The sequence below is a fragment of the Entelurus aequoreus genome, linkage group LG13 (genome assembly GCF_033978785.1).
Source record: "Entelurus aequoreus isolate RoL-2023_Sb linkage group LG13, RoL_Eaeq_v1.1, whole genome shotgun sequence".
NCBI lineage: Eukaryota > Metazoa > Chordata > Actinopteri > Syngnathiformes > Syngnathidae > Entelurus > Entelurus aequoreus.
In genome coordinates this window covers 26,729,591-27,017,948 of record NC_084743.1, presented here as the reverse complement: position 1 = coordinate 27,017,948, position 288,358 = coordinate 26,729,591, and the positions used below count along the sequence as shown (strand labels likewise).

General features: G+C 38.8%; 5 protein-coding genes across 11 annotated transcripts in view; 3 read left to right on the top strand and 2 right to left on the bottom strand.

The window, feature by feature from the left end:
- Window positions 1-9,244, bottom strand: part of LOC133663802 (transmembrane protein 163a-like) — a 106,966-nt gene extending 97,722 nt beyond the window's left edge. The window contains exons 1-2 of one of the 4 annotated variants that reach the window (XM_062068504.1): window positions 9,021-9,244; window positions 5,923-6,147 (exon numbers count right to left, since the gene is read on the bottom strand). In XM_062068504.1, coding sequence (XP_061924488.1) covers window positions 5,923-6,112 — 190 coding nt within the window. In that variant the 5' untranslated portion in view covers window positions 6,113-6,147; window positions 9,021-9,244. The remainder of the gene's footprint in view (window positions 1-5,922; window positions 6,148-9,020) is intronic. The other 3 variants (XM_062068503.1, XM_062068506.1, XM_062068505.1) reach the window with 3 other exon arrangements.
- A 10,048-nt stretch (window positions 9,245-19,292) lies between these two features.
- On the top strand, window positions 19,293-51,534 carry acmsd (aminocarboxymuconate semialdehyde decarboxylase). The gene is made up of 10 exons (XM_062068502.1): window positions 19,293-19,444; window positions 30,790-30,834; window positions 35,407-35,503; window positions 35,578-35,627; window positions 40,310-40,546; window positions 40,639-40,732; window positions 45,791-45,886; window positions 45,960-46,132; window positions 47,219-47,317; window positions 51,087-51,534. Exons 1-10 carry the CDS (start codon window positions 19,379-19,381, stop codon window positions 51,147-51,149), a joined length of 1,020 nt encoding a protein of 339 aa, XP_061924486.1. The 5' UTR covers window positions 19,293-19,378; the 3' UTR covers window positions 51,150-51,534.
- Window positions 51,535-57,202: 5,668 nt separating this feature from the next.
- LOC133663272 (cyclin-T2-like) lies at window positions 57,203-81,097 on the top strand. Of its 2 annotated transcripts, XM_062067625.1 has the most exons (10): window positions 57,203-57,393; window positions 57,886-57,967; window positions 61,751-61,879; window positions 62,170-62,230; window positions 63,710-63,772; window positions 65,601-65,646; window positions 68,578-68,741; window positions 68,821-68,891; window positions 75,424-76,618; window positions 79,144-81,097. In XM_062067625.1, the coding sequence occupies exons 1-10, from the start codon at window positions 57,236-57,238 to the stop codon at window positions 79,215-79,217; spliced, it is 2,043 nt and encodes a 680-aa protein (XP_061923609.1). In that variant the 5' UTR covers window positions 57,203-57,235; the 3' UTR covers window positions 79,218-81,097. The 2 variants fall into 2 exon arrangements, 1 of the variants encoding a protein (XP_061923609.1); XR_009828277.1 differs by lacking the exons at window positions 68,821-68,891; window positions 75,424-76,618; window positions 79,144-81,097 and having other exon boundaries at window positions 65,601-66,028; window positions 68,578-68,725.
- Window positions 80,955-148,987, bottom strand: map3k19 (mitogen-activated protein kinase kinase kinase 19). The gene is made up of 19 exons (XM_062067181.1): window positions 148,925-148,987; window positions 120,917-121,181; window positions 120,399-120,489; window positions 110,540-110,738; window positions 108,886-109,080; window positions 108,434-108,591; window positions 106,032-106,147; window positions 101,109-101,275; window positions 98,877-98,931; window positions 93,169-93,268; window positions 90,569-90,691; window positions 88,857-89,011; window positions 88,698-88,732; window positions 86,685-88,613; window positions 86,508-86,606; window positions 83,927-84,165; window positions 83,603-83,855; window positions 81,462-81,670; window positions 80,955-81,347 (listed from the first exon to the last, which is right to left on the bottom strand). Exons 1-19 carry the CDS (start codon window positions 148,985-148,987, stop codon window positions 81,221-81,223), a joined length of 4,578 nt encoding a protein of 1,525 aa, XP_061923165.1. The 3' UTR covers window positions 80,955-81,220.
- On the top strand, window positions 120,958-280,534 carry LOC133663273 (receptor activity-modifying protein 1-like). Of its 3 annotated transcripts, none has more exons than XM_062067626.1 (3): window positions 120,958-121,197; window positions 221,870-222,005; window positions 278,140-280,534. In XM_062067626.1, exons 1-3 carry the CDS (start codon window positions 121,140-121,142, stop codon window positions 278,393-278,395), a joined length of 450 nt encoding a protein of 149 aa, XP_061923610.1. In that variant the 5' UTR covers window positions 120,958-121,139; the 3' UTR covers window positions 278,396-280,534. The 3 variants fall into 3 exon arrangements, with proteins under 3 accessions (XP_061923610.1, XP_061923611.1, XP_061923612.1); XM_062067628.1 differs by lacking the exons at window positions 120,958-121,197; window positions 221,870-222,005 and adding exons at window positions 249,849-249,962; window positions 252,104-252,152; XM_062067627.1 differs by lacking the exons at window positions 120,958-121,197; window positions 221,870-222,005 and adding an exon at window positions 249,839-249,962.
- The last annotated feature ends 7,824 nt before the right edge of the window (window positions 280,535-288,358 follow it).

The window sequence follows — 288,358 nt, the reverse complement described above, 5'->3', positions numbered from 1 at the left end:
TGCTCGCAGGCAAATTTCACTTCAGAATAAACCCGAACGGTACTTTAGATAAATCTGTTCAGAACAAATAAATTACGTGCATTCAAGTAAATATTTTGTTCCTGGATGACATTCTAATGATAAAATGTCATTTGTGTCCAAATATTGGGGTCTTTTTTTAAGATAATTTAAATTATCCAAACGTGTAATAACCTGAGATTAATCATGATTAATCCAAATTCAAAGGTCTGATTAATCAGATGTTTTTTTATCATTTGACAGCACACTCGTTATTACATTACATCATTACAAAACCATTTCCCCCCCAACACCTTCCTTTCTTTCACACAGTAAGCATATGGAGATTAATTTGTGTCTTTATTATGAAAGCTTTTTTTTTTTACTGAATTTAAGTAACTGGATTTTTTGGATTTAAATTATTTTTTACATCAAAAACATGGGTGATCAAACATGTGTGCTCAAAACTCAGTTTGTTAAAATACAGTGTTTTAAAACTAATCGTGTAAAAAAAAAATCATTGTATAAAAATGTTGTGTAAAAAATATCAGGATATAAAAATTTAGTCCAGAAAAGTTCAGGGCAGAAATATTCCTTGCTTCAAAACTCAAGACTCACTTAAGGTTAATTTAGAGTGAAGCTATCGATCCTTTTTCGATGTGTTTTAGTATGGATGTTAATTGTGTATCTTTGTTACAAAACCTTTTTTTGGACATCGAGTTTATGTAACTGATTTTTTGCGTTTTAATTTTGTGAACTGAATTTTTTTCTATTGTGAGCAAAATTTGTGTGTATAAAAATTTGGTTTGATAAAATACAATGTTTTAAACTTCAATGTGGGAAATTTAAGTGTAAAAAAATGTATTGCAAAAAACTTCACTGCGGAAATATTTGTTGGTTCAAAACTCTAGAAATTTGCAGTCACGTGACTGCAAACTTGACACCTCATTGGCTGATTCTGAGACAATACTAATTGCTTTAGTCTTAATTGACCAGAAGTGAACAAATATTTCTGCACTGAATTATTTTACAAGTAATCATTATAAACAGATTCTTTACACTGATTTTTTTACAAACCGAATTTTAAAATCCTGAATTTTATCAAACTGGATTTCGAAACACATATTTTGCTCTTTAATTTGTATTCAATGAAATTGCCATCATAATTTGATGTTAAAAAAATTGTGTTCACAAAAATTCAAACAAAAAAAATAACTTTCAAAATTTAGTATCCAAAACATTTTTGGAATAAAGACACAAATTAACCATCATACTTTAGAGCAGTAGTCCCCCAACTACCGGACTCGGCCCGCCAACGTCCAAAACCCGTCCCTCTGGAAGTCCCAAGTAAAAAAAAAAAAAAAAAAAGTATTATTTTTTTAATATATATTTTTAATTTGTCCTTTCTCATCCATTTTCTGCCGCTTGTTACTCTGTGTCACCTAGTCGCTCAGGCAAGTCGTATTGTCTAAAAATGCATTTTCAAATCGATAATGTGACATCACGCTTGGAATATATAAATAAATAAATATATATATATATATATATATATATATATATATATATATATATATATATATATATATATATATATATATATATATATATATATATATATATATATATAAATATTTCTGCAATTAATTTTTCTGCGCTTATTTTTTTACATTGTTTTTTTACACATCATTTTCATTCACTGAAAAGGAATAATCAGGATAATTTGATGTAAAAATATTCAGTTCACAAAATTCAAATGCAAAAAATTCAGTTACATAAAAGAAGATTTCGTAATAAAGACACACAATCGCCATGGGAGTGAACTTAATTTAAACATGTAAAAGTTATGATGTGAATCAATGAACTATCAGTACAAATTATGGAGACGGAGTAATATTAAATATAAAATGTGAAATGTGCAACTAACCACCAAATCATATTCAGTCTGCAGTCTTCAACGTCTAATGTTGTCTAAATCAGTGGTCCCCAACCACCGGTCCGGGGACCGGCACCGGTCCATGGCACATTTGCTACCAGGCCGCACAGAGACATTAAATCATTTATAACAGACTGCATTTTCTCCTACTTAACTTTGGCCAGTCCCACCAGACACACCAATAACCTTGTTCAGAGATGTATTATAAAACTTCTAACAGGAAGTCGCCATTTGCTATATTTGTTACATCTTTGTCACATGGGACAACGCACATTAATAAACATATAAAATGTAAAGGTGCCAAATCGTAGCCAAAAGCTAGGTTCCATCTAGCTAGGTTGATGACCTTAAATCAGGGTAGATCAGGAACAAAGTGACCATATGAGTTAATGTGCATAAGGCAGATGGAGAAGTACTAAATTGTTGCATTTAATAATTGTGCTGAAGGAAAAAAATATGCATCTCCTTTGGCCTAGTAAGTCAAAGTGCTGCTATTATTGCACACCGGATGTATTTACTAAAGATGTCCGATAATATCGGACTGCCGACATTATCAGCCGATAAATGCTTTAAAATGTAATGTCGGAAATTATCGGTATTTGTTTCAAAAAGTAAAATGTATGACTTTTTAAAACGCCGCTGTACGGAGTGGTACACAGACGTAGGGAGTAGTACAGAGCAGTTGCGTCTCCTAGTCATACTTGCCAACCCTCACGATTTTCCCGGGAGACTCCCGAATTTCAGTGCCCCTCCCGAAAATCTCCCGGGGCAACCATTCTCCCGAATTTCTCCCGATTTCCACCCAGACAACAATATAGGGGCGTGCCTTAAAAGGCACTGCCTTTGCGTGCTGGCCCAATCACGTAATATCTACGGCTTTTCACACACACACACACAAGTGAATGCAACGCATAGTTGGTCAACAGCCATACAGATCACATACAGGAAGGCCATATAAACAACTTTAACACTGTTACAAAGATGCGCCACACTGTGAACCCACACCAAACAAGAATGACAAACACATTTCGGGAGAACATCTGCACCGTAACACAACATAAACACAACAGAACAAATACCCAGAACCCCTTGCAGCACTAACTCTTCCGGACCGCCCCCCTCCCAACCCAGCCCACCTCAACCCCCTCATGCTCTCTCAGGGAGAGCGTGTCCCAAATTCCAAGCTTCTGTTTTGAGGCATGTTAAAAAAAATAATGCACTTTGTGATTTCAATAATAAATATGGCAGTGCCATGTTGGCATTTTTTTCCATAACTTGAGTTGGTTTATTTTGGAAAACCTTGTTACATTGTTTAATGCATCCAGCGGGGCATCACAACAAAATTAGGCATAATAATGTGTTAATTCCACGACTGTATATATCGGTATCGGTTGATATCGGAATCGGTAATTAAGAGTTGGACAATATCGGAATATCGGATATCGGCAAAAAAGCCATGATCGGACATCTCTAGTATTTACGCATGGAAAATTGGACCGAAAAAGCTAACAGTGTATCTACATATGAAATATTGCACAAAATATGAATACCACATTTTTCGGAGTATAAGTCGCTTCGCAGTATAAGTCGCACCGGCCGAAAATGCATAATGGAGGAAAAAAACATAAGTTGCACTGGAGTATAAGTCGCATTTTTTGGGGAAATGTATTTGATAAAACCCAACACCAAGAATAGACATTTGAAAGGCTGAATAAGTGTACGTTATATGACACATAAACAACCAACTGAGAATGTGCCTGGTATGTTAACGTAACATATTATGGTAAGAGTCATTCAAATAACTAACATATAGAACATGCTATACGTTTACCAAACAATCTGTCACTCCTAATTGCTAAATCCGATGAAATCTTATACGTCTATTCTCTTACGTCAGGGGTGTCCAAACTTTTTCCACTGAGGGCCGCACACGGAAAAATTAAAGCATGTGGGGGCCATTTTGATATTTTTCATTTTCAAACCATAACAATATATGGATTTTTTATTTATTTTACCTTTAGGGGTCCCGGGGACCATAAAGGGTGTCAGTCATTAAAATGTTAAAAATAAGTCAGATTATTTATTTTTTTAAATTATTTAACGCTTACAGTAAATCTCTATATCAACTTCAAGTTGATATAAAGTAATACAAATTAAAAAAAATGTTTTATGGCTTTTCTGTCAAAAACAACTTAGTTTTTTTATAGTAAAACTGAAATATGCAGTATTTAGTAATTAGAGCCCTAAAAGATCAATAATGCAGGACAACATTGATTTTAATTCTTTCATTTTTTTGAGTAATCACAGTGAAAAGATCAATAAAAAATCACTAAATATATTTGGGATCCAAAAGGTGCCCCACTCATAAAGTGATACATTTTTATTAGGTTTTTCTATTACTTTCAACACTTAAGTTACGAGATCAACTTCAGATATATCTGTCGATTTTATGCTGGAACAATTATTTTGTCTGTTTCATGCGCTTTTGTCAAAGAAAACTTTGATGTTTTTATATTGCTACTACACAATATATGCAATATTTACCACATAAAACATTTAAAGTGAAACATTTGAAATAATTGGAGCCCTGAAAATAATTCATTATAACATGGATTTTTTGTCATTATTTTTTTTTTTGAGCAATGGCAAAAAAAGAAAAATAAAGAAAGACAAAAGAAAAAAAAACAGCCTACATGGCAGCTTTTGTGTCAACATTGCAACTTTTTCTCGTTAGATGTCACCTCAATCCACTTTTTTTTAATGTTCTTTTTTATTTTTACAATAGTATTTCCAGAATGTGTGGCGGGCCGGTAAACAATTAGCTGCGGGCCGCAAATGGCCCCCGGGCCGCACTTTGGACACCCCTGTCTTACGTGAATGAGCTAAATAATATTATTTGATATTTTACGGTAATGTGTTAATAATTTCACACATAAGTCGCTCCTGAGTATAAGTCGCACCCCCGGCCAAACTATGAAAAAAAACTGCGACTTATAGCCCGAAAAATCCGGTACATAACTTTTAAAATGGAAATAGTAACCCACAGAAATTTATTAGAACTAATGTCAAGTATTTCTAGCGTTCTTATATATATACACTACCGTTCAAAAGTTTGGGGTCACATTGAAATGTCCTTATTTTCAATGAAGATGACTTTAAACTAGTCTTAACTTGAAAGAAATACACTCTATACATTGCTAATGTGGTAAATGACTATTCTAGCTGCAAATGTCTGGTTTTTGGTGCAATATCTACATAAGTGTACAGAGGCCCATTTCCAGAAACTATCACTCCAGTGTTCTAATGGTACAATGTGTTTGCTCATTGGCTTAGAAGGCTAATTGATGATTAGAAAACCCTTGTGCAATCATGTTCACACATCTGAAAACAGTTTAGCTCGTTACAGAAGCTACAAAACTGACCTTCCTTTGAGCAGATTGAGTTTCTGGAGCATCACATTTGTGGGGTCAATTAAACGCTCAAAATGGCCAGAAAAAGAGAACTTTCATCTGAAACTCGACAGTCTATTCTTGTTCTTAGAAATGAAGGCTATTCCACAAAATTGTTTGGGTGACCCCAAACTTTTGAACGGTAGTGTACATGCTCTTGTCCTTGAATGTGATGTGTCACCAATAACCCATCAGATACTAAAGCCAAAACAAAGCCTACTACTAGCAAAAATGAGCAAAAAAACAAAAGTCAAAAGAGCTTTTTTGCCAGGGGCTCCCACTAATTGAATGTTATGGTGAGTTTTTTCATTTATTCATTTTTCCATCACTTATTTGCTATGTCTACGTGAAAACAATGAAAACATTAAACCGGTCCCTGGTGCAAAAAAAAGGTTGGGGACCCCTGGTCTAAATGTAAGTCACATTTCGAACAAAATACAGCTTTCTAGAATATTCCGATAAGAGCAAAACAAACTAATTTCTCCAGGCTCTCCCTTAACACACACAGACTTTAATTTAAAAAAAAAAAATAGAATCAGTCACCTTCTCCATCCACGGTGTCGGTGATCTTCATCTCCTGGCCGGAGGTGAGCGCCTCGGGCTGGATGGGGCTCTTCGCATGCTGATGGTGGTTGTTGGCGACGCCGTCCGGGGCGCACTGGCCGTTCCGAGACAGGTCCACGATGGTCAAGTCCGGGACCGGGAAGGACTGTCGGGTCGTCGCGTCTGTCATTGCCGCTCCTTGTTCTCCTGGAGTTTGAGATTGAGCTGCAGACGATGAGGAGGAGGAGGAGGACGAAGAAAGAACCGCCGAGTGCATCCAAAGCGCCTGAGAATATTTGTATGCCTTCCGAGGGGGCGGAGCTACGTCGCCTGTTTCGATAACAGCACTTATGCTGCTCATTAGTGCATAGTAATACAAACGGAGGGTCATTACATAGTCCAGTATTTTTCAACTAGTGCCGTGATATACAGTCTGGTGTGCCGTGGGAGTTTATGTAATTTCACCTAATTGGGTAAAAAAAAAAAATGTATATTTTAATTCTAATTTAATTTCTTCTTCTGTAATTTGTATTTAATTTTAATAAAATTTTCTACCGCTTGTCCCTTTTTTTTGTCCCTATTTGGGGTCGCTGGAGCCTATCAGCTGCATTCGGGCGTAAGGCGGGCTACACCCTGGACAAGTCGTCCACCTCATCACAGGGCCAACACAGATAGACAGACAACATTCACACTCACATTCACACACTAGGGCCAATTTAGTGTTGCCAATCAACCTATCCCCAGGTGCATGTCTTTGGAGGTGGGAGGAAGCCGGAGTACCCGGAGGGAACCCACGCAGTCACGGGGGAGAACATGCAAACTCCACACAGAAAGATCCCGAGCCCGGGATTGAACTCAGGACTTCTCAGGACCTTCGTATTGTGAGGCACATGCACTAACCCCTGTACCACCGTGTGCAAACCAGTAATTATAATTTGCAAATGTGCCGTTGTTGAGGGTCGGTGCTGTCCAGAGATGGGCAGAGTAACCGTGTAAAACTCTTCCATATCAGTAAGTGGCAGCAGGTAGCTAATTGCTTAGTGGATGTCGGGAACAGGGTTTGTCGTGATCACAATATGCAGCATGAGGCAGCGTGCAGGTAAAAAATAACAAAAGGTGCCACTAAGAAAAGGCATTGAAGCTTAGGGAAGGCTATGCAGAACGAAACTAAAACTGAACTTGCTGCAAAGTAAACAAAAACAGAATGCTGGACGACAGCAAAAACTTACTGTGGAGCAAAGACGGCGTCCAAAATGTACATCCCAACATGACATGACAATCAATAACGTCCCCACAAAGAAGGATAAAAACATCTGAAATATTCTTGATTGCTAAAACAAAGTAGATGCGGGGAATAGCGCTCAAAGGAAGACATGAAACTGCTACAGAAAAAGCAACCAAAATATGAGCGCAAGACAAGAACTAAGACACTACACACAGGAAAACACCAGAAAACTAAAAATAAGTCACAGCGTGATGTGACAGGTCGTGACAGTACACCTACTTTGAGACAAGAGCTATATTGATGCATGGTTGGTTATGGTTTAAAGTCATATCCAACAATTGCGACAACGACTTTTTACCGTCAACTGAGTTTCATTTTTTAATGACTTCTGCTGGTGGTGTGCCTCCGGATTTTTTCAACGCAAAAATTGTGCCTTGGCTCAAAATAGGTTGAAAAACACTGCATTAGTGCATAGTAATACAAATGGAGGGTCATTACATAGTCCAGTGTTTTTCAACTAGTGCCGTGAGATACAGTCTGGTGTGTCGTGGGAGATTATGTAATTTCACCTCATTGGGTAAAAAAAAATGTTTGCAAACCAGTAATTATAATTTCCAAATAATGTGCCGTTGTTGAGTGTCGGTGCTGTCCAGAGATCGGCAGAGTAACCGTGTAAAACTCTTCCATATCAGTAAGTGGCAGCAGGTAGCTAATTGCTTTGTGGATGTCGGGAACATGGTTTGTCGTGATCACAATATGCAGACGACAGCATGAGGCAGCGTGCAGGCAAAAAGGTATCTAATGCTTAAACCAAAAATAACAAAAGGCAGTGCCGCTAAGAAAAGGCATTGAAGCTTAGGAATGGCTATGCAAAACGAAACTAAAACTGAACTGGCTGCAAAGTAAACAAAAACAGAATGCTGGACGACAGCAAAGACTTACAGCGTGTGGAGCAGAGACGGCGTCCACAAAGTACAGCCGTACATGACATGACAAACAACAATGTCCAAACAAAGAAGGATAAAAACAACTTAAATGGTCTTGATTGCTAAAACAAAGCAGGTGCGGGGAATAGCACTCAAAGACATGAAACTGCTACAGGAAAATACCAACAAAACAGGAAAAGCCACCAAAATACGAACGCAAGACCAGAACTAAAACACTACACACAGGAAAACACCAAAAACCTCAAAATAAGTCACAGTAATGTGACAGGTCATGACAGTACACCTACTTTGAGACAAGAGCTATAGTGATGCATGGTTGGATATGGTTTGAATTCATATACAATTGCCAGAACGACTTTTTACTGTCAATATTGGCTGCTGAGTTTATATTTTTTTAACATTTTCTGCTCGCGGTGTGTTTTGGGATTTTCTTCAATGAATAAAATGTGCCTTGGCTCAAAAAAAGGTTGAAAAACACTGACAGTCAAATGTGTAGTACAGACCTCGGCAAATTAATGTGGCCCGTTAAGCTTTTCAATCTGGCCCACCGGACATTCTCAAATATTTTTTTTAGATCTTTAAAATCAAAACCGTCGCTGCCATTATGATGTACAGAGATGTTTTCAAATGACCGTAAGACTTGAACTTTACAAAGTATTTCAATAGTTGGAATCTGCGCTTTTTGCATGATATACTAGTTACTATGGTAATCTAAGTCATTGTTTTACAACCTTTTTTGAGTGAAGGCACATTTTTTGTGTTGAAAAAATCCGGAGGCACACCACCTGCAGAAATCATTAAAAAACGAAAGTCGGTTAACAGTAAAGAGCCGTTGTGTTTGTATGCCTGAAGGTGAGCTTTAATGACGTCAGTGAGTGTTGAGTGAAATAAATTCATTACTTTCATGCAAAAACAGCTTTTCTTACCTGTTCATACCTGTTTTCGTGTATTTGGGATCCCTATTAGCCCGAACTATTTAAATCAAGCAATGGTTGCCGAGATATTTATAAAACAACGTTTGTCACGAACACGCATTGCTGCGGTGGTTGTGACCCCAAAATGCAGAGACAGGAGAACAAACGGCAGGTAAAGAGTCTTTAACTATCACACAAGATGTGTAGCAAAGCAAACAAGAAACAACATAAACAGTTGTCAGCGTTACAAACCCGACTGAAGGGCGAGGCTGGCATATATAACGCTCTAATTAGCAATCAGAAGCAGGTGGATCTCCTGATCGCTAATCAGAGGCAGGTGAGGGAAACAGTGCTCAGGCCAAAGTGGTGGAGCCAAACAGGAAAAGTAACTACAATAAAACCACTGAGAAGGAAGTAAATACAGAAACTAAGGAAGTATGGGAATGAGTCGACAGGTCGGGACAATCTTGTCTTTTTCAAAACTTTCTCCTAACAAGTCGTTAAGAATTTGAGACTGTCGTGACGTATTTTGCCTTAGACTTCAGCGGATATCTACAAATATGGCAGAGGTTTACACACGACGCTGAGATCATTATTCATGCGTTCGTTACGTCTCGTCTCGATTACTGTAACGTATTATTTTCGGGTCTCCCTATGTCTAGCATTAAAAGATTACAGTTGGTACAAAATGCGGCTGCTAGACTTTTGACAAGAACAAGAAAGTTTGATCATATTACGCCTATACTGGCTCACCTGCACTGGCTTCCTGTGCACTTAAGATGCGACTTTAAGGTTTTACTACTTACGTATAAAATACTACACGGTCTAGCTCCATCCTATCTTGCTGACTGTATTGTACCATATGTCCCGGCAAGAAATCTGCGTTCAAAGAACTCCGGCTTATTAGTGATTCCCAGAGCCCAAAAAAAGTCTGCGGGCTACAGAGCGTTTTCTGTTCGGGCTCCAGTACTATGGAATGCCCTCCCGGTAAAAGTTAGAGATGCTACCTCAGTAGAAGCATTTAAGTCCCATCTTAAAACTAATTTGTATACTCTAGCCTTTAAATAGACCCCCCTTTTTTTAGACCAGTTGATCTGCCGTTTTCTTTTCTCCTTTGCCCCCTCGCCGGGTTATTCCGGTTCCGGTGACCATGGATGAGATGCTGGCTGTCCAAAGTCGGGACCCGGGGTGGACCGCTCGCCTGTGCATCGGTTGGGGACGTCTCTGCGCTACTGACCTGTCTCCGCTCGAGATGGTCTCTTGCTGGCCCCACTATGGACTGGACTCTCACTGTTATGTGGATCCACTAGGGACTGTACTTAGAGGGGGGGTTACCCACATATGCGGTCCCCTCCAAGGTTTCTCATAGTCATTCACATCGACGTCCCTTGTGTGGGCTCTGTGCCGAGGATGTCGTTGTGGCTTGTGCAGCCTTTGAGACTTTTGTGATTTAGGGCTATATAAATAAACATTGATTGATTGATTGATTGATTGATGCATACACATGCATGCTAAAATCCTCCGCTGTTTCCACTTCTAATACAAAGTAGCGTATTGTTTTAACCTATACCTGTCAAGCGTTCAAAACTACATGGCCAAAGGAGGCTTGGTCTGGATTAAGACTTTGGCTCGTAATTAAGTCCGCCCACAAAACGGCACATATGATTGATTGATTGATTGAAACTTTTATTGGTAGATTGCACAGTACAGTACATATTCCGTACAATTGACCACTAAATGGTAACACCCGAATAAGTTTTTCAACTTGTTTAAGTCGGGGTCCACTTTAGTCAATTCATGGTACAAATATATACTATCAGCATAATACAGTCATCACACAAGTTAATCATCAGAGTATATACATTGAATTATTTACATTATTTACACGCCGGGGGGGGGGGGGGGGTTGGGGGTGTCATGTAGAGGGGGTTGGGTCGGGGGGTTAGGTTTGGTTGATATCAGCACTTCAGTCATCAACAATTATATAATCTGAGAAATGGACATTGAAACAGTGTAGGTCTGACTTCGAAAGATATGTACAGCGAGCAGTGAACATAGTGAGCTCAGAAAGCATAAGAACAATTACATTTGATTATTTACACATTCCGAAGAGACAGTCAGAAAGCGGCTGGAAGATGATTTGCAAAACAAAACATCACCATTACATGTTATGTAGACCCACTGGAGATCCACACAGGAATGGGGCCATAGGATTTTTTTCCCCTACTAAACTACTAATGTTTCTTCATTTCTTATCTAAAAGTTTGTTTGTTTTGTTTTAAAAGGCATGTTACATTTTAAAATGGTGGCGTAATTCAATGTGTGGGGCTGCTTTAAGATACGAGTATTCCGAGTTACCAGCCGGGTCGTGGAATTAAATGCGCTCGTAGGTTGAGGTACCACTATACCGGGGTTCAGCAACCCGCGGCTCTAGATACGGATCTTTAGCGCCGTCTTAGTGGCTCCCTGGACCTCTTTCAGAGATGTGTGAAAATTGAAAAAGATGAAGAAAAAAAAAAAGTTTTGTTTTAAAATATAGTCTGTAGAAGGACAAACATTATACAAACCTTTTTAATTGATAGAAATCCCACAGTTTCTATTAAACATGCTTCACTGATGAGAGTATTTGGCAAGCAGCGTTTTGTCCTACTAATTTCAGCGATCCTTGAACTCATCGTGGTTTGTTTACATGTACAACTTTCTCCGATGCTGCCACAGAAAGACGTGTTTTATGCCACTCCTTCTTTGTCTCATTTTGTCCACCAAACGTTTTATGCTGTGCGTCAATGCACAAAGGTGAGCTTTGTTGATTTTATTGATTTGCTGGAGTGCTTATCAGGCATATTTGGTCAATCCATGACTGCAAGCTAACCAATGCTAAGATGCTATTTAGGCTAGCTGTATGTACACATTGCATCATTATGCCTCGTTTGTAGGTATATTTGAGATAGTTGAATTTTCTTTACTTATGTCCTCTGTGTTTTAATTTATATTTGCATGTCTCATGACACATTATCTGTATGTAATATTGGCTGCATTTCTGATAGTTCTTTGTGTGCCATGTTGTTCCAGACCACAGCAAACGTTACCCAGCATGCAAAGATTGTAATGCATCCATTAGAAGAAGACAGCCTGCCGTTTCCTTAAACTTGGACACACACATCTATACCTTTTGCCATTCTGAGCCAGTAATTTCCAGAAGTTATCTCATCCTGTGAGAAGCCTCCATTCTACTAATGATTTCCAATGTTGCAAAAATGTGTAGAATAAAATTTAAAATACAACATTTCTGTCAACGAAGATTTGTGTCAGCCTTTGATAGTAGGCTAATATAGCTAATATAGACACTTACATCATGTGTTGCCTTCATTAGAACACTTAAATAAGGCTTTTAATTTTTTTGCTGCTCCAGACAGATTTTTTTTTGTATTTTTGGTCCAATATGGCTCTTTCAACATTTTGGGTTGCCGACCCCTGCACTATACCTATTGTGCTGCAAGATTACAGTTACAGTTGCCACATATCCTCTAATAAAACTGCACCCAGGTCAGTGCAGTGGTGATGTTGCAACGTCCTCAAGACCCGAAGCTACCACAATTTGTCTGTCGGCCGCAGGACCATAGACTTGGTCTTTAGTAGAGGTGTACAAAGAAGGTCAAAATCTGGGCTCTTTCGGCATCAGTGGAACATGCAAGCGCCGAGAAAATGTGTCAACAAAACACTGACATGATGAAATATTGACTGAAGAAATAGGATACTGGTCTGATTTAAGCCATGTCCACACAAACACATCTGTTATCGTCCTGAACCCTCATTGGATAAAGGCTGACTTTAATTTTTTGTAGTATATTTGGCCATAAATGTTGTTGTTTTTTCCATGAAACATGATTTTTCCTACCAGGGTTTTTTTCATGTTAAATTTAAATTGTCAATGTCAAATTCTTTCAGGGGTGTACAATACACTGGCGATTATTCAACATTGCACAAAAGCTGAACAGGACATAAAAGTCCTTCATTTTTCAAAAGGCATAAAAACATTGCAGATTTTTTTAAATTTTTTTTTGCTATCTTTGCTTAAATCGCTCAACTTCAGCCCTGAACAAAAAAAAACATACAATGTACTATTTTTTTTTTTTTGGCAAGCAGCGTTTTGTCCTACTAATTTCAGCGATCGTTAAACTCATTGTAGTTTGTTTACATGTACAACTTTCTCTGATGCTGCCACAAAAAGACGTGTTTTATGCCACTCCTTCTTTGTCTCGTTTTGTCTGTGATTTTAATTAATAATGATTAATCACAGGTGATTACTCGGTTGCATAATTGTAATTAGCATCAGAAAAGGCCACAATATTTATATACAAATGCAATTTTGTTCTCTGAATGTCATACAAGAAATGTCATTTATTTGCACAAAACAGTTTTATTTTTTATATATTTTATATAAGTTCTTTCAGGCTGCATTTTGGAGTGGAATTTGCCAGAGTGCACACCATTTTTGTACTGGCGTATGCATTGATATGATCACTGACCGTATAGCTTGTATGTGTGTACACGATTAATGCGATAATTTTTTTTGATTAATCACATGAGGTAACTCGTTAATTTTGCCAGACCTAATTTTAACCCTTTGAAGGCCTTTTGAGCAAATGATGTCACAGTTGTCAATAAGTACACATTTGCATAATAGTTACTTAACTCATTTGAACCTGGCAAATTTAATTTATGTAACCAAATAATCACTTGTAATTAATCATGACTCATCCCCAAAAAATTTTTGGAGAATTCTTTTTTTGTGAATTTTTTTTATTTTCATCAAAAAAATAATAAAAATAATAATCCAAAAATGTTTTTATGCTCCTCAAAAACTAAATGACTGTTATGTCCTGTTTGTCGTTGAAGATAATTAAAATCGAATGTCTTCTGAGTAGAGGTGACCGATAATGGCTTTTTTGCCGATATCCGATATTCCGATATTGTCCAACTCTTAATTACCGATTCCGATATCAACCGATACCGATATATACAGTCGTGGAATTAACACATTATTATGCCTAATTTTGTTGTGATGCATTAAACAAAGTAACTTTACCATGAATTGATTAACGTGGACCCCGACTTAAACAAGTTGAAAAACTTATTCGGGTGTTACTATTTAGTGGTCAATTGTACGGAATATGTACTGTACTGTGCAATCTACTAATACAAGTTTCAATCAATCAATCAAAAACAAGTTTTTCCAAAATAAGAGAACAACTTCAACTCCAGTTATGGAAAAAAATGCCAACATGGCACTACCATATTTATTATTGAAGTCACAAAGTGCATTATTTTTTTTAACATGCCTCAAAACAGCAGCTTGGAATGTGGGACATGCTCTCCCTGAGATAATCCTGATACCCATTACAACTATGGGAAATACTATACTTTGAGTTTCACAAAGTGCATTATTTTTATATTTTTTAAAACATGCCTCAAAACAACAGCTACAAAAACAATGAAGGCACACAGCTTCAGTCCAGAGTATACGTCCGTGTTTTACTGGATATGTAACGCTCAGTACAGCTGCGTTTTAAAAAATCATTAATTTTGCTTCTTGAAACCGATACCGATAATTTCCGATATTACATTTTAAAGCATTTATCGGCCGATAATATCGGCAGGTCGATATTATCGGACATCTCTACTCCTGAGGATTAAACTGTACCTACGGTGATTGTAATCTACAATTAACAAACATCTTTGTGATCTATATAAAATGTATTGTATATATTTTAGTGTAAAATGTTCATTCATTTTGCTTCAAACTCACATTTGTAACTTTCTGTTTGAGTCTGCAACGATTAATTTGTGGAGCTGTTAGACTCTGCCACAGTACACAGACGTCCACGTTTAGAGATAATTAATGATCTGAGTGCTGACTCTCAAAAAGTTCTTGGTGTTACTGGACAATTTGATACGAATCACTTAAGTCTTTCAAATAGACTGAAACACCTGGCGAACCTTTCTGGTACTGTCCACAAGTGGTTCACTTCAAATCGCTCAGACATAAAACATTCTTGGTAAGTAAGTACAGTATGTGTACACGCTTCTCAAATACCCATACAATTACAAGTAGTGTCCCTCAACGGTCTTTTTTTAGGTCCTGTTCTGTTTAATATTTACATACTTCCACTTGGCAGTGTACTTCGGAGAATTTAAATTCATTTCCATTGAATGTACACCAATTATTCTAAACAAAACGGAGAAATATAACCTTGGAAAAAAATCTAACTTGAAACATTTATATGCCCTTACAACACTTAAGACGTTTAGCCGAGCAGTATGTGGAATGAAATTATTGAATGGATTAAGCAAAGTAAAACAAAGTACTATATGAACCAGTTCAAACTCAGTGTTTAACAAGTACAAAGAAGAAGAATCCCGATAAACACTCTGAGCTTTATTCAAACTGAGATATTCTTCTTCACCTCATCATGTGAATCACAACTTGCGTAACTATTTATTTATGAGAACTGTTAAATGTATTATCATTGATTTAAATTGTGTTACAAATAGAGAACAGGGAGTAAACAAATGTTTTAGTAATTACTGTGAAGTGGAAGTGGATTAAATAGGCTCGACGTCTTCCTACACCTCTTCAGACATGTTGTAATGAGAAAATGGAAATATGTATGTTCGAAATGAACTGAAACAACAAAAAATAACAAAGGTTATGCTGACGAGACACAGCTGTACATATCCAAGTCTCCTGTTGACAAAACACCAAATTATACTCTCTTTACATACATTTTTTTTATTAAAGCATATATGGCAGATAACTTTTCATAGCTTAACCAGGACAAAACCACAGTTTTAGTCATTGGCCCTGAGGCCTGTGAGGCTCCTGTGACAGTGTTTCTTCACCTGGCTCCTCTGTACTCAGCCAAGCCTTCATGTGTGTTTTTTCATGCTTGTGTATGTATGGCAGTGCTTCTCAAATATTTTCTTTCCCCCAGGAAAAATTTATATTTTGTGCCCCCTTCCTTTCTCCACCGTGACTATAAATAGTGTACTGTATTTTTCGGACTATAAGGCGCACTTAAAATACTTTCCTTTTCTCAAAACTCGACAATGCGCTTTATAACCCGGTGCGCCTAATGTACGGAATAATTCTGGTTGTGCTTACCGACCTAGAAGCTATTTGATTTGGTACATGGTGAAATGATAAGTGTGACCAGTAGATGGCAGTCACACATAAGAAATACGTGTAGACTGCAATATGATGACAGTCACACATAAGAGATATGTGTAGACTGCAATATGACTCAAGTAAACAACACCAAAATGTTATATCTTCCATTGAAAATATAGAACATTGCACACGGTGCTCAAAAATCAATCAAAATGTTTTAGTACTACTTTGGTAAGCTATGAAGCCGCACCGCCTGATGTATTGTACTGTGCTTCAACATACGACTATTATTATGGTGTGTGTATAAGGTAAAACATATTATCTGGCATTGTGTTTCGCAATATCATGCAAAAGCTACTTTTCTTAGCACTCACTGTCGCCGTTCCCTCACCTCCCTCGCCCACTCACTCACTGACGTCACTCACCTCACATGCTGTCATATCTTGAAGGGCCACACCCACACACACACATACGCTACTCTCATAACAACTAACAAGACATCATGGTGAAGCCAGAAGTCGAGTTTCTTAACATGGAGACATTCTCAATACTTTTATTGTGTCGAGCACAAAGAAAATACAATTTTAGTTAAATGTAAGTTGTGTCTTGGATCAAAGATCCTATCTACTTCAAGTTAAAGTTAAAGTGCCATTATGTTGCAGCTATTTAAAATAGTTTTGTCAATTTGTTCTGGCCTGAAATAAATTGGCCCTTTGAAACACATCTTTGTCTTTGTGTGTTGTATGTAGACCACATTGCTTTCTGAGTTCAGTGATGCAAATGCATGTCAGGTTGATCAACAGATTGTATTATTCTCCAGTGCAATAACAGTACTGAAATGAAGGCTAAAAGGGCATTAATGGGAGCCTTAAAAAAAAAAAGAGAAAAAAAAAAGGAACTAAATAGTTACTTTTCACAGTAACTCATTACTTTTTGGTGTAAGTAAATGAGTTAGTAACTGAGTTACTTTTGAAATAAAGTAACTAGTAACTGTAACTAGTTACTGGTTTTCAGTAACTAACCCAACACTGGTTATGGGACGTTCATCCTCCGCTGTTGCCATTTCTAATATAAAGTAGTGTAAAGTTCTTACTTATATCTGTCAGTATACTCCCCATACTCTTTTGTGCGAAGGGGCAGGAAATATAAGATTTTCTTCATCCTGTTCCTTTTCGACATGGCTGTGTATTGAATGCAGTAAGGTATGTGAGATTGTTGAAATGTTGTTGAAATGTACACATCCAAGTACGAAATAAATAAATAATTGAATTGAATTGAATTGAATTGAAAGCGCTAAAACATACCGGTGTAGTGAGTTTACATTATTCACCCAAGGAACTTTAGTTATTAGAGAGTTCCGGTCGGACGGTTTTTCACGGAACACATTTCCGGCGTTGTTGTTGCACTAGTGAGCCACGGATGAGTAGATGCTGCTCCGTTAATGATTTAAACCTACTCAGTGGCCTAGTGGTTAGAGTGTCCGCCCTGAGATCGGTAGGTCGTGAGTTCAAACGCCGGCCGAGTCACACCAAAGACTATAAAAATGGGACCCGTTACCTCCCTGCTTGGCACTCAGCATCAAGGGTTGGAATTGGGGGTTAAATCACCAAAAATGATTCCTGGGCGCGGCCACCGCTGCTGCTCACTACTCCCCTCACCTCCCAGGGGGTGGTCAAGGGTGATGGGTCAAATGCAGAGAATAATTTCGCCACACCTAGTGTGTGTGTGACAATCATTGGTACTTTAAGTCAAGTCTGAATGTCATTAAAACAGTTAGCTCCATCTTTTGACACTTCTTCCACACCCGTCCTTGCACGCTACACCGCTACAACAAAGATGACTGAGAAAAGACGCTGCCGAAGGTGAGCCACGTAAATAATACCGCCCACAAAACGGCGCATCCTGAAGGGACTGTCAGAAAGCGGCTTGAAGATGATCTGTAAAACATATTCTATGCAACATTTTGACCAAAGAACCACCATTACATGTTATGTAGACCACAAGGAAGTGTTTTACATTCAGAAAAAATATATATAAATGACCCCTTTTATGCGCCTTTTGTATAAAAATAGACCTGACTAGACCCGCTCATTGGCAGTACGCCTTATAAGCTCGTGTGCACTATGGTCCGGAAAATACGGTAATTTGTCTATAAAATCGTTATAACCATACCACTGCATAACATTGTAAGCTTATTAACATTAAAAGAAACTACACACCGGACTTTCCTCCTCTCTTGCCGTCATACGCTTCATCATATTCTGGCAAAAAAAGCATGTTCCCCAAGGTCACACTCTCCCCCCCCCCCCCCCCCCTGGCATCGCTCCAAGCCCTCCCAAGGGGGCTCGCCCCACTATTTGGTGATATGAATGGGGGCAGGTGGGTCATCGGGTCATTGTTTTTAAGTCTGCAAAGCACTTTGCATTGCAATTGTTTCAAATGGGAAAAGTGTGGTTTTAATATACACTACCGTTCAAAAGTTTGGGGTCACATTGAAATGTCCTTATTTTTGAAGGAAAAGCACTGTACTTTTCAATGAAGATAACTTTAAACTAGTCTTAACTTTAAAGAAATACACTCTATACATTGCTATTGTGGTAAATGACTATTCTAGCTGCAAATGTCTGGTTTTTGGTGCAATATCTACATAGGTGTATAGAGGCCCATTTCCAGCAACTATCACTCCAGTGTTCTAATGGTACAATGTGTTTGCTCATTGGCTCAGAAGGCTAATTGATGATTAGAAAACCCTTGTGCAATCATGTTAACACATCTGAAAACAGTTTAGCTCGTTACAGAAGCTACAAAACTTACCTTCCTTTGAGCAGATTGAGTTTCTGGAGCATCACATTTGTGGGGTCAATTAAACGCTCAAAATGGCCAGAAAAAGAGAACTTTCATCTGAAACTCGACAGTCTATTCTTGTTCTTAGAAATGAAGGCTATTCCACAAAACTGTTTGGGTGACCCCAAACTTTTGAACGGTAGTGTAGTTTGATTTGATTTAATCTAGTTATGGAGTAACGAATAACCACAAAGGAATAGAGTAGTTCATTGGGATTACCGCACGGTTCTGAGCATAGTTAATAAATGACAGGGTGTGTGGCAGCAGCAGTTCTTCACCTGACGGTCATTGCTTTCAAGTCGAGAGACTTTGCCGGATTTCCTCAATAGACGGACCTCCACACGTCTCTGGATCAATGAAAAGGATGAAGGTTGATATACATAATCATATTTTACCAAAGGAATGGCCCAATTTGAAGGAGGTAGGCAAACACATCGTGGAAGGAAAACTGTATGCGGCAGTAAGGTGAAAGTCACATCGTCCATGGTTTAGACTCTGGCATGTGGTGCAGTTATAAAAGTATCTTTCAGTTCAGTTCAGTTTCAGTTTGATTCGAACACGCATTCGACACAATGTAATGCATCACGTATTTCCAGTTGTTTCATTACAGCACGTCCGAAAACGAGTAGGAAGAAGCTGAACTTATTTAATCCTACCCCTTTTCACACCATAGCAATTTTATCCCATTTCCTTGTTCTCTGTTACAGAATAGTGAATAAATAAATAATATACTATAGTAAGTAAACAAATATTAAATACATAAATAATCTTTATCTAAAAAAAAAAATGAATAAGTGAATAAATAAAAAAGGGGTTCAAGATGTTCATCATAATTATTGTTCTGTGTACTTTGTGAACATTTGTAGTTTGAACAGTCTCTTAAACTGAATAATACTGGTGCTTTGTTTGATTTCTTTGGTTAATCCATTCCATAATTGAATTTCACATACTGACATGCTAAAGGTTTTAAGTGTTGTACGTGCATGCAAATGTTTTAAATTAGATGTTCCTCCAAGATTACATTTCTCTTCTTTTGCTGAGAAGAATTGTTGTACATTCTTGGGTAGCAGGTTGTAGTTTGCTTTATACATCATTGTAGCTGTTTACAAATGCACCAAATTGTTGAATTGTAATATTTGCGATTCAATAAATAAAGGGTTTGTATGTGCTCCATATACAACATTATGTATGTTTCTAATTGATATTTTTTGTAACACAGTTAGTGAATGAAACACACATTTTTAGTTGTTTCCCCATATTTCTACACAATAAGTCAGATATGGTAACACTAGTGAGCAGTAGAGAATATGAAGGGATTTTTGGTCCAAAACATGTTTTGCTTTATTCATTATTGACGTGTTTCTTGCTGCTTTATGTTGTATATTCTTTACATCAGGTTTCCAGTTCATTTTATCATCTATTATTACACCCAAAAAAATGTGTTTTCTTTTACCCTTTCAATATCTACTCCGTCTATTTGTAATTATGTTTGACTTTTCCTTCTACTATTACAAAATAGCATTATTTTAGTTTTACTGAGATTCAAAGATAGTCTGTTTTTGTCAAACCATCTTTTTAATTTGTTCATTTCTTCTGTTATTATTTGCATTATCTTCTGTGTGTTCTCTCCAGAACAAAAACGCAGTTGTATCATCTGCAAATAACTTTAAGTCTTTTGTAACTTTACAAATGTCGTTTATATTGAGATTGAACACTTTTGGTCCAAGTATATATACCTGACGTACGCCACAAAATATAGGGGGAGGTTTTGTGTTGGTCCTCGTCTTAAGGACATCAAAATGTATCCAGACCATCCCCAGTGGAGTCTTAAAGGCCCACTGAAATGAATTTTTCTTATTTAAACGGGGATAGCAGATCCATTCTATGTGTCATACTTGATCATTTCGCGATATTGCCATATTTTTGCTGAAAGGATTTAGTAGAGAACATCGACGATAAAGTTCGCAACTTTTGGTCGCTGATAAAAAAAAGCCTTGCCTGTACTGGAAGTAGCGTGACGTCGCAGGTTGAAGGGCTCCTCACATTTCCCCATTGTTTACACCAGCAGCGAGAGCGATTCGGACCGAGAAAGCGACGATTACCCCATTATTTTGAGCGAGGATGAAAGATTTGTGGATGAGGAACGTGAGAGTGAAGGACTAGAGTGCAGTGCAGGACGTATCTTTTTTTGCTCTGACCGTAACTTAGGTGCAAGGGCTCATTGGATTCCACACTTTCTCCTTTTTCTATTGTGGATCACGGATTTGTATTTTAAACCACCTCGGATACTATATCATCTTGAAAATGAGAGTCGAGAACGCGAAATGGACATTCACAGTGACTTTTATCTCCACGACAATTCATCGGCGAAGCACTTTAGCTACGGAGCTAACGTGATAGCATCATGCTTAAATGCAGATAGAAACAAAAGAAATAAGCCCCTGACTGGAAGGATAGACAGAAGATCAACAATACTACCAAACTCTGGACCTGTAACCACACGGTTAATGCTGTACCGCCTGGCGAAGCCTAGCAATGCTGTTGCTAACGACGCCATTGAAGCTAACTTAGCTACAGGACCTCGACAGAGATATGCTAAAAATATTAGCTATCCAACTACGCCAGCCCTCATCTGCTCATCAACACCCGTTCTCACCTGCGTTCCAGCGATCGACGGCGCGACAAAGGACTTCACCCGATCATCGATGCGGTCGGCGGCTAGCGTCGGATAGCACGTCTGCTATCCAACTCAAAGTCCTCCTGTTTGTGTTGCTGCAGCCAGCCGCTAATACACCGATCCCACCTACAGCTTTCTTCTTTGCAGTCTTCATTGTTCATTAAACAAATTGCAAAAGATTCACCAACATAGATGTCCAGAATACTGTGGAATTTTGCGATGAAAACAGAGCTGTTTGTATTGGGATACAATGTGTCCCAATACTTCCGCTTCAACCATTGACGTCACGCGCAAACGTCATCATACCTAGACGTTTTCAACTGGAAGTTTCCCGGGAAACTTAAAATTGCACTTTACTAAGTTTATCCGGCCGTATTGGCATGTGTTGCGATGTTAAGATTTCATCATTGATATATAAACTATCAGACTGCGTGGTCGGTAGTAGTGGGTTTCAGTAGGCCTTTAACAAGACAGCTCACTCCATACATCAGTGTTGTCTTTAAATGGTTGAACTTTAACCAATATGGAGGACAGGCTCTACTTGGCTTTGGCTAATGATTGCTCAAGTTTATTGCTGGAAAGAAAGGAATGGTATTTATTTTTTCCTCTTTTATCCTTTATTTCATTATGTTTATGCACAGCAATTGCCATTATTTTAATCAAGTGTACTTTAACCATCCATTTTCTATACCATTTGTTGTCATTTGGTGAGCTGGAGCCTATCCCTTCACATAAACAGACAATTAGTCACCCCTGCTTTTTGTGTGCTTGTCGCTGCCTAAAATGCCTGATTTGGCTGCAGCTTTTTTAAAAAGTTGCCCAACAATTTCACTGTTTTGGGACATATTTTCTTCAATAAGATTGCATCAACTTGTAATTTGTTGTCACTGTTTAAAGTTTTCTTTGTAATAATGGCACACTTTTGTATGCGGTACATTAGTGGCTGCCCCAGGCTAATTCGGGGCCCCTGGCAGAATGTATTTTAAGGGCCCCCGACATCCATTTGAAAAAAAATGCCACACTTTTTTATTGATGTGAAACGATTTTTACTAGGGGTGTACCGACTTTTTCCAATATTGGAGCCTTGAGTGTTGGCCGATACCGATATTTACCTGATAGGATATCAGCAGGACTCATAGTACATCCTTTTATTATTTTGTAGTGTGGAATGTTAGAAAAGGTTTTGCTCAAGAGAAATTACTTCGAGAACAATCAATCAATCAACCATTTTTTTTCTATAGCTCCTAATCACAAACCACAACGACATCCCGGGATCTGAGCCCACAATGGTAGTTCTGAAAACACTTTTTATGCTTTTGAAGTGTTCATTTGTGTTTTGGCGACATATAGTGGTCTTAATAATCCAGGAAGTTGAAGGGATGCGTACACGTTTGTAATTGGATACTTTCTTACTCGTTTGCTTCGGATACTTTGTATCTGTGAGTAATATGCAACTACAGTCGTTAATTGATGAATTATAAATTAAATATTCTTCAAATATTTATGTATTACCGTATTTTCCGGACTATAAGATGCACTTAAAATCCTTTTTTTTTCTCAAAACTCGACAGTGCGCCTTACAACCCGGTGTGCCTAATGTATGGAATAATTCTGGTTTTGCTTACCAACTTCGAAGCGATTTTATTTGGTACATGGTGTAATGATAAGTGTGACCAGTAGATGGCAGTCAAACATAAAATATACGTGTAGACTGCAATATGGTGGCAATATGACTCTAGTAAACAACACCGACATTTTATATGTTCCATTGAAAATATTGAACATTACACACGGCGCTCAAAAATCTATCAAAATGTTTTAGTACGACTTTGGTGTCATGTCTTTTGATCATGTTTTGTTTGGCTATGTTCTGTTTGGTTTTTGGACTCTTTTTAGTTCCTGTTTGTGCGCTCTTGTTTGTTTTGTTTCCATGATAACTTATTAGTTTCACCTGTTTCACGTTTTGGACTCACGCACCTGTGTTAATCATGTCACTACTATTTAAGCCTGTCCTCTTTAGTTGGTCATCCTGGCGACATTACCCCTGTTACTCTGATGATCTTTCCATGCTCTGTACATGCGCTTTTCTTGCCACAGTAAGTCTTGCTTATGTCATGCGATACCACAGTTCATGCTGCTCGTTTTCATAGTTAAAGCTTTTTGTTTAGTCATGTCCATAGTTTCACGCTAAGTGTTTACGTTTTGTTCCCTGCGTCTAGTTTGTATCTCCGCCTTGTGCGCGCCTTTTGTTTATTCTTTTGATAGAAATTAAACATGTCTTTACCTGCAAGCCTTGTCCGGTCCAGTCGTTTTGCACCCAGGGAAAGCAAACCACGCAGTAATTTGCGTCGTCATAGTCTATGTCTTGACATTTGGTAAGCTATGATGTGCTTCAACATACAAGTATTAGTATGGTGTGTGTATAAGGTAAGACACATTAGCTGGCGTTTTGTTTCGCAATATTATGCAAAAGCAACTTTTCTTACCTTCTGGTACCTGCTGATCTGTATTTGGGATCTGCATAAATCCTGAAAAATTGCGCGCATCCGCCTTTGTAGTCCGTGCCGACCCCGTAGTCCATAAGCTTCTACTTTTTCTCTATCTTCTTGTTATGGGACATTCATCCTCGGCTGTTGCCATTTCTAATATAAAGTAGCGTAAAGTTCTTACTTATATCTGTCGGTAAACTCGTCATGAAAGCACTAAAACATACTGGTGTAGTGAGTTTACGTTATTCACCTAAGGAACTTTAGTTATTAGAGTTCCGGTTGGACGGTTTTTCACGGCACACATTTCCGGCGTTGTTGTTGTTTCCGGATGAGGAGATGCTGCTCCGTTATTGATTTAAGTAAAGTCTGAATGTCATTAAAACAGTTAGCTCCATCTATTGACACTTCTTCCACCCCCGTCCTTGCACAAAGATGACGGGGAGAAGACGGTGTCGAAGGTGAGCCACGTAAATAAGACCGCCCACAAAACGGCGCATCCAGAAGCGACTGTCAGAAAGCGGCTTGAAGATGATCTGTAAAACAAAATATATGCAACATTTTGACCAAAGAACCACCATTACATGTTATGTAGACCACAAGGAGGTGTTTTCATTTTAGAAAAAATTAATAATAATATGACTCCTTTAATGCGCCCTATAATCCGGTGCGCCTTATATATGAAAACAGATCGAAAATAGACCATTCATCGGCAGTGCGGTATATATTTGATTACGTTAAAACCTTTTAGATATTTTAATTAACATTAGGAAAGCCCTCTAGATATGAAATAACACCCTTTAAACCAGTGGTTCTTAACCTTGTTGGAGGTACCGAACCCCACCAGTTTCATATGCGCATTCACCGAACCCTTCTTTAGTGAAAAATAAAGTGTTTTTTTTTTCAAATACAAGACAAAGTTGTATGTTTTTGGTAACACTTTAGTATGGGGAACATATTCTAAGTAACAAAGACTTAATTTAGAGTTATTTGGACGCTAGGGGAACATATTCTAAGTAATAAAGACTTAATTTAGAGTTATTTGGTTAGGGTTAGGGTAAGGGTCAGGGTTAGAGGGTTAGGGTTATAATAAGGACATGCCGAATAAGGCATTAATAAGTACTTAATAATGACTAGTTAAGAGCCAATATGTTACTAATTTGCATGTTAATAAGCAACTAATTAATGGTGAATATGTTCCCCATACTAAAGTGTTACCATGTTTTTTTACTGGTGCATAAAATGAACCGTGCATGAACATCATCTTGTTCAAAGAACAAAACCTACACAGTGCATAAACTCACAACAAATTACACACCTGCAAACCAGTCAGCTGTTGCCGTATTCGTAATACGCCGATAGGGAGAAGTTTGTATTTACACGATGAGTTGGGTGTGTCTTGACCTCCGCCGAACCCCTGAGCCCGACTCACCGAACCCCTAGGTTTCGATCGAACCAAGGTTAAGAACCACTGCTTTAAACCTTCAAACTCTTCTTATCCAATAGAGCAATGCTCTCTGAGGTTGAGCCAATCAGTAGCCACAATACTGAACAGCGCACACTGATTGGGTTAGTCTCCTGTAGTGGCCAATACTACTGTAGTATTGATATTTTTTGTTTATTCAGCCATTTTTCTGCTTAAAAATGCTTATACTATGGCAAACATTTGGTAGAATATGCAAAAAAACAAACAAAAACAGAAACCCCCCACATTATTTGAAGTGCGATGTGGCAGGGAACGACTTGATGTGTTACAATTAGAGCTAAATTGGGGCCCTAAGCACAATTTTATTTGAAGGCCCCCTGCTACCATTATAAAAACATTTTTCACACTTATTTTATACTCTTTTGGTCAAACTTAATTACAATTTGATGCAAGTTTTGTACAAACCCCGTTTCCATATGATTTGGGAAATTGTGTTAGATGTAAATATAAACGGAATACAATGATTTGCAAATCCTTTTCAACCCATATTCAGTTGAATGCACTACAAAGACAACATATTTGATGTTCAAACTCATAAACTTAATTTTTTTTTTGCAAATAATAATTAACTTAGAATTTCATGGCTGCAACACGTGCCAAAGTAGTTGGGAAAAGGCATGTTCACCACTGTGTTACATGGCCTTTCCTTTTAACAATACTCAGTACACGTTTGGGAACTGAGGAGACTACAGGCAGGCCAGTCTAGTACCCGCACTCTTTTACTATGAAGCCACGTTGATGTAACACGTGGCCTGGCATTGTCTTGCTGAAATAAGCAGGGGCGTCTATGATAATGTTGCTTGGATGGCAACATATGTTGCTCCAAAACCTGTATGTACCTTTCAGCATTAATGGCGCCTTCACAGATGTGTAAGTTACCCATGCCTTGGGCACTAATACACCCCCATACCATCACAGATGCTGGCTTTCCAACTTTGCGCCTATAACAATCCGGATGGTTCTTTTCCTCTTCGGTCCGGAGGACACGACGTCCACAGTTTCCAAAAACAATTTGAAATGTGGACTCGTCAGACCACAGAACACTTTTCCACTTTGTATCAGTCCATCTTAGATGAGCTCGGGCCCAGCGAAGCCGACGGCGTTTCTGGGTGTTGTTGATAAACAGTTTTCGCCTTGCATAGGAGAGTTTTAACTTGCACTTACAGATGTAGCGACCAACTGTAGTTACTGACAGTGGGTTTCAGAAGTGTTCCTGAGCCCATGTGGTGATATCCTTTACACACTGATGTCGCTTGTTGATGCAGTACAGCCTGAGGGATCGAAGGTCACGGGCTTAGCTGCTTGCGTGCAGTGATTTCTCCAGATTCTCTGAACCCTTTGATGATATTACGGACCGTAGATGGTGAAATCCCTAAATTCCTTGCAATAGGTGGTTGAGAATTGTTTTTCTTAAACTGTTCAACAATTTGCTCACGCATTTGTTGACAAAGTGGTGACCCTCGCCCCATCCTTGTTTGTGAATGACTGAGCATTTCATGGAATCTACTGTTCCCAATTAGCCTGTTCACCTGTGGGATGTTCCAAATAAGTGTTTGATGAGCATTCCTCAACTTTATCAGTATTTATTGCCACCTTTCCCAACTTCTTTGTCACGTGTTGCTGGCATCAAATTCGAAAGTTATAATTATTTGCAAAAAAAAAAAAGTTTATCAGTTTGAACATCAAATATGTTGTCTTTGTAGCATATTCAACTGAATATGGGTTGAAAATGATTTGCAAATCATTGTATTCCGTTTATATTTACATCTAACACAATTTCCCAACTCATATGGAAACGGGGTTTGTACCAAAACAAATTCACGGGAGCGAAAATGTTCAATAATTTATGTTTTTAGTGCAAAATAGCACATTTAACATAATAAAAACATAAAGTTGCACGTGTAACTATTGCACTGTATGTAGAATTCCCAGCCCAGCACTAACACTTTGCACCACAGGAGGAATGTGTTATTATAGTTTTATCAATGACAAAGCTGCAGGAATGGGATAGGATAATGTTTGCTGTAAATGTTTATCGCGCATGTAAAACGGGCCCCCCATGGATCATGATAGCACGTGTTTCGCCCACAGGGAGGGGTGGCACTGAGTACATCAAATAGTGTATTTAAGAGCCTTCATATTTTTTTAATGAACACACAGTGCAGGCCAAAAGTTTGGACACATCTTCTCATTCAATGCGTGTTCTTTATTTTCATGACTATTTACATTGTAGATTGTCACTGAAGGCATCAAAACTATGAATGAACACATGTGGAGTTATGTACTTAACAAAAAGGAGGTGACATAACTGAAAACATGTTTTATATTCTAGTTTCTTCAAACTAGCCACCCTTTGCTCTGATTACGGCTTTGCACACTCTTGGCATTCTCTCGATGAGCTTCAAGAGGTAGTCACCTGAAATGGTTTTCACTTCACAGGTGTCATAGTTTTGATGCCTTCAGTGACAATCGACAAGGTAAATAGTTGTGAAAATAAAGAAAACACATTGAAATGAGAAGGTGTGTCCAAACTTTTGGCCTGTATTGTATATGTTGGGAGTTGTATCACCATTTTACTACCACACTGCAAAAACTGAAATCTAAGTAAGATTAAATATCTCAAATAAGGGTGATATTTGCTTATTTTCTGTCTGATAAGATAATTCTTCTCAACAAGCAGATTTTATGTTAGAGTGTTTTACTTGTTTTAAGGGTTTTGGTCCTAAATTATCTCAGTAAGATATTACAGCTTGTTGTTGAGATTTTATGACCTATATTGAGTAAAACATGCTTGAAACTAGAATATCAACTGTTGCAAAGCTGTGTCATCAACACTCACAAATATAAAATTACTTTTTTAAAGTAATAATTTCTTATTTCAAGCATGTAAAAAAAAATCATGACTGTGACACAATTGTGTCTCATATTAAAACAGATGACAGCCAAATGGACTTTGCTGTTTTATTTTCAATGAAACAAGAGAAAATACATACTCATATAGTAGTACAGTTGTTATTAGTGAGAATATACTTATTTAAAACTACTTTTTTAAAGTAATAATTTCTTACTTCAAGCATAAAAAAACAAATCATGATGCCGAGTGCATTACATTATGTCAAGATAATGGCACTAGCATGTTCTTAATTTAAGAATATTTTTCAACATATTGAGCAAAAAGGTCTAAAAAAAATGTATACCAAGAAAAGTGCACTTATTATTAGTGAGAATGTACTTATTTTAAGGTATTTTGGGGTTCATTGAGGTTAGCTAATGTTACTTGTTTTGGAAAGTCTTGACAAGCCGAATTTTCTTGTTCTATTGGTCGATAATTTTGCTTACGGTAGTTCAAATAAAATACCCCTAATTTGTGTATTTTCTTTTCTTGTTTATGAACACTGACTTTTTGCAGTGCAGGGGGCATTCTATTTTTTTTTTTAAGTCAGCTGGTAAAGCAAACATCATGTTTTCAGCCTCAGATAGAAGCAGAGACAAAAACAGTACAGGTGTTGTCTGCCTTATCATTTCTGTGTCCTTTACAAAACCACACATAATCTGTCTACATAATCTGTCTTTTGTTTTCAATTTAATTTATTGCTTACTTCTATTATTCTCATTATTGTATGTTTTTATTTATTTGTTAATATATTATCAATATTTTATTTTTAAAATACATTTTAAAATGTTTTATATAATTTTTTAGATTTTAGTTATTTTGATTGATTGATTGATTGAAACTTTTATTAGTAGATTGCACATTTCTTATTTTTTCCTCATTCCTCAGTGCCATGCCATGTTTTGGTATTGTCTAAAGCAGTGTTTTTCAACCTTTTTTGAGCCAAGGCACATTTTTTTGAGTTGAAAAAATCCGGAGGCACACCACCAGCAGAAATCATTAAAAAACGAAACTCAGTTGACAGTAAACAGTCGTCGCAATTGTTGAATATGACTTTAATCCATAACCAAGCATGCATCATTATAGCTCTTGTCTCAAAGTAGGTGTACTGTCACGACCTGTCACATTACGCCGTGACTTATTTTGACTTTTTTGCTGTTTTCCTGTGTGTAGTGTTTTAGTTCTTGTCTTGCGCTCCTATTTTGGTGGCTTTTTCTCTTTTGTTGGTCTTTTCCTGTAGCAGTTTCATGTCTTCATTTGAGCGATATTTCCCGCATCTACTTTGTTTTTATCCTTCTTCGTAGGGACATTGTCGATTGTCATGTCATGTTCGGATGTACATTGTGGACGCCAACTTTGCTCCACAGTAAGTCTTTGCTGTCGTCCAGCATTCTGTTTTTGTTTACTTTGTAACCAGTTCAGTTTTAGTTTTGTTCTGCATAGCCTTCCCTAAACTTCAATGCCTTTTCTTAGGGGCACATTCCTTTTGTTTATTTTTGGTTCAAGCATTAAATACCTTTTTACCTGCATGCTGCCTCCTGCTGTATCCGACATCTACAAAGCAATTAGCTACCTGCTGCCATCTACTGATATGGAAGAGTATTACACGGTTACTCTGCCCAGCTCTAGACAGCACCGACACTCAACAACACATCATTTGGAGATTATAATTACTGGTTTGCAAAAAATATTTTTTACCCAAAATAGGTTAAATTAGATAATCTACCACGGCACACCAGAGTGTATCTCACGGCACAGTGGTTGAAAAACACTGGTCTAAAGCACAGCATGCCTGTGTACATGTGTTTTATTTTATTTTCATTCATCCACTGGTGTAAAGCACATTGTGTTGCAACTTGCCTGTGCATAAGAAGGGCTATATAGGGGTGGCGTGGCGAAGTTGGTAGAGTGGCCGTGCCAGCAATCGGAGGGTTGCTGGTTACTGGGGTTCAATCCCCACCTTCTACCATCCTAGTCACGTCCGTTGTGTCCTTGGGCAAGACACTTCACCCTTGCTCCTGATGGCTGCTGGTTAGCGCCTTGCATGGCAGCTCCCGCCTTCTGTGTGTGAATGGGTGAATGTGGAAATACTGTCAAAGCGCTTTGAGTACCTTGAAGGTAGAAAAGCGCTATACAAGTATAACCCATTTGTCTTTTATTTATTATATAGATCAAGTTTGATTGATACAGGCCTCACGCATATGTATCATTTTGTGTGTTTCAGAGGTATGGATACGATGGCTTTGTCCAGCTTCAACATCACTGCAAGGTGAGTGAAGTCCATTGTCTTTGTGTGTTCAAAAAATGAATACTTACCTTAACAAATGCTCAGGATTCATCTTAAATCCAGCTGTATAATCACTCGCCATACAGCAATAGATGATATCTGTCTATTACCTGACACCTTCTATGTTACCTCTCTTTGTTTATAATGTATATTTTCTGCTGGATCTACTCTCTTTTTTATGCTCTTTATTTTTTTGTTGCAGCTGTTACATATACGGTACTATAATACCGTACATGGTAATTGGGATTTGTTATATGTTGTATAAAAATATAATATAACATAATGATAAAATATATCAGCATATATTATATACTGTATATATAATATGTAAATATTGCATTAATGTTATATTTTATATTGCTATTATTGTACATTTTTAGTCTACTTTATACCCTTTGTTTTCGCCCTCTTTTTGTGCCCTTGTGTGCATTATCCTTACCATCCTACGTAACTGAGGTGGATCAATAAAGTTTGTATAAGTCTAAGTCTAAACAGCATTCAGTTTTTCAGCTTTGCCCTAAAATCCTACAACACAACAGTGCGAAAAGATACACGTCTGAATTTAGCCAACATAAGACACCCAGTTCTCAAGGTCAATCAATCAATCAATATTTATTTATACAGCCCTAAATCACGAGTGTCTCAAAGGGCTGCATAAGCCACAACGACATCCTCGGTTCAGATCCCACATAAGGGCAAGGAAAAAACTCACAACCCAGTGGGATGTCAATGAGAATGATGTGGGTGACACATCCCCCCCCCACCCCCCGGATGCAGTGGACGTCGAGAGGGTCTGACATAATGTTGTGAAAGTCCAGTCCATAGTGGATCTAACATAATAGTGAGAGTCCAGTCCATAGTGGGGCCAGCAGGAGACCATCCCGAGCGGAGACATGTCAGCAGTGCAGAGATGTCCCCAACCGATGCACAGGCGAGCGGTCCACCCCGGGTCCCGACTTTGGACAGCCAGCACTTCATCCGTGGCCACCGGACCTCTGCCAGAGCAGAAAATAAAATAAACGGCAGATCAACTGGTCTAAAAGGGGGTCTATTTAAAGGCTAGAGCAGTGGTTCTTAACCTTGTTGGAGGTACCGAACCCCACCAGTTTCATATGCGCATTCACCGAACCCTTCTTTAGTGAAAAATTTAAAAAAAAAATTCAAATTCAAGACAAAGTTGTATGTTTTTGGTAACACTTTAGTATAGGGAACATATTCTAAGTAACAAAGACTTAATTTAGAGTTTTTTGGACACTAGGGGAACATACTCTAAGTAACAAAGACTTAAATTAGAGTTATTTGGTTAGGGTTAGGGTTAGAGGGTTAGGGCCAGGGTTAGAGGGTTAGGGTTATAATAAGGCCATGCCGAATAAGGCATGAATAAGTACTTAATAATGACTAGTTAAGAGCCAATATGTTATTAATTTGCAGGTTAATAAACAACTAATTAATGGTGAATATGTTCCCCATAATAAAGTGTTACCATGGTGCATAAAATTAGCCGTGCATGAACATTACCTTGTTCAAAGAACAAATAAAACACAGTGCATAAACTCACCACAAATTACACACCTGCAAATCAGTCTGACTTCTGCTGTTGCCGTATCCGTAATACGCCGATAGGGAGAAGTTTTTATTTACACGATGAGTCGGGTGTGTTTTGACCTCCACCGAACCCCTGAGCCCGACTCACCGAACCCCTAGGGTTCGATCGAACATAGGTTAAGAAACACTGGGCTAGAGTATACAAATGAGTTTTAAGATGGGACTTAAATGCTTCTACTGAGGTAGCATCTCTAACTGTTACCGGGAGGAAGTTCCAGAGTACTGGAGCCCGAATGAAAAACGCTCTTTAGCCCGCAGACTTTTTTTGGGCTATGGGAATCACTAATAAGCCGGAGTTCTTTGAATGCAGATTTCTTGCCGGGACATATGGTACAATACAATTAGCAAGATAGGATGGAACTAGACCGTGTACTATTTCATACGTAAGTAGTAAAACCTTAAAGTCACATCTTAAGTGCACAGGAAGCCAGTGGTCATCAGCTTAAGCAACACATTGGCAGTTGATTCAGATGTCTTTAATCTTTTTCACAATCTAATGTAACGTTTCCCTTACAAAGACAAGTTTGTATCAACAGTCAAAAGATGTCAGCTGCTACCATGTGGTTAAAATGTATTGTCAGGCAAATGTCCACTCCACATAGAATCTTTGGATTTATAAACCAACACCCTGGATTAAATGAGGACATTGATTTCCCTGTGTTTTTATAGACTGTTACTTATTTTAAATTGTTTTGTGGTCGACGCTGCCATCTAATGGTGATATACCCATATATATGTTTTGTATCAGTTTTTTTATTTTTTATTTATTTTTTATTTATTTTTTTGTTGTTGTCTTGTCCAGCTTCTCAGGCAAATCATATAGTTGATGTAGATGCCCATATCGGCTGTTCAGATTTACTTCACAAAAGAGAAGTGTAGGATACTTCTCTTGTTGCCTTATTTGTATTTGACTTTATTACATGTATTTATATTATCATTTGATGCAGCCGGGCCGGAGCAGGAGAGGATAGAAAGAGAAAAAAAGGAAGACAGAGGGGGGAATTGTGGGGACCAGAGGGGGATTAGACAGAGACACAAAAACAACAACAGCAAACGCAACAACAACAACAACAACAACAACAATAGAGCAACATCAGCAAATACGATATGTGCAAACATGTTGGTAAAAGTGATAGCAAAGACTTTGAGACATTACAAGCGGCATGTTGCACGTGTTTTCTAAGCTAGTTTCAACCAATATAAGTCAAAAATGTGTTTTTTAGTGCATGCAAACATACTTCGTGTATGAGGGGCAGTTACGATAGGTTTAGGTGGGGTGGGGGCCCTTCAGAGTCCATCCATCCATTTTCTACCGCTTGTCCCTTTTGAGGTTGCGGGGGGTGCTGGAGCCTATCTCAGCTGCATTCCGGCGGAAGGCGGGGTACACCCTGGACAAGTCGCCACCTCATCGCAGGGCCAACACAGATAGACAGACAACGTTCACACACACATTCACACACTAGGGCCATTTTTAAAAACATTTTTTTTAGTGTTGCTAATCAACCTATCCCCAGGTGCATGTTTTTGGAGGTGGGAGGAAGCCGTAGTACCCGGAGGGAACCCACGCAGTCGCGGGGAGAACATGCAAACTCCACACAGAAAGATCCAGAGCCCTAGATTGAACTCAGGACTACTCAGGACCTTCGTATTGTGAGACACATGCACTAACCCCTGGTCCACCGTGCTGCCAATAATGTTAATAAATTAGTAATATGAGGTGGCGACTTGTCCAGGGTGTACCCTGCCACACCGCCCGAATGCAGCTGAGATAGGCTCCAACGACCCCCCGCGACCCCAAAAGGGACAAGCGGTAGGAAATGGATGGATGGATATTAAAGACCAAAATGGGGCCACAAACAAAATCTTGTTTAGGGCCACACAAAGCCTGGGGGTAGAGATGGACAACGCTACAAATTTTGGTTGGGTTCTTTTAGCCCCTCCTGTGTCCAAGATTGTATTTCCTTAGTTTGTTAATATGACAATATATTTGAATAACACACCAAAATACACACACATATTTTGTGAAAATAAACATAAAACATAACTGAAAACTATGCATACCAGCATCCATCGATACAGATACCACACTGGTATCGATACTATTCAATCAATCAATCCATCAATGTTTATTTATATAGCCCTAAATCACAAGTGTCTCAAAGGGCTGCACAAGCCACAACGACATCCTCGGTACAGAGCCCACATAAGGGCAAGGAAAAACTCACCCCAGTGGGACGTCGATGTGAATGACTATGAGAAACCTTGGAGAGGACCGCATATGTGGGTAACTCCCCCCCCCCCTAGGGCAGTGGTCCGATTTGGTACCGGGCCGCACAAGAACTAAAAAAAATATATATACATATTTATTTTTTATTTTTTTATTAAATCAACATAAAAAACACAATATATACATTATATATCAATATAGATCAATACAGTCTGCAGAGACACCGTCTGTAAGCACACATGATTGTATTTCTTTATGAAAAAAAAAAAACGAAAACAATTCTCCCCCCCCCCCCCCCCCCCCCCCACCCGGTCCGCGGGACAAATTTTCAAGCGTTGACCGGTCCGCAGCTACAAAAAGGTTGGGGACCACTGCTCTAGGGGAGACCGAAAGCAATGGATGTCGAGTGGGTCTGACATAATATTGTGAAAGTCCAGTCCATAGTGGATCCAACATATCAGCGAAAGTCCAGCCCATAGTTTTGATTCAGAATTCAGATTGATATCTGGATTTATCTGCACATGTTTAATTAATGGAGGCCAAAACCCAAGCGACAAAGAAGTCACTCTGCATGTTACAGCAGATGGCAGCTAGATACAGGCTTAAGTAACTTTAATTCTTTGGACCAGTACTACCAAGTTTGTTGGGGATAGAGAAAGATGGCTGTGACCAATGTGGCTCATCAACTCCTGAACTGAAAAAAAAAAACCCATTCATTTCAGGGTGAAGCAAACATGATGAAGGATGGTAAGCTGTTTCGAGTGATACAAGAGAACTGCTGGGATGCAGACACAAGAATACGAGACATGGACCAATATGGTAAATGCTCTGACATATCACACAACAATAACAATTGCCTCATGAATGCATTGAGTAGTGTTTGTGATGTTCAGGTGTCACAGTTCAAGCCCTTTCCACTGTTCCTGTGATGTTCAGCTACTGGGTAAGAAGAACCGATCCGGTTTATATTGCACAAAAAGCCGTTCAATTTGTCACCACCTACCATATTTTCCGGACTATAAGGCGCACTTAAAATCCTTTTTTCTCTCCTCAAAACTCGACAGAGCGCCTTATAACTCGGCGCGCCTAATATACGAAATAATTCTGGTTTTGCTTACCAACCTCGAAGCAATTTTATTTGGTACACGGTGTAATGATAAGTGTGATCAGTAGATGGCAGTCAAACATAAGAGATACGTGTAGACAGCAACATGATGGCAATATGACTCAAGTAAACAACACCAACATTTTATATGTTCCATTGAACATATAGAACATTACACACGGCGCTCAAGAATATATCAAAATGTTTTAGTACGACTTTGGTAAGCTATGAAGCCGCACCGCTTGATGGATTGTCGGCACATTAAACATACGAGTATTATTATGGTGTGTGCATAAGGTAAGACATATTATCTGGCGTTTTGTTTCGCAATATTATGCAAAAGCAACTTTTCCTACCTTCTGGTACCTGCTGATCTGTATTTGGGTTCTGCATAAATCTATTGTAGTTTGTGCCGACACCATTTTCTCTATCTTGTTGTTATGTAAAATTCATCCTCCGTTGTTGCCATTTCTAATATAAAGTAGTGTAAAGTTCTTACTTATATCTGTCAGCAAGCTCACCATGTAAACGCTAAAACATACCGGCGTAGTGAGTTTACATTATTCAACCAAGGAACTTTAGTTATTAGAGAGTTCCGGTCGGACGGTTTTTCACGGGACACATTTCCGGTGTTGTTGTTGTTGCCGGATGAAGAGATGCTGCTCCGTTATTGATTTAAGTAAGGTCTGAATGTAATTAAAATAGTTAGCTCCATCTATTGTCACTTCTTCCACTCCAGTCCTTGCACAAAGATCCGGAAGCGACTGTCAGAAAGATGATGATCTGTAAAACATAATCTATGCAACATTTTGACCAAAGAACCACCATTACATGTTATGTAGACCACAAGGAAGTGTTTTACATTTAGAAAAAAAAAACATAATAATATGACTTCTAATGCACCCTATAATCCGGTGTGCCTTATGTATGAAAAAAGATCGAAAATAGACCATTCATCTGCAGTGCGCCTTATAATCCGGTGCGCCCTATGGTGCGGAAAATATGGGTACTTGTCAAACTACCCCTACTAGCATAGGCCGACTACAGTAGGGCCGGCGGCATGTTTAATGTGTTAGCCAACTGCAAAAGCATGTAAGTTCTCTACAAATAAAGATAAATAATTCAAGCACTATGCAAAGTTAGGCAAACACACGTCTACAGCTCTAATATACCTAGTGGCGTACACCAGGGATCAATACTGGGACCCAAACTGAAAGTGTTACAAAGTACAAGGAAGAATAATCCTGCTAAACATTTTGAACCTTATTGAAAATTAAATACATCTTATGCATCTTTTTAAATGAATCACAACTTATTAGAAACGTTATTGATTATGTATTTGTTTGTGTTAAAAATTGAGCACAGGAAATAATTAAACAAGTACGAAATTGCTATGAAATGGAAAAAGGGGTGGTATTAAATAAACTATGCTTCTTCCTACTCCTTTCAGACACGTGTAATGAAAGAAGTATCATATTCTAACTGCAAGCATGTTCGATAAAAAAATTCTAACTATGACCATAAACACACTTAATACAGAAAAAGTATTCCGTTTCTGTCATGTCTGTGTTGATCATGCTTTTGTTTGGCCATGTGCTGTTTGTTTTTTAGACTCTTTTTAGTTCCTGGTTGTGCACTCTTGTTTGTTTTGTCACCATAGCGACCATTAGTTTCACCTGTTTCACGTTTTGCACTCGCGCACCTGTTGTCAATCATGTCTGTATTATTTAAGCCCTTAGTTGCCAGGAAGTCAGCCTGGCGACATTAACTCTGATACCTCCATGATTACGCGTCCATGCCATAGTTCTATGATCTTTCCATGCTTGACCAAGTAAGTTTTGTTTCATGTCCTTAGTCTGTGTATGTGTTAATTTTGTTCATAGCCAAGTTTTGTCAGTGTTTAAATAAATATGTACCGTATTTTCCGCACTTTAAGGCGCACCTAAAAACCTCCAATTTTGTCAAAAACTGACAGTGCGCCTTATAATCCGGTGAGCCTTATATATGGCCCAATATTGAGCCACAACAGGTCTGCAACTACGGGAAGCATAACGTAACCCCAGCCTCTACTGTAGCGTCTATTCTATGCGCTTCATAATGCGGTGCGCCTTATATATGAACAAAGTTTTAAAATAGGCCATTCATTGAAGGTGCGCCTTATAATGCGGTGCGCCTTATATATGAACAAAGTTTTAAAATAGGCCATTCATTGAAGGTGTGCCTTATAATCCGGTGCGCCTTATAGTGCGGAAAATACGGTACTCACCTCCAAGCCATGTCCGATCCAGCTTTACTTGCATCTCGGGAAAACAAACAACCCATAGTCCACGTATTGACAGTTTCAAAGTTAATTGTGTAGTTGAACTTGTAGTCCTTTACCATGGATTGATTAACGTGGACCCCGACTTAAACAAGTTGAAAAACGTATTCGTGTGTTACCATTTAGTGGTCAATTGTACGGAATATGTACTGTACTGTGCAATCTACTAGTAAAAGTCTCAATCAATCAATCAACGATGCTGGTTTAAGTGTATATTTACAAGGAATGTGAATCATACAACTCACGATTCACTTCAATTCCAATTCTTGGGGCGGCAATTCAATTCAGAATCGATTCATGCACGATTATTGATTCAAACCGATTTTCGCATTGTATTATTTGGTATAAAAATTAAATACAGAGTAAGCCAGTAAGCGTAAAGATGGCCGAAAAAACATCTTTAAGAAAAAAACGTATTCTTAAAAAAAGTGTTTATTTTTAATTACATTTTTGAAAATGATGAATCGAATTAGAAAATAAGAACAAATAGAAATCGTGATACCAATGTGAACAATTTTTTTTACAACATTCCTAATATTTGCTAGACTTCAGAGGGTCTCAAACTTTTTTTTTTTTTTACCAATAACCACCTCTAAAAACACTTGGCTCTCCAAGTACCACCATAATGACCAACATTAAAATGCAGTAGCGTAATAGGCCCAAGTATTAATTTTTTTAAAATGCAGAGGTTTTATTTAACATATAAAGTACAGGCCAAAAGTTTGGAAACACCTTCCCCGCATTCAATGTTTTGTTTATTTTACTGTTTACATTGCAGATTGTCACTGAAGGCATCAAAACTATGAACGAACACATGTGGAGTTATGTACTTAACAAAAAAAGTTGAAATAACTGAAAACATGTTTTATTTTCCTGCGATGAGGTGGCGACTTGTCCAGGGTGTACCCCGCCCTCTGTCCGAATGCAGCTGAGATAGGCTCCAGCACCCCCCGTGACCCTGAAAGGGACAGGCGGTAGAAAATGGATGGATGGATGTTTTATTGAAAAAAGTTAAAGTACCAATGATAGTCACACACACACTAGGTGTGGCGAAATTTGTCCTCTGCATTTGACCCATCCCCTTGTTCACCCCCTGGGAGGTGAGGGGAGCAGTGAGCAGCAGCAGTGGCCACCCCCAATTCCAACCCTTGATGCTGAGTACCAAGCAGGGAGGCAATGGGTCCCATTTTTATATATTCTAGTTTCTTCAAAATAGCCACCATTTGCTCTGATTAGTGCTTTGCACACTCTTGGCATTCTCTCGATGAGCTTCAAGCACACCTGTGAAGTGAAAACCATTTCAGGTGACTACCTCTTGAAGCTCATCGAGAGAATGCCAAGAGTGTGCAAAAAAAGTAATCAGAGCAAGGGGTGGCAATTTTGAAGAAAATAGAATATAAAACATGTTTTCAGTTATTCCTCCTTTTTTTGTTAAGTACATAACTCCACATGTGTTCATTCATAGTTTTGATGCCTTCAGTGACAATCTACAATGTAAATAGTCATGAAAATAAAGAAAATGCATTGAATGAGAAGGTGTGTCCAAACGTTTGGCCTGTACTGTATATTTAATATGTTTGGCCACACAGTTTGAAGAGTAACACCGTGTTTGAATGCAAGAAAATAAAACGCTGTACTTAAATTAATCAAAACTTTGGCGCACCACGAGATGGAGCCCGCGTACCACTAGTGGCTCTACCTTATATATTCTATGTGAGTCATTATTCACAGAATAGGATAAGTGTGGCTACCAAAACTTGTAAAAAAAACAATTCAAGTAATAACATTTAACAACATTACTGTGTCTGCTAAAAGTTAACATTTTATTTCAATTGAGTACCTTGCTGTTGTTCATATAAGATTAAGTTAAAGTACCGATGATTGTCACACACACACTAGGTGTGGTGAAATTTGCCCTCTGCATTTGACCCATCCCCTTGTTCACCCCCTGGGAGGTGAGGGGAGCAGTGAGCAGCAGTGGCGCCCGGGAATTGTTTTTGGTGATTTAACCCCCAATTCCAACCCTTGATGTTGAGTGCCAAGCAGGAAGGTAATCGGTCCCATTTTTATAGTCTTTGGTATGACTGGGCCAGGGATTGAACTCACGACCCACCAATCTCAGGGCAGACACTCTAACCACAAACCCACTGAGCAGGTTATGTTAATATACTGTATGTTAATCCAGTTGGGTTTTTTTTAGGCCAAACCTCATGACACACTGGATCTTTGTGTCCTTTTAAACGATGATCTGGCCCAGACGGTGCGCAGCCATCCCAAAAGGTTTGTGGGCCTCGGAACCCTGCCCATGCAGGCCCCCGACCTGGCCATTCTGGAGATGACGCGTTGCGTCAAGGAATTAGGCTTCCCCGGGGTGCAGATTGGCTCACACATAAACGACTGGGACCTCAATGCTGCCGACCTTCGTCCCTTCTTTGCTGTAAGAAATGTAGACGCTCCCGGTGAACCCATGGGTGATTTCTAAATGCCATGCAAGAAGTGCTCACCTTGCAGTGTGTGTGTCCTGTGCAGGCAGCTGAAGAGCTGAATTGCTCCATTTTTGTCCACCCCTGGGACATGCAGACAGATGGGAGGATGGCTAAGTATTGGCTGCCCTGGCTGGTGGGTGAGGGAAATGGAGAATAGGAACACCGTTTATTGAATTTTACCCCAAGTATACTGTATCAAAATGTCTGCATGTATGCACAAGTATGCGTTGTGTTTGTGGCTATGAGAGATAGAGATGTCCGATAATATCGGACTGCCGATATTATCGGCCGATAAATGCTTTACAATGTAATATCGGAAATTATCGGTATCAGTTTCAAAAAGTAAAATTTATGACTTTTTAAAATGCCGCTGTGTACACGGACGTAGGGAGAAGTACAGAGTGCCAATAAACCTTAAAGGCAGTTCTTTTGCGTGCCGGCCCAATCACATAATATCTACGGCTTTTCACACACACAAGTCAATGCAATGCATACTTGGTCAACAGCCATACAGGTCACACTGAGGGTGGCCGTATAAACAACTTTAACACTGTTACAAATATGCGCCACACTGTGAACCTACAGCAAACAAGAATGACAAACACATTTCGGGAGAACATCCACACCGTAACACAACATAAACACAACAAAACAAATACCCCTTGTAGCACTAACTCTTCCTGGACGCTACAATATACACCCCCCGCTACCCACCCCCCACCCCCACCTCAACAACCCCCCCCCCCCCAACCCCGCCCACCTCAACCTCTTCATGCTCCTTCCAAGCTGCTGTTTTGATGCATGTTAAAAAAAATAATGCACTTTGTGACTTCAATAATAAATATGGCAGTGCCATGTTGGCATTTTTTTTTCCATAACTTGAGTTGATTTATTTTGGAAAACTTTGTTACATTGTTTAATGCATCCAGCGGGGCATCACAACAAAATTAGGCATAATAATGTGTTAATTCCACGACTGTATATATCGGTATCGGTTGATATCGGAATCGGTAATTAAGAGTTGGACAATATCGGATATCGGCAAAAAAGCCTTATCGGACATCTCTAATGAGAGAGAATGTGAGACCACACTGCCAAAAAAAAAAGAACAGTAAATCAAATATAATGATGGATTAAATATTCTAAATGAAAATCTTTATTGATTAGACCAGTGTTTTTCAACCTTTTCTGAGCCGAGGCACATTTTTTTCATTGAAAAAATCTCGAGGCACACCACCAGCAGAAAACATAAAAAAATGAAACAGCCGATATTGACGGTAAAAAGTCGTTCTCGCAATTGTTGGATATGAATTCAAACCATAACCAAGCATGCATCACTATAGCTCTTTTCTCAACGTAGGTGTACTGTCACGACCTGTCACATCACGCCGTGACTTATTTGGAGTTTTTTGGTGTTTTCCTGTGTGTAGTGTTTAAATTCTTGTCTTGCGCTCCTAGTTTGTTGTTGATTGTCATGTCATGTACGGATGTACTTTGTGGACGCCGTCTGCTGCTCCACACGCTGTAAGTCTTTGCTGTCGTCCAGCATTCTGTTTTTGTTTACTTTGCAGCCAGTTCAGTTTTAGCTTCGTTTTGAGTAGCCATCCCTAAGCTTCAGTGTCTTTTCTTAGCGGCACATTCCGTTGATTTATTTTTGGTTTAAGCATTAGACGCCTTTTTACCTGCACACTGCCTCCCGCTGTCGTCTGCATATTGTGATCACGACAAACCATCTACAAAGCAATTAGCTACCTGCTGCCACCTGCTGATATGGAAGAGTATAACACGGTTACTCTGCCGAGCTCTAGACAGTACAGACACTCAACAACGGCACATTATTTGTGGATTATAATTACTGGTTTGCAAAAAATATTTTTAACGCAATTAGGTGAAATTACATAATCTCCCACGGCACACCAGACAATATCTCATGGCACAGTGGTTGAAAAACACTGGATTAGACTACATAGTATAAACCAGTTAGTACGTGTCCATGCACTAAATTAGTTTGATTTCTCAAATAGTTTGGTTCTAAATAAGCCAATACCCCATGAAAACACCTTCATCTCAGGCCCTGTCTACATTAAGCCGGATAACTCCTTAAACTAATAATTATTTAGCCTAAGCACCGTAGATCCGAGAGGAAAGAAAAGTGTTGGATATTTCCTACTGCAGTGAAGTCAATTCAAAACTGCTATGTAGCATTTAGTAATAATTGAAAAAGTAAACAAAACACAATAATAGGGCAAAATGTATGAAAAATCAAATGTTCTTTAGACATTATATCTTTAGGGAAAATGTTTGGCTACAATATAAACTTGTATAATAAGGTCGTTTTACAAATATGTCAGTAAATCTCTCACGATGAAGCCGTTCAAAGGGGTGCTAAAATAGCAATTATCTTTATGGGTTTTGAATGATGCGAGGCGTAAATATTAAATGTCATTATAAATGTGCCTGTTACTATATTACATTTATACTTACATAATGTATATACAACCTTAATGGAGGTGTTTAGATAGTTTTTTAAGGGATTTATAGGCAGAATAGAGCGACTCCTATAGGCTGCATTGCAAGTAGACTTTTGATCGCATTTATTTACTATTTATAATGCATTGAAAAAATAAATTACATTTGTTGTTATATCTGTCATAATGATTGTGAATAATGGGCAACATTCCAGAAAAAATTGCAGTTCCCCTTTAAAAGATACTCCGCTTATTTTTTTGGAATGGTGCCTATCATCCACAAACGTATTTCCCTTTTTTGGTGCGTTCTAAATAGTGAAAAACAGCTTGTCAGAGGATATTTCCTACTGCAGTGATGCCTATTCAAAACTGCTGTGTAGCATTCAGCAATCATTGAAAAAGTAAACAAAACACAATAATATGGCAAAATGTATGACAAATCAAATGTTTTTTAGACCTTATATCTTTAGGGAAAATGTTTGGCTACTATATAAACTTGAATAATAAGGTCGTTTTACAAATATGTCAGTAAATCTCTCATGATGAAGCTGTTCAAAGGGATGCTAAATCAGCAATTATCTTAATGGGATTTTGAATGATGCGATGCTGCTAAACCGAATTAAAACTATTACAAAGGAAACGCCGACTCACTGCTGAGTACAAGTTAAGTAGGGAGAAAGCATAATTGTATCCATGATGGCATTCAGTTCATCAGTGTAGAACACTGGTGTCAGACTCAAGGCCTGGGGGGCACATAATTTTACGTGGCCCGCGAAAGCTTGGACATAATATGCCTCAATAAAATGATACATCTTTTTATACTTAATGCATTCGTTCTTTCAATTTTGACAGGAAAAAAATACAGATATTTTACACTTTAATATTATTTGATCATGCCAAATAGTATATTATTAAAACCTGTAATAAAACTTATTTTTGTTTAGATAAAAACAATTAGTTATATATCTGCTAGTCACCTTTACTTTTGATTTCAAAAGCAAGTTATCCCATCAATTTACGCATAACAAATCTAATAATTACATGCATCTGCAATTGTTTGATTATACATTTATAACCCGCATGCACGGCCCTCCGAAGGCAGCCATTGTGGCCCTCACTGAAAACGAATTTGACACCCCTGGTGTGAATAATGGAAATTGAACATTTTGTCATGTTTTCAATACAATAACAATCAGGCATTTAGATTATGTTAAATTATAATTGTAAAATCAAGATTATTATTTTTTTTAATAGTACAGTTATTACATACAAAAAAAATGACCAGCCCAATAGACCAGCATCATATATCATATGGCATCATATAGAGATGTCCGATAATGGCTTTTTTGCCGATATCTGATATTCCGATATTGTCCAGCTCTTAATTACCGATTCCGATATCAACCGATACCGATATACACTACTGTTCAAAAGTTTGGGGTCACATTGAAATGTCCTTATTTTTGAAGGAAAAGCACTGTACTTTTCAATGAAGATAACTTTAAACTAGTCTTAACTTGAAAGAAATACACTCTATACATTGCTAATGTGGTAAATGACTATTCTAGCTGCAAATGTCTGGTTTTTGGTGCAATATCTACATTGGTGTATAGAGGCCCATTTCCAGCAACTATCACTCCAGTGTTCTAATGGTACAATGTGTTTGCTCATTGGCTCAGAAGGCTAATTGAGGATTAGAAAACCCTTGTGCAATAATGTTCACACATCTGAAAACAGTTTAGCTCGTTACAGAAGCTACAAAACTGACCTTCCTTTGAGCAGATTGAGTTTCTGGAGCATCACATTTGTGGGGCCAATTAAACACTCAAAATGGCCAGAAAAAGAGAACTTTCATCTGAAACTCGACAGTCTATTCTTGTTCTTAGAAATGAAGGCTATTCCACAAAGTTGTTTGGGTGACCCCAAACTTTTGAACGGTAGTGTATACAGTCGTGGAATTAACACATTATTATGCCTAATTTTGTTGTGATGCCCTGCGGGATGCATTAAACAATGTAACAAGGTTTTCCAAAATAAATCAACTCAAGTTATGGAAAAAAATGCCAACATGACACTGCCATATTTATTATTGAAGTCCCAAAGTGCATTATTTTTTTAACATGCCTCAAAACAGCAGCTTGGAATTTGGGACATGCTCTCCCTGAGAGAGCATGAGGAGGTTGAGGTGGGGGCTAGCGCGGGGGGTGTATATTGTAGCGTCCCGGAAGAGTTAGTGCTGCAAGGGGTTCTGGGTATTTGTTCTGTTGTGTTTATGTTGTGTTACGGTGCGGATGTTCTCCCGAAATGTGTTTGTCATTCTTGTTTGGTGTGGGTTCACAGTGTGGCGCATATTTGTAACAGTGTTAAAGTTGTTTATACGGTCACCCTCAGTGTGACCTGTATGGCTGTTGACCAAGTATGCCTTGCATTCTCTTGTGTGTGTGAAAAGCCGTAGATATCATGTGACTGGGCCGGCACGCAAAGACAGTGCCTTTAAGGTTTAATGGCGCTCTGTACTTCTCCCTACGTCCGTGTACACAGCGGCGTTTTAAAAAGTCATAAATTTTACTTTTTGAAACCGATACCGATAATTTTGAAACTGATACCGATAATTTCCGATATTACATTTTAAAGCATTTATCGGCCAATAATATCGGCAGTCCGATATTATCGGACATCTCTAGCATCATATCATTTACATGATTGTCTTTCTCATATCATCAAAAGGTATGCCGACAGAGACAACAATGGCTATTTGCTCGATGCTTTTCGGAGGAGTCCTCGACAAATTCCCCAAACTAAAGGTTTGCTTTGCTCATGGAGGTAAATAATACACTCTGCAACACTTTTGATCTTTGACAATATATACTCATTTTGTTCCTCATATTTTACACAGGTGGCTCTTTCCCATTCACAGTTGGTAGAATTGAACATGGCCACAACGTTCGCCCCGACTTGTGCGCTGTGGACAACACAACCAATCCCCGGAAATACCTGGGTTCCTTCTACACGGACTCCCTGGTTCACGACCCTACGGCCCTGAAGCTGCTTATTGATGTCATTGGAAAGGTCAGCTGGAATGTTTTATGGGTGGTCCAAAAGCCATCCACAGAGTTGGACAAACATGCAGGCCCAATAATGTTGTAGAAATAAAGTCAAATGTCACAAATGTAAATAGAAGCCGCTTGGGCTAACCAACCTTTGATGTTTTGTAGTCATGTCATAACAATGCTACGTTCTGTAAGTGCAAGTTAAAACTCTACTCTGCAAAGTGAAAGCCATTTATCAACAACACCCAGAAATGCCACCGGCTTCGCTGGGCCCGAGCTCATCTAAGATGGACTGATGCAAAGTGTAAAAGTGTTCTGTGGTCTGACAAGTCCACATTTCAAATTGATTTTGGAAACTGTGGACGTCGTGTCCTTCGGACCAAAGAGGAAAAGAACCATCCGGATTGTTATAGGCGCAATGTTCAAAAGCCAGCATCGATGATGGTATGGGGGTGTATTAGTGCCCAAGGCATGGGTAACTTACACATCTGTGAAGGCACCATTAATGCTGAAAGGTACATACAGGTTTTGGAGCAAGATATGTTGCGATCCAAGCAACGTCATCATGGACGCCCCTGCTTATTTCAGCAAGACAATGCCAAGCCACGTGTTACATCAACGTGGCTTCATAGTAAAAGAGTGCGGGTACTAGACTGACCTGCCTGTAGTCTAGACCTGTCTCCCATTGAAAATGTGTGGCGCATTATGAAGCCTAAAATACCACAACGGAGACACCGGACTGTTGAACAACTTAAGCTGTACATCAAGCAAGAATGGGAAAGAAGTCTACCTAAAAAGCTTCAAAAATTTGTCTCCTCAGTTCCCAAACCTTTTCTGAGTGTTGTTAAAAGGAAAGGTGATGTAACACAGTGGTAAAAATGCCCTTGTGCAAACTTTTTTGCAATGTGTTGCTGCCATTAAATTCTAAGTTAATGATTATTTGCAAAAAAAATTAAGTTTCTCAGTTCCAACATTAAATATCTTGTCTTTGCAGTCAATTGAATATAAGTTGAAAAGGATTTGCCAATCATTGTATTTTATTTTTATTTACGAATTACACAACGTGCCAACTTCACTGGTTTTGGGTTTTGTATGATTTTTGCAGGATAAAGTGATGCTTGGAACCGATTACCCATTCCCGCTGGGTGAGCTCCAACCTGGATCCTTGATAGAGTCAATGGATGAGTTTGATCAAACACTAAAGGTAGAAAATATTTTTTTTCTCGAATTTATAATGTGTACGGTATATCCTCACTGGTAACCACCAGAGGTGTGGACTCGAGTCACATGACTTGGACTCGAGTCAGACTCGAGTCATGAATTTGATGACTTTGGACTCGACTTGACAAAATGTAAAGAGACTTGCAACTCGACTTAGACTTTAACATCAATGACTTGTGACTTCACTTGGACTTGAGCCTTTTGACTTGACATGACTTGCTACTTTCCCCCAAACCCAAAGATTAAAAAGTTATTTGGGAGCGCGCCGCTCCGTGATTTTCCTTTTCTTCGTCTGTCTATCAGCGTGTTGTTCCTGTCAGCGTGTGTGCTCTCAGTACAACAGCCAATCAAATTAGATCTACGCTGTTTTCATCACACAGCTCTCATCCAATCAAATTGCAGGACAACCAATGAAGAAGAATTGTCAAACAATGCGGCAGTGAGAAACAATGATGCCAAAGTTAATTTCGTTCGGGTATTAAAACTACGACTCGGTCAACAAAAAACGAATAGCCCTATGCAAATCATGCAGTTCGAATATTATAGACGGAGACGTAACAACTTCCAACTTCGTTCGACATTTGAAGATGCACAAAGAAGGGTAAGGTTTGAATGTAAGCTAACGTTTATTGGCTAAGTAACGTGACTTTTATTTGCTGTGTAGTTAAATCAGTGAGGCTGTAAACTCACTGCTAACGTTATAACCATAGACATCTTATAAGGGTACGCAGCATGGAGCGCTACTGCCTACAGGCGCAGACGAGACGCGGGGCCGCCATCTTGGAGTGGTGATCCGCTCCACTCAGTGCAATTCATTTGGCAGGAGCAATGAACTGTCAGCGCATTTAATTCATCTTACCTCACTGAATACCACTGATTTTCACGCGCTTTGTTGTCATACGTGTAGCTATGATAAAGGATACATGTTTTGGCGTGTTTTATTATTCATAGTTTGCTTAACAGTAATATAATATTCTTATACGCTATAAGTGACCAGACGTCCGAGATCAAAACTGGGAATATAATCCCCAGAGAAAGGGGAAAAAAACGGTCAGCTATTTTTAAATTGAAGAAACAATATGATTAGGTTATATATACATGTGTATATCCTACATAAACAATGTATGAATACATTAGATATCTATATATCTTATAGACTGTATCTCTGTTGCTGCAGCAGCAGAGAGTGTATTCTGTCTTGACACTTTGTATTGATATTTTGTATTACATTCTTCCCTTAAATGATCATGTTTACAGTGATTGTTATATATGTATTTTTTATGTATGTCGCTTTGGATAAAAGCGTCTGCCAAATACTTAAACATATATAAACACCTGAAAGTCTTTATATCAGCTAAAACCACCAATCTGTTTCACTGGATTCAGAATAAAACCAAATGCTGTCTTACCCAACAATGTTAGTATTTGAATATTGTTACTTGAAGACTTATTCCTGGTTACAATTATACTGTTAAGAAAGTATTGTCTTATATTTTGCCTAAAATGAGAATGCATCATAATCAGTGGCGGCTGGTGAATTTTGTTTTAGGTGGGGCTGAAAGTTTGTAAACCAAACCCCTGTAGGGGCGTCATCATCCCACAGAAGATTTATTTGTGATTTTCACATACAAATATTGAAGATCTTTGCTCCTTCTCAACTCTGTGGTAATGTTATTTTCATAAAATACAACCAATAGTACATTAATGTTAAATCTTACTTGTGAAAAGTAATCCCCCGATTCCTATTTTCAACAGTCCGCTCATTTGAGCAGGAAAACGCTGAACACCAGCCCGGCATCTTTGTTTTCCACCTGTCAACTGTCAGTTTAGGCTGCTCGCCGGCTCCTCATCACCACTTCAAGATGCAAATTGCTCGCGTCACAGCAACCAATGCTGCGTCTACTTATAAGATGTCTGTGGTTATAACGTCATTGCAAACACGGCAATCTGTTGCGTCCACTGCAGTTCGCTACCTTATTCATACTTTTTGTGATTTTTTTTAAGCAGGGTTGCATGAGGTACCTACAAATAACTGAGGTACCTACAAATAACGTTACGTTAGTCAATGTATCACACACAATAACGTAACGTTAGACGGCGGTCAGCAGCACCGCATATTTTAGCCACCTACAAAAAGACAAACATAGTCAAATAAAGGTCAGTTCAAATGTATACTATATTAAGAATATGTGTACATATTGCATAGGGCCCTGACATCTAAAAAGTACAACTCTGTTCATTGTTATGTTCATGTATTTGTTATGTTTTTCATGTGTACGCACACATAAACACACATACAGTATGAGATGAGATCAATGAGATAAGGTAAGAACAGAATAGAAACTGCTGTGGAACTAGTTACAATGCAATATGCCATGGACATACAATGTTAACACTTTTGTACAAATAAGTACAGTTGCACTTGTTTTTGCAAATGTGTTTATTCTGTAAAGGAATGAGTTAAATGTTTAAATTTGTTTACACTATTAAAATGACTGGTTAATAGTGCTATTATGAATTGCAATGTCAGTACTATTTTTTTTCCTGCTATTTCAAATGCACTTGTTTTAATAAATAAATACAACGTTTTAAAAGCATACACAATCTGTGTAAAAATATTAGTCTGTGGTTAAAAGGACTTGAAAGGACTCGAAACTCAAAATGCATGACTTGTGACTTGACTTGAGACTTTCCAGTCTTGACTTTGGACTTGACTCGGGACTTGCCTGTCTTGACTCGGGACTTGACTCGAGACTTGAGGGCAAAGACTTGAGACTTACTTGTGACTTGCAAAGCAATGACTTGGTCCCACCTCTGGTAACCACATTAGGTACACCCACACAATTTAAGTTTAATATAATTGCATTTTCTACTGATTATACGAGTACTCGGTTCGTGTACGTTGCGTTCATTCTATTTCCAATTCTTAAATGCAAATCAAAAAACAAATTTCGGGCCATTTTTTCTATTTTCATTTCTGAAACAAAATTTGGACAACTATTTAATGACACTTTATTAAAACGACAATAGGACTCCTGCTGAACAAAGATGTTACCGTTATGCAAAAAACATGCTAAACGCAAAGGAAAAGCTAAAATACTGCTTCCGGTTAAATTTGTCATCACACAGATAAGCACGCATTTTTGCATTTTGGATTGACATGAATTGGATTTTTGCGTTGTCACCATGGTCAAACAAGCTAATTCGCTGTCTGTGATCATGGCACCGCTATAAATAATTGTGTGCATGTTAGCGCGTATAATAACAATATCACTAATAACTGGTTAATATTAAGTCACAAAATGTAAATAGAATATTGTTGATTTTGGATGGTTATTTAGAGGGCTTTATAGGTGGAATAGAGGACTTCCTATTGACTCCATTGTAAGTGGACTTTTATTTACGTTTATTTACGAGTTAGAATGCATTAAAGAAATGCATCCGTCTTCTTGTCTTACATAATGATTGTGAGCAATAATCAAAATTCCAAAAAAGTGCAGTTCCCTTTTAAACATATACCTGTAAATGATGATTAAAGTGGTGAAGCTGTAGTTTAATTTGCATTCTTATCAAGTGTCCATCCAGAGTGTTCCCAATTGGTCCTTGAATGGATTTGTATTTGCAGCAATCGTCCTATAATTTATAACTGGTCATTTTTAATTTGATGAACTGACAAACTACAAACATTGTTTTAATATTCATGTTATTATTTTTAAACAATCATTTTAACTTATGCCTTTTTTGTGTTACAGGATAGGCTGCTGGCAGAAAACGCACTGGAATTTTTGGGCCTTAAAAAAGAGCAATTTCATTGAGAAGGGTGATTGACTCCTGCCAGTGGTTAAACATAAATACTCAAATTTATATTTGAATGATTCTGTATTTGAAGTTAAATGTTTTTTGAAGTTTCACAACTTGTCAATTGTTTTTTTTTTTTTTTGTTTTTTTACATAACAATGGGACCTAAAATTGAGCCTTGGGGAACCCCATATATAACCTTATATTTCATGGGTACTTGAGTTGCCCAGTAGTTTAAATTGTTACTCTGTGTAGTCAGAGCACTTGAACTGCAGCCAACAACTTTAAATACAAGCCTTCCCTAACCAATCATCTCCTCCATGGCAGCAAATAAACTACATTTCTTACTATTTTATTAAATTTATTAAATCATGAAGTAGACCAGGGGTCCCCAAACTACAGCAAGCGTCCTACATCTGGCCCACGGGATGTCCCAAATTAAATTAAAAAATTAAAAAGTATTTATTTTTTATTTTTTTATTATTAGTTTAAAAAATGAAATATATATATATATATATATATATATATATATATATATATATATATATATATATATATATATATATATATATATATATATATATATATATATATATATAAATATTTGCGCGGGGAATATATATGTATATATATATATATATATATATTTTTTTTTTTTTAATTTTTTAACCCAATGCAGTCCCTGTGTCAAAAAGTTTGGGGACCCCTGAAGTACACCAATGGTGGTAAATACATTTTGGCTTGATAAATGCCAGACCTGTCAAAACAAGAGATTACTTAAATTGAAGCGGCCAAAACATCCCAAAAAGGACTCATCATGGTGTCATGCGAAGAAATTTAGAAAAAGAGGAGAAACAGTAAATTACATCTACAGTATCACTCTGGAAAAGTTAAAAAGCCATTTCCAAGGCCCTGTCCACACGGGAACATTTTAAGGTTGAACAGGAGAGTATTATATCCACACAGGAAAGATGTTATGGGTTGCCTGAAACAATATTTTTTGAGAATGGGCACCAAAGTGGGAAAGTCTGATAACGCCACCTTGCCATTATCGTGTGGACAAGCAAACTGCTACTTTTTGATAACAATGACATCGCCGTGTCGTCATGTGACCAGAAAAAAGGGGAGACCACACACAAATGTCAGTACTAAAGAGCCCTATGTTATTATGCACCCAAACTGAAATGCTATTATTTACTTAAACCTGGTGGTTCGCTTTCTCCAAGATGAATATAAACATTCACCATATGCAAAACATAATGAGTTAATTAATTCCTTTCGAAAGCCTCCAATGTGTCTGAATAGACACAATTTTGCAAAGAAGAGTGGGCTAATATCCCTCCACAGTGATGTGAAACAGTCATTGCCAGGTATCACAAACGCATGATTGCAGTTGTTGCTGTTTGATAGACACAACCATGTTTTTTGGGCTAAATTAATTTTTGCACAAGGCAGGGGTGTCAAACGTACGGCCCGAGGGCCGGATCAGGCCCGCGAACAGGTTTTATCAGAGTTTTCTAAGTATAAAAATAAACCAGAATTTTTTAAATGAAAGAAACAGCTGTTCTAAATGTGTCCACTGGATGTCTTAATAGCAATTCTTTGTATCTTCGTAGATGATGCTACATATGTCCAATATAAACCACATGATGCTAGTACATCAGTTGAGGAAAATGATCAAACGACATAAATAACATACTGTAATTTGATTTTGATATCATTTTTTTTTATCTTGATTGAAAATGAACACCAATTAGTTGACTGATGAACATTATCACATAATTTATTCAGACAATATAAATAATGACAAAGAAATTAATAACCGCAACATGTAAGTGTAAAAAAAACAACATTTTTATTATTATTATATTTATTTTATTTTATTTTTAAACAAAGAAAACTATCTTAAGTTGTCTTTATTTTTAAGTTATCGTGCCGTGATATTGTCAGTCCGGACCACTTGGTAGTAGATTTTTCTCCATGTGGCCTCCGATCTAAAATTAGTTTGACACCCCTGGCATAAGGCCATGTAGACTTGGATTAGAGATATGACAGTAGCGAACGAGTCAAAACGTTTGAACGGCTCTTGTAAGTGAACGATAAGAACCACAGCTGCAAGTCGTTTTAACAACGAAATTTCCAGGCATGTGCGCGCCACCATGAAAATTAGTTAGAGTCAAAGGAATCGTTGTAGCATTTGGATTCACTTTTCTTAGTAATTGCTCTGCGGGGCATTTGTAAAGTAGTTCAGGTGTACACACACCCGGTAGGGTAGTACAATTTTATATTCACATTTGTATCTTGTACCTTTTGTGCTCGTAGCGTGAAAGATAAACAACTTGACGTGAAGTTGACACACAAAAACGTGTGCGTCGTTTATTTATCAAAGCACAAGCAAGAATGAACGCTTTCATCACAAACACTCAAATATCGCGGGAACAACAAACCCCCACATTTGTGAGAATCTACTGACGGCCACTTAAAGGGGCCGCGCCGAATTACTCGCTCTTAACTGCACACAAAGAACAACATTTTCATGTACACAATAGAACAGTACGGTGAATGATGATGACAAAGTCAAATAACAGGTGTGGTGAATTATGTCCATAAATCAACCGCTACACACGTCCCCCCAGAATTCGCCATCACAAAGGAAAACAAACTGTCAATGGACAGGGGCACGGACGGGCCGACCAGACTGGGTGCGCCGGACTGGTACAAACGCCGGGGAGTCAGTAGGGGGGACCGGAAGGGTACCTGTACTGTCTAAGGTCCCGGGGGCCTGCGTAGAAGGATGCATAACATTATCATGGGGCCTAGGTAGAGCGGGCGGACGACCCCGGCGCGGGGGTACGGCCGTGGTAACCGGCTGACTAAGATCCAAGTGGGCCGCTTTCAGCCGGTCCACCGTGATCTTTTCAGACCGACCCCCGATGTCCAACAGAAAATGCTTATCTCCGCTCTCTAGGACGCGAAATGGCCCATCGTAAGGAGGCTGCAGGTGGGCGTCGTGGCGGACAAAAACAAACGCTACTCCCCTCAAGGAAGCGGGAACATGAGACGGTGTAAGGCCGTGTTGAGAAGTGGGGATGGGGGCAAAACTTTTGGCAGCATCGAGGAGAGCAGCTCGCTGCTTACTGGCGGACCAAGGTGCCGTCGTGCTAGGAATAAAGTCACCTGGCACCCGCAGGGGCTGGCCATACACCAACTCTGCCGAGGAAGATTGCAAGTCTTCCTTGGGGGCAGTCCGAAGCCCCAGCATCACCCAAGGGAGCTTGTCTACCTAAGCGCTGTCCTTCAGGGACGCCCTAAGCGCTGCCTTCATGGACCTGTGAAATCGCTCACACATACCATTGGCCTGCGGGTGATACGCCGTCGTGTGGTGGAGTTTCACTCCCAAGCTCTCGGCCACAGCGGCCCAGAGCTCAGAAGTGAACTGAGAGCCCCGGTCGGATGATATGTCCGATGGGGTACCGAAACGGGCAACCCACGTACCAATGAACGGAGGTGGCGGACGTCAGAGGTACTGCCTCCGGCCAGCGGGTGGTCCTGTCGACTATCGTGAGGAGGTATGTGCAGCCGCGTGAGGATGGGAGAGGCCCGACCAGGTCCTCATTGACATGGTCAAAACGGCGCTCCGGAACCGTAAACGGTGCCAGTGGGGCCCGCGTGTGGCACTGCACTTTTGAGCGCTGGCATGCCACACATGTGGAAGCCCAGTCCCTAACGTCTTTCTTCAGGCCACGCCAGACAAATTTTGCAGCAACCAGCCGCTGGGAAGGTTTCCTCCCAGGGTGGGAAAGGCCGTGGATGGAGTCGAACACGCGCCGCCTCCAAATGGCGGGCACAAGGGGCCGTGGCCGACCGGTAGCGACGTCACAAAGGAGCGTAACCCTTGTGTCCTCAAATGGGACCTCAGACAACCGTAACCCTGTGGCTGCAGCCTTCAGAGCTTGGATGTCCGGGTCGTCGACCTGGTCAACTGCCATTTGTGCAAAATCGAGCCCCACATGGGCAGCGCTCGCGACGGCTCGGGAAAGGCAATCAGCAACGACATTGCTCTTACCAGCAAGGTGCTGGATGTCCGTCGTGAACTCTGAGACGTAGTGTGTGCAAGGAGTTGGCTTTTCCGTTTGAATGTCAGATCAACTATAGTAGCCGATATGAATGTACTGGTTAAACTGATCTCCTAAAGCTTTAGTAAAACTTCAAAATATTCCTATTCCGTCTTGATGGTCCTTCTTACTCAGCATATATGTCATCGAAAGAACTTGGGATTGACCAGTAATTTAGATTCCCTGGGAGGAAGAGCTGGTCGACGCAACAGTAGCTTGCTACTGGAGATGGGATTTTTGAGGGATTTTCGCTTAAAAAAACAAAATAAAAATGAACTAAATCTTTTCTGTTCTGTGCATCATATTCTAAGTCAGTGATTCTCAAACTGTGGTACGCATACCACGAGTGGTACTTCATCTACTGATACGCCAAAGAACTCTGTAAATAAGTACTGTTTATGGAGTATGATTGTTGATATTTTTTGGGGATTGTGTGTAATGTAACAGTGGACAAAAATATTAAATATCCTTTTTAAATAAAATCTCAGCCTTGTTTTTAATGAATACTTACCCGACTGTGCTACTGTATATCAGTGTTGGTCAGTATGGAGGTACTTGGAGTGTTTTCTGAGGTGGTACTTGGTGTACATTATATTGTCATCTTGCTCTTTAAGCCAACGTACCACCATGGCTTAAAAAAAACAACCATTATACCACCTTCTATACGACCTGACACTACCATGTTGGCAAAATACAAGCAGACAATATATTAAAACTAATTTGATTATATATGTGATAATCTAACTAGCAAACCATTCGGTCAAACATTAATTTAATTCACTGTCATTTCCAAGAGCTGTAACAAACGCAACAATTTAAAGCATCACACATCCACCCATCCATCCGTTTTCTACTGCTTGTCCCTCTTGGGGTCGTGCGGGGTGCTGGAGCCTATCTCAGCATGTTTGTGGTTGATTAAGATACAGTTACTATGATGCTGTGTTCCAAATTTGGATTATTTACGAAACATTTTGTTACATATATATATTTTGCATTCTTTTTTAGTTACTTTATTGAGTTTACAACCCCTTGGCGCTGTTTTGTACTGTTTTTGTACTATTTCTGTACTTGTTTTGATTATTATTATTATTACCATGAATTGATTTACGTGGACCCCAACTTAAATAAGTTGAAAAACGTATTCGGGTGTTACCATTTAGTGGTCAATTGTACGGAATAAGTACTGTACTGTGCAATCTACTAATAAAAGTTTCAATCAATCAAAAAAATTATTATTTCTTGAATGTTGCATAAATGTTGAATAAAGGTTTATAAAATCTAAAAAAATTATAATAATAACCCCCCGCGACCCTAAAAGGGACCAGCGGTAGAAAATGGATGGATGGATGGATAATTATAAAAATAGAAAAAAGCTACAGTTTGTAATTATACATTTGGCCAGCAGATGGTGTCTTGTGCGGAAGCATGACTGGTTTCCATCCATCCCATCCATTTTCTACCGCTTGTCCCTTTTGGTGTCGCGGGGGGTCCCTGGAGCCTATCCCAGCTGCATTCGGGTGGAAGGCGGGGTACACCCTGGACAAGTCGCCCCCTCATCGCAAGGCCAACACAGATAGATGTAAATCAATTCGTGTTTAATTTTTTACACGCGTATGTGATATAAGTTGCTACATGCACCAATCAAATATTATGATATACGTCTTATTATTTATTGATTGTATGTAAATGTTGCATATTATAAATAAAGTTTTATAAAACTAAAAAAAAATAATAATAAAAATTTAAAAAAGCTACAGTTTGTAATTATGCATTTGGCCAGCAGATGGTGTCTTGCGCGGAAGCATGACTGGTTTCATGTAAATCAATTCGCGTTTAGTTTTTTACACACATATGTGATACAAGTTGCTACATGCACCAATCTAATATTATGATATATGTTTTTAACTTAAAAACCAAATGGTAGGCTATTGCTATTTCCTGCGCTTTGGTGACGCCATATCCGGTTTCTCCATGACCGTCGTAGAGCAATGGCGACGAACCGGGGAGATCCTACGAGATGGTTTTTCACCCGGGAGCAGCTGGAAAACACACCGTCTCGCCGACATGGAGTGGAGCCGGACAGGGAGCTTTCATACCGGCAACAAGCGGCAAATCTGGTCCAAGACATGGGTCAGAGGCTAAATGTGTATCCTTATGAAACCGAGCGAGGCGACGGGAGGTAACGAAAGTCGGACATAATAATCCTGGCGAAAAACTAACACATCTATTTTTAAACGCCATTACTTTACGTTTGAGTGTCGTACTTTAATGATGTATTAAAGAAAAATTTAAATTCGCAGTTAAACCAACACGAATATTTCTGCTAAACCAGGCGTAAATGTAGCATGCTAACTAGCCAGGCTGTGGGTTCGTGTCCATTAGGCCTGTGAATCATGTGTGTTAATATTACATCCACCTGTTGGACGTTGGATGTCCAAGTTACCTAATTTAGATGAATAAAGTCAATTACAAACGTCTTATTTGCCATTTCATCGTCCCTCTTTACTGATTTGACGCTAGTCATTTTAGCAGCGTCAAATATCTAGCAACGTGCTGCCCCTTTTCTTCATAGGACTGAAAACTTTGACATATTTTGACCCACTCAACAATGCTATCATTTCCTTGACCCACATTCCAGCTCTCAACTAACCATAAATACAGCAATCGTTTACATGCATAGATTTTATATGCACCACTCTTTCACCAAATTTCACAGGAATGTAAGTATTCTATCCTCTGAAGGGGAACTGCACGTTTTGGGGGGAATTTTGCCAATCATTTACAATCCCTATGCAAGACAGTATCATACTTTTCTTTTTATGCATTCTAACCTTGAGATATCCGATAATGGATTTTTTGTCGATATTCCGATATTGTCCAACTCTTAATTACAGATTCCGATATCAACCGATACCGATATATCAGTGGTTCTTAACCTGGGATCGATCAAACCCTAGGGGTTCGGTGAGTAGGGCTCAGGGGTTCGGCGGAGGTCAAGACACACCCGGCTCATCATGTAAATACAAACTTCTCCCTATCGGCGTATAACGGATATGGCAACAGCAGAAGTCAGACTGATTTACAGGTGTGTAATTTGTTGTGAGTTTGTGCACTGTGTTGGTTTTGTTTTTTGAACCAGGTGATGTTCGTGCATGGTTCATTTTGTGCACCAGTAAAAAAACATGGTAACACTTTAGTATGGGGAAACATATTCACTATTAATTAGTTGCTTATTAACATGCAAATTAGTAACATATTGGCTCTTAACTAGTCATTATTAAGTACTTATTAATGCCTTATTTGGCATGGCCTTATTATAACTCTAACCCTGGCCCTAACCCAAACAAATAACTCTAAAGCAAGTCTTTGTTACTTGGAATATGTTCCCCTAGTGTCCAAAAAACTCTAAATTAAGTCGTTGTTACTTAGAATACGTTCCCCACACTAAAGTGTTACCAAAAACATATAACTTTGTCTTGAATTTGAAAAAAAAAACATTTTATTTTTCACTAAAGAAGGGTTCGGTGAATGCGCATATGAAACCGGTGGGGTTCGGTACCTCCAACAAGGTTAAGAACCACTGCGATATATACAGTTGTGGAATTAACACATTATTATGCCTAATTTTGTTGTGATGCCCCGCTGAATGCATTAAACAAAGTAACAAGGTTTTCCAAAATAAGAGAACAACTCAACTCAAGTTATAGAAAAAAGTGCCAACATGGCACTGCCATATTTGTTATTGAAGTCACAAAGTGTATTATTTTTTTTAGCATGCCTCAAAACAGCAGCTTGGAATTTGGGACATGCTCTCCCTGAGATAATCCTGAGACCCACTATAACTATGGGAAATACTATACTTTGACTTTCACAAAGTGCGTTATTTTTAAATTTTTTTTAAACATGCCTCAAAACAACAGCTACAAAAACAATGAAGGCACACAGCTTCAGTCCAGAGTATACTACAGTAATAACGGAAACAATAACATAGTCCTCCTTTAGTGCAAGGCTGCCTGGCATACTGTATAACAGGGAATTATAAACTGGGCTCAATCTGCCCTGCTCTAACGTATTTGTATGAGTAACACAAATGTGTTGCAAGCGAGTGGTGAGTGCTTGAAGTGGCCTACCAGTCAGCCAGAGCTTCTGAAATGCTGCGTTGAGACAGGGCACCTCCGTTCACTGCAAGCTGCTTTCGGTGTTTGCCTTTCATCCATCTTCCGCTTGTATTCATCGTGTATCTCCTTATGATTCTTGAAGAGGTGGGAGATTAAATTGCTTGTATTAAAGGAAGACGTCTTGGTTCCTCCTCGCATAACAAACTTTTTGCAGTCATTGCAAATTGCCAGTTTTTTATCCGTCAGACACACTTTAAAATAATCACAAACCATAGACATGGTGTCGTTAGTCAGTCACTGAGCGAGCTCGCTTGTTAGCCACGGCTACAGCACCGGCAACAACACACTCTTGTTGTTGTTATGCTCCGCTCGCGGCGGTTTGATGAGGTCATCAAGAGTCGCCAGTAAACCTCTCATGCTGCCGTCGTCAACTCCTGTGTTGTGTGTGGGAGAGGGGAGGGGCTGCTGACTGGAAGACGCAACTGCTCAGTACTGCTCCCTACGTCCGTGTTTTACCGGATATGTACCGCTACGTACAGCGCCGTTTTAAAAAGTCATTAACTTTACTTTTTGAAACCGATACAGATAATTTCCAATATTACATTTTAAAGCATTTATCAGCCGATAATATCGGCCGGCTGATATTATCGGACATCTCTAATTCTAACTCGTCAATAGATTCTGGCTATTTATTATTTATCTATTCCGCCTGTAAGGCGCTCTAAAACATCCGAAAATCTCCACCAATTTATACACGTAAGTATACATGTAACATAGTAACAGGCACATTCATAATAAATTAATATTTACGTATTTTGCACATTTTTAGCATACGGGTGGCACATTATTTTCACAAACGCATCAAAACACTTACTGGGATGCGGATTGATGGAACGTTCATATATTTCCGTTGAGATAAAATAGTCATTAGGTCGAAGGGTTGGGAAAAAAGGGTGGGTGCCTACTAGGGATGTCCCGATCCAGGTTTTTACACTTCCGATCCGATACAGATGTTTTTGCACTTCCGATCCGATACTGGCCGATACTGGCCTTATCCGAGCATGTATTAAAGTTTAAAGTTATTTAGCCTACTTAGTTGTCAGATTCATGTTGAAAAGGGTTTTAGTACTCTTGATAACAACTAGCCAGCTGAATTAGGTGAGTTTGAATAATACACAATGGAGATGTTAACGTGCAGAGTTTCAAACACTCTTCATTTTCTAGCAGGGGACTTTTCAAATGATGCTACATATTAGTAGTAATGCTACTTTTTATAGCAACGCTTTTGCCCCACACTTGACAAATTACGGTTGTCTGTTCGACATATTTCCACTTGAAGCCAAACCACCGCCAGACGATGGACCCCTGCTGTTTTTCTTGGGAATTACCGGTAATTAATTCTTCCTTCATTATTACCGCTCACACGGCTACGCTAGCATCACAGCTAACGTTAGCCATGCTGCTACCTCTCTGTTGGGAGAGGGCGCATACGTATGTGACGTATGACGTGACAGTATGTGACGAATGTAAGAAGGTGCGCTTGCTGTCTGTGAGAAGCAGACATAAGAAAGAGTGGGAAGAGCCTGTCGTGTAATGCCAGCAGCTAAAAGCAACTGCGTGAGGACGTATACTCGACTGTGTTGAAGGTGTGCTGGAAAATGCGGAACGGAAATTAGGGAGCAGCAGAAAAGTGGAATGTATTATTTAAATCGGTGCGTTGGAAAACACGGACTGGAATTTTTTTAAACTGGATCTGGATCGGCATTTTCCCATGCCTTGCCGATACGCATTTTTTGGCAAATATCGGCATCCGATCCAAATATCGGATCGGGACATCCCTAGTGCCTACGAGCATCTTTTCGTGTCTTTCTCTGCATTTCCGGGTCTTAGTTGGATGTCAAAGTTGACCAACTTCTCGGTTTATGGCAACAATCTTCTACTATCCAGGTGAGAGGCATGATTTATAAATTGAATTAACTTTCACCAACCCACAGGCGATCCAGCAGCTCACCGGCAGATGATGTCAGTATAGCAGCATAAACATAGTTGCCTGTCTGTAATCAATGTGCCACTAAAAGTAGGTCCTTAACGTTAGCACTTTATAATATATTCAGGTGAATATTGGAGTATTGTTTGTGCTTTTTGGATGTTTTTTCGTAGGTTTCATGGTCTCAATTGACACAATGAAGTCATTGCTCCCGTTATCTCTATTGTTAGCTGACTTATAACTTTTTCCGAGGTAGAATGCATAAAACAAGATGTTCTCTCATAAGGATTGGGACTGATAGGCAACATTTCCCAAAAAAGTGCAGTTTTCCTTCAATACATAAACAGATTTACTTTGATACCACATATTTCCGCAATTTTCTATATTTTGTATTGCAGGCAATATCTCCTACCACGCTGTTTTTGGCTGCCAAAGTGGAAGAGCAGCCACGGAAACTGGAATATGTGATCAAAGTTGCACATGCCTGCCTCAACCCTCAAGAATCTCCTCTTGACACTAAGAGTAATGTAAGTTGGGGATCTTTATGTGAAGCACTGTGTTTTTTTGCCCTGCATCTCGTCTTTCCAGTTCATTTGTTGGCCATGGTTTCTCAATGTATAACCTGTGCCATTCCCTTTACGATGGGATCATTTTCCCTACTCTGGCCTGCTGTTGGTGTGGTCCAAACAGCTACAAATTATTCCACTTCTAGTATAATGGCCTCTCTGCTTTCAGTTTTGGTCATTTAAACTCAGTTGTTAGGTGAGCTAATAGACTCATTACAATTGTTATGTAATGACTGTCTATCAAACTTCAGGCATACCTCCAGCAAGCTCAAGAGCTGGTGATACTTGAATCCATAGTGCTGCAGACCCTTGGTAAGTAGTGGTGTCTAGAGTGGATGATGCTATGAAAGAGCACTATGACATAACCATTTTTGGCTTATCATACTTAAGGGTTTTTTTTCATATTGATGACTGAGTTTAATAGTCACTGCCTGTGATTTGTTTACAATGGACTTTTTTACCGTAAGAATTGTTAACAAGGTGACATGTTATTCTCTCTCTTTTTGCAATTAAGAATGTCTTGAATTGACATTACATTAATTTACATTGTACCATCATTTTTTAAATCTTTGTCACACTTTTGCTTGATTTAGGCCTGGGCAGATAACCCTTTTTGCTGGACTTACAAATTATTGCTGCTAAGCGGTATTGTTGTCAACATTATTTTGAGACCAAATTAATACCGATGAAATGATAATACATATTGATAATGCAGTTATACCTTTTCAAATGCAATGAATTGTATTTCTCGTATATAGCAACATTGTAATTGAAATGTAAAATGTAAATGTTCAAGTTAAATAAAACAAAACAAATAAAAATATACTCTGTCATGCTTATTATTATTGTGCTCAAAAAGCACAAAAATCTTTTAACTAAGTTAGGTTTCTTTAAATAACTAAAATAAATAGACACAGAATATACTTTCTTGGCAGAGGAAACATCAAATATTGTTCTGGCTTCATAAGAGCCATATTAATATTTCATTTTAATTTTTTAATGTTTTAGAATGTTTTTTAATAAATTCAACCGAGGTAATCACTTCGCTTCACTTTCTGTTTATGTGACGTAACGCGAGTTCACTTCCTGTTGAAAACACCGCGTTTCAACTCTAAACGGATTGATCACTTTGTGCAAAGACAGCACAGCCCTTATGTTCAATGTGCATACTGTTTCTTAGTAGTTTAGACAGTAATATGTTTATACAAATTCAGATTGAGGTATGACGTCTTTTAATGGGGAAATACGTTAATGTCTCTTGTTTTCATGTTAGCATATAAGCTAGCTATCAAGCGAACGGTCCATAATTGTATCTAAGTGTGGTTATCAATAACGTTTTTTCGATCATTTTTATTTATTCCGGTATTACTAACCGTCAAGTTTTACAGCGGTTAATATTGTTTTATTGTTACAGTTTATGTGCCTGTAGTACAAATGCCCGGAGCTGCTGAAACCGATGCAAAGAATGACCGCTCTTGCAGCCCGTAAGCACGCATGCACACTGCTATTGTCGAGGCTGGCAATGTTATCAAGCTCATTTTCAGTTTCCGTTTGATTAATTCATTTATCCAATATATGCCCAGGTCTAGCTGTTTTGTGACATTTGTTTTAGTCATTCACAGAGAATACCATAACAACTGACATGATTTCTCCATATCTCCGTTTACATTACTCAGTTAGACACTCTTGCAAGTGTTATGTTCTGGGAAAAAAGTAAAGCACCAGAAAATAAATGACATGTCACCTCCCAACTGTCTCTGTTGAACTCACCTGTCATGTATTTTGTTCCAGGCTTTGAAATTACTATTGATCACCCACACACTGATGTGGTGAAATGTTCCCAGCTAGTGCGAGGTAGAGGCTTCTTTCTTTTTTCTTTGTGCCCTCTATTCTACCCTGCACCTAATAAATAGCTGGAGAGGGCAGTGAAACCCTGATGCCTTGATGTTTGTATTGCCCTATTACGGTTCACTTTTAATTACCCTTTGACTTTGTTTTGTGATTGTTGGGCAACACCTGCAAAGTACTTTCTTGACCAAAACCAAGAATAGATTGTAAACATTTGGTGAGAGCAAAATCATTGATTTTTCCCGATTTGTGTCCCCTCATTTTTAAAGTACCGGTAACCAATAAATACAAATGACAGAGATAATTCAAAACAAGTTTCACTTTTACTTATCAAAAACTAGTCATTTGAAATTACACTGCAAACACTGCATCTGAGCAAAATTCTAAATTCTTGAATGTCTTTCCAGATATAGACCAGATATAAATTGCATTAGTATTTCATTATTTTCAAAGAACATAATTAAGAGCTTGCTCTGGGAGGCAATACTTATGTGTTGAATAAAATACTTATGTAAACAAAAATGTAGAATTGCAAATAAACTCCAATAAATAAATCATGATTCCATTAATTAATAAATAGTAATGATAAGGAATCAAATCAATAGTGTGCTATCTTAAAACGTCTGTCTTGAATAAAAGACAATATAGTACAATGTATGCAAATAAATTAGTAAAACATTGTAAGATGTACAGTTTTAGTGTATAAACGCTGGCTTTTCCATTGTATGTGCACCACATCTTGGCGATGTGCAGAGGGGCTGGTTTGGTGATCGCTATGTGCATTGTGCTCTTTTTAATCATGCATGGTACCTTGTGTATTTGATTCCACCACATTAAGCTGCTTTTCCGCTCGAGCGTGTTCATTATTACGGTCTTGTTTGCCTCTTAAAGAGTTGCATTTCTGCCACTCGACTGAATGCTTCAGATGCTGGAATAAATTCGTTGAGCTGCTTAATTTTTTAAACAAAATTTGCGGCGTGCAGTCTCTTGTTCAACGCCTGTTGCCGCAAAGCTAAACCACTGACAGCACTTTTCATTTCCTGGGAACAAACTTCTTGAAATATGCCTAAGCAAGAGGAGATTTTTTTTTTATTATCCTCTAACAAAAAATAATTTATTGCTAAATATCGATTTATTGCCCAGGCGCAAAGAAACAGGCGGTCACTAACCCAAGCACCTATGTCACTCATGGTGCTAACAGCAATACCAACAGAAAGGTAACACACAATGGAACACGCTGTGCAACTTATCTACTGTACCATACAGACATTACTTACCCGGTATGCACTAACATACACAAAATGTTACACCACTATCTACACATGGAAAGGAATGCTGGGTAACCCATGAAACTGTTTCACAACTCAATGTAATCATACTGCATTTATGGCGACTCGTGAAAAATCTAGCAAGATTTTATATATTTATTTTCTTATCGGGCCTTTTGAGACTGACATGAAAGCATACATTGCACTTCTCAACGAGCAGCGGGTCTTGCTGTGGGCCTCTTCCACACATCTAAAAGTTTCCAAAAGCAAGTAACTACAAAAAAACGGACACAATTATTTTATTTGGAATTTTAAATATTTAAACTTTTGAATTATTTGCTTACTTTGTAATGTGCCATGGCAAGTTATTCAAATATAATTGGAGAACCACTGATAGGTAAATGGAGAACCACTGAATAGGAATATAAACAAACAGAATGCAAATAGCTTACAAATTAAAAGTTTTCTGTTGTGGGTAGTCAGATTATTTTGAGTGTTTGTATTCTGTTGGTACTGTATACAAATTATAACTTTTTTCCTATCTTTTGTCTTCCTGTCTCCCACAGCAAGCAAGGATCTGGCACAGACATCCTATTTCATGGCTACCAACAGGTTGTTATCCTGCCCCTCCTTTGTTGCACTTTGACTGCACACCATTGCTTCCTGTAATGCAGGGTACCCTTTCAGTGTCCAACGGGCCCTACATGCACTGGTGGTTGTTGGGACGCTTGCCTACTCCCCTCACTTCCCCTCAAGGGAGCGGGACGAGGTTGGCTTGTAGCGTTACCGGCCCCAGTCGCAGTGCGGTGTATTGTACAAGGGACCATGTGTTGGCACCGATGGGTTGAATGCAAAATGCGAAGTGTAGTGGTGCGCTTGAAACCCACATATTTTTCGGTTGCGAAAAAGTGCAGAATTCTAAAAGACACTTTGGTAGCCTGAATAGCCGCTAAAGATTTCACAGATGTAAACATTTCTCATAGAGGCCCTTCCGGTAAGTACAGCAAAGAATTTTTCTTACTTATCTTTCATATTATTTTTCTATGCATATATTGTCGTATGATTGTCTGTAGATGCACAAGGTTTTTCTGATTGTTATGCAAATACTATCATAAAAGCTGTATTGCATTAAATGTCTTAGCTTTCATAAAGTCAATACCCATTAAGGACCTGCATGCTAAGAATGCTTGTATATTCTGTAGGCAAGTTTTGAGCATCTCTTGGCATGTACTATATGAAATTATTTTACATAATTCAGGGTTTCCCCCAGAAGGCCAGTATACCTGTGGCGGTCAGGGAGTGGCTAGGGGTGTGGTGGGGGCGTACTATGACATATAATTTGCATCAGCTGTGATGATTGATGCATTAATTTTCTTTAAAATACATGTGACTTATTATTTTAATAAAAACTTATATACACAATTTAAAACAAATCTGTGCAACAATTTAATATGAACATATATTTTTTATTTGTATTATATTGTTCTGCTCTATTTTTCAATTGCTGCTGCTTATTAATAAGTACAAAGTCCTTTCGAGACTTTTAAACATTTCTATATACCTTTCAAATCTTTTTTGGTGACTTTTTCTTTATAAAAAACGACTAGCAACAAATGTAGCATCTTTTTCCTGCTGTTATTGGAGACTACTCATGTTTAGATACTCTACTTCTGTCCCCCAATGTCTGCGACAAACAATGAGCGCTGCAGCAAGCCTGACGTCACACTTGCTTTGTGCTGCTGCTCCAGGTTTTCTCTCCTTCATATTTGCACATTGCACATTTTGTTGATGGCTGTCCGCGGGTATATTTCGGATATATTACAGCATGTCCACATCAGACATGCTGCCCCCACTTTAGACAATCCCTTGCGTATTGCTTACTTCATCACAACATCCGTTTTCTGCAACGTTGTTTCGGTAATCAAAGTCTTCTTTGGTGGCCAAATTTTCCGTGCATCACTAGTCAATAGTGTGCAAATAGTATATATATATATATATATATATATATGCATCACTAGTCAATAGTGTGCAAATAGTATATATATATATATATATATATATACATATATATATATATGTGTATATATACACTTATATATATATATATATATATATATATATATATATATATATATATATATATATATATATATATATATATATATATATATATATATATATATATATATATATATATAACTCAGCAACAAAGGGTTGGAGTTGGGGGTTAAATCACCAAAATGATTCCCGGGCGCAGAGGACAAATTTCACCACATCTAGTGTGTGTGTGACAATCATTGGTACTTTAATCTTTAATCTTAATATATATATATATCAATCATTGGTACTTTAATCTTTAATCTTAATATATATATATATATATATATATATACACACACACACACACACACACACACGCACACACGACTGGCTGGTTTTTATGTTCATATGTTATTGATGTTTAGAGTACCCATGGTCGTGAATATACCGTGCCTGAAAGGGGTTAGGCGGAGAATGAGGAAGTAGTTTTGTGTGTCTGGTAGTGAAGCATGTAGACGGCCGTGTGTGCATGGGAGGCAATATGAGTTGCAATTGGGCCTGTTGGCATAATATTGGCAATTAAAGTTAAAAATAGCGTTAGACTTTTTGTGGCTTGTTCTGGACACGACAATACATTATAATACTTTATTTTGTTTTCAAGTAAAATACCTTGATTCTTAAGGTGTGGCGGCTTTTATTTTGCCGTGGCGGGCCGGCCCCTATCAATTACCTGTAGGGGAAACCCTGAAGCAAGACTCTTGATAGATTTGAAAGTGGGTCCTTAAAGGGTTTGTTTGAAATGATCTATAGTACAAGATAACTATTTTGATATGTTAATGATCAAATTCACATTAGCTGGCAATGATTCAGTTTTGACTAGTAGTGCTTTTATATATTTTGAAAGCTAACAAACTTTCTTTAAGGCTGTCCTGAACTGACCGGTCGGAGTCGTTTGTTGCGTTTTTTTAAACGTGCAGCCAAATGCTATATATGTTCTTCATAGACCCATGTTGCTGACATGAGTCCAGAGTTTTTCATGTTTATAGTTTAAGCACATTAGCCATAACTGTAGCATTAGCCATTTGTTAATGTTTTGCTTAAAATGTGATATGTACTATGGTCTTTGTTTGGCACATAGCAATTTCACCTATGTGATTGTTTAACCCTTGTAAAATCTATCAAGTTAAATGTTCTAATTGGCTTTAAGTTTATAATAGAGTTCATCATTCAAGTAATTTCTTAATTTGATTAAATTTAGCAAGGACAATTATTTGCAATTGATTTATTAAGAATGACATCCTCACAGCTTAGAAATCTTGATATTGTGTGTTCATGCAATAAATTCACACAATGTGCGCCTTCTGTTCTCATCTTTGTTTACATGTTGGACCAATCCTGACCATGCCTGGAATGCCTCAATCATCTCATTCACACACAATACAAACATACATTGCACTCAATTTATCACACACTTCAATTATGACATACCTTGACACACGGCAGTCTCCACCTCACGACATTCTGCCTCCAGTACAAGCCCACAGTCATAGCCTGTGTGTGTATCCACCTGGCCTGCAAGTGGTCCAACTGGGAGATACCAGTGTCTACTGATGGGAAACACTGGTGGGTGTATGTGGACAGCTCTGTTACCCATGAGCTGCTTGATGGTAAAACACCGCACCTATTGGTTTATTCCACATGAAAGATTAATTACAAGGCATTAATGCAATTTTATATTTTTTATAGAGTTGACCCATGACTTTCTGCAGATTCTGGAAAAGACGCCCAGCCGGTTAAAGAGAATACGCAACTGGAGAGTAAGACACATCATTTGTTTTAAATTTATTGAACTTGCATGTGACTTTATAACTTCTGTGGGTGTAATTACAAACCCATGTCAAAACTCGCATCAGTATTTTTATTCATGTTTTATAGAAAGCAAAACATTTCTTCTTTCTATTACCAATTAAAGCAGGGATGGGCAACATTTTGACCGGGTGCTGGGCTTTCGAAAATCTCATTATTATTATTTGTAACAAATTTATGAGATGTGTAATATAATATCATGCCAGTAATGGAATTGGATTGCATAAAAAGTATCTATATGTAATAGCAAAATCACTACGCTAATTTCGGAACTATACAAAGAAAGTTACAACACAGTTACAATTTTGGTACAAAAGCTTTGTACTGTATATAATTATTATTCATTCCAACTCACAATGCTTTCGCATACCATAAGAGTGAGTGTGTGCGCATTCTGATAACGTTTACAGTGTTGCCGTTGATTGTTTTGGCCGCACGCAATTTCTATTAATTAAGTCTGCAACTGGATTTAAAGGGAAACTGAACATTTTTGGGAATTTTGCCTATCGTTCCCAATCCTTACGAGAGACAAGAAGACAAAAGGTTTATTTTTTGCATTCTAACATAAGAATTTGCTTGTTCTTGGTGGCGAGCAATGCAGCCAATGCGAGCAATCGATTCTACCACTAAATAAATCACTTTAAAATGCATTCAAAACCCTTCAACAATACTTAATATACGGTCTTTAATCTGTATAATAACAAAGTTTTAGCGACAACATTGTAAGAGTGAACACTGAGGAACTCTTTTTCTGGCGTACGAACACATCGGCGTGCTACAGTATTAGCCGTAGAAGCTAACAACTGCAAGAAATAAGCTAGCTTCTATGTCAGCACGAAACGCGTTTAAGTTTGTAATGCACAACGCTGTGATACAACACCAATTTGTACGGACTGAAAAACATGAACAATTCTATTACAGTATCTGTAAAGTATTAGCCCACATTTAATGTTTTGTTTGTACACAGCTAGCCAGATCACATATGTACTGTAGTGTACAGTGTTGTGCTGCATGTATCATGATCAATAGTATAGTGACTTACTCGATGGCTAGTTGTCCGTTTGGTCCAGAAGAATTAGTTCCGGCTGTGCATAAAATGACCAAAATAAGGTAAATATTGTACATATTACATACTGTTATAATTGTGTCTGTTACTACATTATATATATATATACTTGCAGTGTGTATATAAAACGTTGATTGAGGGTTTTGAAGTTGTTTTAGAGGCTTTGAAGGCTACACTGGTGACTCCTATTAGCCGCATCGTGCAAGCGTTTATTATCTTTAAATTCCTTAAAAAAAGATGTGTTCTTGTCTGTAATGATTGCGAACGATACGCAAAATTCCCCAAAAAGTGCAGTTCTCCTTTAATACCAAATTAAAGAGGGGCGTTTGCCCAACATGATTAACATGTGACCTGCAATAAAGCCTAATTTTCGGGACAGGGAATCACAAGTGGGTTCCCATACAGATGCGCGCGCAGACTAAATTACACTTTTTGTAACGAAACTACAATAATGTTTACGTGACTAAAGGATGTGGGCTTTACAATATTATCAGAAAATGATCAGAGACTTCAGTTTGCTAAAACATTAATTGAAGCAAGGTATAGCTCACAACAAAAACATATGCATTTGATTGTTTTTTACAACTCCTCGCTCCCCCCCGTCAGTCTGTGACAACACTACAATATGAAGTATAAACGATAAAACATTGAATATTAAGCGTACATGAAAGTTTGACTCCTACCTTGCTTATTACTCTCAGACAATCAATCAGGTACATCAAACAGCCAACATGCTCCAAACATGGCGAGTATTTTGCATTATTAATGCTTTCTTGTGGCATTAGATGGGTGACATTTTGGTATGTGCATGGTGCTTAGACATTTTTTTTATTGTCCACAAGTTGCAGTAGGTATGTTACATTGTGTGCCTCGTGTTTTAACTTACGTAGTTTTTGTGCCTTTAGCGTCCTCTCTCACCTGAAACCTTCACTTTTAACGTCCGCGTGCTGTCCTCAGTCACGTCCGCCTTTCCTCCGTATAAACAGCGTGCCTGCCCAGTCACATAACATCTACGGCTTTTGGAACTCAGTGCACACACAAGGTGCACACACAACAACCTATCTGGATTCGATAAGAGATTTGATAAGGAATCAGTTCGATAAGAGGATTCGATTATGTCATCGACATCGATAATTTCTTAATGAACATCATCCCTAATTTGCATACACGCTTAGCTTAGTTCTGACACACGTGGGCGGCCATCATTGGATGAGGTTATTGGAAACCTATCTATATAAACGTTTAGTTTGGCGAACCATGTTCAAAAAACAATTAAGCTCGTAGATCGAGGTTGCACTGTATAGTCATTGACTAACTTTCCTCACAGTTATCAAGATGTAAACATTTGTAACATACCTTGTAGTTTAAACAAAAACAAAAGAAATATTTAAAAACGTTCTGCATAGCGCTGGGTATCATGCCAATTTTCCCAATTTAATTTGATTTTGATTCATAAAGTTCCAAATCGATTAATCAGGATGTCATACAATTTGATTCGATTTAATCTACACAAATCTGTTACAAAATACAAATTGACCTAGTGTTTTTTCTTCATTATAAAACAACTCTGGACAGTTTAAATTTCTAACAGTGAATATGTAAGCTATTTTTGTAGGAGTCTTTATTTTGTTAGCGCAGTCAGACAGGATGTAACGCAGAGCAATTTCATTGTGAAGGCTAGAAAGTGTGTGCTTGGTGGTTCTGGTGCACCTGACACTGCTCAGTGTGGGAGATAAATATGTAAACAAAAGTACCTCCTGCATAGGACTGCCGTCCGCTTTCTTTACTAGTTATCTTACAGGACTCTCAGTAACAAATATAACCAATAATAACCATTTAAGTCAGATGTTTAGTTTGCATGATCATAACGGGTTCACTTTAACCACAAACTGAAGCACTGCGAGTGTGGCTCTAAATCTTTGACAATCAAAAGTTGCAATGGCTTTTCTTACTATTTGTATCTTCATGGCCCGCGGAGAATGAAGTGTTAGTAAGTGCATTACTTTGTTTTGTTTTGCCCCAGACGGCTGTTTTTTGTAGGCAGCTAATTTTAACATAGCAAGTGTGACACTGCCATTGATACTCCTTTTGCTTTACGCATACATTAAATTCCAGGTGGATGTGGAGGGATAACCAATATTATGCCTCGTAAATCAATATTGTTCAGATTTAAAAGATATCGATAAAATAGATTTTTTTACTGAGCCCTAATTCCTCTGGCCAGATTGTGGACGTTGGCTGGCCGCACTTGGTCTGCGATTTGTAGTTTGGACACACGTAGACAAAAGTAACTTGAAAATGAAAGCTGGATCAGAAGGTGGCCTCCATCCATCACATCACATATGTCAGCCTCCATGGGAAAATCTATAGCGGCAGTTAGTACACCTGGCCTGTTAATCATTCCAGTAAAAACAGAGCAGCAGCTAGATTACCTATTGCTTGCAGTAGGTCAATAGACCTTCTTCCACCAGTGCTTTAAATTCCTGGAAGTACAGGTTCCTGTAGACCTGTTTGTTTTGTGTTTCCACAGCATTTCACAGATCCGGGTAGTTTTTAAAAATCAGGCTGATGACGTATGGATGAGTGGCAGAGTATATTTCCACACTGATACCTTGTAAAGTAACAATATTAGGTCATATTTATTTTCTTGAGTCTATATAAATGAAATAAAAAGCAGTAAGATACAAAAAATATGATTTAAAAACAGTGTACTGGATTTTACATAGTTAACTAGGCTTTTATCCACAGTGCAACAGTTAGAAAATTGTTCCCTCAATAAATTATGAATTTGTGAAAGTCAGGCGATTTCTATGGTCCATTTTAGCTGTGAATAACATTATGTAAATAATAAATGTTAGTTTTTATCTCGTGGCAACATAAAAGCATCAGATTTAGCGCTAGCCTGCTAGCATTAGCCTTCGGTTAACTCGGGTTGAGACGAATAACTACACAAATTGCGTCTGACTATTTTAAGAGCATGTTGTCAAGGTTCCTGCGGTGAAAAAAGGCCTAAAGTCATTCATGGTGCACCGTGGTAGGGTTTTGCATGCTTAAAACAGTAGTAATAAAGTCTGTTTCATATTCAATATTTTGTTTCCAACACATAAAAGAGGAAAACTTATGATAAGGAAAAGGCGCTGTAACACTTCCAGGCAACAATATTCTGCTCATATTACACCCACATGGAAATCATACTACAAAACATTTGATGGTACTTTCTTTTGCCTGTTAAAAATACTATTTTAGGAAAAAAATAAGGCTATGAACTTCATTGTTCTCAGAAGCCATTGTTACAGTCTCTGGGTTGAGAGTTCTAGCGGTAGTGGAGAAATGTTGGTATCCTGGGGGCTCGCTCATTAGTGGGTGCTGACAGAGCATGGTTCAACATTGGTGTAGCATTCAGTGATATACAGTCAGTGTGCAAGTTTGTCAAAATGAGGAGGGGTGAGCCAAGAGGCAAAACTGTATTTTCAGACATCTTTTACAGACACATATGTCTTTAATGCCTTCAGGACACCTCTCTGGTGAGGGGCTGTGTTAATGTCCAGTTGGAGGAAAGCTTTGATGTTGCCTTAAATCACGATGAATGGGACAATCTGACAGTTGATCCAAGATTGATGATACTGCAATTGTATGAATGTTTTAAATGCCTCTGGACATTGACTTTATAGCTTTTTAATGCCGTATCTGACATTAACTTTCGCAAAACTAATTTCAAGACTTCACGTGACTGCAACCCCTTAACACCCATTGAATCTAAAATCTAAATTGATTTTAGATTTGTTCTCGACCTCTTTAGGAGCCTTTTGAGTAGTCAGTTTTCAAGTGCAACACATTTTTTTACCAAATTAGAAAAATATATATATTTTTCAATGTTGAGCTCAGGACGCCACCTGATTAGTTTTTTTTTTTGGCATGAGAGGGAGCAGTTAAAATGAATGGTACCATTGTCAGCTACAAGCCTTTATATTTTACTGCAGATTTTAATCACCGCTATTGAACGATACAATACAAACCTTAATTGGTTAAATATAACCAACCCTTTTTTTCATTGCTTGCTCTCAACAAAGACAGAGGCTTCCCTTATCTTAGATCGACGCGCAGGAGAAGTCGAGAGTCGTGTCAGGGCATCTGCTGACTGGATTTAGCGTTGCCCTGATGTATCCACTAATTCGGATGACGAAGGCAGCCATTCACGGCACCCAGGAGCTGCCCATCATGATTGATTGATAGGATGGGTAGGGCTGTAGGCGCTCAGACTGTGGCGATTTCTGAACTAAATCGCAAACTGGATAACATCTTGTAGAAGCTCTGTTGTAAGAGAGCACAACCTGTAGGTTCAATGTGTACAATTTCTTATCTTATTTGCTCAGACAGTATTGTTATTATACAAGGTTAGATTGGGGTATGTTGTATCTAATGGGGAACAGCATTAATGTGTTTTGTGTTCATGTTAACATTTAAGATAGTTAGCCAATATTGCGCTAGCTGCTTTTCCAGTAAATGATCGATGAGTCGGTCAGGCAAATCATATTGTCTAAAAATGCATTTTCCCATCCATAACGTGACATGCTTGTGATATATATATATATATGTATATATATATATTTATATACATATATACATATATATATATATATATATATATATTTAAATAAAAAGTTTGGGGACCCCTGGTTTAGTCGATCAAATATTATCCCCTTTATCTTTATAAAATAAATAATTTGCAGCATTCGAGTATTGGAGAAACAGTTTAATTTCACATTAGTTTTCAGCTGTAAATTGCTTGTATGTGGGTGAGAAACAAGTATTTAGCTTTTGTGTTTAAGCTTGTTAGCTCTGCAAAATAAGAGTCATAACACTGGTCCAACTCTCCTGTAATACACCAGACATGATAATAATGTATGTACATGCTATTATAGTGTAGACAGTGTTTTATTCCGTACCTGATATGAAGTGCTCACTAAACAAGCGACATTTTGAGCGCTCATTTTCCAGCTGGCTTCTAACATGTTGTATGGCTGGAATCCACTTGTCGTCTTTCGGGATCTTAGGGATTGTGATAAAATACTTCCCATCTCCTTGTTTGTTCTGCCGTCCTGGTGCACGATGTCTTTCTACCGTACTTTGTTTCCTCATGTCTGTCTGATGCTCAGTTTTTTCCCTGCAACTATGGCGTTTTGATTTTGCCTGGTGTATGCAAGGATGTGACTATCTTATTGAGCTCCATACAGTAGCCACTTGAGATCTAGTGTCAGAAGTTATAATTGTCAAAAATTTTAAATTCTCAGTTTGATTTATTTTCACAATATCTGAATGGGGAAACTCATCCCTACATTTGTTCAAATGTAGAAGTACTGTATATATAATTTTCTTACTCACTTGCTTCCAGTAACGATTTGTCGTTTTCATTTTAGGCAACCCAGGCTGCTAAAAAGCCCAAATCTGAGAACATCCAACTGTCATGTACCTCCTTAGCTGGCTCTTCCATACTCCAAGACCAGCGTGACAGTTCACTTGCCGGATTACCTTCCTCAAGTTTTTCCAAAGCTGGCGACACCTTCACGATGTCTGCTCCGTCTGGTGGTGCATTGTCTCTGGACTCTATGACTGGCATTTACCAGCCACCTAGCCACAGTGAATGGCCCCAGGGCAACCAGAGTCAAATAGATTATGCATCTGGCTGTATAAAACAAGAACTATTCAACACTTCTCATAAAGAGCATCAAAATCCCACAACATACAAGACTCAAAAAACTGCAGATCTTAACGTTGTCAAACAGGAACTAAAAGGAGCCAGTTTGAGTGGACCTGGGAAGCATCAGCCACCTACTTCATCCTCTTATACTTTATCAGCTCAACCTCTACCACCTCAAGTCTCTTTAAACCCAAAACTGTCATTGGACAAATACAGAGAAAAACATACTGTAGAGGTTTCTGTTTCTGGGCAAAAAGGCCGACAAGAACAGCATGCCACACCCATTGAGAACAACACAAGGGGGGGTTTATCACAAACTGCTCAAATTTCCCATAATGCCCATTGTTTAGGTAGCAGCAGTACTGCCTCAACAATAAAAAATAGACTTTCTGCTACAATGGACAGACGTCATCATAGTGACAAATGGGACAAAAACTCACTTAATGTCCATCTGGCAATTCCTGGCTGTGGAGGAAGCTCCAAGATAGACAAAAACAAAGAGGAATTTAAGATGAAGATTAAGGTTTCCTCATCAGAGCGTCACAGTTCATCTGATGAAGGAATGTCTGCCAATAACAAGAAAAAACATTCCAGCCCTTTGGTGAGCAAGGAGAAACCGCATAGAAGTGTGGATCACAACCTTCACCGCCATCACAAGTACAGTCACCACAGCGGGAATGGACAAGGAGGCTCAGAGGGCCCCAATAGTGGAGGAGACCTACTTCGAGGCCCCCCAGAACTGATTACCATAGAAGGAATAGCGCTTCCTCATAGCGGATCCACGGCTTTGACGTCTTCCTCGCTGAGAAAGAGGGCACACCTTGAAGCTAATCACAATCAACATCCTCCTGCCTGGACCTCTACTTCTAGCTCCAAACTGAGCAAAATCTCCAAGGGTGGAACCAGCGCTGCAGGTACTTTATTTTCTCCTTGTTGCTCCTTTCCTATGCTTCACTGTAATGCTTCTCCTACCCTTATATTGAAAGGCTGCTCTCCATACAGCACAACAACCATCCTTAGAAGTTTGTTTTGGCTTTCAAATTATACTGTGCCAGATTATAACAGAGGTAATTTTTAAGAGTACCTTTCATGTGGAACAGGTTCCCTTAAAAAACTAACTAGGCTTTTGTTTCTTATTTACATTAGTCGTTCCACCGTTTATCCTGGCTAATTGGTCCCAGGCTTGACTGTGGTAAACACATTTTCACGAAGTAGGATTTTTCCCATAGTTAAAAATTTAACAAATCTTGTTCACGATCTTTTAAATATATTTTTATGTTATTATTTACCTTTACACTCGATTTTATTGAATATGCCGTAAAACACTTAGGCAACCTTAAGCACTTTGCACGTTTAAAAAAATTTTTTTTTTGGTATAAACCGTATACCGATATCTGACCAAAAATATTGTGGTATCAGTTTTGGTCCATATCACCCAGCCCTATGCAGCGCTAATGTTTTGGTTAATTTAGCATCAAAAACATCAGGGGATTTCACAAACACCTTTATTGTTTGTGTCTAAGAAGAAGCATCAACATTTCAAAATATGTAATATCTCCTGGGAAAATTGAGGATTTTTCTACATCACAATAATTCCCCAATAATAATTCCCCATCTGCTCAATTTTATACAATTTTAAAGCAGTTTCTGGATTTAATACATTATAAGGTTTCCTTGTGTGGAACCCTGAAATATTGCAAAAAATTAAATAACAATTCTAGGCTTCTTCACATAGCTTATAGTATGATAATTATGCCTTTTCTCTTTTTACTTTAAGTCTCCTATTTTTCAATATACAAAATTGGGATTTTGTAACATGAGACTCACTGCGCTTATTGAGCCCAATCTCCTTGCTGTGGACAGAGGTTTGTTTGTTACAGTAGCAAAACAAACAGAACAGAACCGGTAAGCTGCCAAGAAAGAAGGACATAAACTTTGATTGCCCGGCAAAAAAAGGAAGTTTTGAAAGCAAAGCTCAATAGATCAATCTGAACTTGTTCTGTGTATAAGCGACCAACATTGCAGGAGAAAGTGATTGGGGCGCTACACTGGAAGAAAAAAGGCAACGCTACACAAGCAGGGCACATAAGATGCTGCTCCAGCAGTGTTTAAAACTATCCATTTAAAAAAATACTAAATACTGGTATCATATCTAGCGCTGGTCAATTAACATTTTAATTTCAATTTTGATTATGGCTTTCCAAAATTATGAAAATATAATACTCGAAAAAAGTGATTAATGGTTCGTACACAGTGCATTCAAATTCCGGAGCTGGTGAGGGTGAAACCGATAAGTGAATGAGTGGGGAAAAAAATGTCTACTAGAAGTTTGGTATCTCACCATGGTTGCAATGTTTTATTTGACAAAGCGCGAGGATGCCTAATCAATAATAACTTAACTGAACAAAAAATTAAGTCATATGATTTCTGCATCCACATAACTGTGGACAAAGTCACATAATTTGCCAATGAAATGGAATCCGCAGATAAACGCAAATCATTTTAGGGAAATTGTTAAAAATGTGAGTGAAATGTTGTCATTGCGCGGAGAAGAAACATTTGTTTGGGAAAATAATGTGTCCAGTGGCAATCATTTATCCCCGACACACTCAACCGCCCCATCCTGAACTAAACCATGTCGGGACAGCGACTAAACTACGACGCTAGTAAGAACAAACCATACACCCACAACACATGTCATCTGCTTGTGTTGTTGTGAACAACATCATCAATGTAACATTAATGTACCAACAGTGTTTGAAACTGTTATTATTATTATTTTATTTTATTTTTTCATAAAGAAATACAATCATGTGTGCTTATGGACTGTAGACTGTATTGATCTATATTGATATATAATGTATATATTGTGTTTTTTAGGTTGATTTAATAAAAAAAAATAAAACCTTTTTTTTTTTTTAATTTTTAATTTCTCGTGCGGCCCGGTACCGGTTGAATAAGTGTAAAAGGTGAAAAACTGAATGTTGTTTTTTATATTGCAATTATTGAAATGTATTGATAATACTCTTGTTACTTCTTGTGGTTTATGCGTTATTAATTTATATCCCTTTTTAAAAAAAACAATATTTAAAGTTAAGTATTGGTGGTAGAATAAATACTAGTTAATGAATAATTGTAATTAAATATCAATCAAAATACTGGTAATTATTTTTGTCATAATTGTCGAGCTCTGATCATATGTGTGTGTATATTGTATCTGCTGATGTAGTTCTATGGAAGTTGTGGGGAAAAAAGAGGCCATAAAAAGAGGACAATGATACGATACACGTCAAAATGCCAAATATTGGCGCTGATAATAGGCCTATCTCTAGTGGCAACAAGCCATCACAAGAAAGTCAGCTGCGTGTGTTTCTATCAGTGTGTAGCTGTACACCTCAGGATATGCGCTTACCTTCACATTGTCACTTGTTGCTCTCAGGTGGACTGCGGACCTCACAGCAGTACCTTCCTCCGAGTGAACCGGCCCATGAAGTGGGAAACCAGAGACACTGAGTGGATCATTCCACACCTTCAAACGGAAACGGCAGGAATTTACGCTCACTTGTAACGACTATGCCCACGTCCTCATTAAGTGCCCGTAGAGAAGTACAGAAGTCCTAAACGCAGACATCTCGCAAAAAATGAAGAACGTTGGGCCTTAGATGAAGAAAAAAAAGAACTTAATGCTTCCATACTCTGACCTCTGGGCTGTGATCTTCAGTCCCATCTGGCTTCTCGGCTCTCCTCCCAAGGGACAAAAGTGTGTATTTACCGTTTCCATTTTGGAAAACTACATTACATGTTCTCTTAAAAAGGTATGGATATACACTCTCCATTTTTGTTTTTAATAAAAATCACATTTCTGCAATTGTATGGAGCACGCTAATGCCCAGCTGGAGAGTTCAACTTCAGTTTGCCGGCATTTCATATTTAAATGGATGCCCCTTTTGTTCCTAAATTTCATCTGTGGCTTATCTTGATTTTTTTTTACACTTCAATGCTGATTTGCACGTGTTCATCAAAGGGATGAGAAGGACAACATGCTATTCACAGGAAGTGGAGACAAATGTACATACGTTTTTGTATGGTAAGACAACAATTATAATGAATTCTCAGGTTTGGATCTGCTTGTGGTTATGACAGAGTAATTATAAAACATTAAAAAAAAAATCTCTTTTTGTTTAACAGAATGGCACGTGTTAAAACAGCCTAACTAGAGCGGGTGCTGCTTGTCATGGTATTACCCACATATATAGGTATGGATCAAAGTGAACGTTATTAAAACATGACATTTTTAGTGTGCCATGTAAGTATCCTTTGAAGTGTTGTACAGCAATAAGGCTTGTACTTGTCAAAACACATTTACATACCCAATAGTACTATCCAGAGGAAGGTCATTTATGTAAAATGCCCTGGTGTTTTAAATTTGATTTTGAGATGCATAGATCTTTGTGGACGGAAAATGATAGGTTGTCATCCTGTTGATACATTTATGACGCTTGTCTTCACAACAGTTCTCTCCATTAAACTTCAATCCGAAATCTTGCCATGAACAAGTGTTCATTTTTTGCTGATGGATATATTTTCTTGTTGTCCTTGTTGAGGCCAAAGCAGTAAGGAAACAGCCCGACATGTCCTACATTGGTACCTCGGTTTTTGTTAGTAATCTGTTCCAGGAGGTCCAACGAAGACTTGACGCGTACGGAAACCAAAGCAATTTTTCTATAAGAAATTATGGGAATCCAATTAATCTCGCAGACAACCAATATTAACTCGAACACGTTGTAGAGCAGCGATTCTCAAACTGTGACCTGCCAATAAAATCACCTAATTAAATATTCAAACAAAGTGTTACTGTTCAAACTGTGTGTAATGTTACAGTGGCCAACATTATTAAATATACTTGTTTTTTAATAGATATTTAGGCCTACTATGCTACTGTATTATTATATTGTTGGTCATTATGGTTGTACTTAGTGGAAAAAGACATTGTTATAGAAAATAGTTATAATTTTGCATATGTAAAACAATGTTAATTAAATATAAACATATTGGCAAAGACGTTGGTAACAGACAACCAAGCAGAAGCCACTTTTGCGCTTTGCCACACGTTTTTTCTTGTATTTCCTTTCGTGTTTCTCACTTTTTTAAATTAATTTGGCCTCCTGGTGGCTGTTTTTTCAGCCAGTCAGAATCAATGAGACTCAATTCTGCATAAAACACTTTTTTTTGGGAAAAACTGTGTCACACGGAGAAAAAAAGGGTGTACAAAACTGAGGTATTGCTTTGTGAAAAAAGCTTTAAAGTAACTATTTGCATCGCACACGTTGATTCTTCTTGAGAAAGTTGTCTTGCAGGAAAAAAAAGCAAATGATCACAAGACTTGATAAAAAAAAGAATTGGCATTAACTGCAGTATTAAACGTTGACAGTCCTAATTGTGAACGATACTTAAAAGTGCTTGGTTTTCTTTGTACTGCTTGAAGAAGGCACAATATTCTTAAGTCTACATCTGTATTACTCCAAAACACAAATAAAACCGCAAAGTCCATCTGGATGACCGCAGGAGTTCTTTTTCGAGGTGTGTCTGGGGAGAAAAGAATGTTGCAGCAGTTGGTCCGCAGACGGCCGCAGTCTCTGGTCACTTAAAAGGAAAGATATTTCATTAGCAGACTTTTTAATCAAAAGTTTTCTGTTCAAAGGTTTACTTTGTGAACACCGACTAATGAGCTGATCCACAAGGAAGAGTCACACTCACCTTGTCAAGCAGATGTTGACAAAGTCTTTGGCGCTGTCTGAGAATCTGTCAGGTAAAGAAGGCATCAGTCCTTGTTTGGCCCCAATGTAGAACAAGGCCACTATCTTGTCCATGTGTGCTAGAGGGGGTTTTCCTGTGGCCATCTCATAGACCGTGCAACCCACACTCCATATATCCGACTTCCTGCCATATCCTGTATCGGTGATAACCTGCATAGAGCGGAAAATAATTTGTCACTGTTATGTTACAGTAAATATTCTATGGACCTGACTATTTTTTTTAGCTCCTATATTTGGGGTCTGGAGATCTAAACCAACAGTTGGGGCCAAATGATTCCCACCCCCAAAGCGAGTTTGAGCTTTTCTTCCTGTCACTCACACATGACGTGGACATATGCTTTAAAAGCTTGTCAAATGAAGATGTAAGTTATTTCAACTTTAAAGAGAATATTTGAAATATAAAAGTTGGATACTCGTGTTGAACAATACCAAAGTGTCAAATCATAAGATTCATGCATTTTGGCATCATCTTGCACAGTTTTGGATGCCTCTGTTTGCAGGGTTTTACAGTGTGGCCACGTCATGACATCACCACGAGGGGGGAGTACCTATTTGGACATAAAGTCAAATTCTCAGCCAAGGGAAGGAGCTCCGCCCTCTACCTTGGGCTATGAGGAACAAAAAAAGGTAGGGTAAAATATTATTTTCATCTAATCTTGGAATGCGCATAATAATCCCGACATGCTAACCTTTTAATGCACTCCGAATCGATCTGAGAGTTTGCAGATGTACCTCTGTTGTGACCGGGTGAATCTGTTCGGTGTAAAAAGTTTATTTTCGACCGTGATACGGGAAAAAAAATTAGCAACGATGGCAATAAAATATGTATAAACAGTGCAGAATTTCAAAAGATAAATCATGACACTTTTGGACAGCGTGGGGCGTGGTTTCATTTGCAATCTGGGAACGCCTCCACAATCGAACATTTTGTGGACAGGCTGAAAAAAACGGTTATTAATGTAACAAATAGAAACTACAAAAATTATACACCAAAACATCCAATACAAAGTATCTAGACCAGGGGTTCTTAACCTTCATAACCTCGGCGCCCAACTTTTTCACTACAGAGGGGCCCGAGGTCCACCCAAATATTAACACTGAATTCTTAATCTTACTCTTAGATTTAATCGTATTTAATAATTATATCTAACCTACTTACAGTATACAACCTTGTCAAATGATATTAAAGCATCTATTAATCACAAAGATTATTTACTTAAAACATAAACCTTAGGCTTATGTCAGACTGATAAGAAAAATATCACAGACTCATAAACAACTGACAAAAAATAAATGTACATACTAAATTAATGTTTATTAACTAAACTGTCAATAAAATTAAAATACAATAAAAATACAGCTTCAACACTTTAGTCATTTTTTTGCACCTAAAAAACTTCTCTATGACCTAAGCTCCAGACTTCTTCTTTGTTGGAGATTGCCATTACTGCCACAAGTGGTGAAAAAGTGTATTACAACTGAGTCGCTGCAGCCATTTATATATGTCTATGGCTGCAGCCCATACATACCAGAGCTGATATATTTTTTGGGCTGCCCTCATGGGGGCGCTCGCAGCCCAACGATATGGTTAAGAAACACTGATAACCACAAACAAGTGTTTTGAATTTAGTTTAAAATCATCATTATTTAAAATAATAGTGGTTTTGGGCAAAATTATAAATACACATTCTCCAAATATGGCTACTGGAAAAAGTTAAAAGTTAAAGTGCCAATGATTGTCTCACACACAGGTGTGGCGAAATGATTCTCTGCATTTGACCCATCACCCTTGATCACCCCCTGGGAGGTGAGGGGAGCAGTGAGCAGCAGCGGTGGCCGCGCCCGGGAATCATTTTGTTGATTTAACCCCCAATTCCAACCCTTGATGCTGAGTGCCAAGCAGGGAGGTAATGGGTCCCATTTTTATAGTATTTGGTATGACTGCCAGGGTTTAAACTCACAACCTACCGATCTCAGGGTGGACACTGGCCTAGTGGTTAAAAATCAAAAAGAGGGCTCCAATTATATTTTGGACCACTATTTGAGAGATGCATGGGTCTTTTGGAGCTTCATCATATCTACCTCTGGTGCCATCCAGTAAGGCGTGCCATGGACAGACTTGAGCAGATCCCCACTGCTGTTGGTGCTGTGGGTTACGCAGCTGACTCGGCGTGCACAGCCGAAGTCTATGAGCTTGATCACACCTGTGGGCATCAGCATCACATTGTTCCCCTTCAAGTCACGGTGAACGACCCTGTTCAAGTGAAGGTAGGCCACCCCTTCCAGGATCTGATGGGTGTATAGTGCGAGAACACGCTCTGGCAGTGGACCAAATCTGAGCGCAGAGCAGAAAACATTTAATTAGGGGGAAATCTTTAAGTATGGGACCATTTATTTTATTCCAACCTATGAAGAATGCTGGCGATAGATCCTCCTGGGATGTACTCCATGAAGATGGAAACCATGTGCTGATAGAGAGAGGTCCCAAGGAAGCCAACGATATTGGTGTGGCTCAGCGTTTTGAGAAGTTCTACTTCTCCCTGCAACCGACCATACTCGCTCTCTGCAGCCTTTGGGTCAGCGGTGTCCAAAGCCACCTGTTTCACAGCAATCAACTGGCCCTGACTGGTCAGACCACAGTATACCTGGTGAGATAGATATTTGAAATGCATTATAATTATTTGGACATCTAGCTAGAATATCTTCAACTCTTCAGAAAAAGGTTTCTACAACATTTTGGAGTGCGACTGGGAATTTTTCTGTTAATCCAAAAAAGCAATTGTGATGTCAGAGGTCAGTAATGTTAGACGAGATTGTGTAGCTCACATGTTCTTTACCAGTTAATCCCAAAAGTATTTTCAGGTTGGAGCTAAATGCAGAACACTGACATGTGGCTTTGCACCAATGTATCCAACTGTAACACCCAACTATTTTATTCTGCTTATCTGGGTTGCGGAGGCAGCAGTCTCAGTAGAGAAGCCCAGACTTCCTGGTCTCTGGCCACCTTTTCCAGTTGCACTAGAGCTGGGGTGTCAAACTCATTTTAGCTCAGGAGGCCGCATGAAGGAAAATGTGTTCTCACGTCGGCCGGTCTGGTAAAATCGTGGCATTATAACTTAGAAATACAACTACGACAACTTCAGATTGTTTTCTTTGTTTTACCCCGGCCCAAAATAGAACAAGTACATTCTGAAAATGTACATATCACAAATAATCCTCTTGACAAAACACTTCAAGTTAGTGAACATTTAGACTTAATCTCAGTGTATCTACAAAGCAATTGCACTATTATTATTTCAATTTGCAGTAGATCACACACTGGATAAACTATTTGCATGCCTAACAAAGTTGCTATTGCGACATCTAGTGGACACATTTAGAACAGCAGGTTCTTTATTTTAAAAATGCAGCTCAATTTTACACTTAGCAAACTCATCTCGCGGGCCAGATTGGACTTGTTTCCCAGGCCAGCTGCAAGACAAATCCTCCCTCTTTCCAGCTAGGCATGCCCGAAACACCAAGGAGACATTTAGGGGCTTCCACTAGATGCTTTAGCCACCTCTACTGGCTCTTTTGGATGCAAAGGAGCAGCAGCGGTACTCTGAGATACTCCCAGATGACTGAGCTCATTACCACACACCACCAGATTTGGCTGACAAAGACCAGGTTGCAAAGGCGCACACTTTGCACAATGCACCCGACCCTTAAGTTACCTCCACAGTTGGTGGATATACAGGGGGTGTCAGTAATCCTGGGTATCTTCTTTAGGCTCGCCTGTGGGCGCCCCTACCCCAGGCCTGGCTCCAGAGTGAGGGCCCGGTGTTTCTACGTCCGAGTGAAGTCCCCTCTTGATTTTTGGTCTTCGGGAGAAGCGGTAGAAAATGGATGGATGGATGGATGAATCATTCTTCGTCTCGCCTGTCACATAGGACCTGTTTGTCATGAGTGACTTTATCAGGGCTATTTAGCCCCCTACAATATAGCTGTTAGGACAGTGATATTCAACTGGGGGCCAGCAAAATGACGCAAGACCGTTCACTAAGGCCCAGTTCTAAACTAATGTTTTCGCAGAAAATTCACAAAAACACTAGAGGCCTGTTTATATAGAGGAACTTTGAACAATGTCCACTATAGAAGATGCTGGTTTCTCAAAATAATATTGATAGGGAAGGAAAAAGTCTGGCTCCTAAGTCTTCAGCTATTTGGAAAAGTGGCCCCTACAACAATTCAGTACAATAACCCGATCTAAGAATCACTTGGGCACTCAAATCCCTCCACCACAGTAAATTGATTCCCTGAGGAGGAAATATATTTTCCCCCCTCAAAAGTAGGAGCAATGATATTCAATGTACTTTAGTAATCTAATTGTATACACTACCGTTCAAAAGTTTGGGGTCACATTGAAATGTCCTTATTTTTGAAGGAAAAGCACTGTACTTTTCAATGAAGATAACTTTAAACTAGTCTTAACTATAAAGAAATACACTCTATACATTGCTAATGTGGTAAATGACTATTCTAACTGCAAATGTCTGGTTTTTGGTGCAATATCTACATAGGTGTATAGAGGCCCATTTCCAGCAACTATCACTCCAATGTTCTAATGGTACAATGTGTTTGCTCATTGGCTCAGAAGGCTAATTGATGATTAGAAAACCCTTGTGCAATCATGTTCACACATCTGAAAACAGTTTAGCTCGTTACAGAAGCTACAAAACTGACCTTCCTTTGAGCAGATTGAGTTTCTGGAGCATCACATTTGTGGGGTCAATTAAACGCTCAAAATGGCCAGAAAAAGAGAACTTTCATCTAAAACTCGACAGTCTATTGTTGTTCTTAGAAATGAAGGCTATTCCACAAAATTGTTTGGGTGACACCAAACTTTTGAACGGTAGTGTACATTCAATGAGGGTTAATGGGTCTATTCAAGGCCTTGGTTTATTAATCAATCATGAAGTGTATCCCCGTTATATCATGGTGTACTTACTGTCCCATATGCTCCACGACCAAGTACTTCACCCTTCGTCCAAGAAATGTTATCATCTGACCCAAATCCATGTAAAGCAGCAAAATTAATTGAAGTAACCTGCAAAAAAATCAAAGGTTAACAAATCTGAATTAATTGAGAATCCTGATTACAGATAATATTTATCTTAAAGTTTACCCCTGCATTCTTCTTGTCTCTTGATATTGCATTGTCCTCTTTGTGGTACTCTATTTCAAGGTTTTGTGGACATGAACCAGTGGAGACATCTTTCTCATCCAGTGAGATCAGCTCCTCAGCCAGACATTGCAACAAGTCATCTGTAAGTGGTCCGTCCCCAACCCCATCCAGAAACTTCTGATACACTGGTGACATACCAGTGTGGTCACTTCTGTGTACGTCTGTTGAACTTACAGTTGTTTCTTCCATATTCATAAGGAAGTTATCATAACCGTTATCTGTCATACCTTTGCCACCGGGGAGAACCTCATCAATGGTCGATAACGTCGTGACTTCAGCCTTTTCTACAGCGTTACGACCCATCTCACCATCATTAGAGAGAACTAGCTTAGCCTCAGGTTGACTAATACACTCCACTTTGTGTCTGTTCTTTGGTGCTTGTGTGAGGTGAGGTTTCACCCTGGAAGATAAAGGTTTTGCTATGCCTTTAGTTGAAACTACTATCGTCTCTGTCGGGGATTTCCTTAGCTTAGTTTGCCCTTGTTTCAAAGGTCTGTGTTTGACGTTACGGATCTCATGTAAATTCCTGAACTGAGCAGCCTGAGGTTGTTTGTCCTCAAAGCTGACTGGATTCCGAAGATGATCATAGATCGGACCAGCAAACATCTCATAGATTGCAGGTCCTTTGCCTTCACTCTGAATTGTCTTAAACATGTCTTTGTATGTGATGAAGTCCATGGCAGATTTAGATCTTTGTGCCCCAGCCTCATCTGGATTCTTTAATTGGTGGGTGCTCTTCATCTCCCTGCCTTTTGGGTGCTGTTGTGCACGGTGGTTGCTCACCTTGTCAGGATTTGCTCCTCTGTAGTGTGCACTACCAGCTCCCTTCTTTCGTGGTGATGGGGGGTCAGGGGTCCAACGAGCAACCTTAAGATATTTAAGGTTTGATTTATCCAAAGAGGTGGGGACTTTCTTAACAACAATTTGATCAGGGCTCGTTTTAGTGTTATCTATAGGTTGGTTGAAAAGAGAGCGGTGCTTTAGATTTTTCTGGGCCTTACTTAGGTTTAGTATAGTTTCGGCTTTGAGCTCGAGTCGAGTGGCGGACAAATTTGTCCTCACTTCACAATTTAAACCGTATTCTTCTGCCTTGTTTTCAGCGGGCTTCAAAGTTTTCTTAAATGTTCCACTCTTAGCAACTATAACTTGATTGCTATTTGAAAAAATTAGTGAGGTCTCTTCAGGGACAAAGCTGCTATTAACCTTTGCACCCTCACTACTGCCGCAGATCGCATCTTCTATTTGGAAATCCTTTGCGATTGCAGGTTTATCCACATAGTTACCCTTAATAGTTGTATCTGCCTGTTCTGCAGTGTTATTGCAGTCATTGGTAATACTCTCATCAGACATTAATGGGACCGGTGTTTCATGATTCCTTCTCGCTCTACGACTCATACCATAATCCTGATTTTCATTGGTGCAATTCATAATGGTCTGGCAGTTAACAGGCTCTTGTTTTTGTATGTGTATTGACTTGACGAGTGGTGATAAACTCTGCACTGTCTTCCCATCATCAAACTCACTGTCTTTCTCAGTGCAGCCTTTGGAATGTTTTGAAACCCAGTAAATGTCTTCAGGTGTATCCCTTTCATAGTCCTCATCTTCCAGATCAGTAGAACTCTGACTGCTGATGTTAGACCCACTATCTTCACTGCCACACCTGATGGCGAGGGGGTCGGTACGTGGGGTGCCCCCTGAAAATCTCCTCTTAAAGTGGGTTGTGGAATGAATGCTCTTGGTAATTGGCTTCAGGGGAACACTGTACTTTAATACCGGTGCAGCAGCATTTTCTTTTAACCTGGGGTCCAGTGGTTCCAGCTGCTTGGGTGACCGGAGAAGAGCAGCAGGTTGCAGAGCCAATATGGGACCCTGTTGAAACACCAGATAAAATGTTAAATTATTAACCAGGTATGTGGCTATGAATAGGGGATACTTGTGTTATGCAAATCACACCTTTTGCTCATTGATAGGTTTATGAGAGCCCAATCCTGCAGACACAGATTTATATTTTCACATTACAATTCCATCTGCAGTGGTGAAGTCAAAGCTTTGTATCATGGTACTGTGTTAAAATATAGATATAATAATTGAATACAAATGCATCGTTCATACTTGTCTGGATGTGTGCCCTGGCCTGAAGTACATAGTTTGAACACACAAGTGGTTCCATGATGCTGGGAGCTGATTGGCTGAGCTTGTTCGGTACTGCAATAGACAACAGGCCAAAGGATGATGGAGCTGCTTCGTTAAAACTTCTTGTTCTCTGCCTGTGAAGAATAAATTAATTCAAGTAATAGTACATTTCTGTTTTGTTTTGTGTGTGTTTTCAAAATGCACACCCTGCAACATACTTAAGATTGGTGCAACATCTGAAGTATAGTTGTCGCTGTACTAGACCGTCATGGTGAAGAGAGCCAGCTGAGCCAGAAGGCAAGCTCTCAATGTACTGGTCTATCTACCTTTCTAGCCTTGCCTGTGATCATGACCTCTGACTAGTGACCCATAGGGGCCACGAATTGGCCAAAATTAGTCTCTTTCGCAGGATAACTGGGATCACCCTCAGTAATAGGGGGATACGTTTAGAGTAGAGCAGCTGCTCCTCCACATCAGTTGAGGTGGCTTTTAGTTGAGATACCTCCCGGGTGTAGTGTTCTGGACAACAGGGAGGAAGCCCAGGGGTAGAACTAGTAAGCGCTGGAGGTCCAATGTTATACAGCTGGCCAGGAAAACGTCTCGGTCTCCCCCCAGTCAAACTGGAGACAGGGAAGTCTGGGCTTTGCTACTGAGACTGCTACAGTACCCCCACGACTTGGACCCGGGTAAGGGAAATAAAATTGAAAAATGGATGTATGGATACATTTCATTCCCCTTCCTTTCATTCATTCCCCTCCATAGTTGGCCAAAAACATTAGTTGATTATCCCGCCATTATTTCCCTTGATTGCTCCTTGAACATTAACTTTACAGGATTTCATGATTACAGTTATTCCCTCTGCAAAGTTCTACTGCAGGGGTCGCCAACCCGTGGATTGCAATCTACCAGTCGATCTTTCGGACCCAACCGGTCGATCGCGAAAATATTAGGAACATTTTTTTATCAAAATTACATCAGTATGTGACAACCGCACTTGGGGTGTGACCAACACATCCGCAATTAGGCAGGAATTTTAACACCTAAACACACACACACACACACGCATGTCTCTGACTCTCTCTTCAGCCTCACATCCCGCTGCTCTCCACACCGCAGCCATACCCCACCGATGGCGGCCACGTGCTACACCTGCTCGTCTCGCAAACGCGCCTTGCATGACGTGCTCATAAATCATGGAGCTGCAACAATGCATTAAGGCTGACTGTTGCAACGCATGGGACATTTTCTAGCATCCAAGATCAAACAACTCTTCCCTCAACCACGACCATTATCGCTCGCCTGCCACAGTAGGCTTTTAGGCCAAATACTTTAGTCTGTGAACATTGCTCCAAAGTACAGATTTTGTGTTGATTTATTGTGAATACAAAACTTAAACACTGACTTGTGCGGAGGCAGTAATATATGATAAAACAAGGCGGCAGCTAAAGGACTTTCCCGTGTATTCCCTCTTTACCACACTGTCATGAAAACAGTTAAATGGAAAGGGGTTATGGCTTTTCTTCATCAAAGTACATTGAAATAAATGAGCTGAAATGACAACAAGTTTTCTAATGTAATAACTTTCTCAACAGAGCAACAGTTTGCCTCAACAATTTGTTGTAGTTTGTCTTTGCGAATACAGAAAAAAACCTGCAACAAAAAATTTTACGTCCCTTTTACTCGCTGTGTACCTGTGTTTTGGGGGTACAGGAAGGCGGTTGCTTCTCGGAGGCAGCTGTCCTGGTGGAAGAACGGGATCCAAATGCCTCTGCCGTCTGCAAACGTTGCTTAGGTTCGGCAAAGGCAAAGTTCCTCTGAAAAGGAAGGAAAACAATCATGGATCAACCCAGCCAAGTTAGAAGAGAAACATTCGATAGCGTATTTTTTCAAATTCAACAGTGCGCCTTATGTACAGTACATATTAATTCTGGTTGTGGTACATGGTGTAATGATAAGTGTGGCAGTCATACATAAGAGATATGTGTGGACTGCAGGTTAATGCCTGTTTAATAAATGGCGCAAGCAAGTACCGGTAAGCAAGCAAACCCAAAACTTTGATCTTTCATTGATAATATAGAACATTACACACGGCGCTCACGACTTTGGTAAGCTACGAAGCCGCACCGCTTGATTGATTTTGGGAGCATTACGGCTGCTGTAGTCAGTTCGTCAACATACCGGCATTATTATCACTGTTGTCAATAAGCTTCTTTTTTGTTGTGGGGCATTCATCCTCCGCTGTTGCCATTTCTAATACAAATTAGCATATACCGTATTTTCTGGACTATATGGCGCACCGGATTATAAGGCGCACTGCCAATGAGCGGGTCGAGTCAGGTCTATTTTCATACAAAAGGCGCACCAGATTATAGGTCATATTAAAGAGATCATATTATATTAATTTTTTTCTAAATTAAAACTTCCTTGTGGTCTACATAACATCTAATGGTGGTTCTTTGGTCAAAATGTTGCATAGATTATGTTTTACAGATCATCTTCAAGCCGCTTTCTGACAGTCGCTTCCGGATGCGCCGTTTTGTGGGTGGTCTTATTTACGTGGCTCACCTTCGGCAGCGTCTTCTCCCCGTCATCTTTGTTGTAGCGGTGTAGCGTGCAAGGACGGGAGTGGAAGAAGTGTCAAAAGATGGAGCTAACTGTTTTAATGACATTCAGACTTTACTTAAATCAATAACGGAGTAGCATCTCCTCATCCGTGGCTCACTAGTGCAACAACAACGCCAGAAATGTGTCCTGTGAAAAACGACTGGAACTCTTAATAACTAAAGTTCCTTGGGTGAATAATGTAAATTCACTACACCGGTATGTTTTAGCGCTTTCATGGCGAGTTTACTGACAGATATAAGTAAGAACTTTACACTACTTTGTATTAGAAATGGCAACAGCGGAGGATAACAAGAAGATAGAGAAAAAGAAGAAGCTTATTGACTACAAAGGCAGACGCTCACAATTTTTCAGGATTTATGCAGATCCCAAATACAGATCAGCAGGTACCAGAAGGTAAGAAAAGTTGCTTTTGCATAGTATTGCGAAACAAAACGGCAGATAATATGTCTTACCTTATACACACACACCATAATAATACTCGTATGTTGAAGCACAGTACAATCCATCAAGCGGTGCGGCTTCATAGCTTACCAAAGTCGTACTAAAACATTTTGATAGATTTTTGAGCCCCGTGTGTAATGTTCTATATTTTCAATGGAACATATAAAATGTTGGTGTTGTTTATTTAAGTCATATTGCAGTCTACACATATCGCTTATGTGTGACTGCCATCTACTGGTCACACTTATCATTTCACCATGTACCAAATAAAATTGCTTTGAGGTTGGTAAGCACAACCAAAATTATTCCGTACATTAGGCGCACTGGGTTATAAGGCGCACTGTCAAGTTTTGAGAAAATGAAAAGGTTTTAAGCACGCCTTATAGTCCTAAAAATACGGTAGTTCTGATTCATCTCTCTCAGTAGACTCGTTATGGAAGCACTAAAAACTACAACAAAGATGACGAAGAGAAGACGCAGTTTAAATAAGACTGCCTACAAAACGGTGCATCCTAAAGAGACGGTCAGAAAGCAGCTTGAAGATGGTCTGTAAAACATAGTCAGCAATATTTTGACCAAAGAACCACCATTACATGTTATGTAGACCACAAGGAAGTGTTTTCAATATTTAAAAAAATCATAATATGACCTCTTTAATGCGCCTAATAATCCAGTGCGACTTTTGTATGAAAAAAGACCCCGTCATTGACGGTGCGCCTCGTGGTCCAAGATATACAGTACATTGTCTTGCGTTGAAGTGGCAATAAAACCATAAAACCCATCACTTCCAACTATCTTTCTCAACTTCTAGACATCAAAAACCTGCTCAAAGGCCTCATTTTGTCCTTGGGTAACTTGGACTTGATTCAAAAGTGAGGCTCCCATGTAAAAAAAAAAAGACAATGGCCTGATTCACCAAACCCCTCCTGGCTCCCCGTCTTTCTGTTCCCCAACCTGTCTGTGGAGAACAGGTTGTCCTCCGGGCCACAGTAGCAGGTGGCGGCATACAAGTCCGGTAGTGTAACCGGAGAGGGAAGCATTCACATGCTGATGTCAGAGTAAGATGTGCTTGTTGACAACTCCAGTCGGGGGGCAGCATGCCCACAAGTCACCGTGTTAATCGTACGCACACTTGCTTGTGTGTACCAGAGTTGTTTTTTTTAGTTACGTATAAACAGATGTTAAAGGGCACGATGTGGGTGTAAACACCTTTCACTCTGCCCACCTGCTGCCTGACATGGCGTTCTGGTAGGCTTGGATCAGGTCTGTCAGTGTTTCCATGGCAGTTCGGTCACTGCGAGGACTCCCCTCATCTTCGTTATCGTCTACAAACAGACACAATTATACATTTATATCAACTCAAAGAAGATTCGTGTAAGAAATGCATGTTTAGTTGATCACTGTCCTATTGATCCAACGCAACAATTGTCAATTTTCCACTTAATACCTTGCAATAAACTATACAGTATTTATGTAATTACCTTTTTATGCTCCCAGATGCTGTTTTTCCTGGCTCTTTTTTACATTGCCATAGGTTAGCAAACCTGTTTCTTTTCTGTTCTCTTTTGAGCTTCGTGTCTGAGGTAAAAGGCAGGAGGGCGAGCTCCTCAGCAAGGTTGTCCTGGCCAGAGAGACCACACCCATGCACCGTGGTCCCTCCCACCGTGCCTGCCTAAATCGTTCCCTGCATCCCTTCCCCCCCATATGACGGAGATGTTACCTGAATAACCAAAGCATGAGATGCTGTTTGTACACGGAGGGTTTAATGCAGGGATGTTAAACTCGTTTTCATCGAGGGCCACATCGCAGAGTATGGCTGCCATCAGAGGGCCGCTTGTAATTGTCATTATTAATTACAGTATATATATTATATTAAGTAGACTGTCGATTTTACAGTAAAAACTTTACATTTACAAAAATGTTTCTGTAAAATATAGCGTTTTTTAATTTATTTTTTACAACATTTTACGGTAAATGGAAAAACAGTACCAAATTGACATTGGTTTTTACTACATTATATTGTTAATGGAAAAACAGTACAAGTTATTTTTTTATTTTGGTCACTTCGCTGCCAGTTTTTCTACCGTAAAAACTAGAGATGTCCAATAATGGCTTTTTTGCCGATATCCAATATTACGATTTTGTCCAACTCTTAATTACCGATTCCGATATCAACCGATACCGATATATACAGTCGTGGAATTAACACATTATTATGCCTAATTTTGTTGTGATGCCCCGCTGGATGCATTAAACAATGTAACAAGGTTTTCCAAAATAAATCAACTCAAGTTATGGAAAAAAAATGCCATCATGGCACTGCCATATTTATTATTGAAGTCACAAAGTGCATTATTTTTTTTAACATGCCTCAAAACCGCAGCTTGGAATTTGGAACATGCTCTCCTTGAGAGAGCATGAGGAGGTTGAGTTGGGGCGGGGGTAGGGGGTAACGGGGGGTGTATATTGTAGCGTCCCGGAAGAGTTAGTGCTGCAAGGGGTTCTAGGTATTTGTTCTGTTATGTTTATGTTGTGTTATGGGTTTGTCATTCTTGTTTGGTGTGGGTTCACAGTGTGGTGCATATTTGTAACAGTGTTAAAGTTGTTTATACCACCACCCTCAGTGTGACCTGTATGGCTGTTGACCAAGTATGCCTTGCATTCACTTGTGTGTGTGTGTGTGTGTGTGTGTGTGTGTGTGTGTGTGTGTGTGTGTGTGTGTGTGTGTGTGTGTGTGTGTGTGTGTGTGTGTGTGTGTGTGTGTGTGTGTGTGTGTGTGTGTGTGTGTGTGTGTGTGTGTGTGTGTGTGTGAAAAGCCGTAGATATTATGTGATTGGGACGGCACGCAAAGGCAGTGCCTTTAAGGCACGCCCCCAATATTGTCGTCTGGGTGGAAATCGGGAGAATGGTTGCCCCGGGAGATTTTCGGGAGGGGTACTGAAATTCGGGAGCCTCCTGGGAGTGTTGGCAAGTATGACTGGTAGACGCAACTGCTCTGTACTTCTCCCTGCGTCCGTGTACCACTTCGTACAGCGGCGTTTTAAAAAGTCATAAATTTTACTTTTTAAAACCGATACCGATAATTTCCGATATTACATTTTAAAGCATTTATCGGCCGATAATTTCGGCAGTCCGATATTATCGGACATCTCTAGTAAAAACAAATGTACCATTTACAGTAATACACCGTTTAAAAACAACAACTGTAGATATTACAGTCAAAAACTGGCAGCTCAGTCAACAGAATTTTAACGCAAAAAACAGTAGTTTTTTTCAATTTACAGTAATATGCTGTAAAGAACAACGTACATATACTTTTTCTATCAAAATGAAAAAAATCAGTTACATTTTGTTAAGAAAACATTGAGTACTTTATTGACACATATCATTTCCAGGTGTTTGCGGGCCAGATAAAACATACTTGCCAACCTTGAGACCTCCGATATCGGAGGGGGGGGCGTGGCTGGGGCGTGGTTAAGAGGAGAGTATATTTACAGCTAGAATTCACCAACTCAAGTATTTCATATATATATATATATATATATATATATATATATATATATATATATATATATATATATATATATATATATATATATATATATATATATATATATATATATATAATGTATGAAATACTTGACTTTCAGTGAATTCTAGCTATATATATATATATATATATATATATATATATATATATATTTATTTTATTATACATATAAATAAAATAAATACTTGAATTTTAGTGTTCCGGGGGCTATCCAGTAGATGGCAGCATTGTCCTGTTTAACTTCTCCGTTCATGTCTGAGTACATCATTTCGGCCCCCGTGTTCAATGGAGAAGTCTGTTCTACAAAATGTACAGGCAACATACATACCCCTTCGAACTGTCCTGGATGAACTGAAATTCTTGTTTTCATTCGTTTTGGAACTTGCAAGCGTATTTCTTCATCTTGCTCGTCGACGGCGTCGCCATGTCTGTAACTTCCTCGTTCTTCTGCTTCGTCTCCTTGTTGTGTGCGCAGTTGTGCACCCTACTCTCTAAAAGCCGTAGATGTTATGACGTCATTGGGCAGGCAAGCTGTTTATATTGTGGGAAAGCGGACGTGAGAACAGGCTGTCCCCACTCAGGTCCGCATTGAGCTGGAGGGGGCGTGGCCTCCAGATCCGGCTGAATACCGGGAGTTTGTCGGGAGAAAATTTCTGCCGGGAGGTTATCGGGAGAGGCGCTGAATACCGGGAGTCTCCCGCTAAAAACGGGAGGGTTGGCAAGTATGAGATAAAATGATGTCGCGGGCCAGATCTGGCCCCCGGGCCTTGAGTTTCACACCTGTGGTTTCATGGGACAAAATTAATAATAATTACTTAAATGTGTCATTAATAAATACATTTTTTTATCATTTAATTAATTGATTTCATAATCAATTAGTTATTTTATAATTTAATCAATTATATCACCATTTAATGATTGATTATTTCGTTAAACCTGTGTGCCAGCAACAGGGGGTAGTAACACCAAATTCCAGGTTCTGATACACAAGACTCCTGAAGTTACCACTTTATACTCACACTCGGTATGTTTACATGCATTCAAAAAATCATTATTTCACCTGCTGGGTTGAAAATCAGCGTTTTAAAGCACATATAAAAACTTTCATTAGGCTTTTGACTTTTTAAACGTATCTTTATGAACCCCGTGAATAATTTAGTTTTATTTTGAAAAATAAGTTTTTTTTTTGTTTGTTTTTTTTAACCAAAAAGCCAGCAAATTCAATATAAAGTGGCCACGACATTAATTTAATAACCTGTTGCTATTTACTTGGATATGATTATGAGTTTGTCAAATTTTTCCTTTTTACTTCAGAGTGCAAAGTATAGAAGTATCATCAGTGGGTATTAATACAAGTCTTAAAGATACGTCATTACTATATTACCAGTGCATCTCCTGGGGTTTAAGTCTCCCTGTGTCTTTAAAAACTATAGTGAGGGTCTTTGAACGCACCACAGTTATGAGATGCAAAAGTAAAACTTGTACATTACTTTTTATGCCGCCACAGATAGCTGTATTATATCTTTTTATATATATATATATATATTTATATATATATTTATATATATATATTATATACTGTATTTTACCATTCTTCTGTTTATTTGATTCAAGCAACCTTGTTGAACTTTTGCTACAATATCTTTTTTTTAAATTTACATATCTAAATGGCAGTTGAAAAAAAACTTTAAAGTTTATTCGCCACCAATTCAATGCCACTGGTCAGCACTTGGGGAATTTATTTTATCCCCCAAATTAGCCCGTCAAAGTTAGTGGGCGGGGCTAACACAAATGTTCTTGCTTTGGACTAAATCCTGGAACTTGGAAAGTTTTCAAAGCGGATATACTCATACTTTTTTCGGGGTTTGGTGGTACAGAACAAAAGGACATGCATTTATCCTCTCAAAAAAAAACAAAATACAATGAAATTAAACATGTACCGTATTTTCCGGACCATAGGGATTATAAGGCGCACTGTCGATGAATGGTCTATTTTCGATCTTTTTTCATATATAAGGCGCATTAAAGGAGTCATGTTTTTTTTTTTTCTATATGTAAAACACTTCCTTGTGGTCTACATAACATGTAATGGTGGTTATTTGGTCAAAATGTTGCATTGATTATGTTTTACAGATCATCTTCAAGCCGCTTTCTGACAGTCGCTTCAGTCTTATTTACGTGGCTCACCTTCAGCAGCGTCTTCCCCCTGTCATCTTTGTTGTAGCGGTGTAGCGTGCAAGGAGGGGAGTGGAAGAATAGTCAAAAGATGGAGCTAACTGTTTTAATGACATTCAGACTTTACCTAAATCAATAACGGAGCAGCATCTCCTCATCCGGAAACAACAACACCATGAAAAAACGTCCGACCGGAACTCTCTAACAACTGAAGTTCCTTGGGTGAATAATGTAAACTCACTACACCGGTATGTTTTAGCGCTTTCATGGCGAGTTTACTGACAGATATAAGTTAGAACTTTATATTAGGACTACTTTATATTAGAAATGGCAACAGCGGAGGATGAATGTCCCATAACAAGAAGATAGAGAAAAAGAAGAAGCTGATCGACTTCGGTGTCGGCACGGACTACAAAGGCGGACACACGCAAATTTCCAGGATTTATGCAGATCCCAAATACAGATCAGCAGATACCAGAAGGTAAGAAAAGTTGCTTTTGCATAATATTGCGAAACAAAACGGCAGATATCTCTTACCTTATACACACACCATAATAATACTCGTATGTTGAAGCACATCAAGCGGTGCTGTACTAAAACATTTTGATAGATTTTTGAGCGCCGGGTGTAATGTTCTATATTTTCAATGGAACATATAAAATGTTGGTGTTGTTTACTTGAGTCATATTGCCATCATAGTGCAGTCTACATGTATCTCTTATGTTTGACTGCCATCTACTGGTCACACTTATCATTACACCATGTACCAAATAAAATTGCTTCGAGTTCGGTAAGCAAAACCAAAATTATTCTATATTTAAGATTAAGATTAAAGTACCAATGATTGTCACACACACACTAGATGTGGTGAAATTTGTCCTCTGCATTTGTCCCATCCCCTTGGGGAGCAGTGGGCAGCAGCGGCGCCGCGCCCGGGAATCATTTTGGTGATTTAACCCCCAACTCCAACCCTTTGTTGCTGAGTGCCAAGCAGTGTGGTTATGGGTCCCATTTTTATAGTCTTTGGTATGACTCGGCTGGGATTTGAACTCCAACCTACCGATCTCAGGGCGGACACTCTAACCATGTTAGGCGCACCGGGTTAAAAGGCGCACTGTTGAGTTTTGAGGGAAAAAAATGATTTTAAGTGCGCCTTATAGTCCGGAAAATACGGTCCAAGTTATACTGTCATTGTTAGACCCACTTACCCCGACTAGAGGTGTTTTGATGGTCCAGTTGACATTCGGAATAGTCCAATGTCCCCTGCAAAATAAGCAAAGAATGTGATTTAATCCTATAAATGCAATAATCTCCTCCAGTTATTGGTGTTCAGTTACACTTCGGTTTTCCAAAACCTCTGACAAAAACTAAACTGAATGAAAACTATAATATTTCCCATTAGAAACAATGCAAATCTAATATTTATTGCTCAGTTCGACCATGGTGTTTTGTTTCAATACTCATTAAAAAAAAAAGTATGCATGCACATCAGTGGCGGCTGCTGGTCTTTCAAGTAGGGAAAGCTCATTATCATTTACTTTCTAAACACGAGTACAGTCTCCGCTAACAGATTAAATATATAAAGATGTTAGATTTCACAAATAAAACATCACTTAAAGGATTATAAACTTCTCCATATAAACGTACAATAACGAAATTAAACTAAACAAGTGCTCTGTCAGTGGTTTATATTTCAAGACCGCTGATTCGCTCACAAAAAAGGGATTCAACCTCAGACAGATCCTCCAATCATAATCAGCTTGGTGTCCATTTGCTTCCAGAGACACCTGGCGTCCGATGGGCGGGACAAAGCCTAGTATTTATCCAACGACTGTCTAGTTTTGGTGCTGTGGAACAACCCTCTTTATCAATGGACGCTCAGTTTAAACACCATTTAATGCAGTGTGACGCCACCACAATGAATGAGAAGAAAGTTGCGTTAACTGTCTACAAAGTCTCTGATTGCAAAAAAATTTTTTACGCATTCTAGCGCATACTTAGTCTATTAAAAGTAAACACAAAAGTACATATTTGACCACTTTTTTTTTTACATTTTAGGGGGATGCTGAGGTTCCCTGAATCACCACCAATACACATCTAGAAAATAGAAGAAGGCCTCAGAAGTCTTAAAGTCTTTGATAGGTATGGGCAGATATACAGTTGCTCAAAAAGGTTCATTCATATACTTTTTCAAAATTTCTTGTAATCAGACCAGAGAAACACATCAAAAATGCACTCAAAAACTGCCAATATCCAACCTGCGCCATCAAAAAAGGGGAACCACAAGTAAACAACAAGGAAAAGAGAACAAAGAAAAACCTGAAGTAAAAAACAAAGAGGTCATAACCTTACCATACATTAGGGGGATAACTGAACCAATACAACGGGTCATGAAAAAATACAAAATAAACACACACACTTACTTGTACATCCAAAAGACAAAATACAAAACCAGTGAAGTTGGCAGGTTGTGTAAATTGTAAATATAAACAAAATACACTGATTTGCAAATCCTTTTCAACCTATATTCAATTGAATAGACTGCAAAAACAAGATATTTAATGTTTGAACTGGAAAACTTAGTTATTTTTTGCAAATATTAGCTCATTTGGAATTTGATGCCTGCAACATGTTTCAAAAAAGTTGGCAAAAGTGGCAAAAACGACTCAGAAAGTTGAGGAATGCTCATCAAACTCTTATTTGGAACCTCCCACAGGTGAACAGGCTAATTGGGAACAGGTGGGTGCTATGATTGGGTATAAAAGCAGCTTCCATGAATTGCTCAGTCATTCACAAACAAGGATGGAGCGAGGGTCACCACTTTGTGAACAAATGCGTGAGCAAATTGTCAAACAGTTTAAGAAGAACATTTCTCAACGAGCTATTGCAAAGGAATTTAGGGATTTCACCATCTACGGTCCGTAATATTATCAAAAGTTTCAGAGAATCTGAGAAAATCACTGCACGTAAGCGATGATATTACGGACTTTTTATCCCTCAAAAACCGACATTAGTGTGTAAAGGATATCACCACATAGGCTCAGAAACAATTCAGAAAACCACTGTCCGTAACTACAGTTTGTCGCTACATCTGTAAGTGCGGGTTAAAACTCTACTATGCAAAGCGAAGGCCATTTATCAACAACACCCAGAAACCAGGTAGACTTGACAGATCTGCCTGGTTGGCCACGCCTATAAGAACAGCTGATAGACAACACGTCTCAGTGGTCAGGTGACCCTTCTGAAGAAGACTGCAGATGACAGTCGAAACATGTCAGGTAAAAATTCCATCTAATATACCGAAAATATGGTCTGATTACAAGAACATTTGCAAAAGTACAGATATACAGTGTTTAAAAAAACGTGCCATCTTTATATTCCATATTATTTCTGAAATGCTTTAACGCAAAGAATGTTTTAGGCTTGTCCGTGACACGTACCTCGGTGTGGCTGTATGGTTGAACCTGGTCCTGATGGGTTGGCGTCCGAATGGGTGAACCTGAGGGAGACTGATCTGTGAGGCTTTCAAGGTCCAACTCAAGGTCCAAACATCCAAGTTCCGTGTGAAAATGTTGGTCCAGAGGCGGGGACGACACGGTGCCAGCATCTGCCATAGAAAGAACCGGTAAGAAATCCTATTTATTTGGCACCTTGTCCAATTCTACTTCAACTACTTGCTACTATGACTGAGAGTAGTCTGAGCAGGTTCAGCCTTTTAAAACTTGACATTTGAGTAAAAAAAAATGTCCCTGCCCCCTTCAACACAGAGTTGTTTGGACAAGGTGGGAGGACAAGTCGTAAAACAACAACAAAAAAAGGTGTTTTCTCGGACCATTCTCATTTCTTCCTCCCATTTCACTCAATGGATGGTTCAATTTCATTCATCCTTGACCGTTTCTTTTTTGTTTTTTAAATAAACAAACACTCATATTGAAGGCGCTTAATGGCATTAGTGCCTCACGCGGGCACACACAAACAAGCTTTTCTTATCCACAACGCCCACATGAGAGGGGGCTCTGAGTGTAGCTGCAGAGGTTGTCGCTCTGAAAGAAAACAGGATTATGAGTGCACTTGGAATGCTGTGTCGGTGTCAGAGAGGAAGGGAAACACACTTTTGCATAATCATAGATAGAACAATATTCAAAGGCTTGTGAATGTGCACGTACATGCCCCCCCCCCAAAAAAAAAGTAATTACATGTGCACTATGAAATGAGATCCACGGCGAGAGATGTACAGTAGAAAGGGGATTCATATGCGCCCATTCGACACGGTTTAACCTGACACATGTAACGTGACAAATTGGGGGTTGCACTACCCGCTTAACGTGTTCTGTGGCAAATCTAACTTTGTCCACAGCGTCAGTTTGTTACGGCGGGGTTGCAGCTTGCTGCGAGGTTCGTTCCCACGGGATGCAAACGGACGACTCCGGGCAGGACGTGCAGGTAGGAACATGATTTAATCTTGAAAACACTCAAAGCGGCACAAAAAACAGAAAAAAAACCGACGGAACAAGGTGCCGATCGCACTTGAAGCTAGGGCTAACTCTTAGCATACATTGTAAAAAAAATTCCTATTTTTATGGTTAATTTACTCTAAATTTCTACTGTAATTTTTCTATTTTTATTCAATAGTTTATAAAACTGTAGAATTGAATACATTATCTGTAAATAAACAATCCGCCTGTTATTTTAAGTAATATGCCAGTAATGACAAACTATGTATACTTCTATTTTTTTTACAGAAAAATACCAAATTAATTATACATAGCATTTTCTTAAATTACTTTCAAATTCATGTAAAATTACAGTAATTATCTTTCATTAAATATGTAGGTTGTTATATAAATGTCTACGTCCATACTAACAATCTAACACAGGGGTGTCAAACTCAAATACAGAGGGGGCCAAAATGTAAAACTGAACAAAGCCGCGGGCCAAGGTTGAACAAATTAACCTTTAACGTACTATACGAGCTATCGTCACGTCCGCTTTTCATCCATTCTAACATCGTTCAAACCCAGTCACAAGATATGTGCGGCTTCTGTACGCACGCATGAGCGAATGCAACGCATACTTCATCAACAGCGATACAGGTTACACTGAGGGTGCCAGTATAAAAACTTTAACACTGTTAGAAATATATGCCACACTGTAAATCCACACCAAACAAGAATGACAAACACATTTCGGGAGAACATCCGCACCGTAACACAACATAAACACAACAGAACAAATACCCAGAACCCCTTGCAGCACTAACTCTTCCGGGACGCTACAATATACAGCCCCACTACCACCAAACCCCCCCACCCCCCACACACACACGCACCTTGTAGCGTCCCGGAAGAGTTAGTGCTGCAAAGGATTCTGGGTAATAATTTGGAAAAACTCTGTAGAATAAAGGTATTTTTCTGCAGAACTGTTTGCATCGTCACTTTATTAAAGGTGGTTGATCTTAATAATTTAGTAAAAATCTGTAAAATTACGATATTTTTCCGCAAAACGTTTCATTAAAATTTCTGTAAATATAATGTTTTTGATCATTATTTGGTTTACAATGTTTTACTTTAACTTTATGGTTTTCGTTTGGCAGCCGTAGCTGTCAGTAGATGACTGTTTTTTTACAGAATTTTATTTTACAGTGTAGACTAGGAGACAAGCAAAACTTACGTGACGAGAGCATGAAGCAAACAAAGAAGCCAGACCGACTGACTGACAAAGGCAGGCTTAAATAATGTCTTTTGATTAGCAACAGGTGAGCGTCCCGAACACAAGAGGCAGGTGAAAATAATACGTAGCTATGGTAACCAACTCAGAAGTGCACAAACAGGAACTAAAGCAGTCCAAAACTAACAGAAAACACAAAACATGATCCGGACCACGGATCATGACACAATTGCTATGTAGAGTGGTGCTTTCCATCATTTTCGGCAGACTGCTTTGCAAAATGATTAACTCCCCTATTCCGCTCACGTGAGATTCACCCAGGAATGGGGCCACATGAATCCCTTTCCGATTGTATCATACATTCAGCCATTAGTAGTAATGATTTTCTTTCCGATCTGGTACAGAGTAAAATTCAGGCTGGTATCGGCGATACCGATCCGATACCGATACGTTGCGCAAATGTACCTAATATGTCTGCTGAAATAGTTCTATTATAATAGCTAAAAATGTCAAACAACATAGCACAAGGAATACAGTTTTTTATTTATAATTATTTAGTATTTATTAAAATATATATTCCATTCATCCATTTTGTACCGCTTGTCCCTTTCGGGGTCGCGGGGGGTGCTGGAGCCTATCTCAGCCGCATTCGGGCGGAAGGCGGGGTACACCCTGGATAAAATATATATTATTAGTATGTATTATTATATTTATGTATCATTTATTATTATTATTATTTATTTTCATATTTATTTATTTTGAACTCTGAAGTATATTGAGGTCGTAGCGTGAATAAAAATATAGTCAAGCTAATACAAAATTAAAAAAACGGACGATTCATACAAAGTACATGAAAATGGTGTTTCAAACCATAACAAAAGGAAATAAGTAAGATAATAGAAGCATTAAAGTAAATGAATTGATAAGAATTACTATTAGAATTAAAAAGCAAGTCACATTTCAGGTACGTAAACAGGTAACGTGAAAATACTCAACAAAAGCATCCAACATTGACACATTGCCTCATTCACAAGTTTAGTTACTTTTTTCCCCCCCTGTTAATGATACACATTATCTAAAATATCTAAAGTATCAAAAGTATTGATATTCCGATTTGAGAATCGATATTAGGGCAGAAAGATCTGGTATCTGTGGTATCGATATGTCAGTATCGATCCGTAAATAACTAGCCATTACTGTTTGGGAGGTATTTGTTAACATCGTTACTGCCACATGTGGTGCTATGTTAGAGGGGCATAGAAGTGCATTATGTCAGTTGTGTTCTCTGCTGGCCTAACATAACCAGAAATCATGATCATAATTAAAGATAAAAGTCATTTTTAATTTACTTTCCCTAAATATCTAAAAGTATTCATATTCTCTTCATGTTATATTATGCTCCTTCCAGTGCTGTTGTTTTTAGTTTTAGTTTGTAGCCAATCAGAATTCAGCTTGCTTATGTTGCCATGCCGTACCAAATCTGCCTGGGGCCTTCAGAATCAACAAAGTCTGTGCACTGTAAGTGAACGGGCACATACAGTTGATAGACAACTGCGATAGCCAATCAGATCACGATTTGTTGACAGTAAGGCCTTCTAGATGGCCTTATGCTGTGATTGGATACTCACTTGGGAGTACCAAGTGAGTATCCAATCACAAGTTGCGAAAACAGGAGCCATAGAAAGCCACAGAAAACTCGCCGGTACTCACAAAGAAGGAGCGCAACATGTTGATTAGTTGGCAGATATATACTGTATTTGCAAGGCCATTTTCAAGAAGGATACTTAAGAGAAACTATATCTTGTGAGACCATGTCGGCGATGAAATTGGGAAATGCCCGCATTTCCACTCAAATCAACCGACTACGAGGGGCTTTACGGCGTTAAATGGGTGCTACAAATTGCGAGTTCAAATATTTTATTTCTTTATTTTTCCACGTTTAATGTTTTTTTGCAATTTTAATTTTGACAGTAGCCACATAAGATATGTTTTAATTGCTGATGATTTTCAAATGCGCCAGAAAAGAACCCGTTTTGTACACTGTTGTAGTGCGTAAATGTGTTTCTGTATAGTTTTTCTCCAGCAATGGTCATGTGGGGACATACATTGTGGTATTTTGAGAGGTAATCATTGAAGTCGGACATCACTGAAGGCCTGGGTGGGAAACGCACGGCCCGCCACTGCATTATGTAATACTGAGAGCGGCTTCTAACCATACATATCATTAAAAAAAAAAATCTGAAAGTGGCAGTTGAAACGGTGTTATATGTCAGTTTTGTTTGTTATGACATACTTTTTGGTACGCGTATTGGATCTCATTGGTTGTGAGGTGATATTCTCAGCCAGTTTAATAAGTAACCCAGGAATGAATCAGTAATCCACACCAAGACACAAACAGGAAGAATTGAACAAACAACACGACTGTCCCAAAAATCCTTTTCACGGGCCTATTTTCTCCTAAATGCTAAATTGTATTCCAAAGATGAAGAGTGCTCATTTGACAAAACCCTTTTGTTGACTTCACAATCATAAGCAGCTTATTGTTCTCCTTTGAATAGTTCCTTTGAATCTGAATTTCCCCACATTTCAACAAATGCTGAGGCTATTTCACAAACGTTCCTAAGATTTGGATTGAACAAACGGTTTCTTTCAGCATTGCAATTTGTGTAAACGTGAAGTTGTTGGTGTGTTTCCACCTGAGAGACTGATGGCCTCCAGAATCATGCCAGCGATCTCGTCCTTCAGAGGGCTGTTGATGTTCGCAGTGTAGTGGAGGGCAGACCAGCCGCTGTCGTCTTGCACCCACAAATCTCTGAACACAAACGTTAAAGGCGGATTAGTTCAGACATGTCCTTAATGCAGTGCTTCTCCATTATTTTCTGTCACGCCCACCCGAGGGAGATTAAAAGATTTTGTGCCCACTTGTCTATAAAATTGTTGTAAGTACACCTCTGCGTGGTCCGTGTACCTTCCGTTCATTCTATTACTAATTCTGAAATGCAAATCAAAGAACACATTTCGGGCCATTTTTTCTATTTTCATTTCTGAAAAAAATTCAATGAAACTTTTTTAAAACGACAATAAAACAATAAGGCTGAACAAAGATGTTACCGTTCTGCTAAAACATGCTAAACACAAAGGAAAAGCTAAAATACTGCTTTCGGTTCAATTTGTCATCACACAGATAACCACAAATTCTTGCATTTTGGATTAAAGGCCCACTGAAACACACTACTACCGACCACACAGTCTGATAGTTTATATATCAATGATGAAATCTTAACATTGCAACACATGCCAATACGGCCTGGTTAGATTAGTAAAGTGCAATTTTAAATTTCCCGCGAAATATTCTGCTGGAAACATCTCGGTATGATGACGTTTGCGCGTGACGTCACGGATTGTGCGGACATATTGGGACACCATTGTTGCCAGCTATTAAGTTGTCTGTTTTCATCGCAAAATTCCACAGTATTCTGGACATCTGTGTTGGTGAATCTTTTGCAATTTGTTTAATGAACAATGAAGACAGCAAAGAAGAAAGCTGTAGGTGGGATCGGTGTATTAGCGGCTGGCTGCAGCAACACAACCAGGAGGACTTTGAGTTGGATGACAGACGCGCTACCGTGAGTACGCAGCTTTGGCTTCCAAACATTTGATCGCTTGCCCGTACGTGCGTGCCGCTATGTGCATGTCACGTACGTAAGTTTGGGGAAATATATGTGTTGTATGAACTTTACGGAGGTGAACGGTACTTTGGGCTGTGGGATTGAGTGTGTTGTGTGGGTGTTTGAGTTGTATTGGTGGGTTATATGGACGGGGGGGGGAGGTGTTTGTTATGCAGATTAATTTGTGGCTTATTAAATATAAGCCTGGTTGTGTTGTGGCTAATAGAGTATATATATGTCTTGTGTTTATTTACTGTTTTAGTCATTCCCAGCTGAATATCAGATCCCACCCGCCTCTCACAGCATCTTCCTTATCTGAATCGCTTCCACTGCCCTCTAGTCCTTCACTCTCACTTTCCTCATCCACAAATCTTTCATCCTCGCTCAAATTAATGGGGTAATCGTCGCTTTCTCGGTCCGAATCGCTCTCGCTGCTGCTGGCCATGATTGTAAACAATGTGCAGATGTGAGGAGCTCCACAACCTGTGACGTCACGTTACTTCCGGTACAGGCAAGGCTTTTTCATCAGCGACCAAAAGTTGCTGTTGTCGATGTTCTCTACTAAATCCTTTCAGCAAAAATATGGCAATATCGTGAAATGTAAATACAGTCATACATACTGCATAAACTGTGTTTATGCAGAATGCAAAACTGCGTGGTTATGACAAATTGAACTGGAAGCAGTATTTTAGCTTTAGTTTTTAGCATAACGGTCTGTGTACCTTCCATTCATTCTATTTCGGATTCTCTAATGTGAATCAAAAAAGACATTTTGGGCTATTTTTTCTATTTTAATTTCTGAAACAAAAGTCTGACAGCTATTTAGTGACACTTTTTTAAAACGACAATAGGACTCCTGCTGAACAAAAATGTTACAGTTATGCTAAAACATGATAAACGCAAAGGAAAAGCTAAAATACTGCTTCCGGTTCAATTTGTAATCACACAGATAACCACGCATTTTTGCATTTTGGATTAACATAAATTGGATTTTTGTGTTTATCTGGAAAAATAAAAATCCATAAAAGGAAAACAGCACAAAATCCAATATAATGGCAATATTTTAATGAAAATCAGCCTTTTTTTGTTTGTTTTAAAATCTGCCATATATAGTAAAAATCGAAAAGTGATCCTAATTTTGTGTTTTGATTTCCATTTCAGAATTGGAAATAGAATGAACACAAAGTACACGGAACCGTTTGGAAAAAATTTAAGTATGTAAATTAACATTTACAAAATATTTCTGTGTAAAAAAATTAATTTCACAATGTATATATCTGCGGTTACTATGTTTTTTCCCTAAAATTTAGTGGGTGCGGCTTATATAACGGTGTGCTCTACTGTCTGGAAAATAGTGTTAGATTTGTCATGAGAATGTACAGTACATGCATTTGTTTGTGTGGTGTAATCTAAGAAACATGTTTCCTTACACCGAGAGCCTCAGCAGTTCTTTGACCACTTCCGCGGGTCGGTGTTGCCATGGCAACAAAGACATGCCTTCAAACAGGTCGATGTCTCGCATGGCGACCATGAGTGGAGTCACGCCATCACTGTTGGGCACGTTGGCGTCCACTTTGTCCATCTGAGACTGACACACAACAATAAATGTAAACAATGATCCTAAAGATTGAAGAGTTTATGGGTTTCCAATGATACCTAATAGTCAATTTTTGCAGCCGGAGCAAGAACTTATTGATTTTATTTGCCAATACACTGAAGACTGCTTATTTCAAAAGTTGCATTAGCGTTATCCAAACACTGTTTTTTAATATTAATGGGTCTAAAAGCAGTAAATATCAAACATATGAAAATCAAATAAAGGCAAAAGGATGACAAAGCACTCTTGGAAATAATGAGAACATAATGAACATTTGTGCCTTGCCAGCAGGTGCTGCACTGTGTGCAAGTCTCCTTGCCAGGCGGCCTGCAGCAGCCTGGTCTGAGGGGGCAAATGAGGCCTGGACATCCAGCCCAGTATTTTCTCCTGGAGCTCCGGGGGGCTGACGTGTAGTCCTGTCTGCTTGGCAGAGTCACACAGAGTCATATCAGCCCCAGTCTGCAGCAGGCGCTCTACCACCTGTGTGCAACAGGGCACAGGGATAACTTCTATGAAGTACGATTGCAAAGACGGGAAAAAAGGGTTTTTAATCATGCTCACACGGAGCGAATCCACAAGCACAAAGTACAACTAGAATAGGCATAATGCTAAAAAGCCCAAGCTGAAATGCTAATAGATAGATAAGTAACAAAATATACGAACCCTGCAAAAGGAGCTAAAAAGCTTGAATGTTAACGTTACTGTTTTGATAGTTTTATATATATACATATATATACATACATACTGTATATATATATATATATATATATATATATATATATATATATATATATATATATATATATATATATATGTATATATACATATATATACATATATATATATATATATATATATATATATATATATATATATATATATATATATATATATATATATATGTATATATATATATATATATATATACACACACACATGTATATACAAGTATCATCCCTGCAGGACGAGGAATAGCTAAACATGCTTCACTACACACCGTAGCTCACCGCCTTCACAATGTAAACAAACGCCATTGGTGGATCTACACCTAACATCCACTGTAATGATACCAAGTACAGGAGTGTATCTAGTCGATACTACTATGATTACATCCATATTTTTTAGCATCACAAAATCTTTTTTTGTTTTAAAAAAAAAAAGTATATTATTTTTATAAACTTAGGAAATATGTCCCTGGACACATGAGGACTTTGAATATGACCAATGTATGATCCTGTAACTACTTGGTATCGGATCGATACCTGAATTTGTGGTATCATCCAAAACTAATGTAAAGTATCAAACAACAGAATAATTAGGGATTATTACATTTGAACAGAAGTGTAGATAGAACATGTTAAAAGAGAAAGTAAGCAGATATTAACAGTAAATGAACAAGTAGATTAATAATTCATTTTCTATCACTTGTCCTTAATAATTTTGACAAAATAATAGAATGAGAAATGACACAATATGTTAGCAGCTAAATTAGGAGCCTTTGTTTGTTTACTTACTACTAAAAGACAAGTTGTCTTGTATGTTCACTATTTTATTTAAGGACAAAGTTGCAATAACAAACACATGTTTAAGGTACCGTAAGATTTTTGGTTAATAATGCCATTTTTTTGTGGTCCACTTTATTTAGAAAAGTATCAAAAAGTACCGAAAAGTATCGAAATACATTTTGGTACCGGGACAACACTAATCCAGCAGGATGCATTGTGGGAATGAATAATATTGCACTTCACTCATCAACCACAGGGGAATATTATCCCTGGGGTCTGACACATTTCATGTGTTTGTTTTGAAAGGCCGGGTGAGGTAATGAGCCAATCACATGACCGCCTGAAGAACAACATCCGACATGCGAGGAAAGTTACATAAAGTCGGATTATGTGCACAATATACGGCATTTTTCATGGAGGGTACAGCATCTTACCTGAGTCATGCCATCACGACAGGCTTTGATGAGATGGTTGCAGAGCTCCTGATCATCACCAGCTTTGTGGGGTTCCAGATCCTCCTCATATTCCCCTTCTTGTTCAATGCTCACAATGATGTCCCGCAAATATTCCTCCTCTTGCTCTCCTCGCAGCATTGTGTCAACAGCCACCTTATCTTCTCCGTGTTCCAAAGAACTGTCAAACAAAGGAAGAAACCACAGGCTGTGTGTCAAGAGCACAACTGTATGTTGCTGTTTGTGTTTGCCCAGTGATGGAAGTCTCTAATGATCACTTTTTGTCTCCACGGAGACGCCACAGGAGGCGGGATTGGAATGATGTGTGTTGCATTACTGTCACTACGTCCGGGCCATCCAACTGGCGGCCGGGGGGCTAAATCCGGCACCATACCGTCCCCCCCCCCCGAGTTCAGTTCAAAACTTCAGCAAGCACATGTAAACACATTGGCAGATACTTGCATATACATTTTAACCTTGCAAGCAAACATAGAACACTGGAGTCCAAACGTGTGATTTACATAACCCCAAGCCAGTAAAGTTGGCACGTTGTGTAATTCTTTCCCATTCTTGCTTGATGTACAGCTTAAGTTGTTCCACAGCCCGGGGTCTCCGTTGTGGTATTTTAGGCTTCATATTGCGCTACACATTTTCAATGGGAGACAGGTCTGGACTACAGGCAGGCCAGTCTAGTACCCGCACTCTTTTACTATGAAGCCACGCTGTTGTGACACGTGGCTCTGCATTGTCTTGCTGAAATAAGCAGCGGCGTCCATGATAACGTTGCTTGGATGGCAACATACGTTGCTCTAAAACCTGTATGTACCTTTCAGCATTAATGGTGCCTTCACAGATGTGTAAGTTACCCAAGCCTTGGGCACTAATACACCCCCATACCATCACAGATGCTGGCTTTTGAACTTTGCGCCTAGAACAATCCGAATGGTTCTTTTCCTCTTTGTTCCGGAGGACACAACGTCCACGGTTTCTAAAAACAATTTGAAATGTGGACTCATCAGACCACAGAACACTTTTCCACTTTGCATCAGTCCATCTTAGATGAACTCGGGCCCAGCAAAGCCGGCAGCGTTTCTGGGTGTTGTTGATAAATGGCTTTCGCTTTGCATAGTAGAGTTTTAACTTGCACTTACAGATGTAGCGACCAACTGTAGTTACTGACAGTGGTTTTCTGAAGTTTCCCTGAGCCCATGTGGTGATATCCTTTACACACTGATGTCGGTTTTTGATGCCGTACCGCCTGAGGGATCGAAGGTCCGTAATATCATCGCTTACGTACTGTGATTTCTCCAGATTCTCTGAACCATTTGACGATATTATGGACCGCAGATGGTGAAATCCCTACATTCCTTACAATAGCTCATTGACAAATGTTGTTCTTAAACTGTTCAACAATTTGCTCACGCATTTGTTGACAAAGTGGTGACCCTCGCCCCATCCTTGTTTGTGAATGACTGAGCATTTCATGGAAGTTGCTTTTATACCCAATCATGGGCTCACCTGTTCCCAATTAGCCTGTTCACCTGTGGGATGTTACAAATAAGTGTTTGATGAGCATTCCCCAACTTCTCTTTTTTCCACTTGTGCCAGCTTTTTTGAAACATGTTGCAGGCATTAAATTCCAAATGAGCTAATATTTGCAAAAAATAACAAAGTTTTCCAGTTCGAACGTTAAGTATCTTGTCTTTGCAGTCTATTCCATTGAATATAGGTTGAAAAGGATTTGAAAATCATTGTATTCTGTTTTTATTTACGATTTACACAACGTGCCAACTTCACTGGTTTTGGGTTTTGTAAATAACTGAGGCGTTCCTCTTTAAGTCCTCTCCTTTTTGGCAGTTACAATTTGTTTTTCGTAATGTGATCAATGTAACTAAAGTGTTGCTGTAGCTTGCTTACTTCAGATACAGTCAGTAGTCATTTGTTCAACATCTTTAGTTATACTAGTGGTGTTCCTCAGGGTTCAATTTTAGGTCCTCTCTTTTTCATCAATCGGGCTATTCAACTTGTGGTCCTCAAGTTCAGTAAAAAAAAAAAATAGGGAGACACACTGTTTTGAAGCAGATTCTTAAAAACACTTAAAACAGCAGAGTGCTCCTGTCACTCTGACAAAAAATAAATAGACCAAAATCAAATGTCTACTGTAGAGGATGCTGGTTCTCCAGAATATACACAATGAGGCTAATAGTGAAGGGAAAAGTCCCTGGTCCTTAGCTTTCTGGAAAAGTGGCCCTCAAAACAATTTAGTTGGAAACCCCTGCTCTTAAGTCTGGACAAATAGAAAAAATGTGTACTATATTGAAAATAATATTGGCAAATATTAACCCTATGTGGCATACATTTTAAGAGCAGTTAAATGCCGATAGGGCAAAACAGTCCAGAGCGAGTTAAAACTGTACATACATTTTTTTGGGGGGTTAAATCTCTTCAGTCTAAATACAAATAGCTAACATGTCATGTTCTTTTATAACCCTTTGAATGCCGATTTAATCTAAATGTCAGTTTTTTTTTAATTTTTATATATAAAAGTAGTTATCATCCATATAGTAAATATGAAAAAAAAAAAAAGGATGGGGTATTGGGGTAAAGTTCCGGCCTGAATATACATAAGATTACGGTAGTAATAAAACTAATTTAGATACATTGTTTTATATTTTAAAAATATATTAAAGTAGTTTAGTGTCATTGGAGGAATTGTTTAATATTTCTAATGACACAGTCATTACACGGAGTGATTACCATATGAATTTTTCATTCAGGGTTTCATTTTGGAAAAAAATATGAATCAAATATTTCTTTATACTCTCTTTACTCACGAGGACTTTTTTGTCAATGCGGAAAAATATTTTTTTCAGTGTATCCTTGATATATGAAATAATTTTAAAGAAATATATACAAATTAAGAATGAAACAATTACCTCCTTGGAAAATCACATTTCATACAAATTAACACAACCAAAGTTATGGACAAAAATAGAGTAAATATTTAAAGACGAAAAAGTCCCCAATATACTCAAAGGGTTTATTGACTCTGGCACATGCACATTTTAAGTTATTGATTATATACAAACAAGATAAAACATTTGGTTATTTTTTTCAAAAATGTTGATATAATATTTTATTATATATTTACTATTTTTTTTTGTAAATTCAAAAAAAAAAAAGTTTAATTACTTTAATATTTTATTCATAATTTAATAAATAATTATAATTAAATTATATTTTTTGTGTAATGTATGTAGGGATGGGTACTGAATAGAGTACTTTTATTGGTACCGATTCACGTAAAACTGAGCAGTGCCATATTTTGATAACTTGGCTGAACGCCCCGTCTCGTTGCAGACTTAACACCGGCTCAAGCACTTGGCCTGGAAACAAGCAGTCAAGCACTCAGAGCGGACTATGCCGCTAATGTTACAACTTTCCATGCCAACAAAGCAAGAAGAAAGCACTCAGAAGTACAGAAAGGCTCCACTTTTTTAAAATGCGCGAGCTCGATGATATGCTACCGATTAATTTTTAGCAATTTTACATGGCGATTTCTGCACTTCCAAATTTGGTGTTCAAGAGTACAACTAAGATGGTTGTCACAAACAAACATCCTGTGTGTAATAGATACAATCCTTACAGTTTAAACACTTTGTAGGGTGCAACACAAACATTCAACTTAATGGCAAAGACTACTTCCCGACGAAAGAAACACACTGTAGCCTATACACTACGGCCACGTCTTGGAATTGCAACTGCATGCAAAGTCTACTGCATAATAGAGTGGAGTACAGTACTTGCAAATGAGACACAGAAGTGTAAGACAACAACTGAACAGCACTAAGTGTTAAGTGTTAAATACAATTTTTTTTTTTTTAACAATTAACATTCATCAACACATTTAAACACACACAAGCGTACCAAAATGGTACCGTAGAGTACCAAAATCAATTCCTAGGTACCGGGAATTAGTACCGTATGTAAAAAATGTTTAAGTACCCATCCCTAAATGTAGAGTATGTTATATTTGTGTATTAGGGACACCTTGTACAACATTATGCACCTGCTTGTGTCATGATATAAAAATATTATTTCAATTTCACCAGATAAACTCTAAAAATGAGTTTGCATGTGAGTCACATGAATGTTTAGTTCAAAAATAGTAAAACATGCCAGCAAACTTTGAAACATACGTTGTGTTTTTGTTTTATTTTACTTACTGAGACGGTGTTTCCATGTAAGACATTCCCCTCTGGACAGGTCCAAACTATTTGCAGATCATGTGATCTTCGAAACAAACATTACGTCCTTTTCTCAGCTCCAGCACTACTTTCTACTCGTACACTTTTCTTTGCACACCTTCTGCTCTATGTTTCCATCTAGTTGCCTTGGTAACCGACAGAGAGACAGGTTCTAAATAGGGGGAGGTTGTTTGTAGCCTTACACAACAAGACACAAACATTATGTTCTATCACATCAGTACAACATTTTTACAGTATGTAAAATGGTTTTGTAGTAAAAAAATAAAAAAAAATACTGTTTTTTTTCTAACTTTTTTCACAACATTTTTAGGAGACTGATTTCCCCAAGGTATGCAGGGATGACTAAGCTTTCCCGTAGAGGGCCACATAATTAATCATCATAAGATCTAAGGGGGCTCTTCTCTTTGATAAACAAAAACACTAAAACCCACTAAAAGAAATGTTGTAAAATACTGTAATAATACAATATTTATATTTTTAAAACAAATACTATTTCTTACAATATAAACAGCCTGCATGCGCAACTTTGTGTTATCAGCGTCAACATTTCAACATTTTCTCATTGCGTTACACCTGTTTGCTCTTTTATTCCAATATGTGTATGTTTTTTTGTACATTTGTATGTTTGTGTTTTTTCTAATACAAAGTAGTGCATAGTTCTAATTTACAGTTGTGCTCATAAGTTTACATACCCTGGGAGAATTTATGATTTATTGGCCATTCTTCAGAGAATATGAATAATAACACAAAAACCTTTCTTCCACTCATGCTTAATGGTTGTGTGAAGTGTGAAGCTATTTATTGGCAAACAACTGTGTTTACTCTTTTTAAATCAAAATGACAAAAAGAAAGTACGCAAATGACCCTGATCAAAAGTTTACATACCCCAGTGACTTTGATCTGATAACATGCACAAAAGTTGACACAAACAGGTTTGAATGGCTAATCAAGGTTCCAATCCTCAACTGTGACATGTTTGTTTGTAATTAATGTGTGTGTATAAAAGGTCAGTGAGTTTCTGGGCTTCTGATAGACCATTGCATCTTTCATCCAGTGCTGCACAGATGTGTCTGGATTCTGAGTCATGGGGAAGGCAAAATAATTGTCAAAGGATCTGCGAGAAAAGGCAATTGGACTGCATAAAACATGAAAGGGGTATAAAAAGTTATCCAAGGAATTGAGAATGCTAATCAGCAGTGTTCAAACGCTGATTAAGAAGTGGAAAATGAGGGATTCAGGTAGACCAGCAAAGATTTCAGCCACAACTGCAAGGATAATTGTTCGATATGCAAAGAAAAATCCACAAATAACTTAGACTGAAATACAGGACTCTGAAAAATTGTGGTATGGCTGTTTCAAGATGCACAATAAGGAGGCACTTGAAGAAAAATGGGCTGCATGGTCGAGTCACCAGAAGAAAGCCATTTCTGCGCAAATGTCACAAAGTGTCCCGCTTACATTACGCTAAACAGCACAGAGACACGCCTCAAAACTTCTGGAACAAAGTAATTTGGAGTGATGGCTTTCTGACTTTTATCACAATATTGCCCATTTTTTTGTCGTTCTTATAAAATAGTGACATTTTTTGAGTAATATCATGACTTTTGTCATAGTTTTGTCAAGTAAAATTCCGATTATCATTATAATATTCCGATTATCATTATAATATTGCCAAAATGATGAAGTTTTCTTTTGTCGAGTAAAATTACGACTCTCTTCATAAAATTGCCAAAATGTTAAGCTTTTCCTGTAAAATTGCGACTGTTATTGAGTAAACTTCCAACTTTTATCACAACATTGCACAAATGTTCAGTTTTTCTTGTAAACCTTTGACTTGCGTTGAGTAAAAGTTTTTATTGTGAAATTGTGACCTTTTTCTTGTGAAATTCCAATTCATTTTTCACAACAAACTTTTTTATGTTTGCATATTATATATATATTATTAATGTTGTAAATACAAATCTTTATATATCTAGAAAGGGTGGTCCTAAAGAGGTAGGCATTTTTCTGAGTTTTCAAGAAGATAGAAAATACAAGAATGTGTGTGTGTGTGTGTGTGTGTGTGTGTGTGTGTGTGTGTGTGTGTGTGTGTGTGTGTGTGTGTGTGTGTGTTCTTGTATTTCTACCCTTCTTGAGACATCAACAAGGAAAAGTACCTTCCATATGAGGACCGGTGCACAAGTTAGGACCGAAATCATGGTCCTATTAAGGAAAACCATTGCATCTAATAGTGAATGTCTCATTTGCACCCCTGGTGGTCAAAATTAGGGTGGTCCCAAATGGGAGGGATTTTATAAATTGTCTGTGTGTCGGTGTTAAAAGTGCTCCCCCTCTGGTCAACATATGAAATAACAAGTGTGTGTAAAACATTTTAAGTGCTCCCCCTCTGGTTAACATATTTAATAACAAGTGTGTGTAAGAAATTGAAATGTGTCCCTTTGGCCAAATTTAATCAAAGAAATAAAATAAATATGTACTGTTTATAGAGACATACTGTAATAACTTGAAGTAAATAATGAAGATTAAAAAAAAAATTACAAACAAAACATTTTGAAAAAAATAAAATTAACGAAAAGCAATCTTTTTCTCACAATGAGTCGACTTTTTTCTTATAAAGTTGGGAAGAATTTCTCATATTATATCTGTATCTGTAATATTGCAGTATTTTCTCGTACAATTATTACTTTTTAATGCAAAATTACTCCTTTTCAATGCAAAATGGTGACATTTGTCATATAAAATTGACTTTTATCACAATATTGCCCTTTTTTTTTTGTTCTTGTAAAACAGTGACATTTTTTGAGTAAAATTATGACTTTTGTCATAGTTTTGCCAAGTAAAATTACGATTATCTTTACAATATTGCCAAAATGATGAAGTTTTCTTATAAAATTGCGACTTTTGTCGAGTAAAATTACGACTCTCCATCCATCTATCCATTTTCTACCGCTTATTCCCTTCGGGGTCGCGGGGGGCGCTGGAGCCTATCTCAGCTACAATCGGGCGGAAGGCGGGGTACACCCTGGACAAGTCGCCACCTCATCGCAGTACGACTCTTCATAAAATTGCCAAAATGTTAAGCTTTTCTTGTAAAATTGCGACTGTTATTGAGTAAACTTCCAACTTTTATCATAATATTGCACAAATGTTCAGTTCTTCTTGTAAACTTTTGACTTGCGTCGAGTAAAATTACGACTTTTATTATAATAATGCCAAAATTCCAAGTTTTTCTTGTGAAATTCCAATTCATTTTTCACAACAAGCTTTTTTATGTTTGCATATTATGTATGTATTATTAATGTGGTAAATACAAATCTTTATATATCTAGAAAGGGTGGTCCTAAAGAGGTAGGCATTTTTCTGAGTTTTCAAGAAGATAGAAAATACAAGAATGTGTGTGTTTGTGTGTGTGTGTGTGTGTGTTCTTGTATTTCTACCCTTCTTGAGACATCAACAAGGAAAAGTACCTTCCATATGAGGACCGGTGAACAAGTTAGGACCGAAATCATGGTCCCAATACTGAAAACAATTACATCTAATAGAGAATGTCTCATTTGCACCCCTGGTGGTGAAATCTATCAAAATTAGGGTGATTCCAAAAAGGAGGGATTTTTCAAATTGCTCTGGTCAACATAAGAAATAACAAGTGTGTGTAAACATTTTAAGTGCTCCCCCTCTGGCTAATATATGTAATAACAAGTGTGTGTAAGAAATTGAAATGCGCCCCTTTTTGCCAAAATTAATTAAAAAAATTAATAAATATGTATACAGAGACACACTGTAATAACTTGAAGTAAATAATGAAGATTAAAAAAACAATTACAAACAAAAAATTAAAAACATTTCACTAAAAGCTGACCTATTTTATATTTGCATAGTTTGTGTATATTATTAATGTTGTAAATACAAATCTTTATATATCTAGAAAGGGTGGTCCTAAAGAGGTAGGCATTTTTGTGTGTCTGTTTTAAAAGTGCTACCCCTCTGGTCAACATATGAAATAACAAGTGTGTGTAAACATTTTAAGTGCTCCCTCTCTGGCCAATATATGTAATAACAAGTGTGTGTAAGAAATTGAAATGCGCCCCTTTTGGCCAAAATTAATTTAAAAAATAAATAAATATGTATATAGAGACACACTGTAATAACGAAGTAAATAATGAAGATAAAAAAACTATTACAAAAAAAAAAAAATTCACTAAAAGCTTACCTTTTTTATATTTGCATAGTTTGTATATATTATTAATGTTGTAAATACAATACTTTATATATCTAGAAAGGGTGGTCCTAAAGAGGTAGGCATTTTTCGGAGGTCTCAAGAAGGTAACAAATACAAGTGTATGTGTGGGGGTGTGTTTGTGTGTGTATTGTGTTTAACTTGGTTTTGAGCAAACAACAGAATGTAATTAGAAATAACAATTAACTAGTTTAAATATTGTGTTAATATTGTTAAACTGACCACCATGAATACATTGAATTTTTTTTAAAACATCAACAGCATAAAACTCTAATAAATCTTTATTCCGAGTATAGTCATAATTAGGGATGTCCGATAATGGCTTTTTGCCGATATCCGATATTCCGATATTGTCCAACTCTTTAATTACAGATACCAATATCAACCGATACCGATATCAACCGATACCGATATATACAGTCGTGGAATTAACACATTATTATGCCTAATTCCGGGCTCGGGATCTTTCTGTGTGGAGTTTGCATGTTCTCCCCGTGACTGCGTGGGTTCCCTCCGGGTACTCCGGCTTCCTCCCACTTCCAAAAACCTGCACCTGGGGATAGGTTGATTGGCAACACTAAATTGGCCCTAGTGTGTGAATGTGAGTGTGAATGTTGTCTGTCTATCTGTGTTGGCCCTGCGATGAGGTGGCGACTTGTCCAGGGTGTACCCCGCCTTCCGCCCGATTGTAGCTGAGATAGGCTCCAGCTCCCCCCGCGACCCCGAAGGGAATAAGCGGTAGAAAATGGATGGATGGATGGATGGATGGATTATGCCTAATTTGGACAACCAAGTATGGTGAAGATAAGGTCCTTTTTAAAAATTAAATAAATAAATTAAAAACATTTTCTTGAATAAAAAAGAAAGTAAAACAATATAAAAACAGTTACATAGAAACTAGTAATTAATGAAAATGAGTCAAATTAACTGTTAAAGGTTAGTACTATTAGTGGACCAGCAGCACGCACAATCATGTGTGCTTACGGACTGTATCCCTTGCAGACTGTATTGTTATATATTGATATATAATGTAGGAACCAGAATATTAATAACAGAAAGAAACAACCCTTTTGTGTGAATGAGTGTGAATGGGGGAGGGAGGTTTTTTTGGTTAGTGCACTAATTGTAAGTGTATCTTGTGTTTTTTATGTTGATTTAATAAAAAAATTAAAAAAAAAAAAAAAAAAAAAAGCGATACCGATAATAAAAAAACAGATACCGATAATTTCCGATATTACATTTTAAAGCATTTATCGGACATCTCTAGTCATAATCAATAAATAAATGCAACAATGATTTAGAAAGTATCACTCTCGGCAATGATGCCTTTACTTACCAACATGTGCAGTAAATACGCTGCAGTTCTCCAAACGACCAGTAGATGGCAGTAGCTGACAACACAATTCCCCATACACCTGTCTTTGAACCTGCAAATAAATATTCACAGCTGTTGAGCACAGACTAACACCAACTTTATGGAAAGTTGAACATATTATTATACAGATTATTATGAAGGTGCCACTAATTAGAAAACAATTAAAGACGTGGCGTTGTGGGTGGAATTTACCAGCACCTTCATCTGGGCATAAAATGCTATGTTTGAGTCTACCTTAATGTCCACACACACACACACACACACACACACACACACACACACACACACACACACACACACACACACACACACACACACACACACACACACACACACACACACACACACACACACACACACACACACACACACACACACACACACACACACACACACACACACTGGCGCGTCCCAGCGCACACTTGCCAACAACTTCAGCGCCCATTCCTGACTGCATGACCCGGATAAGTGTCACTCACGTCGGCTTGAGGCACAGCGGGAGCCCCTGGTGGTGGTGGTGGTAGGTGTGGGGTGGAGGCTGTATAGGCACGGCGGAGAGTTTACGTCGCAGAACACCGGAGAAGCTCTCACTGTGGTGGAGACACGACGAGGGAGGACCTGGATGGTGTCCACTAACTGCCTTTGAGCGCCGAGGACTCGTCCTGCCCTCCACGAACTTGTGTGAGGACATCTTGCGGGAGGATGGTAGCGCGTATCAGGGCAGCCCAGCAGAGACCGACGCTCCTGTGGCTCGTTGTAGGTGAGTACACAACACAACACAACACAACACAACACAACACAACACTGTCACTGTCATGTGTGTCGTGACTACTCTATAGAATGTTGACTTAGCACACCATGTATAAAAAACAGTTGACTGCTGCGGTTTTGTGTTTAGTTTGAAATGAGCATGTAAACAATGAGTAATTATATGTGCAGTGTATCAACTAAAGCATGTCCTCGTCAGCATAAATGATCCAATTCCAGCATATAGTTATGTAACGCTACATACATACATAAATAGCCTACTACTAAATGGCTTTAAAAGTCGTATATAAGTCTTATAATGAAGGCAAAGCATCACATAAGTGTCTATATTAGTTATAATAGCCTACTATCAAAATGACTTTAAAAATCTTATATAAGTGTTATAATGAAGGCAACAGATGACGTTAATGTGTCTGTTAGTTATAATAGCCTACTATCAAAATGACTTTAAAAGTCTTATATAAGTGTTATAATGAAGGCAACAGATGACGTAAGTTTTTATTCTAGTTATAATAGCCTACTATCAAAATGACTTTAAAAGTCATATATAAGTCTTATAATGAAGACAACGCATGAAATAAGTGTCTATATTAGTTATAATAGCCTACTATCAAAATTACTTTAGAAGTCGTATATAAGTCTTATAATGAAGGCAACGCATGACGTAAGTGTCTATATCAGTTATAATAGCCTACTATCAAAATTACTTTAAAAGTCTTATATAAGTGTTATAATGAAGGCAACAGATGACGTAAGTGTCTATTCTAGTTGTAATAGCCTACTATCAAACTGACTTTAAAAGTCTTATATAAGTGTTATAATGAAGGCAACAAATGACGTGTCTATATTAGCTATAATTGCCTACTATCAACATTTTTTGAAAAGTCTTATATAAGTGTTATAATGAAGGCAACAGATGACGTAAGTGTCTATTCTAGTTATAATAGCCTACTATCAAACTGACTTTAAAAGTCTTATATAAGTGTTATAATGAAGGCAACAAATGACGTGTCTATATTAGCTATAATAGCCTACTTTCAAAATTACTTGAAAAGTCTTATATAAGTGTTATAATGAAGGCAACAGATGACGTAAGTGTCTATTCTAGTTATAATAGCCTACTATCAAACTGACTTTAAAAGTCTTTCTAGTTATAATAGCCTACTATCAAACTGACTTTAAAAGTCTTATACAAGTGTTATAATGAAGGCAACAAATGACGTAAGTGTCTATATTAGCTATAATAGCCTACTATCAAAATGATTTTAAAAATCTTATGTAAGTGTTATAATAAAGGCAACAGATGACGTAAGTGTCTATATTAGCTATAATAGCCTACTATCAAAATGACTTTCGAAGTCGTATATAAGTCTTATAATGAAGGCAACGCATGACGTAAGTGTCTATATCAGTTATAATAGCCTACTATCAAAATTACTTTAAAAGTCTTATATAAGTGTTATAATGAAGGCAACCGATGACGTAAGTGTCTATTGTAGTTATAATAGCCTACTATCAAACTGACTTTAAAAGTCTTATATAAGTGTTATAATGAAGGCAACAAATGACGTGTCTATATTAGCTATAATAGCCTACTATCAAATTTTTTTGAAAAGTCTTATATAAGTGTTATAATGAAGGCAACAGATGACGTAAGTGTCTATTCTAGTTATAATAGCCTACTATCAAACTGACTTTAAAAGTCTTATATAAGTGTTATAATGAAGGCAACAAATGACGTGTCTATATTAGCTATAATAGCCTACTTTCAAAATTACTTGAAAAGTCTTATATAAGTGTTATAATGAAGGCAACAGATGACGTAAGTGTCTATTCTAGTTATAATAGCCTACTATCAAACTGACTTTAAAAGTCTTTCTAGTTATAATAGCCTACTATCAAACTGACTTTAAAAGTCTTATATAAGTGTTATAATGAAGGCAACAAATGACGTAAGTGTCTATATTAGCTATAATAGCCTACTATCAAAATGATTTGAAAAATCTTATGTAAGTGTTATAATAAAGGCAACAGATGACGTAAGTGTCTATATTAGCTATAATAGCCTACTATCAAAATGACTTTAAAAGTCTTATATAAGTGTTATAGTGAAGGCAACACATGACGTAAGTGTCTATATTAGTTGTAATAGCCTACTATCAAAATGACTTTAAAAGTCTTATATAGGGGTTATAATGAAGGCAACAGATGATGTAAGTGTCTATACTAGTTATAATAAACGACTATCAAAATGACTTTAGAAGTCGTATATAAGTCTTATAATGAAGGCAACGCATGACGTAAGTGTCTATATCAGTTATAATAGCCTACTATTAAAATGACTTTAAAAGTTGTATATAAGTGTTATAATGAAGGCAACAGATGACGTAAGTGTCTATTCTTGTTATAATAGCCTACTATCAAACTGACTTTAAAAGTCTTACATAAGTGTTATAATGAAGGCAACAAATGACGTAAGTGTCTATATTAGCTATAATAGCCTACTATCAAAATTACTTTAAAAATCTTATGTAAGTGTTATAATAAAGGCAACAGATGACGTAAGTGCCTATATTAGCTATAATAGCCTACTATCAAAATGACTTTAAAAGTCTTATATAAGTGTTATAATGAAGGCAACACATGACGTAAGTGTCTATATTAGTTATAATAGCCTACTATCAAAATGACTTTAAAAGTCTTATATAGGGGTTATAATGAAGGCAACAGATGATGTAAGTGTCTATACTAGTTAAAATAGTCTACTATCAAACTGACTTTAAAAGTCTTTAATAAGTGTTATAATGAAGGCAACAAATGACGTAAGTGTCTATATTAGCTATAATAGCCTACTATCAAAATTACTTGAAGCGTCTTATATAAGTCTTATAATAAGGGCAACGCATGACGCAAGTGTCTATATCAGTTATAATAGCCTACTATCAAAATGACTTTAAAAGTCTTATATAAGTGTTACAATGAAGGCAACAGATGACGCAAGTGTCTATTCTAGTTATAATAGCCTACTATCAAAATGACTTTAAAAGTCGTATATAAGTGTTATAATGAAGGCAACAGATGATGTAAGTGTCTATATTAGCTATAATAGCCTACTATCAAAATGACTTTAAAAGTCTTATATAAGTGTTATAATGAAGGCAACACATGACGTAAGTGTCAGTTATAATAGCCTACTATCAGAATGACTTTAAAAGTCTTATATAAGTAAACGATGTTTACCTTTTACACTTATTGTGACCACCGCAGAGTGTGTGCTTTTTGTGTCTTAAAAATTGCAAATAGCAAAAAATCCTCACATTTATGGGTGCAATACATCTTTGGACATTTTCGACCAATATTTTAAGTCAAAGCATAATATTTTGTGTAAATGTATCAATAAGTGCTTTAAATACATTATGCTTGTGTAAGGTACTTTTTTGAAACCTTTATTTAGCGCGGTCAGACCGGATGTTGCACACAGCGCTGTTGTTGGGAAGGGGGAGGAGGTGTGCTGTTGTTTTTGGCTTGACGTGTGAAAACGACTTGAGGCTTTGTAAAAAAAACAAAAAACAGAGAGTCTGTTTGTACATTGATATTACATTCATGATGTCGTTCACAACAACACAAGCAGATGAGATGTGTTGTGGGTGTCTGGCGAGCTTTAGCGTCGTAGTTTAGTCGCTGTTTCAAGTGGCTGTCCCCACATTGTTTAGTTCAAAACGGGGTGGTTGAGTGTTTCGGGGATGACTGAGCGGTACATAGACAGGTGTTCTTTCACTTCACAATGACAGCATTTCACTCACATTTATTTTATATTTACCTGGTATTCTGCGTTTTACAGTGGATTCCGTTTTATTGGCCAATTCTGTTACGTTAACGCGGAAATCATATGCATTACTTTTTTGTTGGGTTTAGTGATCATTGATTAGGCTTATTAGCGCCAAATAAAAAGTAGCCACCATGGTGAGATCCCAAACTTTTAGTAGACTTTTTTTTTTTTACTCATACGCTCACTAATCCGTTATATCGTTTCAAGCTAAGGCATTTGCATGCGCGTTGTTTCTTTCTATTATAATACTTTTTTGATCGTGAGAAGCCAAAATGGAAATTGAAAGAGGATGTTGCATATAATTGCATATAATAATTGAATAATAATCTGATGAAATTCAAATTGGAGTGAGGAAAAAAGGAACCATGTTTTGGTTTTGCCAAATAATTCCGAATGACATTTCAAAGAAAAGTGCAGCTAAGATTCTTTTAAATCAATCAATCAATCAATCAATGTTTTTTTTTTATATAGCCCTAAATCACAAGTGTCTCAAAGGGCTGCACAAGCCACAACGACATCCTCGGTTCAGATCCCACAACAGGGCAAGGAAAAACTGAAGAAAAGAAACGGCAGATCAACTGGTCTAAAAGGGAGGTCTATTTAAAGGCTAGAGTATACAAATGAGTTTTAAGATGGGATTTAAATGCTTCTACTGAGGTAGCATCTCTAACTGTTACTGGGAGGGCATTCCAGGGTACTGGAGCCCGAATAGAAAACGCTCTATAGCCCGCAGATTTATTTTGGGCTCTGGAATCACTAATAAGCCAGAGTTCTTTGAATATGTCTTTGGTGCTTGTTAAAATGCTGCAAAGCAACACAAAGCAGCCTAAATTCTCCTTCAAAGGGGGTACCATGGATTATACCTCTAAAGTGTTTTATTTTTTTATATTGGTAGCTTTTATTCTCCATCATGTACATGCACGGCCCCATGCACACACACTTGGTATGTTTACATGCACTAAATAAATAATTATTGCATGGATTTGATTAAAACCAGCTTTTTAAAACACATGTAAAAACCTTAATTATTATTTTTATATTTTTTAAAGATAATATTAACATGTCAAATTAATCTCTAGATAAACCCCCTAAATAATTTGGTTTTGTTTATTTTATTTTATTTTTCACAAAAAAAGTGCTTGCAAATTCAGTATAAAGTGGCCAGCATATAAATGCAAATATTAATATAACCCGTCATTATTCACTTAAATATGACTCTAAATATGGCAATTTTATCAATTATTATCAGTCGATAATAATAATCATAACAATACATAATTAATGTTATGATAATATTATTCTTAGTGCATCTACTGGGGTTTAAGTCTCGCCCTGTCCTTAAAAACTAGTGATGCCTTTGATTTCAACTTTAATCGAGGGTCTTTGAACGCACCACAGTTGTGTGCAATGAGTCGCACAAGTGAAATTTGTACATAACTTTCTCCTGTGCTGCCACAGATAGATTTATTATATTTTTACCTTTTTTCTATCAAATATCTTTGTTCCAAATATCTGCGTGTGACTGCTTAAAGGTGCGCTTTGATGACGTTGTGACGTCCGTGTTGAGTAAAGTGTTCGAAGTTAGGTTCCAGGTGGAACGAACCATTTAGAATTTTAGAAATGGGGTGTCTTATTAAAATTTATGACAGAAAAATGGGCACGCCTGATGTACGGGATACGTGTGTAGCCACTACTCCCTAGAATGAAGAATGTTTACTCTGCTGTTGTTGCCTTGTGATGCAGCTGTCAATGTAACGATGTTGTGATGCAGCGGTCAAGTCCAGGGATCACACAAAACATGGTTTACGGTATAAGTTTATTTCTAACATGCATACAGTTACAACATGATACATCAAACGTGTCTGTTTGGATGATATTAAACAATTACAGTGATGCAATAAGCATTCCTCTGAAAAGACTGATCTGTTTTCACTCATTCTTAAAGGCCTACTGAAATGAATTTTTTTTATTTAAACGGGGATAGCAGATCTATTCTATGTGTCATACTTGATCATTTCGCGATATTGCATAAGTGTTATAATGATACAGCATATTTTTGCTGAAAGGATTTAGTATAGAACAACGACGATAAAGATTGCAACTTTTGGTATCTGATAAAAAAAAAGGCTTGCACCTACCGGAAGTAGCGTGACGTAGTCAGTTGAACATATACGCAAAGTTCCCTATTGTTTACAATGATGGCCGCATGAAGTGAGAGAGATTCGGACCGAGAAAGCGACAATTTCCCCATTAATTTGAGCGAGGATGAAAGATTTGTGGATGAGTAAAGTGCAAGTGAAGGACTAGTGGGGAGTTGAAGCTATTCAGATAGGGAAGATGCTGTGAGAGCCGGGGGTGACCTGATATTCAGCTGGGAATGACTACTTTAGTAAATAAACACAAGACATATATATACTCTATTAGCCACAACACAACCAGGCTTATATTTAATATGCCACAAATTAATCCTGCATAATAACACCTGCGTGTTTGTTATGCTAGCTTCTAGCTCCTCTGCTAGCTCCTAGCTCCATAGAACACGCCAATACAATTCAAACACCTGATCAACACACACAATCACTCAGCCCAAAAGACCGTTCACCTAACCCAAGGTTCATAAAGCTTATATATTTTTAAAAAGTTACGTACGTGACGCGCACGTACGGTACGGTACGTGTTATGCTAGCTCCTAGCTCCTCTGCTAGCTCCTAGCTCCATAGAACACGCCAATACAATTCAAACACATGATCAACACACACAATCACTCAGCCCAAAAGACCGTTCACCTAACCCAAGGTTCATAAAGCTTATATATTTTAAAAAAGTTACGTACATACGCAAAAAAAAGCCAAAGCTGCATACTCACAGTAGCACGTCTGCGTCTTTGTCATCCAAATCAAAGTAATCCTGGTAAGAGTCTGTGTTGTCCCAGTTCTCTACAGGCGTCTGTGTATCCAAGTCAAATGTCCTCCTGGTTAGAGTCTCTGTTATCCGAGTTCTTCCATCTTGACTGCATCTTTCGGGAATGTAAACAAAGAAGCGCCGGCTGTGTACTGTTGTGGCTGACTACGTTCGAAAAATACGTCCATTTCGCACCGACAACTTTCTTCTTTGCTTGCTCAGCTTCCTTCTTCATAATGCAATGAACATGATTGAAACAGATTCACGAACACAGATGTCCAGAATACTGTGGAATTATGAAATGAAAACAGAGCTTTTTCGTATTGGCTTCAATGTGGAAGGCATACCCGTGTTCGCCGGTCTACGTCACGCGCATACGTCATCCTCAGAGGCGTTTCGAACCGGAAGTTTAGCGGCAAATTTAAAATGTCACTTTATAAGTTAACCCGGCCGTATTGGCATGTGTTATAATGTTAAGATTTCATCATTGATATATAAACTATCAGACTGCGTGGTCGGTAGTAGTGGGTTTCAGTAGGCCTTTAAGGCCAGGCTGGCACTATATAGCATGGGTGTCAAACTAATTTTAGATCGTGGCCCACATGGAGCATAATCTACTCCCAAGTGGGCCTGACTAGTAAAATCACGGCACGGTAACGTAAAAATAAAGACAACTTCAGATTGTTTTCTTTGTTTAAAATAAAACAAGCACACTCTGAAAATTTACAAATTATAACGTTGTTTTTTTTTTTTACACTTACATGTTACGTTTAATAGTATATCCATCTCTATTTGTCGTTATTTATACTTTCTGAATAAATTATGTGATAACGTTCATCAGTCAACTCATTGGTGTTAATTTTCCATCTATCAAGATAAAAAAATTATATCAAAATCAAATTACACTGTGTTATTTATGTAGTTTGCTCATTTTCCTCGACTGGTGCACTAACATCCATCCATCCATCTATTTTCTACCGATTGTCCCTTACGGAGTCGCGGGGGGTGCCGGAGCCTATCCCAGCTGCATACGGGTGGAAGGCGGGGTACACCCTGGACAAGTCGCCACCTCATCGCAGGGCCAACACAGATAGACAGACAACATTCACACTCACATTCACACACTAGGGCCAATTTAGTGTTGCCAATCAACCTATCCCCAGGTGCATGTCTTTGGAGGTGGGAGGAAGCTAGAGTACCCGGAGGGAACCCACGCAGTCACGGGGAGAACATGCAAACTCCACACAGAAAGATCCCGAGCCCGGGATTGAACTCGGGACCTTCGTATTTTACATATGTAGTATAATCTACAAAAATACCAGGAATTACTATTGCGACATCTAGTGGACATATTTAGAACAGCAGTTTATTTCATTCAAAAATGTTGGCTAATTTTTATACTTAGCAAACTCATCCGGCGGGCTGGATAAAACTGCGGGCCGTACGTTTCACACCACTGCTATATAGGAAAGAAACATTGTTCATATTTATCTGTATTTGCTGTAAATTTGTACAAAACTATAAAAATTCCATTTTGTAATGATTGTGCATTTTTCAAATTGGGACTATTACTTCGGTTGTTAAAAACGATCGAAGTACAAACCACATCAGCAGGATGGCTGTTTAATAAAAAGCGCCACAAAAACAAGTTTTTGCGTCAAAACTCTTCATAGAGCCCTCAATGTAGACCAGCGTTTCGTTGAAAAAATCCGGAGGCACAACACCAGCAGAAATCACTAAAAAACTAAACTCAGTTGACAGTAAAAACTTGTTGTTGCAATTGTTGGATATGACTTTAAATCATAACCAAGCATGCATCACTACAGCTCTTGTCTCAAAGTAGGTGTACTGTCACCACCTGTCACATCACGTCATGACTTATTTGGAGTTTTTTGGTGTTTTCCTGTGTGTAGTGTTTTAGTTCTTGTCTTGCGCTCCTATTTTGGTGGCTTTTTCTCTTTTTTTGGTATTTTCCTGTAGCAGTTTCATGTCTTCCTTTGAGCGATATTTCCCGCATCGACTTTGATTTAGCAATCAAGAATATTTCAGTTGTTTTTATCCTTCTTTGTGGGGACATTGTTGATTGTTATGTCATGTTCGGATGTACATTGTGGACGCCGTCTTTGCTCCACACGCTGTAAGTCTTTGCTGTCGTCCAGCATTCTGTTTTTGTTTACTTTGTAGCCAGTTCAGTTTTAGTTTCGTTCTGCATAGCCTTCCCTAAGCTTCAATGCCTTTTCCTAGGAGCACTCACTTGTTGTTTATTTTTGGTTTAAGCATTAGACACCTTTTTACCTGCATGCTGCCTCCCGCTGTTTACGACATCTACAAAGCAATTAGCTACCGGCTGCCACCTACTGATACGGAAGAGTATTACACCGTTACTCTGCCGAGCTCTAGAAAGCACCGACACTCAACAACAACACATCATTTGCAGACTATAATTACTGGTTTTCAAAAAATATTTTTAACCCAAATAGGTGAAATTAGATAATCTCCCACGGCACACCAGACTGTATCTCACGGCACACTAGCCGCGGCACAGTGGTTGAAAAACACTGATGTAGACCACAGTAATATCAGATATGTTTGTGTGTAAATCCAGACTGATACACCAGTCACAACCCTTCCAGTTTTGATAAATAGTTACTATATCTGTTGTAGTCATACATTTTTTTTCATACGTTTTTGTACAAATTTGAACCTCTTTGCTCCTTTCTAGTTTCATGAGAAATCTGTTTTCTCCTTTTTTGAGGTACACCTTAGCAAAATACAGTGCAGCTCTACAATGGAAACTTGGGCTCCAATTATTAAAATATTCTGAAGGTCATTCCTTGCTGACAGGGATAATCAATACTGAGATATAGAAATTGGGATTTTGTGACAAAGTTATTGATATTTGTCACACAAGCTCAGTCCTCTGTCTACTATTTCTACAAAGTGTGTAATTTACTGTTTCTCCAAAACTCATTAATAATCTGTCCACCCAGGCGGTTCATTTATCTGTCGAGAACTCTTTCATTCCCTGCGTCTTTCAGGCAGTTTAATAGATGACTTCTGTCACCAGAAATGTTTGTCACAATTTAAATTGACTTTTGTTTACCCCTATCTAAAAGAATGCAGAGGACAACGGAGTCATTCACACTTTCCATCCATATGAACTCTTAGACAATTTGCATTGTAAATTGTTGCATTTAATTGGGAATAACTTGAAAAATTCCATAATTGATGTGTCGGAATGGAAACACTTTGAAAGTCATTTAAGGATGAATGATTCGTCATTGAAAGAGGCTTATAGTTGGTCATGGGACTTTAACGCTCGGTGGGACCAAGTGAACAAGTCTGGGATTACGTTTGAAGTACTGGAATTTTATTTGGAACGGTGACAGAAACTCCATCCAGTTTTCTGTAGTAGCTGTTTTGTAAGATGGACTGATGCAAAGTGGAAAAGTGTTCTGTGGTCTGACGATTGCACATTTCAAATTGTTTTTGGAAACTGTGGACGTCGTGTCCTCCGAAACAAAGAGGAAAAGAACCATCCGGATTGTTATAGGCGCAAAGTTCAAAAGCCAGCATCTGTATTAGTGCCCAAGGCTTGGGTAACTTACACATCTGTGAAGGCACCATTAATGCTGAAAGGTACATAGAGGTTTTGGAGCAACATATGTTGCCATCCAAGCAACGTTACCATGGACGCCCCTGCTTATTTCAGCAAGACAATGCAAAGCCACTTGTTACAACAGCGTGGCTTCATAGTAAAAGTGTGCAGGTACTAGACTGGCCTGCCTGTAGTCCAGACCTGTCTCCCATTGAAAACGTCAGAACCACAAACGTAAAAAAAACATGTTGTTTCAACGTTGTGTTAATGTTGCACAACATTGGTTGACATACGACCAAAATTCAACATGACATTGGTTAAACGTCGTCAAAAGGCATGTTGTTTCAACGGTATGTTTGAGTTGATCAACGTCACGACTAGAAGTGGGCTCCTTACGATTCGATTACGGTTACGATTCAGGAGCTACGATTCGATTAAAAATTGATTATTAATGCACCTTCAATTCATGTATATCGATGCAGTTTTACATTTCTTTTCTTTTCACTATATAAGCGTTTGTCACTTGCAACTTTAAAATACAGTAAGTTTGTGATAAGAAACAATTAAATCAATTCCCAAATGTATTAAATGAATGAAAATGTGTGCAATAAGTGCTCTATAATAAAGGAGCTGGTCTGATCTCTTGGTGAGGTGGCTCGCTGCAGTCAGCAACATTTTTAGAACTGTCTGCATGACTTTATTTACAATAAATACATCAATTATCGATTTTTGACGTTTACTAATCGATTTTATAATTGTCCGAATTGCGATGCATCTAAAAATCGATTATTTCCCCCACCCTTAGTCAGGACTTAATTCTCAAACGTTCTCAACGTTGTTTCAATGTATTGTGCCTGCTGGGATAGTACTTAAAATAGTCAAAGAAAGTTCCTGTTTGTCAAAACGTGATATTGATATTTTGACAGTGTTGTCCTTACATTGCCGGTATGTTACCCTTCTGCAAAAATATCATGGTGTCACGGTATCGGTATTACACTTACCGCTCTTAAAGGGGTCATGTTATGATGTTTTTTTTCTACATTTAAAACACTTCCTTGTGATCTACATAACATGTAATGGTGGTTATTTGTTCCACCATATATATTCCACCAACATATTGTCCGCATATGCATAATCCGCTGATGCCACCAATGGCAAAAAACGAAAAGTTGTTTTTGAGAAATAGGGCCCCTTTAAATGTGTCATAACGAGGATTTTTACGCAGCTTACTGCGAGAATTGTTTTCCCGGGATGCAAACAGACTAGACCGGACATCGCCTGCAGGTAAAAACATGATTTATTCTTTTAAAAAGTACTACAAAACAATAGGGTGCACAAGGCGGATGCTCAACTCAATGCAGGGAACAAAACTAATACTTTAACATAAACTATGGACATGAAACAAAAACTCGCTAACTGTGACATGAATAAACAAAAACTTACTTGGCAAGGCATGGAACGAGCAGTATGAACAAAGCATGAAACAAGGCAGCACAGAGCAAATCCAGAATAATGTCGCCAGGCAGACTAACTGACAAAGACAGGCTTAAATAATAATGTCATGATTAGCGACAGGTGTGATCCAAACAAATGAGGCAGGTGAAACTAATGAGTCGCCATGGTAACAAAACAAACAAGGAAGCGCAAACAGGAACTTATAGAGTTGTCATGGAAACTAAAACAAACAAGGGTGCACAAAAACAGGAACTATGGAGTCCAAAACTAGCAGAAAATACCAAAACATAATCCAGACTACAGAACATGACAAAATGTGTTTAAATGTCTTTACTGAAAAGAAGAGAACAACTACATTTCAGCTAAACAGTCATTTTAAATAGTATATTAGGAGATGATAACAGTGGAGCCTATGTGTTTAAAATGGATAAAGCATAACTAAATGTTTTTGAAATAAATAATAATAAAGTGCAATTGTACTGTTGCTAAAACTGCTACATGAATATTTTACTTGTATAAATAACGAAAAAAACGCAAGTGGCTGCAGAAGATCACAACTGATGAAAAGACACTTATAAGTAAGATTTAACAAATAAATAAATAAATAGATGCAGACAGGTGCTCAAAATTGAATGAATGTTTTGAAGACTTGCTGACAGCTTTTCAATGAAAGTGTTTTCAAGTTACTAAATTGTGTATTTGGTGAGTTCCGATTAATTTCCTGCCTCAATTGTAACTTTAGTTTAGCGTTAAAGTAAAACATAACCCTGTGCTTCTATTCCTCATTTCATGTCAGATAGCTTTTGTTAGCCATGTTAGCATGCTATATCTTCCTCACAATCCAAACAATTATGTATTTGGGTCACTAATGCCAACTCTACTGGTACTTTAATACACTCCTGGAAGGGATTTTCCTGGGATCTTCCGTAGTTCCTGCATTCGGAGGTTCTTCTCGGCCTGGAACTGTGGGACGCTTAGGGCAATGTGTGCAAACCAAACGTTTGTCGTTCTGCTGGTTGTTGTTTGGGTAACACTTCAGTATGGGGAACACATATTCACCATGAATTAGTTGCTTATTACCATGCAAATTAGTACCATATTGGCTCTTAATTAGTCATTATTAAGTACTTATTAATGCCTTATTCTGCATGGCCTTTTTATACAACCTGTAAGCCATTAACTAAGAGTCTTCCCTCAATAACCTCAGAATTATTGCTTATTAGTAACCCTAACCCTAACCCTAACCCTTATATGTTCCCCTAGTGTCCAAATAACTCTAAACTAAGTCTTTGTTACTTTAATAAGCAACTAATTAATGGTGAATATGTTCCCCATAGTAAAGTTTTACCATTGTTTGGCTTTGTGGAAATAACTTGCAGTGGACCATATCCGACAAGTTGAAGAAAGCCATCAACTTTCAGTCCTGGAACTTTTCTGACACAGCTCGTCCATTGGAACGTAAGATATGTCCTCTAATGCAGTGGTTCCCAACCATTTTGAGCCTAAGGACAGAAAAAAACCTTACAATAATGCAGAATCAGCGAGAACCTTGTCTTTCCTTGCAACTAGTTGACTCTCTCTGGAGTCTGACACTTGAAATATGTTCTTTATGTCCAGTCTATTCCCTTGTTTTGTTTGAGTTGCTGTCGCGGCAGAAACACCCAGCTTCACAAAGATAATAAGTTGCAGAAGGAAGCTGAGTTTTCAGTGTTTTTGTGGCAATGTCAGGATATTTTTGCCCTGACATTGATGCAGAATGCAAGAAGGTTGGAAGTTGCCATGAATGTCATTGTAAGGCCAGCTGTAAGTAAGTAAGTAACGCTCAAACTCTTTTGAAAGCTGAGACAGGTAGGGGAAATTAAGATTTTCAGCACAATCCCATTCAAGATGAAACATTAAAAAAAAATAATTCAGTCGAAGCCTGGGCCCCTGGAGAGGGTGTCCAGACTGAGGCCATGGGAAAAAAAACCTCATAGCCATAGCACACATAAACATGTGTGTAAGAGGGGGGCCCCAAACATCAAAGAAAACAAAGGACATTAAAGACATTAAAAAGGCAGAGCTGATGCAACCAGTCATTTCTACATACAGCTACTATAGTAAAATAACAAAAACAAATAAAAATCATATAAACTGTGGTGGTCTCTGCGGTGTTCCACGCTATCGTCTGCTGGGGTGCGGGGAGCATGGCCAGAGACAGGAGCAGTCCCAACAAAGCAAACAACGGCCGAACACTAACTCTCGGCCAGTGTCCAGTCTGCATGGATGAGCGAGGATACGTCCAAGGAGACCGAGGTGTCTGATACCTGCTCATTCAGCCAACACACTGTGAAGCTTGTCCGTCCCGGCGATCAGCGCTAGCTCCGCAGCCCTGTCTCTTAATCCGCATCTCCTCCAGTCTCTCCAAACAGACTCTGGTGTGGCAGAGACCCAGCAGCTGGTCTCCATGGCCAAAAGGCTCCCGGGAGGCAGATCCAGAAGTTCAAAAAATAATTAATAAGTGTATATTGTAGCATCCCGGAAGAGTTAGTGCTGCAAGGAGTTCTGGGTATTTGTTCTGTTGTGTTTATGTTGTGTTACTGTGCGGATGTTCTCCCGAAATGTGTTTGTCATTCTTGTTTGGTGTGGGTTCACAGTGTGGCGCATATTTGTAACAGTGTTAAAGTTGTTTATACGGCTACCCTCAGTGTGGCCTGTATGGCTGTTGACCAAGTATGCTGGCATTCACTTGTGTGTGTGAAAAGCCGTAGATATCATTTGACCGGGCAAAGGCAGTGCCTTTAAGGTTTATTGGCGCGCTGTACTTCTCCCTATGTTCGTGTACACAGCGGCGTTTTAAAAAGTCATAAATTTTACTTTTTGAAACCGATACCGATAATTTTTAAACCGATACAGATAATTTACGATATTACATTTTAAAGCATTTATCGGCCGATAATATCGGCAGTCTGATATTATCGTACATCCCTAATTATTATTATTATTTTTTGTATATTTCTAAATATTTTTCATTTTAAAGGGCGTTAATTTGAGGTATTGTTCAATGTGGACGCCTCGAATGTGACGTTTTTCCTCAATCATGTTTTGTTGTTATGTTGTCAATAGTGCTGTGTGTTGCGCGCAAGTGTGCCTATGTGTGTGTTTCTTTTGTGTACTGGTTTCAGGCACTTTGTGTTGTGACTTTCCTGTGCATGAAATGTGCCACATACAGATGTAGATGAAGTTTGATTAATTGATTGATTGATATTACGGGGTCCACTGTGACATTCGCTAGGCTAATTAGTGGTGGAGAGGCCCGTAACCTGATTTTTGGCTTGCAAACCAAAGTTGTTATTTTCAGTCCTGTCTTCAAAAATGAGTCATCCTCGGGTCAAGGAACTTTGTCCAAAATAAAACAAAGTTTCCCTATAGTGGAAGGTTATTATGAGAGTTACAACGAGCAAATGGCATCGATTCGGTAGAATGGCCCGTTTACAGTGAAGGATGAAATCTCAAAGCATGTTGAAGAATTGTGAGAGTCCAGCACTATGGACTGGACTCTCACACTATTATGTTAGATCCACTATGGACTGGACTCTCACACTATTATGTTAGATCCACTATGGACTGGACTCTCACACTATTATGTTAGATTCACTATGGACTGGACTCTCACACTATTATGTTAGATCCACTATGGACTGGACTCTCACACTATTATGTTAGATCCACTATGGACTGGACTCTCACACTATTATGTTAGATCCACTATGGACTGGACTCTCACACTATTATGTTAGATCCACTATGGACTGGACTCTCACACTATTATGTTAGATTCACTATGGACTGGACTCTCACACTATTATGTTAGATCCACTATGGACTGGACTCTCACACTATTATGTTAGATCCACTATGGACTGGACTCTCACACTATTATGTTAGATCCACTATGGACTGGACTCACACAATATTATGCTTGGTCCACTCGACGTCCATTGCACCGGTCGCCCAGGGGTTTCTCATTGTATCCCATTGGGTTGAGTTTTTTCTTGCCCTAATGTGGGATCTGGACTGCAAAAACTGAAATCCAAGTAAGATTACATATCTCAAATAAGGGTGATATTTGCTTATTTTCTGTCTCATAAGATAATTCTTCTCACTAAGCAGATTTTATGGTAGAGTGTTTTACTTGTTTTAAGGGTTTTGGTCCTAAATGATCTCAGTAAGATATTACAGCTTGTTGCGAGACCTATATTGAGTAAAACATGCATGAAACTAGGATATCAACTGTTGCAAAGCTGTGTCATCAACACTCACAAGTATAAAACTACTTTTTTAAAGTAATCATTTCTTTTTTCAAGCATGAAAAAAAAAATCATGACTTTGACACAATTGTGTCTCATAATTAAAACAGATGACAGCCAAATGGACTTTGCGGTTTTATTTTCAATGAAACAATAGAAAATACGTACTCACATAGTAGTACAGTTGGCACAGCACAGTAAACTGACAGTTAATATTTAAAAATTTAACATTTGACATTTCTAACAATTTTGAATAGAAATAGTTCATGCACATTCAGATAAGTTCTTTAAAATTACAATTACATTTTTTTTTGCCGGGGACCAGGCTGTATATATGCGCACTAATTGACTGAAAGAGCACGCACTTGGCGCGATGATGTCATGTTATCGATGGAAAAATGCATTTTTAGATCATATGATTTGCCTGAGCGGCTAGGAGACCCCGAGAGTAACAAGCGGTTGCCTTGTTGCCTTTCCATTAAGAACAATAAATTACTTTTTAGTATAAGTTTGCTGATTTCAAGAAATGTAATGCCGAGCGCATATCATTATGTCAAGATAATGGCACTAGCATTTACTTAATTTAAGAATATTTTTCAACATATTGAGCAAAAAGGTCTAATTCTTTTTTTTCTACCAAGAAAAGTGCACTTGTTATTAGTGAGAATATACTTCTTTTAAGGTATTTTTGGGTTCATTGAAGTTAGCTAATTTTACTTGTTTTGGAAAGCCTTGACAAGCCAAATTTTCTTGTTCTATTGGCAGATAATTTTGCTTAGTTCAAATAAAATACCCCTCATTTTTGTATTTTTTTTTCTTGTTTTTGAACACTGACTTTTTGCAGTGTGAGCCGAGGATGTCGTTGTGGCTTGTGCAGCCCTTTGAGACACTCGTGATTTAGGGCTAAATAATAAACTTTGATTGATTGATTGATTGATTGAAGAAAAAATGTGTGTGTGTGTGTGTGTAGTAGTGCTCGCTATTTAAGTACTTAGTGTATTTGCACTCCAGTGGCAGGAAGACAAATTATCCACTTTTCTATTTAAACCAAGATCGATCTGAGCCGTAGTCAGTCTTGTTCGTGTGAGATAAATGTAATGTCCGACGCCACGGGCAAATCTGGACAGTTGAACACTCATATCAGTGATTACCCGAGGCTGATGTGTTAGAGTCCTACATCATACATCACTTTGCCCTCGAGTAATAGAGGAGCCATCTCCTCAGGCCGCCAGTCCGTTCAATTTAAAGGTAGCAAGATAGTACGCGTTTTCATCCTTTCTTTTTACACCCTCCTTGATCTGAGAGAACATGCTCCTGATTAGCAATATAAAATGTGAATAGCCTGCATGCTCTATTTATCTTCTGCCGTGCCTCCCTTTCTTTTCCCGTTAATCTGTTTATGATTGCTTCTGTCTGAACGCCAGCAATGTGCGCATGCATGTTTCTGCTGCAGTCGCCCTGTTTTTCATCATCACGCCTCAGCAGCTAATGAGCGGGGCTGAGGCTCCGTTGTTTACCGAAGCATGTGTGCATGTTTGGAACTCTCTTTGTGTGCGTGCGTGTGTGCGAAGAAAAATAGTGCAAAAGTGCAAGCCTAGTTCCTATGTTGGTGTTTGTATAGAGCCATATCCATGGAATCAAAGCCCACATTGACAGGGGGGGACATAACTACACTTTTGCCATGTGTTGACCTTTCAGTGAGCAATGAGAGCCTGACACAAGCACACACACACACACGCACACACACACACACACCATGAAAGAGTTTGTGTACACAGTCCAACAAATATTGTGTGTGAGAGCACACTCATATGGAGTTGCATGCAAATCAAATCACAGTGTAGTGCTTAAGCATGATACATACACATATACTGCACACATGCCAGAAAACGTTCAAAGATGTGTTAGTTCCTGGAACTAAAATGTTCCTGTAGCCTATTGTGTTTTGTGTTTGCACAGCAGTGAGGTCCCAGGAAGACTTCTGTAAATCAGGCTGACGACGCCGCAGAAGCAAGGGGCTGTACTCAACGTACTAAACATGCCGTTCAATGCACAGACACGTAGTAAATAGTTGTAGTAATACTACATAAGTTATACCAGTGTTTTCCAACCACTGTGCCAAAAATGAACAGAAGGCAAGTCCCGCTAGGAAAAGGCACTGAAGCATAGCGATGGCTGTGCAAAACAAAAGTAAAACTGAACTGGCTACAAAGTAAACACAAACAGAATGCTGGACGACAGCAAAAACTTACAGCGTGTGGAGCAGAGACGGCGTCCACAAAGTACATCCGTACATGACATGACAATCAACAATGTCCCCACAAAAAAGGATAGCGTACGCACAACTGAAATAGTCTTGATTGCGAAAACAAAGCAGGTGTGGGCAATAGCACTCAAAGGAAGGCGTGAAGCTGCTACAGGAGAACACCAACAAAACAGGAAGGGTCACCAAAATAACAGCGCAAGACAGGAACTAAAGCACTACACACAGGAAACAACAACAAACTCAAAATAGGGCACGACAACCTGGTGGAGTTTCATTTGTTAACCTTTTCTGCTGGTGGTGTGCTTCCGTATTTTTTTTATGAAAAAAATGTGCTTTGGCTGAAAAAAGGTTGAAAAACACTGAGTTATACAAAATGTTCAAATGTAAAATTAAGCTAAAAGGTGAACTGCACTTTTTTTTTAAATTTTGCCTATTGTTCACAATTATTGTTGTTCCCGCCAGTTCCAGGTCCTAAATGGCTGTCAAAGTGTAGCAACCTGTCAGAATACCTACTCAGAATTCTTCTGTGCAGGTGGAAGGCATGATTTATGATCTACAACAGGGGTGTCAAACTCGTTTTCATTGAGGGCAATATGGCAGTTATGGTTGCCCTCAAAGGGCCGCTTTTAACAACGAGTAATATATTTTTTTTTACATAAGCTGCAAAGAAAATATTTATAAATTTTACTTTAAAAACTGGCAGCTCAGTCACCAGAATTTTACAGTAAAAGCAGTGGGTTTTTACAGCATATACAAATATTGAATAAATGGAATGGAGAAACAATACGTCTGTTTTTAGCGGTACAATTCAAGCAACAGAGCTGCCTTTTTTTTTTTTTTACCATAAAATCTTGTTGTTTTTATTAGTTTGTTTTTTAATGTTTTAGTGTCTCACTGTATATGGAAAAAAAAACGGTAAAAAAAAGTTGATTTTACTGTAAAAAATTAACCGTAAATCTATTGTCAAACATATTGCTGGGTATTGTGGCCAAACAGCTCAATTTTTGTTTCATCTGACATCACATGGACCAAGATAAGACCTTCTGGAGGAAAGTTCTCTGGTCAGATGAAACAAAAATTGAGCTGTTTTACCACAATACCCAGCAATATGTTTGGAGGAGAAAGGGTGTATTATGCACAATATTTGCTTTCAAATATTTGACAAAGTTTCATGATGACGCTTACACGTGTGAATTTCTACCGTTGTTGCTGCTTGTCTAGATTAGACAATCGTTGCTTAAAAGGTCCGACAGGAAACAAAGCCTCGGGGCAAAATATTCATACTTTGTTGTCCAGTTGTTGTTAAAAGTCCGATTGTCGAAATGTATTTTGTTTTTTTTAAAGGGTTGAATGAGTCTTCTTCTACTCACCTTACTGCTGCTTGATGCCTCGCTGTTGCCCCCTAGTGGGCGTACTGCATACATGAGCAACCCTCGTTTGAATGGTATCATAAAGCCTATTTGGATGATGTTCGGCGGGCCAAATGAAAAGCTTTGGGGCCGCCAGTTGAATAGACTTGACCAGCGGGGACGAGGTGGAGCGAATAACAGTGTAGTGTGAAGACAATAAACAAGACATTCACCCACTATGGGTCTGCGTGGAGCGGGTCTCTGAAGTCTGTTTCCTGGAAGTTCACGTGACCGAGAACCTGACCGGGGGCGAAAACATCACCAAGTTGGTGAAGAACCTATTGTGTGTGTGTGTGTGTGTGTGTGTGTGTGTGTGTGTGTGTGTGTGTGTGTGTGTGTGTGTGTGTGTGTGTGTGTGTGTGTGTGTGTGTGTGTGTGTGTGTGTGTGTGTGTGTGTGTGTGTGTGTGTGTGTGTGTGTGTGTGTGTGTGTGTGTGTGTGTGTGTGTGTGCATCTAATAGAGCATGTCTCAGTTGCACCCCTGGTGGTGAAATCCATCAAACTGAGGGTGGTCCCAAAAAGGAGGGATTTTTCACATTGACTGTGAGTCAATTTTAAAAGTGCTCCCCCTCTGGTCAACATATGAAATAACAAGTGTGTGTAAGAAATTTGAATACAAAAATAAATAAATGTGTATATAGAGACATACAGTAATAACTTGAAGTAAGTAATGAAGATTAAAAACTAATTACAAACAAAAAATATATATTTTTTTAAATTAACTAAAAGCAGTCTTTTTCTCACAATGTGTCGACTTTTTTCTTATAAAATGTTCTTATAAAATACTTTCTCATATTCTTTCTGTTTTTGTAATATTGCAATATTTTCTCGTAAAATTTTTTTTTTTTTGTGGACCATTATTAAATATTAATGCAAAATGGCATGAAAATTATTATTTGTCAAATACAATTCTGACTTACACAATATTGCCAATTTTTTAGTTGTTCTTGTAAAATAGTGAGATTTTTTTAGTAAAATTATGATTTTTGTTATAATTTTTCCAAGTAAAATTCAGAGTATTATTATAACATTGCCAACACTTTTAAAGTTTTCACATAGAATTGTGACCTTTGTCAAGTAAAATTATGACTCTCTTCATAAAATTGCCAAAATGTTAAGCTTTTCTTGTAAAATTGCGACTGTTATTGAGTAAAATTCCAACTTTTATCATAATATTGCACAAATGTTCAGTTTTTCTTGTGAACTTTTGACTTGCGTCGAGTAAAATTACGACTTTTATTATAATACTGCCGAAATTCTAAGTTTTTCTTGTGAAATTGTGACCTTTTTCATGTGGAATTCCAACTCATTTTTCTCAACAAGCTTTTTTATGTTTGCATTGTATGTATATATTATTAATGTTGTAAATACAAATCTTTATATATCTAGAAAGGGTGGTCCTATAGAGCAGTGGTCCCCAACCTTTTTGTAGCTGCGGACCGGTCAAAGCTTGAAAATGTGTCCCACGGACCGGTGGGGGGCTGGGGGGGGGGGGGGGGTGTTTAATTTTTTTATTTTTATTTTTTTTTTTTACATAAATAAATACAATCATGTGTGCTTACAGACTGTATCCCTGCAGACTGTATTGATCTATATTGATATATAATGTATATATTGTGTTTTTTATGTTGATTTCATTAAAAAAAAAAAAAGTTTTTTTTTTGTTTTTTTTTAAATTTCTTGTGCGGCCCGGTACCAATCGGTGGTTGGGGACCACTGCTATAGAGGTATGCATTTTTTGGAGGTCTCAAGAAGGAAAAAAATACAAGAAAATGTGTCAGTGTGCGTGTGTGTGCATGCATGTGTGTGTGTGTGTGTGTGTGTGTGTGTGTGTGTGTGTGTGTGTGTGTGTGTGTGTGTGTGGTACTCAAGCTGCACAGTAGTGCAGAGGAAAACCCCCCAGAGGGTCATTAAAGTTGCCCAGAGAATAACCGGCTGACCTCTTCCCTCTCTAGAAGAAACTATACAGTTTGCGCTGCGTTAATAAAGCAGTGAAAATAATAAAGGACACTTCTTACCCTTGTCACAGACTTTTGGAACTGCTGCCATCAGGCAGACTGTATGGAGCAAAAAAAAAAAAAAAAAAATAGCAGTGGGACAAGAAGTCTTTCTTTTTCTGTCTCAGAAAATTTAAGAATTCAAAAACTGTAAGGAAGAATTATAACAAATAAAGGCTTGCATGTAATGAGTTAATATCACTGATTAGTTTCACATTTGAAGTTACTTAAATATACTTTTACACCATATTCAAATTTTTTGAGTTCCACCTGTTTAATATAATGGTTGAGAGAAAACCTGGTTGCAGAAAAACATGCAACTTTTCTCTAACTACAATTTAACATTCACCTGCCAAAAATGCAAACTTTTGACCACAAACTTAGTCGCAGCTCGGGGACATTGGTCTCGAGCAGAGGGTGTCAAACTCATTTTAGCTCAGGGGCCGCATGGAGGAAAATCTGTGCACACGCAGGCCGGACTATTAAAATCATGGCATTAAAACTAAAAATAAAGACACATTCAGATTGTTTTCTTTCTCTTACTTTGGCCAAAAACAGAACAAACGCATTCTGAAAATATTACAATAAAAAATATAGAAAAAAATACCGGCAGCAGTAAAGTTTAGATTCATGAAGGAAAGAAGAAAGTGAATGAATGTTAAGTTAAAAAGTTAAAGTACCCATGATTGTCACACACACTTATAACTGAATACATTTACATATGTATACAAATTTGTTTTCTTTTCTATTATTTTTTTTAATCAATTAAGTAGCGTTTATGACAACCTTTTTCCAAAACACAATATAGAATGTGAAATACAACAGGATAATGCATACATTTATCATTTGTTTTCAAAACGGTTACAAGAAAGTTGGACCCCATTTTTATGACTTGATGGGGTCCCTGGGACCCATAGTAAAAAAGAATAAAAAAAGTTTTACTTTTTTTGTTTTTTTAATTATAATTTTTTAAATCTATCCCAGGGGTCCCCAAACTATGGTCTAAAATCCAGCCCACGGCTAGTCCCGAGTAACACATTTTTTTTTTTTTTTTAATTATAATTTTTTTTATCTATCATTTCTAGCTCATCCATCAATCCATTTTCTACTGCTTGTTACTCTCGGGGTCTCCTAGCCAGTCAAGCAAATCATATTGTCTAAAAATTCATTTTCCCATCGATAACATGACATCATCACGATCGCGCCACAGTGTTGGGTAATCTGCAAAGAGACAGATTATATATATGTATATATATGTATGTATATATATATATATATATATATATATATATATATATATATATATATATATATATATACATATATATATATATATATATATATATATATATATATATATATGTATATATATATATACATATATATATATATACATATATATATATATATATATATATATATATATATACATATACATACATATATATATATATACGTATATATATATATATACGTATATATATGTATATAGTTGAGGTTTCTGTGGTTTATCCGTTATACAGTGTCCAATACCGGGGTAGAGCGGAATGTACAGTACGTTAGGTGTTTTGCAGATTTACCCCTGAAGATTTTTTCCCGACCTAACGTATATATATATATATATATATACATATATATATATATATATATATATATATATATATATATATATATATATATATATATATATATATATATATATATATATATGTATATATATATATATATATATATATATTTACATATATCTATATATATATATTTACATATATTTATATATATATATATATATATATATATATTTACATATATTTATATACATATATATATATATATATATATATATATATATTTATATATATATATATATTTATATATATATATATATATATATATATATATATATATATATATATATATATATATATATATATATATATATATATATATATATATATATATATATATATATATACACATACCTGTATATACATATAGCCCGGCCCCTGGCCAACTTTTTTTAACCCAATGCAGCCCCCGGGTCAAAATGTTACAATAAATGAATATAAATGATAAATGAATAGTACATTTTCAGTTTCTAGGCAATAGATCTTCTGAGTAAAAAAATCTACTCTTAAGCATCACATGTTTTTTATAAGACACACAACTTCGCAATACTAGTAAGTATAACTAATAATGAGTTTTAATGGCTAATTTCCTATTTCAAGAAATATTACCGAGACAATTTTGACTTGTTCCATAGGCAGATATTTTTGCTCATTATAAGCAAAAATAACTTGTAATGAGCAAAAAAATCTGCCAGTGCAACAAGTCAAAATGGTCTTGTTAAGATTTCTTGAAACAGGAAACATGTTTGTGCCTCTAAAAGCTGGAAACTTAGTGTGGAACAATACTGTACTCTGCAATGACATACTTTTGTGTCAAACTAAAGATGATCAGATTGTACAAACTATTTAAAGTTAGGGTTTATGTTGAATTTTGGAGTGTAGACCATGGAGACTTGATTTTTCCCCAAACACACATTTGGCACCTTATTTTACCATCTGTTTTTGAGAGGGCTAAAGCACTTTTACGTTTTTTGATGATCCAAACAACATGCCATCTGGTCACATCAGATGGTGAAGGGCTTGACTGCAGTCAGCACTGCAGACTTACTGTTAATATACAGCATATAAAGTAAAATACTGTATCTGATACTGTGTGGATCATAGAACTGGAGATATGAGAAGCCTTTATATCCACAGCCTTACTGCTCGGACCACATAGCAGGAGAAAATATGTTATGCATGGATGCAGGCAAGCACACACACTGCTAAAAATCAGACTAATTAAACAATGTGGGTATTAGATAGTTTCAAACCGTAAGGAAATCATCCTTTGTGGCACCAGTCGAAGTCAGTGCGCACACACACACAGTTTAGATCAGGGGGTGTCTGACTCGTTTTAAAATTCCCAAGCGGGTAACATCATGGTATGATAACCTAAATATAAAGACAACTTCAGATTGTTTTCTTTGTTTAAAAATAGACCAAGCACATTCTGAAAATGTTCAAAACTAGAGATGTCCGATAATGGCTTTTTTGCCGATTTCCGATATTGTCCAACTCTTAATTACCGATTCCGATATCAACCGATACCGGTATATACAGTCGTGGAATTAACACATTATTATGCCTAATTTTGTTTTGATGCCCCGCTGGATGCATTACACAATGTAACAAGGTTTTCCAAAATAAATCAACTCAAGTTATGGGAAAAAAAATGGCAACATGGCACTGCCATATTTATTATTGAAGTCACAAAGTGCATTATTTTTTTTAACATGCCTCAAAACAGCAGCTTGGAATTTGGGACATGCTCTCCTTGAGAGAGCATGAGGAGGTTGAGGTGGGAGGGGTTGGGGGTGGCGGGGTTGAGGTGGGGGGATAGGGGGTAGCGGGGAGGGTATATTGTAGCGTCCCGGAAGAGTTAGTGCTGCAAGGGGTTCTGGGTATTTGTTCTGTTGTGTTTATGTTGTGTTACGGTGCGGATGTTCTCCCGAAATGTGTTTGTCATTCTTGTTTGGTGTGGGTTCACAGTGTGGCGCATATTTGTAGCGGTGTTAAAGTTGTTTATACGGCCACCCTCAGTGTGACCTGTATGGCTGTTGACCAAGTATGCATTGCATTCACATGTGTGTGTGAAAAGCAGTAGATATTATGTGGCAGTGCCTTTAAGGTTTGTTGTCGCGCTGTACTTCTCCCTACGTCCGTGTACCACTCCGTACAGCGACGTTTTAAAAAAGTCATATATTTTAATTTTTGAAACCGATACCGATAATTTTGAAACCGATACCGATAATTTCCGATATTACATTTTAAAGCTTTTATCGGCCGATAATATCGGCAGTCCGATATTATCGGACATCCCTAGTTTTAACTAGGGGTGCAATGATTGATTGATTGCAATGATGATCGACGTCGACAAAAAGCAATAGGGAAAATTGTCCCCAACAAATTCACTTGTCCATCATAGCTGGTGATGCAATCGCTCGTTCCTTTCGGGATGGAAACAGATATGTGCGACTGAGGGCTCACATGCTGTGCCCACCGCAACGACACTGAAGTGAAAACATCAAAAGTGTGGGTGTTTCAGTGTTGCATGGTCGACACTGAAACCGACCCCGGGATGCAGAAACAGGAAACAACATGCAGTTGAAAATGCTAATTCAATTGTTTTAGCAGCAGCAAAAGCAGGCAACAAGAAATACTTGTGTGCCACACCAAGCAATGCAAAATGAAAAACTTAACAAGAGCAGGAGAGGAAATGCAGGATATAAAATACACACTAAGGCTGAGACGCGGCGTTGGAATGTAAAGCACTGGAATGGTGATGGTCACCAAAACGGAGGCGGGTGTGTCAATTAACGCCCCATACTGCCAATGATAATGGAACATTTCACCCTATATACGTCAAAGTCTATGTTGACACTAGGGTTGTCCCGATACCAATATTTTGGTACCGGTACCAAAATGTACTTTGATACTTTTCTAAATAAAGGGCACCACAAAAAATGGCATTATTGTAACAAAAAATCTTACGGTACATGAAACATATATTTCTTATTGCAATTGAAGAACAATTTTTGGCCTTAAATATAATAGTAAACATACTAGACAACTTGTCTTTTAGTAGTAAGTGAACAAACAAAGGATCCTAATTAGTCTGCTGACGTATGCAGTAACATATTGTGTAATTTCTCATTCTATTATTTTGTCAAAATTATAAAGGACAAGCTGTAAAAATTGATTATTAATCCACTTGTTCATTTACTGTTAATATCTGGTTATTTTCCTTTTCAACGTGTTCTATCTACACATCTGTTAAAATGTAATAATCACGTATTCTTATGTTGTTTGGATGCTTTACATTAGTTTTGGATGATACCACAAATTTGGGTATCGATCCGATACCAAGTAGTTACAGGATCATACATTGGTCATATTCAAAGTCCTCATGTGTCCAGGGACATATTTCCTGAGTTTATAAACATAATATGAATTTTAAAAAAAGGAAAAAAGATTTTGTGACGATAAAAAATATAGATGTAATCATAGTAATATCGACTAGATACGCTATTGTACTTGGTATCATTACAGTAGATGTCAGGTGTAGATCCACCCATGGCATTTGTTTCCAATCAGGCGAGTTATTGTATCCTCCTACGGTGTGTAGTGAAGCATGTTTAGCTATTCCTCATCCTGCAGGGATGATACTTGAAAGAAACTTACTTTATTTGTCACCATGGAGACCAGGATTAGTGATTTAGAAGTAGCTAAAACACTGCCGACTGCGGATGGATGTTTGCTGCTAGCTAGCTAGCCATGTCTTAGAGCACCTCTTCCTGAGGGCGTTTCAGTGTTATAACTTCACCTTTATCGTCAGTTTTTCGGCCAAAATGCGTCCGTTCTCCCTTTTCTGTCTACACACTGTGTCGGCTTGTAAGTACTCTGTGATTGTGCGCTGCCGAACATGCTCCTCTGCTCGTAAACCCAGAAACGTCATGACGTTACAGCGCGCCGTCATGCCCGTTAAAATAAATAAATACAATTGAGAACCGGTACTTTTCAAACAGAGTAAAGTACTGTTTTTGATTCATTAGAACCGCGATACTTTACTAATACCAGTATACCGTACAACCCTAGTTGACACTGCAGGCCATTTCTGTTTTCTATTCCATATGTGACCTATATCTGATTTGTTCTTTCAACTCCCACCGAGCACTTTCGTATGTGGACATAAATTAGATATGTACGGAATCTAAACAATGGAGTCACGTTCATATGACCCATGTGTCATCAAAAAGCCGCAAACGTCATAATTCTTTGACAAAATAGAAGGTCCCAAAAATAAATAGTGGACAAATGAGCAAAGAATAGGCGGAAAGATGTGTTAAAATTCACATCACTGTCCTACCACCCCTGGTGCCGACTGCTCGCCCACCCGCTCCGCGGAACAGACGTCGACCTTGCTTTTCATGGCAGCGCATATTTGATTCGCATATCTGGAGGAAGCGTTCACAGACTCTCTTCAGTAAAATAGTTACCTCGCTAGATAACAACAGAGAGACTTTGGCCTCGTTTACACTGCACACCAAATCTGATTTTTTTGCCCTGAAGTAACGCAGATCAAATTTTTTTTACGAAACGCTCCAAATTGCTTCAAATCTAATCCTTTTGCATCCCATTCAGACCACACCAGGAGGTACCGTATTTTCCCGACCATAGTGCGGGATTATAAGACGCACAGCCGATTAATTGTGTATTTATTTATTTATTTTTCATATACACTACCGTTCAAAAGTTTGGGGTCACGTTGAAATGTCCTTATTTTTGAAGGAAAAGCACTGTACTTTTCAATGAAGATAACTTTAAACTAGTCTTAACTTTAAAGAAATACACTCTATACATTGCTAATGTGGTAAATGACTATTCTAGCTGCAAATGTCTGGTTTTTGGTGCAATATCTACATAGGTGTATAGAGGCCCATTTCCAGCAACTATCACTCCAGTGTTCTAATGGTACAATGTGTTTGCTCATTGGCTCAGAAGGCTAATTGATGATTAGAAAACCCTTGTGCAATCATGTTCACACATCTGAAAACAGTTTAGCTCGTTACAGAAGCTACAAAACTGACCTTTCTATTGAGCAGATTGAGTTTCTGGAGCATCACATTTGTGGGGTCAATTAAACGCTCAAAATGGCCAGAAAAAGAGAACTTTCATCTGAAACTCGACAGTCTATTCTTGTTCTTAGAAATGAAGGCTATTCCACAAAATTCTTTGGGTGACCCCAAACTTTTGAACGGTAGTGTATAAGGCGCACCGAATTCATCGGCGGTCACTCGAAACGAGTATGACGATCCTCCTGGTAGGGGGGTATCCCTTTATGGAGGATGCCTGTGCGTGACTCTGTTTAACGTGGGGAGACTGGTGCACAGACAGTCACCACACGATCCTTGACAGATCCAGGTCAGAGTCCAGTGGCATGGAGTCCCAAGACGACTGGGGACCCTTTTCCGCTGCAGCCTTCATCCGCCATCCCAGCCGTTGTGACGCTCCATAGGGTTAGCAATCATCCTCCGCCTGTTCCACCGTTGAGGTCTTGGGTTGTTATTTCCCCATAACTGGGCCCACATGGATGTGGGGGTGCCTTCTTCCGCCACCGCAGCCGTTGTGGTAGTTCTTAAATCTACCGTCTTCCGCCTGCTCCGCCGTTGAGGTCTTCACCGTATCCCTGGCTAGGGGTCAGTCAGGTACTAGGCCTTTGCCAAGGGCCACCTGGGGTAACAGTAGTAAAGGGGTTAACCTTCTTGCGCCCCAAGACCCCATAGAGGAGCCTCCACTGCCGGATGCACTTTAACGTCATGCCCAGGACAACAAATTATAGGGCGCATTTAAGTTAACAGAAATACTACGATCATGTAGAAAATAATATTACAGTGAATTATTGGACAGGAACAAAAATAATATGAGAGCAACATGGGGCATCCTCAATAGCATTATTAAAAATGGCACAAAGAGGGACTACCCTCAATACTTTTTAGACGGAAATAAAAACAATGACAACATAAAGGAAGTAGTTGAAAGCTTCAATAATTATTTTGTAAATATTGGACCAAAATTGGAAGAAAGGATTCCAGACCCAGTTCCAATTGAGGACTATAATGATACCATAGAGCGAAATCCCAACTCCATGTTCCTCAGTAATGTGACACAGGAGGAAATAGTTATAATCGTGAAAAAATGTAAATCTAAGACTTCAACTGATTGTAATGGAATTGATATGGATACGATAAAAAAGGTTATAGAAGAGATCTCAGGACCATTAATGTATATTAGTAACCTATCATTTCAAACAGGTACATTTCCAAACAAAATTAAAATAGCTTAAGTTGCACCAATTTCATTCTTAAAGTAATCTTACTTATCTCATCATATGAAATATGACTTTCTTCACCAATTATTATTATTAAATTCTTACTATTATTTATTTATTTATTTTTATTGTGATTACATATGGAGTTTATTGTGAAAAAATTGAGAACAGGAAGTGAATAAAAAAAGTTTCAGCAACTGTTATGTAAAGAAAAGGGGTAGGATTAAATAAGCTCTGCTTCTTCCTACTCCTTTTCGAACATGTTGAAAAGAGAAACTGGAAATTGTGATGTATCATGTTGTATGCTTGCATGTTCGAAATAAACTCAAACTCAAACTCAAACACAAACACACGTATCTCTTATGTTTGACTGCCATCTACTGGTCACACTAATCATTACACCATGTACCAAATAAAATTGCTTCGAGGTCGGTAAGCAAAACCAGAATTATGCCGTACATTAGGCGCGCCCGGTTATAAGGCGCAATGTCGAGTTTTGAGGGGGAAAAAAAGATTTTAAGTGCGCCTTATAGTCCGGAAAATACGGTAGTTCAAATCCGATTGAAATCTGATTTTTTTCAAATGTGACTTCAATCTAAACGGCAATGCAACCCGTATGTGACCTTTTCGCCAGCTTTAGGCTGGCTACGTCATTTGTGTACGCGAGGAAAGACGCAGCCCGCCAGCGGAAGTGGATACAACATCCGGTTTCGGTGAGCAAAGTCTATTTTCAACGGCCAAATTTTCGAGGCACCATCTGTCAAATAGTGCACAAATAATAATAAGCTATATGAATATATATTTTGATTTCGAAGAAATAATTATTGTTGTAGGACGGAGATTGGCGCTGTGGCGTATTTGCTTACATGTGAGTTATATGAGAAAATAAAGCTCCTGTATATCTACATTAATGTCTGTGTCTCCTCTACTTAACAGACTATAAAGATTAGAACCCTCCGAAATACATACCATTATATACACTATATTGCCAAAAGTATTAGGCCACCCATCCAAATGATCAAAATCAGGTGTCCTAATCACTTGGCCCGGCCACAGGTGTATAAAATCAAGCACTTAGGCATGGAGACTGTTTCTACAAACATTTGTGAAAGAATGGGCTGCTCTCAGGAGCTCAGTGATTTCCAGCGTGGAACTGTCATAGGATGCCACCTGTGCAACAAATCCAGTCGTGACATTTCCTCACTCCTAAATATTCCAAAGTCAACTGTCGGCTTTATTATAAGAAAATGAAAGAGTTTGGGAACAACAGCAACTCAGCCACCAAGTGGTAGGCCACGTAAACTGACAGAGAGGGGTCAGCGGATGCTAAAGCGCATAGTGCAAAGAGGTCGCCGACTTTCTGCACAGTCCGTTGCTACGGAGCTCCAAACTTCATGTGACCTTCCAATTAGCCCACGTACAGTACGCAGAGAGCTTCATGGAATGGGTTTCCACGGCGGAGCAGCTGCATCCAAGCCATACATCACAGAGTCCAATGCAAAGCGTCGGATGCAGTGGTGTAAAACACTGGACTCTAGAGAAGTGGAGACGCGTTCTCTGGTTGAATCACGCTTTTCCATCTGGCAATCTGATGGACGAGTCTGGGTTTGGAGGTTGCCAGGAGAACGCTACATTTGTGTGACATTTGGTGGAGGAGGAATTATGGTGTGGGGTTGTTTTTCAGGAGTTGGGCTTGGCCTCTTAGTTCCAGTGAAAGGAACTTTGAATGCTCCAGGATACCAAAACATTTTGGACAATTCCATGCTCCCAACCTTGCGGTAACAATTTGGAGCGGGCCCCTTCCTCTTCCAACATGACTGTGCACCAGTCGCCAAAGCAAGGTCCATAAAGACATGGATGACAGAGTCTGGTGTGGATGAACTTGACTGGCCTGCTTAGAGTCCTGACCAAAACCTGATAGAACACCTTTGGGATGAATTAGAACGGAGACTGAGAGCCAGGCCTTCTCGACCAACATCAGTGTGTGACCTCACCAATGCGCTTTTGGAAGAATGGTGGAAAATTCCTATAAACACACTCCGCAACCTTGTGGACAGCCTTCCCAGAAGAGTTGAAGCTGTAATAGCTGCAGAAGGTGGACCGACATCATATTGAACCCTATGGGTTAGGAATGGGATGGCACTTCAAGTTCATATGTGAGTCAAGGCAGGTGGCCAAATGCTTTTGGCAATATAGTGTATATCCTTGGATACATTATATTACTTTATTTTGTTTTTACGTAAAAAAAACGAGAATTTTTAAGGTTTTGCGATCATATCTATGGTGGCGACTTTTATATTGTAGTAATAGCCCAGCAGGCGCAAGACATTAAAACAACGCTGAGAACTTGTTGAAATAGATCTTGACGTTGAGCAACTCAAACCTAGCGTTGGAACAACATGCTTTTTGACGACGTTTAATCAATGTTGGGTTCTAACGTTGATTTGACCGTTGAATTTTGGTCATTTTCCGACCAATATTTTACAACACATATACAACGTTGAAACAACATGCTTTTTGACAACAATTATTCAATGTCAGCCTGTGACGTTGATTCGACCGTTGAAATTTGGTCATTTCTCAACCAACAACGTTGTCTCAATTTACGAATACAACTATTTTGCAACGTTGTTTCAATGTCAGTTTTAAAGGATGTTTATGTATAGTCAACGTTGTATCAATGTCTTATACAGGAGTAACTTCCTTGTTCATTTACGGAATCCGGTCAACTTCCTTTGTTTTCACTTTATGCAAGTGACATTGGGGCCACATTGGGACCACGTTGGGGCCACATTGAGGCCTGCGCGGGTTTACACTCGAGTCCGTTTAGATCACATTTTACTTGCAGTGTAAACAGTCAGGTGGAAAAAAAATCTGATTCAGAAAAAATCAGATTTTGGCCGCTTTGGTCTACGGTGTATAATAAGTGAAGTCAAGTAAATTATATTTATATAGCGCCTTTTCTCTAGTGTCTCGAAGCACTTTACATTGAAAAACCCATTATCTACATTTAAAGGCCTACTGAAACCCACTACTACCGACCACGCAGTCTGATAGTTTATACATCAATGATGAAATCTTAACATTGCAACACATGCCAATACGGCCGGGTTAACTCATAAAGTGCAATTTTAAATTTCTCGCTAAAATTCCGGTTGAAAACGCCTTTGGATGATGACGTATGCGCGTGACGTAGCCAGTGAAACAGGAGTATCGGTATCCCATAGAAGCCAACACAAAAAGCTCTGTTTTCATTTCATAATTCCACAGTATTCTGGACATCTGTGTTAGTGAATCTTTTGCAATTTGTTTAATGAACAATGGAGACTGCAAAGAAGAAAGTTGTAGGTGGGATCGGTGTATTAGTGGCTGGCTGTAGCAACACAACAAGGAGGACTTACTTGGATAGCAGACGCGCTAGCCGATGCTAGCCGCCAACCGTATCTGTGATCGGGTGAAGTCCTTCGTCGCGCCGTCGATCGCTAGAACGCAGGTGAGCACGGGTGTTGATGAGCAGATGAGGGCTGGCTGGCGTAGGTGGATGGCTAATGTTTTTATCATAGCTCTGTGAGGTCCGGTTGCTAAGTTGCTAAGTTAGCTTCAGCGTCGTTAGCAACAGCATTGTTAAGCTTTGCCAACCTGAGAATTATTAACCGTGTAGTTACATGTACATGGTTTAATAGTATTGTTGATCTTCTGTCTATCCTTCCAGTCAGGGATTTATTTATTTTGTTTCTATCTGCATTTGAGCCAGATGCTATCACGTTAGCTCAGTAGCTAAAGAGCTTCGCCGATGTATTGTCGTGGAGATAAAAGTCACTGTGAATGTCCATTTCGCGTTCTCGACTCTCATTTTCAAGAGGATATAGTATCCGAGGTGGTTTGAAATACAAATCCGTGATCCACAATAGAAAAAGGAGAGTGTGTGGAATCCAATGAGCCAGCTTGTACCTAAGTTACGGTCAGAGCGAAAAAAGATATGTATATCACTGCATTCTAGTCCGTCACTCTAACGTTCCTCATCCACAAATCTTTCATCGTCGCTCAAATTAATAGGGTAATCGTCGCTTTCTCGGTCCGAATCGCTCTAGCTGCATTGAAAACAATAGGAAAATATGAGGAGGTGAACAACTGACTACGTCACGCTACTTCCGGTAGGGGCAAGGCTTTTTTTTATCAGCGACCAAAAGTTGCGAACTTTATCGTCGTTGTTCTATACTAAATCCTTTCAGCAAAAATATGGCAATATCGCGAAATGATCAAGTATGACACATAGAATGGATCTGTTATCCCCGTTTAAATAAAAAAAAATCATTTCAGTAGGCCTTTAAGATACATGTACACCAGTGTGGGTTGCACTGGGAGCAAGATGGGTGAAGTGCCTTGCCCAAGGACACAATGGCAGTGACTAGGATAGCAGAAGCTGGATTCGAACCAGGAACCCCTCAACGTTCTCACTTGCTCTATCACAGGGAGCCACACCACCTTTATCAGCACGTTCTCTGTCCGTGCTTATAAATGGACAAAAGTTAAGTAAACGTTAATACAATTGACTGTTAAAATAGTTGTTATTTTTAACCACCACAAATTGACAAAACAAATACACTTCTGAGGAGAAAATTTACATGTTTTCTGTTATCTAAATAGGTAAACAAGATAATCCATATGCATATCGGCTTTGGAAAACCCTCGACAATTTCCCGAGCTTGTAATGAGAAGCACTGTGTAAACAGATTATATTTGTAATCCGGGTATGCATTTGACACTTGATTTGACGCTCTGCAGGTGGGAGCAGTGGGGCAAAGACAAAGAACAAGAGTCCCTTGATTTCCATTTGAGAGTGACGTGTGGAGACGCAAAGGCAGAAGACGATTATAACGAAAATAATTGCGCCGAGACTAGAAGTTGATCAAATGCGTTAATTAAGAGCCATGGCAACAGCAAACAGGATTGGGTAAATTGTGGGTAATACCAGACAGACTTTTGGCGGTGCTTCATGCAGATGAATCACCTTCTTGTGTTCAGCAGCTGTAAAATTATTTTAATTTATGAATGAAGATAGAGGCAGGAATAATTTGGCCCTCCTTGTGTTTGCTTCTTATGCTCCCGCCGTTTCCTCACCATGGATTTTCAATTACGCAGTATTGTTGGAAAGTATGCCAATGTTTCCCTGGGTCTAATCAGGTCTTGATGACTCCAAATTGAAACAGTACCTATCTCTCTCTCCTGATTCAAGAGATACAAGAACAATCTTCTTCTTTTCGAAAGGCTTTGCGTCGCGGAACATAGAATTTCCCGGGAAAATGATTGCCATTAATTGGACGGTGGGTCCCTCAGTTTTCAGTCAGCATGGAATCGATTCTCACTCAGTTGGTTGTGTTAATGGTTGCCTGTCTCTCCATGCACTGTGGTCTTCAGTCAGCCATAGTCCGCTGGAATAGGTTGCAGCTCTCTGTGACCCTAAACAGGATAAGAAAACAGATGGCTGGCCAAGCGTTCTCTAACTTGCTCTAACTTGAGTGGCGCACACTCGAGAGCCCGATGTGTGGAACATAGGGCATTATTGGTTCAAATTTTGCATTCAGAGACAAACATTTTCTACGAAGCTGTTGGTTTTTGTAACATAAATAAATAATGCACTTTTAAAAACTGTCAAATTTGTGATGTATTATCCGGACCATAGGGCGCATTGCCGATGAATGGTCTATTTTCTATCTTTTTTCATATAAAAGGCGCTCCGGATTATAGGGCGCATTAATGGAGTCATAATATTATTATTATTTTCTAAATTGAAAAAACTTCCTTGTGGTCTACATGACATGTAACGGTGGTTCTTTGGTCAAAATGTTGCATAGATGATATTTTACAGATAATCTTCAAGCCGCTTTTTGACAGTCGCCGTTTTGTGGGCGGTCTTATTTACGTGGCTCCCCTTCGGCACCGTCTTCTCCCCGTCATCTTTGTTGTAGCGGTGTAGCATGCAAAAAAATGTGGAAAAAGTGTCAAAAGATGGAGCTACCTGATTTATTGACATTCAGATTTTACTTAAATCAATAACGGAGCACCATTTCCTCATCCGTAAACGACACCGGAAATGTGTCCCGTGAAAAACCGTCCGACCGGAACTCTAATAACTAAAGTTCCTTGGGTGAATAATGTGAACTCACTACACCGGTATGTTTAACAATTTCATGACGAGTTTACTGACAGATATAAGTAAGAACTTTACACTACTTTTTATTAGAAATGGCAACAGCGGAGGATGAATGTCCCATAACAAGAAGATAGAGAAAAAGAAGAAGCTTATCGACTACAGCATTGTCACAAACTACTAATTTTTCAGGATTTATGCAGATCCCAAATACAGATCAGCAGGTACCAGAAGGTAAGAGAAGTTCCTTTTGCATAATATTGCGAAACAAAACGCCAGATAATATGTTTTACCTTATACACACACCATAATAATACTTTAAGCGCATCAAACGATGCAGCCTACACTCATCTTTTATGTTTGACTGCCATCTACTGGTCACACGTATCAATACACATTGTACCAAATAAAATTGCTGCGAGGTGGGTAAGCTCAACCAAACGTATTCCTTACATTAGGCGCACCGGGTTATTAGGCGCACTGTCGAGTTTTGAGAGAAAAAAAGGATTTTAAGTGCGCCTTATAGTCCAGAAAATACGGTAGGTCAAGTTATGTGTTGTTGTTCAGTCTGTTACAGCTTGCTTTAATAAATACAAACTGAAGTGTTATTTTGGTTCAAAAGATTGTTGTTACGTCACAATCACGCTTTGCTGTGTCGCGGAAAAAAGCATCGTAATATGAGTCCATGTGTGTGTGCACGCGCGTGCATCCATAGAACGGCGTATTGGCGATTACCCGCGAAAAATGGCTTTATCACAGTTTGTAATGTACACCTTGATGTTTGGCAAACTCCCTCTTCAATTTGGGGTGAAATTAATATGCAGATGTGGAAGTCGCTTCCTTCCGGGTTCGTTGGGCCACCAGGCCTCAACATCACCACTCCTTTTCAGGTTTAACAATAATGTTTATTTTACAATAAACGTCCGATCGTGCAAAGTCTTTGTGTGCTTTTCAGCAATTGACTTTCTCCTCGATCGAGCACATGAATGGTTTCCCTTTAGAATGGTCTGTCTTGCTCTCGCTCCCCTCGTGCTTCGCCAACCGCCATCAACAACCCCCTCTCCTTCCTGACTGCTGCCTTTAACAGAGCGACAGGTGATCAGACAAACACTCTCAGCTGTGTCATCTACTCACCTGCCGCTAATATCGAAGTCGATCCTGGCACACCCCGCTTTGCTGCAGGTCCGCAAGCCACGCCTCCCCCCACCACAGCAGACTTAAAGGCCTACTGAAACCCACTACTACCGACCACGCAGTCTGATAGTTTATATATCAATGATGAAATCTTAACATTGCAACACATGCCAATATGGCCGGGTTAACTTATAAAGTGCAATTTTAAATTTCCCGGGAAATATCCGGCTGAAAACGTCTCGGTATGATGACGTTTGCACGTGACGTCACGGGTTGAAGCAGACATTTTGGAATAGCACGATGGCCAGCTTAAGTCGTCTGTTTTCACCACGTAATTCCACAGTATTCTGGACATCTGTGTTGGTGAATCTTTTGCAATTTGTTCAATTAACAATGGAGACTGCAAAGAAGAAAGCTGTAGGTGGGATCGGTGTATTAGCGGCTGGCTACAGCAACACAACCAGGAGGACTTTGAGTTGGATAGCAGACGCGCTACCGTGAGTACAGCTTTGGCTTCCAAACATTTGATCGCTTGCCCGTACGTGCGTGCCGCTATGTACATGTCACGTACGTAACTTTGGGGAAATATATGTTTCTTGCCGACTCTGATGGCGGCCGGGGTGTCGTCGAAAGCTACAACGCCGTCCGCCGCCGCGCCGCTGTCCTCACCGGTGTCTGGGTTGACTTCCTCCGTCTCCGGGCCGCCGACCGCACCGATCATTGTGGTGAAGTCCTCCGTCGCGCCGTCGATCGCTGGAACGCAGGTGAGCACAGGTCGTGATGAGCAGATGAGGGCTGGCGTAGGTGGAGAGCTAATGTTTTTAGCATAGCTCTGTCGAGGTCCCGTAGCTAAGTTAGCTTCAATGGCGTCGTTAGCAACAGCATTGCTAGGCTTCGCCAGGCTGGACAGCATTAACCGTGTGGTTACAGGTCCAGGGTTTGGTTCGGTGTCTCCTGATAGTAGTATTGTTGATCTTCTGTCTATCCTTCCAGTCAGGGGCTTATTTCTTCTGTTTCTATCCGCAGTTAAGCACGATGCTATCACGTTAGCTCCGTAGCTAAAGTGCTTCGCCGATGTATTGTCGTGGAGATAAAAGTCACTGTGAATGTCCATTTCGCGTTCTCGACTCTCATTTTCAAGAGGATATAGTATCCGAGGTGGTTTAAAATACAAATCCGTGATCCACAATAGAAAAAGGAGAAAGTGTGGAATCCAATGAGCCCTTGTACCTAAGTTACAGTCAGAGCAAAAAAAAATACGTCCTGCACTGCCCTCTAATCCTTCACTCTCACTTTCCTTATCCACGAATCTTTCATCGAATCTTGGAGCCGGCCAGTCTGGACAAAGCCCAATTTGTTGCTTGGCCAGTCAATCTATTTCCTCTGATCGGTTTGTGTCGGATGACCTCCGACCCCTATTCTCTACTCCTACTTGTGAGGGCTTCCTACTAGATGTTGCTAATGTGTTTACACTTCCTCCTAAAATTCAACTGCTGCTATCCTTTAAGTTCCTCAGTGTCCTGGAGGCAAGGGCCACCACTCTCTGGACTAGCTGTGATGGACTTCTGCACCCAAAGCAATCTAAGGGCATATTTACTTAATTTGGATAATCCACTAAAGGATTCTGTGACCAAATACAAATACATGCTACTTTACAATCATATAAGAAAATTGTATACGGTATAATTTACCACACTACCCCTGGGAAGCGTTGCCTACAAATGTAGCAAATGTAGCAGCTAGCGGTACATGGACCACAGTTTGAGAATCACAGGTTGAAAAATGGATATGCCTTTCTACTATTGGTGTTACACGGCAAAAAAGAGCCAACAAAATACAAGACAAAATAATAAAAAACAAAATGAAATTATCTGTCCATGCAGTTAGTTAATTTTAGTTGATAAGACATCTGGAAATTAGCAAGACTTTTAAGATTGAAATAAGTATCCTATTTTGAAAACAAGCATTATTCAACTTGCAATTTTTAAATTAAGCATTTTTAATGCATGTGGAAAACCAAAATATTTTATATAGTTAGTTTCTCAATTTTAACATTTTTAACCTAAATTGACAAAATAAAATTATTCATGCTAAAATTAAAATTATAATGTAAAGTCATTGACTAAAAATAAGTAAATCACTCCTAAAACTAAAGAAATTTCAAAAAATAAAATTTGAAATCTTGGAAAGTGTCAAATAATTTGCAGTGTACTTAGCGACCGCACTTATTTTTGAGGGTAATACATCCCTTAACCCAGGGGTCGGCAAATTAATATGTTGAAAGAGCCATATTAGACCAAAAATAAAAAAATTAAAATCTGTCTGGAGCCGCAAGACATGTAAAGCCTTATATAAGTGTTATAATGAAGGCAACACATGATGTAAGTGTCTATATTAGCTATATTAGACTACTATCAAAATGACTATGTGTCGCAGGCTGAAATCTTCATTGACAGAAATGTTGAAATGTAATATTTATTCTACACATTTTACAACATTGGAAAACATTACTAAAATGAAGGCTTATCAGAGGGTGTGATAACTCCTGGAAATTACTGGCTTAGAATGATCATAGGTAAAGATGTGTGTGTTCAAGTTGAAGGAAATGGAAACGGCAAATAAAATCACCTCAAATATACCTAAAATACGAGGCATAATGATGCAATATGTACATACAGCTAGCATAAATAGCATGTTAGCATCGATTAGCTTGCAGCGTCTGATTAGCAGTCCACACAAGTCAATAACATCAAAAAGGCTCACCTTTGTGGATTCACGCACAGCATAAAACGTTTGATGGACAAATAGAGACAAAGAAGGAGTGGCATAAAAAGCGTCTTTCCGGGGCAGCATCAAGGAAAGTTGTACATGTAAACAAACTACGGTGCGTTCAAGGACTTACAAAATTGGGACAAAATGGCGCGCGCCAAATACTCTCATCAGTGAAGCATGTTTAATGTAAACAGTGGGATTTCTAACAATTAGGGAGGTTTGTGTCATGTTTGTCCTTCTACAGAAACCATAATAAAACAACAAATATATTTTTTTCCTCATCTTTTTCCATTTTCATACATTTTGGAAAAAGCTCCAGGGAGCCACTAGGGTGGCACTAAAGAGCCGCTTGTGACAGGTAATGTGAAAGGGGGAGCGTTGGAACTCGGCCCTAGTTATTTTGTCCACTCTCCGTAAAACATCAAAGCCGTCCTTTACTACTACTACTAAAATGTTCACATGTACAGTGGAACACGTTTAAGTGGACACCCTCAGATTAGCTGACTCTTGTCAACATAAGCGGTTGTTGACCAAAGCAAAATATACTTGTGAATTTTCCCAGAAATATTAGGAAAAAATGGCAATAAAAACTGTATTCAGTCCTTTTACATTTGAGCTGTATCAAGAACCTAACCCCTTAACCTTAAAATGTTCAGAACTTGTATATTAGAGGGTTGGATTTGAATTTTAATGTTGTGTTTTCAAGGTTTGAAAAATGCTTGAATTTTGGGTGAAGTGCTTGTAAATGCTTGGAAATGTTTGTCATATTTCTCGGCAGTCTGACTCAATAAGCTAATTATAAAATGGAAAAAAATAATATAAGTCTCCTTAAATAATGAAAGCTACACGCTTGATCTGTTGGGTTTGCACGAGCCCTTACATTAGGTTGTTGTCATGCCAGACGGCTCTGTGTCGCCCCCAAGAGGACGGTGGTGCATCGGTCCATCATGCCGGGAGGTTGTCGTTTTAATGAACATTGGATGGAAAATGACAAATACAAACTTTGGATAAAACGTGGACCAAATCCACATGTAGCCTGCTGCAAAGTATGCAAAAAGGAAATCCAGCTTTTCGCAATGGGAGAGTCGGCTCTCTCGAGTAATACGAAAGGTAAGCCACAGAGATTACTAGCCCTACAAGTTCAATAACGTTAGCTAAAGTTTTGTTTTCTAACCTTTTGGTACATCCTAGACTTAAACTGCGAGATCAGCGCTAGATTACATGTTAATTACGGACAGTTATTACGAGCTATGAAATAAAAAAAGCGAGTGTTTGTCAATGATAAATTATAATGTTAAGAACTTCCCTCAACTAAAAATCAATTTGTTATCATAGCCACAGTTATAAGGCTAGATATGCTTAACAAGAAATGTGAAAAACAACACAAATGGAGACACGTTTACAAATATCAATGACATTGAATAGTCTACACAAACACTGCTTCATTTTCTATGCCCCATTCAGTTAATAATAACTGCTGGTTCAATGTTAGGCTTAGGTTTTAGCAGGTTTTCCATATTTTTCCTACAGACAGCATTTGGTGACCTCAAACAACAAGGCTATGGATTGATTCACACTGGTTTTCGCCTTTTGAAGGGTACTGGAAAAACTGGAAAATTGATCTTGAAAGTCCTTAAAAAGTGCTCAAATGTGTCCATGGAAAAGGTGTACGAACTCTGATATTAATGTTAATGATCTATGCTGCTACTTCACTGACATCTCAACAGTGGAGTCCTTTTATTAGTACAGATGGGATTTTCTCTGTATTGAAAGTACGAAGCTGATGACTTGATGAGCAAATGTGGTTAACAATTTAGTTAAAATGAAAACATACCCAGACGCAAAGCTTGTTAATGCACAAGCTGGGCCACTTAGTAAATCCTTCACCGCAGGATTCCAATTAATGAGGGTTTTGGTTTTGGTAGCTGTAAGCTGTGCTGTGACATTTTGGGCACCGCTAACTCACTCCCATCCAGAAAATCGAATTAGTTCATGAAATAAGTGTGGCGGTTTCCTGTCAGCAAGTTGAACCGTTTAATTCCAGTAGTCTTTCAAGGCAAGAACTCAATTATATACAAACCACAGTTAGTAGCATTAGAGCTAAAAATAAAAAAAAATGAGATCGACTAAAAACAACATATTTGTTTATGTCTGTGGAAGTTGCCCTACAGGGGGTTCTTCGGACCACCAAGCACTGACATGCCAGCCCGGTTCAGGTTCACAATACGGTTGTACTTTTCAATAAAGTCTGTCTCTTGCTTTCCAGCAATTGTTTTTGTGTCCGTCTCAGGCTTGCTCTCGCTCTTACTCCAACTCCAACACCTCTCTCCTCCCGGCTGCTGCCTTTTAACAGAGCGACAGGTGATTAGATAACCAGGCCCAGGTCGGCCATCTACGCCCCTGTCGCTGATTTCGAAGCCGGTCCTGGCACACCCCGCTTCGCTGCAGGCCCGCAGCCCACGCCCCCCTCCACAATGTCTATTACAAAAACCAACAACTTGGTGTTGAAAAAATATTGGTGGAGCACAGGTTATGTTAGTGAGCTTGATAACGCTTCCATTGTATTCTGTTTAAGGCGCTGCAAAATATTCTAGCGGACTATCAGTCTCTGCAGGAACTCACACCCGTGCCAATTCATTCAAATTAAACCAAACTCGGCGAATTGTGCGAGGCCTTGCCATTTTGTCCAATTACTGCAACTGCCCCGCACATTTTGGCCAATCAAATGTGCCTGTACCATATACCATATTTTCCGGACCATAGGGTGCACCGGATTATAAGGCGCACTGCCGATGAATGGTCTATTTTCGATCTTTTTTCATATATGAGGCGCACTGGATTATAAGGCGCATTAAAGGAGTCATCATATTTTTTTTTTTCTATAAGGAAAACCCTTCCTTGTGGTCCACATAACATGTAATGGTGGCTCTTTGGTCAAAATGTTGCATAGATTATGTTTTACAGATCATCTTCAAGCCGCTTTCTGTCAGTCGCTTCAGGATGCGCCGTTTTGTGGGCGGTATTATTTACGTAGCTCACCTTCGGCAGCGTCTTCTGCCCGTCATCTTTGTTGTAGCGGTGTAGCCTGCAAGGACGGGAGTGGAAGAAGTGTCAAAAGATGGAGCTAATTGTTTTAATGACACTCACACTTTACTTAAATCAATAAAGGAGCAGCATATCCTCATCCGTGGCTGACAACAACGTGCAACAACGCCGGAAATGTGTCCCTTGAAAAACCGTACGACCGGAACAAAGAAAAACCATAGGGAACCAACGTGACAGTTGTATTAAGCAGACAAAAGCACCAGTATGAGTGAAGTGAAACTATGATCCGGGCAACGGATCATAACATGTTAAGCCACATGTGTGCAATGTTTGCTGTGTGTATTAGCACTAAGCCTTCTATTTCATTTATGTAACATACACAATGGACATTATTTATGTAAAATACACAATGGACGTTATTCTTTTGTAATGTTTACATTTTCAGTCTTACAAATTTAAAAAAAAGTGGCGGAATAGCTCGGTTGGTAGAGTGGCTGTGCCAGCAACTTGAGGGTGCCAGGTTTGATCCCAGCTTCTGCCATCCTAGTCACTGCCGTTAAGTCCTTGGGCAAGACACTTTACCCACCTGCTCCCAGTGCCACCCACACTGGTTTAAATGTAACTTAGATATTGGGTTTCACTATGTAAAAGCGCTTTGAGTCACTAGAGAAAAGCGCTATATAAATATAATTCACTTCACTTCACAAAGGAAGAGGTGCAAAAAAATAAAACGAGGTCAAATGAAGGAACATCACTCATTAGACTTAGACAAACTTTAATGATCCACAAGGGAAATTGTTCCACACAGTAGCTCAGTTACAAAGGATGGAAAGTGTAAGGATGGAGAGGACACTGCAGGTATAAAATAGACTAAAAATGTACCAATAAAGTTAGCAATATAAAATATAATATATATGTAATATTTACATAATATATGTACAGTATATGATATAAACTGATATATTATATTATTTGTTTATATCATATATACAATATATAACAATTACCATGTACAATATTACAGTATATGTAACAGCTGCAGCATAAAATAGAGGTTAACTAAACTTGTTAACTATCTGTCTAGCTGCACACGCTGAGAGTGAGTAGCGAGGGCAGAATAATGAGCTCATTGACAGTGCAGTGTGAAAGCTGATGTGTTTACTTTGTAAATAGGTAAACGCAATCTCAAAGGAATATAGCCTGCGGAGGCACTAAAGTCATATCCAAATTTTGACGTCCGGCCCCTGAGAACTTGGGCTCTTGGAACTGCTGTAGTGTAGCAAGTTTAGTTATTCCTTGTCCTCCAGTGGTAAATGGTACATGTAGGAAATGTATTTTATTTGTTGCCATGTAGGCGAGTATTACTGACTTGTGGCTTTGCACTATGGAGGGACGTTAGCCGCTAAAAAGAATGCTACATTGCGCCGAGGACGCGTTCATCCGCTTGACGCTTTTAGATTTGCGGGACCCAGCTAGAATATGTCATCAGCATGCATTATCACAATATGACGATACTATTACAAACTGTAGCAACTGCCAAATGTATATTATGTTTGTCTTATGTCGACAATGTCGCTCAACCCCAGGTGTCTACAGTTACAAATGAATACAAATTACAGAGTCTTTCTGGTACATTACATCTCAATGATGGATGCGTCACCATCTGCCTCACAGGGTTATTGTGAGGTACAAACTAAGCGACCGTATGAATCGAGTGTAATCACGTGCAATTCAAATAGGCCCTGTTAGAGATCATTTCCTCACGCAAAGTTCCTGAACATCATCATTTCTAGCCCTGAATGCCAGGATTTGTTCTAAAACGATCTGAGGGGAACATTCATCAGCATCTGTTGGCCGGTGTATAAATGTGTCATGTGATTGTTGGTACTCGGTTCTGAGACTGCTTATTTTCTTCACGAGTGGATGTGTTTCTTCAAAAACGTGCTTCGTCTTTTAGTGGCGGTTTTGCATTGCCTCGGTCTCTGAGCGTATGAAACAAACTGGTTCTTCCAGAGGAAAGAATGAACATAAACGAGTCTGTTCTTGGTTTGAAATCTCTGTATTCGCTGTCCACTCGTCTCTTTTTGGAGAGCGCCTTGTGTGTTTATTTGGCTCTTGTCACCAGCTCACTCTCTCACTCTGCCCTCTCTCTTTGTATCCCTCAATCTTCTTTCACCGTATCACTCACTTGTTCTTCCGTGATCCTCTTTCAGCTGTCTCTATCAAGAGTCACAATGTTTAACGCCTGGAATGCACAGATTTCATTGGCTGAATAGTATCATGTAGAATAGCTTAGCTTGCGGGCAATATAGTCTTCCCAACGTGTCCTGGGTCTTCCCCGTGGCCTCCTACCGGTCGGACGTGCCCGAAACATCTCCCTAGGGAGGCGTTCGGGTGGCATCCTAGCCAGATGCCCGAACCACCTTAGCTGGCTCCTCTCGATGTGGAGGAGCAGCGGCTTTACTTTGAGCTCCCCCCGGATGGCAGAACTTCTCACCCTATCTCTAAGGGAGAGCCCTACCACTCATTTTGGCCGCTTGTGTCATAACGACGACTTTTTCGCAGATTACTGCAAGGATTGTTTTCCCGGGATGCAATCGGACTAGACCAGTCATATCTATGGCTTGAAGGTAGGAACATGATTTATTCTTGAACTTAAAGTGCTACAAAAACAAAAAACAACCCGAAGGCGAGCGTGAAAGCAAAGGCAAAAAAACTTAGGACATGAAACTAAAAAACTCACTAAACTGTGGCTTGAATAAACAAAATTTACGTGGCAAGAACTATGGCATGGACAGAGCAAACACAAAGTAGATCCAACATGGGCAGAGCAAGAAATGAACATCAACAGAGCATGAAGAATGTCATTGTCGCCAGGCAGACTAACTGGCAACCAAAAGCTTAAATAGTCTCTTTGATTAAAACAGGTGCGTGAGTCCAAACAAATGAGGCAGGTGAAACTAATGAGTTGCCATGGTGACCAAACAAGGGAGCGCAAAAATAGTCCAAAACTAGCAGAAAATAACAAAACATAATCCAGACCACAGAACATGACAGCTTGTACCCGTGATCTTGTCCTTTCGGTCATAACCCAAAGCTCATGACCATAGGTGAGGATGGGAACGTAGAACTGCACGAGATGGCGGGGGTCCACGCGGCCTCTCCCCCGGTCCCGGACGGCCGAGGACGCGCCATACACAGGATTTAGAGGCGCCTTTACACAAACATTTTCGTTATTCTCTTTCTCTTTGTCTTCAAAAAAGCCCGCCAAAAGGAAACCCAACCCATCCCCCAGCAACCCTACCTGGCCTCCTCCTCCCTCTCCCTCCCCTCCCCCTTTCTCTCCCTCCCCCTTCACCTGGAGGACGATCAATATGCCTCTCTCTCCTCTCTCTCCTTGCTCTTCAACTGCAACAGCAATAATAACCAACAATTTTTCTGGTCAGTACCACAACACAGCGGACTCTGATGCTCTTTTTGGTTCCAGTGGACTACACATCATCCACCTTAATGTGAACAGCCTCTCTGGAGCCAAACTCGACCAAATCAGAGAAATGTTCCTCAACACGAAGGTAAAAATCTTGTGTTTCTCTGAAACCAAATTTGATCAAAGTATTTCTGACTCAGAGATAGAAATACAAAACTTTTCGGTTATCAGAAAGGATAGGAATAAACACGGTGGGGGCGTTTGTATGTATATTCACCAGGATATTAAATACATAACTCGCACTGATCTTAACCACAATAACCTGGAATCTGTGTGGGCGGAAATCAAATTTAAAAATGCTAAGCCGGTACTAATAGGGACTGTTTATAGACCCCCTAATCAGAGTGATTTCTATGGGGCTTTGGAAGAATGCTTGGCGGGGACAGACAACATGGAGAAAATTATAACTGGGGATCTGAACACAGATATTCAACGCAAAGATGCGCCTGTCTTCAGATCCTTCAGCAAGTTTTGTAATCTGCACGGTCTTTCCCAGCTAATAGCGCTACCCACAAGGGTGTGTGATTCCACCCAATCAACCATAGATCTCATTCTCACTTCAGACCGGCCTAAAATAAAAAATAGTGGGGTCATGATCTGTGGTCTTAGCGACCACTATCTAACCTTCTGCACCCGTAAAATAGCTAAACCTAAAGCCAATGGCCACATAACAGCCCAATCCAGATCCCTCAAAAAATACTCCAATGACAATTTCAATTTAAAATTAGATGAGTGGGACTGGTCCCCTGTGCTCGCGAGCAACCTGGTCGATGTCGCTTGGGATCGCTTCAAAACGGCGTTCCTAAAGATACTAAATGACATGGCTCCCGTGAAAACAGTCAGGATCAAAGCCCGCTCGGAACCATGGATGAATCCGGACCTATTAGCTGCCATAAAAGACAGAGACAGGAAATACTCTGAATACCAAAAAGGTAAAACAGAAGTAGATAAACAACCCAATAATATCAACCTCAAATTACTCCTTTCAACTCTCAAAAAGCAATGCAATAAATTAAGAAATAAGTCAACCAACCTGACTAAATCCTTAAAAAAAAATTACATTAACGACAAAATAGAGGAAAACACAAATAAGCCACGTGAGCTCTGGAAAATTCTCAACAACCAGCTTCCTGGTTGCAGCCAGAAACTTAAAACAAGACTCACCAACATCAGCATCAAGGAGGGTGACTCCCTCATTACAGACAAAATGGAGGTAGCTAGCAGACTTAACGCCTTTTTCACCAGCATAGCTGCAACTCTTGTCAACAAGCTGTCCCACCACTCTGGTCGCTTTGGTGTAGAACACATTAAAGCCTTCTACAGAAAGCTAGGAGTATCCAACAATGATTTCAAATTAGAAATGGTCACAGCTGATGAGGTGTTTAAAAAATTGAGCGCGCTCCACCCTAACAAGGCCACCGGCCTTGATAATATTCCCTCCAGATTCCTCAGGGACTCTGCCTCCATCATTGCCCCGATCATCACGCACATAATAAACCTATCAATTACACAAGGCCAAGTACCAAAAGATTTTAAGATAGCAAGAGTAACTCCCCTCTTTAAAAAAGGAAGCAAATTGGAACCTGGCAACTACCGACCTGTTTCTATTCTCAGCTCCATTTCGAAAGTAATGGAGAAAATAGTTTATGAACAGGTCGATAGTTACCTTGCCACTAATAAACTCATGTACAAATTCCAATCCGGCTTCAGAACTAACCACTCCACTGACACATGCCTTCTCTATCTGACCGACCACATCAAACATGAGGTGGACGCGGGCAAATACTGCGGCATGGTCATGCTGGACCTTCAGAAGGCCTTTGACACCGTTAACCACGCTATACTGTTGGATAAGCTCAGAGCAATCGGATTTAACAAAACCTCTTGGAGCTGGATGCAGTCTTACTTGGAGGGGAGGGAGCAGGTGGTAGAGGTGAACGGCACCGTGTCCCCCCCCCTCTCGGTGAGCTGTGGAGTCCCCCAAGGCAGTATATTGGGACCTTTACTGTTCCTAATATACATAAACGACATGTCATCGGCATGTGACTGTGAATTGTTTTTGTTTGCGGATGACTCTGCCCTGCTGGTATCCGGCAAGGACAAGTCACAGGTGGAGAAAATCCTCAGTGCTGAGCTCTGTAGAACCTGCACCTGGCTCGCTGACAACAAGCTATCCATCCACTTGGGTAAAACAGAATCCATCCTGTTTGGGTCCCACATCAAACTTAAGAGAGTCAATCACTTCACCATAAAAGTAGGTGACAGTGTCATCACCAGGAAAGATGAGGTCACCTACCTAGGTTCCATTCTAGAGGCTAACCTTTCCTGTGATAAAATGGCAACCAAGGTAATCAAAAAGGTTAACCAACGAACGAGATTTCTCTACAGAATTTCCTCTCTGGTCAACAAAAGCACCTTGAGGATTCTGGCGGGAACTCTCGTTCAACCCTTTTTCGATTACGCATGCACCTCCTGGTACCCTAGCACCTCCAAAACCCTCAAATCTAAACTCCAAACATCTCAGAACAAGCTAGTCAGGTTACTTCTAGACCTCCACCCCAGATCCCACCTCACTCCTACCCACTTCTCTAAAGTGGGCTGGCTCAAGGTGGAGGACAGAGTTAAACAACTTGCACTGAGCCTAGTCTATAAAATCTGCTACACCTCCCTGATACCGAAGTACATGTCAAACTACTTCCTTAACGTAAATGACCGCCATAACCACAACACCAGGGGGTGCTCCACTAACCACGTTAAACCCAGATTCCGAACTAACAAAGGTCTTAACTCATTCTCTTTCTATGCCACATCAATGTGGAATGCGCTCCCAACAGGTATAAAAGAAAGGGCATCTCTATCCTCCTTCAAAACCGCTATAAAAGTTCACCTCCAGGCAGCTACAACCCTAAACTAACACCCTCCCCGGATTGCTAATAATCAAATGTAAACAATCAAATGCAGATTATTTTTCTTATGCCTTCTGATCTCTCTCTCTCTCTCTCTCTCTCTCTCTCTCTCTCTCTCTCTCTATGTCCACTACTTGATGTCCATATCCCCACCCCCCCACCCCACCCCCCCTCCACACTCCTGATTGTAAATAATGTAAATAATTCAATGTGATTATCTTGTGTGATGACTGTATTATGATGATAGTATATATGATAGTATATATCTGTATCATGAATCAATTTAAGTGGACCCCGACTTAAACAAGTTGAAAAACTTATTCGGGTGTTACCATTTAGTGGTCAATTGTACGGAATATGTACTTCACTGTGCAACCTACTAATAAAAGTCTCAATCAATCAATCAAAAAAAAAAAGATCGACCGGTAAATTGAGAGCGGTGCCTTCCGGCTCAGCTCCTTCTTCACCACAACGGATCGATACAGCGGCCGCATTACTGAAGACGCCGCACCGATCCGCCTGTCGATCTCACGATCCACTCTTCCCTCACTCGTGAACAAGACTCAGAGGTACTTGAACTCCTCCATTTGGGGCAAAATCTCCCCCACAACCGAAAGATGGTACTCCACCCTTTTCCGGGCGAGAACCATGGACCAATGAATTTTGTTTTCCGATAAACCAGTACTCCGGCTTCCTCCCACCTCCAAAGACATGCACCTGGGGATAGGTTGATTGGCAACACTAAAAATTGGCCCTAGTGTGTGAATGTGAGTGTGAATGTTGTCTGTCTATCTGTGTTGGCCCTGTGATGAGGTGGCGACTTGTCCAGGGTGTACCCCGCCTTCCGCCCGATTGTAGCTGAGATAGGTTCCAGCGCCCCCCGCGACCCCAAAGGGAATAAGCGGTAGAAAATGGATGGATGGATAAACCAGTACCGAAAAGTCTATAAAATACTTTGAATAGAACAGAACATCATTGCACTTGTTATTGCACTTAAAAAAGTATGAGTATTATTATGGTGTGTGTATAAGGTAATTTGGCATTTTGTTTCGCAATATTATGCAAAAGCAACTTTTCTTACCTTCTGGTACCTGCTGATCTGTATTTGGGATCTGCATAAATCCTGAAAATGTGCGCGCGTCTGCCTTTGTAGTCCGTGCTGACTCCGTAGTCAATATGCTTCTTCTTTTTCTCTATCTTCTTGTTATGGGACATTCATCCTCCGCTGTTGCCATTTCTAATATAAAGTAATTTCAAGTTCTTACTTATATCTGTCAGTAAACTCGCCATGAAAACGCCTAAAACATAGTGAATTTATATTATTAACCCAAGGAACGTTAGTTATTGGAGAGTTCCGGTCGGACGTTTTTTCACCTGAGGCGATGCTGCTCCGTTATTGATTTAAGTAAAGTCTGAATGTCCTTAAAACAGTTAGCTCCATCTTTTGACACTTCTTCCACTCCCGTCAATGGGAGCAATGGTCTCACTGGAGTGTTTACTGCATGACCTTGCCAAGGCCATTGCAGAGAGAGTCGAATCGTAGATAAGGATTGTTCTGGTTAGTGCGAGCAAACATATTCATATGGTTTGTCTACTCTAGTTGTCCGTTCTGGCCCTCCAATTTGTCATAATTTCACCTTGCACAGCGGAAAGCTTCTCCGAAATGATATCCATTTTGCGATTCAATTCAGAAATCGTCAAAGTTTGAGTGCCCACCAGCTCTGCCCAACCCATCCATCACGACGGGCAGTCTATTTGACAGCTGCCATCGTTTTCCAAATCAGCCGATGACCTGCTATTACAGTTTCAAATAGACAGACATCTTCAATGTCTTCGATGGAATTAAATCAAAGTGCACTTTAAATATTTAAATCATTTATTGACTATAGGTCCAGGTTCATAAAGGGCGGTTTCTAGGTTTGGACTCGGTGGCCTGTGATATAAATGCTTATATAAACACACGTGTTCGAAATTGTTTAAACAAACACAGAAAAATCCCTGAAAAATTGGAAAATGAAAAAAGTGATTGATAAAAAAACAATTATAGTTTAAAAAAAGTGTTACCTTGAACCATTCTTGAGTGTTTTTCCTGTGATTTGGGTCATTGTCATGTTGGAAGACTCATGACCTAAGACTCAGACCCAACTCTCTGACACTAGGGAGCACTTTTTTTTATTTTCAGGATGCCTTGATAGTCTTGAGATGCTGTTGTTCGCCTGCGTAGATCAAAGTCCTCCTGCCGGATGCAGCAAAGCAGCCCTACAACATAATTAAGTCTCCTCCACGTTTTCATAATCAGCATGGTGTTCTTTTCTCTGAATGCTTCATTTTGCGTGTGTAAACACTTGCCAAGAAGCTCCAGAAGCTTTTAAGCATGTCAATATGAATTTGACCAGATTCCAGTATTTATTCTTTATTGCTAATTTTGTCAATTTGGAGTAATTTCAGTGACCACTGTGGATTTCCTTTCTTCAACAGAAGGGTACTAACAATTGAATGCACGTCTGTAATAAGTAGATATCAGTACCCTAGGGTTGTTAACTCCCTGAAAAATAATTAGGGGCACATTGTTGGCAGGGCGTGCTGCCATAATTGTTATTCGTTTGCTAGTTTTGTTTGTCTGAAACAATTCTACTTATTGGCTCAAACCTGCAATTAATTATAGGCATATTTTAGGTGATATGAATACATGGAAATCAAATTGTTCCATTAATTTTTTTGTGTGCAAAATAACAAATTAAACAGGACAATATATATATATATATATATATATATATATATATATATATATATATATATATATATATATATATATATATATATATTTGTCATATATATATATATATATATTTCTTGAATGGAAGTAGTTCCAGCAGAACTAACAGAAAATAAATATTGTGGGAATTAAAACTCTCTCTGACGCGAGACCCTGCCAGACATTCCCAGCAGACTCTCACTATACGTTTGGGCCTGCCACGTCTGACCGGCATCCTCCCCCACCATCGGAGCCAACTCACCACCAGGTGGTGATTGGTTGAAAGCTCTTCCGCTCTCTTCACCCGAGTGTCCAAAACATGAGATCGAGGGTGTCCTGGTGCCAAGTGCATATATGGACACCCTTATATTTGAACATGGTGTCTGTTATGGACAATCTGTGATTAGCACAAAAGTCCAATAACAAAACACCACTCTGGTTCGGATCAGGGCGGCCGTTTCTCCCAATTACGCCTCTTCAGGTCTCACTGTCGTTGCCAACGTGAGTGTTGAAGTCCCCCAGTAGAACAAGGGAATCACCAGAGAGAGCACTTTCCAGTACTCCCTCTAGGGACTCCAAAAAGGGTGGTTACTCTGAACTGCTGTTTGGTGCGTAAGAACAAACAAAGGTCAGGACCCGTCCCCACACCCGGAGGCGTTGAGAAGGTACCCTTTCGTCTACTGGGTTAAACTCCAACGTGCAGGCTCTGAGCCACAGGGCAGCAAGTATTGCCACCCCTGTCTGTCACCTCTCACTGCTGGCAACGCCAGAGTGGAAGAGAGTCCAGCCCCTATCGAGAGGACTGGTTTCAGCCAGAACTTCTCTCCCTTGTGCAGTAACTCAGGTCCCTTACCCCCTTAGGGTGATATTCCACATCCCAGGAGCTGGTTTCTGTAGCCAAGGATTGGACGGTCCAGCTCACAGAGCACCCACCCGACTTCTATGCCTCCTCCTAAGGGTGGTGAGCCCAATAGAGGGGGGACCGTTGTTGCTTCTTTGGGCTGTGCTCGGCCGGGGACCATGGAGAGGGCACCAGGTGCTCGCCATCGAGCCATCGATGCCCCACCTCCAGGCCTGGCTCCAGAGGGGAGCCCCGGTGACCCGCGTCTGATTGTTTGTATTCATAGAAGTCTTTGAGCTGCTCTTTGTCTGGTCCCTCACCGAGGACCTGTTTGTCATGGAAGACCCTACCAGGGGCATAGAAGCCCCGGACAACATACACTATATTGCCAAAAGTATTTGGCCACCTGCCTTGACTCACATATGAACTTGAAGTCCCATCCCATTCCTAACACATAGGGTTCAATATGATGTGGGTCCACCTTTTGCAGCTATTAAAGCTTCAACTCTTCTGGGAAGGCTGTCCACAAGGTTGCGGAGTGTGTTTATAGGAATTTTCCACCATTCTTCCAAAAGTGCATTGGTGAGGTCACACACTGATGTTGGTCGAGAAGGTCTGGCTCTCTGTCTCTGTTCTAATTCATCCCAAAGGTGTTCTATCGGGTTCAGGTCAGGACTCTGTTCACGCCAGTCAAGTTCATCCACACCAGACTCTGTCATCCATGTCTTTATGGACCTTGCTTTGTGCACTGGTGCACAGTCATGTTGAAAGAGGAAGGGGCCCGCTCCAAACTGTTCCCACAAGGTTGGGAGCATGAAATTGTCCAAAATGTTTTGGTATCCTGGAGCATTCAAAGTTCCTTTCACTGGAACTAAGGGGCCAAGCCCAACTCCTGAAAAACAACCCCACACCATAATTCCTCCTCCATCAAATTTCACACTCGGCACAATGCAGAATGCACAATGTAGCGTTCTCCTGGCAACCTCCAAACCCAAACTCGTCCATCAGATTGCCAGATGGAAAAGCGTGATTCATCACTCCAGAGAACGCGTCTCCACTGCTCTAGAGTCCAGTAGCGACGTGCTTTACACCACTGCATCCGACGCTTTGCATTGGACTTGGTGATGTATGCCTTAGATGCAGCTGCTCCGCCATGGAAACCCATTCCATGAAGCTCTCTGCGTACTGTACGTGGGCTAATTGGAAGGTCACGTGAAGTTTGGAACTCTGTAGCAACTGACTCTGCAAAAAGTCGTCAATTTCTTTGCACTATGCACTTCAGCATCCGCTGACCCCTCTCTGTCAGTGGCCTACCACTTGGTGGCTGAGTTGCTGTTGTTCCCAAACTCTTCCATTTTCTTACAATAAAGCCGACAGTTGACTTTGGAATATTTAGGAGCGAGGACATTTCACGGCTGGATTTGTTGCACAGGTGGCCTCCTATGACAGTTCCACGCTGGAAATCACTGAGCTCCTGAGAGTGGCCCATTCTTTCACAAATGTTTGTAAAAACAGTCTCCGTGCCTAAGTGCTTGATTTTATACACCTGTGGCCCGGGCCAAGTGATTAGGACACCTGATTCTCATCATTTGGATGGGTGGCCAAATACTTTTGGCAATATAATGTAGCTCCTAGGATCATCCTAGGATCATCTCAAAATGGCTCGGGAAACTCCATGAGATATCTATTTATTCGCAGTATTTTGGTGTCAAACATCAGATATATATGATAATAGCTTCAATACAGAGGCAACTTGTTTTTCCACTCTACTGGTACGTTAAAGTGCCCAAAAAAGCACAGCATGAGTCTGCAGGTAAACCGCTGTCGATAGGCTGCCTCTGAACAAACGTTAGATTAACATTGATAGACTGATTTATCTTGTAACATTTTTATATGAGGCCATTTATATTTTCAATCTGTGTAGCCAGGACCAATGTTCCCTCTAAGGTGCGCGCCTGTGCAAATGGGCACTGCTCAAGCGTCCTCTGCGCACGGCAAATCTATGCCACGCAAAAAATCTAATAAAAAAATAAGCGCATAACAATTTTCGACACGACACGGACACGACAGGGAAAACAGTTTTCGTCATCATTGTTCAAATATTGTAACGTCTGTCGAGACGCTTTGAGGACATGAATTCCATCGATCACTTTACTGAGCAAAACTCTTTATTGTCGGCCATAAACACATCACCAAAACATTAGTAAAAAAAATGATATCTAGCAAAAGTGGTCATTTTCTGCAGTACAAACCAGACCAAAAGCAACTTTGTTATATCAACAGCAGCCGCTCGCTCTTTCAAACTTGCGCCAACACATGCACATATGGCACTTAGCCAGTGATGCGTTTACAGCCACACAAAAAGTCAGACAACTCCAACACCACACATAAAGTGTCATTCCAGGTCGTTACACTATGATTTACCAATCAAATGTGTGCTTATTCTAGTGTCATTTATTAGGAATCTTAATTTATAAATATTAATCATGAAATGCTGTTAGTATATTAAATAAATACTAATAAAACATATTTTTTACAAACAGGAAGTTGCAGGAATGTACACATGATCCCCTGCTTACATCTCATTGTGCAACATGTGAATGTTTTAATGGGAACTAAATGCAATGTCTGAAAGGGGTACAAATTATTTCCAAAGCAGGACCTCCACCCAGACAAACAATACAAGTACACAGTTCATGAAAAACAATATTTTTTGTTATTGTCATTGTAAGTGGGCCTAAACACTTATATTAGAAAATAACCTCATGGAAATGACTGCTGTCATTTGATTATAATAATAAGAGAATGTTGTCTGTCTATCTGTGTTGGCCCTGCGATGAGGTGGGGACTTGTCCAGGGTGTACCCCGCCTTCCGCCCGAATGCAGCTGAGATAGGCTCCAGCACCCCCCGCGACTCCGAAAGGGACAAGCGGTAGAAAATGGATGGATGGATGGAGATTGAACTTATTTAGTCAGGTTTGGGACAGGTGTGCTGCTGGTGTAGCCACAGTGTGCACGTCTGATGTTGCTCACATGGGCTCCACTGAATGCTCAGGGAGTTTTTGCGTTTGCTCACACACATGAAAAATTAGAGGGAACATTGGCCAGGACCAAGAGTTGAACTGAAAATGGGACACAAAGTCTTAACAAAAGGTTTTAGAGGACATGAATTGTACCGTAGTTTGTTTACAACATCCATAAAGACATGTACACATTACATGCAAGCATGCGGACAGCTGATAAAGAAGGTGATTTTTTTTCCGTCCATTCGCCTTTCTTCCCTCTTCAGTGACTCACTCGCACCCTGACGTCAGCTCCTTTAACACCAGGATCCCGCTCCAGAAGATCTGCCGCTTGGCTTCTTTCTCTCCAAAGCTGTCCAAGAGTTAAGCGCACATATCAAAATAGTCCCTCTTGTGGGTGTAAACATGCAAATTTGGAGTCCTGCTCCGACATGTTTCCATTTGAATAGTTTAAGTGTGCCTTTATGGGGAACCGCAGCCTAAGAAGTCCCCTTTTTGTGTTGCCTGGGTCTGGATAGTCACATCTTGAGCGTTCCTTACTCAAGCGCAGATTCCTCCTGACTCCCGAGGTCGAAACTATCGATTGACACTCGCAATTCCACCCTCACGCGCTGCCTGTCCTCGTTAGACATTTATAGACCCGCCGCCGAATGCCAGTGTGCCTCCTTGTCACTATCTAAAAGAAACGCTTCCTTCAAAAGAGAGCTGATCTACAAATATTGCTCTGACCTTTAAGAAGCTGATAAAAGTATTGCAGCTGAGAGAAACTTTATAATCCTATTATTTTTGTTCATGGCTGTTGGACAGCGACTGTTCAGGAATGGATTTATATGGCCCCATGCGTGAGTGGGGTGAGGGTTAATCATTTTGCAATGCAGTCTGCTGAAAATGATGGAAAGCACCACTCTACATAGCAACTGAATGAAATTGAAATTGCCACAAATTCACACTTTAAGATATTCACCACTCTACTGCAATCTGGCGGCTAAAGTGGATTGTGCACAATGTTCCCTCTAATTTTTCATGTGTGTGAGCAAACGCAAAAACTCCCTGAGCATTCAGAACATCAGACGTGCACACTGTGGCTACACCAGCAGCACACCTGTCCCCAACCTGACTAAATAACAAGTTAAATCTCCATCCATCCATCCATCCATTTTCTACCGCTTGTCCCTTTCGGAGTCGCGGGGGGTGCTGGAGCCTATCTCAGCTGCATTCGGGCGTAAGGCGGGGTACACCCTGGACAAGTCCCCACCTCATCGCAGGGCCAGCACAGATAGACAGACAACATTCTCTTATTATTATAATCAAATGACAGCAGTCATTTCCATGAGGTGATTTTCTAATATAAGTGTTTAGGCCCACTTACAATGACAATAACAAAAAATATTGATATTGTGTACTTGTATTGTTTGTCTGGGTGGAGGTCCTGCTTTGGAATAATTTGTACCCCTTTCAAACATTGCATTTAGTTCCCATTAAAACATTCACATGTTGCACAATGAGATGTAAGCAGGGGATCATGTGTACATTCCTGCAACTTCCTGTTTGTAAAAAATATATTTTTATTAGTATTTATTTAATATACTAACAGCATTTCATGATTAATATTTATAAATTAAGATTCCTAATAAATGACACTAGAATAAGCACATATTTGATTGGTAAATCATAGTGTAACGACCTGGAATGACACTTTATGTGTGGTGTTGGAGTTGTCCGACTTTTTGTGTGGCTGTAAACGCATCACTGGTTAAGTGCCATATGTGCATGTGTTGGTGCAAGTGAGAAAGAGCGAGCGGCTGCTGTTGATATAACAAAGTTGCTTTTGGTCTGGTTTGTACTGCAGAAAATGACCACTTTTGCTAGATATATTTTTTTTTACTAATGTTTTGGTGATGTGTTTATGGCCGACAATAAAGAGTTTTGCTCAGTAAAGTGATCGATGGAATTCATGTCCTCAAAGCGTCTCGACAGACGTTACGATATTTGAACAATGATGACGAAAACTGTTTTCTCTGTCGTGTCCGTGTCGTGTCGAAAATGGTTATGCGCTCATTTTTTTATTTGATGTTTTGCGTGGCATAGATTTGCCATGCGCAGAGGACGCTTGAGCAGTGCGCAATTGCACAGGCATGCACCTTAGAGGGAACATTGATTGTGCACCCCCCCCCCCCCCCCCCCCAATTCGTCGCGTTCCATGTGTCAGGTAAACCTTAAATCCCCTCCCAACTGTACATTGAAAGGACAACATGTGAAGAATATAAAGAACTACCAATCTACGAAACTGTTCGCTTGTATGATTTGTCAGTTGGGACCAAAATGGGGAAACTGATAGGTAATTGATTTTCGAATGTATTTTATGAGCCACGGTGGAAGAGGCAGAAAGAATCAGGAATTTGAAGCAGCAGAAATTGAGAGGTGTGGACAGGAAGAAGAAAATGAATGGGTGTCAGAAAGACATGATGGGGGATGCGGAATGGGAGGATGTAACAAGAGTGAGCTCCAAATAGATAAGGCACTGTTTTCTTCAGCTAAGGGTGTCCACATTTTGTCGACTGAGAGCCACAAATGTACAAATGTACAAAAGCTTGATTACATTCGCTAAACTTGTGTGCAGACTGATTTTTTAATTGTTAATGTGAAACAAGACCATCTTGTGTCTCTTTCTTTTTTCTGTGCATTCTATATTGTAAAAAAAAAAAAAAAAAAAAAACAGTTAGCAAGAGGCAGCTTTCAATCAATCAATCAATGTTTATTTATATAGCCCTAAATCACAAGTGTCTCAAAGGGCTGTACAAGCCACAACGACATCCTCGGTACAGAGCCCACATACGGGCAAGGAAAAACTCACCCCAGTGGGACGTCGGTGAATGACTATGAGAAACCTTGGAGAGGACCGCATATGTGGGTAACCCCCCCCCCCTCTAGGGGAGACCGAAAGCAATGGATGTCGAGTGGGTCTGACATAACATTGTGAAAGTCCAGTCCACAGTGGATCCAACACATCAGCGGGAGTCCAGTCCACAGCGGGGCCAACAGGAAACCATCCCGAGCGGAGACGGGTCAGCAGCGCAGAGATGTCCCCAACCGATGCACAGGCTAGTGGTCCACCCGGGGTCCCGACTCTGGACAGCCAGCACTTCATCCATGGCCACCGGACCTATGCAACTCCCCCTCGCAAGGGACAGGGGAGAAGAGGAGAGAAGAAAAGAAACGGCAGATCAACTGGTCTAAAAAAAGGGGGGTCTATTTAAAGGCTAGATTATACAAATGAGTTTTAAGATGGGACTTAAATGCTTCTACTGAGGTAGCATCTCTAACTGTTACCGGGAGGGCATTCCATAGTACTGGAGCCCGAATCGAAAACGCTCTATAGCCCGCAGACTTTTTTTTGGCTCTGGGAATCACTAATAAGCCGGAGTTCTTTGAACGCAGATTTCTTGTCGGGACATATGGTACAATACAATCGGCGAGATAGGCTGGAGCTAAACCGTGTAATATTTTATACGTAAGTAGTAAAACCTTAAAGTCGCATCTTAAGTGCACAGGAAGCCAGTGCAGGTGAGCCAGTATAGGCGTAATATGATCAAACTTTCTTGTTTTTGTCAAAAGCCTTGCAGCCGCATTTTGTACCAACTGTAATCTTTTAATGCTAGACATAGGGAGACCCGAAAATAATACGTTACAGTAATCGAGACGAGACGTAACGAACGCATGAATAATGATCTCAGCGTCGCTAGTGGACAAGATGGAACGAATTTTAGCGATATTACGGAGATGAAAGAAGGCCGTTTTAGTAACACTCTTAATGTGCGACTCAAACGAGAGAGTTGGGTCGAAGATAATACCTGGATTCTTTACCGAGTCGCTACCGAGCAGCTTTGGGTGAATAATGTAAACTCACTACACCGGTATGATTTAGCGCTTTCATGGCGAGTTTACTGACAGATATAAGTAAGAACTTTACACTACTACGAAAATGGCAACAGTGGAGGATGAATGTCCCATAACAAGAAGATAGAGAAAAAGAAGACGCTTATCGACTATGTCGTCGGCACGGACTGCAAAGGCAGAAGCGCACAATTTTGCAGGATTTCATAGCTTACCAAAGTCATACTAAAACATTTTGATAGATTTTTGAGTGCCGTGTGTAATGTTCTATATTTTCAATGGAACATATAAAATATTGGTGTTGTTTACTTGAGTCATATTGCCATCATAGTGCAGTCTACACGTATCTTGTATGTTTGACTGCCATCTACTGGTCAGACTTATCATTACACCATGTACCAAATAAAATTGCTTTGAGGTCGGTAAGCAAAACCAGAATTATTCCGTACATTAAGCGCACCGGGTTATAAGGCGCACTGTCGAGTTTTGAGGAAAAAAATATATTTTAAGTGCGCCTTATAATCTGGAAAATACGGTACATACAGTATGTATACAAAATGTTGTTGTCAAAATGTTCTACTAGTAGGCGTTTTGCATGTGATCATCTAGTCAATTAGTTGTTTTGATCAAATGCATGCGCACGTCACCTAAGACATTAATTTGATAACAAGTGCAAAAGTGGTGCAGACCGAGGATTTTTTTGCGCGTTTTTTTAAAAAAGTTACGTACGTGACGCGCACGTACGGTACGGTACGTGTTATGCTAGCTCCTAGCTCCTATGCTAGCTCCTAGCTCCATAGAACACGCCAATACAATTCAAACACCTGATCAACACACACAATCACTCAGTCCAAAAGACCGTTCACCTAACCCAAGGTTCATAAAGCTTATATATTTTAAAAAAGTTACGTACGTGACGCGCACGTACGGTACGGTACGTGTTATGCTAGCTCCTAGCTCCTATGCTAGCTCCTAGCTCCATAGAACACGCCAATACAATTCAAACACCTGATCAACACACACAATCACTCAGCCCAAAAGACCGTTCACCTAACCCAAGGTTCATAAAGCTTATATATTTTAAAAAAGTTACGTACATACGCAAAAAAAAGTTGCGCACATACGGTCAAGCGATCAAATGTTTAGAAGCCAAAGCTGCATACTCACAGTAGCACGTCTGCGTCTTTGTCATCCAAATCAAAGTAATCCTGGTAAGAGTCTGTGTTGTCCCAGTTCTCTACAGGGGTCTGTGTATCGAAGTCAAAAGTCCTCCTGGTTAGAGTCTCTGTTATCCGAGTTCTTCCATCTTGACTGCATCTTTCGGGAATGTAAACAAAGAAGCGCCGGCTGTGTACTGTTGTGGCTGACTACGTTCGAAAAATACGTCCATTTCGCACCGACAACTTTCTTCTTTGCTTGTTCAGCTTCCTTCTCCATAATGCAATGAACATGATTGAAACAGATTCACGAACACAGATGTCCAGAATACTGTGGAATTATGAAATGAAAACAGAGCTTTTTCGTATTGGCTTCAATGTGGAAGGCATACCCGTGTTCGCCGGGCTACGTCACGCGCATACGTCATCCTCAGAGGCGTTTCGAACCGGAAGTTTAGCGGCAAATTTAAAATGTCACTTTATAAGTTAACCCGGCCGTATTGGCATGTGTTATAATGTTAAGATTTCATCATTGATATATAAACTATCAGACTGCGTGGTCGGTAGTAGTGGGTTTCAGTAGGCCTTTAATGCGCCCTATAATCCGGTGCGCCTTTTGTATGAAAATAAACCTGACTAGACCCGCTCATCGGCAGTGCGCTTTATAATCCGGTGCGCCCTATGGTCCGGAAATATACGGTACACCTTTTAATACGACCCTACTAACACAGATTCAGACAAAACTACTTCATAAATGTCAACAAAGGCGATGCAATTGCACACAGTCCCCATCATGATTAACTGTTGTAGTTTAGTTATACTTCTGTCAAATGTGGTTTCTGATGAAATGGAAAGTAGTTTTCACAGCTACGACTTGCAATGGAAGACCATATTACATAACGTCTTGGTATCAAAGCAACGAGAGATAGCAGGGAAAAAACATTTTTGTATTATATGTCAAAAATAGTCCTGTTATCTACTCTCCGGCGTTTTCCAAATGTTCCACTGACGAAGTGCACCACTTGTCCTATTGTTATGTGCCTTTTCATCCCGGTTAATTGTCAACTATTACCTGTGAGTGGCAGGCCTCCGCTGAAAGCCCTGCTCACTTTAATAACCGGCCGCTGATAGACGTGATCAACATGACACGCACACCAGTTGCCACAATGTCGCAATGTGGTGTGAGGAGGCGAGAAAAGGTCGCAGTGAAAAGTGTTTTTTAGACGGGCAGTGCATCATCGTCATGAAACATAAGAGGCGGTCCGAAAAACCAAACAAAAGGAGCAGGCGTTTGTGCATTGCAAATGGTCTTATTATGCAAAAGCATTTTTTGATGTGCCTTTGTTACGACCGTTTGCCCTTCTCTGCGTCTGACAGGCCAAGCACAGGGCATTCTCTTTGGCTCACCTTCGCCCATTGCGTATTTATGGAGGCTTCTCGGGCGCACAATGAGTTGACACGGCGCATGAAAACTTTATTATATATATATATTTTATTTTTCATATGGTATTTATTTATTTATTTATTTATTTTTATATATATATATAGGTATATATTTATTTTTTCATGTTTTATTTTTTATTTTATTATATTTTATTTTTCTTATTTTTTTATTTTAGCCCTTTGATGAGGTGGCGACTTGTCCAGGGTGTACCCCGCCTTCCGCCCGAATGCAGCTGAGATAGGCTCCAGCACCCCCCGCGACCCTAAAAGGGACAAGCGGTAGAAAATGGATGGATTGAGGGTATTTTTTTTAATACCTTTGTCCATTGAAATAACTTAGTAAGAAGCAAAAGAAAAAATAATCAACCATGGATGACGAAAGGACTGAAAAATGCTTGCAACAAGAAGAATACTTTTTATACAACATTTATAACACAAAGATCTACAGAAGCAGAAATCAAGTACAAACGTATAAGAACAAGCTAACTGGCACACTACGAACATGTAGAAAAATAATCAACCATGAATGACAAAAGGACTGAAAAATGCCTGCAAAAAGAAGAATACATTATATAGAACATTTATAACATAAAGATCTACAGAAGCAGAAAACAAAAATACAAAACGTAAGAGAACAAGCCAGCTGGCATACTATGAACTTGTAGAAAAATAATCAACCATGGATGACGAAAGGACTGAAAAATGCTTGCAACAAGAAGAGTACATTATATAGAACATTTATAACACAAAGATCTACAGAAGCAGAAAACAAGTACTAAACGTATAAGCACACTACGAACATGTCGAAAAATAATCAACCATGGATGACAAAATGACTGAAAAATACTTGCAAAAAGAAGAATACATTATATAGAACAATTATAACATAAAGATCTACAGAAGCAGAAAACAAAAATACAAAATGTAAGAGAACAAGTTAGCTGGCATACTACGAACATATAGAAAAATAATCAACCGTGGATGACAAAAGGACTGAAAAATGCTTGCAAAAAGAAGAATACATTATATAGAACATTTATAACACAAAGATCTACAGAAGCAGAAAACAAATACAAAACGTAAGAGAACAAACTAGCTGGCATACTATGAACATGTAGAAAATTAATCAACTATGGATGACAAAGGGACTGAAAAATGCTTGCAACTGGAAGAACACATTTTATAGAAGATTTATAACACAAAGATCTACAGAAGCAGAAAACAAGTACAACACGTATAAGAACAAGCTAAGTGGCATACTACGAACACGCAGGACATAATATTACAGTCAATTATTGGACCAGAACAAAAACAATATGAGGCATCCTAAATAGCATTAATAAAAAATGGTGCTAAAAAGGACTATCATAAATACTTCCTAGATGGAAATGTAAAAAATGACAATATGAAGGAAGAAGTTGAAAGTTTCAATAAGTACTTTGTGAACATCGGACCAAATCTGGAGAAAAAGATTCCAGATCCTGAGTCAGTTGAGGACTTGAGGATTTATTATTATTATTATTATTATTATAATATATATTTTTTTTTACTTAAAAAAAAAAAAAGCGACCTCTCGACTCCATAGTGATGCAATGTTTCTGTCACCGATTGGTGAGTGACTACAGCTTTATTTAAAAAACATACAGCAATTTGCTTGAGAATTATACATCTCTTTGTAGCGTGTCACTAATCTCATCTGTGTATGACCCAGATGTGGCCCGCCACTTCATTTTATTTGGCCCTCGAAAGGAAATAATATGTATTAATAAAGTACTGTAACTTTTCTTACTAAATGTATTCTTTCTTTCTATTTTGGGAGGAATATATATATATATATATATATATATATATATATATATATATATATATATATATATATATATATATATATATATATATATATATATATATATATATATATATATGTGTCCATGTAATCGCAAATTATGTTAATTTAAACATTGTCTAATTATGCAAAAATATATCATCAAACATTAAAACAATTTTTTTAAATATAAATAAATACTAATAAAAATGATTTCAAAGCAAGTTAGCTATCAAATTATGCAATGTAAAAGTAGCAATAGATTGTATGGTAAAATTGTGAAATTTACTGTGTTTTTTACAGCATTTTTTTCTGAATTAAAAAAACTGTACTTTTTTTACTGTAATAAACTGTGGTGTCGTTTTGGCATTTACAGTAATACACCGACAAATCTACAGTTGTTGATTTGTGGTTAAAAAAAAAACAACAAAAAAACTGGCAGTTCAGGTGCCAAATTGTTACTGTAAAATTGCAGTTTTTTTGTATTTACAGTAAAAAAAAAGAAATGTACATTTTACAGTAAAATTCTGGCATCTGAGCTGCCTTTTTTTATACCATAAAAACAGCAGTACTTTTTTTCCATTTACAGTAATATACACTACATTTTGAGGTCAAATTATTGCAATTTACCTTTTTTTTTTTTACATGTTAGTTTTAAAAGAATCTACTAATACAATGCATTAAAAAATTGTGTAATAATAGTATTCACAGTTAGAATCGGCCCTCTGGGGCCAAACATAACTGCGATGTGGCCCTCAGTGAAAAGGACTTTGACACCTCTGGTGTATGCAATGTGTTATTCTTATAGCCAGACCTGTGTGTTCACTTCCGTACCTGACAATTTCGGCTACAACTCTGAGGAAGGTAACAGTCGTAGCCAAAACCGTCAGGTATGGACGTAAACACACTATAAGAATAACAAATTGCATAATTTTTTGGAGACCTAATGAACCTCTTTGGATTACTCATCGTGTGAATGCTCCAAAGCATTCACACGTATGGTTTTTTTCTTCTTCTTCTTCTTCTTCTCCAGATTTTGGCGCGCTTTACCTTCCACATTTTTCATCCGATTCAAACCGTTCCAACTTCAAACTGTTCAGCCTCTTCGGGAATCGGGGGCTTTTCCTGGACAAATTCCAAAACATCCCCAGATTTCTGAGAATTCTATGTTTTCCGGGACATTTTTTTGCAATTCAAAATGAATTGGCCATTTTTCAAACTTCCACCAGTTCCACATTTTTCAACCGAATCAAACCATTCTACCTTCTACACATTCCACCATCGTGGAAATGTAAACTTCCTTTCATCCAAGTTAAAAAAAATTCCAGGATTTTCCATCAAGGGACCCCATCAAGTCATAAAAATGGGGTCCCACAGTAAATTTTGGGGTCCCACTTTTTTGTAACATTTTTGAAAACAAATGTGTTTTGTGGCAATTCCAAGTTTGACCACTGCGTCAGTTACTATGTAGAGTGGTGCAGTAGACTGCATGGCAAAATTATTACCTCCCTCTTCCTCTCATGCGAGATCCACCCAGGAATGGAGCCATATGAATCCCTTCCTTACTGTATCAGCTGTCAAATGATTAAATATTTTAATCAGAAAAATCACTTTTGTGACTTTTGATTACCGTATTTTCCGGACTGTAAGCCGTTACTTTTTTCCTACGCTTTTTTGTTTGCAGCTAATTTGCGCGCTTTACTTTCCACGTTTTTCATCCGATTCAAACCGTTCCAACTTCAAACTGTTCAGCCTATTCAGGAATCGGGGGATTTCCCTGGACAAATTCCAAAATTTCCCCAGATTTTTGAGAATTCTAGGTTTTCCGGGACATTTTTTTGCAATTCAAAATGAATTGGCCATTTTTTAAACTTCCACCATTTCCACATTTTTCAACCGATTCAAACCATTCGACCTTCTACACCAGGGGTCCCCAAACTACGGCCCCACGGGCCGGATCCGGCCCCCCAGCATCCAAAATCCGGCCCACGGGAAGTCCCAAGTTTAAAAAAAAATTGTAATTTAATTTTAGATTTTTTAAATTTATTTATTTATTTTTATTTATTTTTTGATGTTAAATGACAAAACGGATTAACTCGCTGGAATATAAAGACAATGTATATATATATATATATATATATATATATATATATATATATATATATATATATATATATATATATATATATATATATATATATATATATATATATATATATATATATATATATATATATATATATATATATATATATATATATATATATATATATATATATATATACAGCTCGGCCCCGGGCCAAATTTTTTTAACCCAATGCGGCCCCTGAGTCAAAAAGTTTGGGGACCCCTGTTCTACACATTCCACCATCCTGGGAATTCAAACTTCCTTTTTTCCATGTTAAAAAAAAGTTCCAGGATTTTCCAGAATTCCTGGTTTTCCAAAGCCCTACTTCCACCCTTTTTTTCTGGCGACTACTCGTCCGACATTTTTCAACCCACTTCAACCGTTCCACTGTCAAAACATTCCACATAATTAGGAAAAAAAACTAAGGTTTTATGTAACTGGAAAAATTCCCGGTTTTCCCAAAATTCCAGGATTTCCGTAGTACAATTTCTCAATTCAACATGTTACTACGTCAACATTTCTCGACCGATTTGAAAAACGCCAACACCAACCATTACAACTTATTCAGACCATTCAAGTTTTTTTTTACCATTTTCAAAAAAATCCTGCTTTTCCCGAAATTCCCCATTTTTTTCTGAAATTCCCATTGAAATCAATGGGACATTTTTCTAAGTTCCACAATTGCCACATTTTTCATCTGTTTTAAACTGTGATCAATAATTTTATGGCTGTTCAGTGTATAGCCTTCGTGTCAAAGTCAAAGGCCAGATCCGGCCCGCAAATGAATTATCAATGGCCCCCGGGATGATATTTGATTAGTATTAGAACCGGCCCGCAGGCCACAGCCGCCTGCTGCTGTTTTGCACGCACCAATACTCATTCAGTGTTGGCGCTAGGAATTTTCAAAATGGGGTCAGTCATAAAAATGGGGTCCCACAGTATTTTTTTGGAGTCCCACTTTTTTGTAACCAATTTGAAAACAAATGATAAATGCATGAATTATCCTGTTATGTCTCACATTCTATATTGTGTTTTGGAAAAAGATTGTCATTTATGCATTCATCTTGATGTGAAGGAACATGTTTTATTTTTGAAGGATATTTACTTGTTTGCTTGTTGAAAATGTTTTCCCTTGAAATAACTGACAGAGCCATAAGAAAATATTGTTTTATTCATTTAATACACAGGACATGTGCTTTTTCTTCGAAGGACGTTTATTTTTGTCTGTGAGCCTGTTGAAAAATGTTTTCACTTGAAATAAGGGACAGAGCCATACACAATTGTTGGATTATTCATTTAATCATTAAATAAAATACAGTACACTGTGTTAGATATTGGTTCAGTAGGTTATGTGCAATCATTTTAATATGTTTTAATAATCATCAAACCAGTCCGGCCCTTGGCTTGTAGCAAATTTGTTTTTTTGGCCCTCTGATATATTTGGCTTTGACATCCCTGTATAGCATCATTTATCAAACGTCAGTTAACGCAAATGACGGAACGAAAGACGGAGAAATGGATAGTGATGATATTCAAAAGACAGATGCTAGTGAAGTGCTGGGATCTCATTACTGTTGATGGGTTAGTGTGTTAATTCATTCTGTGTGCTAATCACTGAACTGTTATGCATATTTTTATACCGTGTATGAAGCTTCTCATTTATGATCCATCAAGTACTTACTTTTGTCGTTCTACTTTGTGAAATGACCATCGAGCATCTTATTTTCATGTACACTTTGAAATGACAGCTACCATTCACTGAAAAATAGATACAAATCTCACAGATATTGACGGTTGTTTTACAAACCCCGTTTCCATATGAGTTGGGAAATTGTGTTAGATGTAAATATAAACGGAATACAATGATTTGCAAATCATTTTCAACCCATATTCAGTTGAATATGCTACAAAGACAACATATTTGATGTTCAAACTGATAGACTTTTTTTTTTTGTGCAAATATTCATTAACTTTAGAATTTGATGCCAGCAACACGTGAAAAAGAAGTTGGGATAGGTGGCAATAAATACTGATAAAGTTAAGGAATGCTCATCAAACACAACATCAGTGTGTAAGGGATATCACCACATGGGCTCAGGAACACTTCAGAAACCCACTGTCAGTAACTACAGTTGTTCGCTACATCTGTAAGTGCAAGATAAAACTCTCCTATGCAAGGCGAAAACCGTTTATCAACAACACCCAGAAACGCCGTCCGCTTCGCTGGGCCTGAGCTAAGATAGACTGATACAAAGTGGAAAAGTGTACTGTGGTCTGACGAGTCCACGTTTCAAATTGTTTTTGGAAACTGTGGACGTCGTGTCCTCCAGACCACAGAGGAAAAGAACCATCCGGATTGTTATAGGCGAAAAGTTGAAAAGCCAACATCTGTGATGGTATGGGGGTGTATTAGTGCCCAAGACATGGGTAACTTACACATCTGTGAAGGCACCATTAATGCTGAAAGGTACATACAGGTTTTGGAGCAACATATGTTGCCATCCAAACAACATTACCATGGACGCCCCTGCTTATTTCAGCAAGACAATGCCAAGCCACGTGTTACATCAACGTGGCTTCATAGTAAAAGAGTGTGGGTACTACACTGGCCTGCCTGTAGTCCAGAAATGTCTCCCATTGAAAATGTGTGGCGCATTATGAAGCCTAAAATACCACAACGGAGACCCCGGACTGTTGAACAGCTTAAGCTGTACATCAAGCAGGGTGTACCCGATTGTAGCTGAGATAGGCTCCAGTGCCCCCCGCAACCCCAAAGGGAATAAGCGGTAGAAAATGGATGGATGGATGGATCAAGCAAGAATGGGAAAGAATTCCACCTGAAAAGCTTAAAAAATGTGTCTCCTCAGTTCCCAAACGTTTACTGAGTGTTGTTTAAAGGAAAGGCCATGTAACACATTGGTGAACATGCCCTTTCCCAACTACTTTGGCTCGTGTTGCAGCCATGAAATTCTAAGTTAATTATTATTTGCAAAAAAAAAAAAGTTTATGAGTTTGAACATCAAATATCTTGTCTTTGTAGTGCATTCAATTGAATATGGGTTGAAAAGGATTTGCATATCATTGTATTCCGTTTATATTTACATCTAACACAATTTCCCAACTCATATGGAAACGGGGTTTGTACTTCTTGATCTTAATGTGAAACATTCATTATGGTGTATTATTTGGCCCCGAACCTCTTTTGCAGAATCTACTACAGTCGTATTCGGTTATTTATAGCCGTTGCTATAGTATTCTTTTATTTTTTTTAGGATTATATAATCCCCCCCAAAAAATGCATGACGCTAATCTACACATGTTTGCGATTATTTTAGGCAGGCAGTTTCAGTTTGATGTCACTGGGAGTTTGTCCGTGTCACATCATTTTAACCTAGATAACACTGAATTATTCATGCATGCGTCATCACTTTTGTAGTGTTTGCAATTCACCATACGAGGCCATGCTCTTTTTCTGCTCCGAGCAAGGAGTGGTCCAACTAGGTCAGCACTGCCTTTACGGCAGGGGTGTCAAATTTATTACAGCCACACCAGTAAAAACCCTAGCATGACGACCGATAAATAACAATAAATCCATGTTTTTAACCGTTGTTTTCAGTACAACATATATTGTACATACAATAGGAAGGGAATTCATATGGCCCCATTCGCTGCAGTTTACCTGACACGTGAAACGTGACAACTTTGGGGGGGCGCACTATCCACTTTATCAGTCAGGAGGCAGTAGAGTGTTGAATATCTTAAAATGTGTTTTGTGGCAATTCCAAGTTCGACCACTGCGTCAGTTGCTATGTAGGGTGGCGCTTTCCATCATTTTCAGTAGACTGAGCAGGAGGGAAGTCAGAGACGCCAAGCTTACTGTACACCGGGCTACGTTCCGACGAGGAGAAGTCAGCGGCGAGGCTCCTGGGGAAAAGCGAGGATTAATTATGTTGCAATGCAGTATGCTGAAAACTATGGAAAGCACCACTCTACATAGCGACTGACGAAGTTGGAATTGCCACAAAACACTTTTTACGATATTCAACACTCTACTGCCACCTGGCGGCTAAAGTGGATAGTGCGCCCACCAAATTTGTCACGTTTCATGTGTCAGGTAAACCGTGACAAATGCGGCCATTAGAATCCCGTTTCTACTGTGGATAACTTCCACTGTCTAATGCTTCCCTGCTTTCTCATGTTTTATGAGATTAAAACGGAACGTGTGATTTACGGTGGTTCCGACACTCTGTTGATTCTTCCCACAGCAAAGCAAATATTGCGTACCACGATAACACGTGCTTCTGTTGTTGGCAAAATGGACATACACTAAGGGCACGGAATCTAAACAAAAACCTGTCTTTTCCTCTTAAGATGCCCTCTTATCGGACTTACTGACAGTAGCACACACCTCTTCTAAACAAACAATCTGCTAATAGCAGTTTGCAGGCAAGATACTGCAGCTAATTAGCTGCTTAACTGCTGCCCATTAAACAGCCTGTTGATACAACCGTGGATGGCACTTTGGACCGGCACGCTCGTTATTCTTCAGAATTTCCGCTCACAACACTATGACCATGCTGGGCTTGTTATCATTAGAGCGTTTTTTTTTTTCTTACAGTTGAATTGATATTGGTATGGCATTAAATTCAGTGTATTTTGCATATGAAAACAAGAGTGGAAAACTCCACTGCGCTCTTTATCCTTCTCTTAATATGTGCATTTTTTTTATTTTATTTTTTTATTTTGTCCTGTCCAGCTACTAATCATATTGTTGATGTAGATGCCCATATCGGCTGTACAAATTTACTTTACAAAAGAGAAGTGTGGGATACTTCCTTATTTGTATTTGACTTAATTAAATTGATTTATATTATTATTTGGTGTAATGCGCCACACATTTTCAATGGGAGACAGGTCTGGACTACAGGCAGGCCAGTCTAGTACCCGCACTCTTTTACTATGAAGCCACGTTGATGTAACACGTGGCTTGGCATTGTCTTGCTGAAATAAGCAGGGGCGTCCATGGTAACGTTGCTTGGATGGCAACATATGTTGCTCCAAAACCTGTATGTACCTTTCAGCATTAATGGCGCCTTCACAGATGTGTAAGTTACCCATGTCTTGGGCACTAATACACCCCCCCACCATCACAGATGCCGGCTTTTGAACTTTGCACCTACAACAATCCGGATGGTTCTTTTCCTCTTTGGTTCGGAGGACACAACAACCACAGTTTCCAAAAACAATTTGAAATGTGGACTCGTCAGACCACAGAACACTTTTCCACTTTGTATCAGTCCATCTTAGATGAGCTCAGGCCCAGCGAAGCCGACGGCGTTTCTGGGTGTTGTTGATAAACGGTTTTCGCCTTGCATAGGAGAGTTTTAACTTGCACTTACAGATGTAACGACCAACTGTAGTTACTGACAGTGGGTTTCTGAAGTGTTCCTGAGTCCATGTGGTGATATCCTTTACACACCGATGTCGCTTGTTGATGCAGTACAGGCTGAGAGATCGAAGGTCACGGGCTTAGCTGCTTACGTGCAGTGATTTCTCCAGATTTTCTGAACCCTTTGATGATATTACGGACCGTAGATGGTGAAATCCCTAAATTCCTTGCAATAGCTGGTTGAGAAAGGTTTTTCTTAAACTGTTCAACAATTTGCTCACGCATTTGTTGACAAAGTGGGGACCCTCGCCCCATCCTTGTTTGTGAATGACTGAGCATTTCATGGAATCTACTTTTATACCCAATCATGGCACCCACCTGTTCCCAATTTGCCTGTTGACCTGTGGGATGTTCCAAATAAGTGTTTGATGAGCATTCCTCAACTTTATCAGTATTTATTGCCACCTTTCCCAACTTCTTTGTCACGTGTTGCTGGCATCAAATTCTAAAGTTAATGATTATTTGCAAAAAAAAAAACGTTTATCAGTTTGAACATCAAATATGTTGTCTTTGTAGCATATTCAACTGAATATGGGTTGAAAATGATTTGCAAATCATTGTATTCATAATGAAAATAGGTAGCAGGGGTGCCTTAGTGTCCGCCCCTCGCTGGAGACTAATGAGCTGAGGAAACAAATCACAACAAAAGAGAAGGCAGGGAAAAAACATAACAAAGGCCATGTAACACAGTGGTGAACATGCCCTTTCCCAACTACTTTGGCACGTGTTGCAGCCATGAAATTCTAAGTTAATTATTATTTGCAAAAAAAAATAAAGTTTATGAGTTTGAACATCAAATATCTTGTCTTTGTAGTGCATTCAATTGAATATGGGTTGAAAAGGATTTGCAAATCATTGTATTCCGTTTATATTTACATCTAACACAATTTCCCAACTCATATGGAAACGGGGTTTGTAGATTGTTATAGTAATTATAGGTTAAGCTTAGTCAGTGTGCCATGTGTTACCCAGTTTTCCCTAGGGCAACAACGTTAATATACAGTATGTTCGATGAAACGTGATTATATGCACAAGTGTATGTATGTATATGTACTTGTAATATGTACAGTATGTGTATATGTATGTTTGTACAATGAATGTATATGTATGCATGTATATATGTATGTTTGTACAGTGAATGTATATGTATGTATGTATGTGTATATATATGTTTGTACAGTGAATGTATATGCAGTATGTTTATATGTATGTATGTACAGTGAATGTATATGTATGTATGTATGTGTATATGTATGTTTGTACAGTGAATGTATATGCAGTATGTTTATATGTATGTATGTACAGTGAATGTATATGTACAGTATGTGTATATGTATGTTTGTACAGTGAATGTGCATGTGGATGTATGAATTTTGAGTGTGTAGGTATGTACTGTATTTGTGTATGTACAGTATGTGGGAGCGTAGGTACCTATGTGTGCGCGTATGTATGTATGTATATATGTATGAATAATTGTGTGTATGTGAGTATATAAGTGTATTTGTATGTACAATATATTTGACTCCCAGTATGTGCATTTCAAAAAATCCTTATACCACCATCGTCCCTTTGTTATGAAAGTATGTACAAGAAATTTACAAGACCAGGAAGGAACAGGAAGGCGACAGGAAAGAATGGCAACATACGTTAGTTTAATGGGAGGGTTGAAAGGTATGCTCTTCCATTTGCGTTGTACTAAATAACACATGCTAACGTAATTATTTATACATTTGAAAGCCAACCTTTATGTATTTTTAGCTGCCTCACAGACACAGCAACCAATCTAATATCGCTTTATGTTTTTTACTAGCCACTTCACACAATTGCATGTTCCCTTGTTACCACACAAATCTCACAGGGGTCCAGCAATAGCAACCCAATAGGCCAGGGGTGTCCGAACTTTTTCCACGATGGGCCTGATAAAATAACATTAAAGGATGTGAGGGATCATTTTGATATGTTATGCAATGATTCCCATACCATTATATTTGATACCGCCACCATACTGGCCCCCAAATTCAGTTCAAAACTTGGAAGACAAACATTTTTGCAGCAAATTTCTTAAAATACTACAGTGCTCCATTTGTAAAGGAGAACTTGGACCACTGTTAGATACTTGCATTGACCTTTAGATTTTCCTAAAAAACATAGAACACTGGGTAACAAACGTGTGATTTACATAACTAAAGCGTTCCTTGACGCACCTCTTTAAAAGGGGGACTGCACTTTTTTTGAGGAATTTTGTTTATCATTCAAAATCTTTAAGTGAAATAAGCACCTGTCTGTTTTTCTTCTTTTATGCATTCTAACTCGCAAAAAAACTCTAGCAAGAGCCAGCAAACAATGGTACTCTACCGCCTATTAAATACTCCTACTTAAACCTACATTAACACTTTATATGGACGCTGTAAGCATATATGTAATGTACTTACGGGCATATTCATAATAACATGTAATATTTACGTATTTTGGCCATTTTAAGCATACGGCGGCGTATTAATTTCACAGAAACATCACAACTTTTGCTTTTCCCTTCAACAAGAACAAAACTACTACTCATGGCATACTGTGAGAGACAACAAAGACTACTTTGGAACAATTTATGATGCAGAACTCGAGATGTTCGATATTGGCTTTTTTGCCGATATTCCGATATTGTCCAACTCTTAATTACCGATTCCAATATCAACCGATACCGATATATACAGTCGTGGAATTAACACATTATTATGCCTGATTTTTTTGTGATGCCCCGCTGGATGCATTAAACAATGTAACAAGGTTTTCCAAAATAAATCAACTCAAGTTATGGAAAAAAATGCCAACATGGCACTGCCATATTTATTATTGAAGTCACAAAGTGCATTATTTTTTTTAACATGCTTCAAAACAGCAGCTTGGAATTTGGGACATGCGAGAGAGAGGTGGGCGGGGTTGGAGGGGGGGGGGGGTTGAGGTGGTGGGAGGCTAGCGGGGGGTGTATATTGTAGCGTCCCGGAAGAGTTAGTGCTGCAAGGGGTTCTGGGTATTTGTTCTGTTGTGTTTATGTTGTGTTACGGTGCGGATGTTCTCCCAAAATGTGTTTGTCATTCTTGTTTGCTGTGGGTTCACAGTGTGGCGCATATTTGTAACATTGTTAAAGTTGATTATACGGCCACCCTCAGTGTGACCTGTATGGCTGTTGACCAAGTATGCCTTGCATTCACTTGTGTATGTGAAAAGCCCTAGATATTATGTGATTGTACCGGCACGCAAAGGCAGTGCCTTTAATGTTTATTGGCGCTCTGTACTTCTCCCTACGTCCGTGTACCACTCCGTACAGCGGCGTTTTAAAAAGTCATACATTTTACTTTTTGAAACCGATACCGATAATTTCCGATATTACATTTTAAAGCATTTATCGGCCGATAATATCGGACTGCCGATATTATCGGACATCTAGTTTTAATAGATTTTTAAATGCGCCAGAAAATAACCCGTTTTGTACACTGTTGATGTGAAGGGCGTAAATGTGTGCCTGTATAGTATTTTTCCAGCAATGGTCATGTGGTGACATCAATGATGGTATTTTCAGAGGTAATTATTGAAGTCGGACATTAATGAAGGCCTAGGTGGGAAACGGACGGCCCGCCACTGCATTACATGGTGCAACAAGTTAGCCCGTGACTAGGGTTGGGTATCGTTTGAATTCGAACAATTCCGATTCCGATTCCGATTCTTTGTTTCGATTCCGATTCCTGCCTATTCTCGATTCCGATTATTTTAAGAGGCAGGGTCAAAAAAAAGTTTAGGATATTTTAAATGAGCGAGCTAACCTACAGTCTTTCTGAATGAAATAGTCTGACATTCTCCATCAATTTTAATTCTATTAACTTTTTATGAACTTTACTATAAATTCCTCACAGGGCAGTTTTCAACTAGAATATAAATATCAAATCTATGAACTTGAATATAAATATTATAAATTATGAATACATTTTCCCAGGGGTACACTTTCCTCAAGAGAGCTTTATTTTTGAAAACCTCATGAAAACACATTTACACATAAGTGTATGATTCTGCAGGAAACCTCATGAAAACACATTTACACATTAGTGTATGATGCTGCAGGAAACCTCATGAAAACACATTTACACACACAAGTGTATGATGCTGCAGGAAACCTCATGAAAACACATTTACACACACAAGTGTATGATGCTGCAGGAAACCTCATGAAAACACATTTACACACACAAGTGTATGATGCTGCGGGTACTTAAAAATGTTACCGTGCTCCCACTGATGGGCTAACCTGGTGCAGAAAAGCAAATAAACAATAAGAAACAACTTGCAAAACCCAGTCCAGATTAGCAGCAGGTACAGTATAAAATCAGAGACAGTTTTTGTTTAGGAAAATGACCATATCCGCCTTCTCAGGCAGGATGTGTGAGCGTTCTGGACAGATAGTGTCTCCTGCTGTGGAAAATACACGTTCGCTGGGTGTGGAAGAAGCTTGAACGCATAAATAGGAGAAAGCGAGATATGACAGCAAAGGATAAGTCTTTTGTTGGTTCCACCGGACCACCACCATGCAGCAGGGTCGTCAGACATAAGTATCGGTGGAACGTCCTGGTACATCTGCAGCTCTCTCTCCACTCGTTTCTTGATGGACATGGAGCTCTGTTATTTCGCGGTTATTTCATTTTTTTTTTGTAAAGTAAAGCCACACTTTCGACCGCCGACGCCCGCTATCCATGCTTGAGCTTGACTGACTCGCTCGGCTATGCTAACACTTCCGACGGTGGGCGCTTCTTCGTTGGTGTTCAGCGGCTTCTTCTTCCGGTTCGGCGGACATATTTTTTTCCGGTCGGCGGACTGGTATCGAAAATAGGAATCGAAATTTAAACTTTTGAACGATTCCGGGAGAATCGGAAAGTTAGTCCCGGTTCCAATCGATACTCGATACTCGATACCCAACCCTACCCGTGACCAACACATGTAGTAGCGAACATGGACAAAATGATCACAAAACCAAACGCCACTGCACCAGTGTGGGACTAATTCAGTTTTAAACCTCTGGAACATGATGAGACCGTCAACAGTTGGCCGAGTGTGCTTGAATATGACAAACCTGCACGCCCACTTGAAACACAACCACCCGACAGTCCACTCTCGCTTTGCGTTTGGTGTGCAAGGTCAGTGCAAATAAACAGCAAGTGTGGTTCAATAGGTCGCCAAAGACACGCTGCCATTTAAAACTGTTGAAAAGTAGAATTTTGAAAAATGCTACAATTGATTGACAAACATTACTCATGTTGTCATGGCTTGATGGTGTTCCTTCTGACACACTTTTTTTTTTTTTTTTTTTTTTTTTTTTGTGCACATGACCTGTTAATGCATCTGCTTTTACTGTAGTATTTATATTGTTACTCTGCACTTTGTTTAAAAGGGCCCTAACTTGATTGTCAGTTAAGCAGAGGTGGGTAGTAACGCGCTACATTTACTCCGTTACATCTACTTGAGTAACTTTTGGGATAAATTGTACTTCTAAGAGTAGTTTTAATGCAACATACGCTTACTTTTACTTGAGTATATTTATAGAGAAGAAACGCTACTTTTACTCCGCTCCATTTATCTACATTCAGCTCGCTACTCGCTACTGATTTTTATCGATCTGTTAATGCACGCTTCGTTTGTTTTGGTCTGTCAGACAGACCTTCAAAGTAGGATCTATCGCATGCCTGCGTTTCACCAATCAAATGCAGTCACTGGTGACGTTTGACTCCGTTTCACCAATCAAACAGAGCCAGGCGGTCACATGATTAACTGAACATAAAGTTTCAGCGGCAAACAACAAGCTTAAGCTTACATGAACTCAACGTCAAATTTGAGGAAGCACATTGCGGTAAGTAACGTTAGTAGATATTTTGGCTGTCACCTTAGGCTGATGTTAGCTTCCCTGCTATGAATCACTGTCAAATGTACATCGTGTGGGGACATTTATTAATGCACTGCAGCCTCATAGACACACACACACACGCACAGTCGCACACACACACGCATAGAAACACCAATCAGTGTGTTCCCAGGTGCAGTCCACACCTATCAGTTTATGGTTTGCGTAAAGGCTAACTTGTTATTTTCCTTTGTAATCTCTGCCTACTGAGCCTATGGTGCTGTTAAGTTATTGTGGCTCAATTTGCCTTAATTTTTTTTATGTTAATGTATTATTATTTAATATATATTATTGTTTTAGTTGCTTAAGAGATATTCCTGGCTCTGAATTTGCTCATTGCTATTTTTATGTTTTTGTGCATTATTTGTTGCCGTCATCATTAAACAAACAGGTTACTCATCAGTTACTCAGTACTTGAGTAGTTTTTTCACAACATACTTTTTACTTTTACTCAAGTAAATATTTGGGTGACTACTCCTTACTTTTACTTGAGTAACAAATCTCTAAAGTAAGCGTACTCTTACTTGAATACAATTTCTGGCTACTCTACCCACCTCTGCAGTTAAGTAATGTACAACTCAACCTACATGTTCAGTATTGAAGAGCAACTTTGTTTGTCAATGCTCTATTCAGCCATTTTATTTATTGTTTTGATTGTGTGTATTTGAGGGTCCCCCACATTCTCCCTAACAGACACACAATCTATTTTATTGCTTTTGGTTTAGATTTTTATTCAAGTGCAACATTTTGTTAACAAAGTATATTTTATTGTTATTATATGCTTGTTTTTTTAACTTGGAGATTAAAAAGTTTACATTCTAATTGCAATGTTAAAATGTACGGAAAATACACGTGTATTGCATTTGAAAGGCTATACATACATTATTAGTATGGATTAGCTTTACATCAGTACTTAATTTGGTCTCAAAATATAATGGCATTAAAATCGTTTATTGGCAATAATTTGTTGGTCAGTATTTCGTTGAGCAAAATGTGTTATCTTCCCAGGTTTACGCTCCTGTAACTCTGACAAAATAAATAGACCAAAATCAAATGTCTACTGTAGAGGACGCAGGTTCTCCGGACTATAACAAATAAGACTAATAGTGAGGGGAGATGTTTGGGGTCATTTTTTTGTAGTTGTTTTAAATTATGCAAGCAAGTAATAATCTGCGATCAATCATGATTAATCCACATTAAAGAGTGTGATTAATCTGATTGAAAGAATATACATACACACACACACACACACATATATATATATATATATATATATATATATATATATATATATATATATATATATATATATATATATATATATATATATATATATATATATATATATATATATATATATATATATATATATATATATACCCTACCGTTCAAAAGTTTGGGGTCACATTGAAATGTCCTTATTTTTGAAGGAAAAGCACTGTACTTTTCAATGAAGATAACTTTAAACTAGTCTTAAGTTTAAAGAAATACACTCTATACATTGCTAATGTGATAAATGACTATTTTAGCTGCAAATGTCTGGTTTTTGGTGCAATATCTACATAGTTGTATAGAGGCCCATTTCCAGCAACTATCACACCAGTGTTCTAATGGTACAATGTGTTTGCTCATTGGCTCAGAAGGCAAATTGATGATTAGAAAACCCTTGTGCAATCATGTTCACACATCTGAAAACAGTTTAGCTCATTACAGAAGCTACAAAACTGACCTTCCTTTGAGCAGATTGAGTTTCTGGAGCATCACATTTGTGGGGTCAATTAAACACTCAAAATGGCCAGAAAAAGAGAACTTTCATCTGAAACTCGACAGTCTATTCTTGTTCTTAGAAATGAAGGCTATTCCACAAAATTGTTTGGGTGACCCCAAACTTTTGAACGGTAGTATATATATATATATATATATATATATATATATATATATATATATATATATATATATATATATATATATATATATATATATATATATATATTATACATACATACATGTGGGTGTGTTTGTGTGTGTGTGTGTGTATATATATATATGCGTAAACATTAATGTATTCTTGTTTTATTATTTGTATTATTTATTTAATACTCATTTTTTGTTTTTCATTACATTTGATTTTTGTTACTGTTTGTAAAAATATGCATTGCAAGTGCAACCACAAAAATAAAAGTCTATCCTGTTAGTTTCTTCATGGTGGTAGTTGGCGTGAAAAAACGAGAAAAGACGTTTAGGTAAGATTTATATTAACGGCATTAAAAAAAAGCTAATGTGAAAAACCATCAAACATTAACCGATAAACTGTTAACAGTTCACAACAATTCAGCCCTGACTAATCAGTGAGGCTGGCTTATAAAGACCCCTGATTACTAATTAGAGGCAGGTGTGCTCAATCAGCGCAAGCAACAACAAAAGGAGGAAAGGAGCTCTGATCACAGAAATAAACACGAAACACAGGAAAAAAACACAAACCAGTCCAAGCTTTCAGGAGCAATTCTTACAATATCCTATCCTATTATATCTCATCCTATCCTATATTATTGAAAGTAAGCTTGTCGGAAGCTCTGTGAGCTTCAGATTGCTCGGGGACCACTTGAACCAGCCTCAACGGCACTTCCAATTTACTTGTTTCAACGAATCCGTGCCTCAGGTTTATGTTGAATGTGTCAGTCAGCCATTCTGTAAGTGTGATCACAATGGTCGGAAACGCTCCACATTTACTCAAAACCCCCAGGAAAACCAAGCAGAACCTCTGTTTTGGGCATCCTTTCCGGCTGACACAATATATGAATATGAAAACGTACGAGATCTGTGACTTTCAATATTTTTGGTTACTTGAATCGAGGGTTTGCATGTTCTCTATATTTCAATACAGTACAATGACTTGGATGAAAGAGAATATTTACAAATACGTAGAATGGCATCAAAACTTTGTCAACATTTTTTGCATAAAAAACATACGTCAGTCTCTCGATCTGCGCACCCGGACTCATGTCGCACTTTTGAAGACTCTGTTCGGGTTTGGACTCTGTTTGTTTCCTGGTCAGAGCCAATCCGAGGGAACTGTTACGGTCCAACTGTGTCCTTTCTGAAGAATTTTAGTCCTTAGAGTCTAAATTTCAGACAAAATAATAGGTTATTTTGTCTGAAATTGTGTCTCTAAGGACTAATATAGATATATGATATCATTCCTTATGAAGCAAAGTGCTGATGATAAGAACACACACATTTGTTCATACTCGTAACTCCGGCACTACGACATCAGAGCATCTATAAATGAGCGAGCTGTTATCATATAAAGTAGGGCTATGTATTGCAACAATTACCTGGAGAGCATATATCCAGGAAAAAAAACAAGTTGTTGGTCAAAATAAGCTATCTTTTGGCGGTTGAAGGTTGTTGTTCACAGGAAATCATAATAAATGCTAATGTCTTCGTTTAAAAGGTCATTGTTGGACTGCAAACGCCCCCCAGATGGCCGTTAAAAAAATATCTGTCTCTCAGCTGTGGTCCGTATTGGCCACAGCTGTACTCAGTTGCAAAACACTTTTTCACCACTTGTGGCAGTAATGCCAATATCAAACAAACAGAAGAAATCTGGAGCTAAAGTCATAGAGAAGTTTCTTAAGCGCAAAAATTATGACTCAAGTGGTGAAGCTGTATTTTCATTTGCACTTAAATGTATTTAGAAAACATATATAATATTTATTTTTAATTTAGTTAGAATTGAATTATTTTAGCACTGTGTGTTTGTATGTACATGTATATTTCATGAGTCTTTTTATTTTTGGTATTTATTTTTGGAATCAGGCTGACCTAAGACTTAAAAATAACCTTTGTGATTAACACATGCTTCCATATCATTTGACAAGGTATATCCTCGTAAAATGTAAGTATGTTGTATATAATTATAGAATATGATAAAATCAAGATTACTAATTCAGTGTTTTTATATGAGTGGGCCATGGGCCCTTCTCTGGTGGAAAAGTTGGGCCCCAAGGTCAAAAAATGTAATAACATCAAGTGAAGTTACTGACAACTAGTGACCAGTCAGTATACACTACCACATATTACCATGTCAAAAATTCGACTGATCGTCGATTATGGGCCAAATCTAACCAATCAGATTCTACTATGAACATCTTCAGTCAAAGACAGCCCTAATAAACACATTATTGTACATTTATGAAAAGTATGGAAGCTGCAGATTGGTTCTATATGCCAGCGTTGTCTGGGCCAGTCAAACCACACTTATCAATAACACCATATTAATACAAATATTGTAATGTGCCTCGTCATCAACAGATTATTCAATCTTTGGGCGAGAAAGACCTCTTATCGCCCCCTGAATCTACATATTCACAGTGATAACGTGTGTATTGCCACATTATTTCCCACCCCAACACATGTATTACCGTATTTTCCGGACTATAAGGCGCACTTAAAATCGTTTTTCTCAAAACTCGACAGTTCGCCTTATAACCATGTGCGCCTAATGCACGGAATAATTCTGGTTTTGCTCACCGACCTCGAAGCAATTTTCTTTAGTACATGGTGTAATGATAAGTGTGACCAGTAGATGGCAGTCAAACATAAGCGATACGTGGTAAGAGGTATGATAGCAATGTCACTCAACACCAATATTTTATATGTCCCATTGAAAATATAGAACATTACACACAGCGCTCAAAAATCCATCAAAATGTTTTAGTACGACTTTGGTAAGCTATGAATATATGGATTGTCGGCGCATTAAACATACAAGTATCATTATGGTGTGTGTATAAGGTAAGACATATTATCTGGCGTTTTGTTTTGCAATACTTTGCAAGAGCAACTTTTCTTATTTTCTGGTACCTGCTGATCTGTATATGGGCTCTTCATGAATATCTGAAAATTGCGCGCATCCGCCTTTGTAGTCCGTACCTACGACATAGTCAATAAGCTTCTTCTTTTTCTCTATCTTCTTGTTATGAGACATTCATCCTCCGCTGTTGCCATTTCTAATAAAAAGTAGTGTAAAGTTCTTACTTATATCTGTCAGTAAACTCGCCATGAAAGCGCTAAAACATACCGGTGTAGTGAACTTACATTATTCACCCAAGGAACTTTAGTTATTAGAGAGTTCCGGTCGGACGATTTTTCACGGCACACATTTCCAGTTATTGCACTAGTGAGCCACGGATGAGGAAATGCTGCTGCGTTATTGATTGAAGTAAAGTCTGAATGTCATTAAAACAGTTAGCTCCATCTTTTGACACTTCTTCCACTCCCGTCCTTTCACGCTTCCCCGCTACAACAAAGATGACGGGGCGAAGACGCTGCTGAAGGTGAGCCACGTAAATAAGACCGCCCACAAAACGGCGCATCCAGAAGCAACTGTCAGAAAGCGGTTTGAAGATGATCTGTAAAACATAATCTATGCAACATTTTGACCAAAGAACCACCATTACATGTTATGTAGACCACAAGGAAGTATTTTACATTTAGAAAAAAAACAAAAACATGACTCCTTTAATGCGCCTTATAATCTGGTGCGCCTTATATATGAAAAAAAGATCGAAAATAGAGCATTCATCGGCAGTGCGCCCTATGGTCCGGAAAAGACGGTACTCACAGGTAGACACAAATACATAAAGTTAATGATGTTACAAATGAGGTCTACTGTATGTGTCCTCTGATCTGGAGCTTAACCAGATAGCTCCAGGCTGTATTTTAATTAAGTAACTTATTTCTCCATACTTTTTTTTTGTTTTTGTTTGTTTTTTGTTTATTAAACAAAACCACACTGCAGTGGAGCAAGCTTGAGGGGTTTAACATTCACAGTCAGGGGACCCAGGGGGAAGAAAAACACTTCTGAAGCTTCTTGACAATTTAAAGGTATAGCGCTGGATTGTTGTTTGTTTGTGTGTGTGTGTGTGTGTGTGTGTGTGTGTGTGTGTGTGTGTGTGTGTGTGTGTGTGTGTGTGTGTGTGTGTGTGTGTGTGTGTGTGTGTGTGTGTGTGTGTGTTGTTGGGGAATGGGGGTGCAATACATTTAGACAAGGCCTAAGAGACTAAAGGGATAAATTGCTCATTTCTAAATGTCTTTGAAGAAAATCTATCCACAATCCACTTGTGTAGTTAACAATGTCAGACATGTTATTATTAAATCCACCCCTTGGGTCTCCGACTGCCTGATCAGATGTCCGCTGAGGTATATGTGTGTGTGTGTGTGTGTGTGTGTGTGTGTGTGTGTGTGTGTGTGTGTGTGTGTGTGTGTGTGTGTGTGTGTGTGTGTGTGTGTGTGTGTGTGTGTGTGTGTGTGTGTGTGTGTGTGTGTGTGTGTGTTTGTGTGTGTGTGTGTGTGTGTTTCTGTCCTTCTTGAGACATCAACAAGGAAAAGTAGCTTCCATATGAGGACCAGTGAACAAGTTAGGACATAAATTATGGTCCCAATACGGAAAACCATTGCATCTAATAGTGAATGTCTCATTTGCACCCCTGGTGGTGAAATCTATCAAAATTAGGGTGGTCCCTAAAAAGAGGGATTTTTCAAATTGACTGTGTGTCGATTTTAAAAGTGCTCCCCCTCTGGCCAACATATGAAAAGCGTGTGTAAGAAATTGAAATGCGCCCCTTTTGGCCAAAATTAATTAATAAAAAATAAATAAATATGTATACAGAGACATACTGTAATAGCGTGAAGTAAATAATGAAGATTAAAAAACAATTACAAACAAAAAATTAACTTAAAGCAGTCTTTTTCTCACAATGTGTCGACTTTTTTCTTATAAAATTGGGAACAATTTCTCATATTCTTTCCGTTTCTATAATATTGCAATATTTTCTCGTAATAATTACTTTGGTATTATCATTATTATTTTACTATTACATTTTTTGCAAAATAATGACATTTGTCATATAAAATTCTGACTTTTATCACAATATTGCCAATTTTTTTGTTGTTCTTGTAAAATAGTGACATTTTTTGAGTAAAATTATGACTTTTGTCATAATTTTGCCAACTAAAATTCCGATTATTATTATAATATTGCCAACATTTTAAAGTTTTCTTATAAAATTGTGATTTTTGTCGAGTAAAATTACGACTCTTTTCATAAAATCGCCAAAATTTGAAATTTTTCTAATAAAATTGTGACTTTTGTTGAGTGAAATGACGACTCTTTTCAGGAAATTGCCATCATTTTAAAATTGCGACTGTTATAGAGTAAAATTCCAACTTTTATCATAATATTGCACAAATGTTAAGTTTTTCTTGTAAAATTTTGACTTGTGTTGAGTAAAATGACGACTTTTATTATAATACTGGCAAAAAAATTGTTTTGTTTTTCTTGTTAAATTGTGACCTTTTCCTTGTGAAATTCCAACTCATTTTTCATAACAAGCTTTTTTCTATTTGCATAGTATGTACTGTATATATTATTAATGTTGTAAATAAAAATATTTATATATCTAGAAAGGGTGGTCCTAAAGAGGTAGACATTTTTCGGAGGTCTCAGGAAGGTAGAAAATACAAGAATGTGTGTGTGTGTGTGTGTTCATGGTCCCGATACGGAAAACCATTGCATCTAATAGTGAATGTCTCATTTGCACCCCTGGTGGTGAAATCTATCAAAATGAGAGTGGTCCCAAAAAGGAGGGATTTTTCAAATTGACTGTGTGTCGGTTTTAAAAGTGCTCCCCTTCTGGCCAACATATGAAATAACAAGTGTGTGTAAGAAATTGAAATGCGCCCCCTTTGGCCAAAATTAATGAATAAAAAAATAAATAAATTTGTATACGGAGACATACTGTAATAACGTGAAGTAAATAATGAAGATTAAAAACCAATTACAAACAAAAAATGAACTTAAAGCAGTCTTTTTCTCACAATGTGTCGACTTTTTTCTTATAAAATTGGGAACAATTTCTCATATTCTTTCCGTTTCTGTAATATTGCAATATTTTCTCGTAATTATTACCTTTGTATTATCATTATTATTTTACTATTACATTTTTCGCAAAATAATGACATTTGTCATATACAATTCTGACTTTTATCACAATATTGCCAATTTGTTTGTTGTTCTTGTAAAATACTGACATTTTTTTGAGTAAAATTATGACTTTTGTCATAATTTTGCCAACTAAAATTCTGATTATTATTATAATATTGCCAACATTTTAAAGTTTTCTTATAAAATTGTGACTTTTGTCGAGTGAATTTACGACTCTTTTCAGGAAATTGCCATCACTTTAAAATTGCGACTGCTATTGAGTAAAATTCCAACTTTTATCATAGTATCGCACAAATGTTCAGTTTTTTTTGTAAAATTTTGAATTGCGTTGAGTAAAATTACAACTTTTATCATAATACTGCCAAAAAATTGTTGTTGTTTTTCTTGTTAAATTGTGACCTTTTTCTTGTGAAATTCCAACTCATTTTTCACAAAAAGCTTTTTTATATTTGCATAGTATGTACTGTATATATTATTAATATTGTAAATACGAATCTTTATATATCTAGAAAGGGTGGTCCTAAAGAGGTAGGCATTTTTCGGCGGTCTCGGGAAGGTAGAAAATACAAGAATGTGTGTGTGTGTGTGTGTGTGTGTGTGTGTGTGTGTGTGTGTGTGTGTGTGTGTGTGTGTGTGTGTGTGTGTGTGTGTGTGTGTGTGTGTGTGTGTGTGTGTTAGCAAGTTGAGTGACGGCACCAGAGTTCACACTGAAAGAGAGCGACACCAGCAGTCAACGGGTTGTTCTTCTACCATCTTCGTCTCCTCTAATCCATCAGATATATGCACGGCTTGTCTGGCGGAAAAGAGAGACAATGTCCGGCTCATTCGTCTCATTTGACCCCAATCAACCTTTTCACCTCTGGTTTCATGTGCGGGAATAAAAGCAAGGCAAAGCCACGCTTTAATGGCTTTACTTTATATGTTTCAGACGTTACACTCTGCAACATCATAGTTACGCAATTCAACGCGTCTGATAAAGAGTAAAAAATTATTGAATACTTCTCCTTTTTCATGTCTGATTCTTGTCATTAAAATTGGTTGGTTTGTTAGCTGACAGAAGATTCTAGTCGCTAACTTTGTGCAGGTATCTCCATTTGGTGTTAATAGTCCTCAATTGCGGCCAATAAACTACATTTTAAAGTTGTATTATCACTGGAGGACAAGGCTAAGCATGTTACACACCAAGAAAGAGCAGTTGTTGTGTAAATCGTAAATAAAAACAAAATACAATGATTTGCAAACCCTTTTCAACCTATATTCAATTGAATAGACTGCAAAGACAAGATACTTAACGTTCGGACTGGAAAACTTTTTTGCAAATATTAGCTCATTTGGAATTTCATGCCTGCAAAAAAGCTGGCACAAGTGGCAAAAAAGACTGAGAAAGTTGAGGAACACTCATCAAACACTTATGGTCTGACGAGTCCACATTTCAAATTGTTTTTGGAAACTGTGGACGTCGCGTCCTCCGGACCAAAGAGGAAAAGGACCATCCGGATTGTTATAGGCGCAAAGTTGAAAAGCCAGCATCTGTGATGGTATGGGGGTGTATTAGTGCCCAAGGCATGGGTAACTTACACATCTGTGTAGGCACCATTAATGCTGAAAGGCAACATAGGTTGCCATCCAAGCAACGTTATCATGGACGCCCCTGCTTATTTCAGCAAGACAATGCCAAGCCACGTGTTACATCAACGTGGCTTCATAGTAAAAGAGTGCGGGTACTAGACTGGCCTGCCTGTAGTCCAGACCTGTCTCCTATTAAAAATGTGTGGCGCATTATGAAGTGTAAAATACCACAACGGAGACCCCGGACTGTTGAACAACTTACGTTTTTGAGTCGAGGGTGCAGTCCAGGGTGCAGTCCAAAGACCTTGGGGCGGCGTGGCTCAATTGGTAGAGCGGCCGTGCAAGCAACTTGTGGGTTTCAGATTCGATTACCGCTTCCGCCATCCTCGTCACTGACGTTGTGTCCTTGAGCAAAACACACCACCCACCTTCTCCCAGTGTGACTCACACTGGTTTAGATGTGGATAATGGGTTTTCACTTTGTAAAGAGATTTGAGTCACTCGAGAAAAAATGCTGTATAAATACAATTTGCTTCACACTTCACCTCCTGCTCACACACCGCCTGCCTTCTCTGCAGCCTGGGATCAGGCCAACAATGCCAAGCTGTAACCTGGACAGATAAACATATATATTTGTTTAAAACACTTATGTCCTGAAATTGTCTTTTTTAATACTGATTCTTTAAAAAAGCAATAATGATAATAATAATAGATTTTTGCAAATTATTAATTGATTTAAGATGGGAATTATAAGAAAAAAATCATACTTTTTTGAGCGCCCCTATATCTAATGATCTGTACTGTAACAACACCAACAACTGGGTGCTTGTTTTCATACCTGAGTATGTGCTACACACACACACGCACATTCAAACTGGAATAGCTGAGGTCAAAACCATTTCTCTAAGAAATAGTTTCCATGAAACAGGAAATGTTGCACATGTGTGGGTTTTAAAATATGTATAAACCTGTGCGAGCGTGCAAAGTCTGACGCGGGCTGCGGCCAAAACAACCGACTTTGCTTTCTCGTCTATGAGCCGTGACTAAAAAGGGCTTCAAAGTCAAGGGGGTGGGCGGTCTGCTGCTATATTGGACAAAAAAAGGGCCCGGCGGTCAAACACAATTTAGAGATGAAAAGCCGAAAACGGAGACTTCCTCATGATGAGTCATTTGTTACACAAACAGGGAGAAAGCGAGGGGGTGCGGACTCAAGAGAACAGCAGCGGTTTGTTTGTGTACATCAGCTCTGGCCGGCTAATTAATGGTCGCCTCTGAGCGGAGAAATATGTCTGACTTGTGTACCCTAGTTCAGTGTTTTTCAACCACTGTGCCGCGGCACACTAGTGTACCGTGAGATACAGTCTGGTGTAATGCCGTTTCACCTATTTGGGTTAACAATTCTTTTTGCAAACCAGTAATTATAATCTGCAAATAATGTGCCGTTGTTGAGTGTTGGTGCTGTCTAGAGCTCGGCAGAGTAACCATGTTATACCATACCATATCAGTAGGTGGCAGCCGGTCAATCAATCAATCAATCAATGTTTATTTATATAGCCCTAAATCACAAGTGTCTCAAAGGGCTGCACAAGCCACAACGACATCCTCGGTTCAGAGCCCACATAAGGGCAAGGAAAAACTCACAACCCAGTGGGATGTCAATGTGAATTAGGGATGATGTTCGAAACCGGTTCTCCCGGTTGTTTGATAAGAAAAGAACCGATTCCATGGACTCGAATCCCTTTTTGAGAACCGGTTCCCGTTATCGAGGCCACTATAGTAAAGAAAAAGACTTGGTTCTTTATTCGAATCCCTGGGAACGAATCCCGTCCCACAAGAAATGCCCTGTGGAACATCACAGCAAATGACGTAGCTCAGTCATTCGACTGAGCTACGTCATTTCCTGTGATGTCACACAAGCAGCAAAAATAATGGACCGGAAAAAACGCCTCGAGGCATGGCTATTCACATATAGTGATCACAGAGACAGGTTGTTTTTGTGTTACTGTATATATTTGTTTTTCTGAAAAATCCCACAACAGTCAATATGTATTTATTTTATTTTTTTAGGGGGGTAACAGTCGATATTTATTTATTTATTTTATTTTTTTCTTATAAAATAAAAGTGAGCTTTTGTTAAACATAATATATTGTGTTTTTTTCCATACACAACAACCTATCTGGATTCGATAAGAGAATCGATAAGGAATCGGTTCGATAAGAGGATTCGATAATGGGCTCGAACTCGATAATTTCTTATCAAACATCATCCCAAGAATGACTATGAGAAACCTTGGAGAGGACCGCAGATGTGGGTGACCCCCCCCCCCCCCCTCTCTAGGGGAGACCGGATGCAATGGACGTCGAGTGGGTCTAGTATAATATTGTGAAAGTCCAGTCCATAGTGGATGTAACATAATAGTGAGAGTTCAGTCCATAGTGGATCTAACATAATAGTGAGAGTTCAGTCCATAGTGGATCTAACATAATAGTGAGAGTTCAGTCCATAGTGGGGCCAGCAGGAGACCATCCCGAGCGGGTACAGGTCAGCAGCGCAGAGATGTCCCCAACCGATGAACAGGCGAGTGGTCCACCCCGGGTCCCGAATTTGGACAGCCAGCACTTCATCCATGGCCACTGGACCTGTGCCCCCCCTTCCACAAGGGAGAGGGGGGCAGAAAAGAAAAGAGACGGCAGATCAACTGGTCTAAAAAGGGGGTCTAATTAAAGGCTAGAGTATACAAATGAGTTTTAAGATGGGACTTAAATGTTAGCATCTCTAACTGTTACTGGGAGGGCATTCCATAGTACTGGAGCCCGAATAGAAAACGCTCTATAGCCCGCATACTTTTTTTGGGCTCTGGGAATCACTAATAAGCCGGAGTTCTTTGAACGCACAGTTCTTGCCGGGACAACAAGTTAATTGCTTTGTAGATGTCGGGAACACGTCGCGTGAGACCACGATGGTTTGTCGTGATCACAATACGCAGACGACAGAGGGTAAAAAGGTATCTAATGCTTAAACCAAAAAATAAACAAAAGGTGAGTGCCCCTAAGAAAAGGCATTGAAGCTTAGGGATGGCTATGTAGAACGAAACTAAAACTGAACTGGCTGCAAAGTAAACAAAAACAGAATGCTGGACGACAGCAAAAACTTACAGCGTGTGGAGCAGAGACGGCTTCCTTAAAGTGCATCCGTACATGACATGACAACAATGTCCACACAAAAAAAGATAGCAACAACGGAAATATTCTTGATTGCTAAAACAAAGCAGGAAGACATGAAACTGCAACAGGAAAATACCAAAAAACTGGAAAAGCCACCAATATAGGAGCGCAAGACAAGAACTAAAACACTACGCACGGGAGCACAACCAAAAAACTCCAAATAAGTCACGGCGTGATGTGTCAGGTCGTGACAGTACACCTACTTTGAGACAAGAGCTATATTAATGCATGGTTGGTTATGGTTTGAATTTACTTTTTATTGTCTACTGAGTTTCATTTCTTAATAATTTCTGCTGGTAGTGTGCCTCTGGATTTTTTTAAGGAAAAAAATGCACACAGTTAACAATGTCAGACGACCGTGTCCGACACACTGCTGATGCTCATACCAGGCAGTAATTATCTGCCGGACAAGCCGCAGAGAGATGCTAGGATTCATTAACCTACCTTGGTTTAATCATGGCTGGTTCAGACTTGTCACCGTAATGGTATTGTAGTATTTAAAAGTATTGCAAGAGCGACGTAGATCGACCGGTAAATTTAGAGCTTTGCCTTCCGGCTTAGCTCCTTCTTCACCACGACAGACCGATACCGGGTCCGCATCGCTGCAGACGCCACACCGATCCGCCTGTCGATCTCACGATCCACTCTTCCCTGACTCGAAGTATTTGAACTCCTCCACTTTGGGGCAGGATCTCCTCCCCAACCCGTAGATGGCTCTCCACCTTTTTCCCGGGCGAAAACCCTGGAGTCGGACTTGGAAGTGCCGACTTTCATCCCAGTCGCTTCACACTCAGCTTCGAACCGATCCAGTGAGAGCTGAAGACCCTGGTCAGATGAAGCAAGCAGGACCACATCGTCTGCAAAAAGCACGTTTGCTTATTATCCGCTCTGAGCGACTTGTTTTCATAGAGCTGGTTGCGTGTTTCTCTCCTGCCATCCAACACTATCTCTGCATAGAAACTTGTAGAGGTTGCCCTCTAGTGGGTTCTTCAGACCACCACACACTGCCAGGAGAGCCAGGAATTCCGGGTATAACGCTGATTTATTTTCATAGAATAGTGCAAAGTCTTTTGCTTTCCAGCAAACTGTCTTTCTCTCCTGCGCCCGCTCAGCAGCACCTCTAACTCCAACTACTCGTCTCATCACGGCTGCTGCTAATAAAGGCGACAGGTGATTAAATAACAAGGCCCACCTGGGCCATTTACGCACCTGTCGCTGTCTTCGAGGCCGGTCCTGGCACACCCCCGGCCCGCAGGCCACGCCCCCCTCCACAGAACTATAAAATCGCTATTCATGTTCCACATCGACGTATTAGAGCGACGGACCGGAGAAGTCGAATGACAACAAGCGATCTGTATGTGTGTGTACCAAAGGTAATGCTCGACCATCCGGTTTGTTTAGTCGAGACGAGACAGAACACATTGAAACACGTCAAACACAGCATCTGCAGCTTATCAATATTTTCATGGATAAATGTTTGTCGTTTGAACGTTTGTGGCTGAATTTTGCGAGGGCTAGTCTCAGCTTGTGTTATGCAGACAAGTAAGACATATTTTTAATGGTTTGTTTCTCTGATTTGGATTTCCGTTCTTTTCTCCTTTGCACTAACATTCGTAGTTCTGGTGGTTGCAGGGCAGTAAGTTGATGTGTGAGTGGCTCTCAAATGCTTACATCAACTCTCTAATCAAAACGTATGGTAAATTTCTACTACTTTTTTCCTACGCTTTGAACCCTGCGACTTATAAAATGGTGGCCAAAATGAAAACAGTTTTCATAAAACACATGCAAAGACATTGAAATGGTGTGGGATTGTTTGTGCGATGGGGTCATCTTTTCAACGAGTTAGCTCCCCTGCAGGTGCAGCTGGGTGAATGTCTACAGTGTTTCCTGCTGCTTCAAGGTTTAAACAGGAAGTACAAGTGCCGTTCCATCTTTTAATCGTCCATAGCGTTTCTACTCGTATGGATTCTTCATTCATCGCTCCGAGTAACAATTGTAAGTTTTACAATATAACTAAAACAATGCATACTTACTAAACCGTCCCATGCATGATGTCTTTTGGAGTGTTTTTTCAATGAATATGTAAAAAATCTGGCGTCGTTAGCATGAGCTAATATGCTAGCACATTAACGGGTGTCTCTGTTTGTATTATTAAATTACAATAGCATTCTTTTTGTATTGTTTCAGTTTCACAAATTCCTCAGTAAATTCACCAAAACGTCTACGTGGACTTATTGAGTCTGTTTAGCTGATTGAAGACCTAGCTTCCACAGCTAGTGGGTCTATGACCATGACTTCTGTTTTGTTTGATCAGCCATTTTACTGCCGTGTTACAGACACTGTTTAGAAACAATTAAAGTATGTAAATAAACAAAATATTTCTGTTTAAATAACTAATTTCACAACGTATATATCCGCAGCTTATAGTCCGATGCGGCTAATATATGAAATTATATATTTTTTCTTCTCAAATTTAGTGGGTGCGTCTTATATATAATGGTGCACTCTATACTCCGGAGAAATACGATAAGTCTGTTTCTTGTGTAGACAAAGCAGAAACAACAATGTTATAAAGTATATGTGAACGACTCCTTGCAGGGTGGGTTCTCTTGGGACTGGCAGAATCCTTGTGAGCCCGAAGTACAGGGTTAAGCAAGTCTTTATTTTTATGTTTTATTGTTCAGTGCTGTGTCGCCAGCGGCCTTCTTCTCGCTCGTGTGGGGTTTTGTCTGCTCTCATGGCCTCGGACGCTGCTGATAAAGGAGACAGGTGATTAGATAACCAGCCCCAGCTGGGCAATCTACTCACCTGCCAGCTGGGCTTCGAAGCCGGGCCATACACACTCCCTTCCCGCAGGAGGCGCGCGGGCCACACCCCCCTCCACAGTATACTAACTCTTTATTGCTCAAACGACAACGCTGTTTTGAATAATACTGGAATTCAACCAGCAGCGGAAATGCTCATAAAAGCACAACAAAAAGCACCGGTTAAAGTAACACTGTACGTAGTCTTGTAACTTGTAACTTTTTCTTGTTGTGCAGTATTAATTGTGCTAAATAATCATTGACAGAAGTGCTTTGTATCCACAAAACCGAGGATTACCCGTGCCTGTAATTAGTGAGGATTACGGTGTTATGTGTGCAAAGCAGGTTAGAAAGTCATGAAGAAAAAATACCTTTTGATTGTATGCAATGACATCATAAAAACATCATATTCCTATTTCTTTCTATACAGATTATCAGTCATATCTGAGTCATTGCACGCTCACTATGTATTTACTGAATGTTTTCAATGCACCGAACTGACTTCCGCCTGGATGGACTATGTGACCTTTTCACATGGTGTATATCAACTGGGCCTGTAAAAACTACCACAGAACTGTATTTTTTGCATTTATTTTTAAGTGGGGGTGTCCAAACTTTAATAAGGAAATAGCATTAAAGATGCCAAAAAATATTGTTATCCAAGATTTTGTGTTATAGGTGACAAAGGAAATACTTGTTACTGTTATATATAATGCGTGTACCCTATTAATATCTCATTACATTTTTAGAACCTGTCGAGGGCCCCAGGGCCGCACATTAAACACCCCTCCTCTACAGTGACCATTTCAAGATAATTTGTGCGGCACACTGACTTGTACAGTGAGCGGTGCTTCAAAAACGTTGCTTACCGTATTTTCGGCGCTATAAATCAACGTGATATATACCGCACCTGTTAATTTATTTATTTATTTTTATTTTATTTTTTTTAATTTTTTTTTATTGACATCCAGCATCAGACATTCCTATCCATTACATCATATTCACATACATCATATATCTGTTGTCTGCCCTAAATGTCAAAATATTTTTTGTTTATATCCCAACCATACCACCCCTCCCCTCCAAAAAAGAAAGAAACAGCAAAAAAAAAACTAAGTAGTATCTACAAATACATCAAAAAAGAAATAATAATACATTAATAATAATAATAATCAAAAATAAAATAAAAATATATAAACAGATACATAATGTACATATATATACACACACACATACATATATATATATATATATATATATATATATATATATATATATATATATATATATATATATATATATATATATAAACATTCATACATATACACATAGGGAGTAATCTTTTTATTTTTATATATATTTTTAAATTTATTTTTTTAATAATTTTATTTTTAATTTTAGAAAAATAAAATCATATATTATCTGCACCAGACTAAAAGCCGCAGATGTATATGTTGCAAAATTTGTTATTTACACATAAATATTCTGTAAATGTTTATTTACATACCTTAATTGTTTACAAACACTGTCCGTAACACGGCAGTAAAACGGCTGATCAAACAAAAGAGAAGTCATCGTCATGGACCCACAAGCTGCGTAAGCTAGCTCTAAAAGCAGCTAAATAGACTCAATAACTCCACAGTGACATTTTGGTGAATTTACTGAGGAAATTGTGAAATTAAAACAATACAATGCTAACAACCCTAGCGTCATTACATTACGATAGCACGTACAAATATGCATGAAAACACTCCGACAGACTTCACACAGTTTTACTTGTATCGTAAAACGTACAAACATTGCTTGGAGTGAAGATTGAAGTATCCATATGAGTAAAAACGCAATGGACGGCTAGAAACACTTTTACTTCCGGTTAAAAGCACTAAATGGAAGGACACTGCAGTGAGCGAACTCGTCAAACAATAACACACCTTTGCAGTGTATTTGCTTGGTTTTTTTTAAATTATTTGCATTATGGCCGTCAGCAAAGAAAAATGCATAAATTAGCTGCACTGTTTTATAAGCCGCAGAGTCCAAAGTGTAGGAAAATTCCGGCTTTTAGTCCGTAATTTACAGTACCAATTTTTTTTTTTTTTTTTTTTGCATTTTCTTTCTGTACATACCAGAAATGTAGGAGTTTTTCTTAAAATATCCCGTAACAGTTATTGAAATGCTGACCGTAATAAGGAGCACAGCACCTCAATTGTTGCCGAGATGCCCTTGCAAGCACTATTCTTGTGTGGTTTTGGTTCATGCAAACTGCGTACTTGTGTTTCAAATTATGGGACTTTTGTGTGGAAAATTAGGGTTTTTCATTTTCATCACAAATAAGATGGACAAAGAAGGATAAAAAACAAGATGTCCCTGGAAAAAACAGCAATGTTGACAGGTTTAGATAATATCTAATTTAAGGATTACATTATTATGAGATAGGCTCCAGCACCCCCCGCGACCCCAAAAGGGACAAGCGGTAGAAAATGGATGGATGGATTATTATGGCCACATTGTATGGAAAATGCACAATAAAATGACAGTAGTCAAAGCCAGTGACTTGGGATGCTAGAATATGAGAATTTCATATCAAGATCATTGTGACCATAACTGAAACTGAAACAATACAAAAAGAATGCCATTGTTAGTTAACAATAGTAACACAGACATTCGTAAACGTGTTAACATATTATCTAATGCTTACAACGCTAGCGTCATTACATTACGATAGCCCGTACAAATATGCATGAAAACACTTCTACAGAGCTCACACAGTTTTAGTTACATTGTAAAACGTACAAAAATTGCTTGAAGTGAAGATTAAAGAATCCATATGAGTAGTTTGTCTGGAAAATGGGGGGAAAAAAGGGTTTTTCATTTTTATCACAAATAAGATGGACAAAGAAAGATAAAAAACAAGACTTCCCTGGAAAAACAGGAATGTTGACAGGTTTAGATAATATCTGTATTTATGGAGTACATTGATATGGCCACATAGTAAGGAAAATGTACAATAAAATGACAGTAGTCAAAGCCAGTGACTCGGGATGTAAGAATTTCATATCAAGGTTATTGTGACCAAAACTGAAACTGAAACGATACAAAAAGAATGCCATTGTTAGTTAAGAATACTAACACAGACATTCATAAATGTGTTAGCATATTAGCTAATGCTAACAACGCTAGCGTCATTACATTACGATAGCACGCACAAATATGCATGACACCACTCCTACAGACCTCACACAGTTTTAGTTACATTGTAAAACTTACAAACACTGCTTGGAGTGAAGATTGAAGAATCCATATGAGTAGTTTGTCTGGAAAATGGGGGAAAACAAGGGTTTTTCATTTTCATCAAGATGGACAAAGAAGGATAAAAAAACAAGATTTTCCAGGAAAAACAGGAATTTTGACATTTTTAGATAATATCTGTATTCATGGCGTACATTATTATGGCCACATTGTAAGGAAAATGTACAATAAAATGACAGTAGCCAGTGACTCGGGATGTAAGAATATGAGAATTTCATATCAAGGTTATAGTAACCAAAACACTGTGTATAGAGATACATGCTGTATATAACTGCTAGCCACTTGTCAGCCGGGGGACTAAAATAAATACAGTGTCAGCCAGAGGGGATCAGCATTACAATTGCGATCACTTACTTTTTCACGAAAATCGCACATCCCAACTGCCTCCCCTAATCACACATCACGGGTAGAAACTAGGATAAGTCGTCATTTTGCTAAGAAAGAATGTCTCTGTTGTAATCTTTTAAGATAAAAAGTTGGTCAAATAAAATAACTCATTGGTAAGAAATACCATAGTTCTGCAAACTGCACCTCTGACATTGTTCTGTATTATTATTCCAGCATTATAGTCTTTCAATATTGTTGTACCTCAATGGGTTTTTTGTCTGTCCCGTGTGGTTGTAATAATGTTGTGTAATGATTAGAAACAGAAGCGATTTACGATTATTACTCCACAATATATACATACACACGTGAGCTTCTTAGTGGGCATTCACTCACGGATCGATGATTTCTAAGAGTCACCTCAACCGTGAGGAGAGATTAGAAGCACAGAAATGCCGGGTCCAAGGTCATTTGTTTATGCTCCTGCACCTATAGAATAGGTTTGCATTGACTGAAGTGTTGTGTACGGACGTGGTCAGAGTCAGTTGGCTTTACAAAACATCTCTTTCCAATCCAGCAATTATGTAAGAGTTAGAGGACAGTGCGCAAACAATTAGACTAATTGATAATGTATGCATCAGGGAATCTGCGATGTGGGTTGTGGCATAATATAATTTATATACTGTATATATATATATATATATATATATATATATATATATATATATATATATATATATATATATATATACATATACTGTATATATATATATACAGTATATATACACTGTATATATATTTACTTTGTTTTTGATTCATCAAAACACTTACGACTAGTAAGACGGTATGGTTAGTGGACACATCTGACATGGTCAATCAATAATAAAGGAAATGTTATAAAACTGCTATGACATGAAAACGGGTTGGATTAAATAAGCTCTGCTTCTCCCTACTCCTTTTTGGACGTGCTGGAATGAAACAACTGGAAATATGTGATGTACGACATTGTATGCATGTTCGAAATAAACTCAAACTGAACTGAACTAAACGCATTAAAAGAAAAAGGTGAACATATTTCTCCACCTTCAAGATGTATTTCTTTTCTGTCAGAGTTTTTTCCAATTGCTTACACACTAAATTTCAAATTTTTACAAAGTTAACAAAGTCTACACACAGTAAGCAAAACCACTGCGCAGATAGACTCTGCTTCACAATTTTTGCAAAATACACACACCGTCCCATCTTGCACACATATAACGGTTGTGATACACACATCTTAACTGTGGAAGTCTCCGAGTGTGGTGGGTTCTTCTGATGCCGACAGATCTTCTTGAGCCCGGTATACAGGTTGGAGCAAGTCTTTTATTTGTCATACACAAGTATGGTTTGCTTTCCAGCAATATGTATTCAAGACTTTTCAGTCCGGCGTGTCTCTGCTCTTGGCTCCTACTCTAACTCCAACACCGTGTCTCAGTCCGGCTGCTGCTAATGAAGGCGACTGGTGATTAGATAACCAGCCCCAGCTGGGCAATCTGCTCACCTGCCGCTGGCTTCGAGGCCGGTCCTTACACACCCCGCTGCGCGGCAGGCCCACAGACCACGCCCCCCTCCACATTAACATCTTGCACACCTATAAAGATTGTGATACACACATCTTAACATCTTGCATACATATAAGGATTGTGATACACACATCTTAACATCTTGCACACATATAAGGATTATGATACACACATTTTCACACTTTACACACACACTAGGTTTGTGATACACACATTTTTATCTCCAGATTTTTTTTTCAAACCTTTTTATTGGTCTCAGATTTTAAAATGTGCTGCATGTCATTGTTGACTTGTGTGATATGTTACTTTACCTGACTGTGGTAAAAATAAATATTTGCAGTTTGCAGCATCATTGTTGAGCAGTTCTTGAAAAAGATGACAGGATATTTTTACTTTCTCTTAGGTCCTTACATATAGGCCCACTTCAAAGTAAAAAATGACGATTGCTATGGATTTGCCAATATATTTTGTCAAGTTACAGTAATCATTCATCACATATGCTAAAAAGGTCGGGCAAAATGCCCCAAACATGTGATTTCTTATAGTAAAATAGGCTTTTTTACAAATGTGTTCTGTATTTATCACTGTTCTGGGTAACTCACTCCAATAGTGTCTTATCATTTGAAGTCTGTGTGAGTGAGATGACAATAAAACTGCCTTTTTACAAATGCTTGCTTTATTTTGATGACTGGGCATATGTTTTGACCGAAGTTTGTAATTTTGCAAATAATCTAGGAATTAAGAAAATTGAATGTTGTGTTGGGAAAAGTGTGTAAATCCTTTTGAAAAAAGACACACAGTTAGTAAAACTGTGTGTAAAAGCAAATATAATTTTTTTTAACAAGAAGTGATTTGACAAGAAGACTTATATTATATTGTTTTGTATACATGTGTATATATGTATATATAAATGTGTTTATATATGTGTATATATGTTAATATGGATATATGTATACAGTATATGTACAGTATATATGTGTGTATGTATGTATATACTGTATATATTTGTGTATATATATGTGTATATGTATATATGTATATATATATATATATATATATATATATATATATATATATATATATATATATATATATATATATATATGTGTGTATATGTATATATATGTGTATGTATGTGTTTATATATCTATATTTGTGTATATATGTGTGTACATGTGTGTGTGTATATATACAAATGTGTGTGTGTTTATATATGTGTATATAAATGTATATATGTGAATATATATATGTATATGTGTGTATATATATGTGTATATATGTATATATATATATACATGTGTGTCTATACTGTATGTGTGTGTATATATACATATACGTGTATGTATATATATATATATATATATATATATATATATATATATATATATATATATATATATATATATATATATATATATATATATATATATATATATATATATATATATATATATATATATATATATATATATATATATATATATATATATATATATATATATATATATATATATATATATATATCCATCCATCCATTTTCTACGGCTTGTCTATAATGAAACCACGCACCACCCTCTCCAAAAGTGTTATAATTTATCATTTGAAAATGTGCGCTGTTTAAATATGTATCTTGAAGTCATCACCGCTATTTTTTTTCCAGACACGGTCGAAAATAAACTTCAAAAACCTTATATAGATTCACCCGGTCACAACATTAAGTGCACCTGCATACTCGCTGATCGATTCTGACTCTTAGCAGCATGTCAGTGTTATTATGCGCATGCTATGATTAGATGAAAATAATACTTTCTTACCTTTTTTATGTTATCTCATAGCCTGAAGTAGAGGGGGAGGAGCTTTACTAAATGTCCAAGTAAGTGCTTCCACCTCGCTGTGATGTCACGACATAGCCAAACTGCAAAACCCCGTTAACAGAGGCACCCAAAACTGTGCACAACCTCACGCCAAAATGCATGCATCTTATGTTTTTATGCTTTGCCAGTATCCAACATTGTAACAACATTTATAAGTCAGGAAATATGAAATCATAAGAGGTCTTTTAACTTTTGTTTTCATTTGACAGCAATTATGTTGATTTATTTCTAAATTAGAATAAAGCCAGGAACTTTTTTTCTGCAACACTGACAACAATTTCCACTCAATAGTTTTTATATTTAAAAGAACAGCTTCGGCATTTGACCATCTTCATGCATTCCCCTGTTCTTCTCTCTTCACAGTGACTCAGTGTATGTCAGCACTTGGTTGTGGACCCCATTATGAATACGCCATAGAGGAGTTCTGTCTGGCCAAATTCGGACTGGACATGCAAGAGCTGGATCAGAAAAACTGGTGCAGCTGGGAGGACACCGTCGAGTGAGTACAGCCAACCCAACATGTACATGTAGACAAGCACCATAATGTGACCTTAACATGCAATATTTGCATGAGACTTTGAACAGGCAGTTTCACCTTTCGGTTTAGTGGATTGAGGCAAGTTAACGCTTCATTATGCTACAGCGTCACCCAGCGTTTTGATCTTGTTCGAGTTCTTTTGCAAGTGGCCGAGCATGTGAATTGCAATTCACTGCCAAAACTCTGAGGCAGAGTTTTCCTGGGAGTGAGCAACTCTACTCTCATTCACTAGCTATGTAGCTCCCTGTACGAGTAAACAATGGAAACTGAAGGCACGTCCAGACAGTTAAAGCTGAAACATCAGTCACTTTTATATAGAAAAGTTCATACTGGGCTTGAAAGTTGAACGTGATGTTGTTGGTTGGCAAAGTTTTTCTTTACATTGCTGTACTCAACCAGCGGTATTGTGACAGAGAGCAACAAACTGGATTAAAATGGATTGTACGAAATAAAAAAAACCTTGGGATTGAATTATAACTAACTGGACCCTGTTCCAAAGGCCTGCCACAAGAAATATGTAAAATTGGTGGAATTGATCCATATGAGCACTTCCTATGGACAAGACATGAGCAAGCTGCCAAACTTGTCCTGTATCTTGGCCGTCAACATAATCAGTTTTTATAAAAGGCCAAACATTTCGAAATGCGAAGTCAGTAAAGGCTCACGAACAAACCAACTTTAGGTTTGTGCAAGACCGCGGAATTTTACATCATAAAGAGAAGACCGTCGTCCTCTCAGAGGTAAGTCAACAGGACTTGTCACTCACTACATTTCCTAAACAGTTTGGCTCTAAAGAAGCATCCTACGACTCATGGAAACACCATAATAGGATCATGTTTGGCTTTTGAGAAACTGGACTGACACACCTAGATTATGCGATTGAAGACCAGATCTCTCGAGTGGGTGTGGGCTGCCAGAGTGGACCCTTCGTATCGCACATTTCGAAATGTGAAGTCAGTAAAGGCTCACGAACAAACCAACTTTGGGTTTGTGCAATTATGTGATTGAAGACCAGATCTTTAGAGTGGGTGTGGGCTGCTAGAGTGGACCCTTCGTATCGCACAATTCGAAATGCGAAGTCAGCAAAGGCTCATGAACGAGCCAACTTTGGGTTTGCGCAAGACCTCTGAATTTTACATCAGAAAGAAAAGACTGTCGCCTGTCAGAGGTAAATCAACAGGACGTGTCACTCACTACATTATCTAAACAGTTTGGCTCTAAAGAAGCATCCTACAACTCATGGTAACAACTTAATCGGATCATGTTTGGCTTTTGAGAAACTGGACTGACACCTAGATTATGCGATTGAAGACCAGATCTCTCGAGTGTGAGTGCACTGCCACAGTGGACCCTTTGTATCGCACATTTCGAAATGCAAAGTCAGTAAAGGCTCACGAACAAATCAACTCTGGGTTTGTGCGATTATGCGATTGAAGACCATATCTCTCGAGTGGGTGTGGGCTGCCAGAGTGGACCCTTCGTATCGCACATTTCGAAATGCGAAGTCAGTAAAGGCTCACAAACGAACCAATTTTGGATTTGCGTAAGACCTCGGAATTTTACATCAGAAAGAGAAGATTGTCGTCCTGTCAGAGGTATGTCAACAGGACTTGTCACTCACTACATTTCCTAAACAGTTTGACTCTAAAGAAGCATCCTACGACTCATGGAAACACCTTAATCGGATCATGTTTAGCTTTTTAGAAACTGGACTGACACACCTAGATTATGCAATTGAAGACCAGATCTCTCGAGTGGGTGTGGTCTGCCAGAGTGGACCCTTCGTATCGCACATTTCGAAATGCGAAGTCAGTAAAGGCTCAACAACAAACCAACTTTGGGTTTGTGCAAAAGCTCGGAAATTTACATCAGAAAGAGAAGACTGTCGTCCTGTCAGAGGTAAGTCAACAGGACTTGTCACTCACTACATTTCTTAAACAGTTTGGCTCTAAAGAAGCCTCCTACAACTCATGGAAACACCTTAATCGTATCATGTTTGGCTTTGGAGAAACTGGACTGACACACCTAGAGTATGCGATTGCAGACCAGATCTCTTGAGTGGGTGTAGGCTGCCAGAGTGGACCCTTCGTATCGCACATTTAAATGTTCGAAATGCAAAGTCAGTAAAGGCTCACGGACAAACCAACTTTGGGTTTGTGCGATTATGCGATTGAAGACTAGATCTCTCGAGTGGGTGTGGGCTGCCAGAGTGGACCCTCCGTATCACCAGGAAAGATGAGGTCACCTACCTAGGTTCCATTCTAGAGGCTAACCTTTCCTGTGATAAAATGGCAACCAAGGTAATCAGAAAGGTTAACCAACGAACGAGATTTCTCTACAGAATCTCCTCTCTGGTCAACAAAAGCACCATGAGGATTCTGGCGGGAACTCTCGTTCAACCCTTTTTCGATTACGCATGCACCTCCTGGTACCCTAGCACCTCCAAAACCCTCAAATCTAAACTCCAAACATCTCAGAACAAGCTAGTCAGGTTACTTCTAGACCTCCACCCGCAGATCCCACCTCACTCCTACCCACTTCTCCAAAGTGGGCTGGCTCAAGGTGGAGGAAAGAGTAAAACAACTTGCACTGAGCCTAGTCTATAAAATCCACTACACCTCCCTGATACCGAAGTACATGTCAAACTACTTCCTTAACGTAAATGACCGCCATAACCACAACACCAGGGGGAGCTCCACTAACCACATTAAACCCAGATTCTGAACTAACAAAGGTCTTAACTCATTCTCTTTCTATGCCACATTAATGTGGAATGCGCTCCCAACAGGTATAAAAGAAAGGGCATCTCTATCCTCCTTCAAAACAGCAATAAAAGTTCACCTCCAGGCAGCTACAACCCTAAACTAACACCCTCCCCGGATTGCTAATAATCAAATGCTAATAATCAAATGTAAACAATCAAATGCAGATACTTTTTCTTTTCTTATGCCTTCTGATCTCTCTCTCACTCTCTCTCTCTCTCTCTCTCTCTCTCTCTCTCTCTCTCGCTCTCTCTCTCTCTCTATGTCCACTACTTGCTGTCCATATCCTACCCCCCCCCCTCCACAACCCTGATTGTAAATAATGTAAATAATTCAATGTGATTATCTTGTGTGATGACTGTATAATGATGATAGTATATATGATAGTATATATCTGTATCATGATCATTTAAGTGGACCCCGACTTAAACAAGTTGAAAAACTTATTCGGGTGTTACCATTTAGTGGTCAATTGTACGGAATATGTACTTCACTGTGCAACCTACTAATAAAAGTCTCAATCAATTAATCGCACATTTTGAAATGCGAAGTCAGTAAAGGCTAATGAACAAACCAACTTTGTGCAAGACCTCTGAATTTTACATCAGAAAGAGAAGACTGTCGTCCTTGCAGAGGTAAGTCAACAGGACTTGTCACTCACTACATTATCTAAACAGTTTGGCTCTAAAGAAGCATCCTACAACTCATGGAAACACCTTAATCTGATCATGTTTAGCTTTTGAGAAACTGGACTGACACACCTAGATTATGCGATTGAAGACCAGATCTCACAAGTGGGTGTAGGCTGCCACAGTGGACCCTTCGTATCACACATTTCGAAATGCGAAGTCAGTAAAGGCTCACGAACAAACCAACTTTGGGTTTGTGCGATTATGCGATTGAAGACCAGATCTCTCGAGTGGGTGTGGGCTGCCAGAGTTGACCCTTCGTATCGCACATTTCGAAATACAAAGTCAGTAAAGGCTCACGAACAAATCAACTTTGGGTTTGTGCAAGACCTCGGAATTTTACATCAGAAAGAGAAGACTGTCGTTCTGTCAGAGGTAAGTCAACAGGACTTGTCACTCGCTACATTTCCTAAACAATTTGGCTCTAAAGAAGCATCCTACAACTCATGGAAACACCTTAATCAGATCATGTTTGGCTTTTGAGAAACTGGACTAACACACCTAGATTATGCGATTGAAGACCAGATCTCTCGAGTGGGTGTGGGCTGCCAGAATGGACCCTTCGTATCGCACATTTCGTAATGCGAATTCAGTAAAGGCTCACGAAGAAACCAATTTTGGGTTTGTGCAAGACCCTGGAATTTTACATTAGAAAGAGAAGACTGTCGTCCTGTCAGAGGTAAGTCAACAGGACTTGTCACTCACTACATTTCCTAAAAAGTTTGGCTCTAAAGAAGCATCCTACAACTCATAGAAACACCTTAATCTGATCATGTTTGGCTTTTGAGAAACTGGACTGACACACCTAGAGTATGCGATTGAAGACCAGATCTCTCGAGTGGGTGTGGGCTGCCAGAGTGGACCCTTCGTATCACACATGCGCCAGACTCAGTATTGTCCACACGTTTAAGTCGGGTCTTTCGAAGGCCATTCTAAAACCTTAATTCTAGCCTTATTTAGCCATTCCTTTACCACTTTTGGGGTTATTGTCCTGTTGGAACACCAAACTGCACGCAAGACCCAAACTCTGGGCTGATGATTTTGTCCTGAAGAATTTTGAGGTAATCCTCCTTTTTCATTGTCCCATTTACTCGCTGTAAAGCACCAGTTCCATTGGCAACAAAACAGGCTCAGAGCATAATACTACCACCACCATGCTTGACGGTAAGCATGGTGTTCCTGGGATTAAAGGCCTCACCTTTTCTCCTCCAAACATATTGCTGGGTATTGTGGCCAAACAGCTAAATTTTTGTTTCATCTGACCACAGAACTTTCCTCCAGAAGGTCTTATCTTTGTCCATGTGATGTCAGATGAAACCAAAAAATACCCAGCAATATGTTTGGAGGAGAAAAGGTGAGGCCTTTAATCCCAGGAACACCACACCTACTGTCAAACATGGTGGTGGTAGTATTATGCTCTGGGCCTGTTTTGCTGCCAATGGAACTGGTGCTTTACAGAGAGTGAATGATACCAAAATGTGTTTCGATACTTTTCTAAATAAAGGAGACCACACAAAATTGCATTATTGGCGCACGTCCAACTGGTAGGAGGCCACGGGGAAAACAGAGGACACGTTGGGAAGACTATGTCTCCCGACTGGCCTGGGAATGCCTCGGGATCCCCCGGGAGGAGCTGGCCGAAGTGGCTGGGGAGAGGGAAGTCTGGGCTCCCCTGCTTAGGCTGCTGCCCCCGCGACCCGACCTCGGATAAGCGGAAGAAGATGGATGGATGTATGGATCGAAGGTCTTGACAGCCGAATTAATATTTCGACGTGAAAATGAATGTATAAAAACGCGGGAATTGGACATGCTCATACTTTTGTGCGCTTTCTACCGGGCCTGCCTGCTTTGTTGACATGAAACTAGTCTTTTGCCGATACCAATATTTTGGTACGGGTACCAAAATCAAATGTGATACTTTTCGATAATTTTCTAAATAAAGGGGACCACAAATTTGGCTTTTATTGGCTTTACTTTAATAAAAAATCTTACAGTACATTAAACATATGTTTCTTATTGCAAGTTTGTCCTTAAATAAAATAGTGAACACACAAGACAACTTGTCTTTTAGTATTAAGTAAGCAAAAAAAGGTTCCTAATTTAGTCTGCTGACATATGCAGTAACATATTGTGTCATTTTCCAGTCTATTATTTTGTCAACATTATTAAGGACAAGTGGTAGAAAGTTAATTATCTACTTGTTCATTTACTGTTAATATCTGCTTACTTTCTTTCTTAACATGCTCTGTCTACACTTCTGTTAAAATGTAATAATCACTTATTCTTCTGTTGTTTGGATGCTTTACATTAGTTTTGGATGATACCACGAATTTAGGTATCAATCCGATACCAAGTCGTTACAGGATCATACATTGGTCACGTGTCCAGGGACATATTTCCTAAGTTTATAAACATAATAAAACATCTTTAAAAATGAAAGAAGATGTTGTGATGCTAAAAAATCATCGACGTAATCATAATAATAATAATAATAGATTTTATTTGTAAAAAAGCACTTTACATTGAGTAAACAACCTCAAAGTGCTACAGTGTATTAAAAAAAATAAAAATAAAAAGATAATAAAAATAAATAAAAATAAAAACTAGAACAGCCTAATAGCTAAAACTAGTACGCATATATAAAAAAAGGCTTTTTTAAAAAGAAGGGTTTTAAAGCCTTTTTTAAAAGCATCCACAGTCTGTGGTGCCCTCAGGTGGTCAGGGAGAGAGTTCCATAGACTGGGAGCGGCGGAGCAGAAAGCCCAGTCTACCATTGTTCGTAGCTTTGTCCTCGGAGGTTGGAGGAGGTTAGCCTGTCTGGAGCGGAGGTGTCGTGTGGAGGACTTGTGGGTGAACAGTTCTTTGAGGTAAAGGGGAGCATTTCCATGGAGGCACTGGTAGTAGTAGTATCGACTAGATACGCTCCTGTACTTGGTATCATTACAGTGGATGTCAGGTGTAGATCCACCAATGGCGTTTGTTTACATTGTGAAGCCAGTGAGCTACGGTGTGTAGTGAAGCATGTTTAGCTATTCCTCGTCCTGCAGGGATGATACTTGTAAGAAACATACTTTATTTGTCGCCATGGAGACCAGGATTAGTGATTTAGAAGTAGCTAAAACACTGCAGACTGCGGCTGGACTTTAGCCACTAGCTAGCTAGCCACGTCTTAAAGCACCTCTTCCTGAGGGCGTTTTAGTGTTATAACTTCACCTTTAATGTTAGTTTTGACGCCAAAATGCGTCCGTTCTCCCTTTTCTGTCTACACACTGTGTCTGCTTGTAAGTACTCTGTGATTGTGCGCTGCTGAACATGCTTGTCTGCTCGTAAACCAGCAATGACACAACGTGACGACGACGGGGGCTCAGGGGCGTGGGGGACTGGTACTTTTTAGAGGTGGTATAGTACCGAATATGATTCATTAGTATCGCGGTATACCGGTATACCGTACAACCCTAGAACATTGTAGTACAATAGTTTTTTGGAGGTAAATGTTGAATTTCCAAGTACATCAATTAGATCTCCTTTAAAGGCCTACTGAAATGATTTTTTTTTATTTAAACGGGGATAATAGATCCATTCTATGTGTCATACTTGATCATTTCGCGATATTGCCATATTTTTGCTGAAAGGATTTAGTAGAGAACAACGACGATAAAGTTTGCAACTTTTGGTCTCTGATAAAAAAAAGCCTTGCCCCTACCGGAAGTAGCGTGATGTAGTCAGTTGATCGCCTCCTCATATTTTCCTATTGTTTTCAATGCAGCTAGAGCGATTCGGACCGAGAAAGCGACGATTACCCCATTAATTTGAGCTAGGATGAAAGATTTGTGGATGAGGAACGTTAGAGTGACGGACTAGAATGCAGTGCAAGACATATCTTTTTTCGCTCTGACCGTAACTTAGGTACAAGCTGGCTCATTGGATTCCACACTTTCTCATTTTTCTATTGTGGATCACGGATTTGTATTTTAAACCACCTCGGATACTATATCCTCTTGAAAATGAGAGTCGAGAACGCGAAATGGACATTCACAGTGACTTTTATCTCCACGACAATACATCGACGAAACACTTTAGCTACGGAGCTAACATGATAGCATCGTGCTTAACTGCATATAGAAACAAAATAAATAAATCCCTGACTGGAAGGATAGACAGAAGATCAACAATACTATTAAACCATGGACATGTAAATACACAGTTAATGCTTTCCAGCCTGGCGAAGGTTAACAATGCTGTTGCTAACGACGCCATTGAAGCTAACTTAGCTAGTGAGCTAACGTGATAGCATCGTGCTTAAATGCAGATAGAAACAAAATAAATAAATCCCTGACTGGAAGGATAGACAGAAGATCAACAATACTATTAAACCATGGACATGTACATACACGGTTAATGCTTTCCAGCTTGGCGAAGCTTAAAAATGCTGTTGCTAAAGACGCCATTGAAGCTAACTTAGTATAACGGGACCTCACAGAGCTATGATAAAAACATTAGCGCTCCACCTACGCCAGCCAGCCCTCATCTGCTCATCAACACCCGTGCTCACCTGCGTTCCAGCGATCGACGGAAGGACGAAGGACTTCACCACGATCATCCGTGCGGTCGGTGGCTAGCGTCGGCTAGCGCGTCTGCTATCCGAGTCAAAGTCTTCCTGGTTGTGTTGCTGTAGTCCGCCGCTAATACACCAATCCCACCTACAACTTTCTTCTTTGCAGTCTTCATTGTTCATTAAACAAATTGCAAAAGATTCACCAACACAGATGTCCAGAATACTGTGGAATTATGAGATGGAAACAGAGCTATTTTGTATTGGACTCAATGGGGTACCGATACTTCTGTTTCACTGGCTATGTCACGCGCATACGTCATCATCCAAAGGCGTTTTCAACCAGAAGTTTAGCGGGAAATTTAAAATTGCACATTATAAGTTAACCCGGCCGTATTGGCATGTGTTGCAAGGTTAAGATTTCATCATTGATATATAAACTATCAGACTGCGTGGTCGGTAGTAGTGGGTTTCAGTAGGCCTGCGGTCATTATAACCTTTAGAATTTTATACCAGAGATTCAAATGTAGTCATGACTAAAAGTGGGTGTAATGGAATATGACTCAAATGTTTTAGTTTTTTTATATTTTAAGTATATATGGTGTTTTTTTTTATAGGAATCACGTCAAACTCAGACCTTTCGATGGGGTTGCCAGATGGTTCAGTGGTTCTAAAAATAACCAATTTTTTGTTGTTGTTTTCTATGTGTGCTCCTAGCAAATGTGCTTCTCTTGAAAGGTCAGCGGCAAAAGGGAGTCTGTTTTTACAGAACCTAATACACTACACCAGTCATTTTCAACCAGTGTGCCGCGGCACACTAGTGTGCCGTGAGAGATTGTCAGGTGTGCCGTGAGAAATTATTTAATATCTCCTAATTAACCATTGTCGGGTGTCCGTGCTATAATATAGTGCGGCAGATAATGTAATACTCATCTATTTCAGTAGGTGGCAGCAGAGGGCGATAAATACCTGTAAAGAGAATCGAGTTAGCGCTGCGCATCACGTGACAGTGACAGTTTGGGATCGCAGCAAGAGGAGGCGAGCAAGTGACAGTGATGGGGAAGTTTTTGAGAAGGGAACATGCAAATGGCGAACAGGGTCCTGGACAAAATTCTGACCCAGATGAAGGCTCTAGTATGAGTGGTCTACAAAATAAAAAAAGACGGTGAGCTCGAGGCAATAAAGCGAAAGCTATCTTTCATTTGGATTGACTTTCACCGGGGATGCGACAGCACCGACTCCGCAGTGCTTGGTGTGTGGTGAGAAGCTATCCAATAGCGCCATGGTGCCAAGCAAGCTTAAACGCCATCTCCAAACGAAACACCCCGATGGACTATTTTGTACGCACAATTGCACAAACAATGAGAAACAGGTAACTTTTCTGAGAAAAACCACAAAGGTAAACAAGAGAGCCCTCAAAGCTTGCTACCTTGTTGTTGAACTCGTAGCTAAATCAAAAAAGTCCCACACTGTGGCAGAAACATTAATACTGCGAGCTTGTAAAGCCATTGTAATAGTAGTGAGTATAAATACATTTAGAAAACTATATTATTAACTATATGTATTATATACTGTGTTAGAGTGTCATTTTGTGTCATTTTGGTTGGTGGTGTGCCGCAGGATTTTGTAAATGTAAAAAATGTGCCGCGGCTTAAAAAAAGGTTGAAAATCACTGCACTACACTATGGCCATGACGTGATATTGTAGCATGCAGTTTAATGAAGCAATTACCAGTGACTCTCTCACCTATGTACTATATATGCTGCCTTCATGGACCTCCAGAACTTAGCAGCACACAGTTATGTAATGAAGTGACTGCACACTCAAGAACGCATGCTATATGCTTATTGTGTACTAGTTGACACTAAGTTGATCCGCTCATGATCCAAACTGCACTTTTTTTTTTAATCAAATAGAAATTTCGATGTAGGACTATATTCCAGCTTTCTCACAGTTACTGTCAAACAATGAATTTTTCAATTAGATTACCGTATTTTCCGTACCATAGGGCGCACTGTCAATGAATGGTCTATTTTCGATCTTTTTTCGCACCGGATTATAGGGCTCATTAAAGAAATCATGTTTTTTTGTTTTTTTTCTAAATGTAAAACACTTCCTTGTGGTCTACATAACATGTAATGGTGGTTCTTTGGTCAAAATGTTGCATAGATTATGTTTCACAGATCGTCTTCAAGCCGCTTTCGGACAGTCGCTTCCGAATTTTATTTACGTGGCTCACCTTCGACAGCGTCTTCGCCCCGTCATCTTTGTTGAAGCGGTGTAGCGTGCAAGGACGGGAGTGGAAGAAGTGTCAAAAGATGGCGCTAACTGTTTTAATGACATTCAGACTTTACTTAAATCAATAACGGAGCAGCATCTCCTCATTCGGAAACAACAGCAAGGCCGGAAATGTGTCCCGTGAAAACACGTCCCACCGGAACTCTAATAACTAAAGTTCCTTGGGCGAATAATGTAAACTCACTACACCGGTATGTTTTAGCGCTTTCATGGCGAGTTTACTGACAGATATAAGTAAGAACTTTACACTACTTTATATTAGAAATGGCAACAGCGGAGGATGAATGTCACATAACAAGAAGATAGAGAAAAATAAGAAGTTTATCGACTACGCCGTCGTCACGGACTACAAAAGTGGGCGTGCGATATTTTTCAGGATTTATGCAGATCCCAAATACAGATCAGCAGGTACCAGAAGGTAAGAAAAGTTGCTTTTGCATAATATTGCGAAACAAAACGGCAGATAATATGTCTTACCTTATACACACACTATAATAATACTTGTATGTTTAGTGCGGCGGCAATCCATCAAGCGGTGCGGCTTCATAGCTTACCAAAGTCGTACTAAAACATTTTGATAGATTTTTGAGCGCCCTGTGTAATGTTCTATATTTTCAATAGAACATATATAAAATGTTGTTGTGGTTTACTTCAGTCAAATTGCCATCATATTGCAGTCTACACATATCTCTTATGTTTGACTGCCATCTACTGGTCACACTTATCATTTCACCATGTCCCAAATAAAATTGCTTCGACGTCGGTAAGCAAAACCAGAATAATTCCGTATATTAGGCGTACCGGGTTATAAGGCGCACTGTCGAGGTTTCGAGTAAAAAAAAATATTTTAAGTGCGCCTTATAGTCTGGAAAATTTGGTAATCACACTTTTGTATTTTGATTAATTGTGATTACTCTATTACTGCCGCCCCCAATACATTTTAGAAAAAATGTATATGTTTCCATATGTCAGCCGCACTGGACTATAAGCTGCACATGCATATGTTTTAATACTAGATATTTACACAGAAAGATTTTTGTAAATGTTTATTTACATACCTAAATTGTTTCCAAACGGTGTCTGTAACACGGCAGTAAAATAGCTGATTAAACAAAACATTAAAGTCATCGTCATGGACCGCCTAGCTGCGGAATCTAGCTCTCTAATCAACTAAACAGACTCAATAACTCCATGGTGACGTTTTGGTAAATTTACTGAGGAATTTTTGAAACAGAAACTATACAAAGAGAATGCCATTGTAAGTTAATAATACTAACACAGACACTTGTAAACATGTTAAAATACTATCTTATGCCAACGACACTAGCTGGATTACGTTACAATAGCAGGTAAAACTTGCATGAAAACAATCCTACAGACATCACATATAGGGCGGTTTAGTAGGTATGAATTGTTTTAGTTATATTGTAAAACTTACAAACGTTGCTTAAAGTAATGAATGAAGACACCATACGTGTAGAAATGCTATGGTAGACGGTTCAGTAGACAAAATGGCACTTATTCTTCCAGTTCAAGGCACGAAACACAAGGAAATAATGTACACTATCAACCCGCAGCACCTGCAGTGAGCAAACTTGTCCAAAAGATGGCGCCATAGCACAAACAATAACACACCTTTTCGGGTCTCTGTGTCGGTGTTACGACTATGTAAGTTTGTTGAATACAATACATTATGGCCCTCGGCGAAGATAAATCCATAGATTAGCTTCACCTTTGTTTAAACCGCAGGTTTAAAAGGCTTGGGAAAAGAGTAGCGGCTTATAGTCCGAAAAATGCGTTGCATTATTCAATTTAACTTGAAAAAACACTGCTATATTTTGACAGATGGAGTGGGTATGGATTAGCTTTTACCTCATATCTTGGTGTGTGAGTGAAGAATGTGTGGAAAAAAGCACTACCGTGGCGTTTACTCGATGTGAGGACGGGATAAATCCGAAAGAGAAAGAGATGATGCTGGTGCTGTTCCCCCAACAAACCACAGCAAAGTACAGGGCACTGGCCACAACAGACTGAAAAAAGATCTCCAACAGCTTGCTGCACACTTTAAATGACCTAAGCTTCCTCAGGAAAAAGAGTCTGCTCATGCCCTTCTTGTATACAGCTTTGCTGTTGTCCTTCCAGTCCAGTCTGCTGTTCAAGTGGACTCCCAGGTACTTGTACTGCCCCACTACTGACACTTCCCGGCCCTAGATGTTGATGGGCTCCAAAGGGGTCATTCTCTTCTTGAAGTTATGACCCTCTCATGATGATGTAATGTTTTTCCATGCTTGTGATGTGTGACCCTGTTTTTGGTGATCATGAAACTTGAACCTAGTTTTGGTCATCAATGTTGAATAGTTATATGGCTGCATTGCCATTGTGTGCATTGTAACTTAATATTAGGACTATGGGCAATTTTCAACCTTTTTCATTGCAGCGCAAAATACTCACAAACAGTAAAAACAACAATGTAATTTAAATAAAGAAAGCGAAAAAAAAAAATTCTAATCCTGTGGGGGGGTGCACTTGCTACATTTCCACTGTGGTCCTGAACACTTCTGGCGCACATTATGCTATTTGTTACGCCCATCCTGTGCAGATTCTCATTCATTATTTCTGTCACGAGAGAATTTGGGCTTGAATGAAAAAAAACGAAAAAAACACAAACAGCTTGCACTCACCTCAACTTTAAGAACATGTTGCACGCTGTATCAAGTTCTAAAAATAAGCCACTCTTACATATTAAAATAATGTACCCAATTTAGCAGCATTGCATTAAAATGAAATAGCTAGTCACACAAATAGGTACACGGACATAAAATAATCATAACTACACTACGGTGGTTTGGGTAGTGCTAAACTATTTAGTTTGCATGCATGACATTAAAGCTTTTACATAACCTATTTAATCGTATTTTGCAGCAAGGTAGTTAAAAAGCTACCAAAGAAATTAGTTTTTTTTTAAAACAAAACAACTTTAATTTAAATCAATGTGTGTGTGTGTGTGTGTGTGTGTGTGTGTGTGTGTGTGTGTGTGTGTGTGTGTGTGTGTGTGTGTGTGTGTGTGTGTGTGTGTGTGTGTGTGTGTGTGTGTGTGTGTGTGTGTGTGTGTGTGTGTGTGTGTGTTTTGTTTATAATATATATATTTTCTGCTGGATCTACTCTCTATTTTATGCTGCCCTTTTTTTCTTTTTGCTGCAGCTGTTACATATACTGTAATATTGTACATGGTAATTGGGATTTATTATATATTATATATACAGTATTATAGAAAAATACAATATATTATAATAATATATCAGTATATATTATATACCAGGGGTCCCCAAACTACGGCCTGCGGCCCGCCAGCATCCCAGATCTGGCCCGGGGGTAGTCCCTAGTAAAAAAAAAAAAAAAAACTTTATTTATTTTTTTCTTTTTCTTCTTTACAGTTTTTACAGGGTGTTTTTTTTTGTTTCTTTTATATATTTTTTTGTTTTTTGTTTTTACAGTTTTTACAGGTTTTTTTGTTTTGTTTTGTTTTTACAGTTTTAGAGGGTTTTTTTACAGGTTTTTTTATTTATTATTATTTTATTTTTTTTATTCGTCTTTTCTCGCCCATCCATCAATCCATTTTCTACCGCTCGTTACTGGGTCTTTTAGCCGCTCAGGCAAATCATATTGTCTAAAAATGCATTTTCCCATCGATAACGTGACATCATCCCGCTCGCGCCGCAAAGACAATTCAGTCAATTAGTGCACGGGAAAAAAATGGCGAAATCGTATATATATATATATATATATATATATATATATATATATATATATATATATATATATATATATATATATATATATATATATATATATATATATATATATATATATATATATATACATACATACTGTATATATATATATAGCCCGGCCCCTGGCCAAATTCTTTTAACCCAAAGTATATACCGTAATTTCCGGACTAGAAGCCGCTACTTTTTCCCCTCGTTCTGGTCCCTGCGGCTTATACAAGGGTGCGGCTTATTTACGGCCTGTTCTTCTCCGACACCGACGAAGAGGATTTCGGGGGTTTTAGTACGCAGGAGGAAGACGATGACACAATGATTAAAGACTGACTTTTCATATACCGGTAGGCTGGTTATTTTGATAACGTACAGGCGAGCACTTTGTATTACTTTGCACCGTTGTATTATTTGTACTCTGCACGAATGCTGTTCGCCATGTCAAAGATGTGAAAGTTTGATTGAATGATTGAAAGATTTATTGTTAATAAATGGGACACTTTGCATTCCCAAACAGTCATCTCTGTCCGGACAATCCCCTCCGTGGTTGCAGGAACCCCTATATACTACGGTAATTACACATCAAAACCCTGCGGCTTATAGTCGGGTGCGGCTTATATATGGAGCAATCTGTATTTTCCCCTAAATTTAGCTGGTGCGGCTTATAGTCAGGTGCGGCTTATAGTCCGGAAATTACGGTATTTTTTTTACATGGTGTTTTTTTTTTTTTTTTTTTTTTTCCCTTTTTTTTAAACTTTTTTTTTGTTTGTTTGTTTTTACAGATTTTACAGGTTTTTTTATTTATTTAAAAAAAATTAATCCGTCTTTTCTCGCCCAGTCATCAATCCCTTTTCTACCGCTTGTTACTGGGTCTTCTAGCTGCTCAGGCAAATCATATTGTCTAAAATTGCATTTTCCCATCGATAATGTGACGTCATCCAGCTCTCGCCACAAAGTCAATTCAGTCAATTAGTGCAAGAAGAAAAAAAATGTCGAAATTGTATATATATGTATATATATATATATATATATATATATATATATATATATATATATATATATATATATATATATATATATATATATATATATATATATATATGTATGTATATATATATATATATATATATATATATATATATATATATATATATATATATATATATATATATATATATATATATATATATATATACATATATATATATATTGTTCCACACAGGCAGAAACTTCATTTCTGTTCTCCTCTCCCTGTTCCGTCCATCGCCTATATGAATTAGTTCCAAAGAGCTCGCAGTGTTTTCCATACATTTGGAACGACACAAATAGATTTGCCGCCATCTGTTCATCTTAGCCCATTAGCACATTATAATTGGATATGTATGAATGTAGCTTGTCATGTCAACACCTGGATGGCGTCGTAAGGACCCGGGGCCTCATGCATTAAGAGTTGCATGGTTTTTCCTGCTAAAAATAGGCGTACGTTCAAATCCAGAAAACATTCAACGCAAGGAAAAATTCAGCCATATTAAAGTGCGTGCGCATTTGCAGAAATCGCCACTTTTACAAATCATATTGAAATTAGCCATGTGCCGGAGCTCTGCACGCTCTGCCCAATCAGGATTCAGTATGAATTATTTCTCGTTTTTCGGGACAACTAAAGAAGATTGAGATTGAGAGCTTGTCAGTGATGTGTGCACTGACAACCGCACACAGGGTGAAATATAAAATAAATGGTCGGAAATCAGAATTTATGCAGATCCCAAATACAGATCAGCAGGTAGCAGAAGGTAAGAAAAGTTGCTTTTGTGTAATATTGCGAAACAAAACGTCAGATAATATGTCTTACCTTATACACACACCATAATAATACGCGTATGTTGAAGCACAGTACAATCCATCAAGCGGTGCGGCTTCATCGCTTACCAAAGTCGTACTAAAACATTTTGATAGATTTTTGAGCACGGTGTGTATTGTTCTGTATTTTCAAAGTAACATATACAATTTTGGTGTTATTTACTTGAGTCATATTGCCATCATATTGCAGTCTACACGTATCTCTTATGTGTGACTGCCATCATATTGCAGTCTACACATATCTCTTATGTGTGGCTGCCATCTACTGGTCACACTTATCATTTCACCATGTACCAAATAAAATAGCTTCGAAGTCGGTAAGCACAACCAGAATTATGCCGTACATTAGGCGCACCGGGTTATAAGGCGCACTGTCGAGTTTTGAGAAAATGAAAGGATTTTAAGTGCGCCTTATAGTCCGAAAAATACGGTACTTATGTTCATGTGACTTTTTTATTTTTATTAAATATAAAAAAGTTCTAAAAAAAAAATGTTTTTCACATTGTCATTATGGGCTATTGTTGAGTTGAGTTGAGTTGAGTTGAGTTTGAGTTTATTTCGAACATGCAAGCATACAACATGATACATCACAATTTCCAGTTTCTCTTTTCAACATGTTCGAAAAGGAGTAGGAAGAAGCAGAGCTTATTTAATCCTACCCCTTTTCTTTTACATAACAGTTGCTAAAACTTTTGTTCACTTCCTGTTCTCAATGTATTCACAATATACTCCATAAGTAATCACAATAAAAATAAATAAATAAATAATAATTGGTGAAGTAAGTTATATTTCGTATGATGAGATGAGTAAGATTATTTTGAGAATGAATGGATGGATGGATGAAATAAATTCAGAATGTTTTGTGAGTAGAATGTTAAGGAAAAAATGTATTAATTCTTTTTAGGAATAAGGCTGTAACATAACAAAATGTGGAGTAAAGTGGAACTCTGTAAATACTTTCCGAATACACTGTATGTTCAAAAACGTACATTCTAAGTTTGTAAGTAATTTAACATGTAATCTGAACAACACAAGAAAAATGGAAAATAACTGAAAAACATCAATGTTATTGTTTTAATATTATATCATATTATATTATACCATCCTTAATATCGATACTGTATTATATTTTTTGATTGAACTGTCAAAATAATCCCTCCTATCTTAAATGGGGCTTTATTTTTTTATAAGGGAACTGTCCATGGTCATATACAACATTAATTGCATGTGTTCATTTTCCTCACGCCCCAGAGTGCACCTGTCTTCCAATACACTACACAAATGTCAAGATTGACGACGGCACACCGCTGCTTTTGTTTAATGTCAAAGGAGAATTGGATAAGAGCTGACTGAAAAAGAGAATTCTGTCTTTTAATAAAAGTACACTGACTTTCATCGTCTACGTCTCAAAGACAAATACACACATACTGCAGTTCCGCTCTCAGTATATGTTTATTTTAGATTATTAACAACTACTCAATTAAATGTGATCCAATGAAACGACTGAGAAATGTGGGGTATGGTGAGGTTTGTACATTGTCCGTTCATTCAAATTCCTGGTAATTCCGGGTAATCAGGGAATTTACGGAACGGGGAAACACGCTGGTTGAATGTCCGAGGTGAGTGGAGTGTGTGGATGGTGGAAATGTGGAATATGCAGTAGATTGTATATTTTTCATCCAATGTGTGATGAGGAGAAAATTCCTGCAAATTACAGGAAAATCGAGAATTTTGGGAAAGGGAAAACATGTTTGCATTTGATATATCAGAAGAGTAATGTTTGAAAGGTCGAAATTGGGTTTAAAAATGGTGCACAATTTTGAGGATTTAGGGCATTGTAGAACTATGAATACGTCTTTTTATTTGAATGGGAATTTTTAGAAATGTGTGAATTTCAGGAAAAAAAATTGAATTTTTAACAATACAGATAATACAACAAATCTCCGAGATCAGGGGTATCAAACTCATTTTAGCTCAGGGGCCGCATGGAGGAAAATCTGTGCACACGCATATTAAAACTAAAAAATAAAGACAACTTCAGATTGTTTTCTTTGTTTTACTTTGGCCAAAAATAGAATAAACGCATTCTGCAAATATTACAATAACATTTTAGAAAAAAATACCAGCAGCGGTCAAGTTTAGATCCATGAAGGAAAGAAGAAAGTAAAGGAATGTTTATAACTGAATACATTTACATATGCATAAAAATGTGTTTTCTTTTATTATATTTGTTTAACGAATTAAATAACGTTTATGACAACCTTTTTCCAAAACACAATATAGAATGTGAGATATAACAGGATAATGCATACATTCATCATTTGTTTTCAAAACGGTTACAAAAAAGTGGGACCCCAAAAATATACTGTGGGACCCCATTTTTATGACTTGATGGGGTCCCTTGGATCCCATTTTGATAATTCCCAGCGCCAACACTGATGGAGTATTGGTGCGTGCAAAACAGCAGCAGGCGGCTGTGGCCTGCGAGCCGGTTTTAATACTAATCAAATATCATCCCATAAATAATTAATTTACGGGCCGAATCTGGCCCACGGGCCTTGACTTTGACTCATAGGGTCTTGATGATATGAATGGGTTGGTGTTGGAAATTTACGAAACAGTTGAAAAATGTTGACGTTGTAACAGTTTGAATTTTACAATGGTATTTTGGAATTCTTGGAAATTCGGGAAAAATTTGTAAGAAAAAATATAAATTTTTGCTGTCCCAACTAAGAAGAATGGGCCCCATTCGGCAACCGTTCTTGATAACAAATTTTGTTCATAGGCCCACTTACGAAGTTTTTGAGGAGATTTTTTTGGTATTCACCAATGTTTTCTTAGCTGGGATTTGTTCGTAGGTAAGAAGAAAATCTACGAGTGCTCCAGAGCACTCTTAGGGTGGCCTTTGTGTTCTTAAGTGTGACAAGTTACTTTACTTCTAGTGTCTAATGTTACATTAATATCATAGATAGATAGATAGATAGATAGATAGATAGATAGATAGATAGATAGATAGATAGATAGATAGATAGATAGATAGATAGATAGACAGACAGACAGACAGACAGACAGACAGACATATAGCAAAATGAGCAATATATAGACATTTCAAAATACTGTGTGCACACACACACACACACAATCACACACACACACACACACACAATCATCAATTACCGGGGCGTTGATTTAGTGATTGGTGACTCCTTAACAGGCCTCTCACACCCTGTTGTAAGTCAACTCACACAATGACAATGGTTTTGCTGCTACTGCAAGATGCCGCAGATCGTGTGCCCTAGGGAGGGAGCGCATATTTCACGACCATTTCGACCTATTTGCCCGAAGTGAACGCTTTAGGCTGCCTAAGCAGTCCCCCCTTTCTTAAATTTACGTTTTGACATTGTGTATTCCCCCCGCGAGATAATACGAATTCCTCTTCTGTAATCTGTTTGTGTTTTCTCCGTGTGTTTGATGTTTGGCTTTTCCGCCGGAATTGTGCCCTCATATGGGGAATTAAGGGCGTTTACCTATGCAAATTACGGAATTAAGGGTGTTTACATATGCATACTGGGGAAATAGGGGCGTGTTTATATGCAAATTATGATAGACACGCACACGCTAACCATTTGGCATTCAGCAACTTAAGAACAGCAAGTGGGAACAATTTGGCCGTTTAAGAACACGTCATGAATTTGAATGAAGTGTGAAGGGAAGTGAATTATATTTATATAGCGCTTTTCTCAAGTGACTCAAAGCGCTTTACATTGTGAAACCCAATATATAAGTTACATTTTTAAACCAGCGTGGGTGGCACTGGGAGCAGGTGGGTAAAGTGTCTTGCCCAAGGACACAACGACAGTGACTAGGATGGCGGAAGCGGGGATCGAACCTGGAACCCTGAAGTTGCTGGCACGGCCACTCTACTAACCGAGCTATACCACCCAATGGACTCCTCTTAGGAAATCACTTAGGAGGAAAGATAAGAGGAAAAGTTATGAACTTATTGCTGAATGGGGCCCAATGTTTTGAAGCTGGAACGGTTGAAAAATGTGAACTGTGCAAACTTTCCAGGAAGCGGTGAAATTAGGGCTTTGGAAAACCGGGAATTCTGGGAATTTCTGGAATTTTTTTGGAACTTGAAACACAGGTTGTTTGATTTTCCCGGGTGAGCGGAACCCACTAATTGTACACAGAATTGTATAGTTTGCACATGCTATTTAGTGTGTGGTATTTGGATCTTAGTAGAAATTCGGCAGCCATCTTGAAAGGGGCATCTACTCATATTCCAGCAGCAGAAACAAGGAGGAAAATCACGATGCCAAATCATTGTTCTGCATATTCTTGCTCAAATCGGGGGACCGTGGAAAACAGGTCACGTTGGTTTACTTTGCCCAAGTAAGAGTGAAGATTACTATTGGTTGTATTTACTGTATCGAAGATTATTGTATTGTATTTATGCCCACCAGCAAATTGTTGCCAGCTAGCTATGAGTTAAACTTAGTTGAGTATACCATTTTTTGTCATATCTAGTAATAAATAAATCATTGTATTTTTTTAAAATCACACACAATAAAACTGCATGTTCTTGTATTGTTTCACATAAGTTCCCAGCATGCAGCAGGAGGAGACGACCAGTCTATTTTTATCCACCAGTCAACACATAACTGTCTCCTCTCACAGTTCCTTGAACATGCAACAGAAATCTTGAAACTCCAGACTGTGGGAGGACACCCGACAGGACGCTTGGGAAATTGCTTACACACTTCTCAATCTGTGACTCGTTTTCACAATGAGCCGCAAAGCACAAGACTAGCCATGTAAAGCGGGAGCCATGCTTAATTCAAAACACTTTGGGAGGAAAATCTTATTAGGAGGTGTACGCTTAACACATTTCCAATGTCATCCTGAACTAAACACTGCAGGCGCTCGGAAGGCTATTTGTTACACTCTTCCTGTCCGGACACAACTTTGGGTTTCTCCTTCATTTATCACTCGAGGGCCTTTGGACCTGAATAACAACGCAACTGCCTAATCTGCATTCACTGACCACAACTTTAGGATTCAAGCTGCATCAAACGAATGCCTTTACAAAGATAACACTAATTAAGTCCACCCTGTTCATGGTCACAACTAGAGATGTCCCATACTTGCCAACCCTCCCAATTTTCCCGGGAGACTCCCGAATTCCAGTGCCTCTCCCGAAAGTCTCCCGGGGCAACCATTCTCCCGAATTTCTCCCGATTTCCACCTAGACAACAATATTGGGGGCGTGCCTTAAAGGCATTGCCTTTGCGTGCCGGCCCAGTCACATAATATCTAATGCTTTTCATACACACAAGTGAATGCTATGCATACTTGGTCAACAGCCATACAGGTCACAATGAGGGTGACCGTATAAATAACTTTAACACTGTTACAAATATGCGCCACACTGTGAACCCACACCAAACAAGAATGACAGACACATTTCGGGAGAACATCCGCACCGTAACACAACATAAACACAACAGAACAAATACCCAGAACCCCTTGCAGCACTAACTCTTCCGAGACGCTACAATATACACCCCCTGCTACCCCCTACCCCCCCACCTCAACCTCCTCATGCTCTCTCAGGGAGAGCATGTCCCAAATTCCAAGCTGCTATTTTGAGGCATGTTAAAAAAAAATAATGCACTTTGTGACTTCAATAATAAATATGGCAGTGCCATGTTGGCATTTTTTTCCATAACTTGAGTTGATTTATTTTGGAAAACCTTGTTACATTGTTTAATGCATCTAGCGGGGCATCACAACAAAATTAGGCATAATAATGTGTTAATTCCACGACTGTATATATCGGTATCGGTTGATATCAGAATCTGTAATTAAGTGTTGGACAATATTGGAATATCGGATATCGTCAAAAAAGCCAATATTGGACATCTCTAGTCACAACTCATCTAGTTGACCAACTCGAGTACTGGTCAACCGCGTTCAAATTGTTCGCTTAAGTCAGGGGTCCTCAACTAGTGGCTCCCTGGAGCATTTTTAAAAAAGGATTGAAAATGGAAAAAGATGGGGGGGGGGGGAATAATTTTTTTGTGTTAGTCTGTTTTTTGTTTGAGGACAAACATGACACAAACCTTCCCAATTGTTAGAAAGCCCACCGTTTAATATGTTTGTGTGTATGCTTCACTGATGAGAGTATTTGGTGAACATCGTTTTGTCCTACTAATTTCGGCGGTCCTTGAACTCACCATAGTGTGGACTGTGACGCAGCAGTTTGTTTACATGTAAAATCTTCCACTCCTTCTTGGTCTCATTTTTGTCCACCAAAAGTTTTATGCCGTGCGTAAATGCGGAAAGGTGTGCTTTGTTGATGTTATTGACTTGTTGTAGTGCTGATCAGGCATATTTGGTCAGTGCATGACTGCAAGCTAATCAATGCTAACATGCTATTTAGGCTAACTGTATGTACATATTGCATCATTATGCCTCATTTGTAGGTATATTCAAGCTCATTTAATTTCCTTTACTTTTATCCTCTTTGTATATAATTTAGTTTTGCATGTCTCGTGACACATTATCTGTATGTAATATTGGCTAGATTTCTGTTTGTTTATTCACTTAATTTTGCTGTATTCAGTTGTTCTCTTTTCCTACTCTTTCTTGTTTTTTTGAAGCCGTTTATGTGGACAACCCGATGTCAACGTACAAGATCGACCGCTTTTCTTGACATCAAATTTGAGACGCAAAGGGAGGATTTTTCAGAGAAGTCTGTTTTTTTTTTCAATCAATCAATCAAACTTTATTTGCAAAGCTGAACCAAAGTGCTGGATTTGGATTCATTTTGAAGGGGGGAAATTCCTGGTAATTCCGGGTAATCAGGGAATTTTTGGAACGGGGAAACGTGCTGGGCTGAATGTCCAAGGTGAGTTGAGTGTGTGGATGGTGGAACAGTTCAAATCAGATAAGAAATGTGGGCTATGCAGTAGATTGTATATTTCCCAATCATTGTCAATGAGGAGACAATTCCTGAAAATTACAGGAAAACCGAGAATTTTGGGAAAGGGAAAACATGTTTGCGTAACCGTTCACATCAGATGCTAACTTTTTTGGCATTTCTTTAACCGTTTACCTCAAAATCACATAATTTGGTACTTGATGTATGCTAATTGATTTGGCAAATTTTGTAACCGTTTACCTCAAAGTCATATAATTTGGTACTTGACATATGCTAACTTTTTTGGCAAATTGTTATAACCATTTATTAGTTTTGGATGTCTCATGACACATTATCTGTATGTAGTATTGGCTAGATTTCTGATAGTTGTTTGTGTGGCATGTTGTTCCAGACCACAGCAAACATTACCTGGCTTGCCAAAGATTGGAATAAATCCATTAAAAGAAGACAGCCTTAACTTGGACACACACATCTATACCTTTGGCCATTAAAAGGCAGTAATTTCCAGGAGTTATCTCACCCTCTGAGCAGCCTCTGATTTACTAATGGTTTCTAATGTTGTAAAAATGTGTAAAATAAATATTAAATGTCAACATTTCTGTCAACGAAATTTGCTTCAGCACAATGCCAAAAAAAAGAAAGGATACAGCCCTCTACTGGCCCCTGGTCCATATTTTTGGCCCTGTATTGCGTTTCAGTTGTTTAGTCTGAGCATTAAGTGAGAAAGACCATAAGTTACAACTTGATGGTGTTTTCATCAAGTTAAGGGAAGAAGGACAGATTTTCACATTGAAGTTTTTTCCATTTGGGTATTTATTTTTGTATTTTTTTTCAAAGTTCATGTTGCACTGTTCAATGTTCAATATTAAAATGCTTACCTTTAACAATAAATAGCCTAATAATAAACCAGTGTTTTGTTGCTTTTCATGTCTTCCAAGCCTATGATAATGTGAATTAACTCATTATGACCATAATTTGTTGACACAAAAGAAATGACAATCACTTTTACCTACAAAGGACACACAGCTAAGTAGTTAGCTTCCTATTAGCAAATTTAATTTTACATTAATTTCCATATTGTGTAAAAAAAAAAAATCCTGCCCTTTTCTGACTTTGAGCCCCTGCCCCTCTATAATCATGTGCACGTCCCTGCTTCTCGTGGTCTCAGGGGGTGCTGGAGAATGTAGGAAGCCTGTAAATGTGTGTTGGTCATGTATGATGTCTTTTTGTTATTTTTATTTCGTGATGTGTAATGTCTATTGTTCAAATATACGGCAGTGAAAATGAATTACCCCAACGGGGACCAATAAATCAAAATCTAATCTAAATCTGAATATCTTTTAACTCGTAAAAGCAACAGGAGGTACCATCACACCGTAACACAGCAACACACGCACACGTCCGCAATGGGAAAAAGGAGCAACAAATCAATGATTGAAGTAACAACCTTAATTGCCATCCAAACAATACACCGTTTGTTGACAAGAAGACATGACAGCCATTGAAGATCATTTAATCCATTTATTAACCAGAGGTAACATATTCGCAGTCTGCCACTGCTAATTGTTGAAGCTAACAAACACAGCCCCTTTGAAATCCTCGATGATGTCACATGTCAGTAGGCAACAAGCTCCGCCTTTTAAAAGCACACACACACACACCTCTGTGCTCTCATATAAAACGTCTCTCAACTACATATGCCGGATATTTTAAGTTTTTTTTATCGAAGTTCCACTGTACTGGATTGGTGTTTTATATCGCACAGACTTAATAATAGACACTATATGGCAATAAAAGCACACACTAAGCGCTCATTTTCAAAATAGTGTACGGTTTTAATCAATTAGAACGAATAATGTTAATAATTAATTATAATTAGAGAAAGAAACACTACCAAAGGCTTTGCAGACATTCTCTGTGTATGTTTTCCTCTTGAAGTGTTTGTCCGTCTTAAACATTCTTTTATGTTCCAACAAATTTACCCCTGCAGGTTAAGATAATTTGTGAACCGTTGAGCGTGATTTACAGAGACAATGAGAGATTGTTATCACACTTCAACATCTCTCACATGTAAAGACTGCCTCTCTGCTCGGTCAGCATTGCAAATGAAAATCTCTTCTTAATTGCCGAAATAAAGCCTATACAAATATATAAAAACATCTAAATTAGGAAGTCAAGACACTGGTGTGTTGCTAAATGTTAGTATACTACATTACCCAGAAGGCTTAGCATTGTAGACAGGACCAAGAAGTAGGTCTGAGCTACACTGGACGACTAAAGAGTTGGTATTTTGTTACACATTATTACACATGCAGGTTTTAAAGCTGTTTAGAAATTTGATTGGCGGAAATGACGCTCATTAGCCAAAATGTGCGGGGAATTTGCAGCCATAATTAATTTATAATTTGTGTTAATTGGCGGAACTCGACATCTTCGAAATCCCTCGGCCATAGCTGGTGCAGACGGCTCCTGTGACAGTGTTTTTTTCACCTGGCACCTCTGTACTCAGCAATTTATTCATTTGTGTGTGTGTGTGTGTGTGTGTTGGTGTGTGTGTGTGTGTGTGTGTGTGTGTGTGTGTGTGTGTGTGTGTGTGTGTGTGTGTGTGTGTGTGTGTGTGTGTGTGTGTGTGTGTGTGTGTGTGTGTGTGTGTGTGTGTGTGTGTGTGTGTGTGTGTGCCCTTGTTGAGACATCAACAAGGAAAAGTACCTTCCATATTAGGACCGGTGAATATATAGAGACATAATAACTTGAAGTAAATAATGATTAAAAACCAATTCAAAACAAAAAATTCAAAAAAATCAATAAATTAACTAAAGGCAGTCTCTTTGTCACGTGTCGACTTTTTCTCATAAAATTGGGAACAATTTCTCATTTCTTTCTGTTTTTTCATAAAATTAGTACTTTTTTAATGTAAAATTAGTACTTTTTAATGCAAAATGGCGACATTTGTCATATAAAATACAGACTTTCATCACAATATTGCCAATTTTTGTGTTCTTGTAAAATAGTGAAATTTTTTGGAGTTTTGTCATAATTTTGCAGAGTAAAATTCAGATTATTATTATAATATTGCCAACATTTAAAGTTTGTAACAAACATTTTAACTTGAAAAACTTGAAAAGTTACAATTGTGACTTTTGTTGAGTACAATTACAACCCTTTTCATAAAATTGCCAAAATGTCAAGCTTTTCTTGTAAATGTGTGACTGTTATTGAGTAAAATTCCAACTTTTATCATAATATTGCACAAATTTTGACTTGCGTTGAGTAAAATTACAACTTGTATTATAGTTCTAGAGGTAGGCATTTTTCGGAGGTCTTGAAAAGGTAACAAATACAATAGTGTGTGTGTGTGTGTGTGTGTGTGTGTGTGTGTGTGTGTGTGTGTGTGTGTGTGTGTGTGTGTGTGTGTGTGTGTGTGTGTGTGTGTGTGTGTGTGTGTGTGTGTGTGTGTGTGTGTGTGTGTGTGTGTGTCTACCCTTCTTGAGACATCAACAAGGAAAAATACCTTCCATATGAGGGCTGGTGAACAAGTTAGGATATAAATCATGGTCCCAATACGGAAAACCATTGCATCTAATAGAGAATGTCTCATTTGCACCCCTGGTGGTGAAATCTATCAAAATGAGGGTGGTCCCAAAAAGGAAGGATTTTTCAAATTGACTTGTGTGTCGGTTTTAAAAGTGCTCCCCCTTTGGTCAACATAAGAAATAACAAGTGTGTGTAAGAAATTGAAACTTGCACCCTATAGCCAAAATTAATTTTTAAAAAAAGGATTATTATCATAATATTGCCAACATTTTTAAAGTTTGTAACAAACATTTTTAACTTGAAACATTTGAAAAAATACAATTGTGACTTTTGTCGAGTACAATTACGACCCTTTTCATAAAATGTGTCAAAATGTCAAGCTTTTCTTGTAAATTTGCGACTGTTATTGAGTAAAATTCCAACTTTTATCATAATATTGCACACATTTTGATTTGCTTTGAGTAAAATTACGACTTTTATTATAGTACTAGAAGTAGGCATTTTTCGGAGGTCTTAAGAAGGTAACAAATACAAGTGTGTGTGTGTGTGTGTGTGTGTGTGTGTGTGTGTGTGTGTGTGTGTGTGTGTGTGTGTGTGTGTGTGTGTGTGTGTGTGTGTGTGTGTGTGTGTGTACGTGACTATGATGGGGAATGGGTCATCAGGGCATTGCTTTTAAATCTGTAAAACACTTTGTGATTCATTTCTTTTATGAATGAAGAGCGCTTTATAAATAAAGTGTGTTATGTCTTTCGTACACCAAACTAAATCGATCATAGTTGTGCTTTTTTAAAAGGCATTATGTTACTAAATCGTGCCGTGTAGTTCAATAAAGTTAACACACTAAACGGCATTACTTTCAATTGAAAATGACAAGTTAAAAAATAAATAAGTGGGAATAAAAACTAAACAGAGCCAGTACATTTGAATAACTCTCCTCTGTGGTTTGGTAATTTCCAAAGTGTTGACGTCAAAGCTTTACTTAACCAATAAGGTCATGTTTTGTGGAAAGATTGTTGAAAAGCCAACTTGTAGCCAAAGCAAAAGCAATTTTTTTTATGCATAACAAAGTGAATTTGTAATTTTTTAAGAGTTTTACTGTAAACGGCATTCATGGCACAATATTTACCGTAGGTGGAGGTTGCTCATGGGTAGACAATGGTTATCCTGGAGTGTTATTTGTGTGCAGGTAATTTATTTGAATAATGGCTCCGCTGTTCCAACTGTCCTTGATCTGAATTGGGTACACAGAGAAAAAGTGGTTGACACAATGCCAAAAGCTGGTTGAGAGGGTGGGGGAAACACTTATGTCTACTTAATGGAACAGCTGCAACAATGCCGTGGGTCACTGAAAGCGCAAAAATAATTTATATAATCCAGCAACTGTCCAAAAGACTTAAGTGAATAAAATGTGCAAGTGTAACGGGGACGGGGACGAGGACGAGGTGATGCGCGGATTGTTCTTCCGAGATGATGCAGCAGGAACTCCGGAGACAATGTGCAGGTAGGGAACAATTTATTCCAAATCAGGCAGGAACAAACAAAACAAACACAAGGAAAGCGTATGCCTAGTAGAGATGTCCGATAATATCGGCTTGCGGATATTATCGGCCGATAAATGCTTTTAGATGTAATATCGTAAATTATCGGTATCGTTATTTTTTGTTTTTGTTTTTTATTAAATTAACATAAAAAACACAAGATACACTTACATTTAGTGCACCAACCCAAAAAACCTCCCTCCCCCATTTACACTCATTCACACAAAAGGGTTGTTTATTTCTGTTATTAATATTCTGGTTCCTACATTATATATCAATATATATCAATACAGTGTGCAAGGGATACAGTCCGTAAGCACACATGATTGTGCGTGCTGCTGGTCCACTAATAGTACTAACATTTAACAGTTAATTTTACTCATTTTCATTAATTACTAGTTTCTATGTAACTGTTTTTATATTGTTTTACTTTCTTTTTTATTCAAGAAAATGTTTTTAATTTATTTATTTTATTAATATTTTTAAAAAGGACCTTATCTTCACCAGACCTGGTTGTCCAAATTAGGCATAATAATGTGTTAATTCCACGACTAATATATATCAGTATCGGTTGATATCGGTATCGGTTGATATCGGTATCGGTAATAAAAGAGTTGGACAATATCGGAATATCGGATATCGGCAAAAAGCCATTATCGGACATCCCTAATGCCTAGCACAAGGAAAGCTAACGGAATAGCTAACGTGAAAACACATAAGACAAAGCTTAGCTCAAGGAGCACAAGGGACTACACTGCAAAAACTGAAATCTAAGTAAGATTAAATATCTCAAATAAGGGTGATATTTGCTTATTTTCTGTCTGATAAGATAATTCTTCTCACTAAGTAGATTTTATGTTAGTGTTTTACTTGTTTTAAGGGTTTTGGTCCTAAATTATCTCAGTAAGATATTACAGCTTGTTGCTGAGATTTTATGAGCTGTATTGAGTGCTTGAAACTAGAATATCAACTGATGCAAAGCTGTGTCATCAACACTCACAAGTATAAAACTACTTTTTTAAAGTAATAATTTCTTGCTTCAAGCTTGAAAAAAAAAATCATGATTTCATTATGTCAAGATAATGGCACTAGCATTTACTTAATTTAAGAATATTTTTCAACGTATTGAGCAAAAAGGTCTGGTTTTTTTTCTACCAAGAAAAGTGCACTTGTTATTAGTGAGAATATACTTATTTTAAGGTATTTTTGAGTTCATTAAGGTTAGCTAATTTTACTTGTTTTGGAAAGTCTTGACAAGCCGAATTTTCTTGTTCTATTGGCAGATAATTTTGCTTAGTTCAAATAAAGTACGCCTAATTTTTTTATTTTTTTTCTTGTTTTTGAACACTGACTTTTTGCAGTGTACCGTAACAGTTGCGTAACGCAAGCAAAAGCACCAGACTGAGTGACAGGGAAAGGCAGGACTAAATAGCTCTCTGATTAGTGCTCGGGAACAGGTGAGCGTCCCGAACACTAATCAGAGGCAGGTGAAAACAATGAATAGCCATAGCAACCAAGGAGACACAACACCGAGGTGCTGAAACAGAACTTGAATGAATCAAAACGTAGATAAACTATGATCCGGGCAACGGATCATAACAGCAAGGCCATGTTGCTTTTCCATCGCTGCTGACCTAATGTTTGTGAATCATATAAAAGCCATGATATGACAACATGGCATAGCAAAAATCATGAGAAAAAGGATCTAACCACATCTGAACCAAATTGGTGGAAGATTAGTGTGTGTGAGCTAATTTGATATGCCAAAAAGGGGGGAAAAAATGGATTAAAATGAAGTGTAAATAGTTGAAAAAAGTTTGTTGGCTACTTTGTTGGGTAACTTTTTTCCCCATTAATCTATTTATGAACAAAAAATATGTTAATTTTCCTTTTGCTAATAGTTTCAAAAAGTTTGTTGGCAATTGAGGAGAGAGATGTTGTCAGCGCTGCCTGTAGGAGCAAAGGTCACCGCCTCTGTCCATGGTGCTGAGGACAGAGCACCATCAGACGGGGGCGTGGCAGTGCTGACGGCGAGACACAGCTGGCAGGTGATTAGATTTCACAGGTGGTACATGTTAATCTAATCATCTGTTGTCTTTAACAGTAAGCGGCCGGGAGCAGGAGGAGAGAGAGGATACGGACGTGACTGAAAGGTCGGGTTTATGCTGGAGAAAACTTTTGTTAAAAACCTATGTTTATTAAAACCTTGTTAAAACCTGCACGCCTGACAATGGAGCTGCTAGGAGGCAACTTCCACAGCTACTTTGTTGGGTAACCTTTTTCCCCATTAATCTATTTATGAACAAAAAATATGTTAATTTTCCTATTCCTAATAGTTTCAAAAAGTAAATATATATTTGTTGCGTTGTGACAATATCCACTCATTAATATAAAAAAAAAAACATACAAAAATAGAATAAAACACATCACACTTAAAATGCTAATTAGAGAAATAATCCATCCACCTTTCCAGATTGCTCCAGACTTTGTGTTATTTTCTTGTTTCTCTGATCAACCAATCAATCAATCAATCTTGAGCAGACAGGAAGTGTTGTGTCTCCAGGTGCAGTTACTTAGCCAGAAAGGGTAACTAAGGAGAGAAGAAGCGCTGGCAACATAAAAATAGACCTCAAATAGAAGAAAACTAACGGGTACAGGTCATGACAGCCGAATTATTATTTTGGCGTGAAAATGAATGTATAAAAACACGGGAATTCAACAAGCTTGTACTTTTGTGCGCTTTCTACCGGGCCTGCCTGCTTTGTTGACATAAAACTAGTGTTGTCCCGATACCAATATTTTGGTACCGGTACCAAAATTATTTTGATACTAATTGCATTATTGGCTTTATTTTAACAAAACATATTACAGTACATTAAACATATGTATTGCAAGTTTGTCCTTGAATAAAATAGTGAACATACAAGACAACTTGTCTTTTATTAGTAAGAAAACAAACAAAAGCTCTTAATTGGTCTGCTGCCATATGCAGTAACATATTGTGTCATTTATCATTCTATTATTTTGTCAACATTATTAAGGACAAGTGGTAAAAAATGAATTATTAACCTACTTGTTAATTTACTGTTAATATCTGCTTACTTTCTCTTTTAACATGTTCTATCTACACTTCTGTTAAAATGTAATAATCACTTATTCTTCTGTTGTTTGGATGCTTTACATAAGTTTTGGATGATACCACAAATTTGGGTATCAATCCGATACCAAGTAGTTACAGGATCATACATTGGTCATATTCAAAGTCCTCATGTGTCCGGGGATATATTCCCTGAGTTTATAAACATAATATACATTTTTGGAAAACAAAAGAAGATGTTGTGATGCTAAAAAATCATCAACGCAATCATAGTAGTATCGACTAGATACGCTCCTGTACTTGGTATCATTACAGTGGATGTTAGGTGTAGATCCACCAATGGCATTTGTTTACATTTTAACGCCGGTGAGCTACGGTGTGTAGTGAAGCATGTTTAGCTACTCCTCATCCTGCAGGGATGATACTTGTAAGAAACTTACTTTATTTGTCGCCATGGAGACCAGGATTATTGATTTAGAAGTAGCTACAACACTGCAAACTGCGGCTGGACTTTAGCCGCTAGCTAGCTAGCCATGTCTTAAAGCACCTCTTCCTGAGGGCGTTTCAGTGTTTTCGCTTCATCTTTATTGTTAGTTTTTAAGCCAAAATGTGTTTGTTCTCCCTTTTCTGTCTACACACTGTGTCTGCTTGTAAGTACTCTGTGATTGTGTGCTGCCGAACATGCTCGTTTGCTCGTAAACCAGCAATAACACGACGTGACGACGACGGGGGCTGGGCCTGTGGGGGACCGGTACTTTTTAGAGGCGGTATAGTACCGGATGTGATTCATTAGTATTGCGGTACTATACTAATACCGGTATACCGTACAACCCTACATGAAACATTGCAACATTACCCAAAGGCAGTCCGCTACGAAGATGCTTGTTTGTCCGCCAAAGGGCGACAAAGCTAAGGCCGCATACGTGTATTGGACGTAGTGCAGTTTAGAAACACACTAAGAAAATTGTTGGGAATACATTTGTATACTTTCATGTTACAAATGCTCAAATTTAAGTTGTATATCCGAGTCAGTGCTTCTGATGGTGATCTGATTGCTGGTACTAACGCCCCGGTGACTCTTAATGGCTTCCCGCAAAAATACCCCAGTAATGGAATGCTCTGCACGTCAGAAAATCATCACATTGAAATCCTCCACAAAGCCACTTCAAGTACAAACTTATGCAATAGTTAGTCCTACTAGTGGCACACTATGAAAGAGAACTCACATTGGCTTTGGAGCCTTAAGGCTTTTTGTGGGCAATTTCAAAGGAGAAACATTATGAAAAAAGTGAGCCTTTGAGGCTAAAATCTTATTAGTGTCATCCAAAAATATATTACACTATGCTCATTTTAACTATATAAAATACTTTCAGCAACACCGCATCCGACCGTTTTCTATTCTGTTGTACTTAATAGACAACTCTTAGCCCTCACATTCACACAGATGGATGATTAGGTCTCCAAGTAGCTGAAGGTGTTATGGGAGTGAAAAAACTGGATGCAAACTTTGCAGACAGATGTCCCAACAAAGATTCAAACCGGGATCTCCTGTACTCCTGTAGACTTAAACAACAACACCTTGACTCATACTTCCGAATTCGGGAGATGGGTGGCCAGGGGGGGTTTGAGGTGGGCGGGGTTGAGGTGGGCGAGGTTTGGTGGTAGCGGTGGTGTATATTGTAGCCCGGAAGAGTTAGGGCTGCAAGGGATTCCGGGTATTTGTTCTGTTGTGTTTATGTTGTGTTACGGTGCGGATGTTCTCCCGAAATGTGTTCGTCATTCTTGTTTGGTGTGGGTTGACAGTGTGACGCATATTTGTAACAGTGTTAAAGTTGTTTATACGGCAACCCTCAGTGTGACCTGTATGGCTGTTGATCAAGTATGTCTTGCAGTCACTTACGTGTGTCTGTAGAAGCCGCACACAACATGTGACTGAGTCGGCACGCTGTTTGTATGGAGAAAAAGCGGACGCGACGACAGGTTGTAGAGGACGCTAAAGGCAGTACCATCACGGCACGCCCTCAATATTGTTGTCCGGTTGAAAATCAGGAGAAATTCGGGAGAATGGTTGCCCCGGGAGATTTTCGGGAGGGGCACTGAAATTCGTGAGTCTCCCGGAAAAATCGGGAGGGTTGGCAAGTATGTCTTGACTTAAAGGCCTACTGAAAGCCACTACTACCGACCATGCAGTCTGATAGTTTATATATCAATGATGAAATCTTAACATTGCAACACATGCCAATACGGCCGGGTTAACATATAAAGTGCAATTTTAAATTTCCCGCGAAACTTCCGGTTGAAAACGTCTATGTATGATGACGTATGCGTGTGACGTCAATGGTTGAAACGGAAGTATTCGGACACCATCGTATCCCAATACAAACAGCTCTGTTTTCATCGCAAAATTCCACAGTATTCTGGACATCTGTGTTGGTGAATCTTTCGCAATTTGTTTAATGAACAATGAAGACTGCAAAGAAGAAAGCTGTAGGTGGGATCGGTGTATTAGCGGCTGGCTGCAGCAACACAACCAGGAGGACTTTGACTTGGATAGCAGACGCGCTATCCGACGCTAGCCGCCGACCGCATGGATGATCGGGTGAAGTCCTTCGTCGCTCCGTCGATCGCTGGAACGCAGGTGAGCACGGGTGTTTATGAGCAGATGAGGGCTGGCTGGCGTAGGTGGATAGCTAATGTTTTTAGCATAGCTCTGTGAGGTCCCGTTCAATGGCGTCGTTAGCAACAGCATTGTTAAGCTTCGCCAGGCTGGAAAGGATTAACCGTGTAGTTACAGGTCCATGGTTTAATAGTATTGTTGATTTTCTGTCTATCCTTCCAGTCAGGGGTTTATTTCTTTTGTTTCTATCTGCAGTTAAGCCCGATGCTATCACGTTAGCTCTGTAGCTAAAGTGCTTCGCCGATGTATTGTCGTGGAGATAAAAGTCACTGTGAATGTCCATTTCGCGTTCTCGACTCTCATTTTCAAGAGGATATAGTATCCGAGGTGGTTTAAAATACAAATCCGTGATCCACAATAGAAAAAGGAGAAAGTGTGGAATCCAATGAGCCCTTGTACTTAAGTTACGGTCAGAGCGAAAAAAGATACGTCCTGCACTGCACTCTAGTCCTTCACTCTTACGTTCCTCATCCACGAATCTTTCATCCTCGCTCAAATTAATTGGGTAATCGTCGTTTTCTCGGTCCAAAACACTCTCGCTGCTGGTGTAAACAATGGGGAAATGTGAGGAGCCCTTCAACCTGCGACGTCACGCTACTTCCAGTACAGGCAAGGCTTTTTTTATCAGCGACCAAAAGTTGCGAACTTTATCGTCGATGTTCTCTACTAAATCCTTGCAGCAAAAATATGGCAATATCGCGAAATGATCAAGTATGACACATAGAATGGATCTGCTATCCCCGTTTAAATAAAACCATTTCATTTCAGTAGGCCTTTAAGCCGCCTATTATTAATATGTATGTATTCTATTCACTTTGTTTTAGTCGATGCTGCCCCACTCCAGGCTATTGAACTTTCCATCCATCTGCCTATTGCCTAATTGTTCACTAAATGACTTGTTTGGATATGCGAGCCCTCCACTTGAGTCTCCTCGATGAGCAAGTGTTTTATTGGCAACCTTTACGTTCCATTTGAAACGATACTGTGCCTATAACCGTTTTCCGCATTATGGTTCATTCTTTCCCTTTTGGCGTTGTCCTTCTTTGTCCCACTCAGGGCTCCTAGCGGTAAAAATAGCTGCGCTTCCTGCCTTTACAGGAGCTTTTTTTTCCTCCTCCATGTAAGATGATTTGAGGCTGTTTTGGTCAGTCGTCCGTGCATGCCTGTCAGCTATCTGTAATAATTTAAGTCTTTTGTGCCCACGATCACATTGGATTAGGTACAAAGGCAGGCCAGAGGAACATTGTGCACTCAGTAAAATGGAAAGCGGAGATGCAGTCCTATAAAGCGTCTCATTAGCCATTGATTTGGAATGGATTAGTGGATGTCTCGACAGCGGCAACAACTTGATAACAGTCAAGGTTGCTGTGCTCCTGCAGATTTTGTGAGGCTAATAGTTTCTGGACTTTATGCGACTATTTGGATGGAAGCTTTCACTTAAAATACTTGTTGTTCAGTTCATTCAGATTATTTTCAAATGTTCACAATTCACAATCCTTATGAGACAAGCACGTGTGTGTTTTTCTTTTTTCATACATTCTAACTCGTAAATAAAAGCTAGCAAGAGTCAGCTAACAATGGAGCTGTAATAAAGCCCCCTCCATTATGGTTTTATAATCCCACTGTAAGTATATATGTAATGTAGTAACAAACACCTTCATAATAACATGTAATATTTACAGATTTTGGTCATTTTAACCCTTGTGTAATGTTCATATTGTTGTTACTCAGCCAGCGTTTGTGGGTCTGATGGACCCGTTGCATTTTGTGGCTTTTAATGCCTCACAATCAAAAACGTTTATGTTAAAATACTGAACAGATGTTTACCTTATCCCAGTAAACATCTGTTCAGTATTTTAACATAAAAGTGTTTGATTGTGAGGCATTAAAAGCCACAAAATGCAACGGGTCCTTCAGACCCACAAACGCTGGCTGAGTAATAACAATATGAATGTTGAATGGACAATTTATCTGCCAGTTTCTGCATCCCACAGGGATTCTTCTTTTGTGTTTCTGCACCTGTGGTTCCCACACAAGGTTGCAACATTGTTTCTCAACACTGTCTGCTCTCATTTTCTCGCACATTATACCCTCTGATGTTCTGTGTACCTACACTCTGTCCTCCTCCTGTCAAGGCCTGCTGTGTGTGTGTGTGTGTGCGTGTGTGTGTGTGTGTGTGTGTGTGTGTGTGTGTGTGTGTGTGTGTGTGTGTGTGTGTGTGTGTGTGTGTGTGTGTGTGTGTGTGTGTGTGTGGTGTGTGTGTGTGTGTGTGTGTGTGTGTGTGTGTGTGTGTGTGTGTGTGCGCGCGCGTGCATGTGCGTGTGGGTGGGTGAGTGCGTGTGGTACACAGAACATCAATTTGCACACTTCTATTAGCCCCGGGTCCAGTGGACCCGGACATCTTATATGTAATACAAATATGTAGGGGAGGTGTATAGTGTGTGGTCATTAAATATGTATTCTGATATATGTTCTTAACAGAAAATGAGCCAAAGTCAGTGAGTCTCAGTTTGAAAAATTAATTAATTGTATAATTTTTCTTTTAATAAAAAATGAAAACGGGTCCCACAGACCCGAACACCACACAAGGGTTAAGTATACGGCGGTGTATTAATTTTGCAGACGCATTACAAAGTTCGCTATTTCCTTCAACAATAAAAACACTCCGACTACTTTGGGACAAATGATAATCCAGAACCTTATATTTTTGAGCCTGAACATAAGGAGGATGAGGTACGAGTTTTATAAGCTGTGTTCTGAAAGATCCACCTTTAGTGCAACACGAAACATCATGTAGCAGTATTGCTAAGTGCTAAACAAGAAATACAAACTACAAACGTAATAAAACAGCATTTTACCGTACATTGTTTTGCTCTCACTGGGATGCCGACCATATCTTCTTGTTTAAATGAAGAAATAATCAAAAACCTAACGCAGGTTAAAAATATATATATATATAATACAAAGAAAAGTGGGCGTGATTCCTGGGTTTAAGTTTAATGTTAACGTTGACCAAAGTCTTCGTTTATGGCCACATTCTTCTAGTATACAAATGTGAGGCATGACTTAGAATATAGAATTAAGTTCCACCAACTCAGAGGTGATGCAGCAGCTCACCATCTCAAAATGTAAGTATAGTAGCATAAGCTTGTTACCGTTCCAAGATCACGGCGCCGCTAAAAATAGTTTCTTAGACTTTCACATTTATAATAAGAATATCGCCAATACCTGGTTAATGATCATGTCACGACGTTCGAATGGAGTATCGTCTGCTGTTTTTCAATGTTTCTTAGAGGGCTTTATGGGTGCAATAAACGATTCCCATAAGCGCCATCGTTAGCCACCTTGTACTTGTCGTATATTACAAATTAGAACACAAAAAAAAAAAACATATTAGTTTTTGTTTTACATAGGGGATTGTGAAAGATAGGCAAAATCACCCCTAAGTTGAGGTACCACACTGCAAAAATGAGCCAACAAAATATTAAATAAAACCGCTAGATTTCAGGAAAAAAAATACTAAACACTAGTGAAAAGAGCAAGTTAATTTTACTTGATAAGGCATCCTGAATTAAGTTTTGCATATCTAGAAATTAACAAGACATTTGAGATAGAAATAAATATTTTATTTGTAAAACTTGCAATTCTTAAATGAATGATCTATTATAAGAAGATTTTCTGTATGAGGAAAACCAATATGTTTTATTTGAGTAGTTATTTCCTCAATTTTAACATTTTTAAAATAGAGTGGAGAAAATATAAATATTCATGCTAAGATCATGATGTCAAGTCAATGACTATCCATCCATCCATCCATCCATTTTCTACCGCTTGTCCTGTTGGGGGTTGCGAGGGGTGCTGGAGCCTACTCAGCTGCATTCGGGTGGAAGGCGGGGTACACTCTGGACAAGTCGCCACCTCCTCGCAGGGCCAACACAGATAGAGAACATTCACACTCACATTCACACACTAGTTATGTGTCAACATTATATTTATCCTAACATCCCAGGTTTTGCCAAAACACAAATCTCTTACACATTTATCTAAAATACAAACTGCAAAAAATAAAAAATAAGATACAATAAATATGTGGCTTTAGATTTTCTAGTTTTGACATTCACCGCAACATCTTCATTTTTAAATTATATTTATATGACAATCATCATTATTTTTAATATGAGGATAGGACAAATGTATTTAAAAGTGTTTTCTAAAAGTAAGAAAACCGTTTCAAATGTGCTATGCCACTTTCAACATTCAGACAAGATCTTTACTTCCTACAGTGAATAGAAGTCAATGACTAAAAATAAGTAAATAGCTCTTAAAGGCCTACTGAAATGAAATTGTCTTATTTAAACGGGGATAGCAGGTCCATTCTATGTGTCATACTTGATCATTTTGCGATATTGCCATATTTTTGCTGAAAGGATTTTGTAGAGAACATCGACGATAAAGTTTGCAACTTTTGGTCGCTGATAAAAAAGCCTTGCCTGTACCGGAAGTAGCGTGACGTCACAGGTTGAAGAGCTCCTCACATCTGCACATTGTTTACACCAGCAGCGAGAGCGATTCGAACCGAGAAAGCGACGATTACCCCATTAATTTGAGGGAGGATGAAAGATTCGTGGATGAGGAAAGTGAGAGTGAAGGATTAGAGTGCTGTGCAGGACGCCAGGGTGTATCTTTTTTCGCTCTGACCGTAACTTAGGTACAAGGGCTCATTGGATTCCACACTTTCTCCTTTTTCTATTTTGGATCACGGATTTGTATTTTAAACCACCTCGGATACTATATCCTCTTGAAAATGAGAGTCGAGAACGCGAAATGGACATTCACAGTGACTTTTATCTCCACGACAATACATGGGTGAAGCACTTTAGCTTCGGAGCTAACGTGATAGCATCGTGCTTAACTGCGGATAGAAACAGAAGAAACATGCCCCTGACTGGAATGATAGACAGAAGATCAACAATACTACTCTTACTTCTACTATCAGGAGACACCGAACCAAACCCTCGACCTGTAACCACACGGTTAATGCTGTGCCGCCTGGCGAAGCCTAGCAATGCTGTTGCTAACGACGCCATTGAAGCTAACTTAGCTACGGGACCTCGACAGAGCTATGCTAAAAACATTAGCTCTCCACCTACGCCAGCCCTCATCTGCTCATCACGACCCGTGCTCACCTGCGTTCCAGCAATCGACGGCGCGACAAAGGACTTCACCCGATCATAGGTGCGGTCGGCGGCTAGCGTCGGATAGCGCGTCTGCTATCCAACTCAAAGTCCTCTTGGTTGTGTTGCTGCAGCCAGCCGCTAATACACCGATCCCACCTACAGCTTTCTTCGTTGCTGTCTCCATTGTTCATTAAACAAATTGCAAAAGATTCACCAACACAGATGTCCAGAATACTGTGGAATTTTTCGATGAAAACAGACGCTGTTTGTATTGGGACACAATGGTGTCCCAATACTTCCGTTCAATCCGTGACGTCACGCGCAAACGTCATCATACCGAGACGTTTTCAGCCGGATATTTCTCGGGAAATTTAAAATTACACTTTATAAGTTAACCCGGCCGTATTGGCATGTGTTGCAATGTTAAGATTTCATCATTGATATATAAACTATCAGACTGCGTGGTCGGTAGTAGTGGGTTTCAGTAGGCCTTTAAAACTAGAGACATATATAGAAGAGACATTTTAATTCTTGGCAAGAGGCAAATATTTTGCAGTGCAGTGTATTGTTAAATTATTTACTTTTTTTTGTTAAAAAAAAAAATTTTGTTAGATTTTTTTTTTCACCATTTTCTGAACGTACAAAATCATTTGATGCTGTTGAAAAATTTCAAGTAAAATCTATCAACAATAATATCGGCAATACTGTACCCGTTATTTAGCTGATATCAAATTGCTACTAAAATTTGCAGTATCACCTACCAAATTTAAGCATTATTATCTAACTGTTCTCAGTAGATGTGGTCTCCTCCTGAATACTAACTTTCTGGGACACCCCCAATTCAGTCAGCATGTAATATTCCACTGTAATGTGACTTGTATTTCTCTTTAAGACCCACCTTCCAAACGCTCCTTTTCAGTGTTTGTTCATGTCAAAATATTCAGCTGGTTGCTGTAAAAAAGATGAATTTGATGTATTTTTTTAGCTTGTTGAGTATACCTAATTTGCAAGGTCTATAAGGAAAAAGGAACATTTTGAAGCAGTTTTATTGATATGTCCAATTCATTATCTTCATTGAGGCAAAAATTAATGATTAAGTTTTTTATTTTGTTGTAGAGATATTATACACAAGGTATGTAGATTACAAAATGTTCGGTTCTGTCAAGGGAGCCAAAATGTTTCCTTCTGGCTATGAAAGCCTTTTTAATTTCACGATCTTCCTCCTCGGGTTTTGTCAGCTCAAAACGAACACGAGTTTTATTGAGTCTCCTTGGGGTGCACAAACGTTTGGTGGCATTAATTAAGCGAGACCTCTAACTTGAAGCCTTTATTCAATGCAGCAAAGTTGGAATTATTCAACTCAATGATTCACCGGTCCATGAAAATATCTGAGGGACGATTGGAAACGAGGCTAAGAATGTAAAAAAAACGGAGCGTGAAATCAGTCGCTGGGTTTTTCATACAACATAAAGACGTCACGGTCTCCCCATTGACAGCATCAGATGATAATATGACATGTGTTAAAAATGACATACACGTAACCCAATACAGTTCCTGTTTTTTGAAGATACCTAAGAATAGTCAACTATTCGTCAATTCGATTCAGAGGAGTCGGATCCCCATCACATTCGAATCGTCGGATCCTGAAATCTGCCCACACCTTTCTTTTACTCTCATATTCTCCCATCCAGCCTGCGGACGCTATCCATACACTTGGGTAAAACAGAATCCATCCTGTTTGGGTCCCACATCAAACTTAAGAAAGTCAATGACTTCACCATAAAAGTAGGTGACATTGTTATCACCAGGAAAGATGAGGTCACCTACCTAGGTTCCATTCTAGAGGCTAACCTTTCCTGTGATAAAATGGCAACCAAGGTAATCAAAAAGGTTAACCAACGAACGAGATTTCTCTACAGAATCTCCTCTCTGGTCAACAAAAGCACCTTGAGGATTCTGGCGGGAACTCTTGTTCAACCCTTTTTCGATTACGCATGCACCTCCTGGTACCCTAGCACCTCCAAAACCCTCAAATCTGAACTCCAAACATCTCAGAACAAGCTAGTCAGGTTACTTTTAGACCTCCACCCCAGATCCCACCTCACTCCTACCCACTTCTCTAAAGTGGGCTGGCTCAAGGTGGAGGACAGAGTTAAACAACTTGCACTGAGCCTAGTCTATAAAATCCGCTACACCTCCCTGATACCGAAGTACATGTCAAACTACTTCCTTAACGTAAATGACCGCCATAACCACAACACCAGGGGGTGCTCCACTAACCACGTTAAACCCAGATTCCGAACTAACAAAGGTCTTAACTCATTCTCTTTCTATGCCACATCAATGTGGAATGCGCTCCCAACAGGTATAAAAGAAAGGGCATCTCTATCCTCCTTCAAAACCGCAATAAAAGTTCACCTCCAGGCAGCTACAACCCTAAACTAACACCCTCCCCGGATTGCTAATAATCAAATGTAAACAATCAAATGCAGATACTTTTTATTTTTCTTATGCCTTCTGATCTCTCTCTCTCTCTCTCTCTCTCTCTCTCTCTCTCTCTCTCTCTCTCTATGTCCACTACTTGATGTCCATATCCTCCCCCCCGCCCTCCACACCCCTGATTGTAAATAATGTAAATAATTCAATGTGATTATCTTATGTGATGACTGTATTATGATGATAGTATATATGAAAGTATATATCTGTATCATGAATCCATTTAAGTGGACCCCGACTTAAACAAGTTGAAAAACTTATTCGGGTGTTACCATTTAGTGGTCAATTGTACAGAATATGTACTTCACTGTGCAACCTACTAATAAAAGTCTCAATCAATCAATCAAACGCGCCCATCCCGCGTATATTAGGCAAAATGTTTAAGTTGTGAATGAAAGCAAGTTAATTCCTGTACTAATGAAGTTTTGCTGACACTTGTGAATGTCAGTGAAATCCGTGAAAAAGATAACATTTGAAATGTGAAAATGCCGTACCAATCTAGGGAGTGCTTGTCACGTGAACGTGCATAGTCATAGTGATGTTGTGTGTGTGTATGCACGGTACAACAGCTTCTTCTCCCCGGCTGGATGTAAATTATATTCTGTTGCTGAAACGTTGTGTACTTGTTATTAAAACCAACTGTTACATTATATATAATTTATTTATTTATTTAAATAGTCACATAGTTTAATGATCAGGGTCCGGATGACATCGTATGTACTAGACCAGTGGTTCTCAAATGGGGGTACGCGTACCCCTGGGGGTACTTGAAGGTATGGCAAGGGGTACGTGAGAGATTTTTTTTAAATATTCTAAAAATAGCAACAATTCAAAAATCCTTTATGAATATAAATAAAAACCTATCTTTTTTTCCAAATAGTTCAAGAAAGACCACTACAAATGAGCAATATTTTGCACTGTTATACAATTTAATAAATCAGAAACTGATGACATTGTGCTGTATTTTACTTCTTTATCTCTTTTTTTCAACCAAAAATGCTTTGCTCTGATTAGGGGGTACTTGAATTTAAAAAAAATTCACAGGAGGTACATCACTGAAAAAAGGTTGAGAACCACTGTACTAGACGTCTGTTAGAATGTTCCAAAACAGCCACTCACGCTCTCAAGAGACAATGATCTGCATTATCCATCCATCCATTTTCTACCATGATTTTTGATAGTTATTTCAGAGTGCCGTTGGGGTCATTTTATCCTCATCTTTTACCCTGTCTCAATTGAAACAATCAATAGATATTTCTGGAAGTTTCATGCTTTTTGACAACGTTTAATCAATGTTGGGTTCTGACTTGAAATTTCCCAACCAACAACGTGGATCCAACGTTAGACTCAACGTTGTCTTAATTCACAAATACAACTTTTCTTACCTATTGGTTCCTGTTGTTGTGTATTTGGGATCTGCATAAGTCCCGAAAATTTGAAATAGAACCGTGGAGGCATTGAAGAGATGTATAAAACAATACGGCCATCCTTCATACTTCCTCAAAACGAGCCGTTACGTCACAGCTTGGAAAAATCACCATTTATACCAAATATGGTATAAATGTACCCAAAGTGCCTTGTGCACATCCGCCATTGTAGCCCCCGCCGTAGTCAATAAGCTCCTTTTTTTCCCCCAATCCTCTTGTTGTGTGGCAGACTGTCTCTCACATGCACATGCATCCTCCACTGAATGCCATTTCTTATAAATATTAGCGTATTGTTCAAACGTATATCTGTCAGTAGACTCGATATGGCAGCACTATGAACTACAACCAAAGCCGGTGGGAGAAGATGCTGTTGAAGTGGAGGCACGTAAATAAGACCGCCCTCCATGCGGCGCATCCTGAAGAGACGGCCAGAAAGCAGCTGTAGAAGTTCTTTAAAACATAATTTATGCAAAATGTAGACCAAAGAACCACCATTACATGTTATGTAGACCAGTGTTTTTCAACCACTGTGTCTGGTGTGCCGTGGGAAATTATGCAACTTCACCTAATTGGTCCAAAAAATATATTTTGCAAATCAATAATTAGAATAACGTGCCGTTGTCTAGTGTCTGTGCCGTACAGTGCTTGGCAGGGTAACCATGTAGTACTCCAGTAGATGGCAGCAGGTAGTTAATAGCTTTGTAGAAGTCGGAACGCGTCGAGGATGGTTTGTCGTGATCCCAATAGGCAGAGCACAGCGGGAGACAGCATGCAGGTAAAAAATACGTAATGCTTAAAACAAAAATGAACAAAAGGCAAGTCTTGTGGGAAAAGGCACTGAAGCATAGGGATGGCTATGCAAAACGTAAGTAAAACTGAACTGGCTACAAAGTAAACAAAAACAGAATGCTGGACGACAGCAAAGACTTACAGTGTGTGTCCGTACATGACATGACAATCAACAATGTCCACACTGAAATAGTCTTGATTGCCAATACAAAGCAGGTCAGGCAATAGCACTCAAAGGAAGGCGAGAAGCTGCTACAGGAAAACACCAACAAAACAGGAAGGGTCACCAAAATAACAGCGCAAGACAGGAACTAAAGCACTACACACAGAAAACTACAAACTAAAAAAAAAAAGACAACCTGGTGGATTTTCATTTTTTAACGTTTCTGCTGGTGGTGTGCCTTCGTATTTTTTCAATGAAAAAAACGTGCCTTGGCTCAAAAGAGGTTGAAAAACACTGATGTAGACCACAAGAAAGTGTTTTAAATGTAGAAAAAAAACATAATATGACCCCTTTAATGCGCCTTATATGTATGAAAATAGACCCGCTCATCAACAGTGCGCCTTATAATCTGGTGCGCCTTATGGTTTGGAAAATACGGTAGAAATGGTGCTGAAGCCCCCACACTGCACCAAAACTTAAATTGAGAGGATGTAACTAGAGATGTCAGATAATGGCTTTTTTGCCGATATCCAATATTCCGATATTGTCCAACTCTTAATTACCGATTCCGATATCAACCAATACCGATATATACAGTCGTGGAATTAACACATTATTATGCCTAATTTTGTTGTGATGCCCCGCTGGATGCATTAAAAAATGTAACAAGGTTTTCCAAAATAAATCAACTCAAGTTATGAAAAAAAAATGCCAACATGGCACTGCCATATTTATTATTGAAGTCACAAAGTGCATTATTTTTTTTAACATGCCTCAAAACAGCAGCTTGGAATTTGGGACATGAGAGCATGAGGAGGTTGAGGTGGGCGGAGGGGGGGGGTACCGGGGGGTGTATATTGTAGCGTACCGGAAGAGTTAGTGCTGCAGGGGGTTCTGGGTATTTGTTCTGTTGTGTTTATGTTGTGTTACGGTGCGGATGTTCTCCCGAAATGTGTTTGTCATTCTTGTTTGGTGTGGGTTCACAGTGTGGCGCATATTTGTAACAGTGTTAAAGTTGTTTATACGGACACCCTCAGTGTGACCTGTATGGCTGTTGACCAAGTATGTCACTTGTGTGTGTGAAAAGCCGTAGGTATTATGTGACTGGGCCGGCACGCAAATGCAGTGCCTTTAAGGTTTATTGGCGCTCTGTACTTCTCCCTACGTCCGTGTACCACTCCGTACAGCGGCGTTTTGAAAAGTCATACATTTTCCTTTTTGAAACCGATACCGATAATTTCCGATATTACATTTTAAAGTATTTATCGGCCGATATTATCGGACATCTCTAGATGTAACCCATATATTTATTTTGCACCATGACTTTCTGCAGCCTATGTATTTAACGCACTGTAAGCGTAAACGTAAAACGTCATAATGCAGTACTCTGCCACACCTGGAGGGGGCGTACGTGCACATCCTCTTTCCTCCAGTAATGTCTTCATCCAAAAATGTCCGAGTTGTATAATAATTATTGTCCAAGCAGAGAAAAAGAAAGGCGGGAACCATGCAGACATTCTACTAGTCCTTGTCTAAGTGCTGGAATGTTGTATTGTTTTGTCCCACAGCAACACATGCAGAAGAGTGTTTGTCTGGGGGCACCATCTGATTAAGCAGGTCAGCTCGTCCAGAAAATAAAGGAGCTGGTCCAAATTGCGCACTGTTAAATTGTGTTGTTGCCAATTTCCATACCGACAATAGCAATCTGCAGGACGTCTGAAACTGTAATCCAACAAAGAGCAATTAATATAGAGGACATTATTTACACAATGTGCCCGTGTTTTTACATGAGCACAACACCATGTTTATTTCTGGGCTTCTATCGCAACTTGGCAAACATCCAAATGCGAAAAAGGGGGTGAGTGGCCACTCCCTATTCCCTTGGCTCCGTGCGACTTTTTATTGGATTACTTCTATCCTTAAACTAGATCCATTTTAATGCAAAATAATAATAGTTGCATTAACTACATTTAGAGTACTTGCGGTAGAACCAAAGTTATCAAACAATAGTAATCTTCCCGCCACTAAAGATTGGATGTTTTGATATTGGTCCATCAGACATTCCAAAGTGCCACATGGGAACGTTCCAGAAATATATTAATTGCATTCAGAACAGGAAATACCATTGGACAGGGGAGTGCAAACATCTTCCACTGAGGGCCACATATTAAACACACTAATATCAATCCAATGTGGTCAAAGATATGCTAAAATAGTCAATACAGCTTTGGTTTTCATAGAGGGCCAACTGGGACAACATTCTAAAAAATACCAAAATGTGTCAATCATTATATAAATCTCAAAATGTTGAAATAATGAAATCAATAATTACATTTTGGGGAAAAAAGAAATTGACATCCCAACAGGCAGTAACATAATCTTTAAGTGATAATCTGTATGAAAATGTAGCTAAAGGTGTTTACGTATTGACTATGTAAACTAGCATTAGTGTAGTTCATTTTCATTTTTCATTTTTGTATTTATCTCCTTCATTGATGTGCATCTTTGATCAATAGACACTTAAACCTCAGCAACTAAACACACATTTACACACCAATGCCTGAGAAGGAACAGGATGAAGTAAATCTTATATTTTCCTGCCCCCTTCAACATAATACATAGTCTTACTTAAAGGCCCACTGAAACCCACTACTACCGACCACGCAGTCTGATAGTTTATATATCAATGATGAAATCTTAACATTGCAACACATGCCAATACGACCGGGTTAGAATAGTAAAGTGCAATTTTAAATTTCCCGCGAAATATTCTGCTGAAAACGTCTCGGTATGATGACGTTTGCGTGTGACGTCACGGATTGTAGCGGACATATTGGGACACCATTGTGGCCAGCTATTAAGTCGTCTGTTTTCATCGCAAAATTCCACAGTATTCTGGACATCTGTGTTGGTGAATATTTTGCAATTTGTTTAATGAACAATGAAGACAGCAAAGAAGAAAGCTGTAGGTGGGAAGCGGTGTATTAGTGGCCGGCTGCAGCAACACAACCGCGCTACCGTCAGTACGCAGCTTTGGCTTCCAAACATTTGATCCCTTGCCCGTACGTGCGTGCCGCTATGTACATGTCACGTACGTAACTTTGGGGAAATATATGTGCTGTATGAACTTTACGGAGGTGAACGGTACTTTGGGCTGTGGGATTGAGTGTGTTGTGCGGGTGTTTGAGTTGTATTGGTGGGTTATATGGAAAGGAGGGGGGAGGTGTTTGTTATGTGGGATTAATTTGTGGCATATTAAATATAAGCCTGGTTGTGTTGTGGCTAATAGAGTATATATATGTCTTGTGTTTATTTACTGTTTTAGTCATTCCCAGCTGAATATCAGGTCCCACCCGCCTCTCACAGCATCTTCCCTATCTGAATCGCTTCCACTGCCCTCTAATCCTTCACTCTCACTTTCCTCATCCACAAATCTTTCATTCTCACTCAAATCAATGGGGTAATCGTCGCTTTCTCGGTCCGAATCGCTCTCGCTGCTGGTGGCCATGATTGTAAACAATGTGCAGATGTGAGGAGCTCCACAACCTGTGACGTCACGCTACTTCCGGTACAGGCAAGGCTTTTTTATCAGCGACCAAAAGTTGCGAACTTTATCGTCGATGTTCTCTAGTAATTATTTTCAGCAAAAATATGGCAATATCGCGAAATGATCAAGTATGACACATAGAATGGACCTGCTATCCCCGTTTCAATAAGAAAATGTAATTTCAGTAGGCCTTTAATGGATAGCATACAGACCAAACAAATACATCCAAATATAATGAAAACAAACAAAAAACACACAAAAAAACACAACAAGTGCAAAACTTCATGAAGTATAAACCGAACAAAAAAAAGTAATATACACCTCACGGGATGATACAAAACAAATACAAAACCAGACAAAAAAATAAGTAAAATAATAAATATAAAGCAAAATGTTAACACGTATGGCTGTCCATATGATCTTATTGTTCTGTCTTTATATATGTTTTTCAATTGGAATATATAGTTAGTTGGGTGTAAGGTAAAACGTTAAGTAACTGATCCACAGATGTTGGAGTAAGTCAAAGTATTTATTGCAAGTCTCAAGTCTTTAATCCCAAGTCAAGTCTCAAGATAATTTGGTGTTTTCAAGTCCTTCCACACTTTCGAGTCCACTCATCTACAAAACCCAAAACCAGTGAAGTTGGCACGTTGTGTAATTCGTAAATAAAAACAGAATACAATGATTTGCAAATCCTTTTCAACTTATATTCAATTGAATAGACTGCAAAGACAAGATATTTAATGTTCGAACTGAGAAACGTATTTTGCAAATGATCATTAACTTAGAATTTAATGGCTGCAACACGTGCCAAAGTAGTTGGGAAAGGGCATTTTTACCACTGTGTTACATGGCCTTTCCTTTTAACAACACTCAGTAAACGTTTGGAAACTGAGGAGACCAGTTTTGGAAGCTTTTCAGGTGGAATTTTTTCCCATTCTTGCTTGATGTACAGCTTAAGTTGTTCAACAGTCCGGGGGTCTCCGTTGTGGTATTTTAGGCTTCATAATGCGCCACACATTTTCAATGGGAGACAGGTCTGGACTACAGGCAGGCCAGTCTAGTACCCCCACTCTTTTACTATGAAGCCACGCTGTTGAAATAGGTGTGGAGCAGAGACAGTGTTCACAACGGATATACATCTGTCCATAAACAATCTAAGTCCCGACAAAGACAGAAATCATCCACATAACCTAAATAGTCTTGATTACAAACGGAAAACAGGTGCGGGGACCAGCAGGAAACGAGAAACCAGGAAGTAAAAAGTACAAAATAAGAGCGCAAGAAAGGAACTGAAACACTAAACACAGGAAAAACACTAACATACTCAAAATAGGGCAGAGCCTGGTGTAACACGATGTGACATATTGTGTATGACTACACTGAGAGTGCACAATAATTGGCATCTTGGCCACTGTCCCGTGTAAATACAGCAACCAGTGTTATAAAACTATTGTATATATGTCTCACCTAGCTGTCTTTCTTTGTGTGTTGGCTTGTAAAATGACAAATTTGCTCTTTCGGGTTGTCAAGTTGTGCAATTAATAGCTGAACAGAACATCAGCTGAACATCGATTGAAGTGAACTGTACAGATATATGTATTGGTGGTAGGGCTGCAAATCTTTGGGTGTCCCACGATTCGATTCAATATCGATTCTTGGGGTCACGATTCGATTCAAAAACGTTTTTTTTTCGATTCAACGCGATTCTCGATTCAAAAACGATATTTTCCCGATTCAAAGGGATTCTCTATTCATTCAATACATAGGATTTCAGCGGGATCTACCCCAGTCTGCTGACATGCAAGCAGAGTAGTAGATTTTTGTAAAAAGCTTTTATAATTGTAAAGGATCAATCAACTGATTGCAATAATGTAAATGTGTTTTAACTATTAAATGAACCAAATATATGACTTATTTTATCTTTGTGAAAATATTGGACACAGTGTGTTGTCAAGCTTATGAGATGCGATGCAAGTGTAAGCCACTGTGACACTATTGTTATTTTTTAAATTTATTTATAAATGTCTAATGATAATGTCAATGAGGGATTTTTAATCACTGCTATGTTGAAATTGTAAGTAATATTGATACTGTTGTTGATAATATTCATTTTTGTTTCACTACTTTTGGTTTGTTCTGTGTCGTGTTTGTGTCTCCTCTCAATTGCTCTGTTTATTGCAGTTCTGAGTGTTGCTGGGTCGGGTTTGGTTTTGGAATTGGATTGCATTGTTATGGTATTGCTGTGTATTGTTTTGTTGGATTGATTAATAAAAATAAAAACATTTTAAAAAATAAATACAAATTAAAAAAATTGATTTAAAAAAAATGAGAATCGATTCTGAATTGCACAACGTGAGAATCGCGATTCGAATTCGAATCGATTTTTTCCCACACCCCTAATTGGCGGGTAAGCTCGATCATGGTTAACTACAAAAGTAGTTCGTTTTTAGGTAAGTATTTATTTTTGGACATGTGGTAGAGTAAGACGTCTTGCTCCTGCTCCATCTTCTTTAATAGTAACAGTAATTTAGTACAGCATAAATAATTTCCAAATATTGGCTTTGGTCTACTTACTGTTGCCTGGATCAGTGTTTTTCAACCTTTTCTGAGCCAAGACACATTTTTTTAATTGAAAAAAATCCCCAGGCACACCACCAGCAGAAAACATAAAAAAATGAAACTCAGCAGCCGATATTGACAGTAAAAAGTCGTTCTCTCAATTGTTGTATATGAATGCAAACCATAACCAAGCATGCATCACTATAGCTCTTGTCTCAAAGTAGGTGTGCTGTCACGACCTGTCACATCACGCCGTGACTTATTCTGAGTTTTTTGGTGTTTTCCTGTGTGTAGTGTTTTAGTTCCTGTCTTACGCTCCTATTTTGGTATTGATTGTCATGGCATGTACGGATGTACTTTGTGGACGCCGTCTGCTGCTCCACACGCTGTATTGATTGATTGATTGAGACTTGTATTAGTAGGTTGCACAGTACAGTACATATTCCGTACAATTGACCACTAAATGGTAACACCCGAATACATTTTTCAACTTGTTTAAGTCGGGGTCCACGTTAATCAATTCATGTAAGTCTTTGCTGTCGTCCAGCATTCTGTTTATGTTAACTTTGCAGCCAGTTCAGTTTTAGCTTCGTTTTGCATAGCCATCCCTAAACTTCAATGCCTTTTCTTAGCGGCACTCGCCTTTTGTTTATTTTTGGTTTAACCGTTAGATACCTTTTTGCCTGCAAACCATCGTCGTCGTTCCCGACATCTACAAAGCAATTAGCTACCTGCTGCTACCTACTAATATTGAAGAGTATTACGCGGTTACTCTGCCGAGCTCCAGACAGCAAAGACACTCAACAACGGCACATTTGCGGATTATAATTACTGGTTTGCAAAAAAATATTTTTCACCCAATTAGGTGAAATTACATAATCTTTCACGGCACACCAGACTGTATCTCACGGCACACTAGTGTGCCGCGGCACAGTGGTTGAAAAACACTGGCCCGGATGTCCCGATGGTTAGTCTGCATATGGAGTTTGTTGTATATTTGCCAAAGAAAATCGAGGCATGGTCTTACAAGTTGAAGTGCGTCCATATGTCTTCTCTTCTCTTTCTTCCCACTGCAGAAGACATATTGTACTGATGTTTTGTATTGATTCTTGCTTTTCCGGGTAAAAAATCAGAACAGTGTGCCTTCCAATGATGATAGTTCTGATTGAGTCATTGACGATAACAAAGATGAACATTTTTAGTCAATTAAAATTCAAACTGATGCCATCAGCAGACGAGTCATCGTGACATCTACAGAGCTCTAAGTTAAAGCTAATTCTACCGTTTTATTTGTTTACCAAAAAAATTATAATTTTTCCCTACTTCAAGGAATGTTTCGTTTAGACTTAGACTTAGACTTCCTTTATTGTCGTTCAAAGTTGAACTTTACAGTACAGATAAGAACAAAATTACGTTGCATTCGCTCGTTGTAGTGCAGTAGAAAAGAGCAATAGGTGTTTGCATTTACAAAAGAAGGTGCAGATATAAATAGATTTACTGTATGGATAAATATATTGCACTTTTGCATATGCATCCACGTTTACGGATGTATGTTATATTGTCTTAATGGTAAATCTAAAGTACGTCACACACGCAGCATAAAAAGGTAGTGGAGTTTCCTATTTATTTTTTGAAAAAAAAATTAAAGGTTTCCCGCACCACCGAGAGGGACAAGCTGTAGAAAATGGATGGATGGAGGAAGTTTGCCACGCCACACACAGTATCTGTATTTTGTGCTTCCGGTTCTTCTGGGCTCTAGGGCTGCAACTAACGATTAATTTGACAATCGATTAATCTGTTGATTATTACTTCGATTAAGTGCTCTAGAGTCCAGTGGCAACGTGCTTTACACCACTGCATCCCACGCTTTGCATTGGACTTGGTGATGTATGGCTTAGATGCAGCTGGTCGCCATGGAAACCCATTCCATGAAGCTCTCTGCGTACTGTATGTGGGCTAATTGGAAGGTAACATGAAGTTTGGAGCTCTGTAGCAACTGACTGTGCAGAAAGTCTTTGCACTATGCGCTTCAGCATCTGCTGACCCCTCTCTGTCAGTTTATGTGGCTGAGTTGCTGTTGTTCCATTTTCTCATAATAAAGCCGACAGTTGACTTTGAAATATTTAGGAGCGAGGAAAATTCATGACTGGATTTGTTGCACAGGTGGCATCCTATGACAGTTCCACGCTGGAAATCCCTGAGCTCCTGAGAGCGGCCCATTCTTTCACAAATGCTTGTAGAAATCGTCTCCATGCCTAAGGGTTGGATTGTATACACCTGTGGCCGGGCCAAGTGATTAGGACACCTGATTCTCATCATTTGGATGGGTGGCCAAATACTTTTGGCAATATAGTGTATTTATTGGCATTGACCTGTGTAGCAAAAAATGACAAACTACATATTTCCTCACCATATGATCATGCTACTTTTGCGTTAAACAAACGATTTGCAGGTGGTCGAAAAAAAGATGCTTTTAAATAAACTTTAAAAGCCTTATCTTTTATACTCTGTATTTTGGTTGACTAAATTCACAAATTTTAGCTGACTAAAATTTGGGTAACACTTTAGTATGGGGAACATATTCTAGGTAACAAAGACTTAATTTAGAGTTATTTGGACACTAGGGGAAAATATAAGGGTTAGGTTTAGGGTTACTAATAAGCAATAATTCTGAGGTTATTGAGGGAAGACTCTTAGTTAATGGCTTACTGGTTGTATAATAAGGCCATGCAGAATAAGGCATTAATAAGTACTAATCATGACTAATTAAGAGCCAATATGTTACTAATTTGCATGTTAATAAGCAATTAATTAATTGTGAATATGTTCCCCATACTAAAGTGTTACCAAAATGTGATGTAGTTTTGTTGACTAAAACGAAATTAATTTAGATGACTGAAATTTCACCCAAACTAAAATACATTTTGTCAAAAGTGTCAGGTTCAAACACTGATGACATCTATTAAACAGACAAGAAGCAAGGAATTAAACAGAGACAGAATTAAATTTAGCTAAGAGGAGAAACGTCTGGGCTGTACTCTTTGTACAGTCTTCCACTACGCTCTGGCAAAAGATTGTACGCATCCTCTTTTATTTGGACTTTCCCTGATTACATGGCAACAGCTGTTTCTATGGGAGGGGGGGTCGTAAACAGCCATTGCACTCGGTCACAAAACAGTTCAAAGAAAAGATGCCTGGAGCTTGCGTCAGGTCCTGCTTCCTCTCCGCTTTGTAGATCTCGGGTCAAGACAAAATCTTCCTGTGGATTACAATAGAAGAAAGAAACCAACACCTTCCTGTCGCTTCCCATCGTACACCGTGGAGTTTTACAAGCCTTTTGCTCGGTAGGATCAAAGACAGCTTTTGTCTTCTCGCAGGGCGAGCTGAACTCAATGTAACACAGAATTTGTGTGAATTATTCTGACAAAAAGACTGACTAAACTAAATGATAAACTTCTGTCAAAATGAACACAGTTCACACTCTCATGTGAGGTGCAAACCTACGACACTGTAGTCGCCAAATTTGAATGACGTGTTATTCGTATTAACTGTACATCGGACCACCTCCTGTGTGTTTATACTGCGACCGAACGACCACGTGCTCTTGTTTCTTGCAGGATTCAGAAATGTTACTACCGTCTGTGCACCGTCCTGGCATATTGCAGACACCACCAACTCCATCTGCATTCATGACTAATTGATTGTCTCAGTGAGAATGGAGCCGTCTATATTTGGAGCTGACAGTAAAAAGCTGGCAACCCTTTGTCTCCAGACTGGTGACATGGACCCCTGATGTCACAGTCTTGAAGGCTATAATTGCAATGATGATTGTTTCCAGGGAGAGCAAGAGAGCACATTAGAGTAAAAAGGGTGAACAAAATAACCGAGATTGCATGTCTAATATATTCTACAAACTCATGAATTTCTCACACTGCGCCAGGCTGCATTTTTCCCCTGCGCACCTGCCATCTTTGTCTCTTCTAAATACATCCGCTGACAACACATGCATTATACATGTTCCCTTCTGCCTCAAACGCATTCTCCTTGTGGTCTCACACAGTCATTATGGGTTGAAGAGGTAAAAATAACGAGCAGATCCTTGGTCAAAGGTTGTGTAATGATATCATTTTGGGAAAATAGAAAGAAAATGTGGCAATCTTGTGGCAATCTAGTCTTAGATTTGGATTGATCATATCTTGTCTAGTACGTAGTGCCAAAATCCGAACTATTTATATTCCAACACAAGAAGGGTGTGCCAGGTCAAGGATGGTTCTGCCCTATTGTAGTGGAAATAAAATAAAACAATAAAAAATCGAATTAAAAAACTATTGTTGAGATGTAACATGGGTGATTCTGATTGATTTGGGGCTGGTAATGGTCGTTCCACAGTGATTGTTTTTCGACACAATACCTCAATGCTAACGAGGGGAAATTGCACTTTAACAACCTTCGTTGGCATTGACATTGTTCTACCCACTACACTAGGGAAGATCTATCCTTGCCCAGGCACATCCTGTGTGGGAGTATAAATAGTTGGGGTTTTGGCACCAGCTACTAGACTAGATCTGACCAATCCAAGTCTAAGACCAGATCTGACCAATGAAAGTCCAAGACCAGATCTGACCAATGTAAGTCTAAGACCAGATCTGACCGATGTAAGTCTAAAACCAGGTATGACCAATGTAAGTCTAAGACCAGATCTGACCAATGTAAGTCTAGGACCAGATGTGACCAATTTAAATTTAAGACCAGATTTGACCAATGTAAGACCAGATCTGACCAATGTAATATTAAGACCAGATCTGACCAATTTAAGTTTAAGACCAGATTTGACCAATGTAAGACCAGATCTGACCAATGTAATATTAAGACCAGATCTGACCAATGTACGTCTAAGACCAGATCTGACCAATGTAAGTCTAACACCAGCTCTGACTAATGTAAGTTTAAGACCAGATACTGTATGACCAATATAAGTCTAAGACCAGATCTGACCAATGTAAATCTAAGACCAAATCTGACCAATGTAAGTCTAAAACCAAATCTAACCAATGTAAGTCTACAACCAGATCTGACCAATGTAAGTCTAAGACCAGATATGACCAATGTAAGTGTAAGACCAGATATGACCAATGTAAGTTTAAGACCTGATCTGACCAATGTAAGTCTAAGACCAGCTCTGACCAATGTAAGTCTAAGACCAGATCTGACCAATGTAAGTCTAAAACCAGATTGGACCAATGTAAGTCTAAGACCAGATCTGATCAATATAAGTCCAAGACTAGATCTGACCAATGTAAGTCTAACACCAGCTCTGACTAATGTAAGTTTAAGACCAAATATGACCAATGTAAGTCTAAGACCAGATCTGACAAATGTAAGTCTAAGACCAGATCTGACCAATGTAAATCTAAGACCAGATCTGACCAATGTAAGTCTAAAACCAAATCTGACCAATATAAGTCTAATACCAAATCTGACCAATGTAAGTCTAAGACCAGATCTGACCAATGTAAGTCTAAGACCAGATCTGACCAATGTAAGTCTAGATCAGATCTGACCAATGTAATTCTAAGACCAGCTCTGACCAATGTACCTAAGTCTAAGACTAGATCTGACCAATGTAAGTCTAAGACAAAAGCTGACCAATTTAAGTCTAAGACCAGATCTGACCAAAGTAAGTCTAAGACCAGATATGACCAATGTAAGTCTAAGACTAGATCTGACTAATGTAAGTCAAATACTAGATGTGACATATGTGAGTTTAAGACCAGATCTGATCAATATAAGTCCAAGACCAGATCCGACCAATGTAAGAATAAGACCAGATCTTACCAATGTAAGTCTAAAAGCAGATCTGACCGATGTAAGTCTAAGACCAGATCTGACCAAAGCAAGTCTAAGACCACATCTGACCAATGTAACTCTAAAACCAGATCTGATCAATGTAAATCTAAAACCACATCTGACCAATGTAAGTCTAAAACCAGATCTGACCAATTCAAGTCTAAAAGTAGATATGACCGATGTAAGTCTAAGACCAGATCTGACCAATCTAAGTGTCTGATGAAGCCTACTTGGATGAGAGACAAACTAAACAGTCCAGTTGCGACCGATTAAATGCCCTAAGAAAACTAAAATAATTGTGTGTGTCACTAGTTTGTTCTACCATCTTTTCTTATCATGTTTCCTGTGACAATTACAGACTCTATGGGGAGCTGACAAACTGCACATACCTGGTGGCGCTAAAGATGGACTGCTTCTGGCCCAACCAGCTGGTGGATGAGTTCTTCATCGGCGTCCACAACCATTACTTCTACAACTGCTCGCTGTCAGGGCGGCTGCTGAGGGACCCCCCCAACCGCATCCTGGGTCCTTTCATCGCCATGCCCATCCTGGTCACCCTGCTCATGACCGCCCTGGTGGTGTGGCGGAGCAAGCGCAGTGAAGGCATTGTGTAGTCGAGAAAAGGAAGGCGGGATTTTATGGACCTGCTGGAGGACTTAACATTATTCCACCCTCCGTGGTGCTCGAGCATCACTTTGATGATCTCAACTCCAGATCTTTTCTTTGAAAATGCCTCTGAACTGACCTCCTTTCCTGGACTTTGTTGCTGTGAATGATGGATGTGGTTATAGTGACAACAAAAAATATACAAAACAATTCAAATAAAAACTATGTAAATGAAATTAAACCATCTGTAGTGTAAAGAGTAACGCTGAAAAATGACAGAAATCGTAAATCTGTAAAATGACATAGTTGATATGGAAACTAGGGCCATTACAGCTCATTTGATGTATATCTACACATCTTGTATTGTACATACTTAAATCAGGCAATGTTAGTAACGAAGCAAAACTAAGTTATAATAGTCTGTCCCTATTTCAGTTGTTTTGTGTTCTGCAGCCTTCAGTTTGCAATAGATTATGTTGTCCTACAGATTTCATGTTCCTTAAAGGGGTCCTATTATGATTTTTTTTCTACATTGAAAACACTTCCTTGTGGTCTACATAACATGTATGGATCTTTGGTCAAAATGTTGCATGGATTATGTTACATAGACCGCCTTCAAGCCGCTTTCTGACCGTCTTTTCAGAACGCGCCGTTTGGTGGGCGGTCTTTTTTACGTGCCTGCGTCTTCTCCCCGTCAGCCATGTTGTCGTTTTTAGCGCTTCTATATGGACTTTTTCAAATGTTCTTGTAATCAGACCATAGTTTCAGTATATTAGATGGAATCTTTACCTGACATGTTTCGACTATCATCTGCAGTCTTCATCAAAAGGGTCACCTGACCACTGTGACGTGTTCAGCTGTTTTATAGACATGGCCAACCAGGCAGTCCTGTCAAGTCTACCTGATTGGCTGATTGGCTTGATGGTTAATGGAGGAGGGAGTCCCAGGTATGCGAGAGCATGAATGCTCCCTCATTCCGATTGATGGTTTCCTTGGGCCGCTTCCTTAGTTCGATCGCCTCCTTAAAGACCTACTGAAATGAAATGTTTTTATTTAAACGGGGATAGCAGATCCATTCTATGTGTCATACTTGATCCTTTCGCGATATTGCCATATTTTTGCTGAAAGGATTTAGTATAGAACGACGACGATAAAGTTCGTAACTTTTGGTCTCTGATAAAAAAAAGCCTTGCCCCGACCGGAAGTAGCGTGACGTAGTCAGTTGTTCGCTTCCTCATATTTTCCTATTGTTTTCAACGCAGCTAGAGCGATTCGGACCGAGAAAGCGACGATTACCCCATTAATTTGAGCGAGGATGAAAGATTCGTGGATGAGGAACGTTAGAGTGACGGACTAGAATGCAGTGCAAAACATATCTTTTTTCGCTCTGACCGTAACTTAGGTACAAGCTGGCTCATTGGATTCCACACTCTCTCCTTTTTCTATTGTGGATCACGGATTTGTATTTTAAACCACCTCGGATACTATACCCTCTTGAAAATGAGAGTCGAGAACGCGAAATGGACATTCACAGTGACTTTTATCTCCACGACAATACATCGACGAAGCTCTTTGGCTACTGAGCTAACGTGATAGCATCTGGCTCAAATGCAGATAGAAACTAAATAAATAAATCCCTGACAGAAGATCAACAATACTAATAAACCATGTACATGTAACTACACGGTTAATAATTTTCTGTCTGGCAAAGCTTAACAATGCTGTTGCTAACGACGCTGAAGCTAACTTAGCAACTTAGCAACCGGACCTCACAGAGCTATGATAAAACATTAGCGCTCCACCTACGCCAGCCAGCCCTCATCTGCTCATCAACACCCGTGCTCACCTGCGTTCCAGCGATCGACGGCGCGACGAAGGACTTCACCCGATCACAGATGCGGTTGGCGGCTAGCGTTGGCTAGCGCGTCTGCTATCCAAGTAAATCCTCCTTGTTGTGTTGCTACAGCCAGCCGCTAATACACCGATCCCACCTACAACTTTCTTCTTTGCAGTCTCCATTGTTCATTAAACAAATTGCAAAAGATTCACCAACACAGATGTCCAGAATACTGTGGAATTTTGAGATGAAAACAGAGCTTTTTGTATTGGCTCAATGGGCTACCGATACTCCTGTTTCACTGGCTACGTCACGCACGTTTTCAACCGGAAATTTAGCGGGAAATTTAAAATTGCACTTTATAAGTTAACCCGGCCGTATTGGCATGTGTTGCAATGTTAAGATTTCATCATTGATATATAAACTATCAGACTGCGTGGTCGGTAGTAGTGGGTTTCAGTAGGCCTTTAATCCATCGTTTGAATTTGTTACTTTCTGTGCCGATGATTTTGCCGTTGTCCCGGTCCATGCTGTGGTTATTTATTTTGCAATGATCTGATATGGCTGATTTTAAGATTTCCTGTACGGATTTTTGTTTTAGGCCCCTAACGTATGGTAATGTTATGACCTCTTTGTTCTTTATTTCAGGTTTTTCTTTGGGTTTCTCCTTTGTTCTCTTTTCCTTGTATTTTACTTGTTGTTCCCCTTTTTTTGATGGCCCAGTTTGGATATTGGCAGTTTTTGAGTGCATTTTTTATGTGTTTCTATTCTTTTTTTCTATCTTGTTCTTGTGTTATGATGTTGGCCCATTCATAGAGTGTTGTCACGACTAATAGTTTGCGTGCTGTGGGATGTTCGGAGGTCCTGAGTAGATATTGGTCGGTATGTCTCGGTTTTCGATGAACAGTAATGTTTTGACTGCCGTCACCTTTGCGGTGGGTTTTCATGTCCAAAAAAGTTATGGTCCCGTTCCTTTCCTCTTCATGTGTGAATTTGATGTTTCCAGTCTTGTCAATACTGTTGATGTGGTCTGCAAGATCATGACAGTGACGGTAAAGATTCCATCTAGTATACGGAAAATATGGCCTGATTACAAGAACATTTGAAAGAGTATATGAATAAGAAGACATAATGAACCATTTTGAGCAGCTTCTATATGGAGTCTACTGACGGATATAAGTTACTGTATTTGTATTCGAAATGGCAACAGCGGAGGATGCATGTGCATGTACGAGCCAGTCTGCTCCACGGCAAGAGGATAGAGAAAAAGAAGGAACTTATTGACGACAACGGCGGACTTCTGCAAAGCTCTTCGGGTAAAACTTCACCATTTATGGAGGTATCCACTGACGTTACTGTGGGGGGAGATGTTGTCAGCGTTGCCTGCAGAAGCAAAGGTCACTGCCTCTGTCCATGGTGCTGAGGACAGAGCACCATCAGACGGGGGCGTGGCAGTGCTGACGGCGAGACACAGCTGGCAGGTGATTAGATTTCACAGGTGGTACGTGTTAATCTAATCATCTGTTGTCGAACAGAAAGCGGCCGGGAGCAGAGGCTGAATGGGCGTCCCAGCAGGTGATACCGGAGGGCACCGACCGACCACCGGATGGCGAGGCACTCCCTCTCCACCGTGCTATATCGGGATTCCCGTTAGGACAGTTTCCTGCTGATGTAGCACGGTGGAGAGGGAGTGCCTCGCCATCCGGTGGGCGGTCAGTGCCCTACGGTACTACCTGCTGGGACGCCCGTTCAGCCTCTGCTGCCGGCCGCTTACTATTAAAGACAACAGATGATTAGATTAACACGTACCACCTGTGAAATCTAATCACCTGCCAGCTGTGTCTCGCTGACAACATCTCCCCCCACAGTTACCAATTGGCAAAAATGTCACAAATGCGGCAAAAACTTGTTTGAAGGAAGTACACTACCGTTCAAAAGTTTGGGGCCACATTGAAATGTCCTTATTTTTGAAGGAAAAGCACTGTACTTTTCAATGAAGATAACTTTAAACTAGTCTGGTAAATGAATATTCTAGCTGCAAATGTCTGGTTTTTGGTGCAATATCTACATAGGTGTATAGAGGCCCATTTCCAGCAACTATCACTCCAGTGTTCTAATGGTACAATGTGTTTGCTCATTGGCTCAGAAGGCTAATTGATGATTAGAAAACCCTTGTGCAATCATGTTCACACATCTGAAAACAGTTTAGCTCGTTACAGAAGCTACAAAACTGACCTTCCTTTGAGCAGATTGAGTTTCTGGAGCATCACATTTGTGGGGTCAATTAAACGCTCAAAATGGCCAGAAAAAGAGAACTTTCATCTGAAACTCGACAGTCTATTCTTGTTCTTAGAAATGAAGGCTATTCCACAAAATTGTTTGGGTGACCCCAAACTTTTGAACGGTAGTGTATGCCTCCATGGTTTGATTTCAAATGTTGATTTTAAACAGGTACCAATAGGTAAGAACAGTTTGTTTTGCACAATAGGTGCCATTTAATTTATAAGAACACAAAAGCAGTCATAATAACACTTTTAAGTATTTTTTTAAAGGCATATGTTCTTCTGTTGTCTGGTTCAAATTACACACATTTTTATAGTATGCTATTGAAGTACTGTTTAAATTTGAATTACAGCTAAGAAGAAAGCACAAGAACAAAAGGAATTCAAGCAATGGATTAACCGCCAACGCACATCTCTCATAACTGTTGCCAATGCCTCAAGCAAATCTTTAGTATGAACCCTCAGCTTTGTGTTTATTTATGATCTCCCAGTGTGCTTTGTGAACTGTTTCCTCAATGATATTTGTGAATGCTCTCTTTCCTCCAAAGGTTCATTCAGCTGTAACCTGCCTGTCAGCAAAACACTCACAAACACACCCACTCCTCTCTTACAGGATCCGACTTTGTACTTTGTGCTGAAAGCTGTTGGAAAATGTAAGGCGATGTCAAGAATTTTTTTTACATTTTTTTTTTAAAGTCCATTATTTTGGGTTGAAATAAATCGTACTGTTTGAAAAGGAAGAACGTCTTTAATAAAGTCTCCTGTTGGCGCAGACAGAGCTGGTGATCAAAGTTTCCTATGAGGCAGGAGGTATATGACAAACAGCTTAGTTGCCAGAATTTTACTGTAAAATTTACATTTGGTTTTTTTCCAGTAAATTAAAAAAACTGCAATTTTACAGTAAAATTTGGCAACTGAGCTGCCAGTTTTTTTTTAGTTTTTTTTTTAAAAATTTTACCGCAAATCAACAACTGTAGATTATTCGGTGTATTACCAAAACGACACCACAGTTTTATTACAGTAAAAAAAATACAGTTTTTTTTTAATTCATAATAATAAATAATAATAATGGATTAGATTTTATATCACTCTTTTCTATTATTAGATACTCAAAGCGCTCACAGAGAAGTGGGAACCCATCATTTATTCACACCTGGTGGTGGTAAGCTACATTTGTAGCCACAGCTGCCCTGGGGTAGACTGACGGAAGCGAGGCTGCCAGTTTGCGCCTACAGCCCCTCCGACCACCACCTATCATTCATTCATTATTCATTCACCAGTGTGAGCGGCACCGGGGGTAAGGGTGAAGTGTCCTGCCCAAGGACACAACGGCAGCGATTTGGATGTCAAGAGGCGGGGAGCGAACCTGCAACCGTCAGGTTTCTGGCACGGCCGCTCGACGCCATACCGCCCTCATTTTTACAGCATTTAGAGAAAAATGCTGAAAAAACCACAGTAAATTTCACAATTTTACCATGAAATCTATTGCTACTTTTACATTATACAATTTGATGGATAACTTGCTTTGAACGAATGCATGTGAGATAGGCTCCAGCACCCCTTGTGACCCCGAAAGGGACAAGCGGTAGAAAATGGATGGAAATCATTATTATTAGTATTTATTTCTATTTAAAAAAAATGTTTCAATGTTTGATAATATATTAAAGTGAATATTGTGGTTTTTATCTTTGGATTTACACACTGCCCTGTTGCTATGATGTCACATTATTGGCCTGGCTCCTACAGCTCAATCTGTACCTCCTACAGCGTGTTGACCTGTCTTCAATTACACGCCCACACGGGAAATACTAATCTAATCAACGGTGAGGCGAACCAAACATCTTGTGCAAAGATGTTCATAGTTAAAGTCATTCCAACTATGCACGTGTTATTTCCCCGAGGGTAAAAGGAGAGATGTATTTGGGGACAGGTGCTTTCATGGCGAGTTTACCGACAGATATAAGTAAGAACTTTACACTACTTTATATTAAAAATGGCAACAGCTCAGTGACGTGCGGTGAGGTTCATGGCTGGTGAGGCACTGACTTCATCACAGTCAGATTTACAAACATATGAATCCTAAAGAGTATCTTATTCACCATTTGATTGGCAGCAGTTAACGGGTTATGTTTAAAAGCTCATACCAGCATTCTTCCCTGATTGGCACTCAGCATCAAGGGTTGGAATTGGGGGTTGAATCACCAAAAATTATTCCCGGGCGCGGCGCAGCTGCTGCCCACTGCTCCACTCACCTCCCAGGGGGTGAGCATGGGGATGGGTCAAATGCAGAGGACAAATTTCACCACACCTAGTGTGTGTGTGTGACAATCATTGGTACTTTAACTTATCTTTAACTTTACACTTACAAACTGTAGCACGCAAAAAAGCACATTTAATTTAAAAAAAAACGTTATTATGGTCTTACCTTTACTTATAAATGAAGTCCATGCGCCGCTCCTTTTGAACAAAAGCATCGATAACTTGTTTATAGAAGTCTTCCTTATCTTTCTTCAGTTTTAAAAGTCTCTCTGTCTCGATGGAGAGCTTCCTTTAAGGATTACCTCCTGCTTCGATTGAAAGTCCAGTTTAGAAAACTGTTTTATTTTAGATATGTAATCCTCCATGTTAAAAGTTCAGGCGAGAGGATAAAATAAGCGTTAGCTGCTAACTGTTGCTGCTTGTTGTCACTTCTTCTGCAGCCGAGTAGTCGCAAGAATGATCTCTGGGATCACTACCGCCCTGTACCACCTGGAGGCGGGATGACTGCGAGCCTCACACAGTGCGTCTTCGCAGACGTTTTATGATTGCTCAGCACAAGAAATACGTTACACACATACAGTTGTTGACAAAATACACTGTACATTATATACCTCAGTTAACTAAACTATGGAAATGTATAATATAATTCATATAGCAATACGGTCTCACTGCACAGCAGGCCAGCAGTTAGCCGAGTCATTGCACAATCCATGGTGAGGCTCAACTGGCTGGTGACTCACCGCAAGTCTCTTCTCAGTATTTGAATGGCAAATGTGAAAATTCAGCGATTTTGAATAAAAATAATCTAAAACTGTTGAAGTTAAATGGAAAATAACTTTATAGTATAATCACTGGATACATTTAACAATTTATTTTTATTTTTTATTTTTGCATTTTTTTTCTTTCCATGATGGCACGTGAGGCCCCGCCTCACCTGCCTCCCCTATATATATATATATATATATATATATATATATATATATATATATATATATATATATATATATATATATATATATATATATATATATATATATATGTATACATAACTATATGTATATATACACACATGTATATATATATAAATATACATAAATATATGTATATATATATATACATATACACATATGTATGTATATATGTACATATACAAATACATATATAAATACATTTGTATGTACAGTATATATATACATATACAGATATACATATGCATATATATACAGTATATATACACATATATACACTGTATATATATACATATACAACTGATATATATATATATATATATATATATATATATATATATATATATATATATATATATATATATATATATATATATATATATATATATATATATATATATATATATATTTATATATATATACAAACCCCCGTTTCCATATGAGTTGGGAAATTGTGTTAGATTAATGTTAAACGGAAAACAATGATTTGCAAATCATTTTCAACCCATATTCAGTTGAATATGCTACAAAGACAACATATATTCAAACTGATCAACTTTATTTTTTTGCAAATAATCATTAACTTTAGAATTTGATGCCAGCAACACGTGACAAAGAAGTTGGGAAAGGTGGCAATAAATACTGATAAAGTTGAGGAATGCTCATCAAACACTTATTTGGAACATCCCACAGGTCAACAGGCTAATTGGGAACAGGTGGGTGCCATGATTGGGTATAAAAGTAGATTCCATGAAATGCTCAGTCATTCACAAACAAGGATGGGGCGAGGGTCACCACTTTGTCAACAAATGCGTGAGCAAATTGTTGAACAGTTTAAGAAAAACCTTTCTTAACCAGCTATTGCAAGGAATTTAGGGATTTCACCATCTACGGTCCGTAATATCATCAAAGGGTTCAGAGAATCTGGAGAAATCACTGCACGTAAGCAGCTAAGCCCGTGACCTTCGATCCCTCAGGCTTTACTGCATCAACAAGCGACATCAGTGTGTAAAGGATATCACCACATGGGCTCAGGAACACTTCAGAAACCCACTGTCAGTAACTACAGTTGGTCGCTACATCTGTAAGTGCAAGTTAAAACTCTCCTATGCAAGGCGAAAACCGTTTATCAACAACACCCAGAAACGCTGTCGACTTCGCTGGGCCTGAGCTCATCTAAGATGGACTGATACAAAGTGGAAAAGTGTTCTGTGGTCTGACGAGTCCACATTCCAAATTGTTTTTGGAAACTGTGGACGTCGTGTCCTCCGGACCAAAGAGGAAAAGAACCATCCGGATTGTTATAGGCGCAAAGTTGAAAAGCCAGCATCTGTGATGGTATGGGGGTGTATTAGTGCCCAAGACATGGGTAACTTACACATCTGTGAAGGCGCCATTAATGCTGAAAGGTACATACAGGTTTTGCAGCAACATATGTTGCCATCCAAGCAACGTTACCATGGACGCCCCTGCTTATTTCAGCAAGACAATGCCAAGCTACGTGTTACATCAACGTGGCTTCATAGTAAAAGAGTGCGGGTACTAGACTGGCCTGCCTGTAGTCCAGACCTGTCTCCCATTGAAAATGTGTGGCGCATTATGAAGCCTAAAATACCACAACGGAGACCCCCGGACTGTTGAACAACTTAAGCTGTACATCAAGCAAGAATGGGAAAGAATTCCACCTGAGAAGCTTCAAAAATGTGTCTCCTCAGTTCCCAAACGTTTACTGAGTGTTGTTAAAAGGAAGGGCCATGTAACACAGTGGTGAACATGCCCTTTCCCAACTACTTTGGCACGTGTTGCAGCCATGAAATTCTAAGTTAATTATTATTTGCAAAAAAAAAAAAAAAGTTTATGAGTTTGAACATCAAAATATCTAGTCTTTGTAGTGCATTCAATTGAATATGGGTTGAAAAGGATTTGCAAATCATTGTATTCCGTTTATATTTACATCTAACACAATTTCCCAACTCATATGGAAACGGGGTTTGTATATCCATCCATCCATTTTCTACCGCTTGTCCCTTTCGGGTCGCGGGGGGTGCTGGAGCCTATCTCAGCTGCATTCGGGCGGAAGGCGGGGTACACCTTACACCCTGGACAAGTCACCACCTCATCACAGGGCCAACACAGATAGATAGATATATATATATACATATCATTCCCAGTTTGCAAATGAAACCACACCCCACCTTCTCCAAAAGTATCATAATTTCTCTTTTGACTTTAAAAAAAAAATGTTTTCCCCCGAAACGTTCTAAAATAAACTTCATAAACATTATATAGATTCACCCGGTCACAACATTAAGTATACCTGCACACTGGCCGATCGATTCAAACTCTGCATTAAGAAAAAACTGCTTTTAGCGGCGTTTACGTCACTGCACGTGAGTGTTAATATGCGCATAAAGCAGACGCATCCAAAACTGCGTGCGATAGGTTCCCTTTAATTATGTCAAAAAATAATTAAAAAAATTATGGGTTATATTTTCCCCCCGCTACACAAGTACTGTTTATATTGTAGTCATGTGTGTGTACTGTACATCATCTGATGGAAGAACACAACAGCCCTAGGGTAAAAAACATTAAGCATTAATGTGGTTTTGGTCCTGTTCGAAAAAA

Coding starts and splice junctions, on each gene's coding strand:
- acmsd (XM_062068502.1), top strand. CDS start 19,379: ATGAAAAGGATGAAGGTTGATATACATAATCATATTTTACCAAAGGAA. Junction 40,733..45,790: donor TTGGCTGCCCTGGCTGGTGG/GTGAGGGAAATG, acceptor TATCATCAAAAG/GTATGCCGACAGAGACAACA. Junction 47,318..51,086: donor AGTTTGATCAAACACTAAAG/GTAGAAAATATT, acceptor TTTGTGTTACAG/GATAGGCTGCTGGCAGAAAA.
- map3k19 (XM_062067181.1), bottom strand. CDS start 148,987: ATGAAAAGCAAGGTCGACGTCTGTTCCGCGGAGCGGGTGGGCGAGCAG. Junction 121,182..148,924: donor AGCAGTCGGCACCAGGGGTG/GTAGGACAGTGA, acceptor AACGAGCCACAG/GAGCGTCGGTCTCTGCTGGG. Junction 90,692..93,168: donor AACGCCATGTCAGGCAGCAG/GTGGGCAGAGTG, acceptor CTTCCTTTTCAG/AGGAACTTTGCCTTTGCCGA.
- LOC133663273 (XM_062067626.1), top strand. CDS start 121,140: ATGGTAGCGCGTATCAGGGCAGCCCAGCAGAGACCGACGCTCCTGTGG. Junction 121,198..221,869: donor GCTCCTGTGGCTCGTTGTAG/GTGAGTACACAA, acceptor CTCTCTTCACAG/TGACTCAGTGTATGTCAGCA. Junction 222,006..278,139: donor AGCTGGGAGGACACCGTCGA/GTGAGTACAGCC, acceptor TGACAATTACAG/ACTCTATGGGGAGCTGACAA.
- LOC133663272 (XM_062067625.1), top strand. CDS start 57,236: ATGGCGACGAACCGGGGAGATCCTACGAGATGGTTTTTCACCCGGGAG. Junction 62,231..63,709: donor CATAGTGCTGCAGACCCTTG/GTAAGTAGTGGT, acceptor ATTTTGTTCCAG/GCTTTGAAATTACTATTGAT. Junction 65,647..68,577: donor TATTTCATGGCTACCAACAG/GTTGTTATCCTG, acceptor GACACACGGCAG/TCTCCACCTCACGACATTCT.